The sequence below is a fragment of the Notamacropus eugenii genome, chromosome 1 (assembly GCF_028372415.1).
Source record: "Notamacropus eugenii isolate mMacEug1 chromosome 1, mMacEug1.pri_v2, whole genome shotgun sequence".
NCBI classification, from domain to species: domain Eukaryota; kingdom Metazoa; phylum Chordata; class Mammalia; order Diprotodontia; family Macropodidae; genus Notamacropus; species Notamacropus eugenii.
The window spans coordinates 516,623,869-516,910,756 of record NC_092872.1 but is presented as its reverse complement, the minus strand read 5'-3'; the positions used below and the strand labels follow the sequence as shown (position 1 = coordinate 516,910,756).

The window sequence follows — 286,888 nt, the reverse complement described above, 5'->3', positions numbered from 1 at the left end:
TTACAAAAACTTTGTACTTGCTATGGGACCTCAGGGCCTTAATGTCTTCATGTGTAAAATGGGGATAAAAATATTTAGACTCTCTCACAAGTCTATTGATTAAAGCATTTTGTAAACCTTAAAGCAGCGCAGCTAGGTGGCACAGTGCATAGAGCACTGGCCCTGCAGTCAGGAGGACCTGAGTTCAAATCAGACACTTATTAACTGTGTGACCCCAAGCAAGTCACTTAACCCTGTTTGCCTCAGTTGTCTCATCCATGAGCTGGAGAAAAAAATGGCAAACTACTCCAGTATCTTTGCCAAGAAAATCCCAAATGGGATTACAAAAAGTCAGATATGCTTAATGGCCCAAACAACAACAAAGCCTTAAACCATGGAAATGGGGGCTGTTATTTTTGCTAACAATAAGGGCACTAAGAATCATATGGTTGTTATCCATATTATTAATAACAATAATAATGGTTTCAGGAAATGAGCGAAGAAATCACCAGGGCTACAGGTAACTGGCACAGTTAACCCAAATGTTCTGAGGGGAGAAGGTGCTCCCTAGCCTTATCAGTAGGGGCTTCCCCAGTTCTGGGAGGTAACCCTGAGCTCTGACCCCCACAGGGAGGGCACTGACCCTTGCTCCGAAGAAGCAGAGAGGACTCCCAGTCCGTGTGAACAATGCTCCCTGAATCTTAGTTCTAAAGGCAAGTTTCCATTCCCTACCCCACCCCATCTTCCCACCAATGAAAAGAGGTAAAGAAAGCTGAAGAGGAGGGGGAGGAGATGCTTGCCCTGGGGAAGGCCTGGCTGGAGTCAAATACTGTGTCCCGGGAGATAGAAGATTCCTGGTGGCCTCCATCTGCTTTCCAGATTTCTGGGCTCAGATTATCTGGTGGGAGGTGACAATAGGATTCATTTTAATATCAAGGAACTAATACACAGACATGTACCCAGTCATGTATTTACATATAGACACATGTTTATATACAGCCATGCATGTGGAGACCTAGCCACATATATAGATATAGATACATATCCATCTAGAAGTGGAGACATGGTCCTGCATCAACTATCCTGGGCTGCTTTTCCTGAGTACTCAATTCTTAAGGCCACATTTCTGGGGAAGGTACTCAGAAAATAGAACAAACATCCATCAATCACCTACTTGGGAGAGCTGGGAGAGAAATATGGGAAAAAACCAAATGAGTAAATGTTGGGCTTAGTGAAGAGGCTGAGCCTCAGGGTAGGAAGTAAGCCTGGTAAATATTGGGGGGTGGGGGAGAGGTGTTGGTGGTGGAATGACAGGATAGTCACAGAAGAATGAGATATCAGAACCTAAAGTGGGCCTGGGCTTAAGTTGAAAAAAATTAAAGAATGCTTAGAACTGGCAACTAAAAAGCTAGTTAAAACAATTAATAATTTTAGTGAAGTAGCAGGATATAAAATAAATCCATACAAATCATCAGCATTTCTACACATCTCCAACAAAACCTTACAAGAAGAGGTAGTAAGAAATACTTCATTTAAAATAACTGTAGACAGCATAAAATATCTGGGAGAAGACTTGCCAAGACAAACAGAGGAATTACATGAATAAAATTATACAACAATTTTTATACAAATAAAGTCAGATTTAAATAAGTGAAGAAATAGTAATTGTTCATGAGTGGGTAGAGCCAATGTAATAAAATGACAATTCTACTATACTAATCTACCAATTCTACTAATCTACTTATTCAATGCCATTTCAATTAAATTACCAAAAAATTATTTTACTGAGCTAGAAAAAATAACAAAATTCACTGGGAAGAACAAAGAATATCAAGGGATTAATGAAAAAAAAAAGTAAACAAAGGAGGTCTAGCAGTACCAGGTCTTAAAGGTAGTCATTATCAAACTATCTGATACTGGCTAAGAAACAGAAAGGTGGGTCAGTGGAACAGAGTAGACATACAATATACAGTAGTAAACGCTTATAGTAATCTTGTGTTTGACAAATGTAAAGATTTAAGCTTTTCAGATAAGAATTCACTATTAGGCAAAAATTGGTGGAAAACTGGAAAACAGTCTGGCAGAAAATAGGTATAGATTAATATCTTACACCATTTATCAAGATCAGGTCAAAATGGATACGACCTAGACATAAAGGGAGATATCATAAGTAAATTAGAAGAACATGCAACATACTACCTGTCAGATTTATGGATAAAAGAAGAATTTATCAATAAACAAGAGATAGCATTGTGAAGTGTAAAATGGATAATTTTGATTACACCAAAAAGTTTTTGTACAAATAAAACTGTCATTAAGATTAGAAAGAAAATTAGGGGGAAAATTTTATGGACAGATTCTCAGATAAAGGTCTTATCTCAAATATATACAGAACTTTGTCAAATTTATAAGGATATGAGTCATTCCCCAGCTGATAAATAGTCAGAAGATGAACAGGCAATTTTTGGAGGAAGATATTAAAGCTATATATATGTATATATATAGTCATATGAAAAAATACTCTAAATCATCAATTAAAGAAATGTAAATTAAAGCAACTTTGAGATATCATCTCACACCTATCTGATTGGCTAAAATGATAGGAGGGGGAAACGATAAACATTGAAGGGACTGTGGAAAAACTGAGACACTAATACACTGTTGGTGGAACTGTGAACTGAGTCAACCATTTTGAAGAACAATCTGAAATTATGCCCAAAGAGTTATAAAACTGTGTATACCTTTTGTTCCCCGCAATGCCATTCTTAAGTCTGTTTCCCAAGATAATTTGGGGTGAAGGGGGCAGAAGGGAAGGAAAAGAACTTATATGTTCTAAAGTATCTATAGCAGTTCTCTTTGTGGTGGGAAAGAACTGGAAATTGAGGGGATGCCCGTGAATTGGAGACTGACTGAATGTGATTATGATGGAATCCTACTGTGCTGTAAGAAATGATGAACTGGTTAATTTTAGAAAAACATGGAAAGACTTGCATGAAGTAATGAAGAGTGAAGCCAGAAGAACCAAGTGAATGTTGTATACAGTAACAGCAATATTATTCAAAGAATAACTATGAATGATTAAACTGTTCTCAGTATTACAGATATTCAAATCATCTACAAAGGACCTATGAAGGAAGATGCCATCCACCTTCAGAGGAAGAACTGATGAACAGAAATATGCATAGTGTAGTTTTACGTATATATGCACATACATATACACATATATATGCATGCATATAAACATATATACATATATGTACACATACATATATAATGGTGGCCTTCTCTGGTGTGGAGTGCGGAAGGAAGGAAGGAGGCAGACAGTTTGGAGCTTAAAATGTAACAAAAAATAAATTCAATTCAATTTAAAAATAATTTTTAAAAAGAATGCTAGAGCTGGATTGAACTTCAGTTGTCAGTCCAATTTCTCCTTAAGCACAGAGAAGGAAGTGATTTGCCTAAGGTCACCAAGCAATTTAGTGGCAGAACTGGAAATGAAAACTAGTCTTCTTCCATCCTCCTTGGTTATTTGTTTTGCTGGAAAAATCCTTGGACAGGTGGTTACAAGTGGTTCCTGAGACTGGGCCTCTCCCCCAGAGATTCCTAGGTTTAATTAATCATCTTTCTTGAGAGAGTGCTTCAGAGCCGCTGAAATCAATGGAGACCTTCACTCCTTCTCCTCAATCATCCAGTCTTCTTCCTAGACAAGTCCCCAAAATAAGGGGGAAGGGAATCCCTTCTCTTAAACTCATTTGATTTTATGTGTGTGTATATATATATATATATATATATATTCAAGTTGTTATGATTCTAAAGGCAATGCTGACCCCTTTGGACAAAGATGCTGATGTATCTGGGAGTGGGAAGTCTGTTCCATGTCAACACTGGATCCTATCAGACACTCGTAGTGTCCAAAATGGGGCCAAGACTAATTTGGAAGAATACTTGCCTGCTGAAGGAAAACATATCTCACTTGGCATAAGGGCTCTTGAACTCTCCTTACTTAGTCCTGATCTTGGCTTTAGTCAAGCCTTAGGAGGAAAGTGAACCCTTCTGAAAATGCTCAGAGCATTCTGCCTGTACTTACTGCCACTTCTCCCAAGTTCCCTTACAGAATCACAGTATCTGAGCTGAATGGGACCTCAGAAGTCATCTAATTTAACAAGTCCCTGAGGAGGACTCCCTCTACAACCTTCCCTAAGGACTGTCATCTAGACTTTGTTTGAAGATCTCCAGGGGGGAGTAATTCATTACCTCCAGAGACATCCCATTCCATTGTTGAATAACTCCCAATTTCTACTTAGTTTTCCCTAGTAGAGCCTTCAAACTCTTCCCTGGAGATTTTACCCCCTGCAAACTACTGTGGGGGGGGGGGGGGGGAGGTGAAGCAGAACAAATGGAATCTCTTTCAAAAAAAGCGTACAGCAAAGTACAAAAGAAAACTTAGGAAGCATAGAAAAGCAGGGTAACTTTGAAAATGATATCTAGTATTAATTACATAGTTGGTTTTTTTAAGTAAATAGTGTGAAATGGAAATTCACTCTGGAAATGGAAAGGAATAGAAATTTGTATTGAATTAGTATACCGAAATTTACATTGAATTCTGTTTTTATGTTGTGTTGTGTACCAGGAAATGTTTTTTTTTTTTTTTGGTCTTTCTGTATTTCAGTTCACAATGAATAAATATAAAAAACAGACCAAAAAAAAGTGGAATCTCTCTTCCACATCAAAGTCCTTCTACTTGAACATAGTGACTCTGTCTCTCAGTTCCTGCAATACATGGCACAGCTTCAAGGATCTTCACAAAACAGGTTGTCCTCTTCTAAACATGCTTCAGCTGTCAGCGTTCTTCCTGAAATGGGGCACTCAGAATTGAACACAGCACTCCAGATGCATTCCAGACTCTTGGCAGGATGCCCTTCTCCCTTGCTCTGAACACTGCGCCTCTAAGCCTAGCAGCACTGGCATCTACAGTCACATCCAGGGTCACAACGAATGGAAGTTTCATCTGAGACAAATCCAAATGAAGCATATGGCAGCCTCAAGGACAGGCAGAACCCAAATGCAGTAGTGTTAGGGTATGGGGCAGAGTAGCCCGGAGGGCCATGGTGATAGTGGATTGCAGTGGTCCAGGGAATAATTTCACTGTAGGTATAGTCCTGATGAGAGCAATTGGCTCCTGCAGAAATAGCCCTTTCCTCACCAATCCACAGTGGGGGAAGGGAGTGACTAGGAATGGTTATGCTTTTTTGACTCCAGAGACCTGCAAAAGGTAATGAGATGGTGATGATCGCAGGGAGGAAGCATGTGCCTCCCCAAACCCCTACCTCATCACCCCATGCCAATGGGATGATGCACTTCATTTTCTCTTTTGGACTGTGAGATTCTTGATCTCATGTCTCTTCCATCTTTTTATCCTTTCTCTTCTCCTCTCTCTTCCTCTTCTAGAAGGACAACATCTTGCTTACTTAATAAAAGTCTGTTGAACGACTGCGTATGTAAAACCTATATCAGATTACTTACTGTCTCAGGGAAGAGGAAGAAGAGGGAGGGAACTCAAAACTTAAAAAAAAAGCCAGCAAATGTTAAAAATTGTTTTTACATATAACTGGGGGGAAAATAAAATAGTATTAAAAAAAAGAAAAGATAAGCTTGGAGGAGATGGTAGGTAGACAATGAAGACTTGAAAACAAAATTTAATTCAAGAATTTTTAAAAGTCTGTTGAATTTAATGATTGAAATCAACCACTCAGGACTGTGGATTGTCATTTACTGGTCTTAGTTATTGTTTACATGGCACCCAATGGGGATTGATGGCCATCATGAAGTTTCAGTGGCTCCCACTGGCTACAGAGCAAAGTCCAAATTCCTACATTTAGACCTTAGCATTCCAGTTCTCTCTTCCCAGAGCTATTTCACTTTCTCCATAGCGATCTTTATTCCAACCAACTTCCTCTATTTATCATCCTCCCAGATAAAACCTTTCTTCTTCTAGACCTTTGCTGATTCTTAGTTGATCTGTAAATGTATGATCCTTGCCTAAAGCACTGCTCCCTTCCGCTCTCTGGTCCTCTCCACCTCTTCAAATCCAATATATTGTTCAAGGTCCATATCTTCCAGAAAGCCATGCTAATTCAACAAGATTTAACTGCAATATAGTCTGTACTCTTAACAGACCATATGGCATTTATTCATTTTTTACATCTGTCTTATTTCCCCTACTATCCTATAAGATAGTGAAGAGTAACAATGTGCAGTAGTAGAAAGAATATTATACCAGGAATCAACAAAACTGGATTCTAGGCTCAGCTTTGTCACCAACTCATTGTGTTACCTTGGCTAAATCCCTTCCCTTGATCCCTTCTTGGTTTTCTTTGTAAGATGAGAGGATTGAACCACATAATCTCTAAGGTCCCTTCTAACTCTTGACATTTAGGATTTATCTATTTCTGTTTACTCTAAGAAGAGTATATAATAGTTATTATATATAATAATAATATAATAATTAATAATGAAACGTAAGTTTCGGGGTTCTTCCTGGATAGGAAGTCCTGGACATCCAAGCACCTCTACACTCTAGTGAGGGAGCAAACGCTCCCTAGGGACCCAAGCTTGGGCACCAAAGTCATGACTTGACTTGCCCAATAACAAAAGCCACACTCTTTCAGGATGTTTTATAATGGGGTCTGCCATATTAGACCTGGTCTTTTCTTCGTCATGCTGGTGTGTAATGGACCAGTTTGGTCATAGGATTTAGAGCTAGAACAGGCCTTAGAAAACAACTGGTAACTCTCTTTATGGAAGACAGAACTGAAGAAAAAGCTCAAATGACTTCTTTCTTCTCTATCTTTCTTCCTTTTCCTCTTTCCTGTTTCCTTGTCTTTTTTTAAAGTCCTCCTTCTACCCTTCAGTGTCTTCCACCTTCACTACTATCTGCCACTTATCAGAATCACTGAAGGAAGACTTCAGTGTTATGGAAGGAACTCAGGGTTCTTGAGAGGAGGGCAAGCTTTGGAAGGCCTTGCTGAGCTACTGAGGCTTCTGGTACAGTGCCAGTGGGCAACTTTACATAATTCTTATAGCTCACATTTCTTTTTTTTATTAGTTAATTTATTTATTTTTAGTTTCCAACATTCACTTCCATAATGTTTAAATTTTCTCTCCCTCCTTCTCTTCTCCCTTTCCAAGACAGCATGCAATCCGATATAGAGTCTACACATACATTCCTATTAAACACATCTTCACATTAGTCATGTTGCATAGAAGAATTATAACAAAAGGGAGAAACCATGAGAAAGAAAGAAAAACAAAATAAAAAAGAAAATCGTCTGCTTCTCTCTGCATTCCGACTCCATAGTTCTTTCTCTGGGTGTGGATGGCATTTTCCATCATGAGTCCTTTGGAATTGTTTAAGTCCTTGCATTGCTGAGAAGGGCTAAATCTATCAAAGTCAGTCATGAACACTATGACTGTTACCATGTACAAAGTTCTGGTTCTGCTCACTTCACTCAGCATCAGTTCATATAAGTCTTTGCAGACTTCTCTGAAGTCTGCCTGCTCATCATTTCTTATAGACCAATAGTATTCCATTACATTCATATATCACAATTTATTCAGCCATTCCTCAATTGATGGGTATTCCCTTGATTTCCAGTTCTTGGCCACTACAAAAAGAGCTGTATAGCTCACCTTTCTAAAGAGCTATGAAGTTTATAAAGCACTCTCTTCATAACAACCCTGTGAGGTAAGTAGCATGGATATTATTATCATCACTCTATAGATGTGGAAACTGAGGCTGAAAGGAGCCGAATGACTTGTTCAAGATTACCCAGTGAGTAAGTATCAGAACTCTGGAGACAGAGTCTTCAAACTCCAAGTGTGGTACTCCTTCCCCAATACCATGTGTCAATTCCACTGTGCTGAACTGAAAATGAATTCAATCAGGAGTTATTCCTTGAGTAACTACTAAGGCAGAAGGATTTAGAGTCAGGAGACCTGGGTCCAAGTCCTGCCTCCACTACTTACTAGTTGTATGATATTGGGCAAATATCTTAATCTCCTTGGGACTCATCCATAAAATAGGGACAATAGTATTTGTACTCCTTACCTCACAATGTGGTTGTGAGTACAGTACTTTGTAAACTATATGAGTGCTAAGGAAATGTATTATTTCATTCAGTTTGTGTGATGCAGGGGGCACAAAGATTAATGAGAGACAGTCTAGGTGACTCTGGCTAGAGTGCTGGGCCTGGAATCAGGAAGACTCCTCTTCCTGAGTTCAAATCTTGCTGCAGACAAGTACTAGCTGTGTGATCCTGGGCAAGCCATTTAATCCTGTTTGCCTCAGTTTCCTCACCTATAAAACAAGCTGCCAAAGAAAATGGCAAACCACTCCAGTATCTTTGCCAAGAAAACCCTAAAAGGGGTCACGAAGAGTTGGACACGACCAAAAACGACTAAACAATAAGCCTTGTCTACTGGAATCTGGTAGGTTGGAAGAAATAAATATACAAATAACTACAGTATAAGGTCACATGTTACATAAGAGGTACAAAGTGCTAAAGGTGGCCAGAGGAGGAGGGAATGGGTGGCCAGGGCAAGCATTCTGGAGGAAGACATTGAGCTGGGCCTTGAAGGATGAATAATAGGCAGAGATTAGTGGAAGGGCATTGAACATGAATCCCAAGAAGAAATGTAGAAATGCTTGGGCATGTGCTTAAGGTTCTTGCCTTGTGGGAAGAGCAATAGACTTGGAGCCAGAGGTCCTGAATTTGAGTCCTTGCTTTGACCTTTCTTGTGTGACTTAGGCAGAAATTGATCTCTTTTCGTTTTGGTCTTAGCATTTGTAAAATGGTGACTACCTGCTTCACAGGTTGTGAGAAAAGGAGATTTTGTAAACCTTAAAGCACTTTAGAAATATGAATACTAGTAATATCTTCCTGAGTTCAAATCTGGATCAGACACTTACTAGCTGTATAATCCTGGGCAAGTCACTTACCCCTGTTTGCCTCCATTTCTCATCTACAAAATAAGCTGCAGAAGGAAATGGCCCACTACTCCAGTATCTTTGCCAAGAAAAACCCAAAAGGGGTTGTGAAGAGTCACGCAAAACTTAAAGGACTGAACAACAACATTTGGCTTAATAGGCTAAAATTCAGTGGCAATGTACAAAGGCCAGCCCTGCAAATGGGGATTCCTATTGGGAATGGGAAATTCTTTCCAACCCTACTTGCCTTTTATCATTAGAACCTCATCTCTAGTAGAGAAAATAGCAATGTCCACTTCCTACTCTTCATCTGGCCTAGGACGGCTTCTTTCTGCCACATCATTTTAGTGCCAGGACCTGGGGCAGTGGGTCCATAGAAAGCCTTATGATCTGGATCCATTCCCAGGCTTACCCTGATCTCTGTCTTTTTTATCTAAGGCAGGGGAAGTCTGCTGGATAGAGTCCTTGAACTGTTGAACTGGAGTGGAGAGAAGGAAAAGACTTAGTCATAGAATGGCAAGGCTGGGTTAGGTTAGATAACAGAACACGCAGAATGTCTAGGCTGAAAGAGATCACAGATGACATGATAGTAGAAAGCAAGATGTGGAGCTCATCTAGTCCAACCCCCTTATTTTACAGAAGGGGAAACTGAGGTCAAGAGAGGAGATTCCCTAAAGTCATACAGATGGCAAAATGGAGGAGGAGGTTTGAACCCAGTAGCATCAAGGAGAGCAACTATTTAGGGCTTTACAAAGCTGAGTAAAAAGAGGTTTTTGTAACTGGGGAGAGAGTCATAGGAGCTAGAATAGTGCTGAGCAGCAAAGAGGAGGGAAAGGGGCAGGCTGAGCCTTCTGGCCTGAATTATCTGCTAAGACAAATAATCAAATTCCAGGGACCACACGGTTCTGGCGCCAGAAGACCAGGAGGGGGGCAGGGTTGGGCAGGCACTGCTTTAGCAGGTGGCGGCCCAGGCCTGACCTAGGCAGGATGCCCTCCCCCCTGTCCCCCAACATGCACCACCATCTCAGAGGAAGCCCACCTCCTTTCCTGGACCGTGGGAAGTTTTTCTGTGGCCACCCCAGGTGAGGGCTTCATCAACCCCCAAACTGTTTATAGGAATACTTACAAGCTACAGGGTCTGCTCATTCAGGCTCAGCTGGAGGCCCAGGTCCAACAGCTGGGAAACATCTGGCAGCTTAACCCACCCGCAGCCAGCAGAACTCCAAAGTGCCTCAGGATTTCAGCTTCTGGGCGGTGGGGGTGGGGGTGAGGGGCAGGAAATGCAGTTTGGCAGCACTCTGGGCTGAGATCTCCCCTGCCCCAGCAGCTGCTCAAGTTTCTGGGCGCCACAGATCTTTTGGTGCTGAAGGGGCCTTGACATCATAACCCAAAGCGTCCTTTCTGATCACTCCTTGCCTATACCAACACTGTCATGGCCAAGTCAGATTCTTCAGGATCTCTGGGCAGGCAGGAGGGTGCTGGGGCAGTATGGAAAGGAGTCATAGAGCTCAGACTGAGGCAGGGAGGTGATTGCTCAGCTGGGGTGGAAGACAGGAGGAGAGGACAGGAAGAATTTTTGTAGCTATAGTCTCTTCTCTCCATTTGCTGCCCCTCCTCCCCCCCACTCCAGCTTCTCCCCTAAAAGAATAATAATAGGTTCAGGATCCTGGGACACCCTTCAGTGAGCTGCAAATAACTAATAATAACTCACATTTACATAGCATTTGACTGCTACAAAGTTTTTAGGATTCTGTTTGATCCTTGCAACACCCAAGTGAAATAGTTAGTGCAAATCCCATTATCCTTACTTTACAGATGGAGAAATTGATGTTTTGAGCAGGAAGAAGACACATGGCTTGGGAGTGTTTGGCTAAGAGTTAGTCAGGTTTTCTGTGTCCAACCTTCTTCCCATTTCACCAAACAATCCCTCCAATGTATTAATACCACGTGCAAGGGTTTGAAGTAGTTGTAAAAAGGGATAGATCATGGGTCTGACTGCTTCCTGGTCAGAGAATTGTCAGAGGCCATCAGAGAGATGATGGTTTATGGCCCTTACTATGGTGGAGTGGAAAGAGGGTGAGTCCTCAGAAAAGCTGGACTCTAATCCTGGTTCTGCTTCTAGCTACCAGAATGACCTTAGGCAAGTCACTGGACTCAGCAGCCCCTAAGGCTAGCTCTAACTCTAGGATGACAAGTATCAATCAGTGATATAATGTGGTTGATGTTTGGAAGATGGAATCAACATCAGGGCCTGAAAAGGGTAAGAAAGGCTGCCGGGGAAGGAAGAATTGAGTTGGGCCTACAACGGCGGCACAGGAACAATTTTTCTTAACTTCATTTGTAGCATCCTGAACCTAAGCTAGACACAGCACTCTATCCTCTCTTTGCCATAAGACAAACTTAGGGGATCAGAGCTTTTTAGGATTAGGAAGCTAGATTCATTTTAAAGATGAAGAAGTTATGGCCTGGAGTGAAAGTTCCCTGCCCAAGGCCAATAGGTAGTGAGTGGCAGAGCTGCCACAATTGGATGCCAGGTATCCTGACTTCAATCCAGTGCTTCCACCATTCTACCAAGCAAGCATTTATTTATACCTGCCACATCGGCATCCTCCATCTTAGGAGTCCTGGCCATGACAGAAGATTTGCATAGCTGTGGTGGAGGATTGAACAACTGCTTGGCTCTTGCTGATAAGCAAGCAAGGGTTGCCAGGAGTTGGTGAAATGGGGTTTTGTTGGGGTGTTGGGGAAAGGTCCATAACCTCCTAGCCACAAAAGGTGTATTTGCTTCCTATCCCCAAGGGAAGCCCCATATTTAGCAACCCCCACCCAAACCAAAAAGAAAGTTCTAAGTTTTCCCTCACTGGTGTTTGGAAGTGAGGCTGATTGCCAAGCAGTTTGCCCAAGAAACGGAAAAGTCAGGAAAGCATGAACTCACAGTGGCAAGTTGTCCTACTCCAAACATGGGGACTACTGAACAAGATACTTTCCAACAATAAACAGAACTGGAAAATTGTTCCCAGATTTCCCAGGGCTCTGAGTAAAGGAGGAGAAAGTACGGGAAAGGAAAAGGCTGGGTCTTATAGTTAAATCACTGAACTGGGGCACAAGAAACAAGGACATCCCAGCAACCTGGTGCTTGGTATTATTAATAAAAATAGGACATCTTTCTATAGCACTCTAAGGGTTACAAAATGCTTCCTTCACAACAGTCCTGTGAGATAGACAGGGCGATCATTTATAGTTCTTTGCAACACAACGCCTTCTGACTCATCTGGTCATTTTTGATATTTACTCCCATACATTTATTTTACGGTCCTCCTCACACTAGACACATGCCATCTGTCCTCTCTGTGTCACCATCCCCCACATCTGGAATACACTTCCTTCTCCCTCCTCTCCCTTGCAATATCTAGTCTTCTTCAGGAGTCGGCTCTAGCGCCACCTTCATTGTGCCTGCCCTCCAAAGTTACCTTGCATCTGCTTTGTGTTTGGTATATACCTACATATGTACATGTGGTCTGTGCCATTAAGAGTTTAAGCACTGAGAGTAAGAATTGTTACACTTCTGTCTTTGCATACTCAGTGCCTAGCATACAGGCAAACGCTTAACAAATGCTTTCCGTTTAGGTGGCAGTGTCCAAAGTGTTGGACTTGTGGTCAAGAAGACTCAAGTTCAAATCTTACCACAAAATGTGTTCCTTGGTAAATTATTTAACTTTTCTGTACGTTATTTGCCTCATCAGTAAAATGAGGGGGATCTCTTCCAGCTCTAACTCTATGATCTTATGTTAGATATTATCCTTATTTTATAATGGGATTTTATGGGATGTAATGGGATAAAATTATATTTTATAATGAAAACTAAGGATTGAAGAGGGGAAATGACTTTCTCATTAACTGTCAGATCTAAGACTCAAGCCAGGGTTTCTTCCACTAGATCAGTGAGTCTCATGAGACTCCCTGAACACAGCCAGGCAATGTGGCTCCATGGGGACAGTATTCAAAGAGGTATGTCTCCTTACTCACTTCTTCTCTCCTTTCATTGAGAAAGGAGCATATGTATAAACCTAAGAGTGGAAAAATTCCTGTGTTGGAGTCTTGTCTCTGCCATCATTCACCATACAACCTTAAAACAAGTGTCCCCTTTCTAGACCTGTTTTTCCATATTTAAATAGGAGGACTGGACTAGGTAGTCTCTAAGTTCTTCTGTCTCCAATGCTTAAGAATCTGATTCTTCTGGGGTTGTGAGAGAGTTGCCCAGATGTAGTACCAACAGCCTGTCAGCTGGAATCTTGGCAACATCTGCTTCCCTCCGCGTGGGATGTCACTTGACAGAAGAAAGGGGATGGTAGAACAGAAGAGAGATTGGGACCCTAGAGAGAGAAGACCAACGGCCCCCATGAAGGCCAAGGTACTTATGTGGTAGGGAGGATGGATGAGCTGCAAAGTAAGTTTGTCATTTTACACTTTAACAGAACTCAGGTCCCTGCCACAGCTCACTGGCTCCCTCTTCTGAGCTCCTGGATGGATGGTTGGATGGGTGGAAGGGTTGATGGATGGACAGATCCAGAAAGACCTTGGCCAAAGAAATTCTGGGGAAACTTGAGCTGGCCTCAAGGATGGGATGGGAGTGGGGTTGTCAGGTTCCCCTCTTCAAAGAACTGACTTGATTCATTCCCTCAGAACCCAATAAAACAGATGAGTCTGCTTCCTACATCTGCTAGGGTAAAAAAATGAAAAATTAACAATTTGCATGGGATAAGCATCCCAGGAAGAGAAAGGTCTTCTGAACAAAATATATCCTTTTCTGAATTAGGGGAAGGTTTTGGAACAATAAACTAAAAGAGACTTCCTGATTTTCTAGTTTGAGTTTTGCCATTAACTTGCTACGTGGTTTGGGGAGAATTGTTTCCTTTCTCCCAACTTGGGTTTTCTTCGTTAATAAAATTAGGGGGTTGAACTAGATGAGCAATTCTAAACTTGGGATCTGCACACTTGTTTTAAAAATTGATAATTGAACTTTGCTAAAACTGGATTCTTTTCTAATCTGATATGCTTTTTAAAAATGTTTTTAAAAACATTATTTGGGGAAGGGATCCGTAGCTTTCACCAGACTTCCAAAGGGGTCCATGATATAAAAAAGGTTAAGAGCCCTTGGATTAAATAGTGTGGAGTCCATTCCTGCTTTAACATTTCATGTTCTAAGGCCTCTTCTAGCTTTCCATCTCTTGGTCAGTCTTGTTCCCTGGGATGGGGCTTTTTGGCTGAAAAAGGATATCTCAGTCACATACTACAATGAAATCCCAAAAATATTGGGGGTGGAGGCAGAGAGAGAACATCTGCTTTCCTTCATATCTTCCTCTAACATGCCTATCTACAGCTGGTCAAGGACTCAGACTTCTACCCTTGGGGCACCATGGAAAGGAAAAACAATGATTGCTTCTGCTAGGAGATCCTTCTGATGTAGACACACTTATGCATAGGAAGGCATCTTCCAGGCTGGATGAAAGTTACTAAGTTATGCAAAGAAAATAAGTTTTCCCCCCTGCATCATCTTGCAGTTTTACAATGCCCTGACCTGAACAGTTAAATCTCTTTTCTGCAGCACGCCCCCCTCACCTCTCAGCCTTTACCAACAATAACTGAGGAGATTGTATGGCCTGCCCCTCAAATACCTGGCTGTTTCTCCAAAGGAACAGTAAGACAATGGAGCCAAAGACCAATCAGGGAATACCAGCAGATGCATCTGGCTGAACATTACTACTATTAGTTGGAGAAGTGGAAGGGAAGTTAGAGTAAAAGACCTAAAGCCTAAATCCTCCCCATTCCCCACTGCCTCCCCCAAGGAAGCCTTACTTTACAAGTTATCTTTCTACAGTGCTTCATGGTTTGCAGAGTACTTTTGTAAGACCTGAATTCCAAGAGTTACTGGCTGTGTGGGACATCTTTAGGCCTATTTCCTCTCTAAAATGAGAGAAGTTCAAATTAGACTTGGGATTCTTAACCATTTTTTGTCATAGTCCCTATTGGAAGTCTGGTAAAATCTATGCACTCCTCAAAATAATGTTTTTTAAATTAATATAACACAAAGAACTACAAAGAAATTATATTGGAAGTTAAAATGATTTTTTTAAATTCATGGACCCCAGGTTAAGAGGGCCTGGCCTGAATGACTTTTCAGAACCCTTCCTGCTCTGATGGTCTACGTCGTTCTAGGGATCCCTGATCACACTAAGGTCATAATAAAGCAGCATGATGTAGCGGCAGAAGCGCTAGAATAAGAGGCAAGGTCTGAATTATGGTTCTGCCACTTTCTACAACTGTGGGTGAATCATAACCATCTGAGGCCTCAATTTTTCTTTACCTGTAAAATGAGACTGAATTAGATGAATCCTTAAGGTTTCTTCCAATTCTAAATCCTGAGATTTCTTATAATTTATTTTCAAGTTCCGTTGATGCCTTTAGTTTTAGTCATTCACAGCTATATTAACCATGGCCAATGCAAATGAGTCATTCCTGACCTTAAAATGAATCTCCTCCATGGATTTGGTGCAGCCATCGAATTATAGGTGAAACAGTTGATATCGTCTTGTCCAATCCTCTCATTTTAGAGAAGAGGAAATTCAGATCTAGGGCAGTTAAGTGGCTAAAAGGTCACACAGGCACTAGGTGCAAAGCCAAGATTTTAATCCAAGTTTTCCAAGTGCAAATTCAGTATCTATTTCTACAGTTCCTAAGAATACAATGGTGACACAATCCAGTGTTATTCTGGGTTTGGGGCACCTTTCATCTGAAACCTTTTCACTCTATAAGGTCAAAACATGCCACCTCACTCTCAAGGAGAGTAAAACAGTGGTAAACATCAGTTGGGCCATGACCATATAGCAAATCATAAGGAAGAGCTTAGAACAGCCTCCAAATCTACTGGAGCCTGAATTCTATTACCATAGGTACTATTTTGATGAAAATCTTGGTGTGACAAATTCCTAGACTTCTGCTGATGGTCTATATCCTTTATTCAAGTATTGTGTAGCAAAACACTTTAGTTAACCAAAAACACGATTCATCCTTTGGAATTTACTAATTGTAATTCCAAGAGACCAGAGTTCTGTTGCCAAAGTTGCAATCTTTCTTTAGAAGGCCTCTTCAAATCCATATGCACTTAGTCCAACCCAAACCACAAGGTTCTGTTAAGCTTAGGAGAACACTGAAGTCTTCCATCCTCATGTCATCCAAATTTTAAAACTAAGCATGTATCCATTGGGGCAATATAAACAAGATCACTGAAGACACTCCATAGGGCAATGAAAAAATAGCATAACTGTTTATTTTTATACCGTTCACAATACTAGACAATACTAAACCTTGCCTGAGGTGGCACATACACCAATCAACCCATTGGTCTAAAGCCTCAGAAACAATCCATACAGATATTGCTTTGAAAACCCTATATACCTGCCCTCACTCATTTTTTAGGAATGCAGCAAAGGTCACAGGGCAGCTCTAACACATTGCTCATGTCTTATTTCCTGATTTTGCAAATGCAAATTTACCGTATTGGTACCAATATTGGCTTAACTCTACCCTTCCTCCACTCTCTTACCCCACTAAAAAATTTGGTTTATAGAAACCTTAATGCCACCTAAAGTTACACATTATAGAAAGCAGGAAGAGAATGACAGTGAAAGTGACAAAGCAGTGATGATAAAGTGAATTTAAAAAACCTTTATTTAAATTGAAAGAATTGTTTTTAAAAGTCTTTCACAGTAAAAGTATTTTTAAAAGAAAATTTAGTATTATTTTTTCTGGGTAGATTTTTTTTTTCATAGATATGTCAATTTAAGAGTGTAGCCTATATCTGGACCAATACGGTAACAGATTGAAGGCAGATCTAGTAACCAAAGGGAATCAATTTTCTAAGGTTTCTCCCACCCTCAAAACCCCCAGCAATTATATTTTCCAAGTCACTTTTGCATCCCATTTGATTCAAATACAGTGACATTTTACATGGCAACCTCTTTGCATGAGTAAAGATAGAAAATACAGGAGTCAGAGAGGACCCTAATAAGCAAATATGTGACAAAGAAGGCTATGACATTGCCAGGCACAGAAGGCTTTCTTTGATGCTTGGAAGGTTGAAATAACATTTCTACTCTAATGCTAGGCTTAGGCCTTCACAAATTTTCTTGATCCTGCCCACAAAGTACATCAATCTAGAAAGTTCATCAATTAGCAGACCACTGCTCACCTCCAATCTTCTCCCTAAAAGGGGGGGAAGGCAGGGGCAGGGAAATCAAACCAATCACATTTTAAGTTTAAATGAGGACTTCATTGAAGACATTTTCAGAAATACAGTAACAGTTGGGTTGGGTAAATCCTACCAAGAAGAAGGTAAGGGGTATGAACTACAGGACATGAAAATATGGACTGTCAGCCTCTGCTTCTGGATATCATGGACTATAAGAATGAAGTTCACCACCTCTTCTGTTCTGTACTTAAGTCTGTTTTTCCGACAGCTAAACCTTTCAAACTGTGCTGATAATAAAATTTGTTTCCAAGGGTTGATCTGTCTTCTCTTTTCATCTAGCTGGCTCGGGCTGCATACAAAAGAAAGAAGAGGAGGTATCAGTGTCCCTATACTAAGGATGAGCAAAGTACCAAGAGAAAGAATTCTAAGCTTTAAAAAAGTAGCTGAAGTCACATTTTATTTGGAAACGCTAGAATCCAACAGTTTTTGTGGTGTTACCGTTAGCTCTCTCTTAAAAGCAACTCACATTGATGGCCCCAAATAAGGATTATTTTTGCAGAGATTCAAACCATTCTTCCTGTGGGGACTTGTTTAGGAATCCCATCCCGCCTCCCTTCTCCAGTGGTTGTTTCTCTCAGTCTAAAGAGGTACTGCATGGCTGAGGGTGACCCAAAAGCCTTCTTCTTGGAGGAAGGCAATCAACGGAAAGCTAACAAACCAAAGAAATACTTGGAAGAGGACAAGGGGAACACCTCCCAAACATGGTAATGGTAGTCTAGTCTTCCCTAACAGTAACAGGGTCCAGGTCTGTACCTTCTCAGTAACTTCTTGAGTACCCATCACCTCACTCAACTATTCAAGTAAACTTTATTTGGTCACCCAAATTTTCAGTTCTTCAAAATCAAAACTGTTTCATTTCAAACAATTAAAATCCACCAAGATAACCACCTCGGGAGCTTAAATCAGCAAAGCTATCAATTCCTTTCAGCAAGAGATGGACAACCTCTTGGGGAAATTGATTAGCAACTTTAAACAGAAAGAAATGCAAGATATCACAAAAAAAAGTCCTAACAGTAACAGAGTTGCTGAGACAAGGGGAGAAAGGATCCTTTCCCACTATCCTAGTGTTTGTTTTGTTTGGCCATAAATTTTATCAGGGCAGAAAGTACAGTGGTTAGGGAGAACTTATTTGGAAAACCTACATTAACTGAACACATGACAAAAGAGGTTATGAACTAGCTAGGCACAGAAGGCTCTCTTTCTAGCATCCAGGACATTAAAGGCCACAGCTCAGAGCAATTCTGCTCCTAAATCAATAAGCTAAGAGGAATAAGACTGCAGCCTCTTAATATTAACGCACACTTTATTATATTAAAACCAGGCAATGGTCTGACAATAAAAAGGCTGCTTATGGAATACTGTTATGTTAAACTTTAATTACAGAGGATATGAAATCCTTACAACGAATATTTTCCCCAAAAGAGTTTTAATGGAAACAATTCTTTTTTTCTGACTTGACAGCTGCTGCTTTAAAATGTGGATTTACACAAATACGGAATTTAAAAAAAAACCTTGGACACAATTAATTGTTTTTATTGAAGCTTGTATCCACATTGCAGCAGCTAGTGGTCCAAGACAGTGAATCAGAAAAGGCAGTGATTTGCCAGGGAGTTCTGCCAGCCAGATTCTGGGATCTGCAATGCACCCAGGTTTTTCCCCTTTCAATCTTTGTTGAAGAGCTTGAAAGGAGGAAATGCCAAACCCTAAATCTGCACCAAATTCAAATGGAAGGTTTCGTTCCCACCAGTGAATTCAAACCTGTTATTAAGTAAGCTATGGCAAAGAGCAACCGAGTGAGCACAATGCTTGTCAAGTCACATGTCTTCGACTTTCAAGGCCAAGTCCAATTTTTTCAGCTGGAGTGTGTGCTTAGGGAATCTTCTTTTTAACTATGACAACCTTTGCTAAGCTGGCAGATCTGAGTGATCCTGGGAAATGACTGCTTTTGTCACTGTATCGAGAGCTGAGCTAAAAACCCTGCCCACGGCTAGCATCCTTGCGTGGCAGGACTGGTGCAGGGGGTGATCCAGGTCTGCAAACAGGTTAGAGATTTATTTCCCAGGCTGGTGATGATTAAATGTAGTTCCAAAAATGAGAAGCAAAAGAAGTCAGGGATTTCTTCCAACCCTACCTGGGTTGGCTACTGGCCAGAAGCAAGGAAATATCACTGAAATAGGGAGACTGATTTTAGGAAGAAGGGAAGAGCAGCACCCCGGGATGAAGGTGGGGGAAAAGAAGACACTGAAAGAACCCTGAATCCCTCACCAAAGACCCATGTAAGAGAGAATGGATGAGGGGGTGGGAGAGGGATACAATCTAGGCATTGGCCAAAGGTTGTGGGGAAATAAAATGGCTTGCTGGGGCACCATTTTAAATGGAAAGAATTTAATAATTAAAGACACCAGCATTGTCAGCCTTTATTAGAGCCAGCACAAAGGGAGGGGTGACAGGTTAGCACACACCCTCAATAGTAGTCCATTAAGCTTCCTGTGTCATACTGGAAGTTAAAACCTTTGTGTCTACTTTAATAAATGGCTCAGTGCTGGAATGCTATTGCAAAGGGGTAGCAATAGGGGTAGGGTGGTGGAATCCTTGGCCATATAAGCAGCAAGGTGATTGTGTGATATATTTTTTCACAGTTGAGTTAGATGTGCCACACTGGTTATGACAGTAATAAATTTAAATAGACTTTCTTGATACCAGAAGTTCAACTAAGTGGACAGTGGTTACACATGACAAGATTATTTGTTATAGCACAACTTATATTTCAAATGAAAAAATTAGTATCATTTACAGTATCTTAAGATAAATCGCTTTTGAATGGGAACTTCCTTTCCAGTACTTTGAGGTCTATAAGATGCATCTAGAAAATTTACTACTGTGGAAAATGAAGACAGCTTAAAACTGAATAAAGGGGGAATATTTTTTTTTTTTTGATTAATTGCTGTAACATTGTCCTTCAGGCGGCTGAGGAAGCTTCATATTTTCTTTAGACATCAATAGACGTCGAAGCTCTTGCAGAATCACTTTGATGCTATATGAATTCTGCCATTTTGCTAGCACGGATATGACTCTTGGGTCCACCTAAAAAAAGAATTCAACAAAAATCCATCAATTTATAGAGCTCTGGAACCTCTCATGTATGTCAGTGTATGTTAGGATTCAGATGCTATAAGCAGTAATTTTAAGAAAAATACTTTTTACCTTTTTCTTCCAAATTTATCTTCTGATAATATAATCGCTAACCTTAACCTTCATGTGATATATGACAGGCAAAACAACTAAGCAGATTTTAGGGTATTACGTCCTTTTGTATGGTGCCCTGACCCAGTTACATTTTGAATATTGTGCTCAATGTGGGAATCTAGATTTTAGGAAGATCACTGACAAACTGGAATCTGTCCAGAAGAGGTCAGCCAGAACAGAAAATTAGAAACTAAATCATAGGATATTTGGTTGAAGGAACTGTGGATGTTTAGCCTGGAGCAGAGAATTTGGGGGAGGATACATAAAGAGACTGGTGGGACTTAAGACATGGTACCTGTTTACAAATATATGAAGGGTTGTCAGGTGGAGGATAAAGGATTAGATTTAGCTGACCTCAGAGGACAGAACCAAGACCAATTAGGTTAGAGGCTTGCAAGGAAGTATATTTTGGAAAGATGTAAGGAAACATTTTCTAACAATCAGAGCTGTCCTAAAGTGGAGTGGGCTACTTCAGGAGGGATGGAGGGAGGCCACTTTCACTGTTGGTCTTTTCAAGAAGAAGCTGAATGACTATTTGTCAGGGATGGTGTAAAGGAAGGAGTTCCTACAGAAACAGGCTGAATAGATGGACCTCTGAAGCCTCTTCTAACTCAGACATTCTACTCCAAAGAAAGGCAGTAGCCCTCTTCCTACCCCTTCTTTCAAGTCTTCACCTTTCTGCTCTTAAAACTAATGTTACTGAGGGGAAGGAAAAATAGTAAGGGAACCTTGAGTTGCCTCCTGCCCTTGCTTCTGTAAGAGATATGGTTCTTACTCTAGGAAGGTTACATAATTGTTCGAAAACAATCATAATAGGCGATTGCTTAATATTTCTTCATATTTAAGGAAAAAATCCAAGGCAGGAAAAGGGAAGTTCTCCTAGCCAAACATCTGACCAAATCTGAGGTTCTATCTTGTTCCTAATACTCCAGATCACTGGGTTAATGGTCCTTTTCTCTACCAATGGTACTGGTCCTTCTTGCCTGAGGTACTCTTTAATAATGACTTTAAAAAAGTCTGCCCCATCCAGAAGGTTTCTTTATTACCTATTGTATTCAATGTGCTGTTGGGAAACATATAAAGATAGATTTTCAAAAACAGTCTCTACCTAAAGAATCAAACAGGGGGAAGAGAGACTTATCAATGGTAGTGCCTGGGGATACAGAGATATAATCATAAACCTTAACTTTTAAATATTACTGCCTCAATTCAGAGACAGTAGTTTACATTAAGCATCATTCACAACAAATCTATGGGAGTCAGCACAAGTAGCATTAGCCCAATGTTACAGACCACAGATTTAGGAACGGAAGAAATCTTAGAGGTTACCTAGTCCAATCTCCTTATTTTACACACAGAAATAGTGCACAAGATATACAAACTGAGGCTTAGAGAAGGGAAGCAACTTGTCCAAAGTCACAACAATTAACATTTATCAAATATTTACTACAAGTAAAGAATCATGGATCCAAAGGCAAGCACAAAAACTTTTAAGTGTGATATGGGGTTTGAATCCAGGTCTTCTGACTCCAAGTCCACTATTTTTTCCACTACACTGTGCCCTTGATAAGTAATGGCCAAAGGGATACTGCACAGAAAGAATACAGGCGACACTAAGGAATTGCTACAAATTCTACTATCACTGCTCTTCTCCAAATGCATGTACCCTGGAAATACAGGATAGAGAGCAGGGAGAAAAAATGGCCAGTCTATTATTTATCTTCCTCATATCTTCTTCAGTGCTAATCAATGTTTGAAGGACTAGGGATTATGGACTTAGGCCTACAGATATCTACTAACTTGTATAATCAACACAGATTTTCCTTATATATTATCTTTACAATTAAAAAAACTCAAAGTTTTTTTTAAAGTCCTAATGATTAAAATTACCCTTTCAAGTTAATGTTACATGATTCTTATTCTAGAAGAATACAAGTGAAGATAAGAGGGAAAAATACAACTTACCACTCCATTAGAACTATTTACTCCATTCATATTAATTTTTGTTACAAATCTTACAAATGGGGGGGCTTCTGGATATTTAGGTCCACACTCTATTTTAAGGCTGTATATTCGGTTCTCATAAATTGTCTAGAAAAAGAAGAGGGGCATATAGACAGTCAACAATCAACTTTGGATCATGACAGTAAACATATTAGAACATAAAACATTCAGTGAACATAGCACTTGAAATAATGCTTTTGTTTGTGGAATCAAGTATACTGGTTTCAAATTAAGTTATGTATCACTATTTTCCCACCAGAAAACTAATTCCCCTATTTGACATGGCAGCACCAACTAGTCCTGGACCTGGTTTCTTTGAATCCTAGAACTTTTACTAAACAAATTTCAGAAAAAGCAACAGCAGTCCAATCATTTATGTACCAACCAGATAAGGTGTTGTCTTCTACTACTCCTACTCTGAAGAACTGAAATACTATCACACTGTGTGACCTTGGACAGGTCATTTCCCTTCTTTGTCTTTCAGCTTGGTCATATATAAAACAAGGAGAAAGTTGGTTTAGATGCATTCATTCATGCTCTCTAAGGTCTGGGGTTCTATTCCAGAGCTAACCATCCACATTCTTCACTTAGAGGAGGCAAAGACAATATAGATGAATGAGTAGTGGTTTTGGAGTTGGAAAACCTATGTTCAAATTCAGGCTCTGTTATTTCTTATCTGTGTGACTGTGGGGAAAGCACTGAACCTCTCTCAGCCTCAGTTTCCTCATCTTTAAAATGAAAAGCCTGGACTTAAAAGGCTTCCAAGTTTGCTTCCAGCTCTACGTCCTAATGTTCAGTATATGTATAAGTAACCTTAAGCTCATTTGGTGGTTTCCTTTGCAACAGTGACATCTAGTGGCCAGACAGATTAATCAAATACATGCGACACTGAAAGAGACAAAATTTTCAGCCCAAACCAAATATACTTTTGCTTAGATAAAAACAAAACATCTTAGAACAAGCCTTTGAAATACAGCACAAGATACATGGAACAGACTCTTAAAGACTCTAATCACTGTCTACCAATGAAAATGAGTGATTATTTTAAAATTCAGTAGGTACTCCTTAAGTATGTAGAGACACCTAAGATATATCATGTAGTTATTTTTTTAAACAAGATTTTCAGAGAATTATAATAAAGTGTTTTTTGCAAAGAAAAGTCCAAAGAGAGAAATATCACCCAAGAAAACAAAACAAAGAAAAAAAGGGTCTCAGGTCTGTGTAATATAAATATCCTGTACTGTCTGGTCAAGAAGTTAGGAGATCTGCGTCTAGTCCCAGCTTGTCCTTAACCTTGAGAGACTTTGGCCAAGTCCCCTTCACATTTCTAAGCCTTCAGTTTTGTCCTCTTTAAATAAGAACCAGCACAGTATATGAATATCATGGAATACTCTTGGGCTACAAGAAATGAGAGAGGCATGGTTTCAGAGAAACCTGGGTTGATTTGTATGCACTAATGTAGAATATTATAAAGAAAAAAACTCTGAAAAACCAATGACCAACCATGATTCCAGAGAACCAATAACGAAGCATGAGACCTCATACCCTCAGATTCGAGATAAAAAGACATACAGTTTTGGGCCCAGCTAACGTGAGAATTTGTTTTGTTTGCCTACATTTATTTGTTTACAAGGCTATTTCTTTCTTTCTTTTTTTTTTTTTAACCAATGCAGAGCTGGAGATAAGGTGGGACTGAGAGGGTAGGACTAGGAATAAAGTACTACCTCCCCCTCAAAAGGGTCAAACAAGTATTTTTTTTAAATACACACAAAAAGAATTACAGAAAAGTAGATGAGCTTTGAAAGCTAAATGCTGAATTTATTAAATGTTCTAACAGAAAAGCAAGCTGTACATAAAAGAGATCTGTAGCATCATGTACATTCCTTTTTTCTGTTTTTTTATTTTTATGGAAACGTCCTTTTTATTTCATACTTAAGTTCAGAATAAAATAAATTAATTCTTAAAATAAGTCAGACCATATGATCTGAAGTCCTTCACACATCTAAAAAAGTGACTTCAATTTTCTTTGATACACTATATAACCTGTCATGTTCCACATTTCATAAAAATTGCTAAAATATCAAGCCAGAAATCCAACTAAAAAAAAGAGCAAGAAAATCTAGCTTGAGTTTTGATGTATTTAGTTGTACCTGGGAAAATCACTAAATCTCAATAATCTTAATGGAAATGAGGTGCCGTCTGGGTTTCCTCTATGGAATTCAACCAGTTTCACGATTTAGAAACGGCTGTGTTATAACACTGCTCAGTATCAGAAGCAATGTTTGTATACCCAGCACCAAGTGCAGACACCATGTTTTTGCTGGATAAGAACATGGTTGGATTCTCCACAAACGCAACTTAGTTGTAATCTTTCTCAGTTCTATGCATTTTGCTTAATGCTGAATAAAACACCTGGAATCTAAGCAAAAAGTCAGGAATGGGGGAGGTAGAAAGAAGAGAATCACTGATTCCAAAAACAGAATACTAAGAAAAAAAATAACAGCCAAAGTTAAAAGTGTTTTTTTTATGGAGACATTGAAAAATCAAGGGGTCAGACATATGAAAATATCTATTATATATACAAAATGAAAGCCAAAAATGAGGCCAATACTAGAGAAAGTTTTGGGTTTTTATTTTTCTTTCTCATGAGCACTATAGGAATTTAACGAAAATTCTGAAATAAATACAAGTTCACCTCTAATGAACCAATGGAACATTGTGCTTCAAAGCAATGGACATAGCTCTTTAAGGTGCATTTAAAAGTTGGTGATGAAACAATTCATTGATATTAAAGGTAGCAAAAGTGTAGTCACTAGTTTGGAAACCAGCAGAGGTGTACTCTGAAAGCTAACAAATCTTAGGGAGCAGTAGGACTATCTTGTCTCTCTCTGGTCTATGTCTACGACTTAACCGTGATGTTAATACTACATGCAGGCAACGTCTATGCCCATAAGTCAAGCATTAGTTTTTCAAAAGTTTTCTTAAATCACAAAAGCACTTGTAATCAGGTATTTCCTGCAAGACCTTGTATCTCCAACAGTTAAGATAAATGATTCAGTTAAGTGTCACATGTGATACAATGGTCACCAAAAAAATCTAAATTACAAATAACTTAAGAGGCAAGGGACAGGCAGCTAGGTGGTGCAGTGGATAGCTCACTAGCCCTGGAATCAGGACAGGAATCAAATCCAGTCTCAGACACTTCATAGCTGTGTGACCCTGAGCAAGTCACTTAAATCCAATAGCCTCAAAAAAAAAAAAAAAAAGATTAAAAGACTAATGGTGGGTACATATTAAGCAGACTGTAGCATAATAACCAGAAAAGGATGATGCAGCAAGAAATGAGAGACAAGAGAGACAGACCACAGTAATATTTCTGAGATAAGAGGCAGAGATGGTACACACACTGATGAGAGGAAACATCTACCAAAGTTAAAACTGATTCAAAACTCAAAGGGTACAACTTTACTCCCAAGCATTAAATATAAAAATTACTATTAATCAACATGTATGCAATTGTTGTTGCTGTTAATCTAACACTGAAGTCATTAATACTTGTATAAGTGGAACAGTAATTCTTACTCCATAAACCTTATATTCATAGCATTTAGTTTATGAAGGGTTTCCACCTACATCATCTCATTTGCCCCTCACCAAACCTACAGAAATAGGAATGACAGAGATTATCTCCATTTTATATGTTTGGAAAAATAAGGATCAGGGAAGCAAAATGCCTTGCCTCAAGTTACACAGCCGTTCAGTGGCAGACTAAAAATTAGAGCCCACATATTCCCATCATGCCAACATGCACAACATTTTAAGTAATAACAGTGCCAGCAATAGATTATATGTTCCCTGAAGCTAAGGTCCAAGTTTCTTATTTCTTTATCACCTACAGTTCCTTGTAGGTACTTAATAGCACCTAAATGACTTCGTGTCTGAGACAAAATGGAATTAAGATTTTAATGAATTCATTTGTTGACTTCTACACTATGGATAGACAGCATTCTTTCTTCTGGTGATTTTCTGACAGAGATAAATGAAAATGTAAATATAAATATTAACAAAGCTAGCTTTTTATTATAAACTTTAGCCACTCAGAAATGGTAAGACTTTCTCATACTCCCAGAAATACTAAAGTGACAGAAGAACTCAAAACGGACATCAAGGGCTAAAAAAAATATATCCTGCAGATGCTCCAAAAATTTTTATGACAGCCATCCATTAATAAGCTTTTCTACCTAAGAGATATCTGAAATGGAATCACCTCAAACTTCACTGTTTATACTGTCAGACAAATCAAACCAGGCAATTAAATAAGAGAGCTAATGGCAAATACTTTTCCTTATCATTTAACAATTAACAACAATTGAAGAGTATTGTATATATAAACTCAAAATGGTAAGAAAAATAATCTAGCTTAAAAAATAAACTATTGGTAAATTTTTCTATAACAAGGTTAAGATATTCATAATGAGGCAAAATAAATTTTAAGTTACTGCTTAAAGCTTACTCTTGGAGGCCCAATAATCATTCCTGTCCATCTTGTAAGTGTCATATCTTCATCATCTTCAAGACCCCAGCTAACTGTCCCATCTCCTACTCCTTTTTGACCTTCTTCAAGTTCTTCCAACAGTCGGAAATTTCGAGGGACTTTCACTCCTACAATGAATGAAAAGAAATTTAGTACACTGATAACGCCAACAGCACTTCTGAGGTTGAATGTTTCTTTCTCTTGAGTCCTATGAGAGAAGAAATGAAGTACCTTTGTGAACTTTAAGTATCTGGGGATGTTATGAGTATTGTCTCAATGCGCTAAGATTATTTGCCTCTTTTTAAATTGGGAAGTTACTTTTGAGCAAAGTATTTTTTTCTTTTTCATAAAAAAATCCTTTCTAAACACAATATATCTAAATTGTGAGGAAGGTGGAAGGGACAAGTTACTAGGGATATTAAACTAATGTAAGAGAAACACTATGGAGGAAACACTATCAAAACTGTAGTTCAGTCTGTTTGCGTGTGAAACAAGGTGACATTAAAAGCATCAGAGAAAGCTGATCTTGAAGGCCAAAAGTTTCCTATTTCTTGGACTAGATGGCTTCCCTAACTTTGACATTCTACATTCTAAGGTCCTTCTCAGCTCAGATTCCATGAAAGACTTACAAAAATGTGAGTTCATAGAAACACTTAAGTTTTTGAACAATTAGACCTAGGATTGGTTAGAGAAATTAAAATTACATTTATTTTCTCTGGTGAAAAAAAAAGATGTAAGAAATGAAACCATACTCTGGTGCTCTAATAAAACTATCCTGTTTAGGACAGAGGTGAGTATGAGTTTAGTTTCAAGTCTAATGTTTGTTGGCCTTGGCCACAACATAAAATTACAATGCAAAGCACAAGGTGGGGAACCTGCTGCCTCTTAATAAAAGGACTTAATTCTGTAAAACTTGGGACATGGTCAAAGGGATGTACCTAAGGACCTAGAAGGCCACATGTGTCCATGAGGCAGCAGGTTCCCCACTCCCGCACAAGGATGTTCTCAGCAATAATCTATGTGGGGATTAGAGCAGCCATGGAAGAGGCGCTTCATTCAGTTGGCTCTTGGGAGTGATTCCAATGGGTAGAGATGGAAAGAGGGTTCATGCTGAAGGCATGGAGTTAGGAGAAGGGAGCATGAAAACAGGAAACAAGTAGTCCTCCAATTTGCCTAGAACAGTTATGTGAGAAAGGCAGCATGAGATAAGGCTAGAAAGAAGATTGAAGTTGGTTTATAGATAAAGGGTCCTTAACCTAGCATGGGTGAACTTGTTCCAAAAAAAATTTTGGTAATTATTTCATTAACTGGCTTCCTTTGTAATCCTATATATTTTATTTTATGCCTTTAAAAACATTATTCTGAGAAGGGGTCTACAGCCTTCATCAGATTGTCAAAGGGGTCTATGAGACTAAAAAGTTTAAGAACCCTGTCTGAAATGGAAAGCCACTGAAAGGATTTGAACGGAGGAGTGACTGATGAGCATGGTGCATTAGTAAGCTCAGCTGGGCATATTTTGAGAAGGACAGGTCCAGAGAGGGGAGAAACTAGAAATAAGAAGAACTGTCAGGAGTTATTGCAGCAATCGAAGAGCTAATGGGATTAATAACTAAAGTGCTGAGTAGAAAGGAGAGAGATAAATGTTGAATCTGAGAGATTGGGAGAAAGCTACTATCAAAAAACCAGAAAAATGAAGAGAAGAGGCAAAGGTTGGAAAGGAAAGATGATGATGAGTTTGGTTTTGGAAAAGTTTGAGGTGTTAGTGGGATATCCAAGTGTCTATGTTGGACAGGCTGTTGAAAATTTTATTCAATTCAACAAGCTTTCAGGGGCACACTGTACTATGTGAGGTCCTATGGATACACAAATGAAATAGTCTTTAAGGACTAGTAGGGATAAAGACAAATAATGAATACAAGTTCTAAGTACCCAGAAAATATCCAAAATAAAAGTATAAGACTAAAGAAGGGAAAGATTCACACTGTTGAGATTTGGGGCAAATTTTCTGGGTCTCAATTTCCTCACTGATAAAATGAAGAGTTTGATTAGATTTTATCTAAACTCCCTACCACTTTTAAATCTTACCAATTACAGCTGAAATAAAGGAAGACTTCATGGACAAGGTGGTATGTGAGCTGATCTCTGAAGGCTGGGAGGGGATTTCTCTAGGTCAAAGATGGAGGTAACCATTTTAGTTTTTATGACTGACATACACAAAGGAAAGTGCAAGACCAGGCTGAAGAATAATCAATATTTTGCCATAGTTAAAACACAGTACAGGAAGCAAAGACACATACAATATGGTTGGATAGATGATTGAAAGCTATTATGCAGGGCCTTGAATGCCAGGATAAGGAATTTATTTGAAAGGCAATGGAGATCCACTGAAGGTTTCTTAACAGAGGAATGATGTAGTCAGAAAAGAAAAGTGCCCATGTCAAAGACTTGAGTAGACAGTCACTCAGAGGTCTCTTCCGAATCTCCTCAAATTCTGTGACCAGTCTAGAGAAGAGATAATAATTAGGGTAACAGCAACTGGATATATGAGACACGAACCACCTATTTAGGAGGGAATTCAGAGCCCCAGCTGTTTTTCTTTTTAGACACTTAGCAGTGGCTGTTAACGTACCTAAAATTACCTGGACTTTGTCATTCACTATACTACTGCCATTACCACTGCATTACTACTGCATTTGCCCTTTACCTGAAACTTTCTTTTATGTGTTACCTCCCCCAATCAGAAAGTGAGCTTTTCTATTTGTGTCCCTAGCATTTGGCACAGTCGCTACTTAATGAAGACATTTCCACTCTCCTATCTACCCCACTTCCCCCATTAAATTATGTTTACTTCCTTAGAATTATTGGTGGAGAGAAGAGGAAGGGGAGTGTCTGGTAGAAAGGGCTACACTTTCAAGGGCAGTTTAGAGTTCTGTACATTTACAGCATGGTTTAGTTATTTAAAAAAAAAAAAAGCACCAGACTAAGAGGCGACCGAAGACCTTACTTCTGTCAGAGACTAGATATGTCACTTTACTTTTCTGGGACTCATTTATTTCCATTGTAAAAATGAAAGCAAGAAAACTCGTTTCTAGCTCCAAGATATCTTGAAGAGTGAGATTAAATGCCTAGAGTTGAATATGGACTGATTTTCTTCCTAACACATGCACACGCTTGCACGCATAAACATAAACACACACACACACACACACACACACACACACACACACTCTCTCTCTCTCTCTCTCTCTCTCTCTCTCTCTCTCTCTTTCTCTCTCCTGTATTTACCTCTTTAGAATTTCCTTGTCTTTGGGAGAAGTAGTAAATAGGAAGGACATTTATTGGGGTCAAACTTTTGTTTGTTAGCACCATGCTACATTACCTATAGGTCATTAAGTTAAGCACTCCTAAAAGCAGTGTAGCCAGAGATTAAAAAAGTAGATATAGTTGATATTGACTAAAATGTGGTATTAAAAGAATAGTATGGTATAACAGAATGAACACTAGAACGCAAAGCCAAAGGATCTCAGTGTAAATCATGGTTCTGTCGCTGGTTGCATAGATCTGAGCAAATCACAGAATTTCAGAGTCTCAGATTCCTCATCTATGACATGAGTATATTTTGTACTACTGTACCTACTTCAGGATCATGAAGAAAATGCTTTACAAATCTTAAAAAACAATGGAATTGAGAGTATGGTAAATCAAATATTTTTACTCTTCAAAAGCAGATAATATGATTTTAGTTCATAACTACATCAAAGAATACTCAGTGTTAAAGCATAATTTAAATTTGATTCAAGTTGTAAAACAGCATGCATTTGAAATAATTCAGCAAGTAGAAAAGCTTGGTTTATTGCTTGATTGGTATGCCAGAAAAATTCCAAGTAAGTGTTCAATGATATAAAAACTTCAAAACATCAACAGTATTACTCCTACAGTGGGCAAGCATTTACTCATTCTTTCACAGCAAACTAGTTAGAGGCTTAGTTAGCCAGGGTAATACTGAATATGGGTTGTGTTTTCACAAGTTTCTAAAGCATAAATAACCATTACCTAACTAAAAAGTAGGATTATTAGTGTATAAGGTATGGAAAGAATAGCTTAAGGGTCTGATTCAAATATTTAAAGAATCTAAATTAATCTGCCACTCACTTCTTTTGTTTGGAATTAAGGAGAGAAACATGGAATGGAGGCATGCTATAATACACAATGATCATGGCTTGAAGGCGTATGTAATAACCAGAAGATAATACAATCATACAAGATATTCCTTTATTTTTCTCCCAAATACATTCAATGAAAAGCACCCTGTTCTAGAGAAAAGCATGCAACATCTGAAATCAGATAACTTGGGATCAAGTTAGGTTCTCTCATTTTTATTAGCTTTGTGACTGCGGATAGTGTGATGCTAAAGAAAGAGTCGTGGACATGGAGTCAAAAGTATCTGAATTTTAATCTCAGTTTTGCTATTTATTTACTATGTGAGGTAAATGACAACCTTTTTGGATGTCAATTAATAAAATGAAGGGTTAGATCAGATGAACCATGAGGTCTTTTCTAGTTCTAATTCTGTATTCTGATAGTCCTAAAATCATATGGGAAGCTCATTATTGGGAAATATCATTTTGCAAGATCCTATGAACCTAGGTATCCACGTCATCATCACTACTGCCTTGATTGAAGTGTGGAGCCATGAACTGAGAGCCCTCATCTCAGAACAACTTCTCTTCTGGCTGCACTACTCTGGGCCTTCTCTACCATACCCCTTCATTGTGGGTATCTGTGGATACCCACTTTTTGCCCCAGCTTTTCAGCTTCCTTTTGGTGTGTGGTCTTCTTCTATTAGACTGTAAGCTCCTTGAGGTTGGGGCTTTTTTTTTTTGTGTGTGTATTTGTATCCCCAGCTCTTAGCACAGCATCTGACACATAGCTTCTTAATAAATGTTTACTGACTACTGACTAAGATACTTGGGCTCCCTGAGCCTCAGCTTTCTGATACGTAAACTGAAGATAAAGTCTGCTCCACACTTCCTTCACTTGATAGGGTTATTGTAAGCAAAGTGTTTAATAAACTACAATGCACTATATAGATCTGAGTTACATGGTGCAACAGAAAGAATTCTGGGTCTAGAGACAGGAAGATTCAAGTTCAAATCCTATACTGGAAACTTACAAACTATGTGTGACCCTGGGCAAGTCACCCTCTGTCTGTCTCAGCTTCCTCATTTGTAAAATGGAGATTATAATGGCATGTATTTCCCAGGTTGCTGAGAGGGTAAAAATGAGATAACATTTTGTAAAGCATTTTGCACTATACAAATGCTATTATGTGAATTCCAAGGAACTAATATGCATTTCTTCCCTGTTATGAAAGCAAGCATGATTCCACAGACACTCTGGAACAGAACCAGAAGACTTGAAGTCCCAAGGCTGTCTGCCACCTGCTATGTGACCCTGGACAAGTTACTTTACCTATCAGAGCCTCAATTTCCTTATTTGTAAAATTAATGGAAGAGATCGTCTCTAAGGTCTCTAATTTTCTATGATGCTATGAGAATGTGTGCTAAACAAACTGCCAATAAGTGTGGCAGGCAGGTCCCTCAATGATGGCTACAATAAGGACCATGTGTGAATGGTTCTCTAAGTGTATTATTAATTTATTTCTCTAAGTCATGAAGAGCTTTTATGTTAATTTAAAAACTGATTAAAAGTGTGTCTGAGTTACAACAATACCTGACAGAAACCTGCAGATTTCAAGTAAAGGTTAATTTGTTATCCATGAATGTTAAGTGCTCATTAAGAGTTTTTCCTACAGCTAAAACAGTTTAACGTGGATAATTGTCCCCTGGTTACCTAGTAGACTTAACAGTAATGTGTCTAAGAACAAATTCCTTAGTATTAGAACCAATTAGGCAAGGGTTTAACATTTAGAATATATTTCACCCAAGAACAAAGATTTCTAAGCATCTCTCTCTATCCTGAGATTGTGCTAGAACACTGTCTATACTGTTCTTTTATTCCATCTTTCCCCTATCTTGTGTTATATTTAGATTAGTGCCTGGCATATAGTATTTGGTAAATGCTTGTTGATTGATTGATACTCAGAAAACACACATATTTTTCTTTGCACAGTAGAAAGTAAGCCCTTTGAGGGAAAGGACTGTCACTTTTCTTCTCTTGATATCCCCAGCACCTAGCACAATGCCTTGAACACGGTAGTTAGTTTTGTGGGAAAGACATAAACGTAGAAACCTTCAGATAAGTTAAAAAATGTTTCAAATGTTCACCAATTTTCCCTACAAACACTCAAATTTATCAGTAACTTCCCCCATGTCTTCTTTCAACTCAAAAAATTTTTACTTAGCAACTACTACATTTCCCAACCTATTCCAGGTGCTGTAGAAGCTACAAAGTAAGTATAAAATATTGGCAATTTGGGCACATATTAAAAATCAAAAGAAGGCCACATACGATTATGGAATGGAAGTGGGGAACAGTGAATAAAATGATGAATTTGGAGTCAGCTGGTTTGAATCCCACTTTATTCACTCAATAGTTGAGAGGCTCTGGGCAAGTCTACTTAGCATCTTAAGAATACTCCTCAGTTTTCTCATTTGTAAAATTGTGGATAAAACCTATAGTACTTACCTCACAGGGTTAATAGTTGCTACAAAATGTTAGATAAGTTGGCATAAACAAAGGCTATACAGAATAGTCAATATGGAGTGGAACAGTCTAGGAAACTTCAAATAGGAGATTGTACTTTAAATCATTAAGGATAGGTCAAAATGGGATGATGACATTCTAAGCAAGCAGTAACAGAAGCATGTAGACCAGGACTCCTAAGACCTGGATGCCACAAATCTAGGTCATGATGCCTAGTATTTTCAGCTCAGTCTTACCAAGGAATGTACTTTACTCTTCCTACTCAAGGTTGTTCAGTTTACTCAACAAATCGAAAAGTAGTCCTGGGCTTCTTACCCATCAGGCACCTACTTTACCTTTGGCTCTTCCCTGAGGTCATTTTAGGAGACTGGAGAGGAAAGAAGGTAGAACTTGTAGATTGGGAGGGAAAATGGACCAGTAGCCACTAGACCTTCTATATCTTGTTCAGATATGTTCAGCTTCCCTTTTGAGATTTTTCCAGAGATTCCTCAAGACTTTTCCATAGGCTCCTTTTAGATCTCAGTCTAAAGTTAGAACCAATACTCTATTATATGCGTTTTTAAACTTTTTTGTATCTGGCAGTCTGGTGAAACAAAGTCTATCCTCCATTCATAATTGAAGGCAATGCTAACTTTCCATTAGAAGTTAGGGATAATAGAAATTTAATCTCTTCTCCCCCAGCCAAATTATCAGTCTTTTGGTTAAGAACATCTACTCTGTGGCAACATATTGCCTATTCTTCCTGCTTTTGTTTTCCTTTCCTTCAAAGTTAAAAAAAAAAAAAAAGCATATAATTCCAAAACTTCTAGATACAAAGTAAAATGATCTAAAGGTACCAAAGAGTATTAAAGAGCAACAATGAGACTAGCCTAGTTTTAGAGAAGGATTATTATTTTAAAGCACTAAAAGATAAGGCTGAAGAGTTAAAATGCAGTTAATTTATAATATAACAGTAAAAACCAATGAGGGGTTTGGATTTTATCCCTGAAGACAATGGTGAAGCACAGCAGAGAATAGCATCCATCTTCCCAAAACACTGCTTTTATAATCTCAGGATAGACTGATAGGAGAGAAACCAGTTTGGTTATCAGCAGGATATAAAACAGAAACATAGGCTTAGAGCAAATACACTCTAAATTCACCTCTCCAAAATGACTTAACACACACATTCAACAGGTAAGAATGGGGGAAGGGAGGGTAACATTGTTCTTAAAAATCTCAACTGTCTTAATTTCTTCATAGGCCTTGAGACTGAGCTGCAAAGAATTACAAGAAATTTGTGAGCACTGTATTCATTTGCAAATTTGGTTTCTTTTTTAAAAAGACAGAAGCATTTGCTTTAAGTTGTAGCATCAAGCAAAGTACCTTTCATACCGTATACTGACACTCAAATTAAGTCTGACAAACAGAAGTTACCAAAGATTTTGCAGATCAGCTTTAGTATAAAAAAAGTTTTGCTGACCCACACCTATGGAAATACTGTTTTTTCAATGATGTACATACAAAGTATTTCTGTGCCTCAGACTTGGCATCCTAGAACTAAAGAGCTAGAAGAGCCACTAAGGGGCCCCTCAGTCCATTTCCCAACCCCTAAAATACCCCACACAAGTCTTAATGTCTTATAAAGAAGATTACATAACTTCTTCCAGGAGCCATCATCTCAGGTTTGAACAATCCTTTACTGTCAGAAATTCAATCAATCAACAAGCGGAGATTAAGTGCCTAAATGCCAAGTGCAATACACAAGATTTGAGAGCTGGAAAAGGGCCTTAGAAGTCATCTAATTCTGACTCATCATGTAGATAAGAAATGGAAATGGGGGTCTACAGGGTAAAGTGACTTTTCCAAGGTTATACATGTTTCAGTAAGGATTTAAGTCTGGATCTTCTTACTCAAAATCCATTGTTCTTCTTGTGTGTTGCTGAGTTGTTTTTCAGTCACGTTTAATTCTTTGTGACCCCATTTGGGGTTTTCTGGCAGAGATACCAGAGTGGTTTGCCATTTCCTTCTTCAGCTCATTTTAAAGATGAGGAAACTGAGGCAAACAAGGTTAAGTGACACTTGCCCAGGGTCATACAACTTTAAGTAAATATCGGAGCCAGGAAGATGAGTATTCTGGATTCCAGGCCCAACATTCTATTCACAGCACCCTCTAAATTTAACACTTACAAAATTTAAATCAAAGCAACACAGAGCTTGAAAATATACTGCTATTAAAAAGGTATCTATTCTCAGACAAGAATTACAAAGATTGTAATGGTGTTCTATGCATTCAATAATTCAAGAAAAGAAAAGAATTCAAGAGAGAAATAGAAAATTTTCATTAAGAACAGCATAACGGGCATTGCTCCTCTGTCCCAGACTATACCTAAATATTTTTGACATTATCCATCCCCAAACAACTGAAACATTTAAATCTAGTAAAGAAAGTTTCTAATATAATTCAATTTGGTTGAACAAGAGTTGTTTTAAAAATAAATAACCAAAGTCAGATGCTTTCCTTCTTCCAAAAAATAAAAAGTGAAAGAGACTTTTCTAGAAAATAAAACTATTTACATTAAAATGTTATTTACAACATTTACTACAGGAACTAAAATCTTGGATTTTTTAAGAAGCCAGAAAAATACTGTTTCTTGCTAACAAAGAAAAAAGGGCACAAATAAAGACTTGCTCTGCTACCTTATTACGATGAGATTCACTGGGTTCTCTAAGGTTATGGGGAACATAAGCTCTAGCAGACACCAAGGCATAGTGGCAAAACAGAAATGCAGTGATAGCCAGGCAGTGTAGAAGATAATGCTAGACCTGGAGTCAGAGAGATGTGAGTTCAAATTCTGCCTTGGACACTTAATAGCCGCATGATCCTGGGCAAGTAACAATTTCTGTTTGCCTCAGTTTCTTTCCTCAGCTATAAAATGAGGATAATAACAGCACCCACCTTGCACAGCAACTGTTTAGATCAAAAGAGACAGAGCTATAAGAGATAGAGCTTCACTTCCTTTTTCTTGAATATAAAAGCCATAAAAAAAAACGTTTTACCAAGATATCTTATTTCCCAATTTTTTTTATTTGGTTCACTGAAAAATCACTATCTATAAATCTGAGTTCTGCAAAAACACTACTATTTAACCCCTTTAAAAAATCACCTCAAACCAAAATTGACTATAGCTAATCTAGTAAATCCACAAGACCTACAGGATTTGTAGAGATAAAGAGCTTAACTAAAATCCATTTTGGTTTCAAAGACTGAATGTAAACTCACTGAAGTATGCTTTTACCATTAAACTGTTAAGTTTATGAGGCCTGGGTGGTTAAGTGAGATTGGGACTTTTATTCCTTCTAAATTGGGCACCACAGACTCAGAAAAACATCAGTTATAGCCACACACCAAAACTCCCATGTAAAGCAGTTTTAAAGACTGTGTTAACACGCATATTCATCTATACAACATACACATATACAGATGTAAAATTTTTAAAAAATCTTTTTTTCATGTGTAGAACTAAAATGATACGTTCTGCAGAGCAATGACATTCTTATGCTAAACCAAGGAATAAATTTCAGGAATTTCCGTGAATTTTAAAAAATTTTTTGATAAATATATGTCAGTATAATCGCTTTCCTTCGTAATCTTATGTGTTTTAATTTTTGCATTTAAAAACACTGTGAGAAAGGGTCCACAGGCTTCACTAGACTGCCAAAAGTGTCCAGGACACAAAAGAGTTTAAGAAGCTCTGGGCTAGACTGTTAATAGTAACAACAGACATTTTTCTGTCCTGGAAAATGCTTGCTCTTGCTCCTTCTTCTTGCTCCTTCCTGTATATTAGCTCTTGGATGTGTCAATTTTTTCAAAAGTCATTCACTTTAAAATATGTATATATACATACCTAGATGTAAATTTACCAGTTAGCAAACAGAAAATATTACAGCCACAAAGAAGGAATATGAGAATTTGATGTGGTTTTTTTTTTAAGTATGTCTCCCCTTCTAGCTGGTTCAGTAAGGTAGCAATGCATAAAACAGCATTGCTGCACCACAAATATCAGTGCCTTTAAAAAGAGAACCATTAAGGGATGACTGCACAACAGTAGATGTCACAGCATGCCAAAAGTGGGGGGAAAAACCCTTCAGGCGGCTTTGGCCATCACTTATTTAAAATGATTCCCCCTAAGAAACACAGATTTCTAGGAAAAACTATTTTAAATTGCTTGTGGTTTGATTTCCCATTAAAAGAAGTCTAATGTAAATGTCAACTGATCTGGGAATTCTGAATTACTACATCTCAGTGTCATATTATACACAGAATCTGCATGGCAAGGGCCCAGTGTAGTCCTTGATCCTCGGGGGAAAAAATATTATGTAATACAGATTAACTGATATTCAATGGGAATGGTAATACTTAGTCAGAGGTTCTTAATCTTTTTTTGTGTTATCAACTCATTAGAATATTTTAAAATGGATAAAACATACAGGGTCATCAATTCTATCAAAATAATGGGGAGGGGGTGAAACCAAGTTCAAGAATCTGAGGTTAAGAATCCCTCTTCGGTGAAACTATGGAAGTCGTGATTCATAAAGGGTGCTTATCCTCTTAGCATCATTCAAGTGTCATCGTTTCTTAGAACAACTTTCTCATATATGAGAGAGCAATATATCAGGCAGATTTTTTGCAGGGCACATTAAAATTCAGCAAAATTAAGCATCTGAAATTCTGTGCTATTATGGACAAAGCAAATTAAAAACCAAAACCAAAACCAAGGGTTTATCTGAGGAAGGGGTTACCCAAGATAAATGAGAGAGTAGAGGGCAATTTGATTCTCTTATAATATATCAAGAATACCTAGAGTCAGAGAATGTTAGACCTAGAAGGAAACTTACAAATTACGTAGCTTAATCTGCACATTTTATAGATGAGGAAATTTGCACCCTGAGGGGTTAAGGTCTGCTCAAGGTCAGAGAGACTGCAAACAGTGACATCTGGATTCAAAAACAGGTCTTTTCCTTCCAAATCTAGTGCCATTATGTCATCAGTCAGAAGTGGATAGAGGGCTCTACTTTTATATTCGTTAGAGGCAGCTAGGGGGCGCAATGGGAAGAGCACTGGACCTGGAGTCAGGAAGACCTAAATTAAAATAAAGCCTCAGACTTGTATTAGATGTGTGATCCCAGGCAAGCCATTTGACCTCTATCTCCCTCAGTTTCCTGATCTGTAAAATGGGATTAGTAACAGCACCTCTCTCCTAGGATTGTAATGAGAATCAAATGAGCATTTGTAAAATGCTTTGCAAATGTGCAAGTGCTAGATAAATGTTAGTGATGATGCTAGGTCAAACCCATGGAAGCTCCTCAAACAGGGCTCCATGAGCAAAATACTTTATAAATTTTAAAGTTCTATAGAAATTTGAATTATTAATGCAGGTGAAGAAATTAAGGCACAAAGGTGCTCACTAAATACTAAGTTACAAAAAGATTCTATTATGTTCCAAAAGCTGGTCATTTTCACTTTATTTCTTTTCAAATATTACAGATTCACAAAAATGTCGATTAATTTTATTACAGGGACTCTGGCTCTTTGTATATGAGTCCTAAATATAACCCTTCTGATCTCCTGAGTTTGTTATTACGTCCCCATTAGTGAGTAACCTCCAGTCTCCAAAGAAGATGGTATACCACCCACATTTAACCTAAGGGCCACTAAGTCTAAAATCAGTGGCATGCCCTGACGACTATAATCTGTGTCATTTCCCTTCAAAGGCAGCACAAAATCTAGTAGAAAAGATACTGGAAGAAACGTCAGAAGATCCATGGACAAGTCCCTTCACTTGCATGAGTGTCAGTTTTCTCATCTGTAAATAAGAAAGACAGATGACACCTTTCTCCCAACCTATCTCAAGGGGTGATAGTAAAGAAAAAATTGAAAATGACCATGAATGTGCTTTAAAAACTCCTTTCCTCTTAGGGAAGAAGATCAAGAGTTGGATAAAATCTGATTAAGCATTATTCTTCAGTTTTAGGTATTAAAAAATTATTATTTGACTAGTAGTTCATGGTTCAATTAATCAATCATTTTAAGGCAACTTAAGCCCTCAGAGATCCTGGCAAGCTAGATCTTATACTAATGGACTGCAAATTAACAGATGTCAACAGGTATAGTCACTGTGACCTACCACACTTTGTGTAATTAAAATTTCCAAGTAGCCCTTTTCTACTCCAGACCCAGAGTGGATACCACTTAGCTCCAACAACATGCAAGCTGTTTCACAATCTCTCTGGAGGGCTGGGGAGGACAGTTTGGACTGAATGTCTCTAAATATTCTTCCAGCCTTAAATCTCATTGGAAGCAATTATATTTGCACTATCTAACTCACAGAACTGTCCAATTCTAAAACGCTTCTTAAGTACCTATGTATAAGGCAACAGGCCTGTTATGAAGCAAACAGTTTGTACAGCTAAAAAGCTTTATAACCACACAATATCAGAACTGGAAGGAACCCTAGACATTATCTAGCATAATTCCTTCATGTTACACACGAGGTAATGGAGAAGTTAAGAAGTTAATTCCCTGTGGTCATACAGCTATCAAACTAGAGTTAGGATCTAAATCTAGCTAGGTTTTCTGATATGAAATCCAATGCCCATTCCAATATACCACTATGATTTGTACTGAACTATTTACTAACACATCACTACACATCACAGCCCAGAAGGAGCCAAGTTGCTGATAACTTCCTGAAGGGATCTAACATTCACTTCAGAAGTCTAGTCCCTACTCTCTTGAAATTATGCAGTTAAGAATTGAAGGAGATTAGGAAGGTGGTAGCTATAGCCAGAGCCAGGGACCACAAAAAGAAACATTCAGTCACTAAAGGAGTTAATATAAGTTCTACTTTTTCCAGGGATTGGTGGGGAGGGCAGGTTTCTAAGTATGGACTTCACATTAACGATGCTTACATGTACAGCTAAACAACCCCATGGGGTGCAAACCACACAATGCCTGAACTGCTATCCATTGTTAAAACAAAATATTTATGCTAGTATGAATACAATGAATCAAAATCAGTTTTTAACAGCTTTCAAGTTACAGAAAGGCAAAGATGCCCTGAGAAGGGTTTGCTCACTATTCTCTAAGACATCTACATCATCAGCCACAAAGGGTTTCATCTTAATGTATCATCATTTGTTAAAGGACCTTCGATTAACAGCACCTCAAAAAGTTAAAATAAGGTGGCTGTTAAAAACAAGTCCATGAAGACAAAATTGTAAGAAATTATCAACAGGGCAAAGCTGTAACACCATGACACCAATAGCTACTGGGTTCACAATAACACACTACAACTCAGGGCAACCTGACAGAGATGTTATTCAAGTTTGAAGTTTCCCACAGCAGTTTGGCCTGACTCAGCCTTTCTCTTCTAGGAGTGCCTGTTGCAGGAGCTTTGTACATTAATACATCATTATTAAAGTTGCAACCAGCACAAGATCTTCTCCAGTCTATTTCTAAGATGACCCTTTCCGACTTTCAGAAGTCAAATTCTATTGCACTGAATATCAAATCAATCAACTGCAGCTCTGGCTGTCTGATGTGGACAGTCATTAGAGGAGGAGGAGGAGTAAGATTCAGATGCCAAGTTTACTGAGGATGACTCCCAGGCAAGACTCATGACAATTCTAAGGTTCATTTTTCTCATTTCTAAGATGAGGATGATATCTGCTCTAACTACCTTATCTGGAAGTTGTGAAAATCAAATGTTTAATCAAACGATTAAAGCAAAGTACTTTACACATCTCAGCTGTTATCACTTACCCTCCAGGGCTTTGAGAGGAAAGTGCTTTGTAAACTATAAAATGGAAATAGGATCCATGATCAATTCCTCGCTGTTTATGGGGATGGATGATCACAGAAACATGCTTTAGGGGCACAAATCATGCTTGGAAAGGAAATGACAGTAACAATTATACAGAAACCAGAACACTAACCTCTCTTGCTTCCTCACTTCCACCTTTCATCTCACCTCCTGGAATCCCTATTTTTCTTCAAGGTTCAAGTCAGGTGTTACCTGTAGAGGTCTTTCCTGATTACCTCTGGAATCAATATCTTTTCCTCCTCAAATGACTTTGTTTTTACATATATGTATCCTTTGCCCCCCACCCCAAAGTTAAGTCTCTCGAGGAGCTTTCAATTTTGGTACCATCAGATACAAAGGCACTGGTCAGTGCTTAAGTCTTCTGAATTAGATTCTTTCCTTCCTCAGCAATTTCCAGCCACCCTGTCTCTTCCAAATCTGATCCTAACATCCCAGAAGGCCCCTAGTGTAAGGGTTGACCTGCTCCCACCCCATTTCTCAGAAACCAAATTCTCCCCTAGACTACTTTTTTATCACTCTTTCCACCCCAACAAATCCTTCCATGGTTCTTCCCCCTGTCAACACACCCCCTCCAAGATTCCTCTGTGCCCCAACACACAAACCCCATGCACCGTTCCTCCTCCCCCAACACCAGAGACCTCCGCATGCCTCCCCAACACACACGCACCCCGCTCTGCAAAGTTCCCCTCTAAACACAGACCCCCCCTTCACGGTCCCTCCCCCCAGATCTCTGCAAGTGTCCCCCCCAACAGATTTCTACAGGGTTGCCCCCCAGACACAAAGACCATTAAAAGTCGCCTCCCCAACCCGAAAGAACCCTGCACGGTACCCCCCCAACACAGACCTGTGCACCGTGCCTTCCCTCAAACCCATAGCCTCCAATACCGTACCCCCAACACACCGACCCCTGCAAGGTCTCCGACCCCCTCCCTTCCTCTCCCCCCAACACACCGACCCCAGCCCCTGGCAGCCCCTCCCCCCGGGGCGCTCTTCCATCCTCCCACCCCACCCCCTCTCCGGTGCCCGCGGCCTCTCCGCGCCCCAGCCCCTCGCTTCCGGCCCCCGCCTCCGGTGCGGCTGCCACAGCTGGGGCCGACACACCCACCGCGCCCGGGGCCCGGGGCAGCCGCCGGCACAGCCCGCCCGGAGCGCGAGCAGCCCCCCGGATCCCCCCGGGCTGAGAGGCCCCGCGAACCAAAGCCGAGGCCCCGGCGCCCGGGCGCCGCCTCAGCCTGCGGCCCCGCTGCCGCTCGGCCCCCGGAGCCCAGCCCCGGCCTCCCCCGAGCCGCGGCTCGCGGAGCCCGCCGGGTTCCCCGCGGCACAGAGCCCGTGCGGGCCCAGCGCCGCATCCCCCGCTGCTGGCCCGGGCCCCGGCGCCCCCGCTCACCCGAGCCCGTGGTCGCCGCCATCTTGCGTCGCTGCCGCTCGGAGTCCGCCCCTTCTTCTCCGTCCGCCCCTCCCTCTTCCCTCGCCCCCCTCCCCGAGAGGGGTTCCCTTCTCCGCCCCGCGGCCTCGCCGCGCCATGACGTCACTTCTGACGCCAGCGCGGCGGACCGACGCAGGCCTCCGCCAGGCCGCGGAGAGACCAAAAAAGAGAGAAGCGCCCGGGAGGGCGCGGCAACCTCAGAATTCAAAGTGGAGCGGAAATGCATGCCCGAGCGCCGGTTCTGGGAAGTGAGTTCTTGAGGTGTCGGTAGTAACGACCGAGGACAAACAGGCTTGGTCGGGTGCAGCTGTGCTGGGAGCAGGAGGCTCTGCCAAAGCGGCCACGTGGGTGCTCGGCTGACACCCGGGGAGGGCTCCTCCAGGAGCGTCCTGCATTCAGGATGTCTTGGGGTCCTCCCTGTGATCCCCCTTCGCCAAGTGAGGCTAATGGACTTGTTGAGCACGTCAGCCGCAGGTGGAGCGTCGACTAGCACCCGGGCTTCCCCGATCCACGTCCTGGGCGCTCCGAGGGACCCAGAAATGGACGAGAAGTTGGAGCACGTGGGAACCTCCGGGAGGCCTCGGCCGCGCTCTTCGCCTTACAGGCGAGGGGACCGAGGCCGGGCGGCCAGCCCGAGAGGCGGGGGCTGCATGGTGCGTGGTAGGACCCAGAGCTGCGGACCTCCCGCCCCGCACACACGGCTGGCCTTCCCCCGCTGCCCCTCCAGGAGCCTGAGTGGGTGGGGCTGGGCTAGTTCTCCAAGCTTCTTTCCAAATCCGCGTTCTCCGATTCCAGCTGAAATCATCCGATTTTTTTTTTTAAAACGAAAAAAGGAAGCACAGAATTTTTACCCAATAAATACAGTGTTTGAGAAAGGTACTTTAGTTCTACATTATGGACAATTTAATCAGAAGGAAGAGAGGAAAGGAAAAGGAGAGCGGAGAGAAGTCGAGGCAGGGCCTAGAAGAGTAAAACTGGCTTCTGTTGTCACAAATACATTTAAGGATAAAATTTAAGTTTTAAAAAAGGACTGCAAGGAGCCAGCCTGTGGGGAGAGAGATGTGAATGGATCATTTAGCTCTACTTTAGATTTTTCTGGAAAAACTTCATGGAGTGGGTATCACCACTAGGGACTGTGGACAAAATGATGGGTTGAACTAAATTATCTCTAACACCCTTTCCAGCTTGAAATCCTACCTTGATAAGACCCAACTCAGCGGGATCGAACAAATAACGTGGGGGTAGGTATTCCTAAGTTCATGGAATCAGTGCCCTTCTAGGTTTCCAGTAAGGGGGAAAGCCACATGCTTCCTTTTGATCCCTGAGGCTGAAATTCTATTTCACACACGCGTATACACACATTTTATGCATATAAATGTGTATGTGTGTGTATACAAGTACATGTATATATGTGTATGTTTATATGTATAGATATGGAGAAAGACTGTTAGAGTTAGTTATGGATGTTTTCACCACTTCCTGCAGAAAATCATGACTGCCTGTTTTGCCATCCACTTTTAAACACAAAGGTGCAATGTTTGATCCAGGTCCCCCATCAGAGGAGTCCAAAACCAGACTCTGGAATAATGAAGTTCACGCTGGGCCCTACTAGCAGGTGGCAAGGTACCCGGCTCACTGAAGACACCCAACAAAACCAAACTTGAGTATGTAGAATATGGAATGTTGGAACAGCTGCATCCATTCCTCATAGGACCTTTATTCCTGACCACTCTGGCCTGCTTCTACATGCCGGAGAGCCTCATGCTATTATTGTAGGACCTACTTATGTATCTTAAGGACCTCTGGGCCTTGCCAAATGTTCTGACACTCCACCTTTAGGACTTCTAAACTCTTCCATCTGTCCTGCAACTGAACATTCTTTTATGTGTTGATTTCTCCAATTAGTGTGTAGGTTCCTTGAGAACAAGGGCTGTTGCTTTTTCTATTCATATGCCCATTCAAGTGTTAGGTGACCCTGTGGAGAGACCGCTGGCCTGGAGTCAGGAAAACCTTGGTTTAAATCTGACCTCAGATACTTACTAGCTGTGACCCTGGGCAAGTCACAAACCTATTTACCTCAGTTTCCTGATCTGTAAAATGAGCTAGAGAAGGAAATGATAAATCACTCAGTATCTTGCTAAGAAAACCCCAAATGGAGTCATGAAGAGTTGGACATGACCAAAAATGACTTAAAGGAACTCAATAAATATTTATTCAATTCTACTTCCTCAGCATCTCTCTCACAATCACCGCTCATCACAATTATTCTAGTACAGGTACTCTTCATCATCTGAACTGTTTTAATAGGCCCTTATTCAGTCTCCCTACGTCTATCCTTTTCCTGTGCCAATCTCCCTTCCACAAAGCTACCAAAGTGATCTTCCTAAAGTTCAGGACCAACTATGTTACTTACCTGTTTAAGGAATTTTTGTGACTCATTCCTTCTAGGATAAAATACAGACTCCTCTGTTTGGCATTTAAAGCCCTACACAGTCTATCTCCAGACCATCTTTTTAGGTTGATTACAAATTGATTCCTTTCATTCAATCTACATTTCAGCCACACTGCTCAGTCACCTCCATGCCTTTCATAGGCTGTATTCATGCCTGGAATGCTCACCTTCCTCACCTCTGCCCCTTGGAAGCCCTTACTCTTTTCATAATCTGTGCAATTTATCCTTCATGAGATGTTTCCTCATTCCCTCACTGTTAAGCATTCCCTACCAAATTACTTTATGGCATGTCCTGTATTTACTCATCTGTGAGCATGGATCCTCTAATAATTCCTTGATAGCATGGCTAATCTCACTTTTTGTATTTGTAGTGCCAGCATTTATCATGGTCATCAGTTAATAAAGATTAAGCACCTACCATGTGCCAGGCACTGTGCTAAGCACTCGGGATTATAAATACAAATTAAAAAAAAAAGACTCCCTGCCCGAAAGAAGTTTATAATCTAATGGGAAAAGACAGCCCCCAAAAAAGGAAGTTGAAAAGTCAAGAGGGTGGGAGAAGGTGCCCAGCTGTGGGCATGAGGAAAAAGTCTAAATCAGTGCAGTCAGTGGGAAATGATGAGATGATTGTTCTGGGCCCCCTTTTTAAATGGAAGTTTTGGAGCTTATGGCTCTGCCTTCAAGCCAATGGCTCCAATGAAACAAATAGAGGATACTAATGAAATGTGGGTACCAAGGCTCATTCAGTCTTGCAGGATGATATTTCCCAATGATGAGGTTTCCAAGGTGCTGTAGCACATGGTAGGTGCTTAATAAATATGTATTGATTGAAACTCTCCCCTGAGATCAGGAGCTTCATTTATCCACAGCATACTTAAGAAATATTTACTAAATTTAGTAAAATAGTAAGAAGCAGATGGAGATATAAAACCCAGGTCCTTGCATTCCAGATCTAATACTCTTTCCACAGCATGTTAGAGACTTCTAACATGAGGACTAAATGAGGACTTCGCTAGGGATCAGTCAATGATAAGGGATATAATCAGGCTAAAATCATATGTGAGTCTCCAAGAATTCTGAGAGTGGGCCAGTAGAAGGAGGGGCAATGATTTGGATAAGGGATGCCCAAGGTGCATGGAGAAGTTAGCAGACTTATTTAACTGTGCTCAGCTGTACTGTAAGGTAAAGGAGGGAATCCTAGCTCCAGGCAGCTGCTAGAAGCATAGTGGGATAGCTTAGGGAAATGTAAGGGAACATCATTTTGATCTTGTATCCAAACATAAACAGGGATTTCTATCCGGTAGAATAGTCAGGTGCTCTTTGAGATGTCAGTGTGAATGTTGTAGTCACAGAGTTTAACATGCCATCACAAATTGTATTCATGCCTCCTCCCAGGACTGGAATGCTCTTCCTTCTTGGAACTTTCAGCTTCCAACAGGACTCAGCTCAATCATGCACATCCTTCAAAAGGGCTTTCTTGATTCCCCAGTTGTTAATGCCCCACCCTTTGCATTTATCTCTTAAATTTGCTTAAAAAAATTTTTTTTTCTATGAAAAGCCTTTTTCCCCCTCCCATTGACTTCTCCCCTTGGGGTGCGTTGTAGGGGCTGGGGGAGGTGTGGATGGGGTTTGTGTTCATGGAGAAGCACTTGTTATAAACATTCATAGTCAAAACAAATAACCACCTCAGCATATTCAAAAAATATGTCTCAATCCAAACTCTGGGTCCATCACTTTGGTCAGAAAGTAGATGATATGCTTCATCATGGATCCTCTAACTCTGATATTCATCTTACATACCACACGTAACTAGATTGTCTCCTCACAAAATATAAGCTCCTGGAGGTCAGGACTCTTTTTATTCATCCAGCACCTTACTACAGTAGCCACTTAATAAATGTTTGTTTACTGTTTGCTAAGAGTTACAGGAGTTCATGATCACTTTTGGCCGAGTGCGTTAGGGGAGGCTTTCCAGAAAATTTGGGAGTTTGAGCTGGGCCTTGAAGGCGGATATGATTTCCATAGAAAGAGTGAGAAAAATGGTCTGCCCAAAGCCATGAGAGTAGGAAAGCTCAGAAAATATTTGGGGAAGAATAAATACAGTTTAAATAGAACAGAAAGTTCATAAAGAGAAGCAGTGGGAGATAAGGTTAGAAAGGTAGATTGTGGAGGACTGTGAATAGGCTGAGGAACTTGGAAAATAAATCTTGGAGCCAAGCTTGATCCCAGCTTTGAGACTTATTAGCTCTATGACCTAAATCAAATCACTCCAGATCTCAAGAGCCTGAGTTTCTTCATCTGTAAATATAGAGACAGTCCTACTTGCACAATCTATCACACAGGTTGGTTGTAAAGAGAGTAAAATTTGTCAGTTGTAGAGTGCTATAGAAACTTGACTTAGTATAATCATTAAGGAAGGTATTTTATACACCATAAAGCACCATAGACATTTAAGATATCATTATTTCCATTTATATTATGCCTACTTTGTAGGCAATGGAGATCTACTTTGAGCAGGGAGCAAGCAGGATCTGCTGTCCCATAAAATAGTTTGTGAAGCACAGGTAGGATAGATTGGGGGATCAGAAGAGGGAGAAACTGAAAGGAGGGAGACCAGTGAGGCTGCTGCAATCATCATTGGATATAATGAAGAATACTGGTCTTGAAACCACAAGACCTTGGCTGAATCTTGGTTTTAAGACTTAACTAGCTGTATGATCCTAAACAAATCACTAAGGTCACTCTTAAGTTTGCTTATCTGTAAAAAATGAGAATACCTAGGCATTCAACAGTGGTTGTGGGAAAAAAAAACTTTAAAAACATTAAAGCATTATAGGAATGTGAATTATTTTCGTTCTTGTAGTCCTAACAAGATGTACAAAGTCCTAGGACTAGAACGATGGATGAACTTTGGATTTGGGAGAGACACTTATTGCACAAGAATGAAATAGATCTTGGTAATTGAATGGAATGGGAGATGTTGAGGGAGAAAAAGACCAAGATAGAACCTTTACTCCTGAACCCTTTCAGAGCCTATATTCCTGTTGAGATAAGAGATAGTAATTAAACACTAGGAAAGCTGTTCCTGATTGAAGAAGATACGATGTAGTGGCCACCCCATCCCTCTCCAGTGTCACTCCAATGGTAACGCAATGACATACTTCTCCCCACTAGATGGCAACAACCACACATTTAAAATACCAGCCAAATCCCTACACTTTTTTTGTTTGAATTGTCTGTTTGTATCCACCTAGGAAACTGGTACACTAAGCTTCTTGACAGCAGGGAATGTCCTTTTTATTTTGTGCCTCCAGACATAAGGACTGTCACATAGCAGATTCTTAATGTTTTTTTAATTGAATTCCATTAAAGAGGTAGTACACATTTTATTATTCCCATTTTATAGAAGAGGTAACTGAAGCCCTTAGAGGTGGTGATTGCTCCAAGGTCACACAATTAATTAGAAGAGTAAGAGGATGGGAATTTCTGTCTCCAAAACACAGTACTACTGGAATTGATGGAAAATGGCTATCCCTAGAGAGCAGATATAACCCCCCAAACCTGCTTATCCTTGACTCTCTATGGGACAACACTTGAACAGCCCAGATATACCAAGGTCAGGAAATTGAGAAAAAATAAAAAATAAAACATTTCCTGGGTTATTTTGTTTACAAGCCAGCTTTCACCCAATCAAACATGGTACATTGTTGCCAGAGAAGTAAGAATAAGTTATGCTCTGCAGGTTCTCACTAGGTGTGGCACTGAATCCACCCTCTGGCAGCAAGTAGGCCAAAGGGATCCCTGCAACTCTGGGCTTGATCCAAGCCCCCATTCCTCATCCTGGATCCAAACCCAAAAAGCACAATCACAAGAATGGTTATAGGATGAGATCTGGAGCCGAAATGGAATGACTCTAAATCGCATTGAGTACAGCAGTGGTCAGTTTTACTAAACCCTTTTACTATGGGCCAAATCCCCACCTTTTTTTGTCCCTGTATTTGCCACAATTCAAAACATTTGCAAATGTATAAAGAACAATCCCAAAATAAGAAGGTGGGAAGTCTATCATGGTAAAGAATATTGTATGACACCAATTTTTTTTAATATGCATGGTTTTGCTGAGTATTTTTTTCTCTTAAAAAAACTTTGTTATAAACAAAAGACAACAATAAGAATCTATTACTTAAAAACAGCATGTATTTAGCTCCCTCCCTCACAAGGACTGTTGTGAGGAAAATGCTTTTAAAGAGCTATTGAAATACAAACTATTTATAGATAAGGAAAATGGTTTCTCCCCTCCCAGAGATGGGAGGTGATGCCCAAAGTGAAGGATTAAGTAGCAGAGATAGGTTGTGAACCCAGGTTCCACTGCATTGCATCAAGCAGCCTCAGTGATATTTATGGTAGCATAATCCAAATATGGATTTGGTATTAACAAAACAGTTTGAACTCTCAGTCACCATCCCTTCTGGGCCTCACTTTCCTCATTTGGGGGAGGGGGATTCTAAGGCCCCTGTACTACTCTAAGATTCTGTAATTGTGAAAGATGGAGCTGGTTACTTTTTTGGGGAAAAGATCATTTTGTTCTGGCCCATGGTGGAACCAGACAAGGGATGCTCTCTCCCCAAAGTTTAGGACGGAAAGGGCCAACTGACACTTCTCCTCAGGTTCTTAGCTACCCTGAGTGCTGGTGCCTGATGAGGGAATAGGGCTTTTATTACTCAGGTTTCTAAGATAGGATTGGAAAAAGTATGGAGAACATCTCTAATTCTGTTACAAAATGCCAAGGTAAACAGAGTGACTAGACCCCAGGTATTTTTGAATCCTACCTCAGGACACTTTACTAGATGTGTAACCCTTTATAAAATGTTTCTGGGTACCTCCTTTCCTCTTCAGGCAGCCATCTCATAAGCCGAGCTTCTAATTTTCCAGTCTGACCCACTTTTTTCCTGAAACCCCTTTGGGTAATTACTAAGGTGCTCTATAAGAAAAGTTACTCGATTTTTATTATTCATCAGAAGAGCTGGGTGAAAAGTCCAGGCTCTGCCTTTTATTAGCTGTGTGACTAAAGATGTCAGTTCATTCTTCTGGCCCCATTTTGTCACCTGTAAGATGGTGATGGCTTTACTCAATTGTAGCTGGAAGTCTGGAGTCTAAGGACCTGGCTTCTCATCCAGTTTCTGCCCTTACTGCTTACGTGACCCTGGCCAAGTCGCTGAATCTCAGTATCCAGACTTGTGAAAGGAGGTAGACTAGATGGCCTATGGCGTTGACTCCAGCTTATGATCCCATGGGGTCAAATTAAAGTTAACTCTTTGTGAACCTTAAAACACTATACAAAAGTGATTTTATCCTCTCAGTTCTCACACTGATTTCGTTTTCTTTCTGTATTAGAGCAGGAACTTTGTTTATTTACCACCATTTACTACAAGGTAGGTACAGAAGGTGCAGAAATTCAGCTCAAAAAATTAAAAAAAAATCCTCTTCTATTCCTCCCCCCTCCTCCTGGGTGGTCCCATCTAAATTTAGTAACCATAGTAACCTTTTCTCTGTAGAGATGGACCAGATGATCTACTGTGGAGGATTGGGAATTTATTGTAAATTTTGGGATTAGGAATCCAATCTACTTGCAAGTCATGGCATCAACTTTCTGATGCCATGATCCCTCTTTGAGAAACGAGGACAAAGAGCAACATGGTATTAGGAGATCATTTGCTATCTGTCACCTGGGTACTCTTCCTTCTCTCTAGCCCTCCTGGACACCTGACAATTGCTTTCATCACAGGACATTATAGAGAGAATTCCTGGTTGAGGATTGATTGCACTGGATGACTTCTGTTACCTCACAGGACTTCTAACTTGCTCTCAGAAGCTTTCATTGGCCCTGTTTTCTTCTGCCTTAAATATAAGTCTCTCTACCTCAAATACCAGTAGCAACTGTTTATATATAATGGCTTTAAGAGGTCAGGGGCTATCTTTCATACAAACTGTCCTTACCCCCTAAAAATTAACATCAGGCTAGGCTCTCATTTTCTTGTTCAAACGTATTATGTCACTAGCAAATTGTAAGGGACCCTGGAAGCCATCAAAGTCACAGCGAGCTCTCTGGCAGGATGCCTGAATCTAAGCTAAAAATATCTGATCTATGATTATCTAGATTCACCTTGAATACCTGCAGTCTTAGAAACTCACTACCCACTGAGGCAGCCCATTCTGTCTGCTGGACAATTCTTAAATTATAGGAAGTTTTTTAGGATTATAAATTTGGAATTGGAAAGAAGTTGAAGTTCTTACATAAGCTTAGTCAAACTTCATCTTTGTAACCTCCACCCATAGTTTAATTCTCTACATATTTAAGTCTATTCTTGCTTGTTGTGACAGCCCTGATATTTAAAGACTCTGATCAGTCTTCCCTAAATCTTCTCTTTCCCATCCCTGGTTTCTTGCTTGATATGGCATGATATTTCTAATCTCTTTTCCATCCCAGTTGTCATACTCTAAATATGCTCCAGATATGTCAACATTCCTAACTGTAAACGTGTACCTAGATTTAAATATGATCCTGCAGATGTGGTCTGAAAAGGACAGAAGAAAACGGGCCCATCATCTCTATTGCTTTTGCATTCTAATCACTTACAGCATTTGAGAGGCAGGGGAGGGATGTAAGAAGTCCTTCTAGTCTTACCTCTCACATGACAATGAATCATCAATTTACAATCTCTGGACTGAACACCTGAAGTGATAGACAACTTCATTTCTAGAGGAATGTGTTCCTTTGCTGGACACAGCTAACAAATTATGAAGAAACTGTCTCATCTGTTTAATCAAGATCTGCTCTCCACTTCTAATAATAATAATAATTCAGTCCAAGATTGAATTAGCATTTTATCTGGCCATGTTGAGTTTTGTTAGTCATTTCAAACCCCATGTTGAATGACGTAAGAACCTCAGCCCACACTGACTGCTGGAACAGGTGGAGTTGGAGAACAGTAGCTTCTGGACCAGTGCTTTGCTTTAATTGATCAATAAATGTGTGTCCAAAGAAGGGAATTTATTTTTATCCGTTATAATAAGGCTCCATTATCTAGGAAGAAGTAGGATCACCTTAACTGATCATCCTTTTGAAACAAGTATAACCTAGAGTTGTTAAGACCCTACAGTGTAGACAACAGAACCTATTCATCTTTTCAATATCCTAGAGGACAAGGTTGAGACCTTAACCCTGGAGGGGCAGAGGATATCTTTTAACTCCCTCCACCTTCCCCAAACCTAGAAACACTAAGTGGCAAACAAAGTTAGTATTCTCGGCTGCTTTGTTATAAATATATTATATACATTCAAAACATCACCGTAAAATATTATTCCATGTTACAGAAAAGATATTAAGGCTTTATATTATTTACATTAAACAAGCAAGCACCTTAAAAAAAACAACACTCTCCTCTCTTGACAACCCTTCTCCAAAAGGGCTATCATTTCCCTCCCATCCAGTCATCATCTTAGCTCATGGCTCTTGCTGTGCAAAGAAACATCTCTAGCACCAGCTGAATTATCGCCTTTCGATGAAAAGGGAAATATCGGGCTCAAGTCTGCTCTTGGGAGGTGGGTAGGGAGGTGGGGTTCCTGAACTGAGCAGGGAGTCAGGGGGCCAGCACAGGTTCTGTATTGGAACTCCCTCAGTCTTGGCAGAGGGGGAGACCAGCCTGGCCCAGGGAAACTTCTCCCCTTGCTTCCCAAGCCCAATGGGTGAGGTCAGTCAGCCCTACAGGTAACCCCCAGCCCCAAGGGCACAAAGGAGACACTAAGGTGAATGGACCATTAAGTGCATGAAGATCTGACTGTCTGTGTGAACTCTTTTGGCTCTACGGGCTGTTTTCATGCAGTGCAGCCATGGGGGACTGCCTTAAAAAAAAACAAACAAAACTAAAAACCCTAACGGACCAGAGTCCCATGATAACTCTCCACCTTCTGCGCTTCATCTTGTCTCTATTTGGCCCCAGGCTCTCCCAGGCAGTGCAGAAACATGGTGACAATGCCAATAATCCCCTTCTTCCTTCTCCACAAGCTCCCTTAACGTTTCCATGGGGTGCTTCTGTGAGGAGGGGGTCACCCTAATCTTAAAGATGGAAGGGCACCCGCAGAGATGCTGGCCAGCAGGTACTCTCCCCTCCCCCATGTTAATCTGTTACATGTCAAATAGCATTTTTGTTTCAAAGGAGAGAGAAACTATCGGTGCTGCCCATCTACTGAGCAGGTTTCCAAGTAATTTCACTTCAAATCTGGCACTTGGCGAATGGGGAGGGTATGTGTGAGTGTGTGTATGTGTGTATAAGAAAAAAAGAGAGAGAGGCTGTTTGGAAAGGTTGGCAACAAGGTTAGAGCTCATAGGAAAGCTGTTGGGGACTACTTTATCTTCTGGGCCCATTTCATATCATCTGCTCTGGGCTTTTCTCCTGTTAGTCCTTGGATAATATCCTCTAACCGTCTCCAGAATCCAATCTTCTCCAATGGGTAATTGAGCCAGCCTGAATGGTGTCAGGGAAGAGAAGAAACAGGAAAGCATGGATTATTTTCTTGAGCTACTATGGAAGAGTATCAGGCTCTAAATAAAAATCCAATCTGTTCTTTTGTAGAGGAGGGCAGGGCATATTCAAATTCATTGACCAGGTGTGGTGCCGGTGGCCACCTAAACACTGGGAAAAGATACTGGCTCACACAAAGGCCTATCCCTGAGAAGGAGGTTTCCTTTCACATGAAAGGAATTAGTAGTCTTTGCTAAAGGCAATGCCAAAAAACTTCTTAAGTTCAAACCTCTTAGTCTGGCACTCAATGCTTTCCTCAGTCTGAGAGACAGCATGGTGGACTGGATGGAGGTAGTTGCTATGTCAAAGGTTACAGGTAGAAGGCACTGTAAAAGTTATCCTGTTGCAATCTCTCATTTTACAAAGGAATAAAATCAGAAATGGATGGATCATAGTCCTAAGGGCCCTTTTAGTTCTTAGGTTCTAAGGATCAGTGGATTAATCTGGCCCCTCTCTTCCACTGTACTAGTATAGAAATTCCCCTCTACACCATTCGGATCTCCTCACTGTCTCTGAATGTATCTCAACTTCTTCCACCTCAGAAGCTTGGATTACACTGTTCCTACCACATGTAACACTTTCATTCCCTATCTATCCAAATCCTTGAAGGCCAGATGGAGTCCTCCCTCCTCTGAGAAGACTTACCTGATCTCTCTCCTTCCTCCAACCCCAATCTTCTCTTCCTCTTTTCAGTTCCTACAGCCACTAGGGGCAGCTAGGTGGTGCAGTGCAGGAGTCAGGAGGACCTGAGTTAAAATCTTACCTCAGACACTTGACACTCACTAGCTGTGTGACCTTGGGCAAGTCACTTAACCCCAACTGCCTCATCCTAGGTCATCTCCAGTCATCCTGATGAATGGATGGTCACTGGATTCAGATAGCTCTGGAGGAGAAGTAAGGCTGGTAACCTGCACAGCCCTCCCTCATTCAAAACAGTCAAGTGCAGGTAATGTCATTATTTCTCAGATGGCATGGTCTTCTTCAGCAATGAAGGACGAACACACTATGTGACTGTTCTACAGCCACTAACAAGTATTTCTCATCTAATAACATTGATTGCCTGGTCTTGTCAATGATCTTTTCACCTGTTTCTGTGCTCTCTCCCTCACTAAGTGAGAGCACCCTAAGGGCAGGGCTCTAACATTCCAGTATCTAACCCAACAGCTCACCTGTGGTGATACAGAAGTAGGTCTCATGGGGGGACACATGATGGATTCGGTGGTGCTTTCTGGGTAGGATGATGTGCCAGTCCTGGAGGAAAGTGACCCATTGGGGAAGCCCAACATAGGTGTGAGACCATTTATGAATTTGGTTGGTAAAGGTCCCAAAAATGATGAGGCAGAAGACAAAACACTCCCAGGGATAGAGCTGATAAAGTTCATCTGTGGGAGGGAAGAGAGAGACACATATCATGATACTCATAGTGTTTGCAATGAGACAATGCTCCAATCCAAGATTCCAGTCTCAGTTTTATAAATTACTACCTGTGTGACCTTGGGCACAACTTAAACTCTCTATGCCTGTTTTTTTCCTACATAAAGGGAGAGGATTGGATTAAATGATCTCTACATGTCATTACCAGATCTAAGACCTATGCTTTTACCTCTCCTCTCCCCTACTACTGCCATGCTGATGGTGGCCAGGAGTGTTTTAGGGACCTAGTTCAGAGGCATCTTGTTATATCATCAGCCTTTATTCAAGGCTAGAAATTCACCTTAATGAGGCCAGGTTTGAAATGAAGAGGAGATCCAATCCATTGATTTCTTGGTCAAAGCTTCCTTAGATTGGAAGGCTTTCCTTAGAGCTAATTTAAAGGCCTCTTCATGCTCTTCGTTTCATAACATAACCTACCCCCACCCCAAGGCAGGAAGTAGATAGGAAGGTGGCTGTGCTAATTATGACTTACAAGGTATCACAGGATTTAGAGTTGAAAGGACTCTTAAGAGATCTTCTAGTCTGGGGGTGGGGGAACCTTTTGGCTCAAGGGCATAGGTTCCTCCACCTCTAGTCCAACCCCTTCATTTTATAGGGGAGGAGACTAAAGACCAGTAAAGGGCAAAGGAATATCAGCGAAATCCAATCCAAAAAGTATGTATTAAGTGCCTGTGTTTATAAGGCACTGTGCTGCCTGCTGTAGATAAAAAGACAAGTCTTTCAACTAAAGGCGTTTACATTCTATGTGTGAGAGACAGGTAGAAAGAGATGATGATAATCACCCCCACACACCATACATTGTCTCATTTGATCTCACTGGAACTCCAGGAGGCAAGTTCTCCAAGTATAATTCTCACTTCTGCAGATGTGGAGATTGGGGCTCAGAATGTCACAGCATGCCCATGGCCAAAAAGCTAGAAAACGTCAAAGATGGGATCTGAGCCCAGGTCTTTCTTCACTTCAAGTCCAGTACTCTCTTACAGAAAGTTGTAGGGGCAGGCTTTAAATCCCAAGACTGGGGATTCCATTTTTTCCTCAAGCACCACATTCACTGCCATCTCATGTGCCACCTAGCACATCCTCTATGCCTAAAATGCCCTCTGGTCTCCTTCCCATTATTCACATCTTGCCCAGGGGAAGCCATAATCAACACCCGGTAACTAGGTCTTTGTCCCAAAGCACCAAGATGGGGGCATCTGCAGAGGACAGCCAAGGAAAAAGCATGATCTCTTCTCCACCCCCTGACCTAGGGACACTCCAACCTCACAAGTCTCAATGTCCTATTATGGGGATGTACACTATTGGGGTATAATGCTCATGTGCTGCCTGGGGACAAAGCCAAGAAGGATGCCTGGGATTAGTAACAATGAGGACATAAGCAGTCTTGGGATAATCTTGAGTCTCTGCCTCCTCTCCATGCTGCTCATACTTCCTACCCCATCAATTTACTCCAGGTACCAGAACTTTAACTATGGATGTTGTCCAGCTTTCAAGGACTGACTACATTTTATGATTCTTTCTCTGATTCCCAATAAAGTGTTTTCCACCTTATCCTGATGCTGATTTTAAATCTATGCCCCTCCCTGTCCCACTCCCCAACCCCCTCACCAGGGCTTAGGGTATTGAACTTGTAGGCCATGTTCACCAGAGGCAGAAGCGTCAGTAGGCAGTTGTCCCCATTGGTCTCAACAAAGTCATGCCTGGTGATGGCTGTGGGGTCAATGTGGTGCTCCCGGAAGGGCCGGATGAAAGCCTGAGAGAAGGGATAAGACAACTTCTAAGGACCTCCCATAAGCACCAGGGTGAAGCTCCCCCCAGCCCCAGCAGCACTGCCCAACCAACCTTGTCTATTACATCTAATTGCCAATTTTCAATTAGTCTATCAGATAGGATTCCTCAGTACTCCCCCCGCCCCCACTACACCACCAGAACAATCATTTAAGACCATACCTCTGATCGAGTCATTTCCTTTGCTTACAATGTCCTCCCATTACTCACATCTTGCTCAGTATTCAAGGTTAACCTCCACATGAACACCGACCTGAGTATTCTAACTTACATTTTCTTCTTCCTCTTAATGCCTAAACCACCAAACACCATTTGTCATTTGAATCTATGATGGCATGGTGTTTGTCTCTAATGGGTTCCTATGTAGTTTAGAGACCACGGCTCATACTTCTTGGTATCTCCCATAAGACTAGGCAAAAAGTAGGGTTCAATAAATATGTGTGGCTTACAGATAGTGCCCTCCAGGAGAAGAAAGTGAAAAAGATATATCCAGATTTCAATCTCCCATAGCCACAAGCTACTGCTTGTGGTTACAAGAGCTGTTCTGCCCTGACCTCACTAACTGGGTAGGCAGAACAGACTTGCCCTGAAGCCTGGTCAACTGGAAAACCCTGAAGGCTCTGAACATTGGCCCTCTCTCTAAACAGCGAGAGATTCCCACTATGCATTCTGCTAATGAACCAGCATGGCCCTGGGCTAGGTATTATTGGAGGACAGCCAAAGAAAAGTCTTCATAAGAAATTAGCTGAGGATAGTGGCACACAGTAGACAGGCCAAAGGGCTAGTAGTAAGGCTTGAGTACTAACCTTTCCCACCACAGGCAGTTCCACGGAGCCCCATGTATCAGCCCCCCAATGCACCAGGCCGGACAGGAAGTCAGCGATGAGGGCCCCTGCAACTGAGAAAAAAAAGCAGGGAGTGAGTACTCCTAAGAAGAGAACGGGCTATTTCCTTAATCTCCAAATAAAAGTTCTATTCCTAAAGTCCCTCCCTCAAACACTCTGCAGTCCCCCTTAATCCCTTCCCACCCAGGGATCAGGGAAGCATCTATAAATTCTACCCAGTTCCATCCCCACAGGGAGGAGTCAGTTATGCAAGGGAAAGTACACTGGATTTGGAGTCTGAGAAAACAGGTTTGGATCTTGGTTCTGTCACTTACTATCTGTGTGACCCATGGCAAATCATGTCACCTCCCTGGGCCTCAGTTTCCTCACTTACAAAATGAGGGCATTGACCTAGATTGTCTCTGTGGTCCCTTCCAGCTCTAACTCTATAATCCTGAGACTCCTGTAAATCCTTGTCCACACAGGCTGGCTACTCTCTTCCAGGCTAGGAAAGGACTTGGGGAGTAGGGTAGGGAATGGCTCTTCCTGCTAACAGAAAAGGAGAACAACCACAACTCTGGGCAATGGCTGAAGTGGGGTATCCATTAGCAAGGAAACCCTGATGAAGCATCTGTCCAGTAGGAAGAGTACATGCTATGACCCTTGGACTGCTTCTGCCATCATTAGAATAAGGACCAGTTGGGGAGAAGGGAGCTCCTGGCATGATCTACTTGGGTTCACACACTCCCTGAGAGAAGGCTTTGTCTGGGAAAAAGCACTAATTGTAGGAGTCAGAAGTCCTTGGTGTGAGTTACCAGGCAAGGCTGGGTGAGCCACCTAAGCTTGGTGAGCCTCTGTTTGCTTACTTGCTAAGTGGGGATAGCATGTTCCCTACCAATACCACTAGGCTGTTGTGAGCAAAGGATTTCAAAAGCTTTAAAGCACTAGGGAAGTGAGAGTTATTATTTCATACTCTCAGAGACTGAATCAGGCAGCAGTCCAAGAAAGCCAAGCTACTCAAACAGTTCATGGTGACCACACTGGAGCTTCAGAGGGAAAGTCTAGGCTCTGACTCCTGTTCACCCTTTAACACTCCAGCTTTTACTGGGGTCCCTTACACAGCTTGGGGAAATATGCTTAGAGGAGTGGGTGGTTATCAGGGCCAGCTGACTTAGCAAATCGTCCATGACCATCTATTGTGTGCAGGAAAGGTCCTGTGCCCTTAGGACCTGTTAGAAAGACAGATGACTAAAAGTTACCCTCAACCTGGAAGAGCACACCATCCAGGAAAGGAGAGGAGGGGAGACAACACAATGAAAGAGGTATTAAGATCATATGAACAAAAGGATATAAATAGGCAATTTTCAGATGAAGAAATCTAAACTATAGTCAAATGCAGTGCTCTAAATCACTTTTGATTAGAGAAATGCAAATTAAAACAACTCTTAGGTACCACCTCACACCTTTCAGATTGGCTAATATGACAAAAAAAGAAAAAAGAAAATGATAAATGTTGGAGAGAATGTGGGAAAATTGGGATACTAACACACTGCTGATAGAGTTGTGAACTGACCCTACTGTTCTGGAGAGCAATTTGGCACTATGCCCAAAGGACAATAAAACTGTGCATACCCTTTGACCCAGCAATATAGCTTCTAGGGCTGTATCCTAAAGAGATCATAAAAACGGGAAAAGGATCCACAGGTCCAAAAATATTTATAACAGCTCTTTTTATAGTGGCCAAGAACTGCCCATCTACTGGGGAATGGCTGAACAAGTTGTAGTATACAAATGTAATGGAATACTATTGTGTAATTAAGAAATGATAAGCTGGTGGACTTTGGGAAAACCTGGAAAGACTTATATGATCTGATGCTGAGTGAAGTGAGCAGAACCAGATCATTGTACACAGTAACAGCACTTAGTCCTTTTCAGTAATGCAAGGATGCAAAACTTTTCCAAAGTGACTCATGATGGAAAATACCATCCACATCCAGAGAAAGAACTATGGAGTTGGACTGCAGAGGTAGTAGATTCTTTTCTCTTCTGTTTTGTTTTCTTTCTCATGGTTTCTCCCATTCATTTTAATTTTGCTATGCAACATGACTAATGTGGAAATGTGAATAGGAATATATGTGTAGAGTCCATATCGGATTGCATGCTGTCTAAGGGAGGGAGAGGAAAATAATTTTAAATTTAGGGAAGTGAATCTTGAAAACAAAAAATAAATGAATTAAATATTTAAATAAAAAATAAAATGATAAATGATGGAGAATATGTGAGAAAATTGAGACACTAATGCTGTTGGTGGAGTTGTGAACTGATCCTACCATTCTGGAGAGCAATTTGGAACTATGCCCATAGGGCTACAAAAATGTGCATACTCTTTGACCCAGCCATACTACTTCTAGGTCTGCATCCCAAAGAGATCGTAAAAATGGGAAAAGACGCACGGTGGCAAAATATTGGAAATTGAGAGGATGCCCATCAATTGGGGAATGGCTGAACAATCTTGGGTATGTGATTTAATGGAATACTATTATGCAATAAGAAATGAACAGGCAGATTTCAGAAAAATCTGGAAAGACTTGTACCAATGATGCAAAGTGAAATGAGCAGAACCAGGACATTGTACATAGTATCAGCAACACTGTGTGATGATCAGTCATGAATGATTCAACTCTGCAACACAATGATCCAAGACAAGTACAAAAGACTCATGAAGAAAAATGCTATCCGTATCCAGATATAGAACTGAAAGACTCTTAATGCAGACTGAAGTACATCTTTTTCACTTACTTTATTCTTTCTTTTTCTCTTTTGATCTATTTTTTCTTTCACAACTGTGACTAATTTGGAAATAATGTTTATATACATGCTATCATGTAAAACATATCAAACTGCCTACCATTTTCAGAAGAGGGGAAGGGGAGCGAGGAAAATTTGGAACTCAAAATCTTGTAAAAATGAATGCTAAAAATTTTCTTGATATGAAACTGGGGAAAAAATAAAATACTATTTAAAAAAAAATAAGAGCATATGAGCAGTACCATAAAAAAATGCTGCATCTGGCAGAGAGCCTCTTTTGTTAGGGAGGCAGCTGTGGGTAGTAGGAAAGAGCCCTAGGCCCTGGCTTGGAGTGCTGGCTCCCCTCCTTTCTAAGCTGTGCAACCTTGGGCAAGTAACCTCTTTCCACTGTGCCTGCTTCCTCATATTATCCTTATATTATCTCCTTCACATGGCTGTGGTGAGGATCAAATGAGAAAAGAAAGATATAAAGGTTAGCTATCCCTATTAGCATTATTACTGTTTTCTTTAGCTATCAGAGTGCATGGAAGTCAAACCTTGAAAGGAAGCAGGCAGCTGCTACCTCTCACAACTGCTCAGATGTGCAAGCAGATCTGTACTCTTTCAATTTCACTGGCACTTCCTTAGCATATAGGGATGGCTCATTCTACACCGTCCTTAAATGGGCAAACTGGGCTTCAGGGTAACCCATGACCTAGTAAGCCTGCCCCTTCAATATGATGCCCTTCCTGAACCCAGCTGTAGCTGTCCTCAACCCAAGCGGAACTTGGGAGTCAGCTGCTACTTGGGGGCTGTGCCCAGGAAATCCTTCCTCTGGAGCTGATCACTGAAGTTGCCCAGGGGTTGCCCTCTGTATGCTATGCCCAGTGGGCGGGAACAGTGGGCTCTGGTTTCACAGCCTTCTTGGGCTGCAGGATGGAAAGGGGAGAAGAGAAAGAGAGAAGAGTAAGGGCAGTCACAGCCAGTAAGCTAGCTCATGGCACTGTGTAAACCTGAGGCCCAGGAGTCTGTAGGTATCCCAGGGTGGGTATGGAATCACCCCAAGACTTTGGGGTGTGTCTTCTTGTGCTTTCATGCATGAATACTTGTGTGCAACCACCAAGGGTGTGGGCCTAGCCAGGAGGTAGGCTAGTCCAGGAGGGTGGGGCCCAGGATCTGGGGATTACATGCCTTAAAGCATAAGCTTTTGAGAGGGGCCTTTACTGGGGTACTACTGAGAACTGGGATCTTTTGCTACTAACTTCCTATGATATCTTTAGTTTTCTTACCGGGTAAGTGAGGGGGTTAGGCTAAATAACCTTAGATTGGAAAATAAAATTGCACTTTCATTTTCACTAATCTCTAACTGAATTTTTAATTATGAATGCAGACAACAAACATTCTTCTGAGGAGTCCACAGGTTGTACCAGACTGCCAAAGGCGCTCATGACATAAAAATAGTTAAGAAGCCCTGCACTAAGGCCCCTTCCAGTGGTGAGATTCTGTTCTCCTTTTCATAGGAAGTGGGATTATTTTCACACAGGTTTCACATATTTCTATACTGATTATATGGGAATAAAGGAAGAATACTACAGAAAATGTCCAATTCCCCCACTAGGTCTCTTCTCTTCCAAGTACATGATCCAATGAAGGGCCTATTCTCAGAAGAGAGGAGACCATGAAAACTTTTGGTGTGTTTGTCCCCTACCTGAGCACATCTCTGTCTGATTATATTCTCTGTGTTCATCCTTCGCTGGCGAAGAAGACCACGCCATCAGCGAAATCATGACATGACTTGCACTTGACTTTGTTTTGAGTGAGAGAGGGCTGTGCAGGTCACCAGCCTCACTTCTCCTCCAGAGCCATCTGAATCCAGTGACCAGATATTCATCAGGATGGCTGGAGAGGACCCAGGATGAGGCAATTGGGGTTAAGTGACTTGCCCAAGGTCACACAGCTAGTGAGTGTCAAGTGCCTGAGGTGAGATTTGAACTCAGGTCCTCCTGACTCCTGCACTGGTGCTCTATCCACTGCATCACCTAGCTGCCCCTATCTGATTACATTAGTCTGACAACTAATGCTAAGTTAGGCCAAGCTAGGTATACAGACCATCCCAAGGATGTTCCCAGATTGCACAGAGTCCCAAGTGTTCTGCTAGTCCCTAGCCCAGGTTCATTTTTATAGTCTATTTGAAAGTACTCATAGTGGATGGGATATGTTGTATTGAAATATGTGTTACCCATGACTAAGGTAAAAATGTATTTAATAGGAATGTATATGTAGAACCCATATAACATTGCATGCCATCTCAGGGAGGAAGTAGGGGGGGACGGAGGAAGGAGGGAAAAAAATCTAAGCTATATGGAAGTGACTGTAGAATACTGAAAACATAAAATAATTTAATTCAAAAAATTATAAAAAATTATTTTGTCTTTTTTTGTTGCTATATACAAAGTTCTCCTGGTTCTGCTCCTTTCACTCAGCATCAGTTCATATAAGTCCTTCCAGGCCTCTCAGAAGTCTTCCTGTTCATCATTTCTCATAGCACAATGGTATTCCATTACATTTATATACCACAAATTTATTCAGCCATTCCTCAACTGATGGGCATCCCCTTGATTTCCAGTTTTCGGCCACCACAAAGAGGGCTGCTATAAATATTTGTGTACATGTGGGACCCTTTCCCATTTTTATGATCTCTTTGGGATACAGTCCCAGAAGCAATATTGCTGGGTCAAAGGGTATGCACATTTTTGTAGCCCTTTGGGCACAGTTCCAAACTACTCTCCAGAATGCAAACAGAATAATTTAAAATTAAAAAAAAAAGAAATGTGTTAGCCTCAGATTCAGGCTTTCTGTTTGATTCTCTGTTCCAACGAATGTGCTATTTTCCTTAAAGAATGTGGCTGCATGTAAGGGACTCCCAGGCACTCAAGAATTGTGCCTGGCTCTCCTTTATATAGTCACATGTCTCTTCTTGGGACATCTGTCAATCCCCAAAGATATTCAGATGTATCAAATCAATCAAACAAGCTTTCTTAAGTACCTCCCCCATTGATCTTTGATCTTACTTTATGACTCATTCTTCTTCTGTAAGATTATGACTCATGAATGTCACCATCCTGGAAGAGTCTTATTATGAATCTTTTTTTAAAAATTCCAATTTAAAATCTGAACCTCTAATTTCATCCATTGATAAAGGAAATTCCTGTTGAGAAAACAATCATCTCTCATGCAGAAAGGCAACTTTTCCTTAACTTAAAGGTTTTTTGATAGTTACTTATCTGCAATGAGACACATTGGGGGTGAGAGGTGGGTGTGAGTGTTAAGTTACACTCTGTGTATGAATCACAGTTACGGGGAGATGGATGCTGTTTAAGAGCCTCAGTTTACTTAAATGGGATCAATAATGGTCACACAAAGCAATTCCTGCTCCACTTGGCAAGCCTGAAAGAATGTGAATATGTAAATATGAACTGCTATTTTCATAAGCGGTGTGACCTTAGGCAAATGACTTGTTCTAGGGGCCTCATTTCTGTCATCAGAGAAATGAAAACATTAGATTGCCTCTAAATTCCCTTTGGGCTCTATATCCTACGATTCTATTAAAAAAAAAAAACCGCTGCGAGGAGCCAAGATGGAAGAGTAGAAAGATACACATATGCTAGCTCCGAACCCACAGCCCATAAAATACCTGTAAAGAAGAACTCCCAACACATTCTGGAGCAGCAGAAGCCACAGAACAACAGAGTGGAGGAGATTTCTGTTCCAGAGAGACCTGAAAAACTGACCCGATAGGTCCGTCACACAACGGACCCAGAGCAGAGCCTAGCCCTGCTTTGGCTGCCCGACACCGAGAGGAGTAGATCCGAGCAGGCTTCAGGGACAGAATCTCCATCAGCCGCACAGGTCCCTCCACCCACAGGTGCCAAAGGTCAGCTTGCCGAGAGGGGAGCGGGGTGTCTCCATAACTCAGGCCCCCTCGGGAGGCAGCAGTGGAGGCGACAGCGAACAGGGGCTCCCAAAGCAGGCAGGAGCTCAGATCCATTGTTGAAGGTCTCTGAGAGCCCGTCTGGCGGCCCTGCCCCACCGAGTACCTGAACTTAATCTCACACTGAATAGCAGCCCCACCCCTGCCAAAAGCCCTGAGGCTGGGGAGCAGCATTTGAATCTCAGCCCCCAAGCACTAGCTGGGTGGATCTGGTGGCCAGATGGGTGTGGAAAGGAAACTCAAAAGTCAAGTAACTGGCTGGGAAAATGCCCAGGAAAGGGAAAAAAAATAAGACCATAGAAGGTTACTTTCTTGGTGAACAGATATCTCCTCCCTTCCTTTCTGATGAGGAAGAACAAGGTTTACCATTAGGGGAAGACATAGAATTCAAGGCTTCTGTATCCCAAACATGCAAAATAAATATTCAATGGGCTCAGGCCATGGAAGAGCTCAAAGAAGAATTTTGAAAATCAAGTTAGAGAGATGGAAGAAAAACTGGGAAGAGAAATGAGAGAGATGCAAGAAAAGCATGAAAAGCAGGTCAACACCTTGCTAAAGAAGACCCAAAAAAATGCTGAAGAAAATAACACCTTGAAAAATAGGCTAACTCAACTGCCAAAAGAGGTTCAAAAAGCCAATGAGGAGAAGAATGCTTTCAAAAGCAGAATTAGCCAAATGGAAAAGGAGGTTCAAAAGCTCACTGAAGAAAATAGTTCTTTCAAAATTAGAATGGAACAGATGGAGGCCAATGACTTTATGAGAAACCAAGAAAATCACAAAATAAAACCAAAAGAATGAAAAAATGGAAGATAATGTGAAATATCTCATTGGAAAAACAACTGACCTGGAAAATAGATCCAGGAGAGACAATTTAAAAATTATGGGACTAGCGGAAAGCCATGATCAAAAAAAGAGCCTAAACAACATCTTTCATGAAATTATCAAGGAAAACTGCCCTGAGATTCTAGAACCAGAGGGCAAAATAAGTATTCAAGGAATCCACAGAACACCGCCTGAAAGAGATCCAAAAAGAGAAACTCCTAGGAACATTGTGGCCAAATTCCAGAGTTCCCTGGTCAAGGGAGAAAATATTGCAAGCAGCTAGAAAGAAACAATTCAAGTACTGTGGAAATACAATCAGGATAACACAAGATCTAGCAGCTTCTACATTAAGGGATCGAGGGGTGTGGAATATGATATTCCAGAAGTCAAAGGAACTAGGACTAAAACCAAGAATCACCTACCCAGCAAAACTGAGTATAATACTTCAGGGGAAAAATGGTCTTTCAATGAAATAGAGGACTTTCAAGCATTCTTGATGAAAAGACCAGAGCTGAAAAGAAAATTTGACTTTCAAACACAAGAGTGAAGAGAAGCATGAAAAGGTAAACAGCAAAGAGAAGTCATAAGGGACTTACTAAAGTTGAACTGTTCATGTTCCTACATGGAAAGATAATATTTGTAATTCTTGAAACATTTCAGTATCTGGGTAGCTGGTGGGATTACATACACACATACACACACACACACACACACACACACACACACACACGCACACAGAGACAGAGAGCACAGAGTGAATGGAATAGTATGGGATCATATCTTAAAAAAATGAAATTAAGCAGTGAGAGAGAAATATATTGGGAGGAGAAAGGGAGAAATGGAAGGGGGCAAATTATCTCTCATAAAAGAGGCAGGCAAAAGACTTTTTAGTGGAGGGAAAAAGAAGGGAGGTGAGAGAAAAACATGAAGTTTACTCTCATCATATTCGACTAAACGAAGGAATAAAATGCACACTCATTTTGGTTTGAAAACCTATCTTACAATACAGGAAAGTTGGGGAGAAGGGGATAAGCAGGGTGAGGGGGGAAGATGGAAGGGAGGGCAATGGGAGGAGGGAGCAATTTGAAGTCAGCACTCTTGGGGAGGAATAGGGTCAAAAGAGAGAGTAGAAGAAACGGGGGCAGGATAGGATGGAGGGAAATGTAGTTAGTCTTACACAACACAACTATCATGGAAGTCATTTGCAAAATTACACAGATATGCCTATATTGAATTGCTTCCCTTCCCAAAGGTAATGGGTGGGGAGGGAGGGATGAAGAGAAGTTGGAACTCAAAGTTTTAGGAACAACTGTTGAGTACTGTTCTTGCTACTAGGAAATAAGAAATACAGGTAATGGGGTATAGAAAGTTATCTTGCCCTACAGGACAAAAGAGAAGATGGGGATAAGGGAAGGGAGGGATTTTAGAAGAGAGGGCAGATTGGTGATAGTGGCAATTAGAATGCTCGGTGTTTTGGGGTGGGGGGAGGGGACAAATGGGGAGAAAATTTGGAACCCAAAATTTTGTGGAAATAAATGTTAAAAGTTAAATAAAAAAAACCACTTTGTAAATACTATATGTCGCCTGTTCATTTGATTTACCTAGGTTTTACAATATGACCTGCCCACCTCCTTTTCTTATACACATCCTGGATTGGGGGTTATTTTTATTTTTAATCACTGTACCTGTGAATCATCACTAGTGATTTAACTGGTTTACAGTTAATATGTGTCTCACTTTTGCCCTTTGGGTCACTGGAAATAATGATTGTTTCCAAATAAAAGTCTAATCAAAGCCACCTATCAAAGTAAGACAAAAGTAAGTATCCCAGGACAGAAAAGAAGCAGATTTGTTCTGAGTAGCCCTGGAAGATAGAATGAGGCCCTTTGGAGGGATTGGGAGAGGTATGGTAGGAGAAGGAGTATTACAAGGAATTGTAAATTTGGCCCAATAATGACAAACTTTCTAATAATTAGAGCTGTCCAACTATGGAAAGAACTTCCTGGAGTCCTCACTGGATGTGTTCAGGCACAGGTTGAATGAGGGGACTCTAAGTTCCTGATAATTCCAGGATTCTCTGATTTTTTAGAGTGAATATTTCTCTGAAATGTTTTTTAAACTGAGTAGACAATGTATGTTGTGCTCACAGCAATCCTCTGAAATCCCAGCCTCAGTTTACTCAAGAGTCTTTTTCAGAGATTCATGCAAAAGTCCTTCTAGGACTTGTTTCCTTATTTATAAAATAAAAATAACCAACATTTTTATATATTTTATACTACAGTGTACAAATTGCTCAATATATCTCATTTATGCTACATATCAATCCTGGGAGTCAGCTCATTTCAAAGATGAGAACACTAAAGAATTAAAAATACTAAGAGAGGCTGAGTGTTTTGCCCAGGGTCACATAGACTAGTATGAAGGGTGGGATTTGAACCATGGTCTTCTGACCAGCATTCTATTCATTGTCACCATCGTGGTTGGATCAAAGATCACACTGTCTTAGACAACGAAAGACCTTGAGTCCCTGAAGACAAGGTATTACGTGTGGTAGCAGGGCTAAGAGGTGACAATTTTAGGGTACAACCAAGGCCTTAGAACAACTGATGTCATTGGTAGCTCCCTTTTTGTGTGAGAAAATAATGTGTGCATTGTAGGTGAAAGAAGTGTAGGAGTGATTGTAGAAGGAACACACTGAGGATGAGGCATGTCAGTCAAGGGGGAAGTATCTATATTATGCATGTGGCAGTTAGGGCAGGGGTATGTGCTAGGGGTACAAAAATCAAGAGAAAAGTCTGTCTGCTGACCCTGGAGCTATGTTTATTTTCCATGCAAACAGCAGATATGCTATTGCCAGATAGTGTTTGGTACCAGTTTCTTTAGCCTCCTGCCCCTATTTCTACTGGCAATTAGAAGAGCACTGCAGCCACTGCACAGGTTGTAATGCATATCTCTAAAATATTCCAAACTACAGCTTTGCTTTGCTCATCGACAGAAAACCAGTGCAAACTACCGCTCCCTCCCCCAATAGTTTTGGTGGGTAAGGTGTGATGGCTGTTCCTGATTTTATACCTCATATCACCACAAGACACCACTCAGAGCCTTCAGCCAACCCATAAAAGTGGAGGCCAAACCCAGGGCACTCAGATTCAGAGGCAGAATACCAACAAATGACTCAGTGAAGAGTGGAAAACAAAATAAAACTGGATGTGGAGTCAGAAAACCTGAGTTCAAATCTTGGCTATGTCAACAATCTGCTATGTGACCTTGAGCAAATGCCTCAGTTTCCTTCTCTATAAAATGAGGCATTTGGACCAGGTGATTTCTAAGGTCCCTCGGAGTCTTAAATTCTGAGATTCTATAACTGGCTACCTGGAAGCCCAAACAGATATTAAATGTACTTTGTTTGCAAGAAGGAGCCGGAGGTCTGGAAAGCCAAGACCTCTGGTTTGTTCCAATGTCTATACAATATACATGGCTATATATAATAATTAAAAATAAAAATATAAGGTTTTATAATAAATCATTTTATATTTAACATAATGAAGATAAAATAAAAATAATAAATGCAAAAAAAAATAATAAATGCATTAAGATATACTCTTTTACATATATTATTTCATTTAATCTTCACTACAACTCTACCAGCGAGGTTCACTCCTATTTTCAGATGAGTAAACAGGTTAAGACAGTCAGTCATCAAATTTGGAGAAAGATTCAAATTCAGGTCTCTAACTCTGACTAACCCATCACACCACAGTGCTTCAGATATTTAGTCCAAAAGTTGGAAATGATCTTTCATCTGATTCAATTCCACTTGAGAAACATTTATTAAGCACAGACTGCACTGAAATTGAGATGATCTAGTGGACTGTTTTACAGAAATGGAGCAAGGGTGATATGCCCAAGGAAACAAATGACAGATGAGAGGTCCCAGGCATCCTTCCCTGCCACAGTGGAATACTCTTGAGATAGAACACCTGTACAAATACAAAAAGCTTGTTTAGAAACATGGGAATCCAGGTCATCATCTCAGAGCCTAGAAATAGGAAGGACCAAAATCTAAGATGGGGGAAAGGGGTTGCCTACTACATGAAAACACCTTTGTGGGGAGGGGAAGGTGACCTTCAGATGTCTAAGGGAAGGGAAATTAAGACTCCAGAAAATATAAGGTGAAAAAAAAGCTGACACTTAACATGCAGAGGCCATCTGTTTCTCCAAATCCTACTTATACCTCAATTTATTTTTTCTTTCTTAAAATTCAATTAGATTTTGTTTTCAGTTCCCAATTCTCTCACTCCCATCTCCCCCCTCCCACCCATTGAAAAGGCAAGAAAAACAAAACCCATTACAAAATTCTAGTATTAAACACAGTAGCACCACCACAACCACCACTACATAGATATAGAAACACACACACACACACACACACATGCATACAAAATATATGTTTCAAGCCGTACTGAATCCATCAGCTCTTATCTGAAGGTGGAGAGCATGCCTTTGAAACTTCAAGGACCAGCTCAAGCCTCTCCCTCCATGAAGCCTTTCTCGCACCACCCCTTGGCTCATGAGTTTCTCCCTCCTTTCAATGGTTGTATTTTACCTCCTTCATTAGATTATGAGCTCAATGAGGGATGGAACTGTTTCTGTCTTTGCATCCCTAGTGTGTAACAGGGTTGGAGAAGCTGCAGGGTCACAGGTTCCTCATCCTAGCTTAGCATAAAGGCTGACACATGCTGTGGGTCAGTCAACTATGTCTGACTTATCATGACCCCATGGACTATACTGTCCATGGGCTCTTCTTGGCAAAGATGCTGGAGTGGTTTGTTGTTTCCTTCTCCAGTGTGTCCCCATTTTACAAATGAGAAAATGAGGCCAATAAGGATTAAGTGACTTGCCTAGGGTCACATAGATTAACTATTCATCTTCAGTTTCCTGATTCATAAAAGGGGTAAGTATTAGTGCCAACTTCACTGGCTTACAGTAAGGATTAAGTGAGGGAATGTATGTAAAGTGGTTTGCAAACTTTAAAGTATTGCATAAATATTATTGCTGTTATTATTAGTTATCTAGTGTCCAATACAGAAACTCTCTCCAGGATTTCTGGTAGGTGAGACTATTCAGTCCTCATCTGAACAGACAACTTCATCTCTTCAACTTTCCTCAACTTGGCTTAGTTACTGCGGATAAGACAATGATCCAAAGCCACTTCAAGAGAACTGACGAACTCTGAATGTAGACTGAAGTGTACCATTTTTGTATTTTTATTTTTCTTGCTTTTTTGTCTGTCTTTTTTTTTTGTAATATGGTTAATATGGAAATATGTTTTGCATGATTTCACATGTATAACTGATATCAAACTGTTTGCCTTCTCGAGGGGAAAGAATGTGGAATTCAAAAATTTTTAAAAATGACCATTAAAAATTGTTTTACATGTAATTGGCAAATATTTAATGAAATAAGAAAAATATTTTTTTAAAAAGTCTTCACTAGAAAATTGGAAACCAAGAGGATGCCCATCAATTGGGGAAAAGCTAAACAAGCTGTGGTATATGATTGTGATGGAATGTTATTGGGCTATAAGAAATGACAAGCAGGATGATTTCAGAAAAACCTGGAAAGACTTACATGAAATGATGCAAAGTGAAGTGAGCAGAACCAGGAGGACACTGTATACATTATTAGCAATATTATACGGGCGAAGAACTGTGAATAACTTAGCTATTCTCAACAATATAAAGATCTAAGGCAATTCCAAAGGACTAATGAAAAGTACGCTATCCTCCCTCCAGAAAAAGAACCGATTCTGTCTGGATAGACTGAAGCACGATACTTCTTACTTTCTTTTTTTCATCCTTTTTTTAAGAGTCATCTTGTACAAAAATAACTATTATAGAAAAATATTTTACATGACTGCACATGTGTAAACTATATTGGATTGCTTACAGTCTCAGGGAAGGGGGAAGGGAGAGAGGGATAGAATTTGAAACTCAAAATTTAAAAAAAGTCAAAAATTGTTTTAGCATGTAATTGGGGAAAAACATAAAATATCATTTAAAAAAAGTCTTAGCTAAGCATAACTGCTAAAAATGGGCTTCCCAGCTCACAGGGACCTGAGTTGATGAGAATCTGGAAGATTTCAGAATAGCCTATATGTCTTTAGGCTGCTTACTTTCTAATCTTTCCAACGAGGCTGATTTTCTAAACAATGGCATTTAAAAAACAAACAAAATGAATGTTAAAAATGCCTTACACATAAGTGGGAAATATTTTAATGAAATAAAAATCTATTTAAAGATAAAACAAACAAACAATGCCATATAAAATCTTTTCCCTTCTTCCTTTAAATTTAAAGGGGTTATAGATCAGGGTAGAGAATCTTATTGGAAAAGGCACTGGACTCAGAATCCAGGGACTAATTTAAGTCCCAGTTGAGTGACCTAGGACAAATTCCACTAACTCTCCAAGCTTCAGTTTCCTCATCTGTAAAACGGGGATGATAATATAATCACTACCTTATTTCCAAGACTGTTAGGAGGAAGGCATTCTGTAAACCTTAAAATTCAGTAGAAATGTGAACTCTCTTAACTCTCCCTCCCCTTTATCCTTCTCTCTTACTGCCTTTCCACTTCTACTTCCAATCCCCATTGTCCCCAGGGATCTGGGGTGCTCGATTCCACCACTGCTGGGACTAAAGAGTCAAGAAAGACCATCAGCAAGGGTCTGATGCCCCTCTGAGGGAAGATTCAGGTGACTTTGATATCAGAAGTTTCAACTTCCCAGAATTCCTCTTAGAGTCTTTTTTTCTTTAAAATACAGCTCAGACATATCTCCTGTATGTAGCCTTTCCTGAATTCTTCTCCAATGAAGACTGCCCTCCCTCTGAAATTACCTTCTATTTAGCTATGCTGTGTATATATGTATGTATTGATAAACTTTATACTTATGTTGTCTATATTTTTATATATGCATGTCTCCTCCATTAAGAAAGTAAGCTCCTTTGGAGAAGGGATTGTTTCATTCTTTACAATACATAGCACAATGCCCAGCATATAGTACACATTTAATAAATACTTGCTGATTGATTGATCACTGGGAAGGCAGACCCTTAACTCTACTGAGAACTAGGATCATAAGATGAAAGACTGAGAGGTTTTCAGGGACAAGGCTGTTTATGTTGGCCTGCATCTGTATTTGGGACAGGTTCAAAAAGCAGAAGTCAGGAGGGACCCCGACACTGGCTGTGCAAGTTCCCTCTTTACTCCTTGGAAGCTAAAGGCTAAAACAAGAAAGAAGGAAGTTGGCCATTTTAAGTCACTGAGACATTTGTTAAGGCTGGGGCCATGAGAGGATCTGGTAGGGGGAAAAAAATCACCTTATAGGATTTAAGCTCATAGTATTTAAAACTGAAAGATGCTTGGAATCACTTAGAGCAACCCACTCAATAAACAGAAAAATAAACTGAGCCTGGAGGGGAAAGTGACCGTGCTTAATGATTTCAGGTAATTCATTTAACCTCTTGTGCTTCAGTTTCCTCATCTGCTAAATAGGGACGCTGCCACCAGCCTTTTCTAGACTTCATAAGAGATTCTAAAGTACCCCACAAACAGAAATGACTATTAGAAAAGAAAAAGCAGTTCCCTCTCAGTCACCCAGGTCTGCAACCTTGGGGCCTTCCATGACTCCTCACTTGTACTCACCCCATATATCCCATCCATTGCTAAGTCTTGTTCCACCTTCATAGCTCTCTCTCTTATGTCCCCTTCTCTCCACTCAAACTGCCCCTCCCACCCAAAGTGTATCTTCTCTCCCCTCTACTTCTGCAAGAGCCTTCTAACTGTCCTGCCTAGGGGCTCCTGTGTGATGATACTCGAAAACCTCCAGCCCCTTAGGCTTACCCCCTAGAACCTTGAAGAGGAGGCAGTTATCCCTCTGGGGACCAGATCTTCCAGTGGGAGTGAGAACTAGGGAATTAGCTCCAGAGGGGCTGATACATTTATAGTAAGTTACAATACAGTTTCTGTCCTGGATTTTAAACTGTCAAAGTCAGAGAAGTTTTGTAAGAAAGAGTGAAATACAATAAGATTAAATTTCTTTTTAAAAAGACTCTACCCAAGTCAGATTTTATCAGTTTTTACAAAAGGTATTTACTAAGCAGCTATAGCAAGGATAGTTGTTACAGAAATATCATGCCCCACCCTTCCAGCCCCTCCCCTCCTCCAACAGGAACTGTCTACACTCTCACTCTCACTCTCACACACTCTCTCTCTCTCTCTCATAGGACAACTTGCTCACACTTAAGGAACACTTGTGGCCAAAGTCACAGTTCCAAGAAGTTTAAGCCTTTGATATTTGCCTTAATTGAGGTGAACAAACAGAATACTTACTGTAACTGACTGACTGTGTCAAGTCACTTAACATCTGTCGGCCTCAGTTATCTCATCTGTAGAATGGGGCCAATAATAGCACCTAAACTTACAGGGTTATTGTTAAAGTTCAAGTAGTATTTGGAAAGCTTTCTGCGAACTTTAAAGCACCTATATAAATGTTAGCTATTATTATCATTTTTATTATTCTCAGTTCTTTGATCCAGGGAGTCTGTTTTCCAGTCATGTAAATAAACATCTTACTTCCATCAACAAGGGAAAAAAAAGAAAAGCCCATTCCCTGGCTCAGGCTATAAAATGCCAATGGTCCCTTTAATGGGGGAAGGGTGGATAGGCAGACAGAACTTTCTTTGTCCCCAGCTGGGGGCAGTAAATAGAATGCAGTAGATGCCAGGAAGCCACAACCCAGGAGGACTGGACAGCAGAGGCTCAGTAGTTCCTCCCAATCCCAAAGGCCTGGCCTTTCCAAGCTTTCCAGTAATCTCCTATATGATGCCTTGTTTGGGGCTGGGGTGGAGAGAGGAAGGTCAGGGGATGAAAGACAGGAAATGCTGGTTCTCAGCCCTGCCACTAACTCAGGATGACTTTGGGCAACCCATGTGTCCTCTGTTAAACAACAGGATTGGTTTAGAGGATCTCTAAGGAGACCAACCCTCAATAGTTGCGGTTCTCAGGTCTGTTCAGGAGGGGCTTCAGCCCCAGTCACGGAATCTTAGGTTTAGAACTCTCTCAATTGTCACTTAACCAGTGAAGAAACTGAGACCCAAAAAAAGGAAGTGACTTGCTGAAAGTTACACATGATAATGACAGAGCTATGATCCCAGATCTTGGGATTTCCAGCCGTTGGTGCCACTGTCTCTAGCCTCTTGTCAGCTCAGCCTCCACCAAGGAGGAGTTGAGAAAGATCCCAACCAGGAGCTGGCAGCTGTTGAGGATCCTGGTACCAGGAAGAAGGATGTAGCCCAAAAGGCCTCCACATTAAAATGAGGAGGCAGGGAGAGAGGCCTTCAATAGCAGAGCTTGTCTTCTACACACCCCCGAAAGGAAGAAACCAATTACATCTCTTAGGGACAGGGGAGGCTTTAGGGCGGATCCTCTTATTTTGAGCCCGAGGAAAGGGGGGCAGGGAGAATCAAAATCCTCCAGTTGCCAAACACATGGTAGAAACTGGAAGGCACAGAAAGAACAAGAGAGAGATGGGATTGTTCAATATCCCCCTTCTCTCAATCCCATCTGAATATGTCTGATTAATTTTACTAAAACACTGTCCAATTATGCCTAAGTAATGTTCAAAAAATCTTTCAAGGCTCCCCATCCATTTAAAACAGTAAAAATTACAACTTACATTTTTAAAGTGTTGTAAAATTTACAAAGTACTTTCTTTTTCAACAACAAGAGGTAGGTAATGAAAGCATCAGTTCCATTTATCTGATGAGCAAACAAAAGCTCAGGGAGGTTAAATTATTTGACCTGCCCAGGGTCATATATAGCTGGTAAAGTAAGAGGGCTGATCTTCTAACCCAGGCTGGATTCCACACTATTACACTGCTCAAGAGCACATCTGAGTGGGAAGAAATCATAAAAATGATCTGGTCCAATCTCTTCATTGGCAGAGACAGAAACTGATTTGGAGAGCAACTGATTGGCCCGGGATCACATAGCTAGTTGGAGGTACAGTTGGGACTCAAACCAAAGTTTGTCCAACATGCAGGAGGGTGTTTGGGTTTTGTTTTTTTTAACTACCTCTCATTCATTTATGATTAAGTTCTAAATGACCACATTGGTGTGGGTGCACATAAGATGTCTGCAGAGCATATATCTTTTTCCCTAACTAAACTGTGGGCTTCAAGAGAGCAGGACTGCATCTTCTCTTCTGTGTCCCCTCCAGGGTACCCAGGACAAGGCTGGACATACAGGTAGCATAAAGATGTGCTGGTTCATTAAACTTTCCTGAGTACTAGATATGGAATCAGAGAACATGGTTTGTGTTTTTTTGAGTTCTGGCTCTGACTCTAACATTAACTTACTGTGTTATCTTGAGCAACAAATCTCTGGGTATCAGCTTCCTCCTCTGTAAGATGAGGGGATGGCACTAGATGACTTCTAGGCCTATTTATCTTCAAATTCTGCGATCCCTTGGGCTTCTTACTTAGTTGGGACAGACTATTGACTTAAGCCTTACTAAGGAAACCTGGGGCTGTCCCTTCAATCCAGGTAGATAAACTGGTGAAGGTTCTGCAGGGCTCTGTCCCAAAGCTGGGACAGAGGCCAGGGCAGAGTGGACCTTACCAGATAGCACTCTCCTTGTGCCAAGCCCTCTGGGAGATAGCCAGGGGCCAGGCCTTGCTTCTACATGAGGTTGCTCAATGTAAAACTTTCATTATCTAACTATTTAAATTGTACTCATTAACAGGCATCTCGGGCCTTCTTGGAAAGGACTTCCTTTCCTGTGGCCTGCAGAGGATGTCTTCCTTAGGATCTGATGATTGGTCTCCACTCAGTTCAGACAGCATCACTCTTCAGGTATTCCTTCCCTGATTCCATAGCTTCCCCCAGCCCATTAAAAAGCATCTTTGTAGCACAAAGCTATGCTGTGTAATCAGAACAATTTAGGGAACTTCAGAGGGTAGTCTAATGAGATTGCTGTATACTTGCAATATTCAACTCCCCTCCTCCTCCCCAACCAAAGCTCTATAACATAAAGAAAAAAAACCCTGGACTAGAAGTCAGATGACAGTGGGTTTCAAGTCCTAGTTGTCACAGTGTAACCTTCAGCAAGCCAGCTTTATTCCTTTGAGCCTCAGTTTCCACACCTGTGAAACAGGGAGAACAATACTTACATTGCCACTTTACTGGCAGTTGTGAGAGTTAAATGAGATAATACACATAAGAATGCATTATAAGTGGAAATCACTATGTGTTAGTGAGAAATTTTTTTGATTACCAAGGACATTCTTGTCCAGGCCTCTCTTTTCCATCAGTGCCTGACTAGGCAGAGAACAGATTGTAGATGGGATTTTCTAGCTGCAAGGGTTTGTTCTCCAAGTTAATTTAATTCCCTCACCTATCGACAGCTCACCCAGTCCAACCTCCCTCACTTAACAAATAAGGAAACAGCCTCAGAACAGGGAAGAGACTTGCCTGATCTCCCATGGGGCAAGTGGCAGGGCCAGGACCAGAATCCAGGCCTGTGGCCCTTCAGGCAGGGCTCTGCCCTCTAAAGACTGTATGGGTAGCTGGATACTCTACACAGTAAAAAATGTATATCTGCTGCTGTTCCTGCCCCAAAAGAAGCAGTGTTAGAAGTCAGAAGAGCCCTGGTATGTCAGGTGAGGACTTGAAGTCCTAGTCTTATACCACTTACTAGCCATATAATCTTGGGCAAATCATTTCAACTCTGGGCCTTAGTTTCTACACCTTTTATCTCACAGGATTGTTGCGAGGAAAAGGGTTTTGTAAACTTAAAAACAATATAGAAATAGGATTAGAACAGAGATGGAGGGGGGCAGACTTGAGAAAGGAAAAATGGTACATAGAGACATATTGTTGTACAGTCAAAAGAGCCCTGGACTTGCCATAGCAGACTCATCAACTTACCAGCTCTGTGACCCTGGGAAAGTAACAAACTTTTGATGCTTCAGTTTCCCTTTCTGTAAAATGGAGACTAACAAACTCTATACCACCTCCTTCATCACTGTTGAGAAGAATATGTATTGTAAATCTGAAAGCACCACAGGAATGGGAATAGTTATACATAACACAACTAGGGATACCCTCAGCAACAAGACTTTTTACTCTCTGAGAAACACAATCCTCCCCCAACCAGGTCCTGAGAAATCCCTGCTCAGGAAAAGAATCTCTGACTCTAGGAAGGTGTAGATCGTTTGGCCTTAAAGGTCCTTACCAGCTCCACATCAATGATCCTCCAGGGCAAGGCCCAGTGGCCCTTCAACCCGAGGAAGCTGAATGAGTTCCTCAGCCTCATGTCAAGATCATCATTCCTCAGCTTCAGAGGAGGCCTCAGCATTGCACCTCTGCTTGGCAGAGTGCCCAGGTTCTGAGAGGCGCCTGGTTCCAGAGTACGATGTACTCATTATTGGAGCAGAAGGGACAGGCCCTGTGACTTCTCAGAGAGTGTTAGAGACCTGCCTCCCTCTACTTGCCTCCCCCTCACATTCAGTCTAATCCTGGTAGCTACACAGATAAGGCTTGACAATTCACTGATAATACTGTTTGAACAGACCTTAATCAATCAGAATAGCTGCCCTGAGATTCTGTGTCAACACTGCCTAGAAATTAATGATAGGCCACTTAAAAACAGAGACCAGGGAGTCAACCAGGGAGCCCAGGCTTGGGGTAAACTGAACAGGGCAGTCGAGCTCTGAAAGGTTAATGGGACTTCCAAAAATCAGTCCTTTCCTTCTCTCCCCCTTCCCCTTCCATCACCCTCCCTCTTAAAGCCCAGGCATAGGCCCCAGGAGCTTAAATTAGTCAGATTATGTGGTATCAGCTTAGGCTGACAAGAAGCTTTTTAATGGGATCGGGAAGGCCAGAGCTCAATGGACAAGAACAATTGGGGGGGAGGGGGAGGAACCATAATATCAACAACAGCTCCATAAGGGAGGCTGGTTGGGTACCCTCTGCTGAATGAAGCCGCAGATCCTTTGAGAAGGAGCAAACAGCTGACTACAGTTGTAAGCCAGGAAGTTAAAATATTACCAGGGCTGCCAAGATCTACCTGAATGTAATATCTCCTCAGCATGCTAAAGAGAAAAAAAATGCTGGGCTTGTAATCAAAAGTCCTGGCTCTACCACTAACACAATGTGACTTGGGGAAAGTAAATCCTTCTTTCTGGGCTTCAGTTTCTTTCTCTTCTCAATGAAAGAGAGGAGCCAAATGAGCTTCATCTAAGGTCCCTTCCAATTCTGACATTCTAGGATTCCACAACCTCAGAACTTGCTTAGAGCAACTAAAGGTTTGGGGAGAAGAATTTTTTTGATGGCTGGAAAAAAAAAAAAACACCAGAGGGCTCCCATGCAGACAGCTCAATCTCAATAACATGAACTGAACAGCTCACATTTATATAGGATCATAAACCTAGGACCGGAAGGGACCTTAGAGGTCATCTGGTTCAACCCCCTCCGTTTACAGATGAAGAAACTGAGGCCAGAGAGTTTTAAGTGACCTATCCAAAGACACAAAGCAAGTAGTCGAGCTGGAGCTTCTGACACTAATTCCAGCACTCTTGTCAATGTACCAAGCTGCTACTGTGTGTGCGTGCACACACCCCCCCACCCACCCCCACACCCTCATGAAGCAGGTGGTACAAATACAGATCAGAAGACTAAGTGGAAGAGTGAAGTGCTTTGGGTCACATAGCTATTAAATGTCTGGACTATGACTTGAACTGATCTTGTGACTCTAAGACCAGTTTTTTGAGTTCTGTTTTTTTTTACAACTAAGGCATGCTGGTGTTGCCTGTGCTTAGGTGCCAGGGCTGCCAGTAGCCAGAAGACAGACCATCAGAAAGCTAGTCTCAGGTTCATGTTCCCAGTCACTAACCCATCGTAATGAGAGTTTGGGAAGCCACTCCAGAGAATAGCCAAAAGCTCCCTGATTTGTCTTTGATAGGCCTTTACAGTCATTTTAGGAATAAAAATCCAGAAGTCCCCTGGTAACTGTATGAGACAGCCCTGGGCATTCCCAATGCCCATTCTCTACTGTCAACAAGAGGAGCAAAGGTTGCTGGGGCAGTTCTAGGTCACCTGCAGAGATGTTTAGACTTGTAAGGACTTGAAGGGACCTTCCTTCCAGGTGCTTCTTTGGAACCCTTAATTCATAAGAGTGCCAAGTCCACAAAGATCAGAGACAGTGATGGATGGTCATGGGATCATAACAATTAGAGCTGGAAGAGATTTAATCCAATTCAATAAACATTGATGAAGTGTCTAATAATAATGCTAGGCGTTATGCTAGGTACTTGGCAGTATGAAAAGAAGCAAAAGACAATCTCTGCCCTAGAGAAGTTAATAATATAAACAGAGAGACAACATGCAAACAAATATATACAAAGCATACAATTTGGAACTGTGCCCAAAGGGTTATAAAGCTGTGAATATTCTTTGACAATACCACAACTAGGTCTGTATCCCAAAGATTTAAAAAAAAAGGAAAAAGACATATTAAGAGAAGTGATTATTAATAACCAATATCTTGGGGAGATTCAGAGGTCTCCCCCTTTTCTAAATTCCTCATTTTAAAAAGTTCAGTTTTCTTGAAGAAAATTACTGATGATGAGATTGCACTGATTCTCCCTAGAACTTGGTCAGAGCCTACCGACCTACCCAACCTTGGGAGGAATTTAATCTAGGGTGGGTAAGCTCACTGTGTTCTACTCAAGCCTGAGTGAAGACTGATCCTTTTGTCTAGAGAACCCAAGGGTTCAGGTGGTCTGAGTAGACATAATTTCTCTGTGCAAGGATCACTCAGAGTCCCTTAATGACCACCTACTGTTTCTAAGTGTATATAAACTCTGAATTGGATTTAAGTGAGGGAGGGCTACACAAAATCACCAGCCTCACTTTCTCCTCCAGAGTCATCTGGGTCCAGTGGTTATAGATCAGGACAGGATGACTGAAGATGGCCCAGGATGTAGTGGGAGCACTTGGAAGAGAAAGTGATTTGTCCAGAATCACACAGTAGATAGCAGGGATAAGAGTCATTGCCAGGATCCATGACCAGTCCGGTGTTCTTTTTACCACACTGCCCTGCCTTTCCATAAGCATGCTTTTCCACCCCCTCCCCTTCCCTAGGGCTCAGTATCATGTGATTCGATATACAGTTTTAGAGGTAAACACTGCACACTGATGAAGTCACATAGAAACCTTCCCCTCTCCCCCTGCTCAAGTGACAGAAAGTCCTGATTTGTTCATAAACTCACATATTCCCAGCAGCACCAGATGTGTGTGCTCCAGGCTGGCAAGCCGCAGGAGATGGCACAGATTGAAGGCGATGAGGGAGAAGCAGAGGATCACACAGCACCATTCCTGGAGCCGCTTGCCTGTTGGGGGCACAGAGGAGAGGCTGTTGAGTCAGGTACTGCACTATGCAGGGTTGCGGCAGTCCCATTAAGGACACAGACCTGAGCTGGGGATGACTGATAGATAGGAGTTCAGTCAGAACCCTTTTGCTCTCAGGGTTTTGGTTATTTCCTACATTCATCCAAGGGAGGACTTTTGGCAGGTTTTGCCTGCTAGGAGCTAGGCAGGGTGCACTGTAGCTCTTGGAGGCTGGAAAAGAACTGGGTGTTCCCATGGAGAGCTCAGACCAAATCAGAAATCGTTGCCCTTCCCTCTCTGCCCCAGAGGAAAAAAAAGAACACTGGACCTGGTTAGCAGGCCTAGGTTTGCAACCTGGCTCTCATATTTGCCAGCTGTGTAACCTCCCTGGAGCAAGTTACTTTCTGAGCCCCAGTTTCTGCATTTGAAAAGTGGGGTTACTAACAGGTCTCTCCTTACATCAGGGGAGTGGTGATAAAGCACTTTTTATAAATTTTAAAGAATTAAGAAGCTGCTATGATCATTATTTCTTCTCAATGTAAAGATGCTGGACAGTCCAGCCATGAAGCTTCTAAAAAGAGAAGTCCACACCCACTGCTACTTTCTCACCTTATACAAAACTCTTTACAATCTGGCTTCCAGGAGGAATCAGTGTAGGATGGTAAAAAGAGCACTGACTTTGGATCCAGAGGCCCTGGATGTTACTCATGTGACCGTGGGTAAATCATTTTCCCTTAAAACCTAGAGATTTTACTTTCTCCAAATGCAAAATGAGAGTACTACACTAGACATTTCTAAGGTCCTTCCAGCTATAAATCCTATGCTCTTATCAAGTCCACTTTTCTGAAATTAGCTTCTCTTTAGAAAGCAGGCCCTAATGATCATATTCAAAGGCATTTTTTTAGGTCACATCTACCTAGATCTCCCTACAACAAACACTACAGACTGACAATCCCTGATTTCTTCCAGATCCAGTCCTTCTTCTGTCCTCCATGACAGTGCATCCTCTTTGCTTCTCCTCCTCCCTTTTTGGATCTTTCTTCTGTTACCTCTAGTCCTAAATGCAGGCAGCTCCCAAGGCTTAGTCCTTGGTGCTTCTATATTTGCTTTGTCTCGCTCAGATGACTTTCAATCTCACTAATTTAACTATTGCTCCCTCCAGCTGGGTGACTCCCAGACTGACATTCACAGAGTTGATTGCCCTGCTGACTTCTATTACTGTATCTCCAAATACCTACTGGCTGTCTCTGCTTAGCCACTCCAGCAGGACCTCAAGCTCATGCATGCACATGCCCCTTAAAAAGAATTCCCTTCTGGACTTTTTCCTGTCAATTGTACCATAATTCTCCAGCTGTTCTTACACACAATAGGCGTCTGTTAAACTGAAAAGTGAATTGAAATTTTTTACTCCTCCTGAACAAAAACAAATCAAGTTAACAAACATTCGTAAATTCTCAGGATGTACAAAGCAGAGGAACTTTACACAGGACAATTCTGGAAAAAAAACTTAATTCCTGTACTATCTTCCTCTCCCCAACCTACCAAGTTGACCCCCAAGAACGAAGACCACTTATTGATCATCTACAACAAGCAAAGCACAGTGAAGGAAACAAGGGTAAACAAGCTACTTATACATTTCTATGGAATTTTCAGATTCCCAAAGCACTGTCCTCATGTCAGCCTTGAGAGCTAGAGAGTGCAATTATTATTTTGATTTTGCAGATGAAGACAACGGGTCTCAAGGAGGTTTCCAGGGTCATACAGCTATCAAGGTGAGGGTTCAAATCCAGATCTCATGACTCAAAGTCCCAGAGGTCTTCTCATTATACAAAGGTATTTCATACAAACAGCTCTAAATGAGAAACAAACTATAAGAAGCACAAAGCTAGCTACTAACAAAGTATATTTCCAATATTATAACTCATTTTCTCAAGGATTTATCCCACACAACAGCCCTGGAAAGTAAATATTGAAGATTCCTGTCCCAAAGAGATGAAATGACTTGTTCTATGTCACAGAGATTTGAACCCAGGTTCTATGAATTAAAATCCAGTGGTCTACTAGACCACAAGACTTTTAACATTATTTCCCTACATGTGACTGCTACAGACTGATCTGTTTTCTTTCTTCTAAACAGTCTCTGTATTCCTGTCCAGAGTACCTTCTTCTGATCTCTACCTTATTTAAGTCCAATTGTACCTCTAAGGCCCAACTCAGGTCCCATCTTCCTCCATGAAGCCTCACTGAATTGATAGCTAGCTCCACCCTGCTCCAACTCAGGAATCTATCTCCACTCTAATCTTTTAAAAGAGTAATGACTATCATTTACCTGCCACTTACCTTTTTTTTATTTTAATCTAAAATACAAAAACTTAAATACACAATAAGAAAGAGAAATATTATAAACTTAAATACAAAATAAAAGAAAAAACACGTTACGTGCATAGCAGAACTTAAGAGAGGTTTCAAAATATATAACGATAAGTTTCCATTTCAAGAATGCTACGTAATAACTACTAGGCATTATGTTGAGAGCTGTCCATCTTTGCTTTCTTCTATGTTTTATTTTGTTCTCTGCTATGCAGTTTTTCTCCCTACCTCTCCCTGCTCTACTTTTAAGCATGGATATATTTATATATAGATACATACACATAAATACATACATACATATATATATACACACACACACATACTTTCCCTAACAAATTCTACTCCTGATTTTTGTTACTATGTCTGTGCACATCTCTTGTGTCCTATCCCTCCTGACTTCTCTACTTTACTTCTACCTGCTACCTTGCCCTCCTATTACTTAACCTACCCACTCTCCAAGGATCCCTCCCTTATTTTCCCATTCCTATAAATTTAAACACTCTTTTTACTCCTCTTTTGACCTATTCCCTCACCTGGCTACTTAGCTTTAGTCTACTTGGTCACAGTTACTGAATGCTTTTCCAGATCATTCTAGTCCCACCCACTCATTTGAAAGATGAGAAAACAAAGGCACCCAAAATAGAGACTTATGGAAGCTCACAGAGTATCAGTGGCAAAGTTCCAGCCACAGCTCAGCTCTCCCAAATCCTGCTCCATAGCTCTTTCCATCCTGTCTCACCTTCCACCTTCTTCAAGTTTCTTCATGTCTTTCATTTGTCACTTTGGAGAACTTTAATGAGATTCTTTATCACAACTCTAACCTTTTCTATTTCATAAGTAATTCAGCTGAAGCAAGAAGAGACAAACATTCATTAGACAGCATCACCAGACTCAGGACCTGAAGTGAGAGGGATACTCAGTGAAGGAGGTGAATTCAGCAAAGGGTGATCAAGAACCTCATTAGTGCTCAGTTTCCACTGCAGAAGGACATGGTAATTCTGAGAAGGCAGCTCAGAAACAGTGAGTGATAAGGAGTGATTTGAGGAGGCAGCTAGATAGACTACAGACTCAAGAACCAGGAGACTATTTCAGGGACTTAGAATAACTAGAACACTGAGTAAGTACTCAGTGGCACAAAGGGTACTAAGACCTAAATCTTAAAGTTCATCTAGTCCCATTTCCTCACTCTAGAGATGAGGAAACTGAGACCCAAGGTCATGCAGCTGTTATTCCTGTTTATCCTGTTACAGAGGACCAATCACGGGTGATGTCTTGATTTGAGAGTGAATTGGCTCCGAGGCAGTTGCACAAAACTGCTGACCTCATTCTCTTTCAGAGTCATCAAAGTTCAGTGACAAGACAGAAGTCATGATAAGTGGTCATGGCCAGGGATGCAGTGGATGACCTTGGAGTTCACTAGGTCTAACCAAGCTCTAGATGCTCCACAGCGCCTGTTTCAGCTGCCCTCACAACCCCATGGCCAAATTGTTCTCATCAGCCCATTCCTCGGGAGGAAGTGGGGTCCCTCAAGTGCTTGGGGTAGACATCTGCCTAACTCATCGATGGGTTTAAGACCTGTTGGTTACCCTCAACCTGGTTGGGCCTGTCTGCTGAGAAGATTTTACCAGGGTGTGGGTGTGAATCTTCTTGGAGGCATAGGTGAGAGTTGGTTTAAAGAGGAATGAGCAGCCCTGAAAAGTGCTTGGGCTTGGCAAGCCTTCCCACCAGAAGTGCTAGTCTTCCCTGAATAGCTCCGACACCCCTCATGCAGTTAGTAACTGACCCAGCTAAATCCTATGATTTTAGAGCCAATATTATTTTCACAATATCATACTGTCTTCTGAGCTCAAAGATAGTGAGTGATGAGGACTGATTTGGAGGTAGCTTATCAGTGTCATCAGAGGAAGGAGGCACAGGAGACTGATAAGTGGGATTTGGCAGAGAGGGCAAGATTCAAGCGGATAATATGGAACATGGATTCCAAGAGGAAAACCATTTAAAGACATCTCTGGCCTATCTCTGCTTAAACTTGAGCCCCACCCTTCTGTTCGGGGAGTCTCCTCCAATCTGGCTTCCAACTCAGTTTGGTAGTTGTTTGGTGGAAAAAAAGAGAAAAGGAGTTCAACAGGCAATCAGGAGACCCAGATTCTAGCCCTAGCTCTTTGTCATGTTCACTAAGCTTAGATAGGTAACTTGACCTTTGCCCTCTCCATGCCTCAACTTCCTCAGTTGTAAAATGGGTGGCTAGCTTCAATGACCTCTAAGTTCCCATACTGCTCTTCTAAAATTATATTCTTGTACAATAACAATGGGGTAACTCAATGGTACACTGTATGGAGTGCCAGACTTGGAGTCAGGAAGACATCTTCCTGAGTTCAAATATGGCCTCAGACACTTACTAGCTAAGTGATCCTGGGCAAGTCGCTTTATCTTGTTTGCCTCAGTTTCCTCATCTGCAAAATGAGCTGGAGAAGGAAATGGTAAACCGCTCTAGCATCTTTGCCAAGAAAACTCCAAATGTAGTCATGAAGAGTCAGATGCAACTGAACCACAGCAACTAGAACAATAACCTATTTACACCTCAAATCTCCGCCCAGAAGACAAGGAAATGAGAATCTTTTTTGGGGGGAGAGAGGGAGAGACAGGGAGAGAGAAAGAAAGGATGAGAGCACTTCCAAAACCAGGATAAAATAGCTATGGCCTAAAGCAACAGTGTTGGCCTGGGATTGGGAGTCTTGGATTTTAGTACTAGCTGTTACCAGCTGGAAGGTCATTGCCTCTTCTCTTAGTTCTATGTTCTAAGTCCTTTCAGTCCTGGCATTCTATAATTCTAGAGACAGAAAACTGACTCCTGGATAGCTTTCCCTCAACACAATGGGATCCACATACCAAGAAAATTGACAAGGTCCTGAAAAATGGAGTTGGAAATACCAGAACTAAGATGCAGAGACCTGAACAGGTGGATGGGGGACTAGCAGCCTCTGGGATACAGAGGCAACTTTAGAATTCTCATTTGTCCACCCCTACCCCAAATCTCAACTTCCAATATGTCCCAAGGGGTGGCTGGAGCTCAGAAGGGAGCTCTGCATCATCCCAATCTACTCTTTTCCTTTGCTGGTTCCTATTTCCAACTAGAAACCTTGGTTTCAAATCTCATAAATCAATAGAAAGGAGATTTGGACCCAATGGAGGGGAATGTGGGAAAAATGGGAACATAAGCTGATTTCTGTCAGTTCTCCTGCTGAGTTTCAAAGACAAATACTGAGCCACAGAGGTGGCAGGAAGAAATAGTAGCTGTTTGACCATAACAAGGCAGGAAGGGGAACTGTGGATGTCCTCTATCAAAATATACCCTCCCCTTCCTGGCCCCAACTTACTTGTCATTCAGAAGAGATACTAGACAAAATCCAGTATAACTCTCTCATTTAACAGATGAGAAAACTGAGGTCCAGAGAGGTAAGATTACTTGCCCAAGAACACAGGCAGTAATTAGCAGAGCCAGGAATTAAACCTGACTCCAAAACCTTTTACTAGAACATGTTGTTTCACATAATTTCAGGGTTGGAAGGGACCTCCAAGATCACTTGATCCAACATCTACCTGCAGTGGTCAATAGAAGTAGCACCTTAGGACAAGAAGCCTTATTTCTGTTGTCATTATGCTTTACCCTTCTGGTGATTGAACAAAAAATATATAACTTTTCCAGTCCTAAGGAGTGGAGAATCTCAGATGAGTCACCGCCCTATTTCCCTGGAAGCGCCTTCCTGTGAGTATTTCAAATACCCACAAAGCTGAGGGTTGGGCTGGCCTCAGGTCCAGTCATCAGAAAACATCCTACTTTAGGAAGATGGAAAGCAAGATGAAACAGAGAACACCATGGTACTCATTCACTCCCGAGAAGCTGAAGCCAAATACTCTCAAAGCTCCTACAGATCTAGGCCTGACAGGTTTCAACCTTTGGAGGGGGGAAGGGAGGGGAGGTACCTGGGAACCCTAAACAGCACAAAACAAACTCTAACCTAGCAAACACCAGCCAGGCAGGTCATCAAGAGCTGTCCCTTTTACCCCTGTGAAAATTCTCCTATTAGGGAATAAAAATGAAGTACACAGTCATCACTCTGTACATCCTCCAACTTCCCTGCCTTTCTCAAGGGTTAGGTAATATCTGACTGGAAAGCAGAGCAGTCCTGGGGCTAACACACAAGTCTGAATTTAAAGGTCAGCTCCAGGACCATCCCCTCCTTCTCTATAGCAGAAATGAGCTAACCTTTTGGGGATCCTAAGAAAAAGGGGGTCAGGCTAGAACTAACCATTTCTTTGCTACATATCTTCTTCCTTTATTCCCACCAAAAGCATAGCATACGTAGAGAACCTCTTAATATAATGCTGAATGAAGTCCTTCCTCAGCAAGTGAGGGCCTACATGCAAAGCACTATAACCTCAAAGCTATTGAGGATACAGATCAAGATGTGCAGAGAGCACTGGACCTGGAGTCAGGAAGAACTGAGTTGAAATACTGCCTCAGACACTTATTAGCTCTGTGACTCTGGACAAGTTACTTATCCCTGTTTGCCTCTGTTTCCTTTGCTGTAAAATGAGCTGGAGAAGGAACTGGTAAACCACTCCTGTATGTTTGCTAAGAAACCCCAAGCCAGGCACCCTCTTCCCCTCTAAAGGGGTCATGAAGAGTGGGACAAGACTGAAGCTGACTGAACAGCAACTCCAGAGGGAGTGAATATTTCACTGGGAGGGGAGAGGACAGAGGGTTAGGGAAAACTTCAAGTGGGAGGTAATAACTAAATTGAACCTTTAAGGCCAAGATTACAAGAGATGATCTCCACAGTTGTAATAACATTCTGCTATGGTCCCTTCTAGTCCTGATGTATGGGATCTTGGTGTATGGCAGGAGAGCTGATTTGCCCAGCATGTTAGCTGTCAGTCAATACCCAGCTTTTACGTGGTGGCAGCGCAGAAGGGGGTCAACCTGGCTATGGTCATCCTGGATAAGCTACCTGCTCATTCCATATCTCAGACTATCACAAAATATTAATGCTTAGGCAACTCTTGGCAGATCCTCTGGTTCAACCCCTCACTTTGTAGGGGACAGGAAGGCCCACGGAAGGGAAATTGACTTGCCCAAACAGTCAAAGCTAGTGGCAGAAAGAGGTCTCAAGGAGGGGATAATCACTAGTGTGTTTCAGGAAAATAAACTACGAAGTGTTTCCAAAGGCCATTCAGCATCCTAGGTCATCCTTTATTCTCTCTTATTCCAACCCTTGCCAATAGGTGCTCTAGAGGAAATTGGGAAATATTATTTCAAAGCTCATCTCCTACTCTGGTCCATAGGAATATCTGCAGGCACAAGGGCTGCCTAATCACAAAGTAGTCTCAAGGTCAGAAAAAGGTCATAATCAGGATGGAGACCTTACTAAAAAAGAATTCAGAGAAACCAGACTAACCAGAGGCCAGGACAAGTCAGGAGCAAGAACTTGATAATACATTTCCAATTCTAGATCTGCCCTAGCCTTGTTTGCTCTAATTTCTCTCAAATCTATCTTGATCCCTGGAGTCTAGGACATCAGGTTTGATGATGAGGGCTATGCAAACATACCAGAGTCTTTTACTGTGAGCTGGGCCCTTAATGGGGACTGTGCTTGGTAAAATCGGCCACTTGGGTAGTAGTCAAAGCAAAAGGAAGGTGGGTGAGGAGACAGGGAAGGCAAGTTGGTGCTCCCCTTCCAGAGGGTCAGGGAAAGGTCAGAGTTCAGGTACCATCTGGAGTGGAGAGAACAGTGGTCTGTCACCAGAAGGATGGCCAAAGTGCAGACAGTCCAGTGTGTTGCCCTGGGGAAGGGAGGTGTGCATTCTTCAAGAGTGGAGAGAGGTAGCAGGAAGGAGGTTGAGGAGGCTGGAGAATGGTGGTGAAAGGTCAGGGCTGAATAATCACACAATAGTGTATGAGAGAAACAACTTCAGGTAGTATGGAGTCCAAATTCTTCACTGTAACAAAGAAAACTGAGGCTCAAAAAGAACAAAGGACTTGGTCCAAGGTCATTCATTTAGTTAATACCAAAGCTGGGCCTAGGACCTGGGTCTCCTGACTTCCAATTCTGTGCTCTTTCCACTATTCAAAGCTAAAGGTTAGTGATAAGCAGTCCAGAAGAAAGCTGGGGGATCCCACCTTATTTATTCAACCATTCATTCCTTCCTTCCTTCCTTCCTTCCTTCCTTCCTTCCTTCCAAGCACTTTTATGCCCAGAATACTATGCTGAAAACTGAAGGAGATAAGACAGACCTTGCCTCACAGAGAACTTGGAGAAAACACCGAGCATATCTAGAGATTTACAGTTTTCAAAGCACTTATTTTCATCACAACCACAATAATGTCTAGCATCTGAGTGACCCTGTGAATTTGGGGCAGTCTAGACTTGCCTCAGGGCTCCTAAGCTGAATAAAAGGGGTTGTACCATTAACAGTGGGGTCTGGATCAAAGATACCAGCCCTGGTCCAGGCCTCCCTTTGCACAACAGCTAGCACAGACCTCTATGTACAGCAGGTGCCCAATTAATCTAGATGATGGACCAATGAGAGAAAAAAATGACAAGGCATTTTACAAACAAAAGACTGTCTCACCGCAGTAGCAAGTCTGAAGGATTCACCTCTGAGCATGAGAGGGAAGGAAGTGAGTTTGGCCACCTGACCCAATGTCACGATGGCTTTATTAAAGGCACTGGCCTCATCCTCCATAATTACAAGGGAAGGAATGAAATCATCTAGCTTTTGAAATGCCAGAAGCACCCTGCCAACTTCCTTCTCCCCTCATTTAGGTATCACAATTCCATCACTTGAGATTTGCTGGGAGAAAGGCCACAGAACCCCAGAGGCTTTGGGTAGGGAAAAGAGTTAGGCCTAGAGCAAAGGCCAAAGAATGGAGAGGATGGGGGTTCCTGGGGCACAGCCTCCTGGAGGAGGGAAGTAGGAAGGGTCCCCAACACAAAGACGACAAAGCTTGGAAATCTCTGGGTAGGAAGACCTTGAGGGAAAAAGGGAAAAGGACCTAAGGAGTAAGAGTTGAGGCATTTGGGATGCTGACGATGCCCTCTGCTAGAAGGACAGCAGAGTCTGTGATCCTCCTGAGTCTAAAAGCAGCACGGGAGTCGGAGGGGGCCCAAGCGGACAACCCATAGCGGGTGAGGAGGGGTGTCTCCCTTGTCTGAACTGGGCACAGGGGAAAGAGGGACGGTGGGAATCTTGGAAAAGCTGGGTGAACTTCAGGCCTTTGGGGGAGCAAAGCAAGCAGGGTCCCCCTAGAGACTGGGAAGAAAGACAATGTGTCTCCCACACCCGCCTCCCCTGCGGCAGTCGAGCGCTGGATTCTCCCCGGGCAAGTAACAAAACCCCTAAACCTCGGTGGGGCCGGGGCGTCCCGGGGTGGGGAGGGTCTGTCGCGGTGAACGTCAGGTCCCGCAGGTTCTAGAAGGCCCAGGACATCGATCATTTTCTCCCCCTCTTCTTACCCCCAAGAAAAAACCCTTCCCTTAAGGGCTGCTGCTGGGGAAGCCAGGAGCGAGGAGGCCCTTTCGGGGGTCTCTGCGAAGCTCGCAGGGAGAACGCTGCGCCGGGAAGGTTCTAGGCTGGGGTCGGAGGATCGCTTCCCGGGGACGGGGATGCAGATGGGGGGGGGAATGGACCAGGGTCCGGGGGTCCCGCCCCGGGCGTCTGTCGGTCCCACCTGGAGAGTAGAGCTGGGCCAGCTCGCGGGCTCCTGCGTGCTGCGCTCCCCAGCGCCGGCCTCCGCCGTCCGCTGCTGCCGCCGCCGCCGCCTCCCCCTCGGGGCCGCGTCCCGGCTCCGAAGGCTCGTCGGGCTCCGGACACCCTCGTTCCCCGCCTCCTTCCTCGCCGCCGCCGCCGCCGCTCGCCATGGCCCGGGTCCCGGCCTCGCCCCCGCGCCCCCTCCCCGGCTCTCTAGCGGCGCAGCAGCTCCGGCCCGCAGAACTGCATGGAGCGAACGCCTCTCCTAATGAACTGGCAAGGGCCGAAGCGGCGGCAGCGGCGAAGGAGGCGCCGCGACTGGGCCTCGCCCGGACCCCTGCGCGTCACGGCCAATCAGCGCCCGCTTCAGGGGCGGTCCTAGCCAATGGCGAGCGAACTAGGAGCGCGATCGGAAGCCTGGCCAATCCGACGCGTTCGGGTGAGGGAGGGAGGAGGGACACATCTGGGAGCCGCCCCGAGGCACATCTGGCGCCTACTCCACCCTCTGTCCCCACCCCCTCCCCCAGACTCCAGCCCTGCAGTCTTTCTAGTGGGTCTCAGTTGGGGGGACCCCCAGTGTGGACCACGGCCTTGATCCCAGGGTCGTAGAACTGCTACGAGGACTAGATTTCCAGTCAGAGGAGACTTGGATTCGAAAGCTGCCTGCTCCTTGCCACCTTGTGACCGTGGGCAAGTTTCCCCACGTGTGTCGTGCGGGGGCTGGGTTAGATGATCTGAAAATAAATCCTACGGCTGTAAGAACTGCAAGTCTTGGACCTAGTGCCACAGCTGCGGCTATTCGTGTCCGATTCTTCATGACCCTGCGGACCAGAGCCATTTCCTTCTCCAGTGTATTAGGGCAAACCGAGGTTAAGTGACTTGCCCAGGGTCATACATCTAGGGAATGTCGCGTTTAGATTTGAACTCGGGTCTTCCTGATTCCGGGCCCAGTACTCATCATCCACTGAGCCACCTACCTGCTCCAGCCACCTATTTTCCAGTCTGAGTCTCTAAAGGATCAATTTCCTGCCCTGCCTCCGGGCTTAAGGTGGGGCAAGTTATTGTCTGATTTGAATTGCGTGTTATCAAACACTTTGTAGGCTAGAAGGGAACTTAGAGACCATGGGTATAACCCCAAACCCTTATTCTTTCTTACTTTTCCCCAGGTCCACATAGGGTATCACACCCTGACCTGCTTGTGTCACAAAATCCATACCTTTTTGCCTTCTTTGCCTACTAAGTCAAATCTCTTTCCTACTTGCACCACACCCTCCCCGGTAACAAAAATGGAAAAATCATCCGGACTTTTTTGTAGCTTTACCTCTTCCTGTTCTATATTTGAGTCCAACAGCATTGTCCTTTCTTTAACACCTGATGCATCCCTTTGCTCAAGCTATTCTCTCTGCCCTAAAATAGCTTCCTCCCACCACACCCACATCGGCACTCACTCCCCCATTTACACCTGTTCAGGCTGTCCACAAAAGTACTGAGAGTTTACTAACTGTGCCAGGCACTGAGTTAAGGATTAAGGATACAAAGAAAAGCTAAAATAGTCCCTGCCTTCAAGTAGTTCACATTCTAGTGAGGGAGATTACATATCAGCAGCTAGGCTGACTTATATATGAGGTGTACAGAGTGGGAGGAAGACAATTTGAGTGAGGGAAAGACTAGCACTTGGGGGAGAAGGGGAAACTAGGACAGGCCTCCTGCAGAGGGGAGGATGTGAGCTGAGTCTAGAAGAAACCAGAAAACCTCAGGCAGAGGTGAAAGTGCAGGTAATTACAGATGCTGGGAGCAGCAAGTGCAAAGTCAGGGAAATGCAATGTTAGTGAATATTGGCAATGTTAGAGAAACTCCAAGAGGACTGGTGTTTCTGGAATGTAGAGTTCATGGAGTCAAGGGTAACAAGATTGGAAAGGTAGGAAGGGGCCAAGACATAGTCTTTAAATGCCAGAGAGAGTGTTTATATTTTGTTCAGAAGAAAGAGGGAACCACTGGAACCCAGTGAGCCAGGGATTACATGATCATACGTACACTGACAGCTGAGTAGAGGATGAGTTGGAATGAAGAAAGAGATAAAGCACGAAGACCAGTTAGATGGCTATTGTAATGGTCTGGGTGAGAAGTAATGAGGGTCTGAATAAGCGTTGTGGCTAGATGAGTACAGAGAAGGGGAAGCATATGAAAGATGTTGCAAAAGTAGAAACAAAGACTAGGCAATGGATTGAATATGTGGGATATATGAGAATGAAGAGTTTGGAATGATACCAAGGTTGTAAGCCTGGCTGACTGAGAGGATACTGGTGCCCTGGACATTAACAGGGAGTGAAGTGGACATTATTCCCCACCCTCACCCCCCCACCCCCAGAGCCCCTGGGTTGAGAAATGTCTGTTGAGTTTCTAGGCAGGGTTGGGCCTAGTAGCCACTTTCTGTTGTGCCCCTTCGCCTAGCAGCCACTCTCTGTTGTACCCCTTTGCCTGGCAGCTGCCTGGGGCCCCCTCTCTGTTGTGCCCCCTTGCCTAGCATCACCTAGGAACCCCTGTCAAAACTGTTCTGTGAAAAATGTGTGCTACTGGAACTGCAAGGCTGTAAGATGCTTAAAAGGCACACACACACCTTTGTTCAGGGCTGCCTCCTTTGTGGACAGCCGCCGGCTAATAAAGACGCTCCCAAATTCTCAATTAACTCTTGCCTGTGCTTGTCTTGGTCCGTCCATTTCAGGAGTAATAAGATAGGATAACAGGAAAGGGGGAGGGTTTGGGGAGAAACATAACGAGCCTAGGGGACATCCATCTGCCTCAAGAGGCAGTTGCAGATGCTTGATTATAACTCTGCAGAGAGACTATGGCTGGATATATAGACCTAGGAATGCATAAAGATGATCACTGAACTCATGGGGCTGATGAATTTGCCAACTGAGATAGTATAGAGGGAGAAGAGAGCCCAGGAAGCTCTGGGAAACACTCATGATTATTGGGGCATGGCATGTATGAGGAAGCAACAAAGGAGACTGATGAGAAGCAGCCAGAGAGAGGAAGGGAATCAAGAAACAGCAGTTTCACAAAAATCCAGAAAGTAAATATTTAAGAGAAGGTATCACCAGCGAGTTCATTAGATTTGGCAGTTAAGAGTTCACTGGTAAGTTTGGAGAGGTCAGTTTCTATTGAATGATGAGGTTGGAAGCCAAACTGGAGAGGGTTTCACTACAGAGGTAGTGTGGCATAGTAGACTTGGACTCTGAAAGTACTAAGTTCAAATTCTGCCATTAACTATTAGTTTCATAATGTTGGGCAAGTCACTTAACCTCAGTAAGTCTCACTTTCCTCATCTGTAAAATAAAGAGCTAATCTACATTAGCAGTTCTTAACCTGGTATCTAAGAGTTACGTCAATAGATGGCAGGAGAATCTATGACAGGATAGACTTTCTGTAGCAGGTGGAACTTGAATTGAGCTTTTAAGAAAGCTAGATAGTTTATAAGAGGGGTAGTGAGGAAAGAGTGCTGTTTAATAAATGTGGAATTGATTTGAGCTAGGAAAGCAGACTTTAAAATAATAGTGTTCAATGAACTGATGCAAAGTGAAGCAAGCTGAACAATATTGTATGATTATCAACTGTGAATGACAGCTATTCTCAGCAATATAATGATCTAAGACAATCCCAAAGGATTATTATGGAAAATGCTATCCACCTCCAGAAAGAACTGATAACGCCTGAATGCAGATCAAAGCATCCTATTTTCACTTTATTTTTTCCCCATGTTTTTTTTTCTTTTGCTTGGTTTCTTCTTTCATAACACGACTAACATGGAAAAATGTTTTATATGATTGCACATACATAACCTATACCAAATTGATTACTATTTTAGGAAGAGGGAAGAGGAGGAAGAGGGAGAAAATTTGGAACTCAAAAACTTTTTAAAAAGCAATGTTTACAATTGTCTTTACATGTAATTTGAAAAATGATTAAATACTATTTTAAAAATAATATTTAGCTTAGAAAGACAAAGTTGAGGGGAGACATGAAGTAAGCTTTAAATCAATTAATAGGATGAGGGGGAATGATATATTTATTTTCCTTAACCTTTAACTTAAAGTTAGCATTTCCTTCAATCATATAAAAGCAAAGAGATCTATGATAGAAAACAGACTAAAAACACCAGGTCTAGATGGACTCTAAGTTACTTTTTCACCTCTAATGCTATGATCCCATAATCTTAAAGAAGTCTGCCTGTACCTCCTCTATGCATTTAAATTCCATATTGCATTAGTGATCTCAGCATACTTCATTCGCCCTGCTAGACTGTAAATAACTTGTAAGCAGTAACCACAGTGGATTCTTCTTTGTCCTAGCACTATATGTAGTATGAACTTAATGTTTGCTGAATTGTAGTAAGCAGAATCTCCAACTAATCCTTTGCATAAAGACAAAAGGACTTTAGTTCCCTAAGAGATCCTAAAAAAGGGAAAAGGATTCACATGTACAAAAATATTTATAGCAGCTCTTTTTGTGGTGGCCAAGAATTGGAAATGGAGGGGATACCTGTCAACTGGGGAATGACTGAACAAGTTATGGTATAAAATACTATTGTGCTATAAGAAATGATGAGCAGGCAGACTTTTAGAAAAACCTGGAAAGACTTACATGAACTGATGCTGAGTGAAATGAGCAGAACCAGGAGAACATCGTACACAGAAAAAGCAACATTATGTGATGACCAACTTTGATAGACATAGCTCTTCTCAGCAATGCAATCATCTAAGACAATTCTAAAAGACTCATGATGGAAAATGCTATCCACATCCAGAGAAAGAACTATGGAGTCCGAATGCAGATCGAATCATATTATTTTCTCTTCTTTTTTGTTTTTTCTTTCTTGTGGTTTTCCATTTTTGTTCTGATTTTTCTTTCACAACATGACTATTCACAACATAATTTGGAAATATGTTTAATATGATTGTACATGTATGGTCTATATCAAATTGCTTGTTGTATGGGGGAGGAGAGGGAGAGAAGGAGAAAAAAATTTGGAACTTAAATCTTTTTTATAAAAGTGAATGTTGAAAACTATCTTTACATGTAATTGGGAAAAATAAAATACTATTAAATGGACAAAAAGGGGGGGGGGGACTTTAGTTGATAGGATTTATAGCTAGGTATAACCTTAGAGATTGCCTAGTCCAGTGCCTTCATTTTATAGATAAGAAAACAGGTTCAGATAGGAATCTGCTCAAAAGCCACACAGGGAGAAGAAGTGAGATTCCAACTCAGATCTGATGCCAAATTTCTTGTTCTTTTAAGCTAAATCTCCTTGACTTTCTTAGCCCCAGCACAGGATTTTCTTTCCATATGGTAGGAACTCAATAAAGACTGCATTGATCCAAAGGATTCCAGGGGGTCCTTTGCTTCAATAATGTGTTTCAGACAATTTTATTCTTTCCTGTGTCAGAATAACTGAACCAGTGGGGAGTGGGGAAAAATCATACAGTTAAAAAAAAATCAAATGTAGACAAAAACTCCATTTAGCTAATTTCATGTTTCACTTTTCAGCTTAGGGTATACATCACCTTGTCTGTCTGTCAGTCAGTTAGCCTTTATTAAGTGCCTACTATGTGCCAGGCAAGCACAATGTTTGATAAATATAAAGAGATACAACAAAAGAAATACAAAGTCAATATAAAGAAAGATAAAATAGCCCCTGACTTCAAGGACCTCACAGTTTAATGGGGGAGACAACAAGCAAACAACTTTGTAGAAATAAGTTATATACAGGATCAAATGCAGCTAGTCTTAAAGGGAAGGCACTAAGATTAAAGACTGGGAAAGGTTTCTTGCAGAAGGTGGGACTTCAGCTGAGGCTTGAAGAAAGTCAGAGAAGCCAGGAGGCAGAGATGAGGAAGGAGTAAATTCCAGGCATGTGGAACGGTCAGTGAAAACACTTGGGGTGGGGGTTGGGGGGAATGTGGGATTAGAACCTCAAGGAGGCCAGTGTCATTGCATAGCAGAGCATGTAAAGGAGAATAAGGTAGGAGAAGCTTGGAAAGTTAGGAAGGGCCAGGTTCTTAAGGACTTTGAAAGCCAAACAGAGGATTTTATATTTGATTCTGCAGGTGATAAGGACTTTATAGAAGACAAAGCAAGTGCCTAAAACCTTTTGAAGTAGGAGCTTGTAAATCAGGAGAATTTCCAGAGAAATGTCATCCGAGCACCAACTCATTCAACCGCAGGTTTCTCATGGGTAGGGCAATGTTTGCTAGTGTGGTTTTTTTTTTTTTTTATTGTAAACTCACCTTAGGCCTTGGTTCAGGGATCAAAACTTTACAGACATGGTGTACTGCAGTTAAGTGCTATTAATGAATTGATTGCTTGACTCTCGTAAAGGAGACACAATGCTATCTCTCAACTTGTTTTGACAATGTGCTATCTGGGTAACCAAACTTGATAAAAGACAGTAGTGGAGATGGAACTTCTAGGGAAGACCCTTAAAATGACTAGGGGGATAGGTGGCACAGTAGATAGAGTGCCCTGGAATCTGGAAGACTCATTTTCCTGAGTTCAGATCTGGCCACAGACACCTACTAGCTGTATGGGCAAGTCACTTAACCCTGTTTACCTCAGTTTCTCATCTGCACAATGAGCTGGAGAAGGAAATGACAAACCACTCCAGCATCTTTGCCAAGAAAACCCCAAATGGGGTCACAGAGAGTTGGACACGACTGAAATGACTGAACAACAACAAAGGGAGATAGGAGGCATGGTACAATGAAAAGAGCTCTGGATTTAGAATTAAAAGTTCTGGGTTTGAATCTTTTGTCCTAACACTACCTTTCTGACCCTGGGCAAGTCATTTAACTTTCTTGGGCCTCAGTGACCTCTGAGGTACCACTCAGCTCTAAATCAAAGAGCCTAGATGAGATGTACCCCATTGGTGAAAATATTAACTCTTTATTCTGAAGTTCAAGACTTTCTACTGTCTGCCTCCAAATCAGAATGATTTCATATCCTTTTCCTTCATGCACTTTATAATCCAGCCAAACTGGACTGCTCTCTGTTCCCTCTTCTTGTTGACACTGCCCTCTTCCATCTCCCTTCATTTACGTAGGCCACTCACCCTTCACCCCCTTGCCCAGAATACAGCATGGCACGGTATAAAGGACACTCTCTTATGGTCCAAGAGAGCTGAACTTGAATTCCAGTTCTGCTAATTACTATTTGATCCTGGGAAAGTTATTTAAACACTTTGAGTCTCAATCTTCTCATCCTTAAAATAAAATGGTTTGTTCACTAAGCACCTTCTTCAGTTGCATTCCCATGATCTTTCTGTCTCTTAAAATCTTGCATGACCCAGCTTTGATGTCATCTCTTTCATGAAGTCTTCTCTGAGCTCTTCCAGCTGGAGATGATCTTTTCTCTCTTAGATTTTCCTGGAGCACCGTCCCAGGGCCTCTCCTTTTCATATACCACCCTTCAGCCCCCTCCCACTTTGGATCACACTTATTTGTGTAAAAAACTGTTTCCCCCCACCATCAGATTATACACTTCTTGAAGGCTTGTTGCTGATCTTTACATTTTCAGCCTTGAACATGTATCAATCAATAAACATTTATTAAGTTTCTATTACGTATCAGACATTTTAGTCAATCAAAAGGCCATACTTTTTGACTTAGATATAGGTGCTGAAAATGAGGCATCCAGGGAAGGAGATCGTGTGTATTAATATAAGGCAGGAGAACTGAATGCAGAGGTAACTCCTTTCCTGCCCTATAGCACTACAGATTCTCATAAGGTAGAAATTCCATCTAGAGAGCAGGAACACACTCTTAGCCAACCCAATATGGCTGCTAGACCATGTGGTGTGGACAAACAAGTCTATAATGATCCTGATGGTCATTCAAAACCAAATACTAGCTCAGTCATGGGAGCAGAAAGGTCAGTAATGGGAGAACTAGAGCTGGGCCTGACTCAAGACTCATCTTCCTGGAGCAAGTCATTTAACTCCACTAACTTCAACTCCACATCTGAAAAATGAGCTAGAGAGGGAAATGGCAAACCACTTCAGTATGTTTGTTTTTTGGAGGCTACTGGGGTTAAGTGATTCTTTTTTGTTATTTTTTTCCCTTTATTTAAAGGGGCCATCCCAGGAGTAAGTACTTAAAGAGACCTATTCATTGAATGGGTGTATCTCACTCAAAGTGAGAATCTGATAAAACCTTAGCCTAAAATGGCCAGGGTCCCACATTGCATCCTGGGCTGTCTCCAGTCATCCTGATGAATATCAGGCCACTGGGCCCAGATGGCTGGAGGAGAAAATGAGGCTCGTGACCTTGCATAGCCCTCCCTCACTCAAAGCAGAGTCAATTGCAAGTCATGTCATCATCTTGATGTCATAGTCCTCTTCGAGAATGAAGGACAAACACAACCTAGCTCCAGCATCTTTGTCAAGAAAACCCCAAATGGGGGCATGAGGAATTAGACACAACTGAAACAACTGAACAACATCAGGCCTATTAGACCAGTTACTAGACTAAATTATGTTACTGGAAAATCTGAAGATACAGTTACACATGTATCTAAGCAACACTACTAGAGATTGCCAATGTGATTCACATGTAATGTTAGACTATGGTTGTTTTGCTATTTTGCTATTGTGTTCATTTGATGATGTTTTGTGTTTTATATGTACACATATATTTATACTATGGCAATGTCTCTTATTTGTTTTGTGTTTATGCTAATACTTAGGGTTAAGTTGTATTTTTATATATTGACCTATGGATAATGTTAGTGTTGCAACTAGCTAATTTTGCTTTATTTATGCCTATTGCCTCTGATTGATTGCTATGTACTGTCTATACCCTCTGGAGAATTAGGCATGCTGTCACTGTAGTATCTTCCCAGATTATGCTCCACATAATGCCTTGTCTACAGCATGTCTGTTAATGTGCATTTATTTTCTTTGACTTTGGATGGCACGCTAAATTGGTTACCGAAGATGTCAGGAAAGTCACTCTTATTTTTAAAGTGTTGATATGTGTATTTGTACTGTATAGTTACAAGTTTTGAGTTTGTGCCAGCTGATCTTTGCTGGAAACTGCAAATAGTTTTGGCTTAAGGGGAGGAATATAACCTTTGGTTCAAAGGGCCACTTGCCTGAGACTCTCTCATCAGTGGTGGAAACTGATTACTTGATGGCTTATACTGTATGAAGGGCAGGGCAGAGCTGGTAAGAGAGAAGAGAGATATGGTTTCTTCAGGCTCTGCTAGCTTCCAGCTTTGGGAGAGAAGATGCCTACGCCAACCTCTTTTCAGGTCACTGAACAGAGAAAAAGACTGGAAGAAAGAAGAAGTGACTGCCTCTATCACGTCTCTATCCCCAACTTGCTACTCTACAGACTTCAGGGAATTTCCACTTGGGGAAATCTGAGACTCTCTCTCTCTCTCTCTCTCTCTCTCTCTCTCTCTCTCTCTCTCTGTCTCTCTCTCTCTCTCTCTCTCTGTCTCTCTCTGTCTGTCTCTCTCTGTCTGTCTGTCTCTGTGTGTGTCTTTGTCTCTGTCTCTCTCTCTCGTTATCTTCTCATTCTCTCTGTATTATCTGGTGTATATGTTATGTATAAGCATACTTTGTATACTTTCTCTGATTTCTGTTAACTTGAATAAAATAGGTTTATTTGCAATTTGCTACATGTGTTTATTTTGGAACTGGCATCTGGTAGGAAGGGGATCATATCTTGGGATATAAAACTTGGCCTTTCTTTTTCCATTATGGAACAATAATCAGAAGCTATGACCTGAACCTAAAAAGCAACTTCCTCTGGACTAATACAACTTAAGAGAGTAGATAGAATGATTCTATCCCTGTACTTCATCTCTAAGGAGAGCAGCATCAATGTTTGTTCCCAATTTCCTGATTCCTGTCCTGACAGGAATCAAAGTCTCCTTTGGAGAAGGTAAGATGGGGAAGGATATTCTAGAGAGATCTATTCTTGCCTCCATGAGAATCACATCTAGGCAGATCTATGTGAACATAACTCATATGGGCAAAACAATAGTGCAACTTCCACATACAAAGTAAATCCAAGGTAACTGGGGGATGGGGTATCTCAACAGCTGAAGAGATTAGGAAAGATCTTATATAAAAGAAAACACTTGATCACAGCTCTGAAGGAAGCTAGGGATTCTATGAAGTAAAGGTGAAGAGGGAGTGCATTTCAGGTACGTAGGACTACCTATGCAAAGCTTTAGTGAAAGGAGATGAAAAGTTATGTTTGAAGCTTAGCAAATAACCCAGTTGGGCTGGAATCTAGATTGGATGATGGAGATAATGTGGGATAAGTCTAATAGCCAAAGAGAGGAGTTTGTATTCGATCTTGGAGGCAATAGATAGCTACTGGGTCTTTTGACAAGAGAGTAACATGGTCAGATTTGTGCTTTAGGGAGATCACTTCAGCAGTTTTATAGAGACAGCCAATAAAGATAACCTGGTGTACTCATAAAAACCTGGATCTAAGTGCCAGCTCTCCCACTTACTAGTGGGATTTTTAGCATCGCAAAAATGACTGAAAATCAGTCTTTAAATTTATATTTGGATATTTCTTTTTTCCTTAATTATAATATTTTTCCGAAATTCACAAACACCAAATAAAAAAGGGCATTTTCATATACATAGCAAAGCAGAAAAATAGGATTACACAGGGAACTTCAGATCTCTATTATGTATAACTTCCTTGCCTTTTTAAGTATATAAGTTTAGTCTGTAGCTTTCAAGGCAGTTCTGTTTATCTGGGATTCCTTCTGGTTTTTTTTTCTTTTTTAATGCATAATTTTGTCTTCAATGTTTTAATTTACTAGAAGCACATGATGTAGTCCCTTCCTCTTCTCCTGCAAATTTATCCATCTTTTTTCCCCCTCCTCTCTGAGTAGGAGAAGAAACTCAAAGAGAAAGATCAGGTAGAGATGGGGTATCTCCAGCAGGGGTGGGGTGAAGAAAGACCCATCATTTATGTTCCTTGGCTAGTTAGATAACTGCTGTCTCTCCTGAGGCCCTATCACCAGGCTTCATCTAAACTACTAGACCTACCTTCCAGCTACTAACAATAGTTATCTAGTGTCCCAATCTTTCCCATTTGGGCTGTAAACTCCAGTGATTGTAGAGAACTGAAAACAAATTAATTAATTAAAATTAAAAAAAAAGAAAAATATTCTAACCCTTCTGGTTCTCTTACTGTTTTGTGCACTAAAAAATATGCCTCAATGACTCTTTTCTTCTTATCGCATCCCCCTTTTTTACTACCCTACCTCTATCTCTCCTCACCCTCTGTCCCTCTTCCCCCATGTAATAATTATGTATAGCCAAGCAAAACAAATACCCACATTAACCGTGTGAGAAAATGCATGTCTTATCTTCAGGACATCATTTTTCTGCCAAGATAGCATGCTTCATCATTGATCCTATGGAATCATGGCTGATCACTGCATTCATCAAGGTTCCCAGGTCTTTCAAAGTTGTTGTTCTTTATAATGTAGTAAAGTTTTAATTGTCCCTCTAATTCTACTCACTTTACTCAGCATCAGATCATACAAGTCTTCTGAGGTTTCTCTCAAGCTTCCTTTTTGTCCTTTCTTATGGTACGGTATTCCACTGCATTCATTTACCATAATTTGTTTAGCCTTTGGGTGGAGGGAAGTTTTTTCCCCCATTTTCCCATTCTTCCTCTCTCACTCCTTACTTCTGGACTACTCAGAGAGATGACCACGGGAAGGGTCTTTCCATCTCCCTGGACAAAAGTGATACCTTCCCTCCTGGAGCCTGGCCACACTTCCAAAGGGAGTGTATGTGGCCTTGCTTCCCTTTCTTAGCCACTCCACCACCTGGTGGCAATCCTGGGACGTTACTACCAGCTGTTCTCAGGAAGCCTTTATCTAGTCCTGGGCCCAGGGTGGCTCTGTTTTGAAGGGGGTTGAGCTACGCAGAGAATGTGTGCAGGGTAGATTCTATTGAAAGCTGGTCTTTCGGAAACATTTGGGAGTCGATGGCTGATGGGAACAGATCTCCCCAGCTGGGAGGTGCTGTGCAGTATTATTTGTTATTGTTGAGTCATTTTGGTTGGGTTTCATTCCTCATGATCCTATTTGGGCCCCAAATCTTGATATACCCCAACCCTTATTCACAGATCAGATGATCGGAGCTATAAGGGAGAGTGCGGTGACACAGTGGTAAGATGAAAAGAACTTTGGCTTTGGCATCAGGGAACCTGAGTAATTTTCTACTTACTAGAGATTTTCTAAAGGGCCACTAGGCGGCGACATAGTGAATAGAGTTCCAGGTTCGAAGTAAGGAAGACTCATCTTCCTGAGTTCAAAACTGGTTTCACTTATTAGCATGACCCTGGGCAAGTCATTTAGCACTCTTTGCCTCAGTTTCCTCATCTGTAAAATGATCTGGGCCTTGGGGGTGGAGCGAGGTGCAAAGGAGAGGCAAAGTGATCCAGTAGAGCTTTGCCTTCTAGAGTCAGAGGACCTGGATTCAATCTTGTTTCTGGCATATATTACCACTGGCATTGGGAATGACTTATAAAACATCAGAGCTGTCCCCAAGTCGAATGGACTAGGTTGAGAAATGGTTCCCGTCCTCTCCTCAATTTGGAGGTCTTCCAGCAGAGGTTGGACAACCTTTCGGTTGGGTGTGTTACAGTGGGGATTCCTTCTGTGTATAGGTTGGACTAGATGGCTGTTGAGGTCCCTCCCAACTCTCAAATTCTGTGATTCTGTGACCAACTGGTCTTCAGGTCCTTTCTGACTCTAGATCTACTTATTGTACTAGGACATTGGCTGGGAATCTCAATCTGTTTGTTGTTCAGTCATTTTCAGTCATGTTCAACTCTTCGTGATACTATTTGGGGTCCCTAATCTCATTTTACCCCAGCCCTTATTCACAGATCAGACTATCAGAGATAGAAGAGAGCTTGAGGTGATAGTGTGGTAAGGCTTTGGCATCAGGGAACCTGAGTAATTTTCTCCTTACTAGGTTTTCTAAAGAGCCGCTAGGTGGCGACAGTGAATAGAGTGCCAGGTCCGAAGTTGGAAGACTTATCTACATGAGTTCAAATCTGGCTTCAGATACCTACTAGCTGTGTGACCTTGAACAAGTCCCTTAGCATTCTTTGCCTCAGTTTCCTCATCTGTAAAATGAGCTAGAGAAGGAAATGTCAAACCACTCCAGTATTATTGCCAAGAAATGGAGTCACAAAGTGGGGTCACAAAGTGTCAGATATGACTGAAAACAACTCAACAACAAGGTTTCTAAGGTCTCTCTTAGCTCTAAAATCGTCTGCTCGTATGAGACAACTTTGTTCCACTCCTGCCTTTAGCAGCACCCATCTGTATACGCAAGAAAAAAGCAAACTCCAGAAAATGGAAGTGATTTGTCTAAGGTCACAACAGTTGGTAACTGATAGATCCAGGATTGGATTCCCAATCCCGACCCCCACCAAATTTTTTGCCAGTCTCAGGTTCTTTTTAATATAGGACAGTATGAAAGAGAAGGGCTAGCTGTATGAGCTAACTCGCACAGTAGACAATATGTTGACAAGGTCACCATAGGTCCAGGGTCTAATCCTCAGTGATTTAGGCTCAGGAGTTCAATTTTATCCATCCATCTGGAAGCAACTAGGCCTTGGGGAAATGATTGATTCATGTTTACTAAATTCACAAAGCACAGATTAACCAAAATACTGATTTATTCATTAATAATGAGAAATGTAGTTGCCAAGGAGCCCTGAATGTTTGTGTCCCTGGAACAATGCAGGAAAACACCAACAAGTTATGACTAATGAAAATCAGATTATTTTAAAGCTGTTAGGGACCTTAGGACACAGAATGCTGACCTAGAAAGGAAATCAAAACACAGAATTCCCAGAACTGGAAAGGGGTCTTAGAACACAGAGCATAGAGTGTTCCATGAAACTTTTTTCTGGCTTCCAAATTCCCTGGAGCTTTTTGGGTGGATCTTTCTTTTCCCCATCATACTCTTACCTCATATCATTACTTACTTGTAAAAATGTTGTATCCTCTTTTAGTAATAATAGCTCACCTTTATTTAGTACATAAGTTTTGCAAAATGCTTTATGTTGTCTCATTTGATCCTTAGAACAACCCTATGAAGTTGGTATTATTATCATTTCTTTTTTATAAATGAAGAAATTGTGGCACATAGAAGTTGAGGGCTACACAGCTAATAAATATCTGAGGCAGGATTTCCCAGGTCTTTTTGACTCAAGTCCAGTGCTCCATCATGTCTGATTGTCTCACCTATGAGTAAACTCTTCAAGGGCAGGGACTGCTTTGTTTCTTCTTTTAATCCCCAGTACTGAGCCCAGTATTTTGCACATAGTAGGCACTTAATACATGTTAGCTGAAATGAATGTCAGAGCTGATAAAAACGTGCCTCACTGCTCTTTCTCTTCTCCTTTGCTGGATCCTCATCCTGATCATGTCCATCAAGCATGAGTATCCTCCAAGGCTCTTTCCTGAGTTCTCTTCTAGTCTCCTTCTATACCATTTCATTTCATGATCTTGTCAGTTCTCATGGACTCAATTATCATCTTTATGACGATGACTCTCCAATCTATGTAAGCAGCCCTAAACACTCTGCTATCCTCCGGTCCTGCATCTCCAATTGCCTTTCAGACATCTTGAATGGATATCCTGTAGATATTTTAAACTCACCATGTACAAAACTGAATTCATTATCTTTCCCCCCCAAATCTTCCCTTCCTCCTAACTTCCCTATGGCTGCCAAGGGAGCTGCCATCCTCAAAACCTAGGCGCCATCTTCATCTCACTCTCTCTCCTCCTTCCATGTGCAATCAGTGGTCAAGCCCTGTTGTTTCTACCTTCATGACATCTCTCCTACATGCCCCCTTCTCTCCTCTGACACTACAACCACTCTGGTATAGGCCCTCATCAATTCACACCTGAACTACTGCCGTAGCCTTCTGGTTGGTCTCTGTGCCTCATCTCTCCCCACTCCATTCCATCCTCCACTCAGCTGTTAGACTGATCTTTCTAAAGTACAAATATCACCTTATTTAATAAACTCCAATGGCTCCCTCTTACCTCCAAGATCAAATACAAAATTCTCTGTTTGACTTTTAAAATCCTTTATAATCTAGACCAGGAGTGGGGAATATGTGGCCTTCTAGCTCCTTGGGTGCGGCCCTTTGACTGAGTCCAAGTTTTACAGAACAATCCTTTTATTATGGGGATTTGTTCTGTGAAGTTTGGATTCAAAGGGCCACACTTGAGGACCTAGAGGGCCACATGTCACCTCAAGGTCACCCTGATCTACACCCTTATTTTCCAGGTTTCTTACATCTTATTCCCCTCCCACATCCTCTGGGACTTAATGATCCTGGCCTCCTTGCTATTCCTCTCCTGACTTGAAGGGTTTTCACTGTATGCTCCCCATGCCTAAAATGCTCTCATTCCTTCTCTCTCCCTCCTGGCTTCCTTCAGTTCTCAGTTCAAGTCCCACCTTCTTCAAGAAGCTTTTCCTAGTCCTCCTTAAACTTTATGATCTCCCTCTGTTGTTATCTCCAGTTCATCCTGCGTATAGCTTGTGTGTACAGTTGTTTGCTGTTGTTTCCCCTATTAAACTGTGAACTTCTTGAAAGCAGGGACTGTTGTCGGTTTTGCCTTCGTTTGTATCCCTGAGAACCTGCTTTGCCTGGCACATAGTAGGTGCTCAAGAATGTTAGTTGATTGACTTGGATGACTAACTAATGCAGAACATAGAATGTCAGAGGAGGAAGCAACCTTGGAACATAGAATGTCAGAGGGCCCTCCCAGCACTGAATTCTATGTTCTGAGGCCCCTCCCAGCACTGACATTCTATGAACTTTCTGTGAACATAGAATGTCAGTGACAGGAGGGACCTTAGAACGCAGCAAGTTAGGGCTGGAATGTATTTCACAGCTCCAAAGTGTCCCTTGTGTTTTTGGACACTATGCCACCCCCATGGTTGCTTTAACTCAATCCTCACCTTCGGGTCTACTCCCTCTCCTGGCAGATAATGATAGGGACTAACAAAGCTGTGTTTAAAGCAGAACTTTGTTCTGTTATTTGGTCGTTTCAGTTATGTCTGACTCTTTGTGATTCCATTTGGGGTTTTCTTGGCAAAAATACTCTCCAGCTTATTTTACAGATGAAGAAACTGAGGAAGACAGGGTTAAGTAATTTGCCCAAAGTCACACATCTGGTAAGTGTCTGAAGCCAGAACTCACAAGGAGGAGTCTTCCTGACTCCTGGCCTGGCACTCCATCCGTTGCACCACCTAGCTGCCCAATTCTGGTTAGAATAACAATTTTCTTCTGGGTTAACTTTCATTCTAATTCATTCACCTGACAAGGACCTACCTAACTCAGAGCTATCTTCAGTTTCTGGTAGTACAGAGACCTGATATGTCAACCCTGGGTCGGTGGCAGCTACCTCAGGCTTCTGGGGCAGAACACACAGAACCATTTTCTACAGAGAAGATAGACTAGATCGTCAGATATTGCCGAGATGGAGTTCCTCAGGGCACTGAATCCTCAAGGCATATGCTTCATCAAACACTCCAAGGCTCTAAGAGTCTGCATAATAGCCCAACCCAGTGCCCTCCAGCTTTCTTTCTGTGAACTTGGTTAGAGTTGAAAAGGAGATATAACTGGCCCAAGGTCACACAGCAAGTTATGGAGCAGGGCTCTGATTAGAATCCAGGTCTTCTGATTGTATATCTTGTGGCGTTCACGATACCACAGTGTGTTTTAGCTCATACTATATGCAAAGAATTTGAGGTTATAATTCTCTAATGCATTGTTTAACATCCTATACTATAGATATTGGGGCTGATGTTTCCTCCTCCCTCATAGAATATAAAATACAATAGAGCATGAATAATGGGTTATATTTGAGAGGCAATGTGGTGTTGGGAAAACAATGGAGTCAGAGGAGCTGAGTTTGAAACATGGCTCTCTCACCTATGTGAAACTGGGCAAGTTATTTAACCTCTCCGGGTCTTAGTTTTCTTATTTGTAAAATGGGTTGGATCATTTATTGGTTAGAACAAATACAATTTTTGATAATCTATGATCCCATGAACCAGAGTAGAGCTTCAAAACCGATTCATAATCAGCTCTGTGTTTTGGACAGAATCACTGCTCTGCTTATACAGCCTTAAGTAACAAAATCTTGTCACTGTATAATGGGGATAGCTTATCTTTCCAGAGGAAATGATCAGATCTTGTGGGGGAGGGGGCCCAGTTTCAGGCAGATCAGTCTCTCTTCTCCATCTCTCTCAGCAGTCTTTGGCGTTAGGAACAGTAGGTTGTTCCAGCGACAAGGCTAACTGCTAGACTACAAGTGTTCTACTCCATCCCCATCCCCACAGTCACCTTGAAAAGATGTATGTTCATCTTTCATTGCCAAAGAAGACCACTCCGTCAGAGAAATAATGACATGACTTGCACTTGACTTTGTTTTGAGTGAGGGAGGGCTGTGCAGGGCACCAGCCTCACTTCTCCTCCAGAGCCATCTGAATCCAGTGACCAGATATTCATCAGGATGACTGGAGATGAGCCAGGATGAGGCAGTTGTGGTTAAGTGACTTGCCCAAGGTCACACAGCTAGTGAGTGTCAAGCATCTAAACTAAGATTTGAACTCAGGTCCTCTTGACTCCTGCACTGGTGCTCTATCCACTGCACCACCCAGCTGCCCCACCTTGACAAGATATTGTCATAACAAATTAATCTTGATTATATCATGACTAATTTTTTATTTGTTTATATTTTCAATGGGGTTAAATTAGCAACTCATTCGCACAATGGATGAGTTATTTCTGCACTTGGCTAATAGAGTCACAGAATCTTATGGAATCATAGAAGGCGCCTGGAGTTAGGAGCTTGGATTTAAATACTGGTCCAAGCTATGTAAACTTGGACATGTCATTCAACCCCTCCATTTCAGTTTTCTTACCTGTAAAATGAGGTCACTACTTACTTTCCCTCTCTATTGTAAAGAAAGGGTTTTGTCAACCTTTAAATGCTATAAAAATGTAGCATGCCTTTAGATAGATCTATGATATCATCTCTATGGATATTCCCTACACCAGAACAAAGTACAATCCATTCATCCTCTCTTGCTGTGTGGAATTCTTAGCCTTCTTCTGAAGTTACGCCCTCCATACTAAAGCCTTTCTCTGGGTCCATGATCATTTTGTGTTTATCATCTGTTATCCTTTACTCTCACTTTATGAGTAGCTCACCTAATTTTCTCAGTCATACATATCCTTGGTAACTTTTTAATATCACCTCTGGAGGCATAAGTCAATTGTTCCTCCACAATAGTGTTCCATGACTGGCAGCCATATAGCAATGTGAGTTATTATAGAAACACCTCCACACAGTTACCAAAATAAATTTCCCAAGGTACAGTTCTGAATTTCCTGCTTAAAAACCCTTAGTGGGGTCCCCCATTGCCTCTAAGATAAAAGTTCAAAGCCCATGGCCTGGCATTCAACCCCTCACCCCCCACAATCTAGTTCTACCTTTCTAGTCTTATTTCAGCTCACTCATTTTCAAATATTCTATACAAAGAAAGTGAACTACTAACTTTTCTCAAATTCAGCATTCCATTTCCCACTACTGCACATTTGCATAAGTCATTCCTTAAACCTTGAGTGTGTTGCCTTTTTATTTATTTTTTGGTCACTTTCAGTTTTATTAGAAATAAATGAGGCAATAATGTGGAAGAGTGAGTAGAGCTTTGGATCTGGAGTCAGAAAGACCTGAGATCAAATCTGGTCTCAGATTCTTATTAGCTGCCAAGTTATTTAACCTATCTGTCTCCATTTCCTCATCTGTAACACGGGGACCTGCCACTTAGTGTTATGGTGAGGATAAAATGGGGCAATATTTATAAATCACTTTGCAAACCTTAAAGTGCTATATAAATGATAGCTATAATTATTATCGATATTTTGTTTTTCTGTTACATACAGGGTACAGATTATTCTTGCTTTGTGAGATGTCTCTTATAACAAGATAAAACAGCTTAAGTAAAAACTAATTATACAATGACCTCATCAAAGTGAATGTAACTTTTTTGATTTCTATTGTATTCTAATGTAACTATTGACTTCTGTGTCAATACCCCCCATTTAAAAAAATGAACAGATACCTATTTTCCCTCCTTCCTGGCCCAATCACATTGTAAAGAATAAAAGGAAATTTCTTTAGTATAGATATGTACTCAAGCAAAATAAAGTTTCCCAGTGGCTAAATACGTGTGTGTGTATCATTTTACACCATAAATCCATCATTTGTCTGTAACACAGAGTAATTACATCACTAGTTCTCTAAATCATGAATCATCATTATATCGATCATCCTTTTTACAGTTTTCAAAGTTGTTTGTTTTTATAACAATGTATTCGTGGTACAAATTGTTCTCCTGGTGCTTCACATTTCATTTGCATCAGTTTACAAATGTCCTGAAATTTTGTCATTTTTATAGTCAGTTTTATAATATAAATTGCTCTGGTCTTGTTTACTTCACTTGCATAAAAGTCTTTTTTGAAATAATCTATTTCCTCATTTCTTACAGTAAAATAGTACTCCCTCACATTTATATATCACAACTTATTCTGACATTTGCTTCTTCCTATCTACCTTTCATAATATGTATCTTCCTTCAAGACTTGGCCGCACCTACTCTAGGAAACCTTTCCTGATCCTCCCAGTTGCTAATACCTTTTTCCTCTTAAAAATTACCTTTTGTATCTTGTGGGAATGATGTAATCTTTAATACTACTCCCCTTACCCCTACCTCCCCCATCCCAACATAAGCTCTTTGAAGGAAATGTTCTTGATTTTTCTGTGTTTGTATCACTGGAACATATCACAGTGCCCTGTATATCACAGGCACTTGATAAACGCTGAATTGAATCAGTGGTAATTTGAGCAGCTAGGTGGCGCAGTGGATGGATCATGGGGGAAAGAACTGACTTCTGGAGCACAAGAGGAGGCCGAGAAAGATCTTTAGAAGGTGGCATTGCTTGAAATGAGTTTTGAAGGAAGTCAGGGATTCTCAGAGGTGGAGGAGGGGGAGAGCATTCAAAGTGAGCAGGAGCACCAGTGGGACCCACTTATAACTATGAAACCCAACATGCAATGCTCAGTCGCAGCTAACTCCTGCTTGTTGGGCTAGGGAATTCTGGGATTTAACCTCTCTCTCTCTCTCTCTCTCTCTCTCTCTCTCTCTCTCTCTCTCTCCCCTCTCTCTCTCTCTCTCTCTCTCTCTCTCTCTCTCTCTCTCTCCCCTCTCCCTCTCTATCTTCTCTCTATCTTTTCTCCTCTCTTCTCTGTCTGTTTCTCCTTTCTTCTCTGTCTTCTCTCTTTTTCTTTCTCTCTCTCTTCTTTGCCTCTCTCCTCTCCCTCTTCTCTCTCTGTCTCTGTCTGTTTCTCCTCTCTCCTCTATCTTCTCTCTCTCCTCTGTCTTCTCTCTCTCTCTCTCTGTCTCTTTCTCCTCTCTCTCTCTGTCTGTTTCTCCTCTCACCTCTGTCTTCTCTCTCTCTCTCTCTCTGTCTCTTTCTCCTCTCTCTCTCTGTCTTTCTCCTCTCTCCTCTGTCTTCTCTCTCTCTTTCTGTCTGTCTGTCTCTATCTCCTGTCTCTCTCTGTCTACTTCTCCTCTCTTCTCTTTCTCCCCCCCCCACTCCCATCTCTCTTATCCATCTCTGTCTCTCTCCCCTGTCTCTCCTCTCTCTCAGGTTTTGTCTTTCCTTCTAGTGCTAGTCCTAGGTATACTTGGTTCCCTGTAGAGGACGCACGGAAGCATTTGACTTTTTACCTAATTCACATCTTGTTCAGAAGACAATAGAGAGGGGAGGTTACCAGACCCTTCGAGGTACATATCAGGGTTTGCCCAGGCATGCTCTTAAATACTTATACATATAAACACAGACATATAAACATACACAACTATAAGCATATACAAACACAGACAATCATAACAATAGCTGATCTCTAGATAGTACTTCATGTGCATTATCTCATGTGACCCTTATTTACTATGAAGCTATGTGCCAGTGGGGAAAGATTACTGGATTTGGGGCCAGAAGACAAGAATTCACATCTCGGCTCTGTAACCTATCTGCCTTGAGGAAAGTCCTTTCAGCAATCCGGGCCAGGATTTACTATTTGTCAGATAGGAAGACTAGATTTTATGTTCTCTAAAATTGCTTTAAACTATAGATCCAAAAGGTAGTGTGATTATTATCATCCTTATACAGATGAAGGAAAGGGAGGTTCAAAGAGCTGAAATTATTTGCTCATTGTCATACAGTTAATGAGTCTCAGGGTCTGGATACAAACCCTAGTAGATTCTATAAAGCACAAATTTCTCCCTGTCTTTATCTCCCCTTTCCCTTCCTCCTTTCTCTTCCTCCTTCTTCTCATCCTCCTCTCTCTCCTTCTCCCTCTCCCTCTCCCTCTCCATCTCTCTCTCTCTCTCTCTCTCTCTCTCTCTCCTTCTTTCCCTGTGCTTCCTCTCCCTCTCTCCTCTCTTCCTCCACCCCTCTCCCTTGCTCCTTTCCCCTTGCCATCTTCCTCCTCTCTCTGGTCAGGTAGCCACCTCCTCCATCCTCCAAGTCACTAACTGGAACCAAATATGTAAAAAAGTAAAGTGCTTGTAACTTACCCACGCTGCATAGGTGATATCTCTAGCGTCCCATCAACTCTCCCCCACAGATAGAGTCTAAGGCTGTAGAAATCTGTAAAGTGAGGGTGTTGGACTAAATAATCTCTAAGATCCCTTTCATTTCTAACCCCATTAATTATGAACTGTGATCGAAGAAAGCTAAGATCTGCTCTATACATTATGGCTCCTAATTGTGATTCCCAGAAATATATCCCTGGCGATGAGATACATATGACTTTAATCTGGTAGAATGAAGAATGGTTGGGGGATGGGGGAACCAGTCTGCCAGGGGCAGGTGGTGTGGACCAGTGGAAAGAATACTCAGGGTCCAAAAGAATCAGAGGAGCAAAGAACTTCAGATGTAGAGCACTTAGTTTTATTATCTGTTAGTGAGGACCAAATGATTTTTGAGGTCCATAGGGGTTAGACTTGTCCTCAAAGCATGTAAGGATTGTAAAGTAGAATTTGGCTCTAATTATGGTGCAGCCACTAATTTACCGTGTGGTTTTTAGAATGTCTTTTCCTCTCCCTGGATTTCAGTTCCTCTATCTGAAGAAACTGAACCAGATGTGATCTCTAAGGACTATTCTGACTTAGAATCCTATGATCTCCCTGTCCAAGAAGGTAATCAGTCCCTCAGCCTTGTTAGAGCGGGATGCAGTGACTACTGCTTTCCAACAGTTGGCCACAAGGTGGCAATATGTGCCCAGTTAAGTTACATCTTGAGGTTCTGAATGATGAAGGAACCAAACCTTGGTCAACCAGAAAGCCAGCCACTCAACTGTAAGCCTTTTGGCTCACAAGTGTCACCATATGAATGTTCGATATGGGAGATCACAACCCCATTTAGCTGAATAAAATCATGATGATAAGCTAGCATTTATGTAGCATTTTAAGGTTTGCAAAGTATTTTCTTTACATGTTAACTCATTTGATTCTCATAACAACCCTTCAAGGGAGGTGCTGTTATTGTCGATGTTTTACAGATGAGGAAACTGAGGCTGAGAGAGATTAATTGGTTTGCTCAGGATCATACAGCAAGTAAGTGACTGAGGCAGGATTTGAACTCAGGTTTTCTTGACTCCAGGCCCTGTACTTCAAACACTTCACCACCAATAACAACAGCAAAAACAAAACCTAACAAAGATTTATTGATCACTTACTATATGCTATTTTAGCTAGGTGGAGCAATGGATAGAGGATTAGGTGTGGAGTCAGGAAGAGCCAAGTTCATATATGGCCTTAGATGTTTACTGGGCTATATCATCCTGGGAAAGTCACTTAACCCTGCATGCCTCAGTTTCCTCATCCGTAAAATGAGCTAGAGAAGGAACTGGCAAACTGCTCCAGTATCTTTGCCATGAAAACCCCAAGTGGGGTCACAAAGAGTTGAAAATGACTGAAATGACTAAATGACATGTGTCATTCATATACAGTACAAGACACTGGGGAAACAAACCCAAAATCAAATAGTCCTTGTTCTCAAGAAGCTTATCCTCTACTGGGATGTATACAATATGCACACCTAAATCAAATGAATAAAAATCAAAGTTATTTTTGGGAAGGTAGCATGAAGTATATTAACGATGGAGATCAGAAAAGTCACTTTTTAAGAGATAGGACCTGAGATGAGATTAGATGAAAACTAAGAATTCCAACTGGTAATTTGGATCTAGAGTCAGAGGAATTACTGGATTCCAATTCTATCAGTTAATGTCTGTGGGGTTGGGGGTGGGAGGTTGTTGTCCTTCCTCCTTTGTACTAGAAGAGGACCCATGACATCAGGTGGGTGATGTCTTGACTTGCAAATGAACCGAATTTAAATGGGGCAGAGCTGTGCAAAGTCACCAGCCTCACGTTCTCCTCCAGAATCATCCAAGTCCAGTGGCAAGACATAAGTCAAGTAGACTGGTGATGGCCCAGTGGGGTTGAGGGGAAAGGAAAGAAAGAGGGGAGAATAGGCATTTATACAGCATCTACAGTTTGCAGGCACTGCATTGAGTGCTACACAAATGTTATCTCATCTGATAATTACAACAACCCTGGAAGGGAGGGTGCTATAATTATCTCTATTTTTCAGATGAAGAAACTGAGGTAAACAGAAGTTAAGTGATTTGTCCAGGATCACAAACTTAGTAAGTTTCCAAATGAATTCAGATTTTCCTGACTCCAGGCCCAGCCCTCTGTGTCCCTAGGTTTATCTGAGTGGGTTGAACTAGATAACTCTAAGGGCCTTTCCTGTGATCTCTGACTTTATAGAGGAGGAAATCAAGGCTCAGAGAGATTAGATGACGTTCCCATGGTCACAGGATCCCACAGTTAAGTGTCAGAGTCCAAGTCTGAATCCTATGCTTTTCACAAGAGGATTTATTCTCTCAGCTTTGGGAGATGCAGACTTCCTTGGCTCAGCCCAAGGGCCAGCTCATGGCCAGGAATGCTCTAGGGCCTATTAGAATTGTGGATAGCAATAGAAGCCAGAGTCCCCTGGTATCAGGGAAACAGCCAGTGCAGCAAAAAGTCTGAAGGACATGTTAGAGTTAGGGGATCTGGGTTTTCATCCCTGCTCTGACCTTTACCAACTGTTTGACTATGAGGAAGTTCCTAGACCTCCCAGAGCATGTTTCCTCATTCGCAAAATAACAATACCTCACAAGGTTGGGATGAGGAAAGTGCTTTGTAGGGTGCTGTTGGCTCTTGTTGCCAGAAGGAGTGTAACTAGACTATTTAGCTGACTTCTCTCTTTGCCTTCTATCCTTTTTTGGCTGTAACCCTTTTCTGGGATTCCAAGGAATCCAGGAAGGTGGTGAGCTACCCATCACTGGAGGCATTCAAGAAGAGGCTTATCCATTATTTGTGAGGGATATTATAAGAAGCTAAATGGCTTTGTGGATACAGCACTGGACTTGAAATCAGAAAGATCTAAGTTTGAATACTAATTCAGATCATTACTAGCTGGGTGATCCTGGGTGGGTCACTTAATCTCAATCAACCTTAGTTTCATTTGTAAAATGCAGATGACACCTCACAAGACTGTTGTGAATCAAACAAGATACAGATAAACTTTAAAGCACTATACTATTGTGGGGCAGCTAGGTGGTGCAGTGGATAGGGTACCAGGTCAAGAGTCAGGAAGACTCATCTTTCTGAGTTCAAATCTGTCTTCAGACCCTTACTAGCTATATAGGTCACTTAGCCCTGTTTGCCTCAGTTTCCTTCTCTGTAAAATAAGCTGGAGGAGGAAATGGTAAACCACTACAGTTTCTTTGCTAAGAAAACCTCAAATGGGTCACAAAGAATTGTACATGCCTAAAATGAACAACAAAGTCCTATACAAATATGTTAGGCTGTTATTAGGATGGTGTTGTAAAGTAGCCTCCTCTTTCAGGTAGAGACTGGAGTAGAAGTCTTCAGCTGTCCCTTCTAACTCTGACTTTCTGTCATTCTGTGACCAGAACTGCAAAATTCCAAATATGTCTTTTGAAATGGCCATGCTCTTTCTTTTGGTGGAGGGGAAATGTGGAAAAGCTATAGGGTCTAATGTGGGTCAGACTCAGGAGATCAATTTGGGACGAGAATCATCACTTTAAGGGAAGAGGAGCAAATTCATCCTCTGCTGCTGTTTCCATTCCCCCTATGTTCATGAGGCAGCACAGGCTTTCCTGGTACCTTTCAAAATAGCATTGCAAAATTTTTTGTCCTTGTCAACAACATATTTAATAGTTTCTACCCCTTAAAACACTGATTAATGTCAGCAACATGAGAGCTGTCTTCAAATCAAGAACGTCATTGGAAGGATCCAAAGAATAAAAAATAATGTAAGACCTGAGGGGACCTTAGAATATAAAATGGCAGAGATGGGTGGGACCTTTAGAAAATAGGATGTTAAGAGTTGGAAGTGACTTAAGAAATCATTTGGTCCAAATCCCTCATTTTACAGAGCAGGAAACTAAGTCCCAGAAAGAGGTAGTGACCTGAAATATTTTAAGGATTTTAATGGGAAAGACCACCCCTGGATTAGACCTATTTTGTGGATTTCCACAAAGTAATTAGGACAAATGAGTGAAAACTAAAGGGGAGCAGATTTCAAGTCAGTATAGACATCTGACAAAATTGTCTGCCTTTTGACATAGTGCCCTCCCTGACACTGGAAGTGTTCAGTTGGACCTATCAGGAACATTGTAGAGGGAATGATGAATTCAATTGCTGTATTCAATTGTTTCAGTCTGTCTGACTCTTTGTGACCCCATTTGGGGCTTTCTTGGCAGAGATACTGTAGTGGTTTGCCATTTCCTTCTCCAGATCACTTTACAGATGAGGAAACTAAGGCAAACAAGGTTAAGTGACTTGTCCAGGACCACACAGCTAGTAAGTGTCTGAGGCCCAATTTGAACTCTGGAAGATGAGTCTTCCTGATTGGCTAGCACTCTATCTACTGTGTACCTAGCTGCCACTGAATGAATTCAATAGGGTACTAGATAATGCCAGAGGTCCTTTATAGTTTTAAGAACCTACAGCTTTAAGGGATGACAGAATCAGTGGAATGGTAAAGCCAGAGAAGGTAGGAGAACAGGTTTCTGGTTCTTGTTCTTTCTCTGCTTGATGTGTGACTTAGGGTAAGTCATTTACCCTCAATTTTGCCATCTGTCAAATGGGGATAATAGTAACTATCTTATCTACCTCTAAGGGGCTTGGGGGAGAATAAATGTATGTGAACTCTGTAAATAAGAAAGCAGTCCTTCTCCTCTCTAGGTACGCAGTGGTCAAGAGAAACAGGGCATCTCATAAATTCTTCTCTGCTCATTCCTCCCAGACTAGTTCTGAAGACTTTGACAGAATTTTCAAAATGCATTACAAGACATATTCAGTCAGGAGCTAAGCCAAACCCAACTTAGAATCCAGGTACCCTTCAGAGGCCAGACTTCTAATCCAGGTACCCTTCAGAGGCCAGACTTCTAATCCAGGTACCCTTCAGAGACCAGGCTTAGAAGCCAGATACCTTTCACTGGCCAGGCCTCAGGAACCTACTCATGAACTGGATTAAGAACCAAATAAAGGAGCTTCCAGGCCCAAGTGATGCCCAGGTGATTGGGGATGTGCACTGTCAGGTCAGGGTTTTGGGAAATGAGTCCTTATGAAAACAAGGGATTGCATCACTTATGCACACAGCCGTCTGTCTGGGGGAAGGTGGGGACTGTCACTATTTCACCATCTGTGGAATCCAGCCTGAGTTCTTGAGGGAGGAGAGAAGCAGGAGAAAAACAGTAAGGAAGACAGGGGCTAGATATGAAGCGTTACACTTAACTGACTGGCTTCTGATGCAGAGGAACCAGATCAAAATGTAATGGGGAAACGTTTTACAAAATAAATAAAATAAAACAAACACAAATAATGCTAATTTGTGATTATATGTGGTCTAGAGGGTTCCATTTCTACTTGAGTTTTACACCACTGGGCCAGACAATAACTAAGGCCCCTTCTCCCACTGACACATGGTGTTCTGTGTTCTATGTTCCTTCTCACTCTGACATGTTATGATTCTGTGCATGAATGTATTTTCTATAAGGGGGAATACTTGTTGAGTTGAGCTTTAACCATAAAGGATGGGTGCAGTGGCAAAAGCATTAGATTAGGAGCCACGAGATCTAAGTGTTGGTTATATCCTTACCACTGACACTTTGAGTAGGTTGTTTTACTTCTCTGGGCCTCAGCTTCTCTATCTGTAAAATGGGGATAATAAAACCCCTCAGATCACTGAGGATATTTATATAGCACTATCAGGTTTTCAAAGCACTTTCTATAGATTATCTCATTTGATTCTTAAACTGACTTTGTGAATTATGATTATTAGTATACTCCTTATATATAGATGGGGAAATTGAAGCTCAGAGAGGTTAACTTAATCATAGTCCCACAGTTAGTAAGCATCAGAAGTATGAATTTGAACTCAGGACTCACTTGGTTCGAGCAGTCTTTTCCACTAAAGCCATAATCATATGAGATTATTGATTTAGGACAACTAGGCCACATGGGCCTGGAATCAGTATAACTCATCTTCCTGGGTTCAAATCTGGCCTCAGACACTAGATCTATGACTCTGGGCAAGTCACTTAACCCTGTTTGCCTCAGTTTCCTCATCTATAAAATGAGCTGGAGAAGAAAATGGTGAACCACTATAGTATCTTTGCCAAGAAAACCCCAAATGGGGTCACAAAGAGTTGGATATGACTGAAAAATGACTGAACCACAACAACATGGCTATAAAAGTGCTTTGAAATATACAAAACACTACATCAAAGCAAGAGAATGTTGTAGCTGGTGTGTATCAATGGAGACAACCTGAGAGAGGTCATTGCCTCTTTTTGATAAACACACTCGCAGAGTAGAAGCACCCTGAGGCACCTCAGAATATAGAATATCAGAGCCATCAAGATCCTAGAGACTGTTTAGTTGAATCCTATCATGTTAACAATGAGAAACTTGAAGCTTAGGGAAGGGAAAGCAAGGAGTAGGGGATAAACATTTATTAAGTGCCAGGCACTGTTTACAAATTTGATTCTCACAATTCTGAAAGGTAGTAACATCATTATACCCATTCTACTGCTGAGGAAACTTGCTAAGTCACTTGCCCAGAGTCACACAGCTGAATTAATGGTATAAGATATTGTCTCACAACTTGATCTGCCTCTTTCCAGTTTTCCATGGAAGGGAAGAGGTCAAAAGCTTGAAAGGGAAGGGATTCAGTGGTCACTGATCCTGAGTCCCCTCTAGGAGCTGAGCCATCTGGATGGCCTTCACAAAGACCCTCCTTTGGAGAGTGGACCTGGGAAAATTCCCTGAATATGTTTGTTACAAGCTGTCTGATTCATCAGAATCTTAGTGCAGCTCAAGCCTTTGATTCCCAGGGCATAGCAGTTTCCAAATCAATGTTGTTATCAAGGGCAACCTTGAAGGGAGAGAGGAGAGAAAGTATGAGATAGTAAGAGCCTTCAACTTAGAGTCAGGGCACATGGACTTCAGTTCCAGGACCATGTGTGACCATGGGCAAGTCATTTCTCTTTTCTGGGGCATATTTTCCTTCTCTTTAAGATCAGGGAATCAGTGTATGTCCAATAACTGGGAGATGTATGAATAAATCGAAGGATATGAATGCAATGAAATGAGATGTAACTGCACCATAAAAATGATAATTATTAGGAATGTGAAGAAATATGGGAAGAAATAAAATGATGTAAAGTGAGGGGAACAGAATCATAAGAAATATATAATGAATCATAAGAAATGCATAAATATATGACCACTACATAAAAAAATTATGGCAACCAAATAAAAAATGTACAGAATAAAAAAAAAGATAAAAAAGAAACATGAAAGCAAAAGGAATAGTTTTATTTTGTTAAATTAATGTGCATATTTTAAAGACCAATGTAAGCAACTTGGACTTTGTAATTTACAAAAGATTTTCATATAGAGTATTTCATTTGACCCTCAAAACTATATGAGTTCAGCAGGTATCAGAAAAATGCTAGCTTCTCTAGGGTACAGACTGCTTCATTTTTGTCTTTTCATTCTCAGTGCCTTGCATGGTTATCTGCCATCTAGTAGGCATTTAATAAATGTTGAATTGAATTGTTCTGTCTACAGTCATTTTATATTTTATTTGAATGTTTTTGTTAAGAGTTATGAAGTTTAGAATAAACTGAAAATTAAAAGAATAGAATGAAGGGATTGGACTAAGTTTTATCTTTCAGTCCTGACATTCTAGGTTCTGATAGTGTGTCTTGATGTCCCTTTCCATTTCTGACAATCTATAGTCTAAGATCCGTTATGACTGTATTATCTCACAAAGGGGTAATGTACATTCTGAAAATGTTGACTGGTGACCCGGCCCTGGACAAAACAGCAATAACACTGGCATTAGATTTTATTATTTACAGAGTGCTTTGCAGAGATTATTTTATTTGATCTTCATAATTAAATAAAACAAAACAGATATTTATTCCATTTCATGTTAAAATTGTTTATTCTGAATTTAAACACAAAAAAAAGAACATTTCTATATATACAGAACACAAAAAAGATTCTACATGAAACCATGAACCAATATTTCATACCACTTGCTTTTTAAAAATGAAAGTATATTATAAATTCTACATGTTTACTTTTAAAACTGTCTTGCTTGTCATTGTTTTCCCACACTACAGATGATCACACCAATGATTTGGCTGATGTCATAGAGCTAATGAGCAAGAACTCAAATCCAGGTTTTCTGATGCTCTCTCCATTATATGACATCTTTTTTGTGCAACAGTTTCAAGTTTTGTGTATTTTTTTTTAAGCTTCAGCCTCTTGCTTGGGTCAGGTGCAATTGTTCCATTTGTGGAACTCCAGGGATGGTTCTGACCTCTGGCCTCCCAACCTCTCTCAAGGCTGTGGAGAGGCCCTGAAAAATTTTCAGGCTCATCCAGTTGATCTGTCCCCAGGCTCCTGAGATGTCATTTTTCCACCAGCACTTACAGGGCAAAGATCACTGAAGGAGCAGATAAAATAGGGCTTGAGCAACATCTTGCAGGGGTGAAGGCCTGGGGGTGTTGGGTCAGGGATCACCAACAAATAAGCCTGTATGAATGTATGCATGTGAATGTCTGGGATATGTGTGTGTGGGGGGCGGGGAGGGAGCAGGGTTTGTGGGAGGGTTTTAGGAGGAGGGCAGAAGACACATTGGACAACTTGATCCTGGACTGATGGAGGGAGCTGTCCAAAACATGAACAATGCCAGGGCTATCAGGAAGTTCTAGCTTTGCCATCTAACCAGAATTCACTGGTGTCTCATGGACAATTCCAGCAAGGAAAATAAACTAGGCAGGAAACCAGTTGCAGAACCATAGAATGTCATCTAGAAGGGCTCTTAGAACATAAAAGGTACAAGGAACTATAGAACCTATGGTGTTAGAGCTGGGAGAAAACTTAGAAGTATCCCCCAACCCCATCTTGTACATAAAAAAAATGAGGTTCAGAGAGAAATGACTTACTCAGGGTCATATAGTGAGTACTAGTGGCACAGTTGACCAGAATCTGTATCTCCTGACTTCTAGTCCAATATGTACTGTTCCTCTCCACCTTCCCCCACAAAATGCTACCTTCATATTCTTAAGTAGTAAAGGAGACCAGCCTCCCCCAAGCAGGCCTGTCACATACTCTGAATGGCAAGTTATTTAGTAGAGGCTTCCAGAAAAGACCTTCTTTCCAACTAGAGGAATAGTCTAAGATGAAAGAAATGAAACCAGTGATGAGTCAAAGTCTCCTCTGTGACTGTCTACTCTTTTCTGTGGCCCAAGTCATTGAACCAGGATAGGTTCTGGGCAGTGGGAATTTCATTCCTGTTCCAGGTTAGAAGAGGAATTAGGAGAGGAAAGTTGCCCTATTCTTTCTAGTTACCTAGGAGTTCTGTGGGGTACAGGGCCAGGGGATAATGGGTACCATTTCTATTTTCAAGAGGGCTTGGAAGAAACAGGGGCAGTGTGAGTCAAATAATTTCTTGAACTCCCCAGATTTAAGACAGAAGGCATTCAGTGGCAGGTAAATAGAATCCAGGGGTCTTCTTCCACTTTAGGGGAATCATGGCTTCTTTCCTATTCTTTGCTAGCCTCTGGTCTCTTTTCTCCCTTGGGAAGTGCTGAGACCTTCCAAGTTAACCTTTCTCAGAAACAAGTCTTTCTTTCCCTGTGTTCACTTTCCTCCAGGTAGGCTGGCCAGGCTAGTTGTAAGGGGAGCATGTGTGAGGAATAATATTAATTTGAACCTGGAAGGGGCTTGAGGGCAGCTAGTACAAATCTCTCATTTTACAATAGAAGAAACTGAGGACCTGGAAGTTGCTGTGGTAGAAGGGAAAGATCATTGGGTCTGGAGCCAGAATATCTGAGTTCAAGTCCCATAAGTCTCAGTTTTCTTCTCTGCAAAATGAGGAAGCTGATCAAAGTGACCTATAATGTCCTTTCCAGCTCTTAATCTTAAAATCCTCTAACTTGCTGGTTAAGTGGTCGTCAGAACTAGAGTCCAGATCTTCATTCGTTCTCAGATTATTTGCCTTGTATAGAAGACCCAAGTCCAAAGGCTAACACTGAGGCTTGCTCCTGGTGGCAGATCACCACTCTTGGGGACAGCCAGTACATATAGAGCACCCTTACACCCCAAGTGGGTGCGCTGGACCAGACTTGCACATAAGCTCAAACTTACCGATGTCTACAATCTACTCCCAAGAACATCCCAAGAATCCACCCCCAAGAATCAAGTTTTCGGCTCCCCAGTGGACTGGAAAGAGTCTTGGGGGCTCCAGACACAAGTGAGGTGGTACAGGTAGAGGTAGAGGTGGAGAGAGAGAGGGAGGGGGAGAGAGAGAGAGAGAGAGAGAGAGAGAGAGAGAGAGAGAGAGAGAGAGAGAGAGAGAGAGAGAGAGAGAGAGAGAGAGAGAGAGAGAGAATTGACAGCTTGGAGGGAAGGAAACAAGGGCAAGTGCCCCGGCCTACAGGTGCATCGGGAGGTGGGGACAAAGCACCGCACAGAGCCAGAGCTGCCTCGGGTGGGATGGAGAAGCTCTGGAGGCAGGGCCAGATCGTGGCGGTGGGAAACTGGTTTCCCTGGCCCGGATTTCTGCCCCAGATCCTCTGCTAGCCCACTCTCCAGCAGGCAGGGGGTTAGGGGGCGGGGGGCGGGGTGGGGCAGGGAGGGGCGGGGAGTGCAAACCAGAGGAGAGCGAAAGGGAGGCAGGGCCGCAAGCAAAGACCCTCGGAGGAGTGGGAGGCTCGGAAATCCTCGGCCCCTTTCGAGAGGGAAACCTGGGGGTGGAGGTAAGATCTACACAGGGCTTAGATCTAGGAGACTGAGGAATGGTGGCGTGTGTGTGTGTGTGTGTGTGTGTGTGTGTGTGTGTGTGTGCGCGCGTTCTTTCCAAGGGGGCGGGGCCGCACCTCCCCCAGCCTCTCCCTTGGGATAGGAGCTGGGGCGCACGCGATCGCCTCACGCGTAGTCCGCAGGACCCCCAAAACGCGCATCGCTGGCTCGGCTTCCTTCTCGGGTTGCGGGGCCGGGTCGCGGCGCTAGGACTGCGGGGAGCTTTCGGTGGCGGTGGCGGCTGCAGGGGGAGCAGGGGAAGCGGCGGCCCGGCATGCGCGGCTTGGGGCAGGCTGCCAGCCGTGACGCAGCTATGGGCCGTTGCTAAGGGCCGCCTTTATAAATAACCGGCGAGCGAGAAACTTTAGCAAGTCACAGCCGCGCACGGGACCCGGAGGGACCAGATGGTCCGGAGCAGCCGCAGCCACAGCCACGGTAGCAGCGGCCACAGCAGCTCCAGCAGCCGCGGAAGCAGTGCCGAGCGCCGCAGAAGCCCACCCCAGCTCGGTGCTCCGGACCCCGGCAGCAGGGACAGCCGAGCCCCTGGGGATCCCAGAACGCCTGGCGCAGCTTGAGCTGAAAGCAGCCTCCGTCTCTGCTCCGGAGGATTGCAGCGGCCGGGGCAGAGGGGGGCCGCGAAAATCCTCAAGCCAAGCCCCCCGCCCCAGCCTGCTCCCTTCTCCCTCCCCCCCCTTTCTCCCTCCCCCTTCCCCTTCCTCTCTCCCCCTTTGCTTTCATGCAACGCCTGGTGTCCTGGGACCCAACATGCCTCCCTTTGCAGCCTCCGGCCTTTAAATCCATGGAAGTGGCGAACTTCTACTACGAGGCGGACTGTTTAGCTCCCTTCAAGCTGCACCCGCCCCGGCCCGGGGGCCGTTCTATGAGCGAGCTCAGCATCGGCGACCACGAAAGAGCCATAGACTTCAGCCCCTACCTGGATCCGCTGGGCGCCCAGCAGCCTCAGCAGCCGCCGCCGCCTCCCCCAGCAGCGGGGGGGAACTTCGAGCCGCCTCCTCCCGCCTCCTCCGCCGCCTCCGCCTCCTCCGCTCCCGCCTCCTCCGGCCACCCCCACGCGCACCCTCCTCATCCCCCCCACCACCACGATTTCCTTTCTGACCTCTTCGCGGACGACTACGCCAAAGGCAGCGGCTCCGTCTGCAAGAAGCCGCCGGGCCCAGACTACAGCTACCTGAGCCTGGGCCGCCTAGCTCAGCAGGGCGCGAGCAAAGGCGGCTTGCACCCTCCGGGCTGCTTCACGCCCCTTCAGCCGCCGCCGCCACTGCCACCGCCGGGGGCAGGCGAGCTCAAGGCCGAACCCGGTTTCGAACCGGTGGCGGACTCGGTGCCTTGCAAAAGAAAAGAGGACTCGGCGGCCGGGCCGGGCGGGGGCATGTCCGCCGGCTCGCCCTATGCCATGCGCTCCTACCTGGGCTACCAGTCGGTACCGAGCGGCAGTAGCGGCAACCTGTCCACGTCGTCTTCCTCTAGTCCCCCCGGGACCCCGAACCCGACGGAGAGCAAGGCCGGAGGCTGCTACCCGGGCGGCCCGACCCCGCTGCCAGCCAAGAGCAAGGCCAAGAAGAGCGTGGACAAGCACAGCGACGAGTACAAGATCCGCCGGGAGCGCAACAACATCGCGGTGCGTAAGAGTCGCGACAAAGCCAAGATGCGCAACTTGGAAACGCAGCACAAAGTGCTGGAGCTGACGGCGGAGAACGAGCGGCTGCAGAAGAAGGTGGAGCAGCTGTCCCGAGAGCTGAGCACGCTTAGGAACTTGTTCAAACAGCTGCCCGAGCCCTTGCTGGCCTCCTCCGGACACTGTTAGCCCAGCGGCCGGCCCTCTGGGGCCCCAGCCTCCGCCAGCGCGGGGAGGCCTCTCGCTCTTGTGGCCCGCGCCCCTCTAGGACACTTGGCCGGGGGGACTTGGGGTGATCGTATCTGGCCACCGCTGACCGCCACATCTGGAGACTGCTAGCCTCGGGGCTGTTTACTTCTGCTCCCGGGTGGGGCAGACCTAGCAGAGAGGAGAGAAAGGGCAGAGACTCGAAGATTTGGTGGGTGTTTGTGTGGGGAGAGGAGGAGAATGGTAGGTTGTTTTCGAGGCGGGCCGCCGGGGGTTGTTTTAGATTCTTGTTTGAGTGAGGGCCCTGCGGGGGCGGCACCATCGACCTCCGCTGTCCGCCAGTCCTCCCCGCCTTCCCCCCCTTGACTCTCCGTCACCCGAACAACCCCTTGTGAGAGCCTTCAAATATTCCCTTTCCCGTCAACCTCCGGCGACGTTTGAAAACTTGTGCGCCTTGCCTGGTTGACGAATTGGCTTTCTTGTTGGTAATTTTATTATTTTATATATATATATATATATATTTTCCCACCAACCAAATGTTCAGATCGGGGATCTCTGCGAATTTGTGGCATAGTGTTATTTAAAAACCCAGAAATTATGTGTATGTGTATATGCCCGTGTGTATATACACATACATGTGTATATACGACATGTGTATAGATACACACAGATCTAGCCGAGCGGAGCAGGGAGGGCGGCGGGCAGGCAAACAGAAAGTGAGTGATGCAATCTTTAAACATGGCTGGGAACGACTGTGTACACAACTGATGTAACCACGTGTAACTGTCAGTCATGGATTGAGTAATCTGTTAAAGATGTTCCTACGTTTTTTTATTATAAAGAATAATCTATTTCTATAAGGAAAAAGGCATCTGTATATTTTGGGATCTCTGCGTTTGAAGCATTAATAATGAACAATTTTAATAAACTTTTGCGTCTAGTAAAAGAGCCTTGGGGGGGCAGTGGTTTGCTTTTTGGAATTTTTTCCTTGAAAGTCTCCCCACCTCATCCCTCCCCCTCCTCTAAGGCCTTTGGGTTTGGGGGACTTTGAGATAGGTCTCCAGGAAGTGGTTGGAGGCAGCTGTTTTCAAGGACAGAAGCTTGCTGGAGGCTGGGCTTTGAATGACTCAGCAGAATTATGGTAGGAGCCCGGGTGACCCACGGGGCTGTGTGGAATTGGGTCTTGGGAGAGAAGTTCCCCTCTGCAGGGGGTCCCTTCGTCCTCAGAGCTTCCCCACTCTGGGGGGATTTGCTGGGGAGGGAGGTGTAGGAGAGAGGAAGGGGGAGAGAGACAGAGAGACAGAAAGAGAATGGGGGATGGGGTGGCGGGGTGGTGGGGAGGGTGGAAAGGGGCGGGGCTGTCTAATCTGTGGTCCAATCACAAGACAGGTCGGTCTTTGCCCCTCCAGCCGCAGAACCCGGGAGAAGTAAGGAGCGTGTGGGTAAAGGGGAATTGACCGAGATTCCAATCCCCCGCCGACTGAAAAAGACTCGGGGAAGAGGGAGAAGTGGCAGCTTGGTTTTCTTTGCTGAATCACAGGGCTGACGCTAAACTCGACTAGAAGAAGGGCCAGAGCCTAGAGGGGGAGGGGGAAGGGAAGCAGGGCCCTGCGCTGAAGGTTTACCGTTCTGACATACTGAGCTAGAACTGTGCCCAAAGTGGGAAGAAAGTTCAAAAGAACTTCAGAGAATCACATGTATCAGAGCTGGCAGGAACCTTATCGATCATCCATCTAGTCCCATGTCATTTTGGGGGAAGGGGGTCTGCCTCCTTTCTTATCCAACTAAGGCCCAGAAAAAAGTGATTTCCAAGGTCGCACTACCAGTGGCCGAGCCACTAGAATCCAGGACTGTTGGTTCCTAGTTTAATGCTACTTTAAGTTTGCCTGTGTGTTGGAGGACGGGAGGGAGGGTCTGGGAAAGTAGTGAAGTTGATTGTTTGTGGCATTGGTGTAAAAAAGAGTGTGCTTGTGGGACCAGGAAGCCTAGGTCAACTGCAAAGTAGGGCAGGTGGGAGGAAGAAATAGTCCTTTGCTAGAATAGCCCATGGTGTACCTTCCCCATCCCAATTACCTCCTCTCCTCTCCCTTTTCCCTACTCCTTCCTTTTCAAGGCCCCAGTACAGGACTGAAGCATCCAGAAGGAAAAGGAGACTTTTGAAAGCCTCTTTGTATTTAGAGGCTAAATCCAAATTTGGGCTTGTCTTCTCTAGGCACTGGAAGATCTAAAAGGGAGGGAAGCAAAAGAATTTACTACATAATCTATGGGTGTGGGTGACACCTGTTATCATAGGCTCAATGAATGTTAGAGAATTGGAAGGGGGCCTGGAACATAGGATATAACATATTAGAGTTGAAAAGACTCTAGTTGAGGTCACCTAGCCCACCAGTCTCATTTTATAAAGGAGAAAACTGATGTACCCTCATCCTGATAAAAATTTGGAGTTGGACTTGGATTCAGTTTGGAGCTGGACTCAGATCTTAGCTCTGCTACTTGTTTGGGTGATACTGAGCAAGTCACTTTCCATCTTGGGGCCTCAGTTTCCTCATTTGTAAGATAGAGGTTTGGGCTAGATCAGGGATTCTTAAGATTTTTTTTTTTGTAACATCCTCTGGGCAGTCTGGTGAATTCTATGGTTCCCTTTTCTGAATATTTTTTTAGTGTATAAAATTACATGCATAGGGAAGCCAATTATCTTGAAATACAGTATATATATGTATGTATGTGCATGTATATATATGTATAGGAAGCTAAAGAGGTTCACAGACCCCAGGTTAAGAACCCCTGGACTAGATGAACTCTAAGAAGGACTCTTCCAGTTCTGATATTTTATGCTCCAGGTAACTCATAGTGCCTTGACTACACAGGCAGATAGCAAGTTTGTGGCACTTATATCAGTAGCTGCTTAGAAACCCAAAGAAGGATCTGGCCTGACTCAAAGGAGCCAGCAATGTTTGAAGACAGAAACATGCTCTGCCCTCATTCTTCCTGGAGCTATAGTGCCTTTCATTCAAAACCAATCTTCCAAGATACACTCACAGTTGATCAGGGCTCCCCCTCTAATGATGGTGGCATTGGACTTGAAGTTCTAAGATCCTAATTTAGATCCTGGCTTGGCTACTTCTTAGCCATGTGACTTTAGGCAAGTCTCTTCCCCTTCTCTTGGACACAGTTTCCTCATCTGTAAAATGAGAGGGGTGGGTCTAGATCAAAGGTGTTAAAAGGTAGGGCCTTATGGGACCTATGACACTCCCAATTATGTCGAGGAGTAAGATGTAATTGGGAAATATTTAACAAAATAAAAACACAATAAAATATAGATAGTATTACATTTTAAACTAAGTTGATATGCAGCCCACAAGAGATCCTTATGTATGGATTAGTGGCCTCTATTTCTATTTGAGTTTGGGCTAGATCATCAACATGGTCCCTTCTGACACCCCATAATATTAAGGATTCTTCACCTTGGACCTCCTGAGCCACCAGCCAGCACTGGCTCTGGAGAGCTTCCAGTAATTCTCTGCTCATGCCTCCCGAGGCCCCTGTTGCCTCACTCTGCAAGCTAACAGCAAAATTTCCCAGTACTCCCACTAAAACTTGCCACAATGTATTGAAATGTTTTCCCTTCCTTCCTGCCCCCTGAATAGCTCCAGGCTCCAAACTTGGACACTGTGGCCTGTATCTCCAGTCCGTTAATTCTTCCTAGGCTCAGCATTTGCAGAGTAGCAGAGAACGCTGTCAATCAATAAGTGTTTACTAGAACAGAAACCAGAAAATCACAGGTCTTAGAATGGTCTTTAAAAATCACTTCAAATAATTATAATTATTAATATGGTGGTCTTTGGTTTACAAAGTTTTTTTCTTGTAATAACATTGTGAGTTTCAAGTTTAATTAATACTGTAGTTATTTAAAAGTGTAATTGAAAATCTTATTGCCCCCATTTTACAGATGAAGAAAGTGAGGTTCAGAAGTAGTGAAATAAATTCCTAGGTTCATAGATAGTGTGAAAGTTGGAAGGAACATTAGAGAATATGCACAACTCTCTCATTTTGTAGATTAGGAAACTGAGGAACAGTTGCCCAAGGCTACTGTTAGTAGAATAATTGAGACTTGAACTTCCATCCCCTGACTCCTAGTCCAAAGCTTTTTTCTTTCTTACTGTTTCACGTACTGTGTTATATCTAGAAGGAACCTTAGGAATCATCTAATTCAGCTTCCTTATTTGATAGTTCAGGAAAATAATTTCTTAAGTTGTGTAGCTATCTATAAAGCTCTCACTAGAACCCAGGTCTCATGATTTCCTTTTCATTATTCTCTCTACTGATTTATGATGCCTTTTAGAATATCTTGTGTCCCAGATTTTAGGGTACACACAGTTTGGTTGTGTCTTTTAGACATACTATTATTTATTTGCATGGAGTAAGATGTAAGCTCATTAAGCAATAGTAAATGTTCATAGAGATGGATCTGTAAGATGCCATAGTCCAAATATCTGACCATAAGAGATTCCAGAAACCCATACCCCGAGGCCACTGGCAAAATACATCTTATTCAAGCTGAAACTAGAGTTCCCTGCTAGTACTAGTCAACACCAACTGGCTTCCTATACTACTCAGGCACTACTACTACTACTACTAATAACTGATATTTATATAGCCCTTATTATATGCCAGGAACTGTGCTAAATGCTTTAAGATTATTATTTCATCCTTATAAACCCCAGGAGTTAGATACTATTATTAATCCCCCTTTTACAGATGAGGAAACTGAGGCAAATAGAGGTTTAGTGACTTGTCTAGGGTCAGATAGCAATTAAGTGTTTGAGCTGCATTTGAACTCAGATCTTTCTGACTCCAGGCCCATTGGTCTATCCACTGCATCATCTCTGTGCCTCACTAGGATATTTGGGCTAATTCCCTTGGGATTCTGGTCATCACACATGCTACCTCTTGAGAGAGTGAAAGCCATTTTACAAGTTCAAGACCAGTCCTCCAGTACAGTTGTTCCACTGATTTCCTCAAAGATCAGTCTTGAAGCATAACAACTCCCAATATGTTGTAACATTGTAATCCTAAGTGCTTTTATCTATTAAACTAAATGGTTGAGTTAGATCTCGGAAATTCCTTTTCACTCTGACATTCTACATCCTATATCCTAAGGGCCTGTGCACTTCTGACATTCTATGTTCTAGGATCCTTTCAAGCTATGTTATTTTATGTTCTAAGGTTCTTTGGCATATTCTGTTGTTCTATAGAATCATAGTCCCAGAGCTAGATGAGACATCATCTGGCCCAGCTTCTGCCTGACCAAGAATTCTTTCTATATCCTCCCTAGAAAGTGGTCATCCGGCCTTGCTTATGTGCCCCTTGAGGCAGCCAGTTCTGCTTTTGGACAGCTCTAAATGTTAGGAAATTTTTCCTTCCATCAGGGCCTAAATCTGCCTCAACAACTCCCACACATTGATCCTAGCTCTGCCCTCTGAAACAGAGGGGGATAACAGTCTAATCCTTCCTCTAAGTGACAACTCTTCCCTTTCTAGCTCTGACATTTGTTGTTCTATGTTCTACGTTCTCTCTCAGCTCTAACATTCTATGAGCCAGTTTCTAAATAGAGAGTGGAGGTGGACCTATTTTAAGCACATATGTACACATGTAAAAATCCAGATTTACAAAGATGATAAACTGAGGGGTGATTATTTGCTGAATATAAGAGGATTCACTGTAGGATTCTTATAAATAGCAAACTCTTCTAGGGTTCTTAAAATAGGAATTGACTTACATGTAGCTTTTCAGGAACACATTTATTATATAAAGCTAGGTACCTCAGTTACAAGCTCCTTCACAAATTTCCCATTTCCAGATGTATTTCATAATTTCTTTTCCCTTCCATTCTCTTTCCTTTCCTGCCCTCTTTCTTTTCCTTTCCTCTTTTCCTTTTCTCCAATGTCCTTTCCTTCTGTTTCCTTCCCCTTCCTTCCTCCTTTCCCTTCCTCCCTCCCTCCCTCCCTCTCTCTCTCTCTCTCTCTCTCTCTCTCTCTCTCTCTCTCTCTCTCTCTCTGTCTTCCAAAGTACAGTTCCCACCCACAGGCTCAATCCCCTGCTAACAGACATGGTAGGCTTGACCTGCTCTGTTTCCAACCTGGGCCCCAGGTAGGCAACCACCATATTGGTGGTGAACTTAGATTAGACCCCTGATGGACTTTGACTTACTGCAAAGCTCCTAAACTGTTGGTAGAAGCCTCTCTTGCATCAGGCTTCACAAGAGTGTACTACCACATCTGACTAATTCATTGTTACTTTAAAAAGCAGATCATTAAAATGGTCTTTATCTCATTCTGAGTACAGCTAGCAACTGTCTAAAAGAGCTCTTGTAATGAGTCTAACAGCAAATATTGGAGTCAGCTCTGAGTAGAGGGAAGAGCCCTGAACGGGGAGTCAGGGAAACTGAGTCCTAGTTCCAATTTTGCCAGGAACTTGCTATAAGAACTTGTGCACGTTGTTTTCCTTCTATAAAATGAAGAGATTAGACTAGATGGGCTCCAAGTTCTTTTATAATTCTGAATATTCTAAGTACAGTAGCTCCCAGTCACCTCCAAGATTAAATAGAAAATTCTCTGTTTTGAATTCAAAGCCTTTCATAACTTTTCCCACCCCCCACTTTTTCAGTCTTCTTAGCGTTCACTCTCCACATTTTGCCCACATACTCTTTGACCCAGTGACCCTTGTCGTTCCCAGACTCTGGGCATTTTCACTGGCTTCCCCCGTGTCTATGATACTCCCCCTTTTAATCTTTATTCCTTGGCTTCTTTCAAATGTGAAATCCCACCTTCTACAGGAAGCCTTTCCTGAGCCCTCTTAATGCTACTGCCTTTCTTCTCTTGAATGTTTCCAATTTATCCTGTTCACAGTTTATTTGTACATAATTGCTTGATTTCTGTCTCTCTATTACACAGTGAGCTCCTTGAGATTAGGGACTGTCTTTGCCTTTATCTCCCCAATATTTAGCATATGGCACACAGTAGGTGTTTAGTAAATATATATTGACCCACTAAAGTCCTTTCCAGCGATACCATTCTTTCACCCCCTTCCTGAATGTAGTAATTTTATTAAGTTGTAAGAAATATTCTTCCAAGTATGTCTCAAGAGAAAGTCATTGCTTAACAAGTATCCTAAACCTTTCTCTTTTGTTTTTTTTAAAAAAACTTTTATTAATATTTTCTGTTCTTACATCACCATAGTTATCACTCCCCCTTCCTGTCCCCAAGAGCCATTAGCTATGATATTCTATGTTCTAAGGTTCCTTTCAGTTCTGACATTCTATGTTTTATTATTTTAAAAAAATTGATTGAGGCCAAAAAGGGGGTTTTCTGTTAGCTGGGTAGGACTTTTGAACAGAAAACATTTTTTTTTTTGGTATTTAAACGTCTCCTTTCAGCTTTAATAGTGCGTGTTCTAAAACTTCTTCTAGCTCTGATATTCTGTATTTTAAGGTCAGATCTAAAAAGACTCTTAGGAAATATAATAACATAGCCTGAAAGGATCTTGAAACATAGAATGTCAGAACTGGGAGGGCTCTTAGGACAAAGAATCCAGAATATTAGAGGTTAAAGGGGTCTTTGAGATCTAGCTCAATTCCCTCATTTGTGAGATGAAAACATTGAGCACTGAATGTGAAATCTGTAGCTCTGCATTTCTGTGATTCTACTGAGCCTTTCTTTGTGCCTAGGCCTGTGACAAGTTCTGCAGAAGATGAGAGCAATGAGAAGACCCAGACCCAGCCCTCAAAGTATACACACTCTGCCTGGGAAGATAAGATTCACACACACACACATACACACACACAGGAAAACTGGGGAACAATCCAAGACAAGATAGAATCAATTGGCAGACATGTGGTTTATGCACTAGAATTGCAAAGGGAGGGAAGAGATTGGTGTTGACCTCATTCTTTTCTTGACTATGACATTAAAATGTTTTCTATCCAAGAGTTCACTCAGTTCACCACATCTTACTAAAGTAGGCTCCTTCAGTTTACTTCATGTCTTCAGTATCATCAGGTGAACTGAAACAAAATCCTGAGAACTGGGTTCTAATCCTACCTTTATTTTTAATCATTTGTTTCATTTTAATGTATGAAATAAAACAAGCATTTCCATAACAGAGTATAATAAAAAACATTTTCACATGAAACTGCCAATCTGTTATGTAGAACTTAATATTCCTTTTAAATATGTAATAAAGTTATCATATAAATTTCTTTTTTTTTCTCTTTTTCTTCCATCCCCCTCCCAGAGATGGCTGCCATTAGACACAAGAAAATTAGAAGAACATGAACATATTACTTATCAAACTTACGTATGGGAGGACAATTTATGAATAAACGAGATGGCGAGAGAGCAGTTAAGTGTAAAATGGATCATTTTGATTACGTGGAACTAATCCTATGTTTTGTGATATGGTGGAAAATGTGTGGGCAGGACATGGAGAGATCTGACTTTAAACCCTAGCTCTGTGACTTACCTACTCTATTACTTTAGGGAAGTCACATTAGCTATCTGAGTCTCAGTCTCCTTATCTATAAAATGGGGAGAATAACACTTGTTCTACTAACCACACGTGATTGTTGCAGAGAACGTGTTTTGTTTTTGCTATGAGACTTTGCACACATGAATAGCTCTTCTCTTGGTTGTGCAAAAAAGGAAACAGATTCCCTTTTCTGCCTCTGTCAATTTTCTAATGAGCCAAATTGGGAGGTAAATGGGACCATGAAGTGTGAATGTTCCTGAACTCCTTGGAAGAAAGGCATTGTGGATTAAAAGGGATGAAAATTAATTGTCTGATAGAACCAGCAAACTGAAGACTTCCAAATTTTTCTCAAGGGAGCCAGTTAGAGCTATATTTTCCTTTGCAAGGGTTTGCAACACATGCCTACTCCCTATGTTGGGAGAAAAATATTTCTATTTACTGAAGTGACCATGAGAGAAGATAGATGAGGCCCTGGAAGAAGACCAAGGTTTCTGTAAGGACAACTAACTCCCTGTAGAACTCAATTCCAAGGAGAGTTGGCCCTTGACAAAATCGTGGAGCATTTCAACTGGTTTGGGGGGCTTCCAGACCACCTCCCTTTCTGCTTCTTGTCCCCTAAGGCCCCTGCCTTTTTAGTTTGTCTACATTCTTTATCCTTAAACCTGCTCTCAGAAAATAATTTCTAACTTATTTGTTCAGTCATTCATTTATTTATTTATTTTTCGGTTAACAAAAAATCAACTTTCCTCCTCCACCACCCCTCCATTGAAAAAAAGAAGGAAAAACAATACACTTGTAACCAATATGCACAGTCAAACAAAACAAATTCCCACATTGAGCATGTCTGTGTCTGCACCCTGAGACCATCACCCTCTGTCAGGAAACAGGTAACTTGTTTACTTCATTATCAGTCCTGTGAAATCAGAGCTAATCCATTTTGATCAGAGTTCTTTTAAGTCTTTCAAAGGTGGTTGTTTCACAGTGTATTTGTTATTGTATGTTATTTTCTTGGTATTATCACTCATTGATACTTTAGCATGACTGGGTTTCAAAGGGTTTAGAGCTGGGAAAAAAACTCTAAGGGTAATCTAGCAGTTCTCACTTTGCAGATAGAGAAACTAAGGCTCAGATCTGTTGTGCCTTATCTTAGATCAGATGGCAAGTAACCAGCAAAATGTAGTTTTGAGCACAGAACCTCTGACTTCGTGACTGATGCCCTTGCCACTACAACAGGCAGCTTGCTTGAGGCACTGTCTTTATTCTTGCGTGAGGATTCCTGTTTCCACTCTGATCTGCAAGTGTAACTAGCAGTTGTCGTAGTTCATATTTGTCTGGCTACTTGACTGCAAGTCACTGGCCCACAAGGTGCAACTGCTGAGCCAGCTTCAGTGACACTTGAAAGATCGTGCATGGGTACCACAGACTAGAGAAGGGCCGATGTCCCCATTTTCATTAAGGAAAAATGGCATAGGCCAGGGAGCTTGACTCTAATTTTTTGGAAAATTTTAGAATATGTGACTAAAAGATTTTGGGTGAACATCTAGAAAGGGAAGAGGAAATTACAAAGAGCCAGCATGGCTTCATCAAGACCAGGTCATCCCACACTGACCTCATTTCCTTTTTTTAACAGGATGACTAAACTAGTAGATGAGGGGAATTCTATAGATATAATTTACTGAGATTTTAGCAAAACTTTAATCAAGTTTTTCATAATATTCTTGTGGAAAAGGTGGAGAGATATGAATTGTATGGATACTATGATCAGATGGATTCCAAATTAGTTGGATGGCCAGATTTAGAGTAGTTGTTGATAGTTCAGTGTCAGTGTGGCAGGAGATCTCCAGAGGACTGCCCCAGGATCTATGATTTGCCTTGTACTATTTAACATTTTAACCAATGACTTGGATAAAGGCATAGATAGTATGCTCATCAAATTTGAAGATGACACAGAGCGGGTGGTACAGGTCACATGCTGGATGAGAGAGTCTGGATCCAAAGGGACTTTTATAGGCTACAACACTGGACTAAATTTAATAAGATGAAATTCAATAGAAATAAATGTAAAGCCTTGCACTATGATATACAAAGTCAACTTCACAAATGTAGATGGAGGAGATATGGATAAATAGTAGTTTTTCCAAAAAACAAGCAAAACAAAACTGTGGGTTTTAGTGGATTGCAAATCAGCATTGTGATGTGGCAGCCAAAAAAAATGGCAGCTAACGTGATCTTGGATTACATTTAGAGGGATATAGCTACCAGGAATGGAGAGGTGATAGTCCCCCATGCTATGCACTTATCAGGAGTCACTTGGAATCTTGTGTTCAGTCCTGGGCACCACAGTTTAAGAAGGATTTTGATAAATTGGAAAGCATCCAAAGAAGGACAACCAACATGGTGAAGGATCTTGGATCCATGACATGTGAGATTTGGTTGAAGAAACTGGTTGGTCTGGAGAAAATATGAATGGGGGAGGGGGAAAGACAAGATAGCTGTCTTCAAGTATTTGAAGCTGTCATGTGAGAGAAGGATTAGACTTGCTCTGTTTTGCCCCAAGGGGCAGAACCAGGCATGATGAGTGGAAATTCCAAACAGGCAACTTTAGGCTTGATGTCCAGAAAAACTTCTTAATAATTACAACTGTGCCAAAGTGGAATGGACTTTCTCAAAAGGTGGTAGGCTCTTCACCACTCACCCCTTGGAGTTTTTCAAGCAGTCAGGTCAGTGACTTGTTGAAAACATTACATTACGGTTTCTGAGTGTATGGTTTAGGCCAAATAGAAGCTGATATGTCTTCCAACTCTCAAATCCTGTGATTCTGGATTCATTTTTTAGGGATGTTGCAGAGGGGTCTGTTTCTGTTAAGGTAAGTTAAGCTAAATGTCCTTCCAGCTCCGAGGTTTTGGATCTAGATATGAGGTTATGGATTGTCTCTCATATCTTACCATTTGTCTACTCTGCCTGTGACTTTTTCTGGTCTTGATTCCCTTCTGGCTTATAGTGAGGACTCTGCTGAGTCCATTTCACCTCCCCCTTCCCCCCAATGCTGGTGTTTAGACCTTCCCCTGGTCATCTCATCCTCCCTTGGGCAGGTGACCTGGAGGCTTCCCTGTTTTCCATAAAAGCATACACTGTTTGAAAACAGCTGTGGGCTAAGCTTTCCTACTTCACTGGTTTTCTTCCTTGCCTGCAGGAAACATACCTGAGGCTCTCGTTCCTCTATGTCAATGACCAATTCCACTTGCCAATGGCCACTCTTTCAGGCTCTCCTGAATTTTCTACCCTTCCCGATGAAGAAGAAAAGCTATTAGTCCCAGCTAAGCCCCGTGTTCTGACCTACATTCCAGTCTTAGCTCTTTCATTTCTAGGTTGGGCAACTTTGGGCAAATCAGTTACTCTTTCTGGACCTCAGTTTCTTTGCTTGTAAAATCAGGGTTTTGGTGAGATAATCTCTAAGGTGCTTTCTAGCTCTGATGTTCCTCTAGCCCTATCTATGAGGCATAGTAAAACCTATAATGGGAGTCATAATGGAGTAGATGATGTGATATCATTCAGTAGGAATGACAAAAGCCATTTGGGTCCAATATTTGGTCAGTTTGTCAAAGGAGCAAATCAGCATTTGATCAATTACTGAGCTGTTATTGAACACCAGGTACCAGGTACTATGTTAGGCACTAGAGATACAAAGACAAATATATGTGTGTGTATAGTATGTATTTGTGTATGCACATATATAGACATGCACACATACATACATGTGTATGTGTATAGTATATGTATATAGGTGTATGCATACATATATACACATACATGTGTGTATGTATATTTATATGTGTATATGTACATATATACACATATATATATCCTCTTCCTTTAATGCACTTACATTCTATTGAGGGGGAAAACACTTCCATAGATAAGTAAATACAAAATATATACAAAGTATTTTGCTGGGGAGCACTCACAATTGGGGTGATCACGAAGAGCCTTATGAAGGATATGGCACTCAAGCCAAGTCCTGACAGATTTTAAAAGGGGAACGTGAAGAGAGAGTGAATTCAGGTTTGAGGGATAGCCTGTGTAAAGGTGTGCAGATGGGAGATGGGGATGTCTTATGGTTGGACTTGTAAATGGAATACTGTGTGCTTAGCCCATGCTTAGGGAGAGAAGAAAGGTCCACATAGGTGCATTTGTGATCTGGGGCCCTTTCTAAGAAAACTGTATTTCACCTAGTCAGAGCATCAGAACCTTTCCAGGATCTTGTCCTTAGGCACCAGAAGCTGCAGCTGCAGTGGACCAGTTAGACTGCTCATTCTCTTCCCTTTGCCAAGTAGCCCCATGCCCCTGGCTTTCTCAAACATACCCAGTGACCTTCCTAGTCAGTTCTGTAGGGATGGAAATTAAAGGAAGTTGTGAACAGCCTGACTCTACAGATTTCATGCAGACTTCAAGGGCCAAGCTTGATGTCTTGATTTTTATAGCTGGGTCACAGGGTCACTGAAGCCTTCGGGAGACACTTGGCAGGACAGCTGGATGGGGGCAGGGTGAATGGAGGGGCTTCCCTGAAAATTCATCAGAGCGGTATATTGGAAAGAGCCTGGGTCTCATGGTCAGGAGACCTCAGTTCTATCACTAACTCTCTGTGTAAGTTCAGGTAAGTTACTCTTTCTGGCTGTCAGTATCTCCATAAAATGAAGCAAATGGAGTAGATGAACTGTAAGGATACTTCCAGCTCTGACCCTGAATGAATCTACCTAGAGTCCTAGACAGGATTCTCCAGGCACATTAAATTATTACAGTGTCTGATATTTCCTCACAACTCTGTATGGTAGGAAGTTCAAGTATTACTATCCCATTTTATAGTGAGGAAATTGAGGCTTGGGACAGAGAGAGAGAGAGACAGGGAGAAAGAAAGACTGCAGGGCACCTTGGAGAGGGGAACAGATGTTGCAAAATCAGACCAATGTCTCCTAAGAGCGCGGGAATGACTGCTCTAGAGAGGGAACGCAGGTGTAATAAAGAACATGGCTCCTGTTTTCTTAGAGCAAGACTTAACTTGACATGAATACAGCTACTTACCTATGTGACTTTGGGCAAGTCACTTCTTTCTAGGACCTAATCATTCTTCTGAAAAAGAGGGGCTTAAACTAATATCACTTTCAATATAAATTGATCGTGCTTCCCAGGTATAGGTTGGTAAATGTTTAACAATCACCTTCCCTCTCACACCCCTACCCCCAATGTGTGTATGACACTTCTAAGTTTAATTTGCAAAACTGACATTTTCTCCAGCACATTCTTAAGTCTAGACAATCAACAAAACAATAAATCAAGTCTTGATTTGTGGATTTCTGAGGTGTAAATGATTACATGGAAAATTTAACAATCAGCTCTTGGAGAGTCAAGTTGATCTGGCTCCAGTGCAGTTGCCATTGATGATTGACATGTATATGGCATTATTTTAAGGTTTGCAAAGTGCTTTACAACTGTTATCTCATTTGAGTCTCACAGTTATCTCCTTGGAACCCCACACCTTGGTAGGCAGTGCCAGAAAGTAGCTAGGTGGCACAGTGGATAGAGCATAGAGCCTGGAGTGAGATAGACCTGAGTTCAAATCTGACCTTAGACACTTGTGTGATCCTTGGGTAAGTGACTTAACTGCTGTTTGCCTCAGTTTTCTCATCTGTCAAATAGGAATGATGATAATAGCACCTACCTTCCAGGGTTGCTGTAAGGATCAAATGGGAGAATATTTGTAAAATTGAGCATATAGCATGAGCTGTATAAATGCTTATTCCCTTTTCTCCTTGACTCCCCCCCCCCCCCCCTACATTTTGCAGATGAGGAGACTGAAATTCAGAGAATAGTGCCTGCCAGTGGCTTCAGTAGTAAGTGGTGGAAGAGGAATTCAGACCCAGCTTGTCTTGTCTCAAAGTTTAGCATTTTTTCGCTCTACCACCTTGCTCCTGTGGTCATGTGATCTTTTTTTCCCCAAGCAGAAGGTAAGCTTCTCGGGGGCCTGGGCCAAATGTCCACCTCTGGGCTGTCTCAGGATTGTGCAGGTCCCACAAATCCCACCTTGTGTCCCTCCCCCACAAGTTTATGAAGGCAAAACCAACACAAGGGAAAATAATTACAATTAAAACAGCTTTAATTTCCATAGTGCTTCAAGTTTATAAAGGACTTTCCTCACAAAGTTCTGGCAAGAGGAGTGGGAAAGTGAAATTTTAGATCTTATGATTGAAAATGATAAAAACTCTCTATTTCCTCCTCATATCCCAGTGAGGGCAATAGTTAAGTAGTATGTAGTCAAAGAAAGCCAAGTCCGAAGACTTGCATTGAAATCCTAGTTCTAGCCCTTACTGAGTGTGAGACAGTGGCCAAGTCTGTTAACTTCTCTAAACATCAGGTTCCCCATTTGTAAAAATGGAATGGTAATGATCCTGGCAATATCTACCTCATACGTAGAAGGGGGTGGAGTAGGTGAAGGAAGCGCTTTGTATGAGTTATTTTTTGTTATTACTAGCCCCATTTTACAGAGAAGGAAGCTAAAATTTAGTCAGTCAGTCAATAAGCATTTGTTAATCACTGTATCTCTCTCACATACACACACATACCATTGTGCTAAGTGCACAAGGGTACACAAAGCGTGAATGCAAAACTAGGTAGGATCATAAGGTTTAGAACTGGAAGGAACCTTAGAGATCACAGAGGCCAATAGAGGCCAATTTTCTCATTTTACAGATGAGGAAAGTGAGAGTCAGAAAGGGGAAAGTGTTTTGCCCAAGACAACACAGATAATTAGTGGCAGAGGTAGGATTCAAGTCCAGTTTTCTGGCTCCAAGTCCATTGGGGGAGGGCAGGGGCAGAGAGAGAGAGAGGGAGAGAGAGAGAGAGAGAGAGAGAGAGAGAGAGAGAGAGAGAGAGAGAGAGAGAGAGAGAGAGAGAGAGAGAATGGAAGAAGTCACAGGCTAAAGGAATACAATTAAACCAGATGAAAACATCACAAAATTGTGAACCAGAGACTTTCTAAAATGGCAAATAGGATTGTATGAGCTGCTTATGAAAAAATGTTTCTAATAATTACAGATGACTTTATCTACAACTTTATCTACAAGGTTCATAAAGCACTTTACATTTAGGTCAGCTGAGCCTCATAAGAACCCTGTAAGCCAGGTGCTACAGGTATTTTTCTGCCCATTTTATGGAGGAGGAGACTGAAACTCAGAAAAGTTAAGTCAATTCCACATGGTGAGTGTTAAAGGTCAAATCTGAACTCAGGTCTCATGACTCCATGTCAACCTTACTTTCCATCATACCACACTGTCTAAATAATAACAATTCACTTTGTGTAGTTAGTGGGGAACTAGATAACCTCTGAGGTCCCTCCCACTTCTAAGCTTCTGAGTCTCTGTTCACCATTCCATCTCCCCACTAAAGGAAGTCCACAAGGGTCCTGCTCTTGTCAATGTTCTGGAGACCCAGTGGCCATAAGTATTTAAAACTAATCAAATAATATTTCCTTTTTTTTTACAGAAACTTTTTTTAATGGGAAATTTTTAAAATTTAGTTTTTAAATGATTAATTTATTTGTTTTCAGTTTTCTACAATCACTTCTGTAAGTCTTAGATTTTCTCTCCCTCCCTTCCTCCTCCCTACTCACAACAGCATGCAATCTTATATGGGTTGTAGACATACGTTCTTATTAAACACATTTTCACATTAGTCAGGTTGCAAAGAAAAATTATAATGAATGGGAGAAACCATGAGAAAAACCAAACCAAACCAAAACGTAACAAAAGAGAAAATGTTCTGCTTCATTCTGTGTTCCGATTCCATAGTTCTTTCTCTGGATGTAGATAACATCAAATTTTATTTCTTAAGAAAAAATGACAACAATGATTTTTTCCCCCTTCTTTCCCAAATCAGATTGGCCTCTTCTAGTGAACTTGAATTGGTCAGATTTGTAATCACAAGACCTGAGTTCAAATGTTGCCTCTGCTATGAGTGTGGGCAAGTCACTTCCTTTCGTTGGATCTCTTCTGCAAAATGAGGGATTTGGATTAAATGATCTTGAACTTACCTTCCAATTTTAAATCCTATGTTTCTATCATATAAATTCAAGAGTTAAAGTAAGAGGGAGGAAGAGAGTAGCCATTCCTCTCTTAGATGATCTGTTTCTTTGGGGGATTAGATCCAGGTTGGCAGCAGCTTATTGTAGAGGAGAGTGCTCTACTCAGGAAACTAGCTTCTTATCCCAGCTTTGCCATTCACTTACTGTGTGACCTTGGTCAAGTAAATTCCCTGTCTTCCGTCTCATGTCCTTATCTATAAAATGAAGGATGCAAGCATAAAGGAGAGGCATTAGAAAGGACAATCACTGAGGACCCATCTAATTATAACATTTTGTATTCTGTGTTTTATAACTTCTTCCACTTTTGACATTCTAGGTTCTATGTTCTAAGGTTCATCTTTAAGGCATGGAAGAGTTTTTAACCTTCTTTTGTATCATGGGCCCCTCTGGCAGTCTGGTGAAACCCATGAACCACTCCTCAGAATAATGTTTGTAAATGTGTAAAAAATACAAAGGATTACCAAGGAAATCAATTATATTGAAACGTTAAAACATATATTTAAATATATGTATATGTAATATGTTTAAATATATGTGGTATACTTATGTGTGATATATATAAATTTATATAGATAATATATATAAATTTACATTTATGTAGATATTATATAAATACTTATACAAGTTACAGTTCATATAGATAATATATTTACATTATATAAGTTATAGGTATAGATTTATACATATTATATTTAAATGTATATGTATGTATATGTTATGTGTATATGTATACAAATATAAATTTTACATGTATAACAAATCTGGGGTTTCCAGACAGCAGGTTAAGAACCCCTAGCTAAGGTCTGCTGTCCTGAGATCTCTATAATTCTTTTACTCAGAAAATACAAGGGTGGCACAGTACAGAGGCTCATTCACAAGGCTTCCCTGGCGAGAGTCTTGCTCTTCTGGTTGGAGGAGGAGATATTAAAGACGGCACACAGCTCCCCTCCCAGTTGGCCCCCTCAGGGATTCCTCCAGGATGGCGAAATCTCAGCTCTGCCTATGTGCTGGGGCTTTTTCCAGCACTGAGCTTGGCCTGCTCCAAGTGGGTTGGGGTAGGATTGGAGCAGAGGGCAAGACAACCTGAGGAGGGATCTCTGAGGAGAGCCTGTTTTGTTCTCAGCTCCTGCTCCCCTTTGCTCTTTTCTCTCCGCCTCCCGCCTCTTCCCTACGCATACACATCCTCCCTGAGGCCTGGAACCACTTTCCACAGCTCTTTTGCCAGCCTTTTCCCTGCTTCTCCTTCCAAACTTGTCAGAGGTCTGTGCCTGCCTCCCCTTCCAGGAAGTCAGCTTGGATTGAGTGGAGGACAGGTGTCCCGGTTGTCCTCCTCCTCAGGCTTCCACCTATTTCCACAATAATAATGACCTATTCAGCAAGCATTTGGGGGATATTTGGCTCACCACCCCTGTCACTATGAACACTGTGAGCTCTAACTCTGAGTAATAAGGAGGGTTAGGAATATGGGACTCCAGGAATGGAATTTGTTGGTTACCCTTGATTCTTTTACATTTGATTCAGCAAACATTTATTAAGCACTTCCTGGGTGCTAGGCACTGTGCTAACCATTGAGGATGCAAAGACAAAAGTGAAACATGAGTCCTTACGTTCAAGGAACTTACATTCTCCTGGGCAGGTGCACGTACACAAATCCTTCTAATGCAAGATAAATTGAGGAGAGGAAAAAGACTAACAGGAGGAAGGAACAGCAGAAGCTTTGCAGAGGAGGTGGCTCTTGACCTAAATTTGGAGGAAAAGAAGGTAATATTAGAAGAATCTGGATGAGAAGGGAACACACGCTTTTGCCCAGACTGTCCCCCATATCTAGGCTCTCTCTTTATCTTCTCTTGAAATTCCTATCTTCCTTCAAGATTCGACTCAAGTGCCACCTCCCACAGTAGGCCTGTCTTGATATCCCCAGTGGCTAGCCAGTGCCTTCCTGCTGAAATATACCTATATTTACTTTGTTTGTGTTTCCTATTGCTTTATTTGAGTACATGTTGTTTTGTCTCTGTATTCTCAGCACCTATTAGTACATTTCCTGGAACACAATAGGTGCTTAATAAATGCTTCAGAAATGAATGAATGAATTATAGATATGGACGACAGACTGTGTGAAGGCCAGGAGAAGAGATGTAGGATGTCATAGTTGAGAGATAACTAGTCATTCAGTTTGGCTAAAACTTAGAATGAATTAAGGAGAGAAATTTGAAATGAGACCAGAAAGTTAGGTTGAATTCAGATTGTGAAGGATCTTAGGTGCCAGGAGCATTTGTATTTTCTCCTAGAGAAAATGGGGAGCACTGGAGTAATCTAGTCAGACCTGTGTCTTAGGAAAATTATTTTGGCAGATGTGTGAAGGGTGGACTGGAAAGTGTAGAGGCTGGAAGAAAGGAGGTCAGTTAGAAGCTGTTAGGATCATTCAAGTGAAAGGTGATTGAGAACCAGGACCAAGGTAGGAAGGGATAGATATGGGAGATGATGTGAAAGTCAAATTGAGAAGACCTGAAACTGATTGGCTATGGAGGGTGAGGCAGAGAGTTGAGTCAAGGATGACCCTTGAGGTTGGGAATCTATGTGACTCAGAGCATGGTGAAGTCCTTAACAGAAAGAGGGAGGTTTTGTGATTGATCTAGTTTATGTGTAAGATAATGAGTTCAGTTTTGAATATATTGAGTTTGAGATGTCTATAGGATATTCTGGGGAAAAGGGGCCAGCATGGAAGATGTAAAGAGGGTTCCGAAGGCCCAGACATGGAGGGAGGTTTCAGGATAAGACTGAAGCAAGGGAATTTTATCAAAGAGTTCATGAAGAATAACAGACGAGAGCTTGGAATATGAATATGGAAGAGACCCCAGATTCTCCCCAGCATCCCTGAAAGTATCCCTGACAAGTCCTTCACTTGAACACTTCCAACAATGAAGAGTTTCCTACAGTCTGGGGTCTATCTCTTCTACTACTTTGATGCCCCTCACATCAAAATCGAAATGGATGTTTCTGCAGTTTCCACCTAAGGCATCTAGCTCTGCCCTCTGAGACCAAGGAGAACAGGCTTCATCCTTCTTCTACTTGACAGAGACAACTATCATGTTTCCCCCTAAGTTTTCCCTGTCCCCCCTCCCAGTCTAATCATCCACTGTGAGGTGGTTCAGTGGATAGAGCACCAGCCCTGGAGGCAGGGAAACTCATCTGCCTGAGTTCAAACCTGACCTCAGACGCTAGTTGTGTGACTCCGGGCAAGTCACTTAAGCCTGTTTGCCTCAGCTTCCTGATCTGTAAAATGAGCTGGAGAAGGAAATGGTAAACCACTCTAGTATCTCTGCCAAGAAAATCCCGAGTGGGGTCATAAAGAGCAGACACAACTGAACAATAACAATGATCACTTACAGTTCATTCAGCTGATCTCTTTAGTTGTTGCCTCTATCTGGAAGGCCTTCTCCTTCCTCTTTGCTCAATCATCCTACTTGTTGAGAGGCAGTGTAGTGTATGTAGTGAATGAATGTAGGCTCTGGGTATGGGTTCAAATCCTGGTACTAACTGGGTAACTTTGGGCACATGGTGTCATCGTTGTGTGCTCAGTTTCCTCACCTATCAAAGAAGGGAGGGTTGAATGAGATGATTCCTAAGTTTGATTCCAGCTCCAAATTATGTGATCCTACACTTACCTGTAGGCTTGGCTCCCATCACATCTCCTCAGCTGGGAGTGTTTCCTCCTTCCCCTGAACAACCGTAGCACTTTGCACATGTCTCATATACGTCCTACATTTTGATTAGTATTATATTCCATTGTATACATTTCTCATCTTGTGAGGGTAGGGGCATGATCTGTTTCATCTTCTTCATTGCACATAGTAGGCGCCTAAAAAAAGGTTTGTTGAGTGAACGAATGAATCAGATAAAAATTAACCAGAGCTTCCAGGGCAGCAGAGGGCAGAGAGAGGCCTGGCATGACTGAAATGGTCCCCTCCCACTCCCTCTGGTTTCGCAGGCCTGAGTTACACCCTGTGCCTTACACTGTTCTGCCCTTCATCTCCAAGCCCTGGGGAAAAGCTGGAGTAGGAGATGAAATTGGATGGAGTGTGGAAGGGAGGGAGGAAGGGAGGGAGAGAGGGAGTAGTGTCAAGCCTGAGCCCCAGGGAGAAGAGACCAGGGAATGGTGGAAGCAGGGGGATGGAGGCCCTTCCAGCTGCCAGGGGCTGTGGAGGAGAAGACACCCCTCCTCCTTCTCCTTTGCCTCAAGCTGTGGCAGGATGATGTGTTGCACGTGGGAGGAGGCCAGTGAGACTGGAGCAGAGGGATCGAGAAGGTAAGGACTGGGAGGTTGAGGCTGGCCTTGGGCCAGGGAGACATTTTCCAGAATCCGGGAGGACAGGTTAGAACTGGTTTCTGAAGGGAGGAATGGGGAGGCATGGAGTTGCCTAAGGGGGGGAGGTGTTGTGGGGATGATGGGTGGCTTTGACAAGCTGAGTCTGGGGAGGCCGTGGGGGATTGCTGCCCTCTGGGTGCCCTTTGGGCTCTGGGTCAGGCAACTCCTGGGAAGAGCATGGGATACCAGTTGCCTCCCCTGTATGTCCCCAAATACAGTCTCTGCTTTTCATGTCAGCCAGTGGTGGAATGAGAGGCAGACTGCTGTAGGCAAGAACGTGGGCCTAGGAGTTTGGAGACCTTGTGTGAGTCAAATCTCCTCTCTAGTTTTAAAGGATTGGATTGAAATCATCTTTAAAGTCCCTTCCAGCCTCCACAATTCTTTTTCAGCAATTCTGACATTCTATCTTCCTAGGTACCTTGTTTCTTTACTAATCTATGGCTCTATCATATCTCCCTATGCTTCTCCAGAAGCCCTTTTAGCCCTTCTGACCACTGAGCATGAAGCTAGGTGGGTACACAGATGGCAGACTCTGAGGACCTTTCCATGAAGCCTGACCAAACCATGGGTTAGAGCCAGGCTAACACCCTCCCTTGCATGGGCTGGTGCATCTCCAGAAGGTTAGGCAGTAGGACTGAGTGTCCCTAAGATCTTTCTCTCTTCCAGGTCCTGGGCACATGCCCCATTTAGTATCTGTTTCTCTTTGAGTTTAATTGAGAAGGCAGAGAACTTCCTTGTTTGAGAGGGGCTGGAGCTTGCCCTTTAAGGAAAAGTTCCTTGTCCTGACATCCACTGGGCAGAAGCAGAGGGAGACCATCTACTTGGGAAGGCTGGAGGTGCTACGAACCTATGAGAATCCGTCTTCTTCCAAAATGGAATCTCTCCACTAGCCTTCCTATCTGAGCATCTTTTTCAGTCCAGAGCTCCAGATAATTCTGCCTGGGATTTGGCGGCTCTGAGAAATCCTAGAGTTAATTTTCCTTGGTATAGTTGAAGGAGCCTTGGATTTTAGGTCGGATAAAAGGGTTTGAATCTCAGCTTGGCCACACAGCATAGTAAGGAGTAAATACACTATACCAGCTTGAATTCCATTGACTTAAGTGTGATTCTCAGCCAGTCAGCCAAGCATTTTATTCGTGCTTACCATGTGCTAGATACTATACTAAGCACTAGAGATAAAAAAGAGGAAAAAAAGGTCTCTGCCCTCAAGGAGCTTATATTCTAAAGTGGGAGACAGCATGCAAATAACTAGGTACATGTAAGATACACACATACATGTATATATGTACATGTGTGTATATATGCGTATATATATATATATATATATATATATGTACACAGAGAAAGAGAATCTTAGAAAAATCACTAACAGTTGAGAAGGAGTGGGAAAGGCCTCTTGAAGAAGGTAGAATTTGAGTTGAATCTTAAAGAAATCCAGAGAAGCCAGAAGTGGAGGTGGGGGGGAGGGGGAAGGGGGCAATGAAGCATTCCAGGCATGGAAAATAGTCAGCAAAAAGACACAGAGAGATGGAATATGGAGTGTCATATTCAAAAAACAGCAAGACCAGTGTGTAGGACTATAGATTATGTAGAGGTGGGTAAAGAAAGGTAGGAAGAATCCACATTGTGAAGGGCTTTAAATGCCAAATGGAGGATTTTGTATTTGAATCTAAAGGTAATAAGGAGAGGGAGAGAGAGAGAGAGAGAGAGGGAGAGAGAGAGAGAGAGAGAGAGAGAGAGAGAGAGAGAGAGAGAGAGAGAGAGAGAGAGAGTGAGAGAGAGAGAGAGAGAGAGAGAGAGAGAGAGCGCCTGAAATAATCATACATCCAGTAAGTAAAGAAAGTGATGGTTTTATAATGAGCCAAATGCTGGGCCTTTTGCCCACCCACCCCCCCATCTGGAAGCTCAGAACAGTTTCTAGGATGTGTGTGTGTGTGTGTGTGTGTGTGTGTGTGTGTGTGTGAGTGATGCAAGTCCTATGATTTTAGAGTTGGAAGGGACTTTAAAGATTTCCTAGACAAGTTTAGTTGGTCTAAATTGCTTGTATTCATGTAGTATTGTGACTGTTTGTATGTACATGCTCATGAAGTGGTATACATGTGAATGTGGATGTCCACGTTTGTATACATGTGCATGTGTTTCTATGGTCAAGGAGATCTCCAGCCATAGTTAGAAGATGAAGAGGACCCCCATCAATTCTTCATTCTCTTTCCCAGGATTCCCTAGCCAATCTAGGTTTAACTTCAGAGCTCTACCCTAGCCTATGCCAAGGAGCTAGAGCATCCTTGTGGGATGTTTCTCTTCTAAGAGGGAGTCAGGGAGGAGCCTGGGACAGAGTGGCGTGAAACCAGCAGAAATGACACCCAAGACAGTGACTGCCAGGGCCCCCAGTGTTTTTCCGGAGAAATATTTTCAGCTGGGTCTGGGTTAAGGGGGCTGAGTAAAGTCGTGTGTGTGGGCAGGGAGATCTTAGATTGTTCTCAAGCCTATAAAAGACTCAGGATTCAGCCAATTCAGCTAGACCAATCTTGCTTGAACTTAATTTAAATTATGTCATAGTCATAGTCAATTTCATAGGCTCAGAGGATCTTAGCAGCATTTCAAGGCCCAACTCTGAGCTGAGCAGAGAACACCTATTTCTATTATTTGTGTTATAGTTAAGTGGATGGGAAGGGACAATTGGTTCAGGGAGACTCAGCTTTTTGTTTTCATTGCTAATAATGGGGATTAGTGACACAAATTATCTGAAAAAGCAGATAATGATGATGATGATGATGATGATGGCTAGCTTTTGTATAGCACTAGAAGTTTTCCCAAGTGCTTTACATATTTTTTTTGATTTTTTTAAAAAATTAGTTTTCAGTTTTCTACAATCACTTCCATAAGTCTTAGATTTTCTCCTCTTTCCTCCTCCTCCCTCCCCGAGATGGCATGCAATCTTATATGGGTTCTGCACATACATTCTTATTAAACACATTTTCATATTAGTCATGTTGCATAGAAGAATTAAAATGAATGGGAGAAACCATGAGAAAAACCAAACCAAAACAAAACATAATACAAGATAAAATATTCTGCTTCATTCTGCATTCCTGCTTTTCATATTTTAACTCAGTTGAACCATACAACAACTCTCTGAGGTAGGTGCTGTTATTATCCTCATTTTACAGATGAGGAAACTGGGGCATAGAAGAGATTTAATGACTTGCCCAGAGTTACATAGCATAAGTGTCTGAGGTAGGATTTGAACTTAGGTATTTCTGATTTCTACTCTTGTTCTCTATCCACTGCTGTACCTCACAGTAAAAAGTTTTTCTTTAAGCTATAACAGCCTAAACTGTACCCAGACTAAACTAAACCTGTATTTTATTGATAACATGCAGCATGGTATAGTGGAGAAAGTGCCAGTACAAGTCTCACTTCTGTCTGTGTGACCCTGGAAAAATCATATAACCTCTCAGTGCCCCAGGGAATTTCTAAGACTGTGAACATAGGATCATAAGAAAGGACTTTTTAGACTATTGCATGGTTGCCTAATTTCCTGGACAAGGAACCTGAGTTTTTAAAAGGTTAAATGACTTACTCAGGGTCAAGCAGCTTAGTAAGTATCTGAGGTAGGATCTGAATCCAGGCCTTCCTTAGGCTAAGCCACTGCCCTATCCATCACATCATACTGAATAATGAAAAAAAGAAAGATAATCATTATGGCTTTAGACAAAAAAACAACAAAAACATTAAAATTAATTTAAAACATTAAAAGAGACAAGCACTATGTCTTTCTAATGTTTTTGTCTGAAGGATTTTGTACATATTGCCTCTATTTATGCATTATAAGAAACATGGCAGGAATTAATTATCCTTCCCACTTCAGAGCTGGAATCATATAGAAAGCCAGTAGCGAAGTGATGGAAAATATAACTTTAGTTATTTTCCTCATATTTTTATGTCTCTAACTTAAAGAGAGAATCACTAAGAAAAGCATAGAGACCTAGTAGGCAATGATTAGCAGAAAGACAAAACACAATATTACAAGATAAATAAATAACGAATGATTGTGTACAGGTGAATTGCTAATCTATCCTGGGGGATGGAGTTCTCTTACTGAGAATTCTCTGTACAATGAAATCACATGTTGTTTTAAAAACTTGTACTGATGCATGTGCTGTCATTGTCACTTCCTTTGAATGTGTCTCCTTTCCCCCAGCATCAGTTCCCAGTGAGGTGAGGAGGAGAGAGCCAGTCAGTAAGTCAACAAGCATTTATTAACATTCAGCAAGTGCCAGGCACAGTCCTAAGAAAGTCAAAACTCTCCCTTGTAACATGGAACCCTGGTAACAAAGAACTTATTGTTACTGATTACAAAGAACTCATTGTTATTCAAAACATAACAATGCAAAGGTCTGAGTCTGACAACATATGTCTCATTCTGCACCTGTAGTCCCCCACCTCTCTGTGGAGAGGAGGAAGGTATGCTTCAGTGCCAATCTTCTAAAATAAAGTTACCACCTTGATCAAAGTTCTGAGGTTGCAAAGTCCTGCATTTTGGCCTGAATGCTATACTGTTCTCCTTCCACTAATGTCCCCCTCTGAAGTTTTAGGGGACAGATATAACCCAAGCTTCTGCAATGAAGCTTCTGAGTGAAATTCTGTCAGGTCGTATTAAGCTGCACAGACCTTTTCTGTTTGGTGGGTCAGCCTAGCTAAATTCAGAGAGGCTTATCATCCAAGAGTTGGCCCATCAAGAATGATTATTCCTCCCTAGGGTAACACGATAAAGTTGTGCCTTCATGTGTGGAGGGGTTGTGATCTGCACTGGTGGAGGGATCACTTACACAGATAAAATACTATTTTCTTTAAATTTGGAAATATATTGTTTTCTGAGTCACAAGTATTATCTTCCTACTAAGCTAATTAAGCCTCCTTTTTGGTATGATATAGCGTGGAAGGCTGCTAAATACAGGGAACAGCTAGTCCGAAACTGGACATTTAGGATGAGAGATAGGGTTTAGAAGTGGAAGGGACCCTAGTTCAGCCCTCTTTTTTCACTGTGGAAAGTTTTTTTTTTTTTTATTTTGAGGTTTAGAGAGAGGAAGTGATTTACTCAAGGTCACATAGTTAGTAAGTAGTAGAATCTGGGTGCTCTGATTCTAAATATGGTATTTGTGGTCAATAAACTACCAATGGGTAATCAAGAACCAATTAACTGCATCCACCCCACCTCACCCAGCTTCCTTTAAGCCATTCCCAACTCTCTACTAAACCTACCACCCAATGGGAATTTTCTTTCCATCTTGGGAGTAGGATCTGGCTCAACCAAACACCTAGTGGCTGCCATGTTCTGCCCTTGGCCTATAAACCTTGTCTTGATGACCACACAGAATTAGGGGGTAGAGCTATTAATAAGATCAAAATCACTTCTGAGGACAAGCTCAGCCATCTATTTCTGCCTCAGTGACCAGGCTTTCCTTCTCACTGTGAAATAACACCACATTTTGTGGTCAGTAATTCCAAGGGGCTTTTTAGAAGCCTGAGTTCTCTCACTTCTGATAGATGTGAGAGGCAAGGTAGCAGAGTGAAAAGAACCACAGATTTGGATTCAGTGGACCTAGGCTTGAATACTTCTTCGTTAATTTGCTCTGTGAGTTTGGGTAGAACAATACCCTTCTCTGGACCTTAGTTTCCCTATCTATGAAATGAAGAGTTATACTAGATAATCTCTAGATTTCCTTTCAGCTCTGAGTCCTAAAAATGTTAGAATGTTACACTTCTAACCCCAGAATAGGGGTGGTGGGGTCTGATGAGACCCAACTTTGAGGAAGGCTCAACATCTCCCTTGTGGGCATACCCAGATCTCTCTGTGATGGGAATGGGCTGTGCATGAGGGTAGGATGCTCTTGACAAGGTGGAGCTACCTGAATATTCACATCAATGAGCAGCACGGATACTCTCCTGTTACTCAATATCTGCAGAGCTTAGAATTAGTCTCCTTAGTTATAATTAGTCACTGAATTATCTTCAGCTTTCCCATGTGGTAAGATGGCATTGCTCTAGACAAGGGGCCCTGAACTTTCTCTTTTGGCCTGGTATGGAGTTCTCTGGCAGTCTGGTGAATGCTGTGAAAACCTCAGAACCATCTTTTTAAGTGTATAAACTAAAATACATAAGATTATAAAGGATACCAATAATATTGAAAGTTATCAAAATATTTTTTAAAAATTCCACAGACCTCAGGTTAAAAAACTCTAGACTCATATATTCCAATGAAAATCAACTGGTCAATAGATATTTACTAAGTGCCTATTAGGTGCTTGGAGCTGTGCTAGATGCTAGGGATTCAAATATGTATAACCAATGGAAAAATCCCTCCTCCCAAGGAGCTCACATGCTGATGAAGAAATGACATTTTTATAGGCATATACAGACAAATGTAAAGAGGATAAACATAAATACAGACAAAGCAATTTGGGAGGTCATTAGCTGGGGAGATGAGGAAGGTTTTCATGTAGAAGATGGTGCTTAAGCTGTATCTTAAAGGAAGAGAGAAATTCTCTGAGGCAGAGATGAGGAGGGAGTGCATTCCAGGCACGGGGAATGGTAAGTACAAAGGTAGAGAGAATGAAGAGCAAATGTCAAGTGTGCAGAAAGGTAAGAAGGCCAGTTTGGTTTGATCAAAGAGAGCATGTGAGAGAGTCATAGATAATGAGGCTGGAAAAATAGCAGAAGAGTTTATATTTTATCCCAGAGGTAAAAGAGAACCACTTGTTGAGTTTATTGAGTGGTGGAGTGACCTGGCTATAGGAAAATCTTTTTTTTTTTTTTGCCCGTAGTATGTGTGTGTGGGACAGATTAAAGTAGGAAGAGGTTTGAGTCAGGGGTATTAATTGGAAGGCTGTCACAATAGTCTAGGTGAGAGAAGAGGAAGACTTGAACAAAGGTGGTGCTTATGTGAATAGAGAGAAAGAGTTGGATGGAAGGGATGCTGTGGAGGTAGAAATATTAAGATCTGGTAACTGATTAGCTGTGTCAGGGTAAGAGAGAATGAAGAAACAAGGATGACACTAAAGTTGTGACCCTAGGTGACAGTTCCCTCTCATCTCCCTCTCTTCACTCAGCAACAGAGCTAGACAAATAGTAGGTGCTCAAAGTATTAATTCAATAAATGAATGAGTTAAATGAATAAATAACAATTTAAAGAATGACTGGGTAAACAAATGAATAAGTTATTGAATATCAATGATTTAATGAACTGGTGAGATACATATAAATATGAGTGAGTGAGTGAATGAATGAATGTATAATACATGAGCAATTGAATGAATGATTGAATAAGATGTGTGGAATTTGCTAATGAGTGATTGGATGTGCCCAGATCAATAAATGAGTGAGCAAATGATTGAGTGCCTTCATTTGCTTCTCACCATATCCCATCTTGTCCCCGATTTACAGTACATAGTTCATAGTCTAGAGTAGCCACTGTTAACACTGACATAGAAAAGTGTGATGGGTTATTGAATTTGACACAGGACAAATTCTAGAGTAGATATGATGTCTCTGGATCTGCCTTCTTCTCCCTAAGAGGAGGGTAGGTCACTGTTCAGACCCTAGGAAGTGGTAGGAACCTCTGGCTCAGTCAGTTCCTAGTTATAGGTCAGTTCCTGAACACTTAGCTGAGTGGTACCACCTTGAACTCATACATCTAGCAGAAGTGGGCATATCTTCGTGGTTGACCAGGCAAGGGGGCTGAGATTCTAAGGCTGTAGCTTTGTGGGGTGGTGGGAGATGTTATCGTTGAGAAGGGCTAGAAATCTGGTAGAGGGATTGCTTTCTGCAAAGGGAAATAGAATTTGTTTATTTAGAAATATAAATTGCCTTTTTGAACTTCATTTACATGTATAGACATATGAATAAGAACATAATGATTATAATAATAGTTAACATTTGTATAATGCTTAATGTGTACTAGGTACTCTGCTAAGCACTTTACAATCATCTCATTTATCTCCACAACAACCCTGGGAGGTAGGTGCTATTATCATCCCCACTTTACTGATGAGGAAACTGAGGCAATGAGTGATTAAGTGACTTATTCAGAGTTACACAGTTACTAAGTATCAAAGGTCAAATTTGAACTCAGACCTGGCAATCCATTCACTGCACCACCTAGTTGCCCCTATGAATATGTAAGCTAAAATCAATCAACAATCTCCCATTAAGAGTCATAGATGCCTGCGTTGACTCTAACTAGTAGTGTCCATACCATGCTTGCTTTCCAAATTCTTTTGGGCCTTCCTAAAGGTGTGTATAATATAAAATTTTTGCTGTAATTTTTTACTTTAATTGTACTATTGTCATTATTGTGCAAAGGACCATTCCTTTTTGATTCTGCTTTCCTTCATGTGCACCTCTCCTTGTCAATCTTCCCATATTTTTTTCAGTTCTTTTTACTCATTATTTTTCTTTATTCATTTTGGTTCAGATCTATAATTTTCTGCATGTCGGGAACTCCCAAAGTGTACATTCCCTGAATGAAATAGATCAATAACTGTTAGTCCGTAACTTGTAGCTTTATAGAGCCATCTTAAGGCAGGCAAGTGATTTGGTCATGATCCCAAATCTAGTATGTGTCAGAGGCATGGCTTGAACCCAGGAAGCCAACATGGGGCCTCTGGCTACTACATCGTGCTGCTCCTTTAGTCTATGGAATCATTTCTTCTGCCATCATAGTCTGTTACATTCACACAGGCCAACAAGTAGTAGAATGAGTACAAAGCTGGACTAGGTGGCAGGAAGGCCTTAGTCATTTATTAGTTGTGGGACTTTCAGCAAGTCGCTTCACCCTGTTTACCTCAGTTTCCACATCAATAAAATGAGCCAGAGAAGGAAATGGCAAACCACTCCAGTATCTTTGCCAAGAAAACCCCAAATGGGGTCACAAAGAATTGGATATGACTGAAATGACTGAGTTCATTCACTCAGTTTGGGGACTGGCAGCATAGCAGTTTGGGGTATCAGTTAATTTTCACCTCAGCTCACTAAGTCTGGCTGGTCCCATGACTCCAGATTGGGCATCTAACCATCTTCCAGGACAATGGGGCCAAGCTAGCACAGGCATCTTGCCATCTGCCTCTCCTCTAAGTACTTTCTCCTACTTTTCACCACTTGCTCAGAGAACAAAAATCAGTATTTTCAAATCAACTTTTCATTGCTACTGGAAAGGTCTTTTGACAACCTACTGTCCTTTGACTCTGCTCATAATCACCATGATTACATGAACCCAAACTCCTTTCCCTGACCACAAATCCCCCTGCACTTCTAGTAGATGTAATCTCCTTGAGATCATTCCAAGTGACAGGCCTAGAATCAGGAAGACCTGGGTTAAAATCTGGCCTCAGCCTCGCACTAGCTCTGTAACCTTGGGCAAGTCACTTAATCCCTGTTTGCCTCAGTTTCCTCAACTGTAAAATGGAGTTCATCATAGCACCTACTTCGTTGAGTTGTTGTGAAGATAAAATGCAGTAATATTTATAAAGCACTTAGCAAGTGCCTAACACATAGTTTGTTTTCATTCTTGTTCAGTCATTTCAGTCGTGTCTGAATCTCTGTGACCCCATCTGGGGTTTTCTTGGCAAAGATACTGGGCTGGTTTGCCATTTCCTTCTCCAGCTCATTTTACAGATGAGGAGACTGAGATAAATAGGGTTAAGTGACTTGTCCAGGGTGACAGATAATAGGCACTTAATAGTTTTCCTCCTCCTTCCCCTTTCTCAGTCTTCTATTTGTAAACCCAGCACATAGTACAGTAGGGGCAGCTGGTGGTGCAGCGGATAGAGCACCAGTGCAGGAGTCAGAAGGACCTGAGTTCAAATCTCACCTCAGACACTTGACACTCACTAGAGTGTGATCTTGGGCAAGTCACTTCACCCCAATTGCCTCATCCTGGGTCATCTCTAGTCATCCTGATGAATATCTGGTCACTGGATTCAGATGGCTGTGGAGGAGAACTGAGGCTGGTGACCTACACAGCCCTTCCTCACTCAAAACAAAGTCAAGGGCAAGTCATGTCATTATTTCTCTGATGGTATGGTCTTTTTCGGCAATGAAGGACAAACACACACACATACACACATAGTACAATGTTTAGTTCTTGGTGCTTTTTAATTAGATTATAGGATTTAGAATTGGAAGGGACTTTAGAAATCATTCCATCTAACCTTATTTTACAGATAAGGAACTTGGGGATCAGAGAGGGTAAGTCCCACAACTAGTGAATGGCCCAGCTGAGATATGAACTCAGGCTTTCTGACTCCAGGTAGTATTCTTTCCATGTCACTAATAGACTACCTGGCAGGGGAGGTCAGGTCTTCCTCTCTCTAACCCTCCTTTCATGCTCTAACTGGGCAGGTTGCGCTGCCTCCAACTGGGGCAGGAGTGATAACCTGCCCTTCCCTGGGACAGCCTCACACTTGCCTAAGAATTTGCAGTCCATTCAGTTCTCATGAGGTTTTCCCACAGCAACCAGTGGTTTAGGTATAAGAGTCCTGGCCTTTCTCAGAATGAGGAGACCTGGCTGTACTGGGGAACATAGATTTGGTTAAGATGCCTGCCCTCCCTGACCCTTGGTTTCTTCCCCTGTAAAATGGGGACAACAAAAGTTGGTATTAGTCCTAGCTCCAAATAACTCTCCTGTGTGACCACAGGCAAGTTTCTTCCTTGTCTGGAACTCAATTTCCTTATTTATAAGATGTGGAGTTGCACTAAGGACTGTCTACTGTCTCTTCTAGCTCTAACACTGTGTGGTTCTTACCATCTTCACAAGCTTATTGGGAGCATCATCAGAGGAGGGATTAGCTATGAAAATACTTTGTAAGCTGTGAATAAAAGAACTCCCAATCTGGAGTCAGAAGCCCAGGGCTCCAAACCCAGCCTTGCTACTTACCATCTCTCTCTGATTTGGGACAAACCACCTACTTAATCTCTTTCGGCATCTTCTTTTCTCATCCATGAAGACAGGAGGATGACTGATGATTTCAAAGGTCCTTTCCATCCTTAAATCCTATTATCCTAAATGCAAAAAAGCTATGACGGTTCTTTCCATTTTACAGAGGAGAAAACCAAGACTGAAAGATTTAAATAACTTGCTTGAGGCCAGATGGTTAGTAAATGCTGAAGAGGGACTTTGAACTTGGGTCCCTTGATGTTGTTTGAGTACCAATATTCTTTGCATTATATTAAGCTGCCTCTGAATAGCGGAAAAGACCAGTGGGAGGTGGGCCTGTGCTTTCCACTGGTGGCTTGGCCAGGATAACCAACTGGCAATGGGGCAATTGTTTTCTTGGCTGGGTGCCTATTACCATGCCTAGGGAGGCTAATGGGTAAGTGGTATCAACTGGGAACTGCTATCAATAGTTCCCATGAAGATGAGGTGGGTGTGGATGGTATTCCTTCTATCCCAACTAGTTCCTCAAACACGTTTCTGCTGATTTTAGGATTCCCTCCAGTTTCCCCTAATGCCAGGTGCCCTACCCCACCAACCCCTTCTTGAATTCAGAAGAAGGCCAAATCCATAGCTCCTTTTGAGTTAACATGAAGTCCTGGCCCCAGTCAGTTGAACTTATTTTTTCACTTACTTGTTTATTTTCTGATGCACACAGATTAAAAACAAAAAACAAACTCTGATCTCTTATTTCCCTCCTGGTCCAGTGTCAATTGAAAACACCAGTTGGAGTAGTTGCAAAATCTCTTTTTCCCTTCCTCCACCTTTGATAAAGGTTCTCATTGCAAAATCTGGCTGGGGAAATTATTAAATGTTGTGTCATCCTGTGGTAAAACCTCCTCATTGCCCCCTTCCTGCCCTGTTCACCCTAGGGTGGGGGTGGTGGGCAGCCTCTGATCAGGGCAGTTCCCCTCCTGACCTGGGTGCCCTCACCCACTTGAGAGAGTTGGCAGGCCATGAGCAGGGCCCAGGATTTGAGAATGCTGGGTTAGGAGGAAGAGAGTTATGGGGGTAAGGGTATTGGTAAGAGTAATGGGTGAGCTAGCTCCAGTCTTTACACTGCTAGCAGCAGAGGGTGAACTCTTGGCTCTTCTAGGTTTCATGGAGTTCCACTTTTACCAATATCAAGGTCTTGCCCTGAACATAACTGCATAGGTTGCTGGGAGCAACCCCCTCTTCCTCTCCAACGTATATACAATTACACTGTGTTTTCCATGGTTCTGGTACAGAGTCATAGCATGTTTTGTAACTGGATGGGAACTTAGAACGCAACCTAAAATGTGATGGCTGGAAGAGATTTGACTTAGAACATAGAATATTAAGGCTGGAAAGCCATTAAAACAAGAACCACACACTGTTAGAACCATAAAGGGTCCTTAGACATTACTTAGTCCAACTCCTCATTTTATAGCTAAGGAAACTGAGGTCCAGAGAAGGAAAAAACTTGCCTGTGGTCACATAGGAGAGTTAGTTGGAGTCAGGATTTAAAACCACTTCACCAAATTGCCATCGAGATCCCAGTCTGTAAAGGGTTAGTAGGTGGAAACTAGCTTGGGGAAAACTTTGAAAGGGCTATGTCCTGAGCCAAATTGTTTCTCACCTCCAACTTTAATTATAACATGTCACATAATAATAGGCACACATTATAATAGGCACACAAAATGTACTAATCTGATATTATATCTTGGTTTTAACAATAGATACAATCAACCAGCCACAGTTGCTAACTCATTCTTAACGTATCTGCATACTCCACCTAGATATTTATCATGTTTTTAATGAGGCGCAGAGAACTTTCTGGAGGCAGTGCCTCTGAAGCTGGCCTACTGCTGATCATAGCTGCCTTACAGTAAAGCTTGGATAATAGCTACTCCCACATGCTGGTTTCTTTTCCAGTTTGGGTGCCTCAGTTGTCTGCTTCCAAGGCTTTGGGTGTGCCCAGCCAGTTCCCCAGAGAGGAGCCCAGAGCAGAAATGATGACAGTCTGAGGAGTTGCCCCATTCCCTGGCTTGGGCAAGTTATGCTTTAGAGATGGGGTGGGTGGAGAGCCATCCCAGACACAAGAAATGGGGGCCCAGGCAATACTCATATGACTGGTTCCATGATCCTCTGGCCTCATGATTTATCCTATGTGTATGTGGGGGGGAGCGGGGAGGGGTGTTGATCCTTGGGGGCAGGGATAGGGAGACAGATACAGAGGTTTAGCCAGTTGTCTGTGTGTTAGAGACAGTGACTCTGTTTCTCAGAGAGTGGAGCTGGGGGAAGTGACATTTTGAGTCAGCAGGGAGTGAATTCCCAATCTCTATCCAGGTTTGGATCCTAGAAATATGGATGGGTTTGGCAAAGATGGGGGCAGGAGGAGGGAGAGGAAATGGGCCAATGGGGATAGGCATCCCACCTCCAGCCTTCCCTGGAATCTGGGTGAGAGGGTGGAGGAAAAGAGGGAGACCTCCCCGCCTAGGTCTATCCTGCTGATCCAGGGGCCAGGGACTGGGTGGAGTAGGAAGGACAAGCTGGCATTGTGCCTGGGCCAATAGTAATTATGACCTGGAAAAGGTGAGAAGGTCCTCATTCAATGCTTTCTCCCAGCGATTCCCTCAGAGGTCATGCATTTTTGGGATCAGGAAGTTTTTTGAGCTAAAGGAAATCTTGGGGATCAATTAGTTCAGCCTTCTCTTTGGACAGATGGAGAAACTGAAGTCCAAAGATGAGAAGAAACCTGACTAAAGACATTTAGCAAGCTGGTGGCAGACCTGAGTAGGAGGAAATATTCTGCTCCGTATCCTACCCTTGCTGGCTCCTTATAGGGGATGGGGTGGGGCAAGGTGGCAGGGAGGACTGTGCCCCAGCTCTAAATCCCATGATCCCTTGATGAAGCCCAGCCTCCCAAGTATTTGCTTGGCCAGTTCTTGGGATGTTGTCCTGGTCTTTTCTTGATACCTCATCATCCTTGGCTCAGAGTTGGGACACTCTTCTTCCTCCTGGACTTTCATGGTCTTTTATACCTGACTTGTGTTGATGTCTGTCTATTCATCCGACTGCCTGGATTCCATGATCCTGACCACACCCAGGCCAGAAACCTGGGCCTGTCAGTGCTCTGCCTCAAGACCACATGCACTTGGATGTTTGGACACACAGACACTCGCACATCTGAAGAGCATTAAGCTGACTGAAAGCACAATCGCCTCTTTCCAGGCTGACGTGTGGAATGAATAACAGTTAGTAACAGGTTCCAACACTCGTGCATTTACTAAAAATAAACTTGACATACTTTTACACGGAGAATGCTTGGAATTCAAATTGCTTCACAAAGGGCAGAGAGGGGAAAAAAAGAAGAATAAAAATCAACTTTTCTAGCTTAGTAATTAATTAGAGCCTGTAAACAAATGAGTCACCCACTTTCCAAAGCTTTTTCTTTCCACTCAACTCTGGTTTTGTGGCTATCAGCAGGACCCCTTGAGAGAGACGGGTCAGCAGGGCTGGGCTAGGCCATCAGTACCACCCTTCCATGAGAAGCTCTTTGCCCCCACAAGACTGGGTTCCAGACTGATTTGGGGGTCTGCTGTGTCTGCTTAGCTAGGCTGACTCTATGCTTAGGAACCAGGATGGGGCTAGGATTTGAACCATGCTGCTTGTAGCTGAGGCCCTTTGAGAAGTCCCTCCCTACTTTGGAGCCCCACAATTTTCATTTGTGAAGTGAGTGGTTGTGAAGGATAACATACACCAGAATACTTTGTCATGAAGGATTATCATGGACCCAGCCACACCGGTCATCTCTGGTTTGTTTTTTTTTGTTAGTTTGTTTATTTTGGATGTTTTTGAGAGGCGATCAGGGTTAAGTGACTTGCCCAGGGTCTCACAGCTAGTAAGTATCAAGTGTCTGAGGCTGAATTTGAGCTCAAGTCCTCCTGATTCCAGGGCTGGTGCTCTTTCCACTGAGCCACCCAGCTTCCCCCGTCTCTGTTTCTCCCACACAATGTTCCAGCTCCCATCTCCCTCCCTTGCACTGGTTGTTCCACATGTCTAGAATGTACCCTCTCCTTCTCGCTACTTTCTAGGGGCCTTCTCTCCCTTCAAGACTCAGCTCAAGCACCATCTTCTAAATGAAGCCTCTCTATATCCCCAGCTTCTTGGACCCTCCCTCCCAAAATAACTTCTGGTTTTTTTTAACTATTATAGATTCGTATTTATCATACATTTGTACTTCATATATATATACGCTTGTCTTCTCATTAAGCTGTGAGTTCCTTGTGAGTAGGGTTGTTTTATTCTTCTATCCCAGGTGCCTAGTACAGTGTTTGCTTAATAAAGCTTGCTGATTACTTGATTAATTAGTGGTTATTTTATAGGCCCTGGAATTCAAGGTGAGAGCAAATGGCCACTTTCAATGATGAAAGCACCATGCAGGCAGGGGAGGGGGCTAGGGGGTATGAGGAGGAAGGGTCCCACAGTGGGAGTCAGGAGACCTGGGTCTGACACTGTCTTACTATGGGACTTTGACTGAGTGGCTTCCCCTTTCCAGACCTCCATTTCCTCCTTTGTAAAATGAAGTGGAGGTATGAGAGGACCAGTATTTAAGAATTCTTGAGAGTGTGTTTGTACCTTCCTCTCTTCCCTCTGTCTTTCTGTCCAATCTTTACTCATCCTTCCTGGCTCAGCTGCAGTGCCACCTCCTCTGGGAAACCTTCTCTGATATCCAGAAGTGATACCTCACCTCTCTGACCTCTCAGAACCTGTTGGGTGTCTCTTGGATCATCTGGAGGGGGATAAGTTCTGGATCTGCCTTTTGATTGATACAGGCAGCTCCCCAACGAAGGCCAGCAGCTTTGGGGCAATGTGGAATTTTAGAGAATTGCCTAGAGCATGAAGAGGTTAGGTGACTTATCCAGGGTCACACAGCCAGAATGTCAGAAATAGTACTTGAATGCAGCTCTTTCTGACTTCCAGCATAGTTTTCTAAGTCCCTCACCATGCTGCTTTGTACTCTGACACCACTGGATACTTCACTATTTCAATGAATCCATAGTGTCATTGATGTGGGTACTACCTCCAGTGGTACAGATTGAAATCACTCATACTTTCTTATGCTATTCCTATCTTAATAATAAAATAATTGACATTTATAGTAGTGTTTACTCTGTGTGAAGTGCTTTACAATTATTATATAATTTGTTCTTCACAACAACCCTGGGAGGTAAATGCTATTATTATCACCCCCATTTTCCAGATGAGAGAACTGAGCCAAAACATAGGTTAAGTGACTTGTCCAAGGTCACATAGCTAATAAATATCTGAGGCCAGACTTGAACTCAGGACTTCCTGACTCTAGGTACAACATTCTAACAACTAACAACTGTGCCACCTATCTGTCTAGGTGCTAGTCTTCCCAAAAATGTTTTAAAAGAGTCCCCTCAATATTCCAGAGGATTTCTTTTGGTTTTTTAATATTACATGATTAACAGCATGGCATGGTGTGTTCCCCATTTTGGCTTCATCACAGCAATCTTCTTTTTCTAATCGTATTGTGAGATGGTCTCAGAGTCCAGAAGACCTGAGTTTGAGTCTCCCATATGCCACATATTGGCTGTGTGACCTTGGATAAGTCACATAACTTCTGAGTCTCAGAGTAGTCTCAAAACTCTAAGGTGCAGAAAAGGTGCCAATTTTCTTTAGTATAGATGAAACTCCTCATAAGGAGCTCCTTACAATGATGAAACCACAGGTTATATTAAACAAAAGAAAGTACATAAAGGGACTATAAAGTGTTAGGAGATCAGGTGAGGTGGACTAAGCTTCTATCTGGGGGACCTCAAGGAGGTTATCACAGAAAACAATGTGGGAGGGTAGGAAGAGCAGTGGCATTGGACTCAGTGTTTGAATTCTCATCTTGGCACTGAACTTTTATAGCCGTGTAACTCTAGGTATCTCTCTGCTTTGAGCTTCAGTTACTTTATCTGTAAAATGGGAAAAAGTTGTTAGACTAGCTACTTCCTGAGGCTGTTCTGAGGAAAGCATTTGCTAAACCTTGGGTCATTATAAAATGAGAGTTAATGTTTGTATCATGATTTATAGTTGTACCCTCACTCATAGTACCAAACTGGGCACAGCGTAGGCACTCAGTAGTTGAGTGTTGAGTTAAGTGAGCTCAAATGACTGGCCAGCGCAGGGGTATAGTATGTGGCCATGGAACAGGATAAAAGTAACCGATCCCCAAGGGGATTGTGCCCATGACCTTGGTCTTATGAACATTACCCTCCCACCCTCTGGACTAACTGGCTGAGATTTGAGCACCTGTTAAAGTGAGTGCCCATCTCAGGGGAGAAGTGCGTTTTATTCAGCAGCCTCAAACACCACCCCAGTGTTTTCTTCAACCTCAGAACAAGTTTGAATTTGTTTCTTATCCAGCACAGGGATGAGAGGATCCCTCAAGTTGGAGGCATTGGGTCTGCCAGGCTACAGCTCCAGGGGCTGGGAAATCTGTCCTTGCTGTTTTCCCAGGGATGCAGCAGCTCGCTTCACGATGGCTTGGCTTAGGGAGAGAATGTTTTGATACTAGGATATAAGCTCCCTGAGGGCAGGGACTGTTTTTTTCTTTTTTAAAAAAAATACATATATTCTCAAAGTTTAATTCAATGTCTGGAACATAGCAATCACTTGATAAATGCTTGGTGACTGATTGATTGACTTGACTAGAAGGGACCATGTCATGCTGTTGACTCAGGCTCTTGCCTCATCACAGCCCAATGGTCTACAATGGCCTCTTTTTTTTAGGGAACTATAGGACAGAGCAGACACAGTCAATTTCTGCCTTAGACTGGGGTCACGTACCAGGGACCATGGAGTTCTGCATAATAAAATTACAGGGAAAGATTTGGAAAATGTACAGGCCTGAGTCTTGGACCATGCATTCAGCAAGGGCAGACAGATGGGAGTGCTGAACTCCTTGATCACCTAGCCTTTCTCTCATACTTGTCCTGGATAATTTTCAGAAATCAGTGGCAATAAGAAAGAAGACAGAAGCACTCAGAGGCATCTTGGTGTAAAGGATAGTGCCTTGTACTTTGAATCAGAGAACTTGGTCAAATCCAAGGGGCATGATTGCCCCTTATTATCTGGGTAACGGTGGGCCAGTCCCTACATCTTGCAGTCTCAGTTTTTCCATCTTAAACATGAGAGGGGTGCCCTAGATGAGCTTTATGTAACTCTTAGATCAGATCATCGTAGGGATCAGGCATTAAGCAGTGACAGATAGGTAAGGGTTGAAATTTTCTGGGCTCTTTTCCAGAGTTCAGGGAAAGAGGGAAGGCAAAAGGTTCCCAGGAGTTAGACACATTATCCCCAGTTGGTCTGCAAAGTGAGACCCAGTGAAGCCCTAAGCTTAATAGGAGTAGTACCATGAGGGAGAGAGGTTGGTAGGTATGTGAATGTGAGATAGAGAGATGGCTGCGGTGAAGGTTCAGAGATGGGAGCCTGATATGTGTGTGTTTATTTGTATGTATGTTTATTTGTGTTTATCTGTATGTGTGTATGTTTATTTGTGTGTATGTGTATATTTATTTTGTCTGTATGTTTATCTGTATGAGTGAGTGAGTGTGTGTGTGTGTGTGTGTGTGTGTGTGTGTGTGTGATGCCATAACGTCTACTGGTCTGCTTCTGGGCACAGCTTAAATGTCCCTTCCTTCAGGGATCCTTCCCTGGCCAGGTTTTCTTTTTGGACTTATGGAACTTACAGTTATCCATGTTGGTGTCTTATCTGTCTACTGGATTGTAAATTCTATGAGGGAAGGGTTTGAGTCTAATTTAATGTATATATGTCCAGGGCCTAGCACAGTTTTCTGTACACAGTAGGTACTTACTAAATGTTTGTTGAATAACTGGAGAGAAGACCTTCCTGTTAAAGGGCCCCCATTTCTACCTGTAGAGTTTTATTCCTGTGAAATAAAGTTTTGCTTACTACAGAAATATGTAATGTGGTGAGGTAGAAAGAACCATGGCATTGGAGTCAGAATCCCATCTGTGCTACTTCCTAATTGTCATCTGGAGTAAATCACTAACCTCCCTGGGTCTCCGTTTTCTCTTTGGTTCTATGGTGGGATGGCAGGACTAGATGACATCTGAGGACCCTTCCGATTTTAAAACTTGTGATGATAAGTCTGTCCACTAGGCCTCCCAGGGGCAGCAGATTCAGTCCCTGCCACTGTCACTCTCACTGCCAGCACCTGGGCATGAATGAATTTAGCTGAACCTTTCCCGGGTGACAGCTGTTGAGACTTGTACAGATAAAAGGGAGGAACCTAGGATTCAGTGCTGAGAGAGACCTCCAAAATGATCTAGAAAACCCCTTCATTTTACACAGGAGGAAATTTAGGCCCATAAAATGGAAAGGACTTACTCAAAGCCACACACATGGTAAGGGGCAGAAATGGGAATTGGAACCATGGAACTTCTGAGGTCATCAAACCCACCTCTGTCATTTTAGAGATGAGGAAACTAAAGGTGGAGGGAGGTTAAGTGATTTGCTGAGTGAGGGTCACAATAGTTTGTATGTGTCTGAGGTGAGATTTGAACCCAGGTCTTCCTGATGCCAAATACAGCATTTTACCACCTATGTGCCAAGTCTTCTGTCTCATAAGGTCAGGCATTTTTCTGTTCTTGAACCATGCTGTGAGGAGTGAATAAAGGAATCTGGATCTAAGGTCACTGACCCCCTGGGCACTGAGGAGGAAGGCTGTAGAAGGGCAGTATGGGGACCCTCCTTCTGAAGGTGTCAGGCTGTTCAAGAGGTGGGGTTGTGGACGGAGGAATGAGGATAAACCCTACCAGCCTTCACAATGTGGCTGTGGGGTCAGAGACAGAAGAAACCAGCCAGGGAAACGTTACCATCTTCCCACCACAATCCATCATTCCAACACCCCGCCTCCTCCCCCCTCCCACATGCAAGCTGAATCACAGAGATGAGGTTCTCTCTTTACCCCAGATTTTGTTCCTCCTTTTCTTGGAAAACTGTCCAAGGCACTCTCACATTGCCAAAGTGCTCTATCAGTCCTGGGGGAGGGGTTGGAGGTTGGGGGGGGGCACAATTTGTCATTCCACAGAAATGTCTCCACTGTTTCCCTGTCCCTTTCCTCCTTAAGGATACCACTGCAGCTGAAGTCACAGAGCTGGGGGAGAGGAAGCAGAGCCACGGTCTGGACACTTTTCAGCTAGCCAGGCAGTCCCTGGCTCAGAGGGAGCCCTGGCTATGTGGAGAGCTCTTTGATGGACCTGGGTGGGGATATATTTTTGGACAGACACTGGTCTGATTGGAGAGGAGGCACCCACACCCCCATGACAAACCTTGTTGTGGGAAAACAACAGGCACATGTGTGGATAATAAATATGGTGCACTCCAAGTAGAGTCATAGGACCATGGAATTTCTGAGCTCAAGGGACCTTAGAACATAGAATAAAGGTTCTTAACTTTTTATTTTTTTATATATCATGGACTTCTTTGGCACTCTGGTGAAGCCTATAGATTCCTTCTCAGAAGAATATTTTTAAAATCATTATAAAAGGAAATGCTACTTTTTAAAAAAATCAAATTATATCTGTTGTGTCTATAGGACAGCAATTTCTTCCAGTGTCCCTCCCTCTTCCCATCCAAGAGAATTATTCCATATAACAAAAGATAGTTTTTAAAGAAAAGGAAGAAGAAAAAAAATCAGAAAAACTGATCAATACAACAGAAGTTTGAAAATATCTACATTTTTCCGAATCCATGGATATTCTACCTCTCAAAAGAAAAGGTGTGGGTATATCTTCTCATATATCTTCTTTGAGGCTTTCCTTGTTCTTTATAATTTTGCAATGTTCATTTTCAATTGTTTTGCAAGTGCTCTTTGTGCTTAGATTGTTGTAGTTACTGTGTGTATTGTTTTCTTGGCTCTGTTTGCTTCATTTTGAATCAGTTCATGTAAGTCTTTCCATACTTCTCAGTATTCCTCATATCCATCATTTCTTATAGCACAATAATATTCCATTACATTCACGTACAACAAGTTATTCAGTCATTTTCCATTTGGAGGCTATCTACTTTGGGAAATGTGAGGTTTCAGTTAGAGGATACTTAAAATAAGCATGTAATTTTTTTTCTAATCCAAGTTCACAGACTCTTAGAATTCTATATGGACGCCTTGGGGAATCCATAAACTCTAGATTAAGAACCCCTGACATAGCATGCTAAAATGGGATAGAATCTCAGAGCCAGAAGGTGCCTTTGAAGATTCACATTTATTACAAGGGAGGAAGGCTTGTAGGGGAGAGTTGGGGAGAGGGTGGTAAGTTGGTGGGCAGTGAGAGATTCATAAAAATGAGCACTAATAAAATATTTTTTAAAAATGTAGAGAAGAAAACAAAGAAGTACAGAAAGAGATACAAACGTAGTTTTGTTACTACTTTGTTAAATGATATATATGTATATATGACATATTGTAATATACTTATTAAAACATTTCTTTAAAAAAAAGACGCAAACTACATATAGCCCCAACAAAGGCTCTGAAGGTTCTTATCCTAATCCCTACTTGTACTGGCAAGTTAGGACCTACATCTCCCCTTCAGGATCCTAGGAGTTGGGACAGTTCTGATACTATTAGCTATTGGCTTAAGTCCCCATTTTGGTATATTTTCCCCAATGTCAATTGCCAGTTACTGGTAAGTCTCTTCCTATATTATTGATTATCTTAGTGATTAGCACCCAATATCATTTAGCCAATAAATAATTAGCTCTTTATAAAGGAATATTAATTGAAAAGATATAGTAAGAAGCCAAGTACAAAAACCATTTCCACCCATACCAGGGGCACACTATTTTACCCCCTCTCCCCCAACCACATTAGACCCTGGGACAGTAGGGTCAAACTTAAAACAATTATTACAAAGCATTTGCCCCATAAAGTTCACTTTCAAATGCAGCTTGGCTCTAAAATGAGTCTTTCCCTTTCTGTAAGATAGGGAGTCTCAGCTAATCGCTACAGGCTGATCTGTGGCTGGCCTGGATTGAGCAATCAGATCCCTCCTTTGTGCTGTGCTGGTCTACCAGGCTTGACTACCAGCAAATTCTGTAATAGATAACTGTCACCAAATCTTTGCTCTTCGACCTTCTGACGTTCCACAAGGCCCTGAAAAGGAGACAAACAGAGAAGGCATTTCCATCCCTAGATATAGCCTTGCATTGAGGGCCATGCTCTCATGGGCTGGCCAGGTGTGTGTGGGTGTGTAGGGGAAGGGAAGGCCAGGCACCACTCTCACTGGAACTGAGAGAGTTGCCCTTACAGATGGTGGCTGGCAGGAAAGAGAGTGAGATTTTCTCTGGGGACCTTTTTAATATATTCCCAGTTCTGGCTCAGTGGCCAATCAAAATGCCCCCTTCATCTTTTAAAAAACCACAATGATCAGGAAATAAGCAGCGGGTTCCAGTGTTTGCTATGAAGTGAAGAACCAGAACTGGCATTCTACATCATCAAAAACTTACAGAAACAGGTTCATCAAACATCTATGTAGGTCCCTGTCCAGGACTGAGCCCTTGCTGTCAACTCCCTGATGATGCACATAATTCACAGTTCCTTATGTGTCTCTTTCTTGTTCTTTGAATATTGAAATGCTTGTGTTGATGATTGTTAAGTTCAGAATAAAAATAAAATTTAATTTTTAAAAAAGGGCTTATAATTTTTTGAATAAAAATCAATATTTTTGTTGGTGTTGTTTCAGTCATGTCCAAATCTCCATGACCCCATTTAGGCTTTTCTTGATAAAGATACTGGAATGATTTGCCATTTCTTACTCTAGCTCATTTTGCAGATGAGGAAACTGAGGCAAACAGGGTTATACAGCTAGTAAATATCTGAGACTGGATTTGAACTCAGGTCTTCCTCACTCTAGATTGGGCACTCAATTTATTGTGCCCATTAGCTAGCTAGCCCATTTTTGTTTTTACTTCACTTGAATTTCCCTCTGTATCCTTCCCTTTCTCAGAAAGCCATCACATAAAACAATTTTTTAAAAAAAGATAGAGGTAGAGGAAAACAAATCACTCAAGTCAATAAATACGTAGAAAAAAACATGACAACATATTTAATGTTTCACATCGGTGGATCCCCCACTTTGCAAAGTAGTCGGGGGAAGTATCTCCTCATAGTTATACTTTGGAAACAAAGTTTGTTCTTTGTAATTTTGCAGTCTTTATTTTTAATTGTTCTGCGGTTGTTCTCATTTGTAGTGTTGCAGTTACTGTGTATATGTTTTCTTGCTTCTGTTTACTGCATTTTGCCTCAGTTCATATAAATCTTGCTTCTCTGCTCTTGTATTCATAATTTCTTACAGTATAGTGACATGCCATTATATTCATATCCAACACATTGTTTAACTATTCCCCAATTGATGGATAACTGTTTTGTTTCTAATTCTTTGCTACTACAAAAAGTGCAACTAAAAATATTTTGGTGTAAATGGGGGTCTTTTAAATCAATTACTTTCTTGGAGAATGAGCCTAGCAGTAGAATATCTGAGTAAAACAGTATGGTTACCATTTAATCCAACTCTCATTTTACAGATGGGAGAACTGAGGCAGGGGGGAGGGGAGGCAGGAAGGGAGGAGGAAGGTAAGGACTTAAGAAAATAACAACCCTGATCGGAACTCAGGTTTCCAAAAAATGGTTCTGTAAATCACACTGCTGTCCCCACTTATTGCATTCTTTGGGAATGAGTGCCCATGGATGGAGCTGAAGACCTCTGAGGCAGCTATTTCAGAAAGAAGACTATGAAGAATTTTGCTTCATGTTGCCCTCTTCTCCTTCCTCCAGTACTCACCTCTAGTCCCTCTTGCTCCTGGGAATTTCAGGTCAGAGACAGGGAAGAGATTGTGGTCCCCATTTTCCAAATGGAGGAAATTAAGCCTGGAAAAAAAATGAATTTCCCAGAGCCAGTTGTACCAGCCCACAGCAACAAACATTTGTTGTCTCCACTTTACTTCTCCTTGGCTACTACACCCATTGCAGCTTGGGCCAACTTATTCTCATTACCATCCCCTCAAAACACTTTACTTGTTATTGTTTTGCCTTCTTTCACATTCTTCCTTAATCCTACCCATCCTTGAAGGCCCAAATCAAATTCCTCTCTCTTCAGGAAGCTCTCCCCAGTCCACCATGATCTTTCTCCACTGAACTCTTATCACACTGAGTCATTAGGCCTTTATCCTGTGATTTAATGTTTCCTCAGTATTCCTAAGCAGGCTGTAAATTCCCTGAGGTCAGGTTCTCTCTCTTCTTCCCTAGCATCCTCTTAGAATAGCCTATCCCTCAAATGATAGTGCACGTAGGAGGTGGATGGAAAAAATTTATTAATGATAATAACACATTTCTTTAAAAACTTTTTTTAAGACGGAACTTTTCAAAGCACTTTCCCTGTAGCAAGTCTATAAGGATTATTATCCTCATTTGACAGATGGGAAAAAATTTGACACCCAGAGGAGTGGGATGACTTACTTGAGGTCACACAGCAAATACGGGGCAAAGCTGAAACTTGACCCCTTCAAGGATTCCAACTTCAAGTGCAGCATTCTTTTCATTCTACCAGACTGTCTCTCTACCTTGTCCTGATGGATTGATGACTGACTTGTGGCTCTCTACTGAGGCTGCCACATACTTTGCAATTGTTGTTATTTGAGGTGAATCCTTCGCTCGTGCCTCTTACCTTGCTGGGTCCTAAAGAGAGCTCTCTCTCTCTCTCTCTCTCTCTCTCTCTCTCTCTCTCTCTCTCTCTCTCTCTCTCTCTCTCTCTCTCTCTATATATATATATATATATATATATATATATATATATACCCAATCTCTGTTGCAGCTGCCATAGCTAACTTCTTTTCTTTAAAAGTTTTATTGATGCTTTAAAAATTCTCCATCTTTGCCACTTCCCAAACTTCCCTCACCATAAGAGAAGCCTGTCTCTTAATGAAAAAGTATGTTTAAGTAAAACATATCATGTGTGATATTATATGTCCCATTCTTCAATTTACCCTTTCCCTTTCCCCAGAGTCCCTTGTAATAAAGAAAAATAGGCAGGCAAAACCACCTAATACAGCAACTGGGTCTGCCAATATCTGGTCATTTGGTATCTGCGTTCCTTGTTACTTCCTTTATACCCAGAGAGGGGAAGAGTGTTTCATCATTTGTCCTCTGGATCGATCTATCTGTCTATCTGTCTGTCTATCTATCTTTCTATCTATCTATCTATCTATCTATCTATCTATCTATCTATCTATCTATCTATCTGTCTGTCTGTCTGTCTGTCTGTCTGTCTGTCTGTCTGTCTGTCTGTCTGTCTCTCTATCTGTCTGTCTGTCTATCTATCTGTCTGTCTGTCTCTCTGTCTGTCTGTCTCAATCTATCTAATATAAATATATGTACACCCTATATTATCTGAGTTCATTTGCCTTTTTGTGTTATTTTTATTTACATTATCGAAGTTATTTGTGAATATTGTTAAGATTTTGCCTTCTTCACCTTACCTCAGTTTATACGTCTTTCCATTATTCTGAGTTCTTCAGATGAGTCTTCAATCACCATCCCTTGATAACCTTTCCTCTTTTGAGATCCATGAAACCTGTTTATAATGCTTTCTCCCTATCCTTGGTGCTTCCATTTACTGACCTCCAGGTCATTCTCCCAACTTTCTCACGTCTTTAGTACCTGGACAATTTCCACTCTATATCCTGTCATCATCCTTGGGGACTTCAACATTCAGGTTGACAACCTCTTCAGTAAAGTGACCAAAGGATTTCTCAACTTCCTCAACACAAATGACCTATTTATTGCTCCACCTCACTTCATCTACACCCTGAATGATTACACCTTAGACCTCATCATTTCATGGAATTTTGCCACCTCCAAGATCCAGAACTTTGAAATTTCACTCTCTGTCCAAGGCATTCTATCTTTCCATCTCTTTTTCTGTCTCTGTCTCTGTCTCTGTCTCTGTCTCTCTGTCTCTGTTTCTCTCTGTCTCTCTCAACAAAGCCATTTGTACTGTGGGGAACTCTAGTTCCTTAGAGGTAGCATAGTACAGTGGAAAGAGCATGTCTGGCTGTTAGAAGACCTGAGTGAAACCTCAGCTCTCTTATGCTACTCATGTGACTTTGGGTAAGTCACTTAACCTCTTTAGGCCCCAATTTTCTTAGCTGTAAAATGAGGAGTTTGGATTTGATTATCTCCAAATTTTCTTCTAATTCTCATCCTATTATCCATCTTTATTCTTTTAGTCTATCTTCCCCACTTTGACTTTATTCACCTCCATAACCAGTTTACTCAAATGTTTCACTAGCTGCCTACCACCCTAAAATCCCTTGTCCCCTAAACTTTCAGCATTCTCAGCATGTGAATTCTCATTCCTCTCTCACTTATTTCTCTGCTTCTGCTCCAGGCAGCTGAGTAGTCCTAATGTCTTGAAACTAAGATGAATTTACCCACTACAAATTTGTGATACAGAATTTTATCTGGGCCATTTGTAGTGCTCAGCAATCCATTTTTAATTTAAAGAAAAATTCATTCCTTACAGCAACAATTCTGAATTATTTCTTATCTCTGTCTCTACCTCTCATTTCTTATCTCATCCCTAAATGCCCCCATTCTCTCTATATATCTTTGAGCAGATAACCTTCTACTTCATTGAGCAGACTGGAAGCACCCCTTTGGTACCCCTTCTTTGTCCCTAATAACTTCTCTACATGATATTCCACTGTCTCCTCTTCTGACTTGACAGTCACAGAGCCACAAATGTCTCAGAAGGAATCTAGTAGGCCAATTAGTCCAATTATAATGGACAAGAATTGTCTTTATCACATACTCAACAAGTGGCCATCCATTCTTTGTTTGAAGTCTTCTGATGAGGGGGACCCCCACAACTTCCTGAGGGGAAAACACTATTGGGTAGGAAGTTTTTTCCTTTGATCAAATTTTAATATGCGTCTCTGCGTCTTCTGCTCACTGCTTCTAGTTCTGTCCTCTGGAGATCAAGCAGAGCAAGAATATCTCCTCTTTTAAATATTTGAAAAAGTTATATCTGTCCTAAGTCTTTTCCAGGCTATTCATACCCAGTTCCTTCAACCAATCCTGAAGGGATATGGATTCAAGACCATTGACCATCTTGGTTGCCTTCCTCTGGTTGCTCTTCAGCTTATTGGTGTTCTTTATACCATGTGGCATGCAGAACTGAACACAAAACTCTGGATGTGTTCTGACTGGGGCATAGGACAGGAGAACTATCACCTCCTTGTTTCTACCAACTATCTCTCTCATTGCCACCTAAAATTGTATTAACTTTCTTGGCTGCCATATCATGCTATTGACTTGTATAGTGATTTCATTCCAGCAAAACATTTAGCTCAGGTCCTTTCAATTCCATCTTCTCAACATAAGATCCACATCTAAACCCTCCTTTATATTTCCATTCTTACCATGCTCACACAGGTCTTCCGAACCATGAGACTGGATTATTGCAACAGATGGCTTACAGGTTTTCCTATCTTTGTTCTTTCTAATACAATTCATCTTTCACATTCTGTCAGAAAAATCCTTTTTGGGGACTGTAAGATATTTTATGCATTTTGTAGTTATTCTGAACAGGATCTCTCAGTCTATTATTTCCTTTCAGATTTTGTTATTGCTATATAGAAATCTTTGACTTTCATGGGTTTAATTTATATCTTACTACCTTCTGAAACTACTGTTTCAATTAATTTCTTTGGTGATTCTCTAGGGTTTTCTAAGTAAATCATTGTGTCATCAGATAATGGGGTAGCTTTTTCTCCTCTTTGTTTATGCCTTTAATTTCCTTCTCTTGTCTTATTGCTATCACTAGCATTTTCAGAACCATGTCAAATAACAGTGGGGGAACAATTTGTTTTCTTATATATAATTCTGGTCTTCTCATTCCTGCACTCAAAAATCTTCAGTAGTTCCTTACTATTTACAGAAATCAATTTCAGGCTTGACTAGCCTTGACTAGCATTCAAAGTTATCAAAAATCTGGCACTCCCTATTTTAGACTTATCTGAAATCCCTACCCCCTTTTTCTTCCTGACACTTCATAAATTCTACAAGGTAGGTTATTCTTTGTCCTTGAACATGTTCAGTGCTCTCCTGCCTTTGTTCATATTGTCTTCTATGCCTGGAATTAATCAATAAACAGTTATTATGCACCTATGCCAGATACTTTGCTAGATGATATGGATATGAAGGTGAAAAAAAAAAATTCCTACTCTCAAGGAGCTTATAGTCTAAGCAGGGAAACAAAATGTACTCCTAAAAGTAGATACTCAGTTTATGCACACACATATGCATATATTTGGGTGTATATATATTTGTATATATACATATTAGATATAAGGTAATTTCAATTGAATGCAGGGGAGAGGTCTGTATAGCTGTGAGATCAGAAAATTCCTGATATAGAAGAGAGCATTTGTGATGAGATTTGAAGGAGTCTGGAGATTCCAAAAGGTGGTGGTGAGGAGGGAGTGTATTCTAGGCATGGGAAACAACCTATGCAAAGGCATGGAGAAGAGGTGAAATGTCCATATATGAAAGACAGCAAGTAAGTCAATTCAGCTATCATACAGAGTGCGCAAAAGGGAATAATATATAATAAATGAAGGGTTAGGCTTTCAGCTAGATGTGAAAAGTTTTAGATGAGAAGTCTGTGTTCATGATATAATACAATAAACATTTATAAAGCCCCTACTATGTGCCAGGTACTGTGCTAAATGCTGGGGACACAAATAAGAAAAAAGACAGTGTCTGCTCCTCAAGTTTCTTGTGATCTAACAGGAGAAAACAGTACACAAAAGGAAGCTGAAAACGGCTGCAAAGAGGGACCAGAGGATGCCCAGTGCAGGGACATCATGATGATGGTAGAGTTGAAGCCAAGCAGAGTAGCTAGTGGGAAATGAAGAGATGGCTGGAATTTTGAGCCCTCTATAAAGGGAGGTTTATGGGAAGGGATTTTTGCTCTGCCCTCCAGACCTCTAATCAGAGGGCAGAAGCAACTGAGGCTATTGATGAGGTGTGAGTACCAAAGCTGAAGCAGTCTCCTGGTGATGAGCTTTTCTGATGGATGGGGCATGATGATGATGATAATGATGATAGAGTGAAATGAAGTAGAGTAGCTGGTGACAAATGAAGAATGTGCATGCCCTATCTCTTCCTCTTTATCTGATGAATTCCTATCCATCCCTTAAAGCTCAATTCAAATGCCACCATCTTTAGGAAGCCTGTCCTGGTTCCTCATGGCTAAAAACCTTTCTCCCATATCTCCATAGAAAACTCTGTTCTGTACCTCTCTAATATACTTCTCATGTAATGTCTTTTTTAAAAATAAGTTTTTATTGATATTTTATGTTTCTTAGATCACCAGAGTATCCCATTTGCCTCTTCCCTTCTCTCTCCCAGAGAGCCATTTCATATGACAAATAGTGTCTTTTTTTTTGAGTGGGGAAAAAAGCACAACGGATCGATACTTTGAAAAAGTCTGAGAATATGTGCAATGTGTAACACTTGTGGACTTCCCACCTCCATGAAGAGGTTAGTTGGGGGTGTCTTCTCATATTTCTCCTTTCAAGTCCCATATGATCTTTATAATTTTGTTAGATTTACTTTTTTTGGTGTAAAATTGTTCTTTCCATTTATGTTGCTGTAGTTGCTATGCATGTTGCTTCTTTGCCTCCTTTTCATTTCGCATCAGTCATGTAGACACTTCTATGCTTTTCTGTATTCATCACACACATCATTTCTTTCTGCACAGTAATATTCCGTTACGTTCATGTACCACAATTTGTTTAGCCATTCCTCAGGTGGTGGACATCTACTTTATTTCCAATTTTTAGTGATTACCAAAAGTGCTGCCATAAATATTTTGGAGTATATGGGAACTTTTTTCTTATTGATGGTTTCCTTGGGGGCATAAATAGAGTAATGGAGTGTCTGGCTCAAAGAGTATGGACAATTTTAGTCACTTTATTGGTGTAATTCTAAAGCACTTTCCAAAACCATTGTACTATTTCACAGCTCCAACCAACAATGTGTTAGCATGCCTATCTTTCCCACAACTCCTCCAACACTGTTGCCATTTTTTGGTCATACCCCTCACAATTTTCAGAATGTGAGGTAAAACCTCAGTGATGTTTTGATTTGTGTTTCTCTTTATTATGAGTGATTTGGAGCATTTTTAACATGGTTATAAATACTTTGCAGGGTTTTTAAAGGAATTATTTGTTTATCTCTTTTGACCATTTATCTATTAGAGAATGGCTATTTCTCTTACATATATTTATATATATGTTTGATACCAAGCCCTTATCAGACAACAGTGATACAAAGATTTTTTTCCTATTAGACTATTTCCCTTTTTATCTTTGATGCATTAATGTTGTCTAGGCAGAAGCTTTTCAGTTTCATGTAATCAAAGTTTTCTATTTTATTTTTCTATTTTATTTATTTATTTTCTATTTTATTATTTCTATTCTATTTATTATTTTATGATTTGTTTTTATTATTCTATTTTTATTTCTATTTTATTATTTTCTATTTTATTTATTCTATTTATTTCTATTTTATTTTATTTAAAAGTCTCTGCCTCTTGTTTGGTTATAAATACATCTCCTACCTATAGCTGTGAGAAGTATATGATGTATTTCTCTTTTAATTTTTCTTATAATACGATCTTTAATATTAAGGTCGTCTGTCTATTTAGATTGGTGCAGCTAAGTAGTATAGTCGATAAAGCACCAAGTCTGGAATCAGGAAGATCTGAATTTAAATCTGGTCTCAGATACCTATTAGCTATATGATCCTGGGCAAGTCACAACCCTTATTTGCTTCAGTTCCTCACCTTTAAAATGGAGTCACACTAGAGTAAGAAATGGCAAACCACTCCAGTATTTTTGCCAAGAAAACCTCATGGACAAAGTCCAGGGGATCGCATACAGTCAGAGACAACTGCACAAGGACAACATCCATTTGGAATGCATTGTGGAGTATGGTACAAAGTTTTAGTATGAGTCTAATTTCTGCCAGACTGCTTTCTAGTTTTCCCAGCAGTTTTTTATCAGATAGGGAGTTTTTCCCTAGATAGTTTATGCTTTCTGCTTTGGGTTATTGAATTCTATTGTTTCTGAATTTCCCTTGTCTAGTCTGTTCTTTAACCAATATCAGATGATTTTGATGACTGCTGTTTTATAATATAGTTTGAGATCTGGAGGTACTATTTCCCCATTGTTTCTTACTTCATTATTTCCCATGATATTCTGATATTATGTCTTATAGTTATCTGTGTTCATGTTTCATTACTCTATTAGACGGTAAGCTCCTTGCTGGCAGATACAATGTTGTATCTAAATTTTCTATCTCCCCCAGTGCTCTGTACACTGTAGCTACTTAATATTTATTGTTATTGTGGATGAGGTAGCAGCATCCTGCATCCTAAGGCATTCATAATAGCCTTTGCTCTTACTGGTTAAGCCAAAAACAGCCTAGCACCTCAGGCAGGTGGAGGGGGATGTACTGAAGGTCCCACAGGGTAGGGAAAGATCTCTCCGGAAAAATGTCATCCTGACCCTGATGATGTTTACTGTGGGAAAATACACCAGAGAAAAGAAGACAAAGATCGATTTCGACCATCAAACCGCAAGAGGAATCTTTGAAAGCTTCTGTTAGTTTGGTACAGTGGGTGGGTCAGAGAGGGCCCATCTGTCTGCATGTATTTGTGTCTGGATGCTTCAGCTGGAAGTTCTATCTCCTTTCTATCAATAGCTAACATTTATACAGAGCTTACTCTCATTTGATCCTCACAACAACCCTGGGGGGAGGTGCTATTATTATACCCATTTTACAGTTGAGAAAACTGTGTCAAATAGAGTTTAAGAGACTTGCCCAGGGTCACATATCTAGTTAAGGGTCTAAGGCCAGATTTGAACTCAAATCTTCCTGACTCCAGGCGAAGGGCTCCATCCATTACACCACCCACCTGCCCATATGTCCTATTTTATAGGAACCTTACAGCGACCCTAAGGAGGAGGTAGGCAAGTCTTATTATCCCTATTTTACAGACTAGGAAACTGATGTTGGCAAAAAAGAAATAACTTGGCTAAGGGTACATTTAGAGGGAGTGACTGAGTTGTTATTAGAACCCAGCTCTTATGCATCTCAGTCCAAAATTCTTTCATTTCCCTCAGCCTAGAGATTTATTTATCTGTTTACTTATTTATTTTACTCCCTTCCACTAAGAAAACCTATGTAACCTAAGGTCCTACTGATCTTTGGGTGGGAAAAGGAGCTGGCCATGCCAGGTCCACAGGAGAAAGCATATTTGTAGAACTGGGGACTGATGGACTCCTCCAGAACATGCCTAGACTTCTAATGACTAGGAGTGGAGAGACAGGAGAAGTCTGCCGGTAACTTCCCAAATTTGAGTAAGCATTCACAGGGCTCTGTGAACAGGGACAGGGGAACCTTTCTGATACTTGGGCTGATACCCTTTCCACCTTGATGTTTGGAATTCTAGACCTCAAAGACAGAATCCTAGAGGTTTTGAAGTTAGGAGAAGCTTAGAAGATAGATGTCAAATCTGGAAATGATCTTTAGAGAGTATCAAAAAATAAGGGGGAAAATTGATGTATTTTTCTTTATTGGATTAGTGAATTTATCAATGAGAATGATATACTTCGAAACAGAATATGTGCATGACAATTCTAGCCATTTCTTTGTAAACAATTTGCAATAGCAACCTAAAAGTCCATCTGAGGGGAAATAGTTTTATGGTTTCTTCAGTAAAAAATTTTAAGTTCTACAATATTCGCCGCTAGTAGGAAAAGTACTCAACCTGGAGTCAGGTGAACTGGGTTTAAATTTTTCCTGTGTGGTTATTACTTGTATAACCTGGATCAGTCATTTCCCCGACCTCAGTTTCCTCATCTGCAAGATGAGGGTGGAGAGAATTGGAGTGGAATCATTTTAAGGAGTCTCTTCTAGCTGTAAATTTATGCTCTAGTTCAATGTCATTTTGCAGATGGAAAAACTGAATCCCAAAGAGCCAGAGTGTCTTAGGAGATGGCTGGGAAGGCTTTGTAAAGACAGTTGGGTGAGAGGAATGGTGGAGGGGAACAGGTGACATTTTCCAAGGAAGTCATGGGGTGAGAAAGCCTTCTAACTTGGGGTTTCTCTTTTCTCCTGCCTGACAAGGTTATAGTGAGGCCTGAGGATTCCTGTTCTGAATTCAAACTATGACTTGTGTGTTGGGGGCGGTGTTGGTGTATGCATGTATGGGACCTGCTTAGAAACCTGCTCTAGGTGCTTTATCTGCATCATTATTTTCTTCTTCATGCTAATTATGGGATCAGACACTCCCCACTATGTTTCTCTGAATAATAGTCAGCACTCTTATCAGAAGATCTCAAAGCCCTTCAAAAACAGTCATTAATCAAGTCTCACCACCCTCTGGTAGGTACAGTACTAGGGAAACTGAGGGATAAAGAGGCCTAGCGATTTGTGCAGAGTCACACAGCATGGTAGAAGCAGGGAGTCTTGGCCTTTCATCGACTGTACAGTTCCTTCTAGTTGATGATAAAGTGGCAGATGCTGTGCAGACAATACATTTTACTCTTGGGGAAGGGAAGGGAGTGGGTGGCACATAGCAAAGAGTTCATATAGCTGGATGGGAGATATGGATGTCATTTGTGTTAGAAAAAGCAATAATACTAGGCCACATTTCTATGGTGCTTTCTAAACTGGAAAGCGCTTTCCTTTGGAGTCAAGAGGCCCTGGGCTTGAAGCCTGGATTTGTTACTTATTTCCTGTGTGACCTGACCAAGTAGATTCTCCTCCCTGGGTCTCCGTTTCTTCACCTTGTTGAGTAAGAGACTTGGTCTATCTAAGGCCCTATGTCTAGTGCACTTTTCTCCTACCCCCAGGCTTCCTCATTTGAAAACTTTGAGTTTAAATTTCAGATCTTCCATTTACTATCTGTGGGAACCTGGGCAGATTATTTTCTCTCTCTGATCCTTAGTTTCCTCATCTGTAAAATGGGAGATAGTAATAATTCCAAATCCTTCTTCAAGGTCATAGGGGTGGGTAGAGATTATGTGGTAGAAACTCTAAAGTGTTATAGAAATGAGAGTTATCACTGTAATTATTAGTCTCTCCTTGGTTGGTGCAATCTTTCTGAGGAGCTGCCTCTGGGGTAAGCACTGAGGATGGTGGGTCCCCCCCACCCCCTTACCTCCTCTCCCTGGGGCCCTTTTCCCTGGCCCCCTCTAGAGCCCTTTGGGGCTTTCAAAGTGGCTTCTTAATTAAGGAGGTTAAGTCAGCCCCTTAAAGCCCTAGGAGATGGGCCACAAAAAGCCAGAGGAGACAGAGGTCTTGGCCCCTGGATGCCCATTCAGCATTGTCCAGCCGTAGTCTAGCCAGTGTTCTCTGACCTGACCACTAAGGCCCATGGTGGGAGAACTTTCTTTGGTAGAGCCATTGAGAATTCTTGTTCTTTCCATAAGTTAGCTATTGTTGTTCTGGGTTTGTTGTTTTTTCCCTCCTCCTTCTTCTTCTCCTTCCCCTGTCTGTGTGGGAGGCAGCGGCATTATTTAATGAGGCCCCAGCCCGTGCCAAGAACAGCTGGAGAAGTTTAAACAAGTTCTGGGTGAGGTGAGTTTCGTGGGCTGGGCAGGGCCTGGAATGAGCCACAGTGCCCTGGCCCATTGCCATCTCACCTCTCCTAGGGCCCCTAGCAGGGGGAGGCCTAAGAGACCCTCTCATTAGAAGGGGTCTGTTGGGGCAGATCCCCTGGAGACCATGCTGGGTGGGGATGGGGGATAGAGATGGGTAGGATGAGTAAGGGAAGGGTTCTCTTCATCCCAAGAGAGTTTGGGGTTCTAGACGACATCTTCCCATTTAACTGAAGTTCTATGTTCAAAAATCTCCTCAAACTTTAACAGTCTGTGTTCTATGTTCTGGGACCCCTTCCATCATTCTAGGTCCTCTGTTCAGAGCTCTGACATTGTGTTTCCTCATGTGCCAAGGTTCCTTCAGCTTTGATATTCTAGGTTCTATGCTTTAAGGGCCATTCCAGGAAGGAACTTGGGGAACTGAGGGGGGAAGGCTGAGACTAAACCTATGGCTGGATAATTTAACTGTTTCTCTTCATGACAGAGCAGGAGATAATTACCACCTTCCTTTCTCCTATCCCTTCAGGGAACTTTAGGGACTTTGGAAACCTCTTTCCTTCCCCCCAACTAAGGCACTGAATTTCAGAGGTTGAGAGGTTGAGATACTGCCCAAATATGACCCATTTTTAACCTTTTCACCTCCCCTTTGAGCCCTCAAAATCCTGCTGGGTTTGGAGTCTCAGGTCTGCCACACACTAGCCATGTAACATCACTCTGACCCTCAGTTTCCTCATCTGTGAAATGGGAGTAAAAAGTAATGCCCATAGAGTTATTGTGAGGAAAGTGTTTTTATAAAATTTAAGGCAGTATAGAAATGGGGGCTACTACTATGTTACTACTTCCTAGGCCTTGATCCCACCAGATGGCCTCTATATTCCCTTTTCAGAGAGTGTGTTGGAAGAGAAAGACTAAAACATTCATAGTCAGAGAACTTGGGTCTGAATATTCTCTAATACATATTCACTGTGTGATCTTGTATCTTTACCTTTCGGGGTCTTAGTTTCTTTCTCTGTAAAATGAGAGTGTTGGAAGTGATGATTTCTAAGGTCATTTTCAACTCTAAATCCTCGAATTTTATATGATGTCAGTGCATGAAGATGCATATCCAATGCATGAAGACAGTGCTATCTTAGGACGACTTGCTTTTCCAGCTATGGAGATGGGTTTACATTGAGTCATTCATACTCTCTTGTCTTTATGACCAAGGGGAGGCTGTCAGACCAAGCCCCAACTTTAGTCTGTGGTCATGGAAAAAAACCAGTGCCATCTGGCACACATGGGAATGGAACCCATGATCTTGACCTGTCTTGTTGTTGAGTTTTCAGTTGTGTCTGACTCTTCATGACCCCATCTAAGGTTTTCTTGGCAGAGATCTTGGAGTGTTTTGCCATGTCCTTCTCTAGCTCATTTTATAGATGAGGAAACTGAGACAAATAGGGTTAAGCGACTTCTCCAGGATCACACAGTAAGTGTCTGAAGCTGTATTTGGACTCAGGTAGATGAGTCTTCCTGGTTCTAGGCCTGGTGCTTGCACTCTTTCCACTGCACCACATTGCTGCCCTTTGACCTGCCTAGCACCTGGGCAGTTCCAGAGGGGACAGCACTGGACTTGAAGTCAGGAGACCTGGATTTGTCTCCTAACCTTGATAATTACTATCTGTGTGACCACAGGCAAATTACTTCACTTATTTGTGCCTCAATGTCCTTGTCTGTGAAATGGGGATAGTTATACTCTCTACTTCATGGGACTATTTGGAGACAAGTACTTTGTTGTGAGCAAAATGTTCTAGAAATATGAGTTGGTCATGAGTGAGATTTCTCCTGGGTAGGGTTTGTTGTCCCAGGAAGCTGGCTGAGCTCCCGGGTTTTGTGGGCAAGAGGAGAAGGGGCATGGAAACCTTTTCTGGGCTGGTCCAGGGCACAGGGGGAGACTGGTGTCATTTGACCATAGAAGCCCAGGATGGGGAAGGCTGAATGGGGCAGGAGCAAGCCACAGGTCCTGGCTCAGGCCTGGAGTGGTAGCAACAATGCTGTAAAAAACCACTGTGAAAAACCATGCTCCCTCTTATTTCTACTCATTGTTCTCCTTCTACAATCTCTACCCACCTATCCCCCAGAGGTGCAGTTCCCTTGTTCCTATGCCCCAAACATCTCTGTGTTTGGGAATCTCTTTCCCTTGCTGGGTATTAGAGGAAGGAAGTATGGTGGGATGAAAAGGAGTGTTCATCTTTGTCGGAGACTTAGGTTTTGAGTCTAGGTTGTCCCATGATTCACTACTTAAAGTCATTACATCTTTCTGAGCCTCAGTTACTCCTTCTGTAAAATGGGATTATAATCTACCCTCCTACAATTTTTAAGAGGAAAGGGTTTTGTGATATGTCAAGTGTGATAGAAATCTCAGCCATTACTCTCCCCATGGCCAAAGGCCTTGCAACCCCTGCCTAGGTTGGCAGAGCAAGGAAGTTCCATCCCAATCTCTACTATCTCCCCCTATCAAGCAATATGTAATGATGCTGAGTTCTTACTACTCAGAGATGGCTTGGTCCATGTCTAAATAGTATGGCGTGATAGAAAAAACCAAGAACTGGAAACCTGGATTTTTAGTGTACTATGGTGGAAAGAGCACTGGATTTGGAGTCAGAAGGACTAGGTTCAAATACCAGCTCTGCTACTCACTAGCTGTGTGATCTTGGGCAGGTCACTTCCCCTCTCTGGGCCTCAGTTTCCTCATTTGTAAAATAAGGATGTTATTGGACATAGACATCTCTTCCAGATCTCTATCTGTGATTCTAGTCTTGGGTCAGTCACTGACTCAGTGTGACCTAGGGTAGTTCTCTTTGGGTCTCAGTTAACTTATCTTTGAAAATTAAGAGGGTCAGACTAGACATTTTCCAAGGTCACTTCCAGGTTTGACATTCTAAATCCTATGAGCTAAGGTTCTTTTTAGGGCTAATATTTCAAGTACTAAGATACATTTCATGCCTGAAATTCTATAGTCTGTGTTTGAAGATTCCCTTCCAACTCTGACATTCTCTGTTCTAGGCTGCCTTTCAGTTCTGACATTGGGTGTTCTCGGGGCTCTCCTTGCTCTGATATTCTAAGTTCAAGGAACTCTTCAGTTTCTGGCTCCAGGATTCTATAGACCCTGCACATGTTAACATGCTCACATCCAAATGCCTGTAGAGGCCACAGCTCTCAGAAAACCAGAGAGTCTGTCATCCGTGGTCCATCGTAAACCTCGGGGCACTGATTAGCCCGAGGACCCCAAAGCTGTGGGGTCTGGCTCCACACCCCCAACCTCGGCAGTTAGGAGCATTCCTGCTGCTGGGATGTGGGCTCCGGCAGAAGGGTGAGAGCCAGCAGGGCTTTTTGCCAATTCCTGCTCACCTTGACAACACGCCTACAGACCAGCACAAAGCAGCCCATTGTTTCAAGAGGATGTTGCTGGAGGAACCGGGTTGGGGGGTGGGGGTGGAGGTGGGGGTGGGGGTGAGGGTAGAACCAGACATTTTACCCAACTAGACTGTGCGTGGCCTTTGCCTGAAGTTCACTTTATGACGGAACACCCTGCCTCGCCTACTTTCCTCAGCCTTGATTTGGGAATGGGGAATAGAAAGTGGGCAAGACACCGGGCTGTTTTCTTCCCTAACCCTCACCTCTAGGCAAGGAGACCCCTCTCTTCACAACATTCCTAGCCAGCATCTTGGATCTTTGATGATGACATGCTCGTCATGGAGTGGAGCATCTGGGGCCAAGACCATAGGTGGACAGCTGGGAGCCACGGAATGTAGTATGGTGGACAGAGCATCGGATTTGAAGCCAATGGATGGGGGTTCATTACAATGCTGCTATTTGTTAGCTGCCAGACACTTCTCAGAGCCTCAGTTTCTTGGGGGTAGGGTTGGAAGAAGTAGACTAGATGATTTCTAAGGTTCCTTTTTACCCCTTAATCCCATGACCTTATGATTGAAGTGGGCAAGCAGGAGGGCAGATCTGGGCTTTTAGTTCAGGGAGCAGGCAGAAATGAAAGCCTGGTCTGGAGGAGTGGGGATGAGTCAGGATGTGATCCAGTTTAGGTCCCTGGAGGATGAAGCTGTTTGCCTCCCAACAGAGAGTGGCTTGGCTTTGTGGAGACTTTGATGAAACAGATCCAGGGAACCAGAGCAACTAAAAGGTGTAAACTGGGGCAGGATACAAGGGGAAGCCTTGGGCAAGTCACTTCTCTCTAGAAAGGAAATTTATAGAAGGTTCTTAATCTTTTTATATCATTAACCCCTGTGGTAATCTGGTGAAGCCTATGGCCCTATTCTTAGAATAATGGTCTTAAATGCTTAAAATAAAGTGTATGAATTGCAAAGGAAAGCAAAGGTTAGTGAAAATAAAGATTCTTCCCACTTCCCCCACCCTGCCTCCCAAGAACCTCCAGGTTAAGAACCCCTGAGTTAGATGAACTCAATGTCCCTTCCAACTCTAAATCGTATGATACTGTTGGCATAGGACAGGCCAAATTCAACTTTATTTGGTTCCTTGTCCTGAGGGAGGCTTCCTTAACAGATACTTCTTACCTGGAAGGAATCTACCCTATGGGCCCTTTCCCTTTGAAGGAGCTGCAGGGCCTGAGTCCCTGGACTCCCTTCCCTGTGAACTGGTCTCCTTTGACCTTCTTCACTCTGCCACAACTGGCCAAGTCAAATGGAATGTCTCAGTTGATGACGGTAACTTTCTAGCTTATTAAAAAATTCCCTGCTTCTAGTTCTATTGTGTGCTCTGTATTGGGATAGGCTTTATAGTAGAAGGAATGCTTATGGGCATCCATGCATGGAATAGCCTTGTGCACATGGGAGGAGCATGACTAAAGGTCTCTGTGGGCATGGTGACATTCAGCAAGGACCACTGTCCTTGCCCCTGCCACGGGAACAGGCATCTATGTATGCCCATGTCAAGGACACATACTGGAATCTGGACCTTCTTTGTTTTAATTGTCCTCTGATATTCTCATATGGAAGTCTCTTAGTCCCAGATTCCCAGGCACCCTGTCCTTGGGACACTGGTGGGATTGACCCAGACTTGCTTTGCACACTTTCTCTCTTTCCTTCCTTTCTTAGGTCTTTGTTTCCCTCCCTTCCTCTCATATGCTGGCTGGCCTTATTTGTGTTCCTGCCTCTCAAATAGACCATGGTCTCCCTCAAGGAACAGTGTCCTCAGCCTGGGGAGTAGAAAGACAAGACTTTTCAGAAAACCCCAAATCCAACAGACCACAAGTTTATCACATGTCTAAGCCCCCCCCAGCAGAAATGTGATTGCCTTTGTCCATTCTCAAGGATCTACACTCAACCTTTTCCTCATCCCCATCCCATCCCAAATGTCATAATGGAGAGAAATAGGCTATGAAGCTGTTACAGATCCATGTGGGCCCCCAGTAGAAGGGAGAGCTTATCCTGTAAGCTCTTTCCTTGTAGGGAGAGGAAAGCAGAGGCCTGAACCACCAGATACTTTTCCCAACCTCCGTTGCTCAGCTCTGGGGAAACACTGCAAGTCTTTATGGGGAGATGATTCAAGCTTAGAAACTGGGGATCTGGAGCTATAGCGTCTCAGAACATAAAAGTACCAGAGGTAGAAGGGCTCTTAAAGTATAGAATAATGGGCTTAGAAGGCCTTAGAGCTGGAAGAGGCCTCAGGACATAGAATGTTAGAAGTAGCCAGGACCCTGGAATATGGAATATGAGAGCCAGAAGGGACCCTAAAACGTGGAGCACAAAATGTTCCCTCTGGAGGGGGCCTTAGAACATAGGACTTGAAATACCAGAGCCAGAAAATACCTTAGAGCTCAATCCCAACCTCTCATTTTTTCAGGTTAAGAAATTTTACTAGAGAGGACAGACTTGCTCATGGTCTCACAGATATTGAGAGTTAGGCACCCAGGCATGTTGATTCATCCAGTCAATTTCTTTCCATAAGACCATGGGCCTTGCCTGATATTACTGGCATCTCACTGGGTCTCATTGGCCTCAGAAAAATCACTAGACTGTTGTGTCTCATGCCTGAGGCTTGAGCCTGAGGAGCATCAGTTGTGGTTGGGGAGATGGGTGGGGGAAACTTTCCATGGGGCCTTGCCTGGGCTATCTCTTGATCTCATCTTTGGAGAACAGACAGGGGCATTAGGGACAGATTATTCTGCCAGGGCACCCAGGAAGCTGCAGGGATTCCAGAATAGTATGAGGAATAATTCATTACAATTATCGTTATACCAAATCATTAAGAGTACTGCAACTTGAGGCCCATGGCGTACATTTCATTCAAATCCAGTTGATGATCAGATTGTATGTATGTCCCCAGTGAGGTCTCTCCCCTTCCCCAGTTAAGCATCTCTGCATTGTGGGCCTACAATTATAGTAACTGTGTTCCTGCTCCTCTCTGAATGGGCCACAGGGTATCTGAATGGGTAATATGGTGTGTAGTACTAGAAAGAACATTTAGACACACAGCCTGAGGGTCCAAGTCCATATTCTGCTCTTTTACTTACTTGCTTTGTGATCTCAGGCAAATCATTAACTCTGGGCATCTTAGTTTCTCCATCTGTAAAATGAATGGGCTGCACTTTAAATTCCGAGCTCTAAATGACTATAAATTTTCTTTGAGTGCTTGGTGGTAAGACTGAGGATATGGCTGCCTTTGACCTTGATCTGAATTCCCCATTTAGAAAGTTCTGAACCAAAGGTATACCCCAGATTTTGTCCCCTAGCTATCTATTTGTCTCTACCACTGACAGCCTTGAAGGCCACTCAGAAACTCCATAACTTCTGGAGGTGGTGCCCCCATTGCTGAAATGAAGCCCTGTGCTCCCTTCTTATTTCTCCCCCAAGCCTGCCCTGGGACTGGTTGAACAGGTATTAGGAGCAGTCTCTGGAGGAGGAGCTGTTTGGAAATTAATTTAAAAACAATAAATAGGGGCCTGGAAATGTGTCTGGGATTGTGAGGAGGGGCTGAGACAGGAAGGGGGCCAGTGTTAATAATCTAGGGGGATACCACCTCAAAGTTCTCAGAGAAACTTTAGTTGTCTGGCAAAGCATCTGGGGGGTTGGGCTGGGCTCTGGGGCCCAGCTCCTTCAGGCCTCCAGGTGTGTGTGGGAGGGATGGAGGGGTGTGGAGTCAGCTACCTGGGCTAAGACACACCTAGGCCTATCGAACCTGTAGCAGCCTCCCTTCTGGGCCCCTATCCAAATTTCCCTCCTACAGGAAGCCTTCCCTGATTGAACAGACCTGGGTCAGAAGGAAAGATTGCAATAATCCTTCTAAATCTAGACAGAGATGAAAAGCAAATGCTGAGAGAAAATGATACCCATTGTTCTGTTTCACTTTCTAAAGATGGGTAGCTTGGAGCTCTGACCCTTACCATGTGCCCATGGAGACAGTCCACACACAAGCCATCAAAGCAGACTTTGGACCACTTCCTCCAGGAAGCCTTCCTTGACTACCCTAACCCACATGGATATCGATCCCTCTCTCCTCGCAACATCCTGACAATCACCATACATGATAATTTGAAGTAGAAAAACTTCGATGTCAGAAAAACTGGATTAGAGTTCTTGCTCAGCCACTTACTAGCTGCAAGACTCTGGAAAAGTCACTTCTCTTCGCCTCAGCTTCCTCATCTATAATCAGGATAATGATAGTGTCCACTAGTACAACAACACTGGGCTGTTGTGGGATCAAATGAAATAACTTGTAAAGCGCTATGTAAATGTTTGCCATTCTTATTATTATTAGTATTATATTAGCAATTATTAAATGGAAGACCTTCCAAAGCAAAAGTGAAAAATGATACAGTCCTTGTCCCCAGTTAATGGGATGAGACAACGTAGATGTGGTATGTATGATACAAAGTAGGCTGTGATGGGGAAAAGCAGAGACCCTTATAAAGCTTTCTAAGAACAGTTGAAGAAGAGAAGGCCTACAGCTGGGAGAGGTAGGTGGGTGGAAAGTTTAAGCCAAAGGCTTCATGGAAGAGGTGGCACTTAATAGATTTTGAATGAAGAACCTTTTTTTAAAATTCCTTTTTTATTATGAGCTGAGTAAAGATCAACAAACACAAACATTTCAGTATACAATAAGAGGATTGTGTATGCAACTGGGAACTTCGGTTATGTAGCTCCTCTCTCCCCTACCCCACTACATATGGCTTCTTTGTTCAGACAGGAGAGGCAGTAATTCAGATTTAACATGCAGATCCAACCCTACCCTGCTCATTTAGAACTGTCTTCTGCTTGGAGGCAATGTTTCTGAAAGGCAGAGATAGAAAAAAGGGGGGAGGGAGACAGAGACAGAGAGACACAGAGAAAGAGAGAGGAAGGACAGAGAGAAAGGAAGGAGAGAGAGAGAGAGAGAGAGAGAGAGAGAGAGAGAGAGAGAGAGAGAGAGAGAGAGAATGAGAATGAGAATGAGAATGATAGGCATGGAAGCCTGTACAATTGCAGGATGGATTGTCAGTTTCTTTCCACAGGTATTTGTCCTGGCTCTCTGAACTTCTGGAGCAAAGGGGCCATGTCTTAAAAACACCTCCATACTCTCTCTCTCTAGGCTTGGCTTATTGGACTGGATACCTAGCTGGTGCTCAAAAAATACTGTGGTAGTAAAGGGAAAGTGGATGGAGCTCTTGGTGAAGGGAATGGGAAATAGCCTCTTCTTTCTTTACACATTAGGTCAGGGAAGCCATTTTTCCTTTGAACTGTTGGGCTATGGTTTCAGTTTAAGAGAAACAGTTAAACGGTTTTCTTCACCAGGGGTGGGAAACCTATGGCCTTGAGTCCACATGGGCCCTTTTAGGTCCTTGGGTGCAGCCTTTTGACTGAGTTCAAGTTTTATAGAATAAATCCTTTTATTAAGGGGATTTGTTCTGTGAAGTTTGGATTCAGTCAAAGGGCTGCACTTGAGGACCTAGAGGGCCACCTGTGGCCCTGAGGCCTCAGGTTCCCCACCCCTGAACTTGGCTAATTCCCAAGGACCTTGGTTGCAGAGGGAGACAGAAACAACATAGGTTGAGGTTCACTTTCCACTTTTGCCTCAAGCATCTAGTACCTTGTGCCTTCAAGTCCTCACAGCACTAACATTCTACATTCTAGGGTCTGTCTGGATCTGATAGTCTGTGTTCTAAGTCCTACAAACTGACGTTTTATGTTCTGTGTTTTGACAGACTCAGAACCTAACTTAGAAGGGGTCTTGGAGACTTGTCTAGTTGTATCTGAAGAAGAATCCATTGTGCAACACTCCAGGTTTTGCCCTTACTTGAAGACCACTGTGGAAGGATATCCTACCTTCTGAGGAAGTCTTTCGACCTGGGGATAGCTGTGATTGTTAGCAAGTTTTTCTTTATATCAAAGTTGACACTGTTTCTCTCTACACCCCATTCACTGTTCTCTAGCCTGCTGTCTGAGCCCAAGTACAACAAGCCTAATTCCTTTTCCAGTGGACATTCTTTCAAGTAATTGGTGACAGGACCATGTCCTCAATAAATCTCTTCTCCAGGTTAAATATACAAAGTTTTTTCAACTGATCTTGTTAGGGCATATTCTCAAAGCTCCACAACATCCTGGTTTCCTGCCTCAAATTTTTTTTTGATCCAACTTATGATTTCACTGGTCTAGGCAGGTGTCAAACTCACCCAGTACCTCATGTCTGCACCATCTCCCAGTCCCAACCTTCTATATGCTAAGCCCCATCTAGATCCAGTTATTGTTGTGTTCATCCTTCGTTGCCGAAGAAGACCATGCCATCAGAGAAATGATGACATGACTTGCACTTGACTTTGTTCTAGATCTGGTAGTCAATGATCTATTCCTACAAGCTGGTACTCTATGTTCTGTATTGTCACAGATTCAGAATCTGTCCAGGGCAGTGTTGGATCTGCCATATTATACAGAAATGGGTGTCACTATACCTTATATAAGGATCTCTATGGGCCACATAGGGACTTTGAAAACCATGCATTAATATTATCTGTATTATTTTTTTTTATTTTGTTAAATGTTTCCCAACTACATTTTAATCTGATGCTTGGGCCACTTTTAGGAGTGTGGTAGGCCATGTGAGGCCAGTGGGTCATATATTTGACACTTCTGGTCTAGGAAACTCCCCAGTCTCCTTCTATCAAAGAAGTTCTGCATCATCTCAACAACATACAGGCACTAAGAGTTGAAGGACCTCCCACCCCTATGCCTTATGGTCTCTCTTGCCCCTTAATGTCTTTCCTAGAATGTGGAACTCACAACTGAACATAATACTCAAGAAAGAGGCTGATCAAGGCATAATACAGAGACACTGTCACCTCTTTAGTCCTCTCTCAATGAAGCCTCATATCATTTTTTTGTTACATCATATTGTTACCTATATAGGTTGTCCCCAAACTTAGTGCAGTCTCTTAGCATAAGTGTGGAAGGGGGACTTCACGGTCCCTGAGATGACACAACTGCCCTTAGTCTTTCTTCCCTACCCATGGTATAGTAGACCAGAGTTAGGGTGACCAGATGACCCAACTAGGGCAAAGAGTTGCATCCAAAGCCTTAAAACTGGGAGGTACATTAGTCTTGGAAAGGGACGCCTTCCTTATTACCTTGTCTCAGAATCCCTCAGTATTCAATAGGTAAAACTGCACAAAAATTTTGGGGGTATCCTGTATTAAGCTTGTGGTTCATTAATACCCCTAGATGTTTTTCAGATAGAGTCACATTATCCCCATCTTTTACTTATGAAATTGATTTTTTTTCCAACCCAAGTATAAGATATATTTATTCTAGCATCATGTGTAAGCATCCTGAGAGCAGGAACTGTCTTATTTTTGTATCCCCAGCACCTGGCCCAATCCTTGGAATACAGAAATACTTAATGAATGCCTGTTGAATTGAATTTATCCCTATTATCACACTCATTCATTAATGTCTCATCCAGCTCTGAAATTCTGTTCCAAAGGCTCATCTAGCTCTGATGTTCTATATTCTAAGGTGCCTTTTGGAGCTGAGGTTTAGTTTTAAGGTCCGTTCTGGCTCTGGCATTCCATGTTCTATGTTCCAAGGTTTTTTGTTTTTTTTTAGCACCAACATTCTGTTCCATGCTCTGCTTTGTCACTGGGCTAAGCAGGAGACAAGTAGCTGCCTGAAGCCTCTGGATCATCCTCACTTCCCTAGTTAGGTAGCCTCTAGCCTCTGCCTCAGCTGCCCTGATGAGTCGATAAGAGATGGGCCCAGATAGGGGGTAATTATAGGCCATAGCTTCTCTCTAGTCATGGGCTGGGGGCTGACTCAGAAGATTGCTTCATCCAAGCAGGGAGAGTCAGTTTGGAAGGGGGATTTCAGGGTCCCTGAGATGACGCAACTGCGCTTAGTCCTTCCCTATCCATAGTATAGGAGACTAGGGTTAGGGTGGCCAGATGACCCAACTGGGGCAAAGAGTTGGGGTGGAGTCAAAAGAGAGGGTGAGTTGGGATGAAGGCGGGACCAGGACAGAAGAGTTCCTGAGGAAGTGGGTGGGGTTGGGGAAACCCCACATCTCAAGTCCTGTAAACCCTGGAAAGGAAGGGCCCCTCAGGAGGCCGTGTAGGAGGATACCCCGTGCTTGTGCTAATTCGGGCCTTCCCTCTTCTTGGCTCCAACTCTTGCTTTTGGGAGACAGAATCACTGAGAAAAAAAACAAAAACTTTCAGATCATCCAGTCCAAGCCCCTCATTTTGCAGATGGGCATGGCAAGGCCTAGAGAGGGCAAGTGATTTATCTAAAGTCATACAGCAAGTAGCAGAGGCCATATTAAAACCTGTGTGTCTTGGTTCCCAATTTCAGTGGCCAAACCAAATTACTTGCGTTACTGTAAGAAGCCTTTGTCGCAATGACTGTGAAATTCCTTCAGAAGGCAGAATGTTCTCTACAAATGCTAAGAATGATTTTTATAAGAAATGAGGGATGAGATAAAGGGAAGGGTCTCCCTGTTTCCAGACTGTCCCATATGCAGCTGCCAAAATAATCTTCCTGAGGAAATCTTCAAGGAACAGGTCTGACCATGTTACTCCCTGGCTTAAAAGTATTTAGTAGCTTCCTTTTGCCTCTAGGAAAAAATACACACTCCCCAGTCTGGCAGCTAAGGCTCCCCACTATCTGGGTCCAACCTACTGTTCCCACCTGATTTCACATCACTCCCTTTCAGGCACTCCTCATTCCAGCCAACCAAAACTACTGACTGTTCCCTGAACTTGGCCTTAAGTACCTCTCCCACCTCTGGTCCCTTTGTACAGGTGGTCCACAAGTCTTGGAAGACATTCCTTTCTTAGCTCCTCATCTCAGAATTCCTTTAAGACTCAGCTCAGGTACAACCCCCTCCCCTGATCATCCCTCTCTCACTTCCCCAGCTGTTAGAATACTCTCCTTTCTTGAATTACTTTGGATTTCTTTTATTTTTGTACACTCTGTGAACAGGTTGTATCTCTGTCAGCTCCCTGAAGGCAGGGCCTGTTCATATTTTGTCTTTGTAATCTCCATTAGACTGTGAGCTCCTTGAGATCAGGAATGGTCTTTTTCCTTTCTTTGTATCCCCAATATTTAGCGCAGTGCCTGATGGTACACACTTAATAAATGTTTGTTAACTGACTGACTGCTCAGCATGGTACCCATCACAGAGTGGGCACTTACTGAATGTTGGTTGAATTTTACTGAAAGGAACTGATATTCCTAGTGCTGAGGTGGAGGCAGAGAATCTTGAGCTGCTGTACAGAGGGGGCGTGGATCTGAACAGGTGGCACTGTGGACGTGCCCTAGTACTTGTTCCACTTCCCCTGTCTTTACTTCCCTCTTCCTCTCAATTGAAGAATCAAATGGATGGTTTGGATTTGAATCCCAGCTCCTTGGTGTCAGCTTGTAAGAGCAAGTCCCTCTTCCCCTCTGGACTTTACTTTCCTCATCTAGAAAATGGGAGTGATAATCTCTGCCCTGCTTCCCCCACCAAGTTGGGCGAAAATGAACTAAAGGATGTAAAAGTGCTTTTGTAAATTGTAAATGTAAAGGACTATTGTGATAACAATAATAAGTGAAATTAATAGAGTTTTAAGTTTTCCAAAGTACTTTAAATAAGTTTGAACGGTGTAAAACTGCACTAAGACTTTTGGGACATTCTGAAACATGTAATTTTTTCCTCACAACACGCCTGTTAGGCAGCAGGCACTACAGGTATTATTTATCTCCATTTTACAAATGAGGAAACTCAGGGTCAGAAAAGCTAAAACTGAGTTAACCAGGGTCAGGTAGGTGGTACAGTAGATAGAGCACCTGACCTGGACTCAGGAAGACCTGAGTTCAAATTTGAACTTAGACACTTCCTAGCTGTGTGACCCTGGGCAAATCACTTTAAGTATTTTCCTCAGTTTGCTCATGTATAAAATGAGCTGGAGAAGGAAATGGCAAACCACTCCAGTATCCTTGCCAAGAAAACCCCAAATGGGATCACAAAAGAATCGGACATGACTGAAAAACAATTCACACACATAGGCACAGATACACACAGACACACACAGAGGGTCATGTAACTAGTTAGTATCAGAGGCAATATTTGAACCCAGGTTATTCCTGGTTCCAACTTCAACAATCTTTCTGCAACTGGTATAAATCATTTGGGAATGGTTGATGGTCTCTCAGTTTAGTTTTTAAAGACATGAATATGGGGTGGGGGTGGGGAATCTGGGATTGATTGTGTGATACTATGTGGGTGCAGAAGTGGGTATATGTATGACTATAGGTATGTATGAGTGTGTGAGGAAGAGTGAGTGGCTTTGAGTTGGGCTGGATATGTAAGCATGTCAATAAGTGTCAGTATGAAGGTATGCTTCTCCCTTGTGTTTTGATTCAATTTAATGCAATACAGCAAATGGTTATGAGATATCTATTATGTATAAGACACAGTACTAGGTACTAGGGACACAAAGACCAAAAAGAATGAAAAAGTTTCTGCCTTCAAGGAGTTTATCTTCTATTTGGGGGCTACAATGTGATGAAAAATAAATAAATACAAAGACTATACAAAATACAATAGAGAAGTGGTATGAAAGTCAAATAGAAATGGATCCTTTCAGACCACACAGTGACTTAGAAAACCCCAAATTAACATTATCTATGTTGTATTGTATTTTTATTTATTTTGTTAAATATTTCCCAATTATATTTTAACCTGTCTCCTTTAGAGGGGCGACTGTCATGGGGCTACATGCAGCCTGTGGATCACATATTTGGCACCTCTGCCATGGAATAATTTCAAGGAGAGAAAGATATTAGAAGGGTCAGAAAAAGTATCATGTAGGGTGGCCCCTGAGCTGTGCTTTGAGGAAAGCTAGGGATTCTACAAAGCAGGAAGGAGAGGGTTCTGGGCATGGGAGCCCACTTGTGCAAAGACACCCAGACAGGAGCTGCAGAGAATAGCTGGCAAGCCACTTTGACTGGAGCAGAGAGTAAATTAATAAGAAATGGCACTCCAGATTGTGGAGGCCTTTAAATGTCAGGCTGAGGACTGTCTATTTCATCCCAGATGCAATAGAGAGCCCCTAAGGGTTTCTGAGTGGGAGAGTGACATGATCAGATCTGTGTCCATTTGGTAGCTAGCTATGAGGAGTATGGGGCGGAGAGATTGATTAGTAAGCTATTGTGATAGTCTAGGCAAGAGGTAATGAGGACTTGAACTAGGGTAGAGGCTGTGAGTGGAGAGGAGACAGATGAGAGAGAGATTGTAGAGGCAGAACCAAAAAGGCTGTAAAAAGCAAAAACAACAAACCAATGTTCATACAGTCCTTTAAGGTTTGCAACATGTTTCACATACATCTCATCGTCTGAGCCTCACAACGACTTGAGTTAGATACCACAGGTATTATTATTCCCATTTTACAGATAAGGAAATGGAGGCTCAGAAGTTTAGGTGACTTTCAGCTACTAGGAGAGGAGGAATTTAAAGCCAGTTCTCTCCTGATTCCAAGTCGAGTTCTCTATCTATCATCATGTTGTCTCTCAAGCTTTGGTAATTGATTAGATGTGGGATTAGATGTGGTTGAGGGATTGAAGGAGGATGAAGATTCCACAATAATTCTAAGGTTACAAACCTGATTGAGTGAAAGGATAGTGAGGCCATAAAAAAATAGGGAAGTATGGAGGAAGTTTGGATTTGGGGAAATATGTGTTCCATTTGGGACATGTTGAATTTGAGATGATATCCAAGTGGAGAAGCCCATCGGTAATATCAGATTGGAGCTCTGGAGAGAAAAAATCCTCTGCATGGTATTCAAAATCCTTCCTAACCTTCCCTTCTCTATCTTTCTAGTCTTCTGACCTTACCTTGTCCCTCTCCCCACCCCTCACTCCCATGTCCTCTGTAGTTCAGTGACACTGGCTTCCTTGCTGTTCCTTGAACGAGTTATTCCAACACCTGACATTTTGACTAGTTGTCCCTCCATGCTGGAATGTTCTCCCTTCTCATCTCTACCTCCTGGCCTCCCTGGCTATCTTCAACTCCCAGATAAAAATCTCACTTTCTACAGAAATCCTTTCCTTATTCCCCTTTATTCTAGCACCTTCTCTCTGTCGATTATCTCTCATGTATTTTATGTATAGCTTGTTCATACATAACTGCATATTGTCTTCCCCATTAGGTGAAGAGCTCGTTGAGAGCAGGAACTGATTTTTGCCTGTCTTTTATCCTTAGTGCTTAGCATAGTGCTTGGCACATAGAAAGTGCTTAATAAATGTTTATTGATTAATTGATTTAGATTTGGGAATCACCTTCATAAGAGATGATAATTAAATCCCACTGAGTGATCCCACTTGGTGATCTACTGAGATCACCAAGGGAGAAAGTCTAGAAATAAGAGGAGAAGGGCTTGGGGAATGAGCTTACTTAGTGCTGGGAAGGAGAGTGATAATCCAGAAAGGAAGACTAAGTGGTCAGAGAGGGCAGTGACCCAGTAGCTGAGAGATGAGAGAATTTTCTGATGTTATTATCCCATGAAACAAGTCTGGAAGCAGGGAGACTTCTGTGAGTGATAATCATTGTATTCCTCCTGTCACCCAAGTTTTGTTGCTAGGGGCAACAAATAGGACTTTTTAGGACGGTAGGGGGAAGAGAAGGGTTAAAGAAGGGTCTCTGCTTGGAGGTAAATAGGACAACGACAGTAGATAATGAAGAACTTCAAGTCTAATCAATTTTTATTTTGTCTCTGTTTTCTCACACAAGGAGAACACTGTTTGCACTGGGAAGGATAGACCAGAAAAAATTGAGAGGGAGTTGAAGCCCATGAGTGAGCAGATGCTAATTCCATTCAATTCAATAAAGTTCCTACCATGTGCAAGGCATTGTGCTAATAGGAGTGTCCATGATGAATTCCAATCGCTAGCCCTGTATGAACTGCATCCTACAATACTGAAAGAATTGACAAATATTACTGTAGAGCTTTGTGAAGAATTAGAGAGGTCATAGGCCCAAAGTGCTGCTCCAGGCTTCAAAATATAGACTAGCAAACTTGACTTCAGATGTTGGCAAACTTCTACAACAAAAATAAAGAGATGATTTGTGAGCACTTAGAAGGGAAAATAGCAATCACTACGAACCATCATGAGTTATCTATAATAGGTTATTCTGGATTAACTTAATTTTCTTTATTAACAAAGAAATGTCAAAGAAATGGAAGGTATGTCTAGATTTTAGCAAAGCATTTGACCAATACCTCTCACAATATACTTGTGGTTAAGATGGAGACATGTGGGTTAGATGATAACATGCAGGGGATTCAGAGCTATTGAAATGACCAGCCTCAAAGAGCGGTAGCTGATAGATAGATGTCCACCTCCAGGGAGGTCTTTCTAGACAAGTTTCTAAGGAATATGTTCTTGGCTCTATTCTGTTTACTATTTCTACTAGCGATTTTATTTATGCTTATTACAGTTGCATATAACATGAATGGAGGGAGAATATCTAAGATATTTCATGACAGTCAGAGTACAGACTAGAATGATGGACCAAATCCAATCTGATTATATTTAATAGGGTTAAATGTAAAATCCTAAATGCCAGGATTGAAAATGGGGGGTATCATGCAGAAAATGTACATTCAGAAAAGGGAGTGGACTGCTCAGGTAGAAAGATCTAAGGCTAATGGACAGACAGCCTGGGTGCTGCATTGGTACCTACAAAATCTTAAAAGACTCAGAGGAAGGCCTCCTTCCTCTGAAGGATCTAGGAGAAGACATGAGGAAGAATAGAACAGGATGAGAAGGTGCAGAGAGTTTACAATCTACACTATTAAAATGATACCTACCCTGATGAGATCTCCTATTCACTAAGTAAATGTAAAGTCCTACGCTTGGGTTCAAAAAATCAATTGCACAAGTATTAGATTTATGTTGTATAAGTATAGGATGGAGAAAGTGTGACTAGACTATAACTTGTATGAAAAGAACCAAAGGGTATAATAATAACAATAATATTTTGAGCGAAGGGTTTTAGTGGTCTGCAAGCTCAATATGAATCAACAGTATCTCATGGTAAGCTTTTTCCCCCTCAAAAGAACAGAACAGAGAGTGAGGGATTAGTTCTTATTCATCTTGTCCCCAGAAAGCAGAACTAGGAGGAGAAGATGGAAATTTCATAAGCAGATTTCAGTCTGATAAAAGGAAAAACTATCTTGCTGACTGTTTGGCAGATAGTAGATGCTTAATAAATGTTTCTTGAGTTGGATTAAAAATCAGAGCTTTCTGAGAGTGGGATTTGCTCCCTCTGGAGATAGTGAGTTCCCCATCGTCTGGAGGTAGTCTTCAAGCAGAGTATGGGTGAGGAATTGTCTGCAATGTTCTAGAGGGGATTCTTAGGCAGGTAGGGGTTGGACCAGAGTAGGAATTCTTAATCTTTTTTGTGCCATGGACCTTATTGTCAGTCTGGTGAAACTTATGGACTCCTCAGAATAATGCTTTTAAAAGTATAAAATAGGGGTAACTGGGTGGTGCAGTGTATAGAGCACCAGCCCTGGAGTCAGGAGGACCTGAGTTCAAATGTGGCTTTTGTACTTACTAGCTGTATGACCCAGCAAGCCACTTAATCCCAATTGCCTCAAAAAAAAAAAAAAAAAACCAACCATAAAATAAACTACATAGGGCTGAACTGAAATCAATTGTTTTGAAATAGTTACTAAATTTTTTTCAAAAAGGAACTCTCACTAATATGATTCTGAAGGTTCTTTCTAGCTCTGATATTCTATGATTCTGTGCCTACTGTGTTAGGGCCCAAAGCATATGTTGGACTGGAGGTCCCCAGGCTCCTGCTGGCTGTGATACAGTGATGGAGGAGCCTCCCAGAAGACATCGCAGGATCCCAAGATTCTATCTACTTCTTACTTTAGCAGGAGAAAGGAGTTCCTGGCTCACCCAGGTCAAAGAATTGTCATGGCTTGCTCCACACTGAGTCTGTGCCCTAGGCCAATGGAGTATGTGCTGTGACACTCTACCCCTAATTCCAGCTTCCTGGGGGTGACTCAGTGACCCTCATAAAGGGGTCCCTTCTTCTTGCCCAGCAGATAGCAGTATCTACCATCTGATGGACTTGCATGTGAATCTCTCAGGTTCAGGGAGAAGGGAGTAAGAAAAGGACCTGAAACTGCAGAAGAGACAGAGACTACCTCCAGATCCCTCTCAGACATGCCCTACTCTTCTCCCCCTTCCCTGGCCTGCTCAGGCCAGATTCCATGTCCCCTTCCCTCTCCATTTCTGCCCCTCCTCTCCAATTCAGGGCCAACTCTAAAGCCTACTCACTCTCAGAATCAAGCCTCTGCATCACTCTCTGACTGGACTGATTACCAGCTTTTGTTTCTGAACCTGGTGGCATGGGTCCCTGACTACAAAGCCAGACACCTCAGGGCCCCAGTAGGGCTCAAGCCAGTTCTTCCTGGAATGAATTGGCAAGGAGCCAATTCAACCTACCTTGCTGAGTTACTAAGCCTGATGGTGGGGGTGGTTAGAGATTGGGGAGAAATGGAGCTGCTAAATACACCAAGAAACACCTCTCTAGCCTCCCTAAAAACTCGATCTGAATTTGCAATTAATTGCCCATGTGATCTGTGGCAAGTCACTGCCTCTTTCTTGGCCTCAGTTTCTTAATCTGTAAAATGAAGGCACTGGATTAGGTTCTCTTTAAGATTCCATACACATAAAGCTGAATGAGTTAGCTACTCTATGGACTGATAGAATCAGGAATCACATGATCATGACAGATAGAACACTAGGATGATTGAAATATGATAACATTTAATAGGGATACATGTAAAATCTTATGCAAAAGCTCAAAGATCAGGTTTACAAGTACAAGATGGTGGCAAGACCTATAGGTTTTTATAGACTATGATCTCAGTATGAATCAATGGTGTGATACAGCAGTTAAGAAATTTACTGTGATTTTTCGGCTGCATTAAGAGAGAAGTATAGCATCTAGGATAGTCCTCAGATGGCCCTGCGTTAGATCACATCTTCACATCTGAAATATTGTGTTCCATTCTGAGGGCTACATTTTAAGGAAGGACATTGTTAAACAGAAGAGCATACAGAAGACAGCTTCCAAGATGGGGAAGGACCTCAAATTCATGTTCCATCAGGGTTGGTTGAATGCAGTGATGTTTGGCTCGGATGAAGAAGGCTCTGAAGTCATGTGATGGCTTTCGTCAACATCAGAAGGTCTATCACATGGAGATGTTTTAGGCTTGCTTTGCTGGTCTTCATGGGGCAAAACTAGGAACGGGGAGGAGGGGAGTTGCAGAGAGGTCGATTTAGGTCTGATGCAAACAAAAACTTTTAAATTTAAAACAAACCCTAAGTTAGGGAACTATTGGAGTTTACTGAATAAGGGAGTGTCATGGTCAGATCTGCACCTGAGGAAAATCACTTTGGCACCTGTATGGTTAGATTGGAGAGGGGAGAGACTTGAGGCAGTCATTTAGGAAGTCATCACCTCATTCCAGGTGAGAGAGGATGAACTCAGGTAGTGGCTGTATAAGTAGTGAGAAGACTCAGATGGAAGAGATGGAATAGGTAGAAACTGAGTTTTAGCAACTGATTAAATATGTGGAGTGAGGCCGAATGAAGAGTTGTGGATAACACTAACGTTGCAAACCTAGAACATTAGAAGGATAGGAGTGGGGACAGCTAGGTGGCGCATGAATAGAGCACCAACTTTGGAGTCAGGAGGACCTGAGTTCAAATCTAGCCTCAGTCACTTAACTGAGCAAGTCACTTAACCATGATTGCCTAAAAAAAATAAAAGGAGGGTGGGAGTGTCACTGACAGAAAAGGAAAGGTTGGGTGAGTTCAGGAGCAGGGGAAGAGATAATGTTTTTGGATATGCTGAGTTTAAAAATGTCTTTGGGACATTCATCAAAATGTCCAATAGGTGGTTGGTGATTCAGGACTACAGCTTAGGAGAAGAAAGATGACTCAAGATAGAATCTTGGTGTATACCCACAGTTAGGGGGCATGATGTGGATGAAGTGCTAGAAAAGAAGCTTGAGAAATCGCCAGGCAGGTAAGAGGAAAGTCAGGAGAGAGCAGTCATCAAAACCTAGAGAGGAGAAGGTGACTAACTGTATCAAATGCTAGAGGTCTGAAGGATGAGGACTGAGAAAAGGTCACCGGATTTAGGAATTAAGAGAGCCCAGGTAACTGAAGAGAGAAGTTTTGTCAGAAGCCATACTGCAAGGGGCTATGTCATATTATCATCTCCATCATCATAGTGCTCAGGGCAGGGCTCAGTAGAGTAGAGAAGACTGAGCTGGGCAGAGCCAGGTCCCCTGTCTGCCTCCTTCAGGGAGAGATGTCCCAGGGTAGCTGGGGAAGGACAGAGCTTTGACAATGACATGAAGCTGTCACCAAAGAGGCAGTTCCTTTCCTGGGAAAAGAACCAGGCCCAGCTACTCTCTCATGCATCTCAAACATGGGATTTCCTGGGAAAAGGAAAAGTGGCACCTGCAAATGTTTCTATTGTGACCAAACACATTCACTTGGTAAATATTTACTAAGCATTTCTGACATGGGAGGCTAGATGCTGCCTTGTATACAAAAAAAGGAATAGCCTGGGTTAGTGTTTGGTCCTCAGGGAGCTCATTGTCTACCTGGGGAGACAAGATATGCATTGTGAGTCAGGGAACAATTTGGAAGGTTGGGTGGGCTGGGGGTGGGTTGGGGGGGAGAATGCATTCTGTCTTAGACATGTTGAGTTTAAAGATGTCTGTGGGACATTCAACTAGAAATGTCCAATAGTTGTTGATTCAGGACTGGTGTGTTTATACCAGACAGTCTATACCAAAGAGTAAAACTGAACATGATCATAGGATTTAGTGTTAGAAGGGGCCATAGGGATTATCTAGCCCAACTACCTCATTTAACAGAAGAAAAAATTGGAGTCCAATCTCATTTTATAACAGAAGAATAAAGTTAAAAAAGAAAAAATATTTGTCCAAGGTGGTAGCAAATGACAAAGTCAAGATTCAAACTGAGGTCTTTGGATTCTAAATCTAGCCCCCTTTCTGCTACTATAGTCATACCATAAGCAGCCAAAGACAGATGATCTAAGTGTTGATTCAGGAAGGGAAAGAAGGGAGAAGTCTAAGAGGGAATTTAAAAGTTCTCTAAGTATCTGTAGGGCTAACATAAGGAAGAGAGCAGCCAGGTGGTACAGTGGATAAAGGGTCAGGCCTGGAGTCAGGAAGACCTGAGTTCAAATTTGGCCTCAAGTACTTACTGGCTGTGTGATCCTAGGCAAGTCACCTAACCCTGTTTGCCTCAGTTTCCTCATCTGTAAAAATGAGCTAGAGAAGATAATGGCAACTATTCCAGTATCTTTGCCAAGAAAACTCCAAATGGGGTCAGTAAAAGTCAGATACAACTGAACAACAACAAGATGTGTGGAAGAGGGACTAGATTTATTCTGCATGCTCTCAAAAGTCAACAGTAGGACCAATGGAGGAAGTGATCAAGAGGCAGATTTCATGTAAAGAAAAACCTTCTAATGGAACTGTCTAAAGAGAAATGAACTGCCATACTAAGTCATATCTCTGGAAGTCTTTAAGACTAACACTACTGACCACCTTTGGGGGATGATATAGAAGGGATTTCTGTTCAGGTATGGGTTAGACTAGATACTCTCAGAGATCTCTCCCAGCTCTGTGATCCTATGATTTTGTGAAGTTCAGAGAAGATTGGGAAGGCTTCTTATGGTCCCCTTCCCCCCTCTACTCCAGCTTTCTTCCTGGGAATGCAGCCTTCAAAGGATTGGGGTAGGAGGAAGGGAAGGGTTATATGGGAGGGAACCTTCCTAGGAATGGGATATTAATCTTAAAAGAGGGAAGGATCTTAGAAATTGTCTATTGCATTGTACAGGTGAGGAAACTGAAGTCCAGAGAAGTTGTCATTTGCCCAAGGTCACCCGCCTAGATAATGTCAACACTGTGATTCGAGCCCAGGTCCTCTGCTGACAAATTCAATGCTTCTCCTACTACATTACAAGTCCATCTCCCTGCCTTCAGCCAGATGATTCTGTTGTGTCTGAGGGTACTTGGCATCCCCTGCAGGCAGTCCTAGTTGGGAAATTCCAGGGATGTTGGTGCTTCTGGGAAAAGCTGAGCTCCTGGGTGAGGCCTGAGTGTTCAAGGAAAGAGTAGGAAGGGAATATGGAAGGGTGGGGGTGGGTGGGGGACCAAAATTACTGCTACTTCTGCTCCCAACCCCAATAAGTTCCTGGTGGAAATCATCATGGCCCTGAAGCAGGGGCAGGCCTTCTCTGAGTTTTGCCCTTGCTCTTATCTTTGCCTCTGTAAATTCTTTCCATCCTTTAAGGGCCAACTCAAGTTTCAAATCCTCCATTAAACCTTTACTGACTGCCCACAGAAATCTGTCCTTCCTCTGAATTCTTAGCTCTTAACTGTCTGAACCACATTTGGAACAGAGAATTTTAGAACTAGAAGAGACCTTAGAGATCTTCTAGTCTAAAATTTCCTCTTTGTAGACCAGGAAACTGAGTCCCAGAGAGGCAAAGCCCCAGAGAGGGAAAGTCCAGGAAGCAGAAGAGCCTAGGCTCATGTCTCTAGATTTCTAGTCCAGTCTTTTCCCACCATACTGTCATGAGTTTGCTGCTATATTTTGTGGGAGTGTTATGCCCCCAACTAAAACATAAACTTCCTGAGCATGGAGATTACATCTTTTGTCTTCCCACTCCCATAAGCCTCATACCTAGCACAGCTCTAGACCTAGAAGAGGTAGGCGGTGAAGATTTATGGATTAAAAATTGTAAGGTACTTGGGCTAAGTGATCTCAAAAGACCCTTCCAGCATTAAAATTCTATGTTTTTTGTTTTATGGTCTCTTCCAGCTTAATCTAATTTCTTAGGATCCAAGAATTCCTTCAGCCATACTTGTGGCTCATGTGGTTATAGGGTGTGTGTGGGGGCTCCTCCCTGCTGCCCCACACCCTGAATACCCTGGAAGGCATAGGAGTCTATGCTTATGGCCTAGGAGGGGTAGAGTGATGGCAGACTACAAGAAATGGGAGTGGAAAGGTCCCTGTGTTTGATTTCAGGCTCTGCCCTGAGATGTCACCAGAACCTCTGAAGCTGGGGAGGTCCACCCAGTTTCCTGGACTTCGAAGGGCCAGAGGAGGCCTGTCTATAGCAAAGTGGGAATTCTCCAGATTCTAGTTGCAAGGTTCCTTATCTTTCTGATAAGCAAATTAGCTGCATGTGCCCAAATCCTTTCATGTTCACAGGGCACTCTGTTGTCACAGCCTGTCTGACTCAGTGATAAGCACTGAATTTGAAGTCAGAAGACTGTTTTCAAATCCTGTCTTGGGTAGGTAGGTGGCACAGTGGATAGAGTGTCTGATCTGGATTCAGGAAGATCTGAGCTCAAATCTGGCCTCAGACACTAGCTGTGTGACCCTGGACAAGTCACTTAACCCTGTTTGCCTCAGTTTCCTCATCTATAACATGAGCTGGAGAAGGAACTGGCAAACCACTCCAGGATCTTGGCCAAGAAAACCCCAAATGGAGTCATGAAGTATCCCACACAACTGAAGAGACTCAGTAACAACAAACATTGGGCAAGTGACTTCCCCTTTGTGGGTCTTAGTTTCCTTATATCCAAAATGAAGGAGTTGGAATAAATAATCTCCAAAGTTCTTCACAGCTCTAAAATCTCATGATTCTGTGAACTCTCTCTGCATTTGCACAGGCAGGGGTCCCTTAATGCTTGGAATATACTTTTAGCTCATTTCCTCTTGTTAAAATCCTTCCCTTCCTGAGACCTAGCTCAGGGATTACTTTCTCCATAAAATTTTCTGTGATTGTTCCCCAGATGAAAGTGATCTCTCTCTCCATGAATTTCCCTAGAGGGCTTATCTCAAGATCTCTTCTTTGCTCCACAAACTCTGTCTTGCATTATACTTACTTGTCTGTATGTTGGATCCTGCATTAAATTTTAAGCTCCCTGAAGGCATGGTCTATACTGTTTTTCATCTTTGGGTATCCAGCACTTAGAATTGGACCTTCTACAAAGTAAGTGCTTAATAAACATTTGTTGAGTTGAATTAGATTAAATTATGGATGGGACTTGAAGTGAGTCTTGAAAAATGACTAGAATTTGAAGGAATAGAAAAACAATTAAGATGACCAAGTGCAGTCAGGGAGAGAACAGTGTCTATGATCGTCTAGGTGAGAGGGGAAATGTGGCAAATCTGGAGAAGTAGTTAGGGGTCAGATTGTGGAGGGCCTTGAATGCCAGGGTAAGGAGTTTGGGGTTTATCCGGTATCCACCTGGAAGCCATGGATAGTTTTAAAGCAAAGGAGGGATGCATGATAAGTTAGTTCTTTGGGAAGGTTAACCTGGCATTGGCTTTTGGAGGACAATTTTAGTCCTGGGACCAAGTGTAAGTTGGGACAGCATCCTATTGTTAGGGTTATGCTGCTTGTGTTCCACCCTGGGTGAATGACTTCCACCTCTACCTCTCTCCTCACTCCCATTACCCACTGGTCTTCAGGATTTCCCAATCTACCTGTCTCTTCATGTCTCGGGAGGTCACGGTCTCCAAGTGAATGCCCAATTTTAATTTTCTTAGTTGCTATATAAGTGGAACTAACTAAAATCTTTATTATCTAAAAAGCTCTTCTAGGGCTGGGAATGGTTTATGAACTTCTCTGTATCCCTCACAGGCCAAGCAAAGGGAAGAAAACAAAATAGAAGAATAGGATAATAGATTTAAGAGCTTGAGCTAGCTCTAATCAGCTTGAAAGCCCACTGTTAAATGTTCAGTACCAGCATTTACCTCAGAAATCCGCAATTGCTATAAACTAGGGCTTGGTTAATTTGTTTTAATTGTCTAGACTTAAGAAAAGGCTAATAATAATGCAGATTATACTTAAAGGGTTGTGTGCATACACTTCTACCCTTCCCCTTCCCTAGTCTGGTTGTTAAACATTTACCAGCACACCCCTACGTTGCTTTAGAAACATTGCTTGAGCCCAGCAGGAATACAATAGAAGGATCAAGGAATGAAGTCATCACAAGGCTGGATAGTAATGATAATAACTGGATTATTGATGTATTATAATATCAGTGTAGCAATATTTTAAACAGATAGTAATATAGTGCTTTATAGTCATTATCTCATCTGAGTTTCACAATACTCCTTCTGGAAGGGACCTTAGAAGACATATAATTCCCCTATTCCTATTATATAAATTAGAAAATGGACAAAGAGGCAATAAGTGACTTATCCAAGGTCACACAGGTAGTAAAATTCAAATTCAGGTAATAGGATCATAGACTTAAAGCTAGTTGTTGTTTAGTTAATCAATCATATCTGACTCTTTGTGATCCCATTTGGAGTTTTCTTGGCAAAGATACTAGAGTGATTTGCCATTTCCTTCTTCAGCTCATTTTACAGAGGAAGAAACTGAGGCAGACAGGTTAAGTGACCTGCCTAGGCTCACACAGTAAGTATCTGAGATGGAGTTTGAACTCAGTCTTTCTGACTCTAGCACCCTATCCACTGCACCACCTAGCTGCCCTCAAAGGCATTCAACTCCTTGTTTGGTTTTTTTGTAAGAGAAGAGAAAATAGAGATTAATTGACTTGCCCAAGGTCACAGAGGTTAGAAGTAGGATTTGAATCCAGCTCCTCTAACTCCAGAATCAATATTTTCCACTCTATTGTGGTAATCTATCCTTTGGTTTCGGAACAGCAGATCTCAAACTTTTGGGTCTCATTACCTATGATAGAACATACCATGACATAACATAACATGACAAGACATAGAATAATATAACACAACATGACATAACATGGTATAACACAACACATAACATGTCACACATGACATAACATGACATCACATGCTATAACATAACACAACATGACATAACATAACAATGACCTTTTCAAACTAAGGTTTTTAACAGGTCTCAGGTTGACTAAGGCAATGCCCATTCAGTGATTAAGGCTTAATAAAAAATGAAGCAAAGAATGGCCTCTTTAAAAAAAGAGAAAACAGAAAAAATTGCTATTTACATTCATTCTGAGCCAGTCAGGGCCCAAATAATGACCAAGGCTTTGCCTGGAGAGGATAGCACTGGGGGGCAATGGGAAGAAGATTCAAAGAGGTAGATCTGGCTTGGTGTGTGGATGATCTTCCTAATTACTAGAGCTGCTCCAATGTGGAATGGACTGCCCTGGGAGACAGTGAGGATGCCCTCATTGGAGGTTTAAAAAAACAATTAAAAGGCATAGACAAATATATGACAACACATGGGAGCATCTTTTTACAGATTACTGCATTACCAGCAAGAGAACACATGTAGCCAAGTAAAATGTATACATATACTGTGTACACATATAATGTATATATATACATATGTGTATGCACACATACGATTATCACATTATGTATTCATATGATATCATGTCATGCCCATACCATGTATCACACATGCCACACATGCAGCATAACATGGAACAGGTAACCCATAACATGTAGCATGCAACACATGCCCACATATTCACATGATGCCATGTCACAACGCGCCATGTGCCAATGTGTCATGTGTCACACTTGTCACACATGTCACGTAACATGTAACAATACAAAACATACAACAGTGCCATGGGGCACATATGAAACCTATACCATGACATGAAATGATATGATACAACCCAGCATAACACAACAACAATATCAATAACATAACATGATATAACATAACATTATGAAAATAATTTTGACCTTGAGTACTCTCTGAAAGGGACCACACTATAAGAACCATTGTCTTAGAAAATAAAATGTCAGATCTGAAGGCAACTGAGAACAGAAAATGGAACATCTGAATTGGAAGAGGCCTTAGAACATAGAATGTTATAACTAAGAAAGTTCCTAGAACATAGAATATAAAATTTCAGAACTGGGAGGGGCCTTAGAGTCTGGACTCTTCATTTTATGGATGAGGAAGCTAAAGCCCAGAGAGGGAAAGCTGACTTCCCCAAGGTCACCTAGTGCAATGGCAGGGCTTAGACTGAACTTGAATTTGAGGAATTTCTCTGGAACAGCCCTGGGCTGGGTGTTTTACTGGGAGAATTGCAGAGTCCTGGACCCTGGTCCCTGTGTGGGGGGGTGTTGACAATCTAAGATAGGAAGCTGTTGCCCCCAGGACATTTTAGGGCCCTCAAAGTCAGGCCTGACAGGTGTCTTCTGACTGATTAGGTAGAAATAATAACCCAACGTTGAGATAAATACCTGACCCCCATACCACGCTGTTCACTTTGTAAAGAGGCAGCTTGGCATAGTAAAGAGTGGTGGACACCGAGTCAGGTCGACATCCTATCTCCACACTTACTACCTGCAGTAGGCCGTGGGCAAGTGACTCAGTGTCTTTGTGCCTCCATCCGTTTCTCTGCCAAGTGGGATGGGAGTACCTAAGGGATGGCTGGGAGGGTTAGATGAGGTCATCTGTGTAAAGTATTTTGTAAACCTTAAAGCACCATATAAGTGTCATACATGTTATTTATGAAATAATGGAATAATAGATTAAAATAGATGCACATAATTTTAATCTATTATTTCATCGATGTACGTACTTCTAATTATTTATACATACTTCTATGTACTTACATACATGTAGTTAGTAATCCTATTTCACATATATACATACTTATATGTGAGTGCTTACATGTAGTTACATATGTATATATATTTTAAAATCTATTATTTCACTTACTTATACACACATATATACTTACATCCATGCACACACACATGTGCGTATACACACATATATGACAGGTTTTTAATCTATTATCTCTCTTCTTATAATAGTCTGTTCACAGCAGAATATGAATCATTATCTCTACCGAACAGATGAGAAAACTGAGGTACAAATTGTTATTTCAGTCTGAAGATGAGCAGTGTGATGTGGTAGAAATAATATTGAATTTGCAGTCAGATGACCTCAGCTCAAATCGCAAGTCTATCACTACTTGTGTGATTCTGGGCAAGTTGTTTCCTTGAGTCTCACTTCTTTCTTCTGTGCAATGGGGACAATTATACTTGCATTACCTACTTCCTTCGATTGTTGTGAGAAAAATGCTTTTAAAAATCATAAAGCCTTATAGTAATTTGAATTACTGTTTATTTATGACTCCTGCTAATTCTCAGGAGAGCCTTAGACCAAAGTTCATCATTCTAATCTCAGCTCTATGTTCTGGGACAACCTCTCTAAGTCTGACTGTTTCAATCCCTAGAAGTCTAGGCCACAGGAAAGAGTCTAGGCACTCAGACCTTCAGGGAAGGGCCCATAGAGCAGGTTTTCCCTCTAGGCCCCTTGGCCTATGCCCAGGAACATTTTGGAGATTTGCCCAGACTACTTGACAGAGGGTGTCTTAGGGTGCTACGGTAGATATGTGTGATACAGTAGAAAAAGGATAGAATTTTATGTCAAAGCATCTGGATTCAAATCCTGGTTTTTTCCTTTTTTTTTAAGCTGCGTGACCTTGGACAAATTCCTTTCACTTTTAATCAGTGTTTTGATTAGTCTGAAACAAAAAAAAAGGAAAGAGGCATTTTGACTAAATCTCTAAGTTCCTTCTAGTTCTAGACCAGATGAACCAAGAAAGCAGTTCACCATCCTTGCCCAGAAGGATGAAAACCGGGGCTGGCCCCCTCCTTCCCCAGTGTGGCCCTCATGGGCCCAGGCCTAGGACAATGCCCGGTATTTATTCAGTGGCTGGTTTCTGTCTGAAAGGTGAGTCTAATCTCTGGTAATCACAAGCCCGGCCATGCGTGCTATTACAAAGGTCTGATCGCACATTCAGGAGCCCAAACTGCCAACAAGTTGGGGGCATCAGATTACCCCAGGGGATGGGCTGGAGAGAGTCTGGGGCCAAAACCTTCACCTACAGCTGGGCTGGAGAGGGTAGAAAGAGAGGAGTGGCTTGGTTTTAATCTCTCCCCCAAGATTACAATTCAATACCTGATCTGTGCCCACTCCCCTGGAGGCCTCTTTGTTGGGAGGATCTCATTACAGGAAAACAGCTGGGGTGGGGGTGCTGAAGTGGTCCAGAATGGCTGGGAACAAACTTTTTAGGTAGGTTTTGGCTCTGAGCCTTCCCGCCTCACTTAGAGAATCCTGAGATTTGGAGTTGAAGCAGATCTTAGCACACAGACTGTCAGATGTGGAAGGCATCTGAAACATGACCTAGTCTACTCCCTTCATATGTGTATGTGTCCACATGTGTGCATAGATTTTCCAATCACATGTATGTGATTGGATGTGTGCACACATGCACGTACACATTCATCTGTATCTGAAGGCAGTAAGGTGGAACAGTAGCGAGGGCTCTGGGCTTGGAGTTCAGTGGGTTTGGAGGCTCAGTGACCTACCCAGGTTCTGAACCTCAATTCAGATCCAACTTGATAGCTGTCTGACTGGGGTCAAGTCACTTTATCTCTCATAACCTCAATTTCCTTCTCTTTAAAAGAAGGATAATAATAGTATCTACCTCATAGAATTGTTGTTAAGACTCAAATTAGATAACACATTAAATTGTGTAGACGTGTAGAATATGATGTCCCTTAAGTCTTAGTGCAGCTTCAAGCTCTTAAAAGTCGACTTGAAATGGCGCTAAGACTTTGGGGACATCATATTCTATATCTATGTGTGTGTACGTATGTAATTGTGTACATTAGATGTATATGTGTGTGTACAAAAAGCTTTAATAGCATAAAACTGCACTAAGACTTTGAGGACATTCTGTACATATATCTATGTGTGCATGTATTATGTATGTATGCATCTCTCTGTATCTCTATTTATATCATTCTATCTTTATTTTTGTAATATGTATGGAACATATGTATCATTATTGTCTTTCTCTCTGTCTCCAATCTTCTTCCTCTCTGTCTCTGTCTCCTCCTTCTCCTCCCCTCCCCTCCCTTTACTTCTCTTCCTTTCATTTCTTCTTCTCCTTCTCCTTCTTGTCCTTCTTCTTTTTCTCCTTCTCCTTCTTCCTCATCATCATCTCCTCCTCCTCCTTCTTCTCTCTCCCATATCTGAATCTTTGCTCTCATTGTCATGAGAATTTCTTAATGAGAAGCCACCTCTTTCAATGCAGCTATATGACTGTTGAGCAGCTTCCATAAAGGCTCTGAGAGGCTCAGTGACCTCTCTAGGGTCCCATAGACATTTTGGGTCAGAGTTAAGCTTGAACTTAGGTCTCCTTGAGTCTCAGGCTGCCTCACCATCCACTTTAGCATTAAGACTCTCATTTACTATACTATATTATAATAATAATCTGTGTGACCTCAGGCAAATCTTTTCATCTCTCTATGTCTTAGTTTCTTCACCTATAAAATGAGAGCATTGGACAAGGTGCTTTCTCAAGTCCCTTCCAGTTCCAATTCCTCTGATCCCATAACCCTGGGCAAACCACTCTCCCATTTTGAGCTTCAGTTCCCATAAAATGTTGTTTTTCCAACAGGTCTGATTCTTCATAATTTGGAGTTTTCTTGACAAAGACTAGAGTGGTTTACCAATTCTTTCCCCAACTCATTATGCAGTTGAGAAAACTGAGGCAAACAGGGTTAAATGACTTTTGCCCAGGGTCACACAGCTAGGAAGTGTCTGAGGCCAGATTTGAACTCAGGTACTCTAGGCCTGGCACTCTATACACTATGCCACCTAGCTGCTGACCTAGAAAAGGAGACTAATAATACTTTAAAATTGCTTATTTATTCTAGACTTAGTAAACATGGACAAAAATGCAAATGCATGAAATAAGTTCTGTGAGTCCTCTCCATTACTTGCAGTCTGCGAAAAAACCATTAACATTAACAAAATAACAAGTAGTTTCTCTTTGATTCTAAGTTGCTGTCTAAACTCCTTTTTAGGTGACTCAGTGGAAGCAGCACCGGACTTGGAGTCGGGAAGACCTGTGTTCAGATCCTGTCTTATTAACTCTCAGACTCTGGTTAAGTGATTCAACCTTTTCTTGCCTGTTTTCTCATTTGTAAAATGGACACAATTAGAGCACCTACCTTACAGGACTGTTGATGGGATCAAATAAGATGATACATGTCAAGTACTTTACAAAAGCTAAAATGCCATATTTAGTAATAATAGTAATAGCCAGTATTTATATAGTACCTTGAGATTTGCAAGACACTTTCCAAATATCACCTCACTTGATTCTCACAGAACTCTGGGAAGTAGGTGCTATTTTAGTTCCATTTTATAGATGAAGAAACTGAGACAGACTTCCAGTAAATATCTAAGTCTGGATTTGATCTCAAGTCTTCTTAACTCCAGGGATAGTACTCTATTCTGTTGTCTAGCTGCCTAAATGTTGTTCATCTATCCTTTTCATGACAACAGGGATTGATGTCTTGACTTGCCTATGAGTTGGATTTAAGTGAGGCAGAGTTGTACAGAGTCATTGGCCTCCCTCTCTTCTCCAGAGTCATTTAAGTCTAATGACAAAACTAAAGTCAGGATGACTGACGATGGCCCAGGATGTAGTGGGTGACCTTGGTGTCAACAATGTCTGACTCTAGCCATTGTACCATCTGGCTGCCTAAATAGGAGCTATGTAAGCACTACTGATTATTTTTATTACTTCCATCACAAGGTTATTGTAATGCTGAGGTGAGATGAAAGATGTAAATTAATTGTTAGTCATCAATCACTGTAGAAATATCAATTATTATAATAATAATCATATTCCATTTTGCCTTTCTAGTGCCCAGAATAGTACCTTGTACATATATACACTTAGCAAAAGAACACTGAATTTGCTGAGTTTATTAAAAAAGGTTCTTTCACATCTGTTATTTCATTTGATCCATTTGTAGTAGGACAGGAATTATTCTCTCCATTTTCAGATAAGGAAAATGAGACCCACAAAATTTAAATAACTTGTCTAAGGTGATACAGTGAATTAGTGATAGAGCTGGGACAGGATGTCTAGTGGGTTTCTTGATTTCCTGTCATCTAATCATAGAGTCAGAGATCAACTTGGAGGTTGCTCTATCACTTAGAAGTTCTAGTCTTCATCAAGGGTCATCTCAAATTCTACCTCCTTCACCCAAGCCTTTTCTGATTCCCTCAGCTGCAAGTACTCTTAACCTTCCCCTTCCCCCTACTCCCCACTCCCTGACAACAAATGGTCTTATATTTATTTTGTATAGATTTTGTTGTATTGTTGCTGGATGGATCTACTCAAACTGCCCACCCGGGACAGGGCTCTTCCATAGCATCCATGATTAGGTGTCTAATCAGCCTCTACTGGTACACTACCAGTCATGAGGAAATCACAAAGGGCAGCCCATTCTACTTTGGAGCAGTTGTAAGTGTTAAGAAGTTTTTCCATATGCCAAGCTAAAATCCGCCTCTCTGCTAGTTCCACCTATCATTCCTACTTTTCCCTGACCTGGGCCAACCAGACTAAGTATAATCTTTTTCCCCACATGACAGACATACTTGAAATATATTATGTCTTCTCCAGGCTAAATGGTCCACTTTCCTTCAATGGATCCTCCTAGGATGTAGCTTCCAAGACCTTCACAATCCTGGGGGTCTCCCTCCTTTGGACAAGATCATCTTGAAGGGTCCTTTTTCCTGTTTAAGCAACAGCTCCCCAATTCCATCAATGCAAGGCACCTAATACCAACCTGCAACCTTCTCTTACCTATGTTCTCTCCCCTTTATCTTCTGCCTTTAAGAGGACAGTTCTTTGGTTCTAGCTACTTAAGGTGTTAATGACTGAAAATATCTTAATATAAGCAGTCTCTGAGGAAATGACATTTTAACTGGGTAGCCCAAAGCATCAATTTTCTAATGGAGAGATAGTCTGAGATAGCGGAAAGAGCAAAATAGAGAGGTGGGAGATGTGGGCTCTGCCCCAACTCTCCCTGAAATCTTGGGCAAGTCAGTTGTCTCTGGGCCTGTTTCCTTATCTGTACAATGAGAGTGTTGGACTAGACCAGTGGTTCTTAAAGAGGAGGTCCCCAAGAGGGTGTCCATGAGGTCAAAACTGTTTTCACAATCATATTAAGAAATCTTATTTTCTAATATGGTATAATACCAATAGATACAAGCCACCTTTAAAAAAAAAACCTTTGGGTGGGGTGAGGCTCAATTTTTTGATAGTGTAAAAGGGTACTGAGACCAAAATTTTTGAGAGTTGATGGGTTACATGATCTTTTAGCTCAGGTGCTGTCTTCTTTGGAAAACCTTCCCTGATTCTCTGTGCTCCTCTCCCCTACAAGTGGCTCTCTTCCTCCCCATGTCACTCTGTATTATACCTGCATTATGTCTCCTATCTTTGTGTTTTCTCCCATACACACACACTAGTAGAATGTAGCTTTCTGGGGACAGAGAATATATCTTTTTTGCTTGAGTATTTTTAAAAATAAATTCTTAATGAATGTTTATTGAATTTAATTAACTTGAATTCCAGATCTGATATTTTATTTTCTAAAGGTCTTTCAGCTGTGTAGGTGATTGACTCTCTAAGCTTGTTTACTCATCTATAAAATAGGGATGATCTTACTTTTAATTTCTACCTCATAAGGTTGTGAAGCTCAAAGGAGATCATGGATGTGAAAGCACTTTCTATCCATAAATCTATAAAAATGTACATTATTATTAGTATTGTTATTATCATTATTATTTATTGAGTATCTATTGTGTACTGAGTTCTTTTGAGAGTATGTACATGACCTAGAATTAGCTTCTTTGGGAAACTTGTCAGATTTACTGGATTTGGATGACAAGGTCAGTATCCAAAAAGATCTTAACAGGTTGGAATAATCAGATATGGACAGAATAAAAAAGGAGAAAATTTTTTAGGTATAAATGAAAACTCCTGCACTTGGGTTCCAAAAGTCAATGTCACAAGTCTAAAATGAAGGAGGTATGGCTAGGCAAAAGTTTGTGTGAAAAACAGCTGGAGATCTTAATGGACTAAAAGCTCAGTGTGATTCAATGCTGTGATTCATGTTGGCAGTAAAGTACCCAATGAAATTTTAAGCTGTAGTAAGGGAGTTATAGCGATCAGTACATAGGCAATGGCCACTCCGGATGGACAGACAAGATGGGATGTGATGTGCATCACCAGAGGAATGAGATCACAGGTCCATTTGAGATATGAAAGTGTTCACAACATGTGAAGAGACACCCACTCCCTTCTGCCCCATATCTTGGGTACAGTAGTCAGTTCTCAGTGTTACATTTCAGGCAGGATGTTGACAGAACTGATGTGTGTCAAAGTAGAGAGACTCAAAGGGAGGGAAAGAAGGAAGGAAGGAAGGAAGGAGAGGAGGAAGGCAGAAAGTTGTGAAGGAAGAAAGTCAGTGAGGAAGAAGGAAATGAAGGAAGGGAGAGAAGAAGGGAAGGAAACAAGTATTTATTAAACACCTACTATGTTCCAGACACTGCACTAAGCACTTATTATATCTCATTTGATACTTAGCAACAACCCTGTAAGGTAGGAGGTAGTATTACCCCCACTTTATAGTTGAGGAAACTGAGGCTGGCAGACAAGTTAAGTGACTTGCTCAAGATCCCACAGCTTAGTTAAGTGTCTGAAGTCAAATTTGCATTCAGGTGTTTCTGACTGTGCTACTTTACTGGACCAGGACTGAGCTGACAAATACTGCCTGTGAAACCGCGGTTAAATCACTATCTGGGTCTCATTTGCCTCATCTGTAAAATAAGCAGGTCAGACAAGATGCACTCTAAGGTACCTTCCAGCTCCCAAACTATGACTCTGTTAGATGAGATTGAAAGGAGATTCTTGTTCGTGGATGGGTTGAATTGGATGCCCTCAGTGACTCTGGGCAGATTTGCAAGAGAAAAGAATGGGCTGCTAAGGCTTCTTGGAAAAGGTATAAGGCAAGTGATATTGCAGAAGGCTAGGCAAAGGGAGATGCTGTCATTTTGTGACTTCAGTTCATGAGGCACAAGTTCACAGGTCAATTGATGCATCAGTCTCTGCATGTGCTTGTGCAAATACCTTTCTACCCCAGGGTTGAACTTGAACTTTGGCAGCAAAGGTGATAAAGTGTGATGAAATAGGATGAGGACCCCATTTTCCTCATCTTCCCTTCATAGCTTTCTAACATTAATGCCATAGGGTTTAAAATTCAGTTAGTAACAATTCATTCCTTTGGGTTAAAAATCTTTTCCTATTTATAAGGTTTTTTCAAATACCAAGATATGGGAGATATGATCTATTAAATCCCTTAGGCTCTTGACTCAATTTTCATGAGAAGAGGGGACCTAGACCACTGGATTTTTGCAGGGAGAAAGAGATCTGGTGATATATGTATGTAGATAGATATACATATATATAAAGAGATATATATGAATGATATATAAGTGATATGTATATATGTGTATGTGCATATAAATATCATAAATATATAGAAATGACATATAAGTGATATATGTGTTTATATAGAAATATAATCGATATGTTTATATGTGTATTTGTGTATATATAAGTATATAGAAATGATATATAAGTAATATGTGAATATAGGTGTGTATATGCATGTGTGTGTGTATATATATATATATAATATATATATATCTGATATATGGTTGTTGTCTTTCATTCTTGAAGAGGACCAAAATGACATCACCATAATAAAGTAAAGTTTCAATGTGTCCAACTGTGGTTGATCAGACCAATATGAGCTTGGAATGTTCTACCACAGATTGGGCACAAATAGTCCATGTGATCATTTGGGGTGGATACTCCAAATTTGTGCAGCCTATGTTTCCTTTGAGCTGTTTCAATTCTGCTTTTCTCATAGAGTCCAGCACCTTCTCTGATGTGAGCACACCATGCTGAGTGGTCTTGTGCCAGTGTCCCGCATGTCACACATTTAATTCCAAAGTTGTTGAGAGAGACCTTGAGAGTGTCCTTGTATTGCTTCTTCTGAGCACCATATGATTTCTTGCCCTGTGTGAGTTCTTCATAAAATAGTCTTTTTGGCAAGTGTACGTTTTGCATTTGAACAATGTGGTCAGTCCATTGGAGTTGCGCTCTCTGAAGCAGAGTTTGAAGGCTTGGAAGTTTCGTTCAAGAAAGGACTTCAGTGTCTGCTATCTTATCCTGCTAGGTGATCTTCAGAATCTTCCTAAGACAATTCAAATGGAAGCGATTCAGTGGTTTAGGGTGTAGGACATGTTCAGAGAGGACCCGTGCTTCTAGTTGTGAGGGATGCTGAGCCCTTTTCAGGGCTGCTCATCCACCTTTGGTGTCCTCTGTTCTATCCAGCTCTTACCTGTGACTCCAAGAAGCTGCAGCATACACAGTGGTCACACCCTGGCAAACTGTTTTGACAGATAGGCCAAACCAGGTTGAGGGTAACCAAGGGGTCTCAAACCCATTGCTGAGTTAGAGGATGTCTACCCCAAGCACGTGAAGACTTCCTCTGCTGAAATGGGCAGATGAGAACAATTTACTCCAATGGCGATGAAGGCATCTGAAGTAGGTGATGTTGAGTGCTTAAGAGCTTGGTTAGACACTGAAGACACCAACGTCATCCACTGCATCCTGAGCCATCACCAGTCGCCTTGACTGGCCTGCCGCTGGACTGTGATGACTCTGGAGGAGAGAGTGAGGTTGACAACTCGGTGCAACTCTGCCTTGTTTAAACCCAATTTACGTATGAATCAAAAGACGTCACCCTTACCATTTTACTATTATACCTATCTCAAAGTCCTGTGCAACAGGCAACTGACAAAGCAGTAGGTGGAGATACTCTGGGAGCTGTCGTCACAATTCTGTACACAGGCAGCCCAGGCCATAGGGTGGTTTCTCACCAGAAGCAGCAGTGGGATTCGGCAGCTCCCTGGTTATCTGAGCAGCCTTTTAAGGATTGCACTGCTCACCTCCTGGCATGAGGAAGGGGCTAGAAAAGGTACTCTAAAAATTGTCTGCTTACTCCATGAGTGATATATAAGTGATATGTGTATATATGTGTGTATGTGTATGTATATATATAGAAATGATATATAAGTGATATGTGTGTATATATGTGTATATGTATATATACATGTGTGTGTTTGTCCTTCGTTGCCAAAAAAGACCACACCATCAGAGAAGTAATGACATGACTTGCACTTGACTTTGTTTTGAGTGAGGGAGGGCTGTGCAGGTCACCAGCCTCAGTTCTCCTCCAGAGCCATCTGAATCCAGTGACCAGATATTCATCAGGATGACTGGAGATGGGGCAATTGGGGGTAAGTGACTTGCCCAAGATCACACAGCTAGTGAGTATCCAGTGTCTGAGGTGAGATTTGAACTCAGAAGTCCTCCTGACTCCTGCACTGGGGCTCTATCTACTGCACTATATAGATATGTGTGTGTGTGTGTGTATATATATATATATATATATATATATATATATATATATATATATATATATATATATATATATATATATGGTTGGTTGGTTGTTGTGTAAATGATATGTACATATAGAATTGATATATGTGATATGTATATATATGTGTGTGTGTGTGTATTGTGTATATATTCCTATAGATGTATATATATATGTATGTGTGCGTGCACGCGTGTGTATACACACACACACACACACACAGTGGCATAAGAGTCAGTACTACTGACTCTGCTGTCACAAGTTGAGTGACCTTAGATCACAACCTCCAGGCCTTAGTTTCCCCATCCATAAAATGGGAAGAGTAATTCTGACATTGTTGACTGCACAGTCTTGTGATAAAAGGATTTTGTTATCCATAAAGCTCTAGAGAAAGACAATTCAAGGATTCAAAAGACAAACTATGTTGACTTTAAACTTTCTGGGTCTGTCCTCAAGGCTAAGGACTGCCTTTTTTTTTTTTTGTCCTATCCAGGGGTTTGTTGGCAAATGTTTAACAACCAGGTATCTGAAAAAAGTACATGACAGACTTTGAAGTTTAATCTGCATTATTCACATTTTTCTCCATGATTTTCTTAAGCCTAGTCTATCAACGACACAGTCAGTGAAGCCCTGATTTTCAGTTTGCCAATTTTTGAGGAGTAAATGCTTACGCTGAGAATTGAACAAATTGATCTCAGGGCCATTTGTACTGGCTCCAGCACATCCTGTTCTCATCTTACCTCTATCCAAACCCTGGCCTAGCACTGTAGAACCTTCTGGGTGTTAATAAGCTAGTTGTGTCAATGGGTGGTGGAGGGTGTCCAAGGAAGGGAAGAGAGTGGAGGAAGTATGGTCTGGGTTGGACTTCAAATCTAACCTCCCTAGTCCATTCACAATACTGACATATGTATTGTTACAGCTTCAAACTCTGGTCATTTATTTTTCCAAGCTATAAGTAATGAACATTTTTCTACAAGAAAGATATAGAATTAAAAAAAAAAACAGAATTGTACTTGTGTGCCTGGTTTTTATTCAAGCATACAGTACTGATTATAAACAAAATATAAGCTAAACAAAACCCTTCAGGTTTTATTGTTGAAACACTTCAGGAGTTACTCTTTCTCCTTATTATCTCCTAGTATCACAGAACATCAGACCTGGAAAGGACTTTTAGGGTCATCTAGTTAAACTCCCCTTCATTTGACAAATGAGGAAACTGAGACTTGGAGAGATTAAATGTCTTGGCCAAGATCACACAGCTAATGAGTGGCAGACCAAGGAGGAGAACCCAGATCCCTTGACTTTTGGTCTAAATACTTAGATAGGATCATGAATCTAGGAGTGGAAGGAAATTCAGAGACCACCTAATTTAACTCCCTCATTTTCTAGAAGAGAAAACTAGGGAAGGTAGGTTAAGGGTCATAGATTTAGAGCTAGAGGGGAATCTTAGAAGTCATTAAATCCAACCCCCTCATTTTACAGATGGGAAAACTGAGGCACAGAGAGCTTAAGTAACTTGCCTAGAGTAACACAGCCTCTCTATCTGAGGCAGAATTGGAATGCAAGTCCAGCTTTATTTACTATGCTACCTAGCACATCCCATTTCCTCTGAGATAACCTACCAGCAAGTATTAATGGAACACGTACAATGTGCCCAGCACTGTCCTCAATGCTGGGGATGAGAGTGGAGCAGCGAGAGTGTCAATCAACAAGGAAGTTTTCAAAGTCTGCCTAAAATGGGGGAGAAATAAGGCTGCTGAGGAGGTCTCTAGTTATGAATAACCCTGATTCATCCCCTGCAAACCGCACTCCCCACATTCCTATCAGGGCTTAGCCTTTAACTATTATGGCAGCTTCTATACCCTAATTTTTATCTTGCAGACAAGACTTTTCTGTGGAGGGCTAGATAATGTAATATTCTTAGTTTTATAGATTTTTGTAGATGGTTAGAGCTGGAAGAGATCTTATTGGTCATTGACTCCAATTCCTTCATTATACAGAGAAGGAAGCTGAGGACAAAGGAAAGGGATTAACTTTGCCAAGGTCACAAAGCAAATTAGAAGCACAGTGAAGACTAGAGACCAGGTCTCTTCATTTCTGACTCCAATGGTCTCTCTGTTATAACAGCACGTTCTCTAACAACTTGGACCTAGGGCAGAGAAATGGCTCCTGGGATGGCTGGGCAAGGAGGTGGGAGAGTGCCAGGAGGGAGCCCCAGGCTGGGGTAATCCAGCCAAGGGCCCACTCTGTGACCCGGGCATGAGGCCAGCCTCAAACAATGAGCCCACAGAATGGAAGGGAAAGAGCAGTGAGGAAGTATATAGCAGGTACAGGGAGGGGGCCAGTGGGGAGCTGAGTGGGGAGAACAGAAAGCAGAAGAAAGGAAAATTGGCAGGTTGCTGGAGCCTCTGGAGGAGATTGGGGAGTGGGAGGGGTAGGGGATAGGGTGGAGACTTGGGGCAGCTCCTTCCCTGACACAGTGAGCCAAAGAGGCCTCTGGGAGCATAGAGTGGCTGCTCCTGCCAACTAGGATAAGAGCCTGGTGGAGACAGAGATGGGAGGGAGAAAGAGGTGAGGGGTCATCACCTTATCCAGCAGGGGTGGGAGTTCGAAAAACAGGGGAGCTGGCCTTCCTGTAGTCCAACTCCCTGACCACCCCCATTAATGACACTAGAGAGTGTTTGGACATGGGATTTAGCACTGGAAGAGACCTCAGATTTAGCCCAACCCCATCTATTTTACAGAAGGGGAGATGGAGGCCTTGAGAGATAGAGTAGTTTGTTCAAGGTTGAAACCTTAAGGTCATCTAATTCATACCCTTGTAAACACCCCCATTTTAAGGGGAGAAACCTGAAGCTTAGAAAAGCCAAGCGATTTCCCCAGGGTAACACTGGTATAACAGAGCTACTATTCAATCCCGTATCCTTGGACTTGAAATTGAATGTTATTTCTATCTCTTACTCTGCTCTGTTTCCTGTCTCCCTTACCAGGTGAGCTGGCTCCATAAGGGTATATTGGGGTGGGGAATGGGCAGGGGAGAAGGTCCTTAGACATACCAGAGACCGGGAGATCTCTTGGCTAATATTTCTCCTCTCTAGGTCCAACTCAGGGATGCTAGCATTTGCTGGCATTTGGGAGACACAAGACATTATTAATAATACTAATAACTTCTGCCTTTAAAATGCTTTAAGGTTTGCAGAGCATTTCCTTATAACAATTCTAGGAGGTAGGTAGCATTAGTATTATCACCCCCTTTTGCAAATGAGGGAAACTGAGACTTAGTCAAGTTATCTCTTATTATCACACACAGAAAGTGTCAGAACTTGAATCCAAACCCACACTCACTTTAAGTTCAAAGATCTTTCTAGCACACCATGCTGTAGAAAGCTGGGAGAGAGGCAGGTTGAAAGCAGTATGTGCCGTGGTTCCCAAATCAAATGTAGTTAGAGGGACAAGACCATTGCTAATCATTACCTAACCAAACCCCCATCTCACACATAAACCTTGATGGACTGTTGATTCCAGGGGTTTACTGATACTATGAGACATCTTGTTTTGCCAGAAGGAATTCTGGACTGGGAGTCAGGACACCTGATTCCCAACTCTTACACCACTAAATCACTCATTACATTTCTATGGGTGAGTCACTTCCTTCTCTCTGGACCTGAATGTCTCCATCTATGAAAAGAAGAGGTTGGACAAGATGATCTCTAACGTCTCTTCCCACTTTGCCATTCTATGATTTCGTGGCACCTGGCAGTGGGAGAGGCAAGAGACACATCCCATCTCTGACCTTTCCCTATGGTTTCCCTATAGCAGCAGGAATAATTGGGCTTTGGAATCATGAACAGCCATAAACCATGGGATTAAACACAGTTCAGCCCAGTTCAGCCAGGACCAGATCTACCAGAAACTGAAGGATCCCTTGGTGAGATTTCTTTTGTCCACGTTCCCATGGTTCCATGTTTAGGAGCTAGAAAGACCTGACATCAGGCATCGGGGTGGAGAAATACATGGCAAACAATTAAACACCATGAGCCTTTTCCGGATCCCTCCAGCTCCCAGTGATTTCTCCAACCATAGCCTTGTATTTCTTTTAGAGATATTTATTTTGCATTTACTTACATTTGCCAGAATGCAATCTCTGTGAAGGTAAAGATAGTTTCATTCTTTTCTTCATATACATGATTGCCAAGCAGTGCCTAGAACATAATAAGTACTTAATAAATGCCTGCTGGTTAACATAAAACCTAGTGCATAGAGATTTCACTGGTATGGAGAACGCCTGGGTAAGCAGACTCCTTTACCAGTGCAGGTTGTCAACTTATTGTCTTGGAGGGTTCCCTGGAAAATGTAGAAGGTAAGTGACTTACCCAAGATCACAGTCAGGGTGTCAGAGTCCAAAGCTTGAACTCAAGTTTCTGTGGCTGTGAGGCCAGTTCTCTCTCCCTGACTACCTCACACAATGCTAATCTACCGCTCCTTTCTTCCTATACTGTTTATAAATATAATCTCAGACTCACTGAATAAAAAAATTAATAAATCTTAAAAATTCAATTCAATAAACACTAGCTGAGTTACTATCTATCTGCTAGGTAATATACTAGGTCCTGGGGACACAGGGACAAAAGCAAAACAGTCTCTACGTTCAAGGAGCTTATATTCTGTTGGGGATTGGTGGTGGAAATGACACAAACATAGAAAATTAAATACAAAAAATGTACCAAGTAATTTCTATCATTGAACTTAGAATGTAAGGGACCTTAGAATATAAAGTATAGAATATCAGAGGGGGGAGGGATCTTAAGTATCTCATTCATCTTCCTTAATTATACGTCTAGCACACAGTAGGTATAAGTAGGTCAGTTTTTGTTGATTGATTTGGACTGGATTTGTAAAATTTTTGTTGATTGCATTGGTCTGGATTAAATATTTTTGTTACAGGTTTATTAATGTGTATTAATGTAATAAATACAAACCCTTCCACCACTTTCAAACCTCTGCCCTCCCCCCTCCCCCCCCCCCCTCACAGAGGATACAAGGAGACATATACTTCACTTCACTGCCACATTGGGTTTTAATCTTATATTGGTCCTGAGAAATATGTCATCTCAACCTAGGAAACTACCTTGATCTTGAATGACAGCTCCAGTGCACATTGCTTCAAATGCCTTAAAGTCCTTTGATCACTTAAAAGTGAGAAGTGATTGGACAAAAGAGACTGTCCAATGAGGGCAGGTTTGTCCAGTGTCTTGAGGTAGGACATTATCTTTTATATATTCACTGATCTAGGAAAACTAGACTTCAAACCCCTTTGAGTATACTACTTAGAAGGCAAAGACGTAAGGATAAACTCGGGCAACCTTCTCATTTTTCAGAAGAGGAAATTGAGAGCCAGGTAAGTTATGTGGCTTGTCTAAATTCACTCAGGGAATTAAGCCAGGGAAGGGGTGTTTCTGATCTGAACCCATTAGGAAATGACTTGGATCTTGCCAGAAGCTGAGATAACAAAGCTACATGAGTACAGTTGTCTCTCAGGGTCCCATCAGGTTGATAAGAGTTGCTATGACCATTGACTAGAAGGCACATGGAGTTCAAAAGTCTGAGTCTCCCAGGACTTTCCCCACTTCCCTTTTGTATCACCACCATCCAAGCCTAGAGTTGTGCAACCTGTCCTCTGCTTCTGGGCCCCTCCTGTTGGCCAGGCGAACTCCTGGGAACGCCTGTCTTTGGGTGTCTCCTTTAAATAACCCAAAGCAGAAATGAAAGCTCGTGGGGTCGGAGTGAGGATGATTCAAAATTTGAGAATAGTCTAACTGGGGAGGCCAGGTTAGCCCCTGAGAATGGGAAAAATGACAGGGTTCCAAAGGTCTGACTTTTCCTGCAAATTTTGCTTCCCACCCCCAGTCTGCTCCTGTACCCTCACCCAGAGCTTCCCCTTCCTATCCCTACCCTCCCTGCCTAATTTCCATGGAATTTCATACCCCTGTCCATTTTGAGAAGGCCCTAAGGCCTCCACAGAGCTAGGCTCAGACCCTCATTAACAGTCTCATTAAGTATCTCCTATATGGTAATATTGGACCAGGTGCTGGGGATAAAATGACAAGAACAGAACCATCCCATCCTTCAGACCTACATAAGAATTGGCAGCTTGTAAATATGAATTACAATATATTCCCAATAAATACAAGGGAATTTTGGGGAAGGCAAAGCACTAGCAGCTGAGGGAGAGCAGGAATGGTCTCAAATAGAAGCTGACTCAAGCTGAGTTTTGAAGCAAACTAGGGATTCTAAGGAGCTCACTGGGCCTGGAGTCAGGAAGACCTGGGTTCAAATCTGGCCTTAGACATTTACTAGCTGTGTGACCCTGAGCAAGTCACTTAACCCTGTTGACCTCAGTTTCCTCATCTGTTAAATGAGCTAGAGAAGGAAATGGAAAATCACACTTGTCTTTGCCAAGAAAACCCCAGATGGGTTCACAAAGAGTTAGACATGACTGAAATGATGAATTACAGGAATTCTAACAGACAGAGGTGAGAAGGGGGAACTTTCCAGGAGATAGCCAGGGTGATGCCACAGATACAAAAATCATACTTAACATGTGTACAGAGTTTCATGGTTTGCAAAGCACTTTCTCAGCTGTCATCTTGTTGGAGTACCACAACAGCTTGGGAAGGAGGCAAGGTTAGGATCAATATTCTCACTTTACAAAGGAACAAAATGAGATCCAGAGAGTTTAAGCAATTGACTTAAGATTACACAGAAAAATGTAGAAATATGTTTTGCATGACTTCACACATATGACTGACATAAAATAGCCTGCCTTCTCAAGGATGGGAGAGGGGTAGGAGAAAGGAAGAGAGTTTGGAAGTCAAAATTAAAAAAAAATGATTATGAAAAATTTGTAATGTAATTGGGAAATATTAAATGAATTAAATAAATAAAAATAATATTTAAAAAAAAGATTATACAGCAAATTTGTAGCAAAGTCTGAATACTCTTTCCCTTTTACTACACAGGTTGTTCTCTAATCTATATCTCTCTGGGTCTTGACCTCTATGTTAGCTATTTTTCCAGTAAGACCACTAGCTCCCTAGAGGTAAAGACCATATCTCCTACTTCTTCCTCTCCTCCCTGTACACCAATGCCTAGGACAGGAGCCTGCACATGGTAAGTATTCAGTCTACTCTTACTCAGCTGCCATACCTGGACCCAACGCACCAACCACATTGTGGAAACAGGTCCTAAAAATATAGTGTTTTTTTTCAACTGGAGAACTGCTGATGGAATAGGAAAGAAGGTTGGGGATGGAGGTAGTGTTTGGAGTCTGTACAGGGAATAGACAGATGGGGAAAAAGGTTGGGGATCTTCCATTCATGCCTCCTTCTCACATGTACTCCTTGGAGAAAAGTGAAAGAGGGAAGTAGGGGCACCCAGTAGGCACTGGACTGATATGGGAAGGGCAGTGGAAGGGAAGGGAAGGAGGAGTCCAGGAGATGGCAACCTCCAGCTGGTGGGGTGGAGGTCTGAGGCCCCAATTCAGTTTAACCACTAGCCTATGGAGTCCAGCCAAAGGGGAAGTGGAGAACCTCACCCATCCCTTCTTCAATCTTGACCCCCTCCACCCCACCCAAAGGAGAGGAAAGAGACACAGTGCAGAGAGTGAAGAAGAAGAAGGGAGAAAGGCAATGAGGGATTAGGTACAGTGGATCAGAGAATGTCAGATCATAGAGTGGAAGAGTTCTTCAAACAAAGAATGTCAAAGCTGGAAGGGACTTTAGGGCAAAATGTCCCAACTGTGGAAGGGACTTGGAATAAAGAATGTTAGAGTTGGAAGAGTCCTTATAGATTAACTCTCATGGGTTCATAGATTTAGTGCTGGAAGGGTCCTTAAAGATTATCTAGCACAAACCCCCGATTTTACAGACAGAGAAACTGAGGCTGACATACCCAAGGTTATACAGGTAGTAAGTAGAAGAGTCATTATTTGAACTCAGACCCTCTCCCTCCAAATCCAGGATTCTTTCTGCTATTCCGTGAGTCCATCTTGCTTATTTTACAAAGGAAGAAAGTAGAAGAGGAGGTGACTTGCCCAAAGATATACAGCTACTAAGTGACAGGAATTAGAAATCAAGCCCAAATTTGGTTCCAAATTCTGGTGGTCCTTCTACTGCGTCATGCTTTTCCCCTATCTTTAAACCTAAATGGAATAGTAAATAGTAAATTCCAGGGCTCACTATCTTAAATTAGTATTCAAAGATAATGGAGGTTTAGAATGAGTCTTTTTTTAAAGCCCTAGCATGAGAAAAAGGGTCCCCCGAATTAGTCTCTGGAAGGAGTGAGCCTAGGGAAAGCTGCTATGATCAGTAGAGGTCTTGGCCTTAGGCATTTACCCTTGCAAGGCAGAGGAAGGCACCCTACCCTTCCTGGACTCAGTGTCTTCAGGCAGGCCAGAGGCTGAGGGTGAGTCACCCTACCCGATTAGCAGGGCCCAGGAGGGATACCGGGGGTGGTGGCAGGGGCAGACAGTTCTCCTTGTCTGTCTCCTTGAAGAATCCAGCCAGAGCAGCAGACCCTGACTCAGGGCCCCATTGCCTCTCAGAAACGATGATTCATACACCTGAGCCTAGAAGTGCTCTGATCCTCAGGGCACCAGCTCTCCTTTCCACAACCTCTAAGTCAACCAGATCCCACCCACTCTCAGGTTTTCGGGAATTTGTGGGGATTAGATAAACCATCTTTGGTTTCTGGATCTCTGCTTGATAGGATCCTAGCAATATCAGGAGCATGGGATTTAGAGCTAGAGAGGAAGACCTGAGAGATCACTGAGTCCAGCCTTCTCCATTTTTAGATGTAGAGATTGGAGCCCAGAGAAAGGACATAACTTGCTCACAGTCACAAATGCAGTTAGTGGTAAATTCAGAGCTTGAATTCCTGTCCCTTCACTCCAAAATGAGCCCTCTTTTACACAGCTTCAGGCTGCCTCTGGCAACTTTGGCAGAAAGTATCTACTTCAGTAGCCTTAGTTCCAGTCTTGACCAAAAAGAAGGCTGCCAAGTTTGTTACACTCTTGATATTCCCACCATTATATTTACTTCTGAAAGAGTTTTAATTATCTTGGAATCTTTCACAGTGCCTAGTAGAGGGCTCCGAACATATCAGCTACTTTTGTTTCAATCATTTTTCAGTAGTGTCCAGTTCTTCATGACTCCATTTGGGGTTTTCTTGGCAGAGATACTGGAATGATTTGCCATTTCTTTCTCCAGGTCATTTTACAGATGAGGAAACTGAAGCAAACAGGGTTAAGTGACTTGCCCAGGGTCACACAACTAGTTAAGTGTCTGAAGTCAGATTTGAACCAGGAAGATGAGTCTTCCTGACTCTTGGCCTGGCGCTCTGTGCACTATGGCGCCTCTTAGGTACTTAATGAATGGCTATTGAATGACAAAAAAAATGAATTGTGACTTAGATAAAAAGTATTTTATATATGCCTTTAGAGGCAAGCTCTATCTTGCTTATTCCTTAGCCTCTAACTGCAAGAACTTCTATGCTCTAGTTTCCCCATTTACAAAATGAAGTCGGTCAATAAATCTGGGTATCCAGTGATGTAGTGCTGCAAGAGCCCTTGAATTGGCGTCTGGCTTCTGTGTATGAATCGCACCTGTGCTATTTATAACCTGTATGACGTAGGGCAACTCATTTAATTTCTCTAAGAGGCCGCTAGAAGGTGCAGTGAATGGAATGCTAGGCCTGGAGTCAGGAAGACCTGAGTTCAAATCTGCCCTCAGACACTTAGCTATGTGACCCTGGGCAAGTCACTTAACTCTCTTTGCCTCAGTTTCCTCATCTATAAAATGAGCTGAAGAAGGACATGGCAAACCACTCTAATATCTCTGCTAAGAAAATCTCAAAATGGAGTCATGCAGAGCTGGACAGGACTGAAATGACTAAATAATAGCACTTAATTTCTCTAGGTCTTGGTTTTCTCTGCTGTAATAATATGGGGTGGGTGAGATGATCTCTAAGATGCCTTTATACCAGCAATTCTATGTTCCCATGACCATTAAGAGAAGAGGCATCCCCCTGACTCTTCTATCAATTACTAGGACTTACAATTGGAGCTGCAGTTCACACTGCTGTTCTCTCAGAGCCTCTACTCAACAGCCTGAGAAGAAAAGGGAAGGCATGTAAGTGGAAATAAACACCATAGCAGTATGGTACACATAATCCTGGCCTTCAAGTCATGGTATCTTTGGGCTCTGATATTAGAGCTAAAGACCTTTTCAACTTTACTAGTCTATGTCCTATGTTGTGAAGTCCTTCCCAGCTCCAGAATTCTATGTTCTATCCAATAGATACCATATAAGCAGCTGATGGCCCCCATAGGGGATGGGATTAGAGATCTAGTGAAGCTGGAGGCCTGAAGGGGTTAAAGCTAAGCTTTCTGACCATCATTCCTTTCCTTTTGGAAGTGTCCAGCTTGAGGCCTTCAACTCCCTGCTTGGAAGGGCATGGCTCTGCTACCTGAAGGCTGTGTGATTGGGCTGTGAGCCAGCTGCTGTCCTAGCAAGGGTTTCCCTCATTCTGGCTATGAGCTTTGAAAATGCGAGGATATATGTTTGGGCTAGAAATGGGACTTCTTGTCCCTGAACCTCATGGAGAAGGGGAGAGACCTAGGTGCACTGAGTTCATTTTCTGGGGTTACTCAGCTCAAGGGGGCTTCCTGAGTCCCAGGACAGCAGGGATACTGGGAGAGAGTTCAGTGGCCAGGGTGAGGGCACCCTGTGAGCTGCAATCTTGGGGGATTAGGTTCCCTAGCTCTGTGGTTAGGTAGATCTGAGAATAAACAAATCCTGTTCCCTAAGGCCCAGAAAGGGAATTTCCCCCCACTTTGGTCTATGTTCCGTTTCACTCAGACTCAGTGCCTTGTACAGAGTAGGTATGTAATAAATGTTTTTTAATTAATTGAATTAAATTGGTCATTTAGTCCATTCCTAGATACTCTGACCTATTGTATCCCAGACCTGGACTCAGGACATCTTATTCTCCCAGTTCCTTTGAATCCAAAGCAGCTACTTACTATTTTGTCAGCTATGATTTTCTTTCACCCTCTTCTGCCCTGTCTCTTCATCTCTCAAGTCCCGGGTGTGCCTTTACTCTAACTCTAAGCCTTGGATCTGGGTCTAGAACACCTCTGTTCTGTGTGCTCCTGCCCATGCCCCATCCCCATTCTCCTTCCCTGAGGGATCTCCAAGAAACTTAAGGTGTTGACAAGATAACAGGTAAACATGAGAGAGATTGCTCCAAGTTACAGTGAGGAAGAGTTCCAAGATGAGAATCCAGTCAGTCAATCCACCAATCCACTAGTATTTATTGAGCATCTCCTATGTTCTAGGCACTAGACCAAGTACTAGAGATACAAAGGGCAAAATAGAACAGACCCTGTCCACAAGGAGAGTACAGTCTAACAATATGTTGGTTGGTTGTTCAAAGAGGACCAAAATGACATCACCATTATAAATTATAAAATCATTATAAAGTGAAATTTCAGTGTGTCCGACTGTGGCTGATCAGACCAATATGAGCTTGGAATATCACAGGTTGGGCTCAGATAATCTGTTTGAACATTTGGATGGATATCCCAAATTTGTGCATCCTGCGTTTACTTTGTGCTGTCTCAATTCTGCTTTGCTCAAAGAGTACAGCATCTTTTCTTACGTGAGCATGCCATGCTGAGCGGTCCTGGGCCAGTATCTCCCATGTTGCACAGTCAAATCCAAAGTTCTTGAAAATACCTTGAGAGTGTCCTTGTATTGTTTCTTCTGGCCACCATGTATTCGCCTGCCTCATGCAAGTTCTCCATAAAATAGTCTTTTTGGCAAGTGCACATTTTGCATTTGAGCAACATGGCCAGCCCATCGCAGTTGCGCTCTCTGAAGCATAGTTTGAATACTTGACAGTTCAGCTCGAGCAAGGACTTCAGTGTCTGCTACCTTATCATGCCAGGTGATCCTCAGAATCTTCTTAAGATAGTTCAAATGGAAGAGATTCAGTTTCCTGGCATGGCGCTGGCAGACTGTCCATATCCATTCATACTTAAGTATGAATAAAATACATACAAAATAGATACAAAGTAATTTTGGGAGTAAGGATATGGAGAAGGGGTTAGAAAAGGCTTTGTGTAGAAGATGGAACTTGGCCTGATTTTTTAGGAAACAAGAGATACCAAGAGATGGAGGTGAAAAGGGAGTGCATTCCTGGCCCCCAGAAATGCACCGCCTGTCCAAAGGTATAGAGACAAGAGATGAACCATGGTATGTGAAGTACAATAAGAAGGACGATTTGGTTGGAATGTAGCATATGGGAAAGAGACTAGCATATGTCGTTGTTTGTTGGTTTGCCATTCTTTCTCTAGTTCATTTTGCAGATGAGAAAACTGAGGCAAACAGGGTTAAGTGATTTGCCCAGGATCACACAGAGCTAGTATGTGAACTCATAAAGATGAGTCATCCTGACTGTAGCATAGATCTGAACTCATAAAGATGAGTCATCCTGACTGTAGCATAGCACTCCTTACCTGTCCCATAAAGAAGGCATCCAATACAAGAAATGTGGAGATTTGGCAATAGAATGGAATAGAGGAGTGAGGAAGAGTGAGGAATCATAGATAACTCCAGGGTTATAGATCTGGGAAATTGAAAGTATGTTCCACAAAAATAGGGAAGTCCAGAAGAGGGGTGGATTTTTTTTTTGAAAAGTTAATGATCTTTATCTTGGACATATTGATTTTAAGATGTCTACAGGGCATCCAATTTGAGATGCTAAACAGCCAGCTAAGAATGCAAGATTGGAGCCCAGAAGAGACTGGAGCTAGATATGCATATCTGGGAGTCATCTGCATAGAGATGATAATTAAACTCTTGACAACTATGAGGTTACATAGAGAAAGTGTAGAGAGAGAAGAGGGCTCAGGAGAGAGCCTTGGGGCACCACTTATGGGAGATATGATAGGGAGGATGACCTGCCAAAGGAGACTTAGAAGGAGAGAGCAGACAGAGAAAAGAACCAGGAAAGAACAGTGTCATGAAAACCAAGAGAAGAGAGAGTATTCAGGAGGAGAAGGTGGGTATACGGTGTCAGATATTGTAAAAAGTTCAACAAAGATGAGGACTGAGAAAAGAAAATCACCACCAGATGTGGTGATTAAGAGCATTGGTGCTTAATTAGTGACTTTGGAAAGAGGAGTGTCAGTTGAATGACTTGGAACTCTCAATTCAGCTCAACTGTCTCCATATTGCCTTTTCCTTGACTTTACCTTAGAGTCTAAGGCTTAGACCATTTTGCCAAGATCAGAATTACAGAATCTTCAAAATTCAAAGTAGGAAGAGACCTCAGAAATCATCCAAAGGATTGGATTCCATATTTACAATATTATCTCCAACAATGGTCATCTGACCTTCATTTGAGGGTTCCAGTGAAGTGAAACTCACTCCATCTTGAGGGTTTTTGGATAGGAATTGTTAGAAAGCGCTCTAGTCCTTTTCTGTGAAATTGGGAGGTGAATTTATTATCAACTCTCTGAGCTAATCTTACCCTCCCTAAACAGGAGGTTGAATTAGATGGTATCTGACTTCTCTTCTAGTTCTGGCATCCTTTGTTCTAAGTTCCTTTCCAACTCTGATGCTCTAATGTTCTAAGGTTTCTTCTAGCTCTGATGGTTTATGTGCTGTCTTCCTCCTAGTTTTGACATCCTTTGTTCTAGATTCCTTTCCAGCTTTGAAATTCTAATGTTTGAAGTTGCCTCTTAGCTCTGACAGCCTATGTACTATGGGTTTGGGAGCAGGGACTATTTTCGTCTTTCTCTTGGATTCCCAATGCTTAGCACAGTGTCCTGCACATAGTAGGTACTTAATAAATGTTTCCACTGCTGACCTCACATGTTAGGACCCTTCCCAGATCTGACATTCAATGATTTGACTTGTGCTTGTGTTTTCCTTGGCCTGACTCCATCCTCCCAGTGGCCTGACTGGTCAACCACGGTCACCTTTGGGCAATAGACAGGGACAAAAGGAAATGACTGAGTCAGTGGCAGGAGGAACACTGAGTGTGGTCACTGCTCGATGATCTTCAGGGGATCTTGAACAGGGAAGGTCCAGCTTGGGGGCCTGTCCAACTAATCTTCCTGTAACCCTAATGACTATACTTCTCCTTTCCTTTACAAAGTACTCAAGTTAACAGGAAGTCTGGACTCTCCCTCCCCTCCCCCCTTCCCCCGCAGACTGGACATCCAAGGCCCGTTGTAGCCACAGGCCTTGGCGTCATCTTCCTCACCCCTCTCAAGGTCCTATGAGCCTCCTCCCTTCTTCCAGCCCATACACACACCCCATGCATGCTCCCTGTCCCAACCCTAGTAGTGAAAGAATCATCACCCTCTTGTGCAAACTCTGGCATCCCCCTGTGGGGTGTGATTCTGTTTGAAGGGGGAGGAGAATAGGAGGCTGGTAGGCCTTGGGTCACTGCCCACAGTTACCGTCAACAGAGGACCCAGAAGCAGCTACGATTGACAGCCCCCATAGAGTCCTTCCTTTTTATTCTACCTCTGCTTCCCCCAAAGAACACCTAGACTTGGAGAGCCTCTTCCAGGTGATGGGAAGAATACAAAAAAGCAATGGTGATGACCTCATTCACCATTTTGTTTTGTTTTTAAAAGCAAACCTGGCACCCACCTCTTAGGGCCTCTACTCTAGACCTTACAGATAGTAAGGATCATGGATGTTAGAATTAGGAAAGGGTCTTAGAGGTCATCTAGGCCAACTTCTTTCTATAGAGGAAGAAACTGAGGCCCAGAGAAATTAAGTGATTTTTCCCAAGGTTGCATAGGGAGAAAGTATCAGAACCAGGATTGCAACCGAAGGTGAAATCAAACAAGGCCTTCAGCTAAATTAAGCATAATTTAGAGTTAATATAGGATTGACTTCTCTTATAGGATATAGAGCCCAGATTATCAGCTCATGGGAAGTACGAGGGATAATGGAATCTAATAGTGCTAGTTCACATTTTTCCAGTGCTTTAAGATTTGCAAAGTGCTTTCCTGTTAACATTCTTTTGAGGTAGAAATAGTAGGCAGCTAGATGGTGTGATGGACAGAATGTTGACTTGTAGTCAGGAATACCTGAGTACAAGTCCTGCTGCAGACACTTACTAGCTGTGTAACCCTGAGCGAGTGATTTAATCCCTCAGACTCAGTTTCTTTATTCGTAAAGAAAATGAGAGGGTGAAATGAGATAATATACATAAGGTACTTTGCAAACTTTACAATATTATATAAATATTACCTATTATTCTCATTTTATAGATAAAGAAGCTAAAGTTCAGAGCTTCTGTGATGACCACTCTCTCCTGGTTCTCCTCTTAGCTTGTCTGGTTGTTCCTTCCCAGTCTCCTTATTTATCCATTTTTCAGACAAGACTGGTTTTTCCCAAGGCTCTTTCCTGGGCTTTCTTTTTCTCTCCTCTTTGGTGATATTGTTAGCTCTAGTAACATTTACAATATATAAACTTATTTATCTTTCTAGTCTTTCTCCTGAAATACGGGTTCACATCTCTATTTGCCTGCTGGTCACTTCTATTTGAATGTCTCTGATCCCATCAAGTTCAAGGTGCCCGAAATGTGACTCATTTTCTTTCTTGTTAAACCTGGCCCATCACCAGATTCCTCTATGTCTGTTGATTACCTCATCATTCTTCTGGTCACCAAGGTTTGAAACTCTGAAGTCACATCTATTTTTTTCCCATTGCCCACTTCCCACAGCAATTGGTTGCTAACTCTTGCTGATTATACCTCTCCAATATCTTTCTCATTCGTCCCCTTTTCTTTTCTAACCTGGAATTTCATCATGGCTACCCTGGACTATTGTAATCATCTCCTAATTGGTCTCCTTGCTTCTAGTCTCTGCCCTCTCCTCTCTGTTCTTCCCACAGATGCTCACATAATATTAAGGCACACCCCTCTCAAGGGCCTATGAGCCTCCTCCCTTCTTCCAGCCCATACACACACCCCACACATGCTCCCTGTTCACCTTAGCAGTGAGGGAAGGTGCTTATGAAATGACTAGAAAACAAAACAATATAGCATATAACCGAGTGCTGGATTATGTGGTACAGACCATAAAAACCCTAATAATAATAGTAACATGGCAACTTGCCTTTCTGTGGTGCTGTCCAATGTACAAAGCACTTATTTTACAACACCTCTACGAGGTGAGAAGTTGCAGATGTTAACATCCCCAATTTACAGATGAGAAAACTGAACTCAGTTTTTTTGACTAGAAGTCCAGTTCTCTCTCTAGGATGTCATGTTGCTAACAGAGTTCACAGAAGGGCAGGTTAGTGCTAGTTATAGAAGTCAGGGAAGGCTCCTTGGAGAAGAAAGGCCCTGAAAGTAGGCGGTGAGGAAGGGGAATCATTCTTGATTGGGGCATTGAAGCTCAGGAAGGAAATAGTCTCAAGCAGAGAGGCAGAGGTAGACTCTAATCTTTTCCCGGCCTGATCTGGCTATGAGATTCTGGTCACTTGCTTAATTATTTCTGGTCTCAGACTCCTCCTGTGGAAAGGGAAGATGAGAGCCCCCTCTGAGCATTCCAGGCTTGGATTACTGGAGAACGAGGCTGAGTTTAGTCACTCCTTTGTGTTGGCATGGCAGCATCAAATATCTCCGGTAAAAGTCTGATAGCCAAGATAACACAGGAAAGCAACACAAATATATAAGACTGGGAGGCCAATAGCTAATAGTCCTTTAGTGGTGAAAGGAGATGAATGGTTTAACAAGAAAGAATCACCTGCTCTATGAGTCATGGCTTCAGTACTAATAGTGAGGGCAGTACAGTTTAAAACAGCTCTGGTTTCACCTCACACTTGGCAAACTGGCTAAGAGGACGAAAGGCAGAAGTAGTCAGTGGTAGAGAAAGTAAGCTCCTTGAGGGGAGGGCCTGTTTCGTGTTTGTCTTAATATTCCCCAAACCTAGTGCAATGCCTGGCATCTAGTAAGCACTTACATTTTTGTTTATTGCAGGCACAATTAGTAGTCAAGTCACCAAACGTTAATTTTTTAAAATTAATTTATTTTTCATTTTCAACCTTCACTTCCATAAGATTTTGAGTGCTAAATTTTCTCCCTCTCCCACCCATTTCTCCCCCCCCAAGATGGCATGCAATCTGATATAGGTTCTACGTATACTTTCATACTAAACATATTTTCATATTAGTCATGTTATAGAGAAGGATTAGAAGCAGTTCACCAAGCATCTATTAGGCACCTTCTACGTGAGAGGCATCTTGCTAAGCATTAGGATAAAAAAAAAGGCAAAGGAGCTTATGGTCTAATGGGGCAGGGGGACAATATATAAACAACTCTGTAAAAATAAGATACATACAAGGTCAGTTGGAGATAATCTCAGAGGGAAAGCATTAGCAGGGACAGGGAAAGGCTTCTTATAGAAAATGGGATTTTACCTGAGTCTCATAGGAAGCCAGGGAAGCCAAGAGAAGGAGATAAGAAAGGTGAGAGCTCAAGGTCCAGGAGGGCAGCCAGAGGAAATGCCCAGAGTGGGGAGATGGAGACGTGTGTTGGTAGAGCCACGGAGTGGTCCAATCATTCTTCAAAATGAATTATGTTAGTAAAGTCCCTAACTTGTTCATACTTTTAGAGATAGAGATCCTATCACTGAGATAGAAAAAAGGCCCCTTATATGCCAAAATACTCATAGCAGCACTTTCTGCAATGGCAAAAACTTGGATGACTTTGCCAGACAAATTGTAGTACACACATACTATGAGATATTATTGTGCCATAAGAAGCGGTAAATATAAAGAATTCAGAGAATCATGGGGAGATTTGCATGAACCAATGTACAATGAAATAAACAGGAGATAAATAACGTACACAATGACTATAATGATGTGATAAAAAATAACACGAAAATTAAGCTGATTGTTAAGTAAGAGTAATGGCCAGTCTTGGCTCTAAAGGGAAAGATGAGATAATGTCCCTCACTCCTTTGATACATGGGAAAATCCTGGGGCAGAGTGTTGCATACAGAGTCAGAAATGGTCACAAACAAAACCAATGATTTTGTTTAACTGTTTTCCTTGTTACAAGGGAGGGCTCACTGTGTATATATGTGTGTGTGTGTGTGTGTGTGTGTGTGTGTGTGTGTGTGTGTGTGTGTGTGTGTACACAGGTGGAAATGACTTTGATCTTTAAAAAAAGGCATCAACCAAATGTATTACTTAAAAATAAAAATTCTGGACCAGCAGTCGAGACCCTTGGTTCAAATCCTGGCTCTTCCAGAGTAAAGACAAACACAGGCTATCCTGGGTCAGTATCTGAAGCCTTTTCAACTTGGCAGAATCTTCCAAAGCAAGTTGTAAAATTTCTAATACCTGAGGAGACACTGAAGGAGGACTTATTAGTGAAAGACAAGCTGTGTAACTGCAAGCAAGTCACTTCAATAATAGCTAATAATAGCTAATATTTACCGTGTTCCAGGTATTGTAAGCTTTAGAGGGTCTTGCACACTGAACACTTTACAATGGTTATAGCATTTGATCCTCATCACTGCTCTGTGAGGTGGATGCTATTATTATTCCTACTTTATAAATGAGGAAACTGAGGCAAACAGAGGTTCAAGTGACTTGTCCGGGGTAAAACCACTAGTAAATATCTGAGGCCATACTTGAACTTGGGTCTTCCTGACTCCAGACCCAGGGCTCTATCCACAGTACCATTCTAAGCCTTAATTTCCTTGTCTGTACAATGGGATCATAGTACTTACACTACCTCCCGTAGAATTTTGAGAAAAATAGTTTGTAAATCTTACAGTGCTACAACAATGTGAGCTATTTTTTCAGGTTGGTTTTTTTTTTTTTCCATTTCAGGGGCTTCTCCCTCAAGAGGCCAAGGCTGATTGAATGTGGGTTGGGCAGGTAAATATGAGGAACTTATCTGCAAGCCTCTTAAAATGGACATCAGGATAATTGGGAGGTAAAATGAGCCTGCATGCTTGGTATTAGTGACCAGGAAGTGCATGGATTTGAAAAATGTCCCCTTCTGTGCTGCAGAGGATTTCAGGGGACTGGGGGGGGGGGGGGTGTAGGTAAAAGTTTGAGAGGAACTCAGGACTGCTGGAGCCTCCTTTCTTGAAGTGCTGGGACAATTTGCATGCTCCCATGAAATGGACAAATGTTATATTATCCAATAAGAGAGGCAATGGATTAATCAGCCAGTGAATGGAAGTGGGAGAGCGTGCTAGCAGAATCCCCATTGGACAGACGAAGAGACTGAGAGGAAGATGCTTGTCTAAATGGGTTAGTGGAAGAGACAGGGCTAGAACTCAGTTCCCTTGAATCTTAATACAGTATTCTTTTCATTATATTATACCGTTCTCTTGGGTCAGCTTGTGGTCTGCCTTTCTTGCTAGAGAGTTGAATGGGGGGGGGGGGCGGGGGATGGAGGGAATTGGGCCAGGGAGCCAAAGACTTTGTGGTTGCTTCTGTGACCCTTAATTGCTGCTTACTCTGGTCACTGGGCCCCCAAGAGATTCCATAAGTGGGTAGGGCTGCAGCCTGGGGGGCCCAGTGCCGAGTCTGGCCTCCTCAACGTTCCCTTTGGCATGTCCCGGGGAAATTGTTTTCCACTGGTCCCTTGTCACTTCATGTCTGGCATACCAAACATGTTTCCCACCCCTAATGCCCCGCTGCAGGCCCTCACCACAGGGTCCCTTGGCCCCCAGGCCTCTGGCCAGAGAAACCAGTCTGAATTCCATAGTCAGTTCTGTTGTGTTCTCTGGGAAACAACAGAAAAGAGTAAAGCACTAACCACAGTGACTTCCTCTTCCACCACCTCCACCCCACCCCCTTCTCCAGCTGTGGACATAAACAGCTGAGTTTACTGCTATCCTTGTAGACCTCAGACAATGTTGCCCTCTTGTCTCCCTCTGCCCTCTTGCGCTAGAGTGAGGAGTCAGGGATGGAATCAACATTTGGGTCTCTATGATTTGTTTGCCATGGCTGCTCCTTCCATCCAAGCCTCCCGTCTCCACTGTTCCTAAGGAGTCCTCTTCATGAGTCATTATCAGGGGAAACTGGTTACCAACCTCCTGGTGATGGGCCTCTTACCCTTCTAGAGGAAAGGCAAGCATGCACTCTATCCCTGAGCCCAGGTTCTCAGACTTCTCAGATTCTAATGTTACCATTGATTTAAGTGGAATGATGCCCCCCAAAATATGATAAAAACTAATACTATTATTCAAGACCCTTAATCACATAGTTCCAATCTAACCTTCTAGACTTAGCTTATTCTGTCCTCTGTATAAATTCTAGGTTCCAACCAAACCATTTCTTTTCCTCTCTGTTTTTCCTGATGTGCACTGGATTCTTCTATGTCCCCCATCTCCCTGAAGTCTCTCCCTGTCTACAATTTGTGCCTCCTCCTCAATGAAGCCTTCCCATTACCTCAAAGTACATCCTTATGACATTTTGTCTGGGTCTATGAGTTTATCTCACTCTGCATTGGATCATGTTGGGGTGTGTGTATGTGTGTGTGTGTGTGTGTGTGTGTGTGTGTGTGTGTGTGTATCCTCCTCCCCACCCCCTACTCCCCTTCCTTCTCCTACCTCAACAGAATGTAAGCTGTCCTTCTATCTTCAGCATCCAGCACAGAGACTTGCATGTAATAAATACTTAATAAAAAGTCATTGAATTTATGTGGATTAATCATGTCTGAAAGACATTAAAGAATGGGCCTGGTTGGGGGATTAATGGAAATGATGCTAATAGGATACTCAGTGGAGCTGTCCAGCAGACAGTTGGAGATACAAGTCTTGAGCTTTGGAAAAAGGAAGGCTGAAGAAAGATTTGGGGGTTATGTGAGTGAATGAGATCACCATGTAAAAGTAGAAGAATAGATGGACGCAGTCAAAAACAGAGACACCCACAATGAAGGGGTGGGTAGAGAGAGTAGCCAGCAGAGGATGTCGATTTTTTTAAAAAGTCACAGAGACATGAATTCAGGAATTATAGAAGCCAAAGAGAGAGAATGAGTGCAAAAATTGTCAAAATGCTGTCATATATCAGAAGGTGATGGAGGTAAGGAATAAGAAGATACTAGTGGGTTTGGTGACTGGTTAGCCAACAGGCACTTAGTAAAGTGACTTCCAAATGTGCCAAGTACTGTGTCAAGCACTAGGGATATGAGAAAAAGGGGGAAAAAACTCCAGTCCCTATTCTCAAGTAGCTCACAGACACCATATAAATGACTAGGTTCATATGGGATATAAACAGACTAGATGGGAGGTAATCTCAGAGAAGAAGGCACTAGCAGTTGGGGAACCAGGGAAGGCCTCTTGCAAGAAAGAAAATGGACTTAGAATTGGATTAGAGTGGAGAGACTTGAAGTCCTAAACTGACCTTTAGGAAAACTGCCTCGTTATATTTGGGGTTAGATGGGATCCAGACTGCAGTGACTTCAGAAAAGTCACTAATGACTAATGAGTCACTGATGAGTGACTAATAAGTAGAGACATATAGGCAACAAGTTAAATAAATGTATGTGTAAAAATAAGAAGAATGGGGGTAATAGGGAGGTTTGTTTAGGGTTAGAAGAGGCCTGAACATGCTTGAAAGTGGAAAGGAAAAAACCTAAGGAGAAGGAGTACTAGATGTAGATTGTGGGGGTGAAGTCTTGAAAAAAGTAGGAGGAGGTACAGTCAGAAGGATGAGGTTTAAAAAAAATTTTTTTTTATTCTAAATTTAAAAAACACCAGATTAAACCAGCATTTTCATATATAAAGTAGAACAGAAAAAAAGGATTGCACATGAAACTGAGAACCTCTTTTACACATTTGCTTTACCTTTTAAGTGTGTAATAAATTCAACATGTAACTTTCAAAGCTGTCTTGTTTATCTGCATTTCTTTCTGTCTTTATATTTATTCTCTTTTTTTTAATATTTAAAAAATGCTTCAATGACTTTCTTTTATTGTTTGGGCAGGGAAGGGCGGGCTTATTACCACTTCCCTCTTCTCCCTCCCCTCCTAATGGGGAGAGGAGAGAAAAAAATCTTAGTGCCAAGTGTGCCAAGTCAAACAAATCCCCATATTTGCTGTATCTAAAACTGCATCTCAACTCTGTCATGAGTGTGTAGCATGCTTTATCATTGGTCCACTCTGGAATTATGGGTAGTCCTTCCAATGACCAGAATTCGTAAATCTATCAAGATTACCTTTCTTTACAGTTTTGTTGTTATTATAGAAATTATTCTTCTTTTTCTGTTGATTTTATTCTGCATCAGTTCAAACAAGTCTCTGAGGTCATTCCTTTTGTCATGTCTTACAGCACAATAATATTCATTATATCATGTACCATAATTAGTTCATCCATTCCCCAAATGACACTCCCTTAGTTTCCAGTTATTTGCTATAACAAAAAGAGATGCTATCAATATTTTTTCACATGTGGGTTCTTTGTCAGAGGAATGAGTTTTAAAGAACAGGAAAATAAAAGAGGCATTATGGAATAGTAGAAAAAATGCTGGACCTGGAATCAGAAGACCTTCATTGTGACTCTTAAAAAGCGGTGTGACCATTGCCAAGTCACATCCCTCTTGAAGCTTCAGTTTCACCATCTTTTAAATAATGATAGTAAATTGGTACTACACCCCTTACAAGGTTGTTATAAGTTGTTATAAGTAAACTACATTGCTAACCTTAAAACACATGCCAAAGCAAGTTATTTTTTTTCAGTCACCTCACCCCATTTCTCTCCTTCCTTGCCTTCTGACATTGCACTTTGCTGCTTCTCCTTCCCCCTCTATGACTATTTTTTTCCAAAAATCTGATCCCTCTGCTAGCTCCTCTCTCTCCTTGAGCTATACTCCACAGCCTCTCAAATGAAGGCCCAAAATGAGTCTCTTTGCCTCCAGGACTGGAACCCTCGGATCCTTTACTCTTTCTTCAAGTGAATGCTTTGCCGATGGCTAGCCATGGTAGGAGCTTAGATCACAGGCCCAAAGCGGCTGCCCTGGCTTACCCAGAGAGCATGGGAGATAGACACAGAGGAATTGGAGATCACTTTTCAGAGGATGGGGGAGGGGAGATGCCCTGGTGACTGAGTCACAGGGAAACCTGAGGTAATATTTGCTCAGCATTTACTGAAGCCTAGGAGAAGGGTCTCAGGTTCCCTTCCCTGAACCAGTTCCCTTAGCCCTGGAGAAAGCACAGCATGGCCTGGAGTAGGGAGCTATTCTACAAAGAACACTGAGTTTGGAGTTTGAGAACCTAGGTTTGGATTTTAACTCTGCTACCTATTACTTATGTGACTTTGAATAAGTTCCTTAAATTCTCTGAGCCCCAATTTTCTTTGCAATGAGAGCATTAAAAGAGATGGTTTCTAAGGTCCCTCCCAGCTCTAAATCCTATAATCCTATGGCCAATAGGAGGTTGAGAGGGGCAGTGAGAGACCAGGGCTGTGAGAGGCCAGGGCAGTGGTTCTTTTAGGGCAGCTCAAAGCGTGGGAGTTCAGGCCCTGAATCCCCCTAAGCATTGGGATTTGACATTCAACTCTGCTACAGCCCCTCCATCTCCTTTAGCCAGGCTTGTCTCACCCTTGGTGCTATGGATCTTGCTTTCTTCTTCTTTCTCTAGGCTGAACCTAAGAGGCCAAGGCAGCTTAGTTCTGCCACTCAGGACAAGGACCAGGTGAGGCAAATGAAGGAGAAGAAGGATGGGAACCTTGGAGCAGTGGAGATCACTGTAATCCTTAGTCCCCAAGCACCACCTTGAAGGTTTTGGTTGAGGGTTTCAAGGGAATGACTTGGGGATGCCTCTGAGTGGTGACTGATTCCTTCTACAAGTCATATTGGGGAGTAAGGTTTGAGTAGAATCTTGGGGGGGATATCCTTTTAGCTCCTAAAATCTTCCCCAGACCTGAAAAGTTCTATTAGCGATCACACAGGGTATCAGAACTAAAAAAAGATTCAAGAGATCTGCTAGTCTAATAGACAGGATCTACTCAGTGTTCTTTCTGAAGTCTCCCTTTGGTACCTTTCCACTATGACAGGTTACTTAAGGAAACTCTCCAGCCCACAGCAACTCTTCGAGTGAGAAAATAATTGTAAAGGATTTAACAGTACCTGGCACATAGTAAATGCTACATAGGTATTAGTTATAGTTGTGCATATATACATATAGAAGGGTGTGTGGGTATATATATATGTACATATATATGTATGTATACATAGATTGTGTGTGTGTGTGCATGTGTGTATTCCTTTGACTATAACAGGAACTCAACTCAGTTTGCACTGAATATATATAGCCTGGGGCAGTTAGGTGGCTCAGTGGATACAGCACTGGGCTTAGAATCAGGAAGTCTCATTTTCATTAGTTGAAATCTGGCCTCAGACACTTCCTAGCTGTGTGACCCTGAGCAAGTCACTTAACTCTCTTTGCCTCAGTTTCCTCCTCTGTAAAATTAGTTGGAGAAGGAAATGACAAACCATTCCAGTATCTTTGCCAAGAAAACTGTGAAATGGGGCCACAAAGAGTTGAAAATGACTAAACAAAAAAAAAGTGTGGCTTGTTATTGTTATTGTTTTTATTTTGTCTGTCTAAGTCATTTGTAAGTTGCTTAGGAGCAAGGATTATGTCTTATTATTCTCTGTGTGCTCTATGGCGCTGTGAAGAGACTAAGAACTCGTGTAAAACTTATTGACAGATTGGAGCATGCAATGGCAAGAGGCACTTTTAGATTTGGATTTTCTGTTATAAGACCTGGGTTTGAAACACAGCTCTGCCACAGGCCACCTGTGTGATTTTAGACAAGCATAGCCTAGAGAGGGGCATCTAGAAAATAAGGAGATTGGACTAGGTGACCTCTAAGGTCCCTTTTAGCACCAACATTCTGTGATCTGAGAAGCAGAACGATGTCATGGAAAGAAGACCAGATGTGGCAGCAGAAGATATTGGATTGAATCCTGCTCCTGTTGCTTATTTGCCATAGGACTTTGGATAAATTGCTTTAACCTCTCTGGGCCTCAGTTTGCCCACTTGTGAAATAAAGAGATTGGATCAGATGATCTTCTAGTCCTAAATCTCAGGTCTTCTGTCACATGGTGAGTCAGAAGACCAAAACTTTACTCGGGCAAAAGCCACTTCCCCTCCCTGGATTTTCTTGCCTAAAACAAAGAGCTGATCTTCCATCTGTGGTAGTACAGGAATCCTTTTCTGGGACTTCCAGTCCTAGAAGAGTTCTTTTTCTCCTGAGCCTCTAAAGCACCAGTCACTTGGGCTTCCAGATGGAGCATAAACACCATCTTCTACATGAAGACTTTCCTAGTTCCCTACTTCCTAATCTGCCTTGTATTCAAATGCTGTGTATTGATTTGTGTTTATTCTCTTTATATTTATTTTGCCTATACATATATACACATATACACACGCATATATACATATATAAATTGTCTCCTGTATAGAATGGAAACTCCTCAAGTTGTCAGATCGCTAAGCCTTTATTGATCTGTGCTTTATTGTTAACTGTGCTAAGCACTCAAAATACAAATAGAAACAGAAAAAAAGACAGTCCCTGCCTCAAGGATCTTACATTCTTTCATTTTTCAATTAATTAATTTTATTGTTAATTTATGGAATAAAACAAGTATTTCCATAACATAATATAATAAAAAGATTATTGCACATAAAACTGCATTATATACAACTTACTATTTCTTTTAAATATATTGTATATTTTGTTTTTTTCTTTTTTCCCTTTTTTTCTTCCCCCCCAGAAATGTCTACCAATAGACACAGATATATGTAAAACTATCCTGTACATACTTCTATTTATCAGTTCTTACTTTATCTGTCCTTTATAGTTAATTTGTAATAGTCAAAATGACTTACTTGCTCAAAGTTGTTCTTAAAACATTATCGCTGTTACTGTGTACAATTTTCTCTTGACTCTACTCATTTTGCTCTTCATTATTTCATGCAAGTCTTTCCATGTTTTTCTAAGATCTTTGAGTTCATCATTTCTTAGGAGCTTTCAGTCTAATGGAGGAAACAACTCATAAAAAGGAACCAAAAAAATGAAGTCCCTTTGTGTGAGTATGGTGGCAAAATCTGGAGACTCCAGAATGAAACTAGTGGAGGAGTGAGTGATGACCAACCTGGGTACTGCTTCAAAATGGAGGTTCTAAAAGAAACTTTTGCATGGGAGCAGCAGGGCACAGAGGTGGAGGGATTATCCAGGTGAGAAAGGAGGTGAGGCATAGTGGGAAAGTCCATAGAACCACAGTATTAAGCCATCCTTACCTCCACCTAAAGTGTGGCAGATGGTGGAAATGATCATTCTAAAAAGAAAACTGGCATGTCTGTAGTACTTCACAGTTTCCAAAACATTTTCCATCCTTCATCCCACTTGATCCTTACCACAGTTCTATGAGATAGTCAAGATTAGGGTTCTTTTCTTTTCTTTTCACTTCTCTTTTCTTTCTTCCTTCTTCTTCTTCATTATCATCAGGATCCTGGGACTATAGACTTAGATTTGGAAACAACTTTAGAGATGATTTAATCCAATCTCCTTTTTTTATAAATGAGAAAACTGAGACACCAAAAGGAAATAGCAGAGCTGGTATTTAAACACAAATCCTCTGGCTGCATATCCGGAACTCTTTCCATATTACCTGAATTATCAGAATGACCTGACCAACTCTTCATAGGAGAAACCTTCTTCCTTGTGAGATCCCCATAGAACAGATTACACAGTAGACTCCAAAGAATGACTTATTGGTTGATTGATTGATTGCTTAACAGACAGCTAAATGAGAGCAAACTTCTTTGGAAAGGGACCCCAGGGGGATCAGTACTTGGGCAGGAGAAGATGCAGAAAAGGGACATGGAGTTTGTGGCTTCCCTTGCTCTACTCTTAGTATAGTCATAGGTTTCTGTCTATGTTTTGACTTCTCCCCTGGAGAGTTTATGCCATGCTATCCCTCCCTGTTTCCTCTGTGTCCTCAACTAATGTTTCACTCACACTGGACTATCTTTCCTATAAATATGCCCTGGAATCTCCCAACTCAAGTTTTCGCTTTTGTTCACAATGCCCGGAATGTCCTATCATTCCCATCCTTGTCCCCTCAAGGCTCTGTCCTGAGCCCTCTTCTCTTTGCCCTCTACACTGTTTTGTTTTGTGATCTCATCAGCTCCCATGGATTCAATGTTCATTTCTATGTAGATGATTCCTAGATCTACTTATCCAGGTCTGACTTCTTTTCTGTCCTCTAGTCTCACATCTCCAAGTGCTTATTAGACATCTCAAACTAGGTATCCTATAAGCATCTTAAACTCAATATGTCCAAAACTGAATTCATTACCTTTTTCCTCAAGTCTTCTCCTCTTCCTAATTTTCCTATTACTTTGTGGGTATCACCATATTCCCAGTTACTGAGGCTCAAAACCTAGGTGTATCTTCAACTTTTACTCTCTCTCAGCCCCATATCCAAAATCAGTTGTCAAGTATTATCAGTTCTCCCTTCATGACATCTCTCATATTTATGCCATCTCTCCTCTGCTGCTGCTGCCAACCTGGTACAGTTCCTCATCACCTCATCCCTGCACCCCTACAGTAAGATTCTGGTTGGTCTCCTTGCTGCACTCCTGTCCAGTCTCCATCTAGCTGTCAAGACAGATCTTTCTCAACCACAAGACTGACCATGTCACTAGCAGAGCTGAGATTCAATCACTCTGACTGCAGATCTAGAACTCTTTCTGGAATCTGAATTATCAGAATCATCTGACCTAGGACACAACTGACCCCTTCTCTTCATAGAAAAAAACCTCCTTCTTTATGGTCTATCCACAGGATGAACAAGGTACATAGAAGATTCTAAAGAGATTCTTTAGATGACCACATCACTCATCTATTCAATAAACTCCAGTGGCTGGCTATCAGATAGGAAATCACCTCATTGGTGCTCAAAGCTTTTCAAGACCTGGCCCCTTTTGGTCTTCTTAAATCTTATTACCCCCATGTACTCGGTGATCTATTGACAATGGTCTCCCTGCTGCTCCTTGAACAAGAACCCCATCTTCTGACTCTGGACATTTTCATTGATTATCCCCTCTGACTTGAACTGGACTAAAATTAATGGGGATAGAGAAAGGCTTCCTGTAGAAGGTGTAATTTTAACTGGGACTTAAAGGGAAGTCAGGGAAACCAGGAGCTAGAAATGAATTTAAGGCAGAGGGGATAACTGGTGAAAATGCCCAGAAGTCAGAAGATCTGGGTCTGAGGCCCAGTTCTGCCATTTGTAAACTATTTGACCTTGGTCAGGTAGTAGCCTAACTTCTCTCTCAGTTTCCTTAGTTGTAAAATGGGGACATTCACATCTACTTGTCTCAAAAGGTTGCTGTGAGGCTTAAAGGGTTTTGTGAACCTTACTTGGATATAGAAAAGCGAGCTATAGTTGAGTTGGATATTTCCTCAGTCTCCCCTTTGGGCCCTGATTCACTGCATTGGCCTCTTTTTAGGGCTAGGCCACTGATCCCTGTTTCCCACCACATGTCTCTTCCCAACCCTACTGGCACTCCTGTCCAGCAGTGTCCTTCAAGGCCACCATATCTGGTGCTGGGTGTCCTTTCCTGGTCCCTATTCTCCCCTCCCTACCCATCCCAGGGTATTTCTGTCCCTATGCCCCTCCTTCTTGCCCTAGACTCTGTATACTATTCTGAGCCCCCTGTCCCTGGGACAGTGTGTTCCACCCGCCCTGACTGGAGTTGCTTGGCATCTGTGACTGTCAGGCTATCTGGAGGGAGCCAGGGGCTAAGTGCCCAGGAGCTGGGAATGAGGCTGGCAGCCTTCTAGCTGCTAGGTCTCTTGGAACATCACCAGCATTGGTACACTTACTCCCTGCACCAGCCTGTGTCCTGAGCTGTTAAAATGACCTTCTGTGCCAGGAACCCCATGGATACCTCTGGACCTTGTGCCTCTTTAGCCTCTTGGTGAGCTGAGTTGCCTGACAGCTCTGGGGTTACTAAAATATCATTGGATTATAGGAGTTGAGTTGGATAGACTTTAGAGATCAATTAGCCTAACCTCATTTTACAGATGAGGACACTGAGGTATAGAGTAAGGAAAATGATTTGCCAAGAACACAGCTACTCAGTGGATTCAAAACTAAGTTTTCTGACTCTAGTTCTCTTTCTCCTATACCACATTGCCCCTCTCATTTTCCTGCCTAGAATAAAGGCCCTTGGACAGAAAGAGAGAGAGAAAGAGAGAGAGAGAGAGAGAGAGAGAGAGAGAGAGAGAGAGAGAGAGAGAGAGAGAGAGAGAGAGAGAGAGAGAGAGAGAGGAGAGAAAGAAAGAAGAGAGAGAAAGGTGAGAGAAAAAGAGAGAGAGATAGAAAGAGAAAGAGAGACAGAGACAGAGATGGGGGCAGGGAGAGAAGAAGGAGAGGAAGACGGAAACTGACCTTTACAGAGTAGGTTGGAAGCAAGGCTTCAGGGCTTAGTTCCTAATGGGAGGTTCAGGCTTCTCTGCAATCTCCCTCAGAGAAAGGTCTCACAGGACATATACCACCTTGGGGTTTTGGATTGGGGAGGGCCACTTGTTCCATGTGTAGAACTGAGTGCTTCTAACAACCATCAATGCCGCCATAAATAGAGCTAGAGGGGAAGATAGCTTAGACTCCTCCCCATGTCTATCTCTTTAATAATCTTAGTAATGATAATAATTCTTCCTAATAACAGTGGTAGTAGTAATCATAACATCTGCCTCCATCTATAAGGATGGCAATCCTCACCGACCATCAGCTGGGCCCATTTGTTGGATGCTGTTTTCCCAGCTGTGGAGTTGGGCTTCATGAAGTCATTCGCACTCTCTCATTCACTTGTGACTTAGTGATACAAATTTGTAAGACAGTTAAAAAGCATTAGGAACATATCAGTCTTCCCTTCAAAACAAGCCTGCAAATAGGATGTCATTAACCTAAATTCTAACCCCTGAGCAAAGACGAATTTCATAGGTTCCCATAACAAGTACTACAAGGAGAGGGGGGAGGAAGTCCTGGGGTCCTTCCAGGTAATGGAGAGGCGTAGAGAAAGGCCATCACTCTGGGGGAAGAGAGTGGCCAGCTGGACTGTATCTGGGAAAGAGGATCTAGTTTTCATACAGATGCCCTAGAGACGCATTGAGCTTATGAAGGACATCACAAAACTCTTCAGCTGTTTCCCTCCCTGGTGGTTTATCTGAGCCATCGGCTGGGAGGAAGGGTCTGGGGAGGGGAGGGAGACTACTCCTCTCTCAGAATACCTCCCTAAGCTGGCAGAGAGGGGTGAGAACAAGAACTCAGTGCTGGCAGAGGCATTTGAGGTAAACAATAACTGTCCCAGACTCTAGGCCCTACTACAGTCCCTTATACCTAGAATGCCCCATCCCTACCTCTCTGTCCCTACTACCTGTTCATTCCGAAAATCCTACATGCCCTTGAAAGTCCAGCCCTAACACTGCTTCCTGCAGGAAGCCTTCCCTGATTCCCACATCCTTCCTGTACTTCTCATATATTATCTATTATAGATTACAATAATTTATGTATATGTTTTCTGCTCTGCTAGACTTGTAAGCTTCATGAAAATAAGAACTGCTTCTTATCTAAATTCTGCAACTCCCCCTCCCTAGCACAGAGCACTGTATACAGAAGGTGTTTAATAAATGTTTGTTTCCATATTTTTTGGAGAGGTACGAGCAACATGGGACCTGAGAGAGTTAATTTGGGTCTAGTAGTTACTATGCCCTCCCCAGTGGATTTTCCTGGAAAGTGTCAATAGAAATCAGAATGCCCTTCCTCTACCTCCCCAGCCTTTCAGATCTGGTGAAGGGCGTGTGTGTGTGTGTGTGTGTGTGTGTGTGTGTGTGTGAGGGTGGGGGGAGCTAAAGAGATAGAACACAGACAAAATCAATTTCTCTTTTTTTCTCCCTCCTCCCCTTCTGTTTGCCTCTCTTCCCTTCCTTCTCCTGCCTTCATCTTTCCACCTCTCTCCTTATCTCCCATCCTTTCCCTTTCTCTTCCCTGTATCAAGCGTATAGTTTTGCATTACTCCACCTCAAATTCACCAAGCTTTTCTTGAACATGAATTCCTGGTGTGGAAGAAAAAAGCACTAGATTTGGGGTCTGAAGACTTGAATTCCAATCTCAGTTTTTACATTTACTGACCAGGTGAATTTAGACAATTTACTTTCTCTGAGCCTCAGTTTACCTTTCTGTAAGGTGAAAGTAATAATAGTTGCACTCCTCCCTTAAGAGCTATAAACAAAGTGCTTTGTGAACCTTAAAGTATGAAAACCTGAGATATTATATTATCTATAAGACACCTGACAAGTGGTCACCTGGCTTTGCAGACCTATAGTGATAAGAAACTTACTTCTTTCTCCTGTGGCCCCTTGTAAAAATTTCAACCACAATCTTTTTTCTTCTCAGGACCTTCCGAGTTCCTCAAATCTAAGCCTATAGATTGCACCTCCTTGATCTCTGTTCTAGGCTAGGCAGAAGATTTCTAGAATGTTTGAAGAGATTAGACAGACTCTGACAAAATGGTCTAAGAGGGACAGACACCATTTGAAATGCTGGAAAAGGGATTCCTTTTCTATTCATTCATTTATTCAGCAAACATTTATTAAATTCTTTTTATTATTTATAGACTACTCCAGAGTAGTTCTAGACTCTTGAGGAAATACATGTTTAAATGAGACATGGACCCTCCCCTCCTGGAGCTTATAATATACTAATGAGATAGTAACAGATTAGAGTTATCTATATAATATATTACATTATAATATATTATAATGTATCATATTATGGTTATTTGTATGGTATATACTTATATATTTATATAATTAGGTGGCACAGTGGCTAAAGAGTGCCAGGCCCGAAGTCAGGGAGACTTATCTTCCTGAGTTCAAATCTGGCCTCAGACACTCAATAGCTGTGTGACAATAGGCAAGTCACTTAACCCTACTTGCCTCGGTTTCTTCCTCTGTGAATTGAACTGGAGGAAGAAATGGCAAAACTACTCCAATATCTCTGCCAAGAAAAACCCAAACGAGGTAATGAAGAGTTGTACACAACTGAAAATGACTCAACAACAATAGTCTAGAATATTGCATCATGTGCAGGGTTGAGAAGAATCTTACATGTGATTGGAGAGAAAAGAACTTCACTGACTTGGGGGGCATAAGGGAAGGCTTCATAAAGGGGGTAGCATTCAAAATGGGTTTGAGGACAGTTGAGTGAGCCAAGAGTTAGAAGGAGGACATTTCACAAACAGGGAAAATTGTGAACAAGGTAAGGCTGGGAGATTAGCATGTGCTCAGGAAGGCAGAGAATTGTGAAGTTGGAATGGAGAAGAACAGAGTGCCTGGAGGGAAGCAATACAAAATAACATGAGAGATAATAATAATAATATGAAATAATAGGGGAAAGACAGGTTGATGTTATATTGTGAAGGCTTTGAACGTCAGGCCAACAAGACTGAACTTTACTTGAGAGGCAAATATTGTTGTTCAGTCATTTCAGACTCTTCATGACCCCATTTGGGGTTTTCTTGGCAAAGATACTGAAGTGATTTGCCATTTCCTTCTGCAGCTCATTTTACAGATGAGGAAACGGTGGCAAACAGGGTGAAGTGACTTGACCAGGGTCATACAGCTAGTAAGTGTCTGAGGCCAGATTTGAACTTGGGAAGATGAGTCTTCCTGACTCTGGGCCTGGCTTTCTATCCACTGTACCATCTAGCTGCCTGTGGGAAGTAACTGGGAACCTCTAAAGGTTTCTGAGGAGAGGAGTGACAAAACCAGATCTATATCCAGAATCTAGTACCGAGAGTCATGTATCTAGATTTGGAAGAGAATTTACTGGTCATTTAGTACAACTCCCTCATTCAACAGATAAGTCACCTGAGGCCCGGAGAGATTAAGTAACCTGTCCAAAGTCAGGAAGATAGCTAAGTGACAGAGCTGGGATTTGAATTCAGATTTTGTGGCTACAAATTCTGTATTCTTTTCACTATACCATTATTCTGGCAGCAACACAATGGACAAAACAGAAGGGAGAAAGACTGAAGAGGCAGGAAGACCTCTCTTCACTGGGTAATAGTTAGACCAGAGACCTTTACCCCATTCCTTGAGGAACCTATTCCCCCTTCACTTCCCATTCTCTCCTCCCACCCACCCTTGCTCTGGATGGATTGTGACTATTATACAGATGAGGAAGTTGTGGCATCTTGTGTGATGGTGCCAGCACTGAGATGGGAGTCAGGAGATCTGGTTCCCTGCCTTTATTTTGCCACCAACTTGTTTTACAACCTTGAGCAAGTTACTTCTTTCATATGGACTTCAGTCTCTGCCTCTCCAAAACGAGGGGGTTGGTCTGTAATCTCCATGACCACTTAACTCTACAATCCTATGACTTTATGATTCATCCCCTGGGTGTCTGCAAGAGAACTAGGGCCCTGACCATGTCAGAGATGTTTATTGTACTCAGTCCCTCTCTTCTTCACTCTTGGCCCCAACTGTCCTCTCTCCATGCTGCCTATACTTTCCATTTAAAAGGAAATTTAAGGAGAGGGCAATACTTAGCTTGGAATAAATCACTAATAGTGAATTCTATCCTCCACAAAGCACTACATTGATGTTTTAGCATGGTATAGAGGTGACCCTTGCTTCTCAAAGGCTATTTCTGGCAGACCTTACCAATACTATCCTAGCAGTAAATTGTTCCTGCTTTCCTAGAACCAGATTAGCTAAGGATGGAGAAGTTCAGCATTAGTAGGCTGAACACTTGGTGATGAGCTATTTGTTTATAAGTTAACCAGATCTCCTGACTCCCATCTCAGGAAAAGTACAAAATGACCATTGGTACGGTGTGGCCTTCTTTTTCTGCAGAGATGGTGGAAGAGTTATAGAGGGACATGGGATATTAGGAATGGCTCTGTTTTCAGACTTATTGTTCAACATTAACTTAGCTGCTGGTATTCTAAATGTGAGATCCTTGTCCAATGACTAACGAGTTGATATTCAACTGAAGGAACTGAATTATGTCAATCTGGACATTCTCACCAATAAATGAAACCAGAAGACAGAAGGAATTCAAAGATAGATGAAGTGGTGGCTTACAGGTTTTCCTTGGAAAAGTAAATTTAAAAGTTGGTGGAATTGGTTTTTATCATGTGTTCAAAGACAGCAAGAAATGGCTTTTCATGAAACATTTGACTATCTTGTATTGCAGTACTCATGATAAGTATTTACAAAAAGGCCACCATGAAAACATTAGCAGTTTATGTGCCAACATCTGTTGCAGAGGACTCTGTAAAACCCTCTACATTAAATCAACACATACTTTGATACTCAATGACCTCAATGAAAAAGCGGGAATAGGTGAGTATGATGAAAAATATGTTGGAGACTATGGTTCAGGGTTCTGGAATGAGAGAAGTCTCATGCCTATGCCTCATGAATACTATTTTTGAGAAAAGAATCAGAAGGAGCTGGGTTAGTTGGGGACTGGATGATATCACAAAAAATGAAACTGGTTACATTTTAGCAGACAGGAAATAACTTGTTACTGATGTGGGAGTCATTCTTGAATAGGCTGTCTGTGTATAGTCAGACAGCTGACTTCTTGGAGTAAAGATCAAAATTAACACAAAAGTAAAAGAAAGAATAAAGATGAATTAAAAGCTAGGACACACAATTATAACAACTCTAATCTAACCCATGAGAACAAATTGTAAACTATGAAAAATAGAAAATATGGAGCAAATAACATCATCACTGATTCTATCCATTTTGAACAAGAATTTAACCAATGAAATCAATTGCTATAATAAGAAGGCTAAAGGAGCCTAGAAATTGCCTCATCCAGCAAGTATTCAACTTACCTCCCACGTAGAGAGATATGGTAAATAAAAGCAATGCTTGTTTATAATACAATTTTATTCATAAAATTTACAGAGAAGGATATTTTTGCTCACTATCTCTCATGCCTAGTACTCTCTTACTTGTCATTTCTGCTTCCCAACTTCCCAGACTTCCTTTAAGTCTCTTCTAAAGTCTCACTTTCTGCAAGAAGCCTTTTCCAGACCTCTCTGGTCTTAGTGCCTTCGCTCTGGGACTCCTCCTAATTTATCCTGTCTATATCTTGTTTGTACATAGTTGTTTGCATGTTATCTCCCCCCCTTAGACAGTGAATCCTTAAGAGCAGGGACTGGTTTTTTTTAACCTTTCTTTGTATCCTCAGGGCTTAGCACAGAGCCTGGCACATAGCAAGCACTAGGTAAATACTAGTTGTTTGAGTGACTGACTATATTGCCTCAAAAAACAAAGAAAAGCAGAGAGGGAAAACCAGTTTAAAGAAAGTTTGTCCAAAGACCTAATGAAGCAAAGGCATTACAAGACATTTAAGGATGAAACTGGAAAGAAGACAGAGACAAAAGATGGAAAATATCCGCAAAGATTTGGATAACATGCTATTTTCACCATTAAAGACAATATAGTTACTCACTTGAACTCTAACATCATTGTCCTACATGTACTTATAGAGGAATCAACACCATAGAAAATAAAGATGAGTAAACGAGCTTTAGACTGAGTACACACAGAGAAGATCTGTGCAAGAGATGACACCATTTTGAGGTGAGAGGTTGATTTTCAAGGTATCTGAAAAAAGGGAAGATGATAAAAGTATGGGCAAAACCTAAGAACTTATTTTTACCCAAAAAGATAAAAGAATATGGACAACTATTATATGCCTGTTTCTTAACTATATAATTTTTTGTGACAATAATGTATATATGAGTTAAGGGTTTCCTTGATAAGGATATCAGAAGGAATTGGATTTTTTTTACAAGCACTCTTCTATAGTAGAATGAATCTTCACCTTCATACAATTAACCAACAGATGTGAAGAACATGAGATCCCACTATACTGATTGTTTACTGTCTATAGAAAAGTATTTGATTCAGTAGAGCAGAATACCAGCTTAAAGGCTTTCTTCCCATTCATATAACAAAATTATATGATTCTTTTAAAACATATCACAACAAGCAATCAACTGGGGAACAACTAAACAAATTGTGGTACATGAATATAATGGAATATTACTGTTCTATAAGAAAGAATGAATATGATGAATCATGAGAAGAAGCATGGAAAGACTTAAAAGAACTGATGCAAAGTGAAGTAAGCAGATCCAAAAAGAAAAAAAAACAAATCCAAGATACACATTGACTACAACAATGTAAAGGGAAAGAACAAAAAACAAATGTTGCAGAGCTACAAAGAAAAAACTTGACCCTCCCCGAGAAGAGATATAAGAAAACACTCCTTTGCAGAGACTGGGATCCATGGGTTTGGAACATTGAATATAATGTCAGGTTTGGTTTTTTTTAATGTATTGATCTACTTTGATGATTTTTTTTCTCTTCCTTTGAAAAACACTTCTTTGTTGGAAGGGATAGCTCTCTGGAAGGAAATAAGGAGCAGGATACAGAGGGAAACCTAGGTAACATAAAAATAAAATATATCAGTAAAATCTATTTTAGAAGGTTATAACAGTAATAATCTTTCCTGTCATCTGCTGATCATCACTATCAAGTAAGGCATAAAGCAAGATGACATATCATAGACTGCCAAAGACAGTTTAACACTGTCTTAGAGGGGGTTGAGGGCAGATCCCAAATTTATCATAGGATCATAGATTTAGAGCTGGAAAAGCCCTTGTGAATGACTTTGTGCTAACTGCATCAAGCTACCAAACAATGTACCACCTCCTAAGTGAGCCCTGTGATCTCTCTAAAGAGTGTCACTCAACTATGTTGCAAAAAACTGAGTGACTGAAGAATGATTCCTATCCAGTTTAGGACATGCAGTTGAACTGACAACACATAGAATGTATCCATCATTACATATCTATGTCTATATATATATATTTGACATAAACTGCAAATTGAATAGGAAGAGGAGAGTCAACTGAAGTGCTTTGAGGCAATTGGAGTTTCTTTTTCATATGAATATTCTTCCAATGATGTTCTATGACTGGAAGTCATAGAATACTATTATTTATAAAGAACTAAAATTGAGGATCACCCAGAGGGCAACAGAGAAATGCACAGTAAATATGGGCTGTGAAACATTAAAGATAAGGAATTATAAAGGAGCAAAAGTGTGAAGAAGGCAGCTAGGTGGCTCAATGGATAGAGTGTTGGGCCTAGAGTCAGAAAGACCTGAATTCAAATAGGACCTTAGACGCTGACTAGCTGTGTGACCCTGGGCAAGTCACTTAACCTCTGTTTGCCTTTGGAAAAGGAAATGGCAAACCTCTCCAGTAACTTTGCCAAGAAAACTGCATGGATAGTACAGTCCGCAGTCATGAAGAATTGGACACAACTTGAACAACAAGAGGTATGAAGGACACCAACAAAGAAATATGTGAGTGAAAAAGAAGATGGGCTGATCACATGATGAGAGATGGAACATTTATTAAGGGCTTACTCTGTCCTAGGCACCATGCTGGGGATATAAAAACAAGAAAACAAGATGGCTTCTGCTCTCATAGAATTTACATTCTTATAGGGAAGACAAAATACATAGGAGAGTTGGAAAGTGGGGGAAGGGGATGATGGTGAAGAAGGAAGGGGACAAGGGATGGAAGGTACCCATAATAGGGCTAGGCAGCAGATATAGGGGCAGAAAAGACCCAAGAGCTAGAAGTAAAATGAGCAGCATGGTTGGGGCTCAAGATACAGTGGCCTCGGGCAAGGGCTCATCACCCCATGTGGAGTCCTCCTTAGGTGGGCAACGCAGCTGGTGTGGAGGTGAAGTAGGCCAGAGGATGAGCTGGAAGTGAAGAAAGCAAGGATGTCCCATGGATAGCTCTCGTTCTCCATTAGCACCTTCCTGATGTTAGAAGAAAGTGAAGAAGGTCTTCAGCACATTCAGTGGATCCCGAAGGCAAATGATGACAAAGTATGGATGGGAGCTGCATGGGCTTGAACAGTTACATGGCTGAACTAGAAGGAATATCTGTATGGTTATGATCAGAGATCTATTTAAACATTGGAGAAAATTTCACGCATGAATCAGTGGAATAATTTTGGGAGTGAGGGACTGCCCAGAGGTCCAATTTCAGCCTGCCTCTTTCAGGAAGTCTTCCTTACCTGTACCTTAGCTGCTCTCTTGCTCCTCTGGTTACAGAATCACAGGAGGTCCCACCTAGCAGGACCCTGAGAGAGGGACTTCAATTCCCCCTTTTTACATATGATTCCTAGGTCAGTAAAGCCCTCCTCCATCTTTACATACTGCCTTGTTCCGAGCTGCTCTAATGCTCTTCTCATGTAATATTGTGCACTCCAAAGTTATATGTATTGGTGTGTTACCACTCTAGGCTCTCAGTTTCATGTGATAAGAGACTGTCTTATCTAACCTTTGAATCTGATCAACATCAAGCCCCCTGCTTTACAAACTGCAGGTGTGTAATAACTGTTGTTGTTATAGATGGGGAGACCCAGACAGGGAAAGGGTTGGAGGGAAAGCCCAAGATCTCACAACTAGTTGATTGCTGAGTCAGGATTCAGTCTAGATTAGGGACCGGTGGTAAGACTGCTGGGTTCGTTGGCTTCTTCTGAGCCTCCTTTACTCCTCAGAGGGACTTCCTATTCCCTATGGCTATCACTCAACATGCAACCTCTCTTCCCCTTCTTCCTTACTGCCCTACTCTTTCATCTTCTCTGGATTTTGTTTGTCTCCTTATATTATCAAATGAAATAATGTATCTAAAAGTGTTTTGCAAACCTTAAAGTGCTATATAAATGTGTTATTATATATATATATATAAAATATTATATTATATAACTATTAGCCACCCATCAGACCTGAATAGGGCAAATCCCAAGCTCCTAAAGTTTCTCCCATCTGTCTGGCAGCCTCAGATACTTCCCATCTGGCCTGAGATTATCTACCACTAAATATATGGAAATGCCTTTTGGCTCATAGAATACATCACAGGACTGTAGAAAGAGTTCCACATTTGTATGAATGAATAAAAAGCATTTATTAAGCACATATTATGTACAAATCTCTGTGTTGAGTGCTGGGAATACAAATGGAAAAACAAGACAGCTTCAGCTCTCAAGGAGTCACATTCTAATAGGGAGAAAACTACACAATGAAGATTTTAATTCCAGGGCAAAAGGATAGGCTCAGTGGTCCTTAAAGTGCAGGAGTAAAGCAGATGTAATACATCTACTTAAATGTCATTTCCATTAATAGAATCCTACCTGTTTCTGATGTTGAACCATTTGTAACAAAGGTCTGGTGCATTCCCAGACCACCTGAATTGGTATCTGTCCACGTGGAGAGTCTGGGGAGCTTCTTCAAGAAAAATAGTGAGGACTGGAATATGTATGACTGTCCTACATTGGCCAGCTATGTGGCTGGGAGGGGCCCCCTTTTCATTGGCTTTGGGGCCAGAACTGTCTGTGTCTTGGAAACACAAATAGAACACACTATCCAGGTGTTGACACAATCCAGGACTTTGGCTGTATTTGCATATGGGGGAGCAAGGTGATTCCTCTGCTTTCCCCTCCCCCAGAGCCCAAGTGGTATAAAGGGATAACACTCCTGAGGTGTCGGGATAAAATACTTGTACTTTGTTCTTGCTATATCTTTGATGTAAATATTCCTTTGTAAAAGCTACCCAAGGTTAATGCTTAAATGCATTGGAGTGTTACTCACTGGACCTTATAAAATGAGGAGAACATAAATAGTTGGGGCTTGAACCAATAGCAGAAAAAAAATGAACTTCATGAGTTCTCCAGTACTGTGACGAGGGAAATGTAACAGGTCTGACTGTGAGAACGCAGGCCCAGAGACAACTGTATTACATATTGGAGCTTGTCTGGGATCAACTTTGGCCCTTCACATTTTCATGATCCCTTTGAGAGATTCTCTACCTTAGATTTTAAGTTTTGGATACTCTAGTTTTCAAGGAGCAGACTGGAAGTAGGGCAGAATCAGAAGACCCTAAGTGCTAATTTTGACTATTATTTGTTACCGGTGTGATCTTCAGCCAGTTATGTTTACATTGTGGGCCTCAGCTTTCCCCCTCTAACACAAGTGAGTTTGGTTTAGATGACCTCTGAGTATCTCCTCTCTCTGTCAAAGAGCATTGCCTATGTCACTTGTGACTGGAAGAGAAATAAAGAGATTAAAACACGACACGAGAGAGATAGCAAGAGATAGGGACTTTGCTCCTTTGTGCCCTTTACAGTGAGTTAGCAGGACAACATAGGCTAGCTGGACTGCCTGATTGGCTGTCCAGCAGCCCAAAGTGTGCTTGCCTCCTGAGGTGGAGCCAAAACACAGAATGTTTTTGTGAATTTGGAAGGGACTGAGGAAGAGCAAGTTTTCACTAGAATATAAGTGTTGCCACAATGGTAACTCCAAGTCCAATTCCTTTCCAAGGGAAATATTATGAAATATTGTGAGAACTTTAAGTGCTTTCTGTCTATATTTATGGGCACAGGGAGTCCTTTGGAGGCTTCTGGGTGTGCTGTGGCATGAAATAAAGACTGTCCTCTACCTGATATGCATTTGTTACCTTGAGGGCTTCTGTAGGAACTGGGGATCCTATTACCCACATTTAGGGAAACTCAGACATGAACTATACTTGTTGTACTTGAAAATATCCCAGAACAAGTTCTGGGTCAGGGGATAGATAAGTAATCTTTAAGGGCTGTACCCAAGATCAAATGTGGTCTGAGTGAGCCTAGCAGCCCTGGGGCATAGGCTCTCATCCTATAATAGAAGACTCTGCAGAAAGAAGCCAAGGCATCTGGATCTGCTGTCAGTTATAAGAATGACTCTGGCCTCAGCTCTCAATCTTTGGCTAAGTCCTGGGTCCTGATGTTGGATAGGTCAGGCTGGGTCAGGAACCCCTCCCTACTTCACGTTGTGCCTCGTCCTCCAACCTTTCCCCTACTGTCACAGTGCCTAAAATTCCACCACTAGAACTTTATTCCTTTGGAAAAAATCATGGTCCTCTCTTATAATCTGAAAACCACCAATTGCCTGAGTGGGATAAGGCATTAAGATGTTATTAAGCTTTAGTGCCCAAGTATGAATCTCCAGGAAGCTAGAAACAGGTTTAGAAGGGGAAATAGTGTAGAGGTAATGAAATAATAAGGCAATAGTTCACAGTTATATATTATTTTCCTCACAACAACTCTGTGGTAATGTAGGTACTATTTAACATTATCACCATTTCTATATGTAAAGAAACTGAGGTTTGAAAATAGATCTTCTGTATTGCTTTAGGATTTACAAAGTGCAACAACCCTGTGAAATAAGTAGTGTAAGCATTATTATCTAGCATCATTTCACAGATGAGGAAACTGAGGCTGAAAACAGTTAACTGACTTGTTCAAGGTCAAACACCAGTTAAATGGTGGCAGAGCTGGGTCTTGAAGCCAGGTCTCCCTACTGTAAGTCCAGCGGAGTTCCCACAGTGCAGGGGTCACCAGTCACATGTTTGGAATTCTGAGAACAAGCCTGAGTTGGGACCCAGCAGCCATACAAAGGCCCAAGAATCTTGGGGAGGGAGAGAGGAAGAGAAGAGTGACCCTAAAAGGATAACAGGAGAGCTTTCAGAAAAACTCCATCAGCTTCAGTTTGGTTGAGGGTTTCCCCAGTGTGGCTGGTTATTAAGCCCTAGACTATTAAAGGGCAAATAAAGGCCAAAAAAGGTGAAAAAGAAGAATTTTTGTAATAAGATTTCACAAGCAGCTGATATTTAGGAAACAACTTCCATTTCTATGGTGATTTAAGTTGTACAAAGGTTCAAAGAGATCAAGTGATTTGCTTGGGATCACAGAGCTAGTAAGTGTTAGAACCAGGACTTATACCCATGTGTTTTGCATTTTTTTCACTCTGGGGGCATTTTAATTGCTAATGAAAGTCAAAAAGTTATTTTGAAATGCAAAGAATACTAATGAGAAGGATGAAAAATGACAGTGACATAAAACTTGGATATTTGAAGAAATAATTTGCTTTGATAATATTCTCAAAAGAAAGGCAGAAAAGAAGGCATAAGAGATGTTAGGAGTGCAGATTTGGAACAAGGACTGATCTTAGAGATCATAGAGTCCAACCCCCTCATTTTATAGCTGAGGAAAATGAGGTATAAGGAGATTGTGACTTGACCAGGGTCATACATCTAGAAATTATCTGAAGTAGGATTTGAATCCAAGTCTTCCTGACTTCAAAGCCAGTAGCCTATCTGCTATGACAGGCTGCCTCCAGAAAGGAGAGGGGAAAGGAAGACATATATTCCTTTTGTGAGATGTGTGGTCACCCAGTATGTGAGAAACAGTATAGCCAATTTGACTCCTCTTGAGATCCTGCCTTCTTTTCTTCTTTTTTTTGAGCTTAATTTTTTAAATTCATTTTGAACTTAAATGCAAAAAGACAAAAAAAGGAACATTTCCATGTACACAGAACAATATGAACAAAGGATTCGACACGTAACCATGAATTTTTTTTTTTTGGAAAAACTATGTAAAAAATACTATATATTGTTTTCAAAACTATCCTGCTTTTCTGTGCTTCCTTCTAAGTTTTCTTTTGTTCTCTGTTGTACACTTTTTTTCCTCCCTCCCACCCTGACCTACAGAAGGTTACAATGAAATGCAAATATATGTGTGTGTGTATATATACCCACACACACTCACACACATATGTAAAACCATACTACAAATATTTCTATTTATCAGTTCTTTCTCTGGAGGTGAACAGCATTTTCCTTCATAGATGCTTTATAGTTTGAGTGTTTATGATACTCAAGATGGATTAATCATTCAAAATTGTTCTTAGGACAAAATTTCAGTTACTATGTATGATGTTCATTTGGTATTGCTTGTTTCACTTTTCATTATTTCATCTTTTCAATGACTCCTTACTATTTTCTCGAATCAAGCTGAAACTCCTTGGTTTGTCCTTCAAGGTCCTTTATAGCCCAGTGCTATCCTATTTCTCCAACCTTATCCTTATCCATAAATGAGAACAAAACAAGGCTGGCCTCTTAACTGGTCTATGGACATGCCAGGTTCATTTGTAATTCTAGGGTTCTGAATTCCTGGAATGCCTTGGAATGTCCTCTTCTCTACTGATTTCAATGTTACCTGACCATCAAGTCCCAGCCCAAATCCCACTTTCTCCAAGAAGCATTCATTGACCATCCCAGCCTACAGCTCTCTCCTCTGGGCTTTTCCAGTTTCATTGTCCATACTCAGTTTAGCACTTTAAGACATTAGACTTATGATGCACTTTTTGCTGTAGCACTTTGTTCATGAAGAATTGCATAAGATAAGTGGTATAAAGGACATCATCTGAGAAGTATATGACCGGAAAAGGGGGTGGAAACAGTGAGGGATGACCGATGGACAGTTCCTATTGGCCCAACCAGTGTCAAGACATCTACAGGAAAGTCCCTAGAAGGTGAGAGGATCCCAATGTGTGAGCTTCATGGATGGTAGTTACAACTAGGACAAGAAGGCTAGAACAACTTTCCATTTACATCTTTGGAGGGAGTACTGACCTCAATAAGATCACTAATACATTGGAGAATCAAGGTACATGTATCCTGAGCCTTGCCTCTCCAACCAGACTTTAAGCTCCCTATGGACAGGGACCTAGGCTTTCTCCTCTACAGGATGAACATAATAAATAGCTGATTGTCTGACACTTGAAGGAATCCTTGAATAATGTTTAGAGAATGGGGTCATTGCCATCCCATTCAAGAGAGTGAACAGAATAGGCTAGTATCAGATACCCAGGACCTTCAGGAAATCAGGCAGAGTTTAAAAGAAGTCAGACAAAGGAAAAAGCCTTTGGTTCAGGGTCTATGTGCATTTAGCTTTTCGCCTAGTGTTTTTGTACTTAGCTGACATGGGGTCCTGCTCTTGGTGGCTTTTTAGCATAGTTGTGTAGGGGGCAAGAAGAGATTTAGGAAGTTTTGGCAAACAGGAAGAGAATACAATTAACTTAATGATATATTGTCTGGTATTGTTATTTCCTGCAAGTGTAGCCTATCTCCTCATCTTCACTATTAACTTCTTTAGGCCAGGACCCAGACAGTCTTCTTTTATAATTTTAAGGCCAGACACATGGAAGGTGATTGAAAAAAAAGATGGTAATGTTACTTTAATGGCTGATCCTGAATCCCACTGAATTCAGTCTGATAGATGCTCCCTAAGGTTTCTCCAAACTCTGACATTCTAAATTATATGTTCTAAGGTTCCTCCCGGCTCTGATACTCTATATTCTAAAGTCCTTCCCAGTCCTAACATTTTGCATTATATATTCCAAGGTCTTTCCTGAATCTGACATTCTATATTATATATTCTAAGGCCCCTCTCAAATATGACATTCGGTGTTCTATCTCCCATCTCCAATACTCTATATTTTAGTTCCTTTCTAGCTCTGACATTTCATTCCCACTGGTGTAAGGTTTATCACATATATGGCCTATGTTCTAGGTATAACAAGGGGACAATGAGATCCCAGTCCCAGAAGCATGTAGATGTTTGCTGAGGCTGCTTTAGTGTATGCAGCATGGAGGGCCCTGCTGTCTACTTTGAAGTATGCAAACAGTATTCCATTATGGTTTTCTGTCCACTCACTATGTGAAGAAAAAAGACTTTTGATTGACTGCTGATTGACCTCTCTCTGGTCAAGTGAGTGAGAAGGAGAAATCTCTAGAGGCCTCAGGATGGAGGCTGGGCCAGCAACCCTCTCTTACCTAGAGGTGTCATGAAGCCATCTGGTTTTCTAGCTCTGTGGTGATTTCCTTTCTTGTTCTTAGGTGACTGATTATTGAAGATGTCTACAACCCTATGTAAGCTTTGAAAGGTCAGAGGAGTGAGCTGCCAGAAGTTCAGGAAGCACAGACCACATTGGAGTTTGCTGGCAGAAGAGTCTTGAGAAATGACCTGCTTGTCCCAGGCCTGCAACCTATAACCCTGAGATGCTATGTCTGCCACATTTAGATGTAAACTTGATAGGGCAAGTGTTTTATAGAAACTGCTTTAAGCCCAGTGTCCCTGGAGGACAGCACGCCTTTGGGTGCTGGGATAAATAGTTTATAACTTCTGTTCTTGCTGTATCTTTTGTCTCTGTAAATCTAATTAATGTCAATTGGTTAAACGATACTGGAATATTACTCACTGAGTTAATCAATGATATTAGAGAGATGCTAACTATAATTGGTGACTGATATTGGATGAAAACACTAGAGTGGGGGTTAAAGTCAGTAGTGTTACAAGAAAAACCCCATAACCCCTTATGGTATCCTTAGAATGTTACACAGAAGTTATAGCCAGTCCTCTGGGATCTGACTGATTTATCAGTGCAGGTAGGAGTTGGGATAAGGACCTCTAGAGCTGATATAGGCTACATAAGCCACTCTCTGCTCAAATATCCTACATTCTACATTCTAAAAGGTCCTTCTGGCTCTGACATTACCCATTCCATAGCCTAAGGTCCCTCTCCACTCTGACATTCTCTGTACTATAGGCCCTTCCAGATCTGATATTCAAAAACAATTTGTAGAATCAAAAAGAAACATCTAGCCTCCCAGGGCAATACTGAATTGGAGAAGGAAACTAGACTAAGGGAGGTCTCTTCTAACCCTGAGATTCTACCAAGTAGGTTTGTTTTGTTCAGAGTGGGCTTGGAGGGCCAAGGCAGGCTTAATAGTCTCTCCCCCAGTAAATGTGACTACAGGCAGGTATACCAGGGGAAAGGGTTGTCTGAGTGAATAGGCTCTAATCTCCCTGCATTTTTCCATCCTCATTTCCCCATATGTTAACTACAGGAAAGGATGCAAAGCTGCTTCTTAGCTTTAAAGACAGAGATGCCTGGTGGTAAAAAGAGACCTGAGTACCATCTGACGATGTCACCCTCATTCAATTCCAGCTCCCTCTAGAATAAAATATATTAGCCTTTTTTTTTTTTTTGAGGTAGCCAGGGTTAAATGACTTACCCAGGGTCACACAACTAGTAAGTGTCTGAGGCTGGATTTGAACTCAGGTCACCCTGACTCCAGGTCAGCACTCTATCCACTGTACCTGCCTCTCTATTTGGCTTTTCACAATCTGTCCCCTTCCTACCTTTCCAGTCTTCTTACACCTTACTCCCCTCTTTGATCCAGTGACACTGGCTTGGTGCTGTTTCTCAACTCCAGTTCCCAGCTCCCTACATTTCTGTAGGCAGTTCCTCACATGTGGAATGCTCTACCTCCTTATTTCTACCTACCTGCCTACCTCCAGTTTCAGCTAAAATCCCACCTTCTACAAGAAGCCTCTTTTAATCCCCCTTTACGCTGGTGCCTTCCCTCTGTTGTTATCTCCTATTTATGCTGTCTATATCTTGTTTGCATTTAGTTGTATGCATGGGTCTTTCCCATTCAGTTTTGAGCTCCTTGAGAACAAGATCCCTGTCTTTGCCTTTCTTTGTAGACCTTGGCTTAGCATTGTGCCTGGTACACAGTGCATGCTTAATAAATGCTTATTGACTTGACTTGTTGATTCTAACTATCTGTATGACCTCAGGCAAATTGTTTTCCCTATCATAGCCTCAGTTTCTGCCCCTGTAAGAAGGGAGTGATAATAACTATTTTCCATGGCTATTTTGAAGAAAGCATTCTTTATACTTTAAAGAGTTTATAGAAAGGTAAAATGTCATTCCAGGCTCCACAATTTGAAGAAATCTTAGAGCCTTTCTAATTCACCCCCATTGTTTTACAGATGAGGCAACTGAGGCCCAGAATGGAAGAACATTTGAACCCAGGTCTCCTCTCTTCAGCTTCACTGAAGGTGCCTCTAGTGTGCATTTTGCTTCTTGTTACGTTGTTGCGGTTGTCCTCCATTCTCCAAGAGGACCATGATTTGCAAGTGAATTGGATTTAAGTGAGGCAGGGCTGTGCAAAGACATCAGCCTCACTTTCTCCTCCAGAGTCATCTGGGTTCAATGGTGAGATATAGATCAGGAGGACTGGAGACAGCCCTGATGCAGCTAGGGACCTTGACTTTTTTAATCTAAGGTCTTTCCCAGATCTCGGTTTGACTGAGGCAACACCCGTTCAGTGATTAAGGCTAGGTAAGAAAAAAAAATTCTCTTGTTATGCTGCCTCACTAGGAATAGCCTTAGTCTGAGACCCTTTTATCTCCCTTCCTTATGGCCCTGAGCTCTGGGCCTTTGCCTCTTATCTCACTGAGCATGATGTGTGCCTTGTGGTTGTCAAAGACTGCAACAACAACCTTGTGACAGTGACAGCCCTGACCCATTATCCCTCCCCACCTCCCCATTCAAAGGGCCCTGAGAAAAAGGCTCTTCAAGGCCTGTTGGGAAAGAAGACTAAATTTGAGATTATTCAGAGGGGGTGGGGCTGGGGTAGTCAAGGCTCTTTTAAAAAGCTGCCACTATGAAGAGTGAGGGAGTTGGGGGTGGTGGTGGTGGCAGGAAAGGACTGACACCCCATGTGATTTTTCCAAGGCTTTGCTTATGCAACTGGCAGCCTGCTCCCTGAGCTGATCAAGCTCCAGCGGCCTATGTGCCTCCCTTCCCTCACTGCAGGCCTCTCTGCCGGCCTGCCTGCCTGCCTGCCGGCCCACCTCAAAGACCAACCTCCTTTGTGGCTGGGGAGCCACTTCTGGGCTCACTATTACACAATCCTCACACCCACAGTTCTGATACCCACAGCCAGCCTGCGTGCTTGAGTACACACACACACACACACACACACACACACACACACACACACACACACACAACCTCACACCCACAGCTCTGACCCACATAGCCCTGACCCTTAGTACACAAGGCCCTGATACACTCAGAGCCTTGATGGGCAAGGTCCTGATTTCCCTCACCACTGTGACGCAGGCACCACAATGTGCACACACACACATACATCACACCACACCACCTTGATGTAGTCAGTCCTAACAGGATACTTAACACATAAATATAACCTCAAGACATTCCCACCATCACCACATTTATTTCCATTCAGCAAACATTTATTAAGTATCTACTACGTACAATGCACTGGGCATGATGTGTGCCTTGTGGTTGTCAAGAGATTTCAATCTCTCTGTGAACTGTAGACAAAAGGCTTTATCCTCAAAGAGTTTACAGTCTCCTGGAAGGATACAACAAGTACTCCCAGTAAGTACAGTATACGGAAAATGGAAGAAAAGGGCACTAGCAACTGAAAGGGGAGGAGGGACTGAAATCAGGGAAAGCTTCCTGGAGGAGGGGGCATCTGAATTGAGTCCTGAAGGAACAAAAGGATTCTGAGAAAGCAAAATGAAGCTAGACTATTTTCCAGGCCTAAGAGATGTCTTACTCAGTGTGGATGCACAAAAGTGAAAGATAGGGAACTGTTAGTCAGTTTTACTTGAACATTTTGTCATATGAAATAAGGCTGGAATGGTAAGTGAAAACCAGATGGTGGAGGCCTTAAATCTCTCCTGGAGGCATTAGGGAGCCATTGAAGGTTTGTTTTGTTTTTGGTAGATGTTGGGTTGGGATATGACATAATCAGACACGTGCTTTAGGAAGATTCTTTTGGTAGTGGTATGGAACATAGATTGGAGAAAAGTAAAACTGGAAGCAAAGAGACCAGGTAGGAGGCTTCTTACGAAGCCATCAGAGCAGAGAGGAGACATGTGAACATTATGAAGGCAGCATCAATTAAGACTTAGCAACTGATTGGCTATGGGGGATGAGGAAGGAGGAATGATGATGGATGACTGGGAGATTACAAAGTTGGATGAATGGAGGCATGGTAATGCTACATCACTCTGGTGTGCACACGTGTCCTGCTGATATATACCTTTATAGTACATGTAGCCCAGACACAACACTCCAGAATCCTCTGATATGTATATACACAAAAGTCTCTTTTTTTCTCTCATTCTTTCCCTCTTCCTCTTTCTATGTTTCTTTTTCCTTCCTTCTCTTTTCCTCTCTTCCTCTTTCTCAATCTCTCTCCCTCTTTCATTCTCTCTCTCTCCCTTTCTCATTTTTTCTTTTTCTTTGTTCCTCTCTTGTTCACATTTTTTCTTTCTCTCACTCCTTCTCCCTTTCTCTTTCTCTCTCTCTCTTACACACACATACACAGAGCCCAGACTCAGACCACTCTGTCACACTCACATACATATACACACGTATGTACACACCCCTCTTCTAGTTTTACTGTCCCCACTCCTTCTTTTTCTCTCTCCCTATCTCTGTTCCTCTGCCCCAATGCCAGTTCCTCCGTTTGAATCATATGCTTCCCAAGGCCAGCTCCTTGTCATCCAAGGGAAGGCCATGGTCAGTTGACTTCATAAGCTCATAGGCTCTAGAAATGGAAGGACCTTGGAGAACATCTTGTCCACACCCCCTCATTTTCCAAGGGCTCAGAGAGGGGAAAGGATCTGTTTCTCAGATACCATCTTGTTGAATTTCTTACTGGAACTTAAAACAGATGTAACATTCTATCCATTTTGCTGATGGGGACTCTGAGGCCTAGAGATGCTAAATGACCTCACACAGCTAGATGGCAAAAAGAATCAGGAGTCAGGCCTCCTTCTAAATTGTAGCCAACTCTATTTTCTTCTCTATTCCCTTACCACTAGGCAGTTCTAGGACAAATCCTAATGTCACTTTAGTTTGGGCCTAGGGTTTGAAGGACAGGGAAATAATGATGTATTAAGATTTACAAAGTGCTTCCCCTGCAATGACCCTCTGAGGTAGAAAGTGCAAAGATGTCTATTTTACAGATGGAGAAACTAAAGCAGGGATGGGGGAATTGACTTCTCCAAGGTTACATGGATAGTTAGTTAGAGTCAATACCAGCATATGAACCCATGTCTGGTGCTGTTTCCATCACACCAGGCTCTGAATGAGACAGAGACACAGCCTGACCACCTGCTGGGCTTTTCCATGAAAATGCCGCTGATTGACTAGACCACGGACCAGCTGAGGCCTATGCTGATTTGGGCTGGGACAGACTCACCCCACCCTGAGGATATGCTCCTCCAAGAACTAGACACACAAGCTGGGCACGACCATTACTTTGCAATTCTCAGGGCTCTCCAGGGGCCTGCGGAGTGCTGGCACCCTCGGCCCTCTCACCAGGACCCAGTTCCCTTCCATCACCTACTCACGCTTAAACCTATTTACATAATAAAAACCCCCAGCCTCGGATTCTTCCCTTTTTCATTCATTGCCTTCTCTGCTGCCCAAATCAGCCTGTTTCTGTTTTGTTTTTATTGCTGCAGAAATGAGTCACTAGCTTATTTGACTTCATTTCATTGTAATTGTTATCTCTTCATTCTTGTTTTTTTCCACTCTGTTACTCACAAGACCGCAAAACATAAACAGGACACTGAGGCTCACCTCACTGCTGCAGTTTGGGTCTCCAAGGCCCCAGAGTTGGTCCTCGGGGGAGATAACAGCCTGGTGGGGTAAGAGAGCACTTGACATGGAGTCAGGAGACCTGGGTTCATTTCCTGATTCCAACACTTACTATGTATGTGACCATGAGCAAGTCCCCTCCTTTTTCTGACCTCAGTTTCTTCATCTATAAAATGGGAATAAAGTGTATCCTAACTTCCTCCAAGTTGTTATGAAGAAAATGCTCTGCAAATTCTAAAGTACTAGAGAAATGAGTTAGTTTTGTCTCATTTTTCAATCTCTAACTTTAAGGGCGTAGCATACTGTATTGGTTTTCTTTGGCAAGTTTGGATGGGTCTGTGGGCTACCTGGATTGGGAGGTAAGTTGGGTTTCTCCAGCCCAAAGTTGAACGAAAGCTATGGGACCACCAAAAAGAGAAATGAACCGTTTAAATCCCATCTGCCATTTGCTTTGTTATCTTAAGCAAGTCACTCTCCTCTCTATGAACCTTGATTTTCCCCATATAAATTGAGTGGCTTCGCCAAAATGTTTTCTAAGATCCTTTCTAGTTCTGATATTTTATATTATATGTTCCAAGGGTCTTTCCAGTTTTAAACACCTATGATCTATGATCCTTCCAGTTCTGACATTTCCATATTCTAGGATTCCCTCTAGCTCTGATACTCTTTGTTTTAAGGTCCCTCCCAGCTCTGACATGCTATGTTCTCTGCTCAAAGGTCCTCTCTAGGTCTAACATTTACAGGATTACAGGATTGAGTTGGTAGGGATTCCAGAACTCATGGAGTCCAAGTTCAACCTGAACAGGAAATCTCCGGAAGCAAGAATACCAGTTAGGAGGTTATTACAGGAGCAATATTTGTGTATAAGCCTCTGACTATGAGTTGATCCTTTTCCTTCACTAGGGAACAAAGGCCCCTGAGGCCTGGGAGCTAGTTAAGAGTCCCTCTTCTACCCCCAGAACCGAGATGGGTCCAGTGACTTGCCCCAGCTGTTTCTCAATTCTGGTGGCGGAAAGGAGGTGAATCAGACTAACTGCACAGCTGGGCTCCATCTCTGCTCACCTCCAGCTGCTTCCAGGCCAGGCCCCCACTGCATCAGGCTATGCTGCACTCCCATTTAGAAAGCACTTTGCAAAACACAAAGCACTAAACAAATGTGACTTCTTTTATCTGTTAGCTAGCTCTGAGGGTACCTCTTTCCTTCCCCTCTCATCCTTCTAGGACTCTCTTCCTGAGAGTTCACAATTCAAGCTGTTACACTTCGGCAGAATAAAAATCACCGAATAAATAATCCCGAGCACCCACCACATGTTATGCCAGTTGCCTTTGGAGATACAAGGGTGAAGATTCACTATTGTTCATTTTTTTTCCAATTGTGTACGACTCTTTGTGACCCCATTTAGGGTTGTCTTGGCAAAGATACCGGAGTAGTTTTACCATTTCCTCCTTCAGTTCAATTTACAGAGGAGGAAACTGAGGCAAACAGGGTTAATTGACTTGCCCAGGGTCACACAGCTACTAAGTGCCTGAGTTCAGATTTGAACTCAGGAAAATGAGTCTTCCTGACTCCAGGTCTGGCACTCTGTGCACTATGGCGCCACCTAGCCACCTCCAGGTCTCACTATGCTCTCTTCCTATTTAGGGGTGATAGAGAAGTAACAGGTATAATAGAAAGAGCGTTGGATTTAGAGTTTGATAAATGGAATATTGGTAAGACTACTTAATCCTGTGTTGCCTTGGGCAAGTCACTTATACTCTCTGGGTCTCGATTTCCTCATCTGTAAAGTGAGGGGCTGGGCCCCTTCTAGCTCTTAATCTATGATTCTATGATCCTACTTGTCAAACCTAAGGTAAATCTCTTTCCTCCTGTGGATTTTAGAGACTTCTATTATAAGGTGTGTGTGTGGTGGGGGTGGGAGGGTTGGGGGGCGCAGTATGAGGAGAGAGGAAAAGACTAAATAATTTCTACTGTCTCTTTCCAGCGCTAAATCCTATGACCCCATGACTAGGGTTGTGACTAATATGGGACAACAAGGATTCTTTTTCTATCTCTTTCAGGACTTTTTCAATAGCTTTCCCCCGCTACCTAGCATCAACTAAACTGTTTAGGAGATGAGCATGACCCGATGCCTTTCCAATGAATTTGCTTCAGATGAATACTCATACACACTAAATGACAACTAGCAGTAGTGAGCAGATACTGTTTAGGGCTGAAAGGGATCTGTGGAACATTAGACTTCAACAGAGGTGAGAATTACAGTATGTGGGTGGTTGATGAATTGCCGCACACAGTAGGCACTTAATGAACACTTGTTGGCAGATAGATTATAGATCACAGAATATTAGAGCTGGAAAGGACTCAGAAGGGGCTGTCTGGTACAGCCCCTCGAATTTTAGAGAGAAACTGAGGCAGAGGGAAAGGAAAGCCCTGGCCCATGTGGATATGCTCCTTTCCCTCAAACCTCTCTGCCAGCGTTTTAGACTCCACCATGAGACCTTCATTTCTCAGATTTCTTTGTTCCCCTCTCTTCTTGTATGTTACTGTATGTTCCACTACTATTTATACATGTGTGTCCTCCACCACTAGGCTGGAAGCATTATGAAGGTAGGGGTTGTGTCTCCTCCAAAGCTTGCATCTCTACTGGCAGATAGTACATGGAAGTGCTCTGCAGAGCAGCTGCTTCAGAACCATTTGTTGCATTTGAATTGTCTGGGGTAAAGGCATGGCCCCTACAGAAATGCCAGTCCCTTTGGGAAGGGTGACTCCACTGTCAGGCAATAACCTACCTTGGTTACTGGTTAATAATATCCAGGTTAATCTGCTATTAGGGAGGAGGTTTTAACAGATATAGTGGAGGGAGATGGGGACATGCTGAGGAGATGGAGGGACCCAGAAAGGTGATTTTGTAGGATAGAGGGGAGGAGATATCTAAAACTGGCTTGTGAACTGAGGCTGCCATAAAGAATGCATTCTGAGGCTGGATGAACGAAAGACTCATGACTAGGATGGGTTAGTTTCCTTGGACTCTGGCCTGGTCAGATCCCAACTAGAGACCTGGGTATGGACACAGCACTTTAGGAAGGTCATTGACAGGGGCATCTCAAAGAAGGCGGACAAGATGGTAAGGAGTTTGGAAACCATGAGGAAGCTGAGACAAGACTGGAGGAGTAGTGGTGGTGGTGGTGGTGGTGGTGGTGGTGGTGGTGGTGTGGTGGTGGTGGAGTGGCTTGGAGGGAACCTGATTATTATCTTCACAAATCTGAAGAAATGTCTGAGGAAGAGGCCCCAGAAGGCAGAACTGGAAGCCATGGGTGGAAGTTAATGAGGCAGATTTCAGATTAAAATAAGGCAGCACTTTCATTTTTCCTAGAGCCTGGTAGTGAAGTTCCCCAGCCCTCCTTCCACCCCTCCAATCTGGGAGGGAGCATATCCTGGGCTTGGGCTGGGGGAATTGCCCAAGTCCTGCCTGCATACCCTCCCTTGAGGAAGGTTTCCCTGGCAATTGTCCAGAGTATAGCCAGTTGTACTGGTGTAAGGCTGTTTTGGGGAAGGGAGGAGGGGAGGGCTGCCGTTACCACTTGATTTTAACTTTTAACAATCTGTTTTATGATTATCACTGAAGGTTTCTATGGGTAAGTTTCCTGAAGCCCAACTCATAGCCCCAGGGGGAGCACAAACCTGTTAGTATCTTTGACAATGACAATTTGACTTTATTCTGAGTTGGAGCTTACTTTGAGAGTGAATTAAATTCAATATTAATTAAATTAATTTTTTTCAATCAATAAATATTTATTTTCTCTCCTTCCTACCTTCTCCTCCCATTGGGAAACCACCCCTCATCCCAAAATAACTTTTTATAACAAATACGATTAGTCCAGCCAAACAAATTCCCATATTGGCCTTTTCCAAACAAAATATCTGTCACCTTTTGGCACCTTGAGTTCATGTCTTCTATGTCAGGAGGTGGGTTGCATGCTTCATCATCTGTCCGAGATTGAATATTTTCAATTCATTTGCTTGGACAGAATAATTCCCCTCTGAACTGGTGCAAAGGTTCAGTAAGGACAGCCAAATAATAAATTATTCATTCATTTACTTATGTTCTATTTCTTCCCCACCTCCCCCCTAGCCACTACACTGGAGGACAGGGATTATGCCATTTTTCTTTTTTTCTACCTCCAGTGTTGGTACAGGGCCCTGGAATCAATAGGGATTTAATAAATGCCGAATTTTGAATCCAACAATACTCGCTAAGCAACTTACCACATGATTAAACTAATAACTACAAGTCTTTTTTGTGCCTCTAGAAAACATCCACATCCTTCTAAGATCAATTCTTTTCCTATTATTCTTATTGGACCCATGCTCAGAGGCCACATCAGAGACTCCTGACTGCGGTAATAGCTAAACTACTATCCTGATTTTTACCAGCTCTGGGCCTATATCTTCAAGAAAAAGATGACCATTTGCCAGACATGTTATGGGAGTTCCTATTCAGCTATGAATAGAATGACCCACTTTCTGATGTCCCTTCCAACTCAACTTTTCTTTGATTCGTTGATATTATAAATTCCCACCTGGTGCTTCAAACCACTTTTGCTAGACGTATAGATGGGAATACTGAGTCCTCCATCACACAGTCAGCTAGAGGATGGCATAGTTGAAAAACCCTGAAGTTATTGCTCTACTTCCATCCTGTCCCCTAATTCCCACTCATTCATTTATTTTTTAAAGTTATATATTTTATTTTTTCAGTGAATATTTACTCTTCCCCCATTTCTCCATCCCTTAAAAAAAAAACCGTTGTAACATATATGTGTATATATATGTGTATGTATATACACATATATATATACATGAATGAAATCAAGCAAAACAAATTCCCGCTTTCCTTATTCTTAAGTGGCTCCTAATCACTTTCAGGATCAAATATAAAATCCAGGTTGGTGTTCAAAGACCTTCCTAACTTGGCCTCCTCCTACCTTTCCAAGCGTCTTACATCTTACTGCGCCCTCCAAACACTTCCATCCAGTGCCTTTAGTCTCCTTGAGGTTCCTCCCGGGAGACATTCCATCTCCCCAACTCGGACCATTTTCACAGTCTGTCCCCCCAAGCCTGGGATTCTCTTCTGTTTTCTGGCTTCCCTGACTTCCTTCAAGTCTCAGCTAAAGTCTCATCTTGACTGTGGTTGTTGCTTTGTCCGTAGCGACAAAATGCTTTGCACACAGTAGGTGCTCACTGAAAGAACGAAGGACAAATAACAGTGACAAGAAGGAAAGGAAGCAGCCAGCTTGGAATCGTGAGAAGAGTTCTAGCCTCAGCTGCGGGATCTGGATTCTAGTTTAGACTTTTCTGTATGAACGGGCAAGTAGTTTCCTCTTCTAAGGAGAAGGGGTTTGAGAGTACAGCACCCCTAAAGTGCTGCCAAGCCGAAAGCCTAGGATTAGCGGTGGAGATGGGGGCCCTAGAACTAAAAGTGAATTCCTGTGGATCCTTTGGCACCAGATCTCCTCCCCTGCCCCACCCCCAGCCCCCTCCAAAGCCTCTCCACCCCTGGGGATCCACGAAAACTCTGCGTCTCCTTCAACTTCTAATAAAAAAATCTGTTTACTGAACTTACTGACCCCCTTCCTGGAATCCGCCCCTGAGTTTCCCAGAACTTGGGTTATTAATGACCAAAAGAGCCACATGATAGAGAAGATGACACAGCACTTTCGATGAGCTGAAGGCTTCCCTCCGCCCCCCCAACCCCCCGCCTCGCCTCAGGCAGCGGCCGGCGCCAGGCCCTGCAGGTCGAAAGCCCGGCGGGGGGCAAGGGGCGCAGCGCGGCGGAGCAGAGCCCGGGGCTGGAGCCGGGGCGGGAGCCAGGACCAGGGCCAGGGGCTGGGGCAGGGGCTGGAGCCGGGGCGGGAGCCAGGACCAGGGCCAGGGGCTGGGGCCGGCCGCAGGGGAGGCATCAGCACTGACTGGCAGGAAGTGATTAATCAGGCCCTGGTAAGCGCGCAGGACACGAGCGCGAGAGCACGGCTGCCCCGCGGAGCTAAGCCCGGGCCGCGGAGCTGACCCAGCGGGCTCCCTCGCTCCACCCCGCTCCGGCCCAGCCTTCGTCCAGGCCGGCCTGGCCTCCCTTGCAGCCAAACCGTGGCCCCTCGCGCCCCGCAGCCTGCCGCCTTCCCCCAAGTTCCTGGGAAGCCCGGGCTGGAGGGCCCAGATCTCTGCTGGGAGAGCCTCCCCGGGCTGGAGCTGGGCTCGGGAGGAGGGAGGCAGCTCCCGATGAATCACGGCCCCACTCGTCCCCGGGTTTCCGATTCCCATTCAACATTTCCTCCTCCCAGCCTTCCCCGCCTACCTGCCCCTCTCCCTTCATCTGTCACCTCCCTCCAGCTCCCTGCTTCCAGCCACAGGCCGATCCCGGGGGTGGGGGTGGGGGTAGTCCCCAGCCAAGGACACTCAGGGAGGGAGGAGGGGCAGAGCAAGGGGGTGACTCGGGCGCTAGAGCTGCGAGCACCTTCCGAGGCTGTTGATGCACACCTGCTGCCCGCCCCACCCCGGCCTCCGGCTTTGCGCAGGGATCTCCAGAGTCGCGGCATAGGATCGCAAAGGACTGGGCTTGGGACGTTTCCGAGGGACTGTAGGCTGACTCAGAAAGTCGACTCAATGACCAGGTGTAGGAAGGGTCATGGGGGCATAGGCTTTAAAACTGGAAGGAAATTTGGAGATTATTTCTCCACAGAAAGAAGGTACTTGCCCAGGGTCACTTAGGTAGTAAACGGAAGAGCCAACATTCCATACCGGGTCTTCTGGCTCTTACATCTTCTACTACAGCCATGCCAGTTTCACAGTCTTTAAGCAATCTCTGTGTGTATGTGATTAATGGGGAAACCGAGGCACTGAGAATCAGAAGACTCATTCGAGTTTTCCTGAGGGAATTCAGAAGCATCTCCTCCAATCTCTGCATATACAGGTTCAGAAACCCACCTATTTTTGCTGTCAAAGGCACTAAGAACCAAAGGATGTCTTCCCCAACTCCACCTAGCAGTTTACTCACCTACCCATGTACCATTCAAATGAAGTACTCCAGGAGCCCGGTTATCCTGGATTAAGCAGTATAGCCCCCATATCAGATATTTGCAAATTCTTTTTTTTAAAATCAGTATTTATATTTATAATGTGAAATATTTAGATATACAATTTGATGTGGCCCCTATGAGGAAGGAAGGAAAGGGGACACATTTTCTTACATTTTGTATCATGGGAATTGGTCCTGAAGCCAAGGTTGAGCAGTCTGCTACGGCAGGTCTGGGTATGGCAGGTTGTCTTCAGTTGCAAAGCAATAGGGCACAAAATGTAGTCAGTTAGGCTTGAGTAGTGGGGCTCTGGAGCTAGTTCCCAAGGTGAGGAGTTTGGAGAGGGGGTTGTCTGAAGCATTTCCAAGGAGCAGGAATCCATTCACTCCAATGGGCATCCTCATCTGGAGGCAGTCCTTTGAGAGGATCTGGCTTATGGTGATCACTATGGAGGGTAGGGATCAGGACTGCTGGATAAACTGGGTCTTTTATGGGCCTGGGGACACAGAATAGGTCTAGGGCTTTCTCCAAGTCAAGCCCTGGCACATATCCTTCTTTTGTCTGACTTCTTTTGCCTTCCCCTGAAGCTGAGATCAGCAAACCCCCAAGGGACCCCAAAACAATTTCTCTGCAGGCCATGGGGATACCAAAGTACTGGAAGAAGAAAATGGAAAAAGAACAGGAAAGAAAGATAGCAGAAGAAGAAGGAGGGAAAACTGAAGCCTAGGAAGTTTAAGTGATGACTGAAAATCATGCAGGTAACAAAAAAAAAAACCAGAGATTAGATTTGAACTTGGTTCTTCTTACAAATCCACTGCTTTTTTTACTACGTCAAATAATAACTTCAATGTCTAAATAGTGTTTTCGCCACAGTACACTTGAGATAGGGAAGTAGTGCAAGTATTATTATGCCCTTTTTATAGAAGAAGAAACTGAGGTCAGAGAAATAAAGGCCTTACACTCACCCTAAGATTTAGAACTATGTCTGTCATAGGACCACTCATTCATCTATGTTGAGAAAGCCATTTAGACCAACTGTCTCGTTTTTCAAATGAGGAAACTGACTCAGAAAAGTTAAGTGACTTACCCAAAGTCACACTGCTAGTAGGTGTCAGAACCCAGGTGCTCTCACTTGAGGGCCAATACACTTTCCACTTCACCACATTGGCTCCCCCAAAGACAGGAACTTTATCCATACATAATACAGTAACAGCTTATACTGATGCAGCGCTTTAAGGTCCATTTTGTAGATGAGGAAACCAGTCCAGAGATTGCGAAGGGACTTGCCCAAGGTTACACAGGTAAAAAGTAACAGCTGTGATTCAAATTCCAACCTTTTGATTTTTTTTACCCACTGTACCACTCTGCTCTCATTTATCACATTAAGTTCATATTGTGTGTCCAATCCCTTTGAGTAACCTAGAAGGGGAAGACTATCGAGGCAGGATGGTACAGTAAGTACAACTCTGGACTTGGAGTCAAGAAAACCTGCCTCGGGTTCAGATCATGCCTGAGACACTTGGTAGCTGTGTGACTCTGGACAAGTCACTTAACTTTTCTGAGTTTTAGTTTCCTTATTTATAAAAGAGGGATAAGTCTCCATGATTTCTGTGGTCCCTTCCACCTAGAGGTGTGCTGGTAAATGTATTTCAGGGGCATTTTAAAGTTCAATCCATATCTTTTCTCCATCACTTTGTTAAGGCTGGGCGATCAATAAAATAATCAATCGAGCCCTGACTTGTAGCGTTTGTCTATTTCTGAGATAGAAAAGTTCACTGAAAATTTAGCATTCGACTCTTGTGGACTGTTCCAGGTTGTCTTGAGCATACCTCTGCCTCTGTCTCTAGCTTGAAGATGCTATGACCATATGGTTCAGTCCAGGTCTTAATGGAACTCACAACCTAGGTGGGAAGGCAAGGCATCCATACCTAAAAGAGAACATATCTTTAAGCTTTGATAATTTCATAATCATCAAAATAGTAACATGAAGAAAAATCCAATAAGAATCCAGCAGTCAGAGAAGCCTTCCTGGCCAAGGTGGGACTTGATTTATCAAGAGAATAGGGTATGTCAGGGAAAGTAGGAATGAGCATCGTGTATGCCAGACGGAAGTGAAAGGCCCCTGCTAATAGCCCCTGTTTGGGATTGGGCTGATGGAAGATTTCCACCTCTCTGTAGCCAGGTAGGCCTGACCCTCTTATAGTCCTTCATTCGACTGGGACCCTTTCAGGCTTACTGGCAAGCCACTAAGCCTCTGGTCCCAGGGATCAGTTCTATTCTGAAGTCTGGAAGAGCAATGAGTGGGCGTGGCCAGTGTGAACTTATAAGGTGTGTCATAGATAATGATATTAATTAATAGGGTGTCTGGCATTGTTTTAGTAGCAAGTCCCACTCAGACAGACAGACAAATAGATATTCACATGGCACAACGCCTGTAACTCCACTCTGCTCTCATCTTACTCAGACCTCCCCCTTCTCTCAGACCTTTTTATGTGTCTGGGACCCTGCCCCCAGGGAGAGGAATTAATGGCCAGGAGCCACTTGGCATCAAGAAAAAGGAGGGAAAATTTAGAAAGCTTGAGTGCCAAGTGTCCATTTTTGGCATTGGGTGGCACCTGAAAATTAGTTAAATGTAGAAGGGCTGGCAAGAGAGGTAGAGTGTGTGTGTGTGTGTGTGTGTGTGTGTGTGTGTTGAGTTGGGAAAAGGAAGAGGGAGGGAGCATCACAAAATCCTTACCAAGTCCTAAATCCTAGGGTCCTTTTTCTCCAGAGTGGAGAGGCCATAGGGTGTAGTGGCGAGCATATTGGACATGATTTCAGAAGATCCAAGTTCTAGTTCCAACTCTCATAGGTCCTACAGTAGTTGTTTACCTTTGGGGTAAGTCATCTCACCTCTGGGCCTCAGTTTCCTCTTCTTTGAAGCGAGAATGATACTAAATATGTATTATCTGCTTCACAGAACTTTATAGGAAGGAGATTCTTTGCAAATAGGGAATTGCTATTGAAAATATGGGCTTGTAATATTGCTAGCCAGGGATCAGTATCTCTTTTACTCTATCTCCTCTGAATGAAGAATACAGAGCTAGGAAAATTTTGTCTGAGAAAATAAAGATCATAATGATAATCCCTCAATATTTGTATAACTCTTTTTTTCATAATCCTTTGGGTTTTTCCTTTATGCTCATCAAACTCCCTCTTCCTGTTGACTTGTTTATTCATATTTCTCATTTTACCTATTAGAATGTAAACCACTTGATGCCAGGGATCATAGGATCATAGATCAATCAATCAACAAACATTAAGTTGCCAATTATTTGTAATTAGTTACTGTGCTAGGTCAAGATCTGGGAGTGATATTAGAGTTTGGCAAGTCCAATCTCATTCACTTTACAGATGAGGAAACAGGCTCAAATGAGTTAAGTGGTTTGTCCAAGGTCAAACAGGTGAAAAACAGCAGAACTGGGAGGGATAGTATCTTATTTCATCTCTGTGTCCCCAGTGCCAAAGCATAAGCCCCTAAACCTGTTCCTCCTTCTGACATAATTCTTTTTATCAGTGGGACCACTCAGTTCCCTATGTCTGGGGTCATCTTCACCACTCCTTTCCCTCTCACCTTTCATAGCAGAGGAGTTACTAATTTCACCTCTATTGATGTTGTTTTGTTCAGTTGTGTCCAACTCTTTGTGATTCCATGGACCATAGTACACCGATGCCATCCATGGGTTTTCTTGACAAAGATACTGGAATGGTTTGCCATTTCTTTCTCCAGTGGATCAGGCAAACAGAGGTTAAGTGACTTGCCCAGCTAGTAAGTGTCTGAAGTCAGATTTAAATTCAAGTCTTCCTGACTCCAAGCCCAGAACTCTATCCACTGACCCACCTAGCTGCCTTCACAGGATCTCTCAATCTGTCCCCTCCTACCTATTCCCACTAGAATTTCCACTTATTATTCTAGAGGCAGAATAGTGTAGAGCAGAGATATCAAATACACAGTTTAGGGACCTACAACACTACCCAGTGTAGCCTGAATCAGATTAAAATGTAATTGGGAAATATTTTAAAAAGTAAATAAAATGCAATAAAGGATAAATAATATTACATTTGAAAACTAAGTCAATATGTATCCCCAGGGATCCTTATGTATGGCTTAGTGGTTCCCGTTTCTATTTAGTTTGTCACCATTGATGTAGAGTGGAGTCAGTAGACTTAGGTTTGAATCCCACCTATGCCAACCACCACCTGTGTGATACTGGGCAAAGCACATCATTTCTCTGGTTTCAGTTTCCTCATCTGCAAAATGAGATGTTTTGACGTGGTGACCTCTAAGGACTCTTCCAGCTCTAAATCTGTGATTCTAGTGTAGTAGCTTATTACCATTTGGGTAGACTATTACAATAACACCTTTAGAGGTGCTTCCCTTTTTAAAAGTTGCCCCTTTAAGAAGCATCCTAACTTAGTGAATAGAACACTGGACTTGTAGTCAGGAAGATTCGTCTCAGACACATAGCTGTGTGACCTTGGACAAGTCACTTAACCTCTCTCAACCTCGATTTCCTCATTTGTAAAATGAAAGTAATAATATTAGCTATCTCACAGAGTTGTTGGGAGGAGCAAATGAGATAATATATGTAATGCACTTTGAAACCTTAAAATTCTCTATAAATATTAGCTATTATCATTCCCACCCCCACTCAATCCCCTCCTGTAATCTTTTTTACATTTTAGGTAGGATTATGTCTTCATTCCACTCAAAAATCTTCACTGGCTCCCTATTTCCTATTAGATAGAGTTCACACTCTTCTGCTGGAGAATCCAGGTCCTCCACAATCACAGAATCACAGTACCATGCTTTATTTCAACTTTCTATCTTTCTCAGTGCCTAGCACTATTGTGGGATGTGTGTGTGTGTGTGTGTGTGTGCGTGTGTATGTGTGTGTGTACAAAGTTGAAATAACATGATGCTGCACACAAGAGCTACTGTGATTCTGTGAATGTGAAGGGCTTAGGAAATATGTGTATATGCCTATAATACATATGTGTATATATATGTATATACATACATATATATGTACACACACATACACATTAATGACCATGTGTATACATGCACATAGATACACACATACATCTATACCTGTGATGTCATTGATTTAGAGAATTTCTGATGAGAAAACACCCTCTGCTGCTACAGATTAGCACCCACTCTGTAACTCACAGAATTCTGCCTAGGGGCATTGAATAGTTAAGAGAACTGCTCAGGTCATGTAGCTAGTGTGTGTCCAAGGCGGGACTTGAATTCAGGTCTCCCCTACTGTGGCTGTCTATTCATTTTGCCATGATGCCTCTCATTCTGAGCATTGAAAGAGTTATGTCACCTGAGTCACCTACTAGAGTAAGCTAGATGGCTCAATGGATAGACCTCTGTTCTTGGAATCAAGAAGACCTGAGTTTGAATCTGGCCTCAGACACTTACTAGCTGTGTGACCCTGGGCAAGTCACTTAACCTCTGTTTAATCCACTGGAGAAATAAATGTCGAACCACTCCAATATCTTTGCCAGGAAAACCCCATGGATAATCTGTGGGTCTGTGGAGTCATGAAGAGTTCAACACAACTGACCAACAACAGTATCACCTACTTAGTCATCAAGGTTGGAATTGAATTTTGCATTCTGACTGTTATCATCACCTCCTGTGATGTTGGAAGAGTTGGGGTCATTATCCCCATTGAACAGAAAAGGAAACTGAGACAATTAGGTGATTTGCCTAAGTTAGTATAGTGAACTAGTAACCAAACTGGAATTAGAACCTCCCTCTTTGTGGTATAATCTGTAGACAGACAGATTGTAGAGTGGCTTGTGACTTAGCAAAATAACTTGGTGGTAGATGCTGGAAAGCAAAGATAAAACTGAAGAGACAGGTGAGAAATCCCTGAGCACAGAACAAAGCACATTAGGCTTCCCTGTGCATCTACAGCTACTCCTGAGCCCTAGAACCGAAGATTTAGAGCTAGAAGAGATCTTGGACACCCACCTAGTCCAAGTACTTCATTTTGCAGAAAAGGAAACTGAGGATCAGTGGGACTGAGTGGCTTCTTATTTATCAGTATCTTGCAGATGAGAAAACTACGACTCAGAAATGATGCAATTTGTCCAATGTCACACAGCCATTAAATGGTAGGGTTGGACCTTGAACTCAGATCTTTGAGTGTTCTTTTCACCACCCCACAATGTTCTTCCCAATTTGTGATAGCCTTGGAATTTCTTGGGACCCTCTGCAGGGTTGTGAGGAGATAGGGATGGTGAGTAGTGAAGAGAGCAAACTTCATCTATCTCCCCATCTTAGTTCAGCCATGTTGAGACCTATACCAAATTAAAATCCATTAGGGCCCAGCTGGGCAAACCTGAATTTCAACTTGAGACAGAAAACCCAGCTTTCAGGCCTGATGGGGTGATCCTTCCTTAAAATGCTGCCAGCGGGATGTGGAGTGTGGGAACTGAGGTGGGAGGCTTCCCAGGCTGGTAAACATTTTTTGTGGGCCTGATCGATTTTTTGAACCTTGTCTACAAGGTTCAAATAACCCTGCTGCAGCTTGAAACCTGTTATTAAGGAGGCTCTGCCTCCAGGGTGTCTGCCTTCATCCCCCAAACCACACTACCTCCTCAGCCTGTCTGTTCCTGAGATGCTTGGAGATTACATAGGAGGGGGCGGAGGAGGCTGGCAGGGATTGTCCCTGGGGCCCCCTGTTTAAGGGCCGGAAGAGCTGGGGAGCAGCAGTCTGACTGGCAATATTAGCAAGGTTGCATGAACCCTGAGTGCCCTCCGCAGCCCACACTTTGCCCAGCCCTGGCTGACCTTCTCTGAAGGTGCAAGCAGGTCACTACCACCCGTACTAATGATCCTAATTACCACTCCTCATCCTACTTTCAGGAGTGTCTGAAACAGGATACTTTACTGCCTCCCTGGAGAAAGGCAAGAGGTAGATGAAGGAAACTGAGGCAAAGAGAAGGAGGTGGAGGAGAATCAGATACAGAGACATCAATATCCTTCTTCCCCATCATGATATCTTTGCCAAAGGAAGAAGTAACCACAAATGGCATTACATTTAGAAGAATAGGGTCTGTGCAAAACAACAACCAAAAAAAAATACCTAGACCTAGACCTAGATCAGGAGATCGGTTCTTGTCCAGGCTTTGCTACTGACTCACTGCATGACTTCAAATAGAATCAGAGGATTTTTCAGCTAGAAGGAACCTTAGCAATCATGTATTCTAACCATTTCATTTGACAGATGAGGAAATTGAGACCCAGAGAGATAAATTGTCCAAGGGTAACATTGGTAGGGAATTACAGATATGGAATTCAAATCCAGTGTGTCAGACGTGAAATCCAGGACTGAAAAAGCCCTAGCTTTGGAGTCTAAGGACGTAGATTCAAATTCTGCCACTGATGTGATCTTGGGGAAGTCACTTAGCTTTAATTTTCTCCTCTGTAAGAGGACAGGATCAAAATAGATGGCCCCTTTAGGTCCCTTGCAGTTCTAGATCTTATTATCCTATCTCTGCCTTCAAAAGTGTTCACGAAATGTCATATGGAAGAAGAAAGAACCAAAATGAGTGAATGGATGTTTCAAGGAGACATTTTTAGGCTCAGAATTAGAAAGAAGACTTTTATTACAGAGCTTTTCAAGAAGATAACCTGACAAGGGGGTGAACTTCCCATTGCTAGAGATAACTCAGGCAGAAACTAGATGACCATTAGTGGGGTATGTCATAAAGGTGATTTCTGGGAGGGATGAGTTTGGGGTGGATGGCCCCTAAGGCCCCTTCTTGCTCTGAGATGTTGTGATTCTCTCAGGGGGAAGTTTACCTGTCTGAAAAATGACAAGTTGGACCAGATCAGGAGTTCTTAAGCTTTATTTTTTTTACATACAATGTACACCTTTTGACAATCTGGTGAAATCTCTGGACACCTCAGAATAATGTTTTGTGATGTATAAGATAAAAAAGCAGGATTTTGGGGGAAATAAATTATATATATATATACACATATATTATATATGTAAATATGTTTTATATATACATATATATGTATAAATTTAGCATCTTTCTGGTAGTCTCTCTATTTACTTTATCTACCTAATGTTTTGAAAGGCATAAAACAAAATAAATAAGATTGTAGAGAAAGGGAAGTATATTGAAATAGTTTATCTATCTATCTGTCTGTCTGTCTGTCTGTCTATCTTTCTATCTCTCTATCTATCTATCTATCTGTCTGTCTGTCTGTCTGTCTGTCTGTCTGTCTCTCTATCTGTCTGTCTATCTATCTATCTATTTCATGGACCATAGCTTAAGAATCCCTAGATTAGATGGTTGTTAAGGTCCTTTGTGGGCAGCTAGGTGGCTCAGTGGATAAAATGCTGGGACCAGAGTCAGGAAGGTCTCAGTTCAAATGGAGTCTCAGACATTTACTAGCTGTATGATCCTGGGCAAGTCACTTAACCCTGTTTACCTCAGTTTCTTCATCCATACAATGAGTTAGAGAAAGAAATGGCAAAACATTCCAGTATCTTTGCCAAGATAAACCCCAAATGGGGTCACAAAAAGTCAGACATGACAATACCGACTTAACAAAAACAACATGGTCCCTTGTAGCTCTGACATTCTATATTCTAATATCAGTCCAATTCTAACACTCTATGTTTTAAGGTCCAACTCTGATATTCTTGAGGACCAAAGTTCTACAAGTGTGGTATGAGAAATTAAGATGGGAGGCCTGGGTTTCCAATTGACAAGAAAGCCTCCATCCTCGTTTCCTGTTTTCCATAACCTCCTGTGAAGTCCTTGCTACTTCATGCCATAGCTAGCCTTTGACCCTAAATGCTCTTTGGGAGCTTGAAGAAGAAGAAAGAGAAAGGAAACCCTGACACTATTAGGCAAACACTGCATTTTTAAGAGCCTCCCAGACAGTTTTTACCTTGCCCCCCTCCCCCAACCAAGGCTTAGCACAATGAGAGCCAAGCCCAGAAGCCGTGCAGACCATCCATCAACCTTGGAGGGGGCTGATGGGAAGCTGGGACCTCCATGGCTTCTTGCCCACTGCCAGGAGGCAGCTCATCATGTGTGGTCCCATGGTTCTCAACAGTGGTGCCAGCCCTCCCCACAACAGGATTCTTTGCTGGAGTCTCTTTGTGAGGGAGGGCTCGGGGAGGGCAGCCTGAGGAGCTCAAGTCTGGGCACTGTTTCTCCTAGCTCCTCTGGGTGAGAAATTGTAACTGGTCTCTCCACCCCAGCCAAGGCTGAGACACATTTTCTCCATCACCTCACACCTGGACTGCTGCAATGATAATAATAACAACAAATCCCATTAAGGCTTGCAAAATACTCTCATCAAAATGACCTTGCAGGAGGTCATGAATTACCTCCATAATGCAGGTGGAGAAACTGAGGTTCAGAGAAGTGGCTTGCTTAAGCCACTAAGTCATAGGCAGTAAGTGTTAGAGAAGGAAACTAAGTCTAAGGCTCCTGACTTCAGATCTAACACATTTCCTAATTCCTATTATATTTTCCTATACTGTGGTAAAGGCAGCTAGGTAGCACAGTGGATAGAGAGTTTCTGCCCAGAGTCAGGAACACTTCAGTTCAAATCCAATCTCAGACACTTACCAACTGTGTGACCCTGGGCAAGTCACTTCACCCTATTTGCCTCCGTTTCCTCATCTATAAAATGAGGAAAAGGAAACGCAACCCATCCAGTATCTTTGCCAAGAAAACCTCAAATGGGGTCTTGAAAAGTTAGATA

The 286,888-nt window shown here is 42.1% G+C and overlaps 3 protein-coding genes and 2 long non-coding RNA genes across 7 annotated transcripts; 3 read left to right on the top strand and 2 right to left on the bottom strand.

Moving 5' to 3' along the window:
* Positions 1–18,558: 18,558 nt before the first annotated feature.
* Positions 18,559–43,717, bottom strand: UBE2V1 (ubiquitin conjugating enzyme E2 V1). 2 transcript variants are annotated; one of them, XM_072633575.1, is made up of 4 exons: positions 42,976–43,717; positions 27,037–27,185; positions 22,485–22,610; positions 18,559–20,357 (listed from the first exon to the last, which is right to left on the bottom strand). In XM_072633575.1, the coding sequence occupies exons 1-4, from the start codon at positions 43,238–43,240 to the stop codon at positions 20,211–20,213; spliced, it is 687 nt and encodes a 228-aa protein (XP_072489676.1). In that variant the 5' UTR covers positions 43,241–43,717; the 3' UTR covers positions 18,559–20,210. The 2 variants fall into 2 exon arrangements, with proteins under 2 accessions (XP_072489676.1, XP_072489677.1); XM_072633576.1 differs by lacking the exon at positions 22,485–22,610 and having other exon boundaries at positions 42,976–43,143.
* Positions 43,718–52,500: 8,783 nt separating this feature from the next.
* Positions 52,501–91,579, bottom strand: PEDS1 (plasmanylethanolamine desaturase 1). 2 transcript variants are annotated; one of them, XM_072633573.1, is made up of 6 exons: positions 91,246–91,579; positions 81,026–81,145; positions 58,077–58,168; positions 57,091–57,235; positions 55,218–55,430; positions 52,501–53,991 (listed from the first exon to the last, which is right to left on the bottom strand). In XM_072633573.1, the coding sequence occupies exons 1-6, from the start codon at positions 91,433–91,435 to the stop codon at positions 53,870–53,872; spliced, it is 882 nt and encodes a 293-aa protein (XP_072489674.1). In that variant the 5' UTR covers positions 91,436–91,579; the 3' UTR covers positions 52,501–53,869. The 2 variants fall into 2 exon arrangements, with proteins under 2 accessions (XP_072489674.1, XP_072489675.1); XM_072633574.1 differs by lacking the exon at positions 81,026–81,145 and having other exon boundaries at positions 91,246–91,527.
* A 32,150-nt stretch (positions 91,580–123,729) lies between these two features.
* LOC140519992 (uncharacterized) lies at positions 123,730–141,177 on the top strand. Its single transcript, XR_011972349.1, has 2 exons — positions 123,730–123,839; positions 134,018–141,177. It is a non-coding gene; the product is annotated as an uncharacterized lncRNA (long non-coding RNA).
* CEBPB (CCAAT enhancer binding protein beta) lies at positions 124,022–126,673 on the top strand. Its single transcript, XM_072633571.1, has one exon. The coding sequence runs from the start codon at positions 124,619–124,621 to the stop codon at positions 125,705–125,707; it is 1,089 nt and encodes a 362-aa protein (XP_072489672.1). The 5' UTR covers positions 124,022–124,618; the 3' UTR covers positions 125,708–126,673.
* A 1,892-nt stretch (positions 141,178–143,069) lies between the features above and the next one.
* Positions 143,070–275,909, top strand: LOC140519991 (uncharacterized). The gene is made up of 2 exons (XR_011972348.1): positions 143,070–146,691; positions 264,419–275,909. It is a non-coding gene; the product is annotated as an uncharacterized lncRNA (long non-coding RNA).
* The last annotated feature ends 10,979 nt before the right edge of the window (positions 275,910–286,888 follow it).

What these genes read in the sequence shown, in the direction of transcription:
- UBE2V1 (XM_072633575.1), bottom strand. Translation starts at nt 43,240, where the DNA reads ATGCATTTCCGCTCCACTTTGAATTCTGAGGTTGCCGCGCCCTCCCGG. An exon ending in TGATTATTGGGCCTCCAAGA is followed by an intron (nt 22,611 to 27,036) that starts GTAAGCTTTAAG and finishes TTCTTTTTCTAG; the next exon opens with ACAATTTATGAGAACCGAAT. An exon ending in TAAATAGTTCTAATGGAGTG is followed by an intron (nt 20,358 to 22,484) that starts GTAAGTTGTATT and finishes TTCTTTTTTTAG; the next exon opens with GTGGACCCAAGAGTCATATC.
- PEDS1 (XM_072633573.1), bottom strand. Translation starts at nt 91,435, where the DNA reads ATGGCGAGCGGCGGCGGCGGCGGCGAGGAAGGAGGCGGGGAACGAGGG. An exon ending in TCTGGTGCTGCTGGGAATAT is followed by an intron (nt 58,169 to 81,025) that starts GTGAGTTTATGA and finishes TTTTTTTCTCAG; the next exon opens with TTGCAGGGGCCCTCATCGCT. An exon ending in AACTGCCTGTGGTGGGAAAG is followed by an intron (nt 57,236 to 58,076) that starts GTTAGTACTCAA and finishes CCCTTCTCTCAG; the next exon opens with GCTTTCATCCGGCCCTTCCG.
- CEBPB (XM_072633571.1), top strand. Translation starts at nt 124,619, where the DNA reads ATGCAACGCCTGGTGTCCTGGGACCCAACATGCCTCCCTTTGCAGCCT.